The sequence below is a fragment of the Epinephelus fuscoguttatus genome, linkage group LG21 (assembly GCF_011397635.1).
Source record: "Epinephelus fuscoguttatus linkage group LG21, E.fuscoguttatus.final_Chr_v1".
NCBI lineage: Eukaryota > Metazoa > Chordata > Actinopteri > Perciformes > Serranidae > Epinephelus > Epinephelus fuscoguttatus.
The window spans coordinates 8,370,566-8,637,364 of NC_064772.1; the positions used below are offsets into that span (position 1 = coordinate 8,370,566).

A 266,799-nucleotide genomic window follows, 5' to 3' on the forward strand; every position below is an offset into this window, starting at 1 on the left:
CATTTTGACATCATTCAGAATAAATGGCACGTGGTTTAAACACTTTAAAAGACGGGAGATTCAGATGGACCAATCAGAAATGACGTCATATGCTGAAGATAGGGTTCGGTGATATGACGAAATATACCAAAAGTCATTGTGAGATGATTTTTTTCCCATGATTTTGCATCTGTGGATTCATTAAATCATGATATTGAAGTTGACACAAAGTTGGAGTTTGATTATGCCAATATTGGATTTTTGTATAAACTTTGCATCAATGTGATGAAACGCCTTAATTTGCTGGTTATTTTAATCAGCTGGATTGACTGAAAATAGGTTATTTTATCCATTGATAGTCTCTCAATTGATTTTTCTTGCAAGTTTACCACATTATAATATTGTATATATATTAGTGTAGTGGTATAGAATTACATATGATCAGCCCAGTCATCAAAAGAAAATGCTGGCATTCTATATTTCGGCAAACTACAATATGTTACATGCATTTCATATGTATCACATCAGCATTTCTAAAGTGATGTTGTATATGAACTGACTTTGTCATAAGAGTTCCAGCGTACATAATGTAAATGTAACACATCCGTGATTTACAGAAATGAAGAATGTCAACATTTTTTCTGGCCATTGGATTGATCATTATAGAAGATTTTATTGAAACTGCCCACATACAGAAGTCAAAAGTAACGTTTTAATGTGGGAGATTCTTACATTCTTGGTGTTAGACAGTCACTGCAGTGCATCAGTGGGGGAGGCAGCTAATACATATAATACATATAATATTGTACAACTTGCCAGTTAAAGAGAAAGAGGAATAATTTCATTGCTTTTATTAAAGTGATTTTTTTTATCAGATGAAGCCAACAGCACTATTTTGAGCAAAGCATAAGCTGTTTTTCTGTTTCTGCTTTTGATTCTTTTGTTGTTGTTGTTGTTGTTGATGATGATGAAGTTTCAGTAGGTAGAAGTGTTTTTTTTCTTTGCCAATTCAGCAATGGTAGCTTCCATTACTAATACTAACTAGTTAATTTCTTGTTCTTCTTCTTGTATTTATTACAAACTGAAAATTAAAACACGTTCCTTCCTTTGTGCCAGAGGGTTTCTCCCAGAAAAAACCTTTTTGACACTTAATGTTTGGAGCAGTAAATTCAGCAGGTTTGCTCTCTGTGGCGTTGTATCAGTAGCCTAAGTGATGGAAAATATGAAATTCTGGACCCCTTTAAATTGCTATTTTTATTCTAAATTTGTCTTGTACTGTAAATAGATAACACAATAAAATGACACCATATCCTCAAGAAAAATGAAAAAGTAAATCTTTTTTTTACGTCCTCATTAATACTATTAAAATGTTGACTCTTCACCCCCATAAATTCCGCAAACTTCTTTTTTATTTTGTTATTAACATCTTACATATCCCTTTATCTCACAAAATATTAATTATTGACACACTTTTGCCTCTGAACACACTGTGAGTTTGGCGCTGCTTTCTCGTAAAACCCTTGTGTCTCAAAAAATGTCAACTTTGGAAAAGTAGCCTTATTTTTAGACTGACCACTCAAGCATTTTAGAGCACATCCAAACTATTTTACAAAGTAAATCTCAGGCCAGAGGATGGTGCAACATAAAAAAGAACAAGACTGGTACAAGTAGGGTGACACAATGTGAGTGGAGACGGCTTTTTCTCCTGACGTTAAGCGCATTGGTCAGTGCTATGAGCAGCTTTGGACACGTTGTTATCAATGCAATGTTGTGCAGTGAGGCAAGCTGAGCCTATAAATGGATCCTGGTCCTGTTGGCTCGTTCCTGCATCTGCAACATCTGGCCTCAATCTGGCTCCTACGCCCCGCCGTCCCCTCCAGGGAGATGCACTGCGCTTAGGTTTCACTCTGCTATGCCTGCAAGGGCCTGCTGGGGGTAACGCAGACTGTAAACCGTGTGTGTGTGTGTGTGTGTGTGTGTGTGATAAAGAGTACAGAGAATATGTGAAGGTCAACATCGTCCATGAGAGCATCCTTGGTACAAGCTGGAGAGACTTATCTGAACCTTAAACCGAAAAACAAGCCCTTAAATAAATCTTCACCTTCTGAGCACAAGCTTTTTGTCCAGAAATGGCCTTAAAGTCCCACACTGTGAACTGATTATAGTCCCCACATTGTGATTAATACAGGCTAGAGACACACACTCTGAGTGTATTTCTGAACAGCGGCCAAGTTTTGATAGGGATACGAAGACGAGAACTGACCAACTCCCCCGCAAAGTCGACTCCCTCCCTCCTCAATCGCCTTCCAAACTTTGTCTCCCACTCCCTTCTCCCTCGCTCTCTTTGTGTCTGTCTGCCTCTTTATTCGTTTCTCTTTGTCTGTCCTTTCCTGTCTTTCAGATGCCATTTCTCAGCCATCTCTTTCCATTTGTCCTCCTTGTTCTCTCTGCCTCTCCACATCTCTCTCTGCATTGACCATAAGTAGGTACAGTATTGCTACAGCATGTTGTACAATGCAATACATGTAAGTATGGAAATGCATTTCTGCCAGTAAAAGAAAAAAATAAGACGAAAACTTAGCCTGTGATGAAAAAAAAGATCCTGTAAGTCATTATAGTGACAAACTTAAATTAAATAATGACCGAATTTTATCACAAAATAAAGTTTCTGATCATTTTAAGTCATTATTTTGAGAAAGCTTCTCATTATTTTTAGACACTTACAGTGGCATGCAAAATTTTGGGCACCCCTGGTCAAGATTTCATTTACTGTGAGTAGTTAGGTAAGTAGAAGATGAACAAAACAAAAAGGGGCTTGAAGCAAAAGTTTGGGAACCCTGCATGGTCAGTACTTAGCTGCGCCCCCTTTGGCAAGTATCACAGCTTCAGATGCTTTTCGTAACCAGCTAAGACTCTTTGAGTTCTGTCTTTTTTTCTTGGTTGGAGGATTTCACCCATCCGTCCTTCAAAAGGCTCCTAGTTTTCTGAGATTATTGGGCTGTATTGCATGCACTGCTTATTTGAGGTCTGTCCACAGATTTTTATTGATGTTTGGGTCAGGGGATTGTGAGGGCCATGGCAAAACCTTCAGCTTGTGCCTCTTGAGGTAGTCCATTGTGGATTTTGAGGTGTTTTTAGGATTATTATCCTGTTGTAGAAGCCACCCTCTCCTCATCTTCATCTTTTTTACAGATGGTGTAATGTTTGCTTCCAGTATTTACTGGAATTGAACTGAATCCATTCTTCCCTCTACCTGTGAAATGTTCCCCGTGCCGCTGGCTGCAACACAAGCCCAAAGCATCATCAATCCCCACTCCTGTGTTTAACAGTTGGACAGGTGTCCTTTTTATGAAACTCTGCACCTTTTTTTCTCCGAACATGCCTTTGCTCATTGAGTCCAAAAGGTTTAACTTCATCAGTCCACAGGATTTGTTTCCAAAAAGCACCAGACTTATTTAGATGTTCCTTTGCAAACTTCTGATGCTGAATTTTGTGGTGAGCACGCAGGAAAACGGGGGTTTTGATTTGCGTTTCTAACAATCCTACAAGCAGCTCTCTCAGAAACTTTTCTTGGTCTTCAGACCTCAACTTGACCTCCACAGTTCCTGCTAACGGCCATTTCTTAATGACATTACAAATGAATCTTTGAAATTAGCATCACCTGGCCTTTCCTAATGATGACTATGAGCAAGCCAGAGCCCTAACAAGCTAATTATGATCTGAGACCCTGTGAGAAGAGTTTAAAAAAGAGTCTATAGCTCAAATGTCTCGGTGTGCCCAAACTTTTGCCATTTTTTTCACTCTAAAATTGTACAAAACAAAAGTAATACTCTAATCTTGCTTAAGATGTTGAAAAGCATGTTTCATTTTTAACTTCATTCCTTTTGGCGATCAGTTCATCTTCTCCTCACTTAACTATTTGCAGTAAATGAAACTGGGCTATGGGCTTCCGTATGAGATAATCCAGAAATTAAGAACGATCATTTTTTCATTGAGTACTAACAGGTGTCCGGCCCACCTGGACCCCAGGTGTACCACTTGTAGAGGAATGATATAGACCTCGGATATCTCACTGCAGTTGTTTATTAAAATACAGCACACAGACAAAAACACATCTTGCCTAAAGTTTGTCTCGCTGAGTGGACTTGCTAAGTTATTCATATGGAAGACACGATGTTGGCAGAACAACTTGCAGCTCACATAAGGGGTGGACTTTAATAGTCTTGACTCTGACTAACAGTTTGGATGCTTTTAGAGACAGGTGTTGCACTGAACAAGTATTGTGTTCCAAGGCTCCGATTTTCATTTTCCTCCTGTTGTTTCTCTTTATTGAGTTTATAAACTTGTTTTGTGATGTATGTGATTGAGTACTTCTACTTAAGACCAATAAAAGTGTGGATTTATCTGTGTATTAATCCTGTTCATGGGACAAACACTGATTTGTACAGTCACATTATGGGGACTCACATCTGATTTTGAGACAAAAAGCCAATCCATATAAGGTAAACCATTAATTTATTTACTTTCTGACTCCTATTTTTATGTTATGTTAAGATTATTAATATAAACATTGGCATTATCTCTTAAAACAATAACTGTGAAAACTAACATGCTGTAAATCTAAATCTGTCTCTCTCTGCCTGCTTGCCAAGGTAAACACACACACACACACACACACACACACACACACACAGAGTTAATTTTATCCTTCCTATTAGAAATAACACAGTACCCAGAGCTGAACAATATCACTGATATCTGGCCCAAACACACACACACCTACCTCGGGAAGGGTGAGGTGGGACAACTGAAGCAACCAATGGGCACGCCAGAAACCTGAGAGCTGACCAATGAACAAACAGGAAAGTTTTGGGGACTTCCCAAAGTTTCCAAACTTTTTTTGGCTCTACTAGCTTTTGTCAGATTTTGGGGTTTTTATGTTGACGTATGTGTGTGTGTGTGTGTGTGTGTGCGCGCGCGTATGCGTGTGCGTGCGTGCGTGCGTGTGTGTGTGTGTGTGTGTGTGTTTTTGCTCTGCATGTAATAGGTTCTCTCTTACTGTATGTGTGTGTGCGTGTGTCTGTGTGTATCTGTGTGTGTGTATGGAGCTAAAGCTGAGGCTGCTCGCTCACTGCTTCATTTCATTTCAGGAATCAAGAGTTCAGAAAAAAACGGGTGATCGAGGAGGCTGACACTCCCAAGAGAGGGAGACAGACCCCCTCCAGATACAATTACACATGTGTGTGTGTGTGTGTGTGTGTGTGTGTGTGTGTTCTCATGTCCAAGACGTTTACATGTCTCAACGTGCGTCAAAGTATTTCTGAGTTTTTAAATTTATGGTAATGTTTAAGTGTTCAGCAGTGTTCCTCTGTGTGTGTATGACTTATTCTTTTGGCCATGTAGAGCAGATAAAGTATGGAGACATAACTGTCCATATACTTTTGTTCAGTCTTTCACAACCTCTTCGCCACATAAGAACATTAATATTGAAATATTTTGCAAAACCCCAGATAACGTCTCATGCTGAAATTCTCATTTATTACAGTGTCTGCATATGGCAGCCACTGTATGGTCCAGGTTGGGGAAAAGTTATGGTTATTACAAATCAGCTCTGGCTAAAGTATGGTAAGAGTTAGCACACTAAAGCACTTATAGTTACAGCTGGTCACAGTTACACAGTTAATAAAAAAGCCAGTGTTAATTGCACTCTATTTTGAGGCACAAACTCCTGCATCACCTGCACAAAAGTGAGATTTTCGTCAACCACTGTGACCTCAACACTCGATGCCGGTGTGCCCAACCACTCTTCAGGGCAAGGAGGGAGGAGGGCGGAATATAAGGTGAGACACAAAAAACGCAGGAAACCGAAAAGAAGGGCACACGCAGCCTTTACCCGATAAAAGCATTAATATAAAGCCGAATCACAATTTGCTATGTGTAAATAAAGTAGAGTAATGGTGTTTTGAGCAAAGAATGAAGTCACACTCCCTCTGTGTGTGCTGTAATCTGACCTTTTCTGTTCTTTGTTTTGGTGGACAGTCTGGCAGCACATGCATGTTAAGACCCAGACACACCAAACTGACTTCAGAGAACTGGTGGTAACGTAGCCCCCTGCTGTGTTACCTCATGTCGCCACAGCCAGCCAACCAACATGTACGTTCTGCACTTGCATAACAGGAAATAACTCTCCACACCAGCAGATGGCAGTAGTCTGTAATTGTCATTCAAAATGGGAAACCGGAACACTGTCTCAATGTTATTTAGCACATTAACAACAGAATCCAGTGTTGACAGAACAAAACATATTAACCGTGCACCAGTGAACAATAACACAAGCCATGCTAAAGAGCTCAAAAGCTTAAAATTATCTTACCCAATAAAACAAGTTTGTTTTGGTCTCACTCCCTCTTGTATTTAGCTTTGTTGACTTTCCTCACTTCCATTTTTCTTCTCGTGAGCTGAGCTGAAGTGCCAATCAGAGTTAATCCAACATGCTGAATCAGCAGAAAGAAAGCCAACCATCGGCCTTGTGTGTCAGGTCCTTATCTGCATGTAAGTCCCTGTGTGTTTCCAACTGGCTAGCTCATTGTCACCGCTCTGCACTACGCTCTCATGGCAGTTACTGCTGAATTTTGGATGGCGTTGTCAGGCATTTCCCCCACATTAACACCATTAGCCCTGTTAGCACTGTTGCCATTGTTAGCGCTGTTAGCACCGTTAGCTGCTAGCCAACAACTCAGCCACCTCCATGTTGAGAGTGTGCAGGCAATCTCAGCGGTGGCTGTGAACCATAGATATGCTCTAAATGTCATATACAGCTGCTTCAATATATTTTACAGGACAATATCAGAATAGCCTATCGGTCTGACACTGATGATAAAAGCATCTTGTGGAAATATAACAAAATAAAATATATGAAATAAATATATGGGCCAATATTTCAGGAGATCAAGTGTAGTAAGTGGATATCTGGACAATCAGTTCCTCTTCCATGCGCCAGTCATTTTGACTAATCTCTGTAAACAGATACCTGCACATGAATGCAGATAGAAATTCAAAAAAAGCCAACATAAAGCTAAACTGATGTCAGACAATAGCAGACCACATTTGGCCAACATGTTCACCCTCTTTTGCTTTCCACACGGACTATTGCTGCTTGAACATGACTGGTATAGTACTTGGACTGCAAAAGGAAACCAGCACTTCCAATGCATGAATCTTGTCCTGTTGCCAACAGATTTTGCAGACGTATGCAGATATCTGTATATAGAGATTATTTACAAGATAATGCATTGTTTTGCTTCCCTTTGCTGTAAAAAAAAGCATGTTCATAATAGATGCCTTCTTCATCTTCTTCAGAGAGCCCTGATCTCAACCCCATACAACACCTCTGGGGTGAAGTGAAACACCAACTGTGAGCCAGACTTTATCATCCAACTGGCCGAACTGGATCAAATCCCTGTTGTCAGGGAATCCAACATCTGGGGTGGAGTCTGTAACAGCAGCAAAGTAATGCCCGTGGTTTTGGACACTCATGTTTAACAATCACACATGGGTGTAATGCTCAAGTGTCCACATACTTTTGGCCATGTAGGGTAAATGTGTGTGGTTTTGTCTCCATGTCTTTGTGCATGTGTAACATACAGAATGTGTCCTTGTGCAGTTTGAGGCCCACACTGTGGTTTTCTCTTCCTCCCTACAATCTTTCTCTGTCCTCCCTCCCTCCCTCCAACTCTTTCCAAATTGCCTTACACTCCCTTCTCTCTCTCTCTCTGCCTGTCAGGAAGAAGTGAACAATATGACCTTTAGTCGCAGCGATAACATTCTCCCTCATGAATTCCCTGCCGCTCCGGCTTTCCTTTCACATTCTCACCGGTTTGTTTTCGCTCCCGGCGCCTCTGTTTTCCTTAGAAATGATCACCCTGTGATTAACGAGCAGCACCAGGGGGCAGGGAGGAAGTCAGGCCTCCACGGGGTCGCACACATACACATACATGTACTACATATATGTTCACACCGCAGCTCAAAGTGTCTCATCAATGTTTGGATCCTCTCACATGTCACTGTAATCACATTCTTCACTTAAGTAAAAGTACTGATACCACACTGTCAAAATAGTCCAATACAAGTAAAAGTCCGGCATTCAAAACCTTAAAAAGTATGTAGATATTATCAGCACAATAAAGCTAAAGTACTAATGTGTGTGTTGCATTTTACTGCTGTAGATGTTTAAGGTTGAGCTCATTTTAACTCCTTTATATACTGTTGGTAGTTTAATCTACAGCAATGCATCATATTCTATAAGATCATCATATGTTTGTAGTGTGGCTGTCCTGTAAGAACCACGTATCTCTAAAAAGTCAGAAAAAAGCCCTGTTTTCAGCTTTGTGACAATGGATTTTCCTGCTGATCCAGCAGGGTTTTAAAAGTGTTTATTAAGCTTAAGAAGGAGGAGAATTTTCTCAACACATATAGGAACACGTCATCTTTCAGTTTATGACAAACATTCAACATCAGCACATCTGGAGATACATGATTTTTACTGGACAGGAAGGGGCTGAAAATCTGTAATCTGTAAAGTAACTAAAGCTGAATAGCTATAGCTAAAGCTAAAAATGACTATATTTACCTCTGATATGTAGAGGAGTAGAGGTATAAAGTTACATAGTACCTCAAATTTGTACTTAAGCACAAAACCTGAGTGAATGTCCCTAGTTACATTCCACCACTGCATGTGTCAGTCATACCTGATCTTTTAAATTAGTGTGAACTAAGGATGGGCATTCGCTTGTATTTAGGTCTAGGGACAGGAGAAAATACAATGTTACTGTATTTTAGACCAAATACCTCAATATCGATATTGTGACTATATAGTATGGTTGACCACTGGTGATCTCACAAAATATTTGTACAGAGATGTTTGATAAATAATCATCAGTAGGGTGGATTATAACACAGCTATTAAATCCTGGAAAAGACAACACTTACAATATTACGATATCCAAAATCTAAGACCATATTGAGTTTCATATCACAATCTATACTCAAGTAAAAGAACACTAACACCCATTAAAAAATCATTCAGCTCACCTGGTAGAGCAGACGCTGTGTACTAAAAGCTGTGTCCTTGTTGCAGAGGCTGTGGGTACAATTCCACCCCCCCACAGCCCTTTGCTGCAGGTCATCCCCCCTCTCTCTTTCACACTAAATCTGTCCTATCTAATAAAGGTAAAAAAGCCCCAAAAATATCTTTTAAAAAAAATCACTCAAGTGAAAGTAAAAATTCCTAACTGAGAAACTTTCTCAAGTAACAGTAATAAAGTATCTGGTTAAAAACTTACTTAAAGTAGCTACACATTACTTTCCATTTAGGGTGTGCTGACCAGTGCAAAAATAATTAGAAAACATTAAAATAAATCATATAGGTGGAATTATGAAACTAATATTAACATTAAAGTTGACATTACTTTAGGGTAACTACTTTCTAAAGCAGTGATGATATAAATTTTGGTTGTTAGATATTAAGACCATAGTTCTTTAGTTGTCAACTACAGTTGAGGAGCTAACCGTGGAGGAGGTGAAACCTTTGGTCAGAATAGTTACTCTTATGACTCCTTCTCACATTGGGCTCACTTCTGTAATTGCCCAAATAGTGATAATGAGCTATTTCCAGCTTTCCTGGGAACCCCTGAAACTCCCTCAAGGACCCCCTGGTTGAGAACCACTGTTCTAAAGCAGAACAATTAAAAGCCCAACAGACCACTAGCTACAAGATAAGTTAATGTCACTGTCATAACATCAAAGAAAGTAGTGAAGTATAAAGTAGATTAAAGGTGCTGAAATATTCTTGAGTAAAGAGTAGACGTATAGAAAAAGGAACACATTTTTACTGATGTGAGTTGCTTGTAAGGCATTTCTACCCCTGACCTTTTGCCCTATCAGCCATGACTGGAGAGCACAGAATGTAAAGACACAGCCACACAATGTCAAACTTTGATTCCTGTTGCTGCGTCATCACTAGGGGACAGTTAGGACATTAAAAATGGCAGCTATATTAGAATTAATTAACATTACATAAATACAAGAAGTAGCACTGTTTGTCTAGGAGCTTATAAATATTTCGGGACTGCATGTCAGGAACTGGTACTAATTAAGCACCGGTTCTTGATGCCCATCCCCAGTGTGTGAACAGTGACAAGCTGCATGAACTTTTCTTTTTTATTCCCCTCTGGGAATGTCTGTAGATTAGACCCAGAGGCAGGGATGGATTATGCTTTTAGAAAAATATGAGCTAATGACCTCCCAAACAGAGTCCTGCATGGGTCCATTTCTGAAAACCCACTTCCACCCATACCTGTAAAGCATAGTACCAAAACCAACTTGTTATGTCTAAGTCAAAGCTCCACCTACCCGCACCCATTAATAGAAGTAGTAGTAATAGTAATCACTGCAAGGTTTGGAAACATTTTAGCATGCTCCCTCCACCACCATAAAACCTCAAAAGGATCCTCCTCGGGTGTCCTGAACTCGATGTAAGCTGCCACCTCATCCTCAGGGTGCAAAGTTTCATCACTGGAGTCCTCCATGTTGCTTGACAACAAATGTGACAACGGGATCAAAGGTTCCATTTGTGTCACTGACTTTCAAAATAAAAATAATTGTGGCTTGATAATAGTGATATTGATGTCAAAATACTTCACATATACTGCACATATTTTTCATTTGTTTAATTCTGAAAAATAAAAAATATATTGTTGTTCTCACCCGCTGCCCGCATGCATGTAGTTCATTTTTATCCATGTCCATGTTATTCATTTTTATCCATGCCCATGCCTGTGAATTTATGTATAAACATATTTTTACCCATTACACAGCTTTTTGCAGGTTAGCTGTTGGGTACCAACGGGTACCCCCAAACCCTCAATTACATAATTGTTCGCCCCAGTGCTGAAACAAAACCTTCGCCCTTGACATATCATGTCATTTTCAAATAGCCATGAAGTACAGTGGAAGCAGCTCACAACACCTTAAATATGTTTGGTGCTCCAGAAGCCAAACAGTACTCCTGTGTGTCAGATAGTCTGTGGTCATTTAATAAGTTTATTCTGACATCACAACATTTTCAACAAAAAAAAAAACTTTTATGATTTTGTCCAAAGGCAGGGCCTCAGAATCAGTTAAAAAATTATGACAATGTGCGGTCAAGATGTCATTTTTGCATTAACGGTCCGAAAGCCAAAGTCCTCACAAAGCAGGAAATCCTCACATTTGAGAAGCTGTAACATCTGGCTCTCTTTATTTATGTCCTGCAGATATTTTTTAATGTTGACCTCAGTGCAAACACCTCGTAAACATTTTGTGATCCTGTGATGTTTCCTGACTTAAACATCTTGTTTCAGTCCTATACTGCATACATAACTGTATTAGTGTGCATTATAATCTCTGTAATTAATGCAAAAAAAGTTAACATTTTATATAAACAGGAAGTGATACAATACGTGCGTCAATCAAACTGCCAACTAAACTGCATAAAGAGACAGTGAGGATTTTTTTTTTACAGCCATTTAATTTGTCTTTTGTTTTCCTGCATCTTTCTGTAGCTGTCTCACCACCATCACCAATTCATTTTAATTTTCTGCAGCTGTGAGCAAAAATTCAAAACATTTTTACTCTGCATACTGACATCTTTGGGTATTTTTTGTCAATGTTCAGGGTGAACACTCAAAATCTGGGTACTTAGAAGTAGTAGGTAGCAGTTTGTGAGTTTAAGAGGCTCCCCTGAACGCACCATTTAAAGTGACAGTTTATCCCACAATCAAAATACACATTATTCTTCTTACCTGTGGTGCTATTTATCAATTTAGATGGTTTTGGTGTGAGTTGCCAAATGCTGGCGATATCAGCTATAGAGATGTCTGCCTTCTCTCCAATATAATGGAACTAGATGGTAATCAGCTTGTGGTGTTCATGTTCTGGTTACGAATTCAAAGACCTTGTTGTGAGCAGTTTCATATAGGAACAGTTTTCTTTTTATTGAACTAGACCCTCCAATCAAATCACTGCTCAGAGGGAAGCATGCATCTATCATAGATGAGAGGGTTGTGTTCATGACAGCACGAGATGTAAACATTAATGGCATCCTCCTCAGCTGAGCTGTAACAATAGCTGGCTCAGTGGTGCTAGGTGATCTAGCATGTTCGTATCAAGAGAACTGGTACAGTGTTTAAGGCGGGGGGCCATGTTCATTCCTGTGAAAGTTGCTCAGTGGTGCATGAAGCCAAAAAAGTTTGACTTCTTGGGCAAGTGCACTAGAGACTTCGCTGAATGCCTCAAATTCTGATTTTGCAGGGATTGCCAAGTTTCACAATGTAAGTCTATGAGAAAAATTATTTTTGGGCCACATGGTATCAGGTGTTGGACCCCTAAGCATGGGAGTCAACTGACCCCTGGGCACAGATATGCAAAGGGGCCCACTACCTCTCCTACACAGGACCAAGACACACAAACTTTGTGGTAGTTTCGTCTCTTTTTTTGTTGTTGTTTGGCATCTTTTTTTAGTCATTGTTAGGGGTGTAACGGTACACAAAAATCTCAGTTCGGTACGTACCTCGGTACACAAGTCACGGTTCAGTTTTTTTCGGTACAGTAATGAAAAAAATAGACAGCTATTAAATATCTTTTACTTATTGGTAACCTTATTAAAACATACCACCACAGCAGTTAACTCTTTTTACACAATTTTTGAATGAAACAAATTTATATAAAATCCTGCTTTTTCACATTGTTTGAATGAAAATAGAAATATAAAAGTGAAAAATAAAATCCTGCTGTTTGAATGAAAAATATAAATATACATTTCTGCTTAAACAGTTTTACTCAATTAAAATAAAAAGTATAGTGCAGCTGGTCAGCTTTAAAGCCTGCTCAGGTTCAGTTTTACTAGGAACTTACTTAGCTTTCCCACTTTGTTAAAGTGCAGTAAACAAAACATGCTTATATCTAAAGTGCAGCTTAAACAATTTTACTCAGCTCCAGTGGTGTTGGTTATTTCTTTAGCGCCATGGTCAGGGAAACGCTCTTTCTTTTTAAACGACGACCATATCGTAGTTTGCACCAGATTGCGCATTTGCAAAATGCGAGAATGCACTGCACAAAGTGAAAGCGGAGATTTACGGGACTCGGTCCGTCACTCAATTATGTCCGTCGGGGAACTAGATATTTTAAATGGTACGGCTCGCAAAAACGGAATTAAAATGAAACAAAATAAAATAAAATAATATCCTGCGCCCAATAATTCGGTACAGGGTCGTGCCGAACCGAAAGTCGCGTACCGAACAGTTCGACACAAATACATGTACCGTTACGGCCCTAGTCATTGTGCATCTTTTTGTGGTTTTGTCTCTTTGAAGTAATTTTGTTTCTTTTTTAAGGGTCATTTTGTGTGTCTTTGTGGTTGTGTTGCCTGTTTTTGAAGTTATTTTGTGTCTCTTTGTAGTCCCCTTGCATCTCTGTATGTCTCTTTCTGGTTGGTAATTTGAGTGACATTATGCAGAAGAAGACCATGGCAGGGGCCTGACATTTTGGGCTCCAGGGTCTAGGCCTGTTTAGTAATCCATCCATGCCTGGAAGCTGTAGTTACAGGATTTGGCCACTACAAAAAGTTGATGGCAGTAGTTACCCCCACTGTACAGAAGAGAAGCTAAAATATCCTGGATATGGCCACTGCCATCTTGTGCCAGTGATGTCATTTGGAGCTAGTCTGCAAATTAGCGATCTTCACAGTATCATTTTTCCCACCCATGCACTCATCCAGCTAATCGCAAGCAGTGCCACTGAATGTGAGCCCATCGATTGACTCACACAGTTGTTGATCATGTTGATCATCTCCATTTTATAGCTTTAAATAAGTAATTAAAACCAAACTTATCAGAACAACTACGCTAACACACAGCAGTGTGACAACAACTACCTTAAATGACAGAAACCGTCTTTGGGAAAAATGTATTTGATATTGATATTGAGTTTAGTTTGGCACATGTCCCATACACTAACATGGAGAGGGCGGGCTTTATGACCTATTCTGTAGCCAGCCACCAGAGGTTGGTCTGGTTGTTTCGGCTTCACTTTTTGGGAGCTGTCATGTCGTCTACCATTACATACATATTCTATGGCGGAAACTGCTCACAGGTTTATCTTGAGTTAGCGGGTCATGATTTTTGGAAAGAGACATTACTGTCAATTTTTGTGTATGTACTTTTTGGTGCTTTGAGCGTCACAAGCTGAGTGCCATCTAGTTCAATTATATTGGAGAGAAGGCAGACATCTCTACAGCCGATATCTCCACCACCCCGCAACTCACACTATAACGACCTGGACTGATAAATAGCACTACAGTTAAGAGGAAAAATATATATTTTGATTTTTGGGTGAACTGTTAGCTTGGTAAGACCACTGAGTCCAGACTGATACAGAGAGCAAAACAGAATGTTGAGCTCACGTCATCAGGTCAGAACAGACTCACCAGGCTAGTAAACTGTCCCTTTAAGAGTTAACAGTTGCACAGTGGATTGTGGGATACTGATGGCTGCAAAGGATAAACCAGGTGTTTCCTCTAAATTTACATCTGACTGCTGTTGATGCAAGAGTTGTTGACCTGTTTTGACATATCCCATCTTGAATTGTGGACTTGCCCTGTGATACGCAGACAGAGTGCATGCTGGGATATGCTCTCTGCTCTGCTGTGACTGTAAATGGGATTAAGAGGTTTTGGAAAACACAATGGGTGAGTGAATACTCAAACAGAGCTGGCACTCAATTATGCAGCCTGTTTGGCAGCAGGATGTAGTGTTGCAGACAGACTCTTGCCTCACTGATACACCACCCAACCTCACACACACACACACACACACACACACACACACACACACACACACACACACACACACAGAGTTTTTTGCTAATCAAGTCCTGATGGACAATCGCACACTATTCAACAGCGTTAGATCTGTGCAGACACACACTGAGTGTGCCCTGTGGCGCTCCAGATGCAGGTCTGATGATGCAGATTTGGCTGCTAATGGCAAACAAACAGACCAGTCTGTCAGGAGAAGCATGTTCCTACTCACCTCTCTGATCACATGATCTGACAGGCATGTTGTATTCTGTCACGCAATCATCTGATGGGGTTTGTTTCTGTTTCTCTGCAGGCTTTGACTTGACAGACGAGAGTTTGTTTGAAGATGAGAGCAGAAGTGAAAGAATGATAAAAAGTGAAGGCCAACAGATTTGTTTGATATCCAGTGTGGAGGTGCTGAGCCCAGCCTAAAACCAGTTTTTCACCAGGATGACAGATGGAGAGAAAGTTTGGCAGAAATCTTTCACCCCCTACGTGTTTTTTATTACCCTCGAATATCGCAGGACGTCAGATCACAGGCGTAAATCAAAAGCAAAGACTTTCTGTCCAGAGATTAAAAAACCATGGGGGTGTAAATCCATCAGGGAAAATCCATGAAATTTTACGACCTCTATAAATCTATAAGATAAAAACAACAGGAAAGGGAATAAAAGAGACAATTCACGTGATAAATAATATCAACAGTCATATTTAACAGCTGAGTAACTGATTGGAGGCCTGTGTTCAGGAGCAGGATTTGGCGCCATCTCCTGTGTCAGACTTTTATACTGAAATTACGCACCCATAAAAATAATGGATGACACCTTTAATTTATAACTCTTCATATATTTAAAGGGATCACTGTAGCTTAAGTACCAATGGAAATTATTCATGAACTATAATTACTATGTTTCACAATGTTTTTTAAAGAAGAAACATATTTTTATAAATAATTAATTATAAACAGTGACATAAAAAAAACCCTATAATTTAAGAAATAACAAACTTTTAAAGGGAATTAGCAATATTTTAAATATTTGTAACAATAAGTATTATTAACCTTTAAGCTAGAATTTTAAAGGAACTACTACATTTTTAAAACCAAATTTTTAATACATTGTATAATTTAGTAAACTATGATTGAATTATGAATAACTTTTAATATTTAAATACCTATAATGATAGCCATTATGAATAACTTGCAACTTAAACTACAACTTTAAAGTGAATATGAACAATTTTAAAGAAACATCAACATTTTAATACCTTTTAATGATAACTATAATTAATATAACGTATATTAGTTAATAACTAATAATATTTTCAATAAATATACAGTACATTTAATACCCATTGATCAAAGCTTAATAAACTTTAATAGAATAAAACATAACTTTTAATATTTTAATACCAATAGTGATAGCCATTATTAATATCTTTTAACTAGACTATGAGTCATTAAATAGTAACTATCTCCAAATGGAATTTGCTGTATTTGTAATAATTATCTGGTGTAACTGACACTTCAACTCAAAAAATTAAATCTATAATTTTAAAGGGATAACATAGTAAACTATAATGGAATAATGAATAACTTTTAAAATTTTAACACCTATAATAACTAATTATTATAATACATAACATATAAACTAAAACAATTTAATAAACTATAATGAATTAATATTTGTAATACTTGTTATAACTGCCAAAAAGTTAAAATATTACAACTTAATGAACACAAAATATATTTTTAATGGAGACACTATATTTCCTAATGCATGTTGTTACTGATATATAGTGTGAAAGCCATTAATAACATCATGAACTATAATTCAAAATCATTTTCTCAAAAGGGCTTATTCAGCATCTGACATACAAATAACTTGTAAGTATAACTAATAACCATAACTTAATTGTTTATTATTTTTCACAAAATACATTTACAGACTGTTTATTGGGAATATTAACTTCAGTTTATTTCCTTCAAAAAAAAAAAAATTCATTTGTAAATGTTGAGTCAACACAGAACATGGACACAAAAAAAACTTTAAATGTGTCATTGTAATATTTTATTCATAAATAAATCCCAAAATAGTAAATTGAGAACATTTTACATTGTGTACAGATACAGTAGCTGACCCTCTGGAAGGATTTAAACCCTGTTACATCACAGTTATCAATTAATAATTATAGCAAAGTTATTATAGCTGTGATTACAAGTTCACACTACCCAACACATCTGGTGCCATTTTGGAGGTCGGCTTGTGCACCGAGTAAAGTTTCCTTCACATCAGGTCGCGCGTTACATAATAAACACAACCACCCCAACAGGAAGTTAACATGCTTGCCCTCTGCAGCAGCAAACAAAACAACACAAAACTGAACTGCAGACTGGAAAGTTTACGCTTACAAAACAATATAATTTTAGGAAAATATTTATTATTTGCATAACATCTCGGTCTTATTATATGATATGTATAATGGGCAAAATCAAGCATTTTAGTTTTATTTACTTCACTAGGAGTTTGCTGACTTTAAAAATTATCTTCAAAATGAAGTTCATGTTATATTTTAAATGTAAATGTCCAAAAATTACAAATTCATCACCTGATAAATAATACATCACACATAAGTATTCATCTTCATGTGTGAAATGGTGTGTTTTCACCTGTCATGTCTAACATCTGAAAATTATAATGTGAATGTGTGTCACAATCTGAAATGGTGATTCTCGTGTGATTAGGGCTCCAACTAACATTTTGCTTTGAGGCTTAATTTTAAAGTTAACATGAAGGAGAAGTCCTTGAAGAGTTCAATATAAATGGAAATTTTAACATCTACAGATCTGTTAGATGACGAAGATCATGTGATCGGTTTGTAGCTCCAAAACAGCTGCTATATGGATCTAATGGAGAGATTGTGTTCATTATTCCATTATTGAAAACTGTCCTGATTGTTTTCTCAATTAGTCTCGATGAGCACAGTCTGTAAAATGTCAGAAAACCCCATAATATTCTGTTTTTCAGTGATTTTAAAACAGAGAAAAGTGGACAATTCTTTTGCATGTTTCTTGAAAAGTGACTCAAACATTGATGATTAATTGATAGACTTGATGAATAATGACTTGATGAATAATGACTTGATGAATAATCATTTCAGTGCTTCGTCTGATAGTTTCACACGTGCCTTTGTTTTCTGGGGGCACTAGGAGAAGAAAACGTGATTTCATTTGTAGAAAAAAATATGAGGTTTAGATATTTGACTGCATGTTTTTACAAATATTCACGCTATCAGCTTTTGTCTTTCTGAGTCATTTGGACAGATGTTTACTATACACATATACATATGCTGCAGCAATTTAAGTTACTGTGACAAAACAATCATTCTTGCTCTAAGATTTAAGTCCTGTGCCAAATGCTCGATTAAAGCTGAGGACTTCCAATAATGGCGACCAGAGCTTGCCCTCTACAGGTGCTGCTGCACATCTCCTGAAGCACTTCTTGTCCCTGTTGACACAGTAAAAACACTGTACAGGAATGTAATACTTTCTCACACTAATACATGTGCATTATTACATTATTTAAAAAAGACGCATAAAAAAATATAATGATCCCTGGTCCCCCCACACCACTAAAGTTGTCACAGAAGCCAATAAAACAGCTATTTCAAGGGATTTATTAGCGCTGCAGGAGTACATCTGGGGCCGCGTTTGTGTATCTCTTGGCTGAAAGAACCTGTTGCATAACCCCAACTTATATAAAAAACATTATTTGTAGAGTATTAAACTATTTAATGTGTCATTTCACATACAGCAATAAAATTACAGCACTTACAAAACATTCAAAAGTCCTTCTCGATAATCCACATCGCTTCAGCTAATTTTAAAACTCATTTTACTTATTTATAAATGATATATTTCACTTCACATGGATATCAAACATAGTCACTTTTTACTGATAGGTGTACAAAACCTGTGCTTATACATTCAGTGGTGATAGTATTCAGATCCTTGACTTTGGTGAAACCCCTCCTCTACAAGTAAAAGTCCTGCATTTAAAACCTAACTTTAAGGAAAACTTTCATTTTTTTCCCAACATGGACCCTATTTTCCCATATTTTTGTGTTTAAGTGACTAATGGGGACAACACTTTTTTAAACTGGTCCAATACTGAGCAAGAGGGCTGCAGCCAGCAGCGGCGAAAAAAAGCTGCAGTGTATCCACTTGGGGCATTTGTGCATCCTCAGTGGTCATCACCTTAAAGTGTTTGTTTTTGCCACTGACAGGCTCAGATTATTATCATAAGTGTCTGACAACAATATGGAGACGATCCCTACAGAGATAGACAATTATTTTTAAAGAGTAGGATCCTTTATGTTTGACCAGAAACAGCCCCACAAACGCCATTGCCAAACTTACCAGACTCTGTTAAAAAAGCGTGAATAAATGCAGAACATTTTCACATCTAACTGCATGAATTAGGGGTTTATTTCAAGCAAACCAGAGTTGGTGATTGTTTGAATAGAGGAGCAATTAAACAAATCAGCTTTTGTGAGCTTTATTTTCTTTCTGTTGACTTTGAATGAAATGTGCTATACAGGTGATACCCAACTGGTCAAGCCACAGGGGCCAGATTTCTCTTTAATCATTAGTTCAAGGTCCACACAGTTTAATAAATTCAGTGTCACACTTGCATTTGGCCACGTCATCGAGTTATTTTGCTGTCTCGATCAAGTAGCTGTTCATTAGTCTCACACTCTACGGCAGGAAACAGCACTTGAAAATAAAAGCTCTGTGTTAGAAATTTACTGCACGTAAAAAATAAAGTCTGTTTTTTACCAACTAGACAAGTCACTTGCAGTCCATTCAGAATGGACCCGTGACCCACCAGTTGGGAACCACTGTGCTATCCAATGATAAAATTCCTCTTCATTTAAATGGAGTCTGGTGTTTTGGGGATTTTAGTGACTTTGAGACTGGTACAATCCTTTCCATAATGTTGTCAGACACTAAGATTAATAATCTGAGCCTGTCAGTGCAAACATGCTGCTCATGTTTATGTCGTTAGTCACTGAGACAAAATAAAGTATCGATGGTGCAGTAAAATGTTCCCCTATTCTCATGTTTCTGGGTTAATATTCCTGCTGCATTCATGTGTATGTGCCATTTTACTGCTGTAGATGTTGAGCTCATTTTAACTCCTTTATATACTGTTGGGTAGTTTAATCTACAGTAATACTCATATTCTATGGGATCATCTTATGTTTGTGGTGTGGCTGTCCTGTGAGAACCATGTATCTCTAAAAAGTCAACTTTTCATGGGGTGAGAAAAACAGTCCTGTTTTCAGCTGTGTGACGATGCATTTTCCAGCTGATCCAAGAGGGTTTTAAAGAGTTTATTTAGCTTAAGAAGGAGGAGAATTTTCTCAACATTTATTATCAACACACCTGGAGATACAAGGTTTTCACTGTGCAGGAAGGGGCTGAAATCTGAAAAGTAACTAATGCTGTCAGACAAAATTTAGTGCAGTGAAAAGTACAATATTACCTCTGAGATGTAGTGGAGTAGAAGAATAAAGTTTCAAAATATGGAAAGACTCAAGTACAAGTACCTCGAGTTTAGGGCTTGAGTAAATGTACTTAGTTACATTTCAGCACTGCACGTATGTATGGAGGGTAATTGCTTGCAGAAATCCATGTTAGGAACAAACTGTCTGGAATAATTTCCCTTTAAGAAAAGAAGAAAATCTCCTGATAGCCAGTGTTAAAATTTCAACATTTTTTCTTTCTGGATAATGTGAAGTAATGACCACACTCAGCTCAGTGTTTCTGCTAAACTCTTGGCTCGCTGTTGTTTGGGCCAAAAGCCAAAACCGAATCTGTCTGACGCTTGCAGTCGTCGGGTCGTTATATTAGTTTGGGCAAGGAGCGGAGGGCGGGAGAGAAACATGATAGTCCATTTGGGATCTCGTCTCTCGTGGTGATACAGTAATTCTTGCATACATTTCACAGCTATCATCATCATCATTGCATTGGCCCTGCAGTACAGTGGTCATCAGAGAGTGAAGTTACAGAGAGCGACTTTCAAACATACAATATTGCACAATCCAGTGAGTATACACAGCTGTGAACTCTGGCACACTTTTACCACACACACACACACACACACACACACACACACACACACACACACACACACACGCACACACACTGTAACCTTGACTGGCCTGTTTAGTGTGTGTGAGCAGACTGTTTCAGTGCCTCAGTGCATTATAAAAGAATAAAAGCTGAAGATAAATTTTTGAGTGACTTTGACCTCTAAAACTAATCAGATTAGGAGCTCATTAGGCAGAATATTCAAGGCTCTTCATTTTCAAGATACTGCAGGTTTTTTTTAAAGGAGCAGATTGGTTTTTTTTTTTGTTTGTGTTTTTTTTTTTTACATATGTTTTAATCTAAATCTATTTCCCAAAAATTTTGTATCCAAAAAACGGAGAAAAAAATAGTGAATGAGCCGGGAATTATCTCTAGTAATGAATTAACATCACCTGGATAGACAACATGGTGTTGAGCTGCGACTGGTAATCCTGAAATCAAATTTTAACCTTGCGCTTTTGTATTATTGATGTTTTAGTGCAACATAATGCATAATTGGGTATTTTTGGGATTTGGCAGCCTGACAGTTTCAGAATCTGCACCACTGAATTCAGCTAGCGCTAACACAGCGCTTCTGATCCCGGACAGCCCTGACTCCTCGCAAGATTAGCAAACTTAGCAAACTCTCTGTTCCTGCTGTTATACAAGTTAGACACAGTGTTGCTGCTGACCACCAGCCTGCTGTGACCTCCAGGGCTGTGGTTTGCGCTGGCTGAAGTCGAGTTGCTACTGGAGATGTTCTGATACCTAAACTTGCAGGGTTTTCCACCCATTCATTTATTTGTAGCAGCACATCACGATAACATCTAACACTATGTATTGATTTTTTATTTTTTTGCCGGCCCGTTCATTAGGAGTGCTGTGAGCGCTACTCTGGGCACAGAGGGAGCAGCAGAATGCCAGGTGCAGTGAAGGTGAAACTTAACCATTCATTGCGCTGGGTCTAGAGGTTCTCATCAGTCGATTTGATTTGATCAGCACTGATCAGATTGACTTATCAATTATCCACCCCGCAACTGAAAACTCCACAAACTGCTGCTGAGATAAAAAATAACTAAGTGCCGGTTGTGCTGCGTTCCTAAACCAACAAAAACCTCCACATTTTGAGAGGGGACAGAGAATGATACAAAGGGATATACAAACAAACGCATAAAGAAAAAAGAAAGCTGTTGGCAGTGGCTGTGCAACACAACTTGCTGTGTCAGCTACTGTTTAAAAGTGACGAAAAAGAATTGGTTCCCAGGAAACTACTTTTAAGTTTATAAATAAATTCCATGGTATCAGATCAGTGCATAGAGTCCTGGACTTGCTGATATCTGATCTAGCATTTTAAACTGTATCAGAGGCATTTCTAGTACTGTTATTGATTTGGGAACAACTCTAGTTGCTACAGCCACTCACTGGAGGTTCATCTTCAAAGCTGTGAATCACTGGTGATGTAGTCTCCTAGCGGCGGGGAGCAAGGCTGAGGGACCGTGGGGTGGCGGCTACCTAGCTGATTTTTGCCTCCTCTCTCAAAAGAAACCAAGAGCAGAAATAAGAATTTACCCATTTTAAATCGTAAAAAAAGGAAACCCATCATGTGGCAGTCAATGTTGCTTTTTCGGTGGCTACAAAAAATGAATCAGTGAATGGGAAACACTGTAAACACGCTGTAAAGTGTTAAGCTCTAAATCTTGGTCACCAAATTTACATATTGCAAGAATAGGCATTCAGTGGGAGTGTCCCATCAACATGATTTTGAAGCTTTTATTTTAAGGTTTAAAAAACTGCATAATGTTGCTTGAAATATAAATTTTACCTGTTAATTATATTCCAAATGAATACCATTATATTATACAATGGCCATTGAAAAAAAATCAGATTTCTAATATTATTTTCTAATTTAGAAAAATGTAGGTGTTCGTTTTATGATTTGAGGGTAATCTGTGAAATGTCTCCTGATGTGTGTGATGATACACGATTTTAAAATGTTTACATAATTTTGAAACAATTGGCACTCTAGCATACTTGTGAAACATTTTGCACAATTATTTATTTGGTATTGAACCCTCTTTACAATCTTAATTAAGGGATAATGAACCTTTAGCGTGTTTTATCCCCCACAAATTTTTAATCACTGATACAATTAGCAATACTATTGCTGGAGAACACCATGGATTATAAATGAGTGATACTTGTATGTTGTTTTATATGTTTGTCTAGTGTTTTAATACAGTTTTATCCTGCAGTCAAAGACACAGATCCTAGATTGTGTTTTTTTTCTTGAAAATAATGAGCCTTAAGTATACTATCACTGTCCAAAAGGTTGCATTGATATTATGGTCTTAAGCGTCAGTTTCTTTGGTTACTTCTGATTGGAAATATTTTGGTTTCAGGATTTAGTGAAGATGCTTTGTGATCCATTTGACTCAGTGATGTTCAGCTACACTGAGCCCATAAACCTGCTTTAAAAATGTGTTTGTATGGACATTGTGGCAGAAGTTCTCAAGGAGGATTTTCTGGTGTTGGCTACAGATGATTTGGCCCTGATTTGCCCACTAGTGGATATAAATTTGTATCCTACAGTTGGACAGGTACACAGGTGAGTATGTGAATGCATTGCAGCCGCTTGTCTACTCGAACACGTTGGTAAACAGCAGGTTATCACAAGCCTTGAATTCAATTTGTTGGTTCTGTTTCCATGTTTTTAAATTTGAAAGATTGTGCAGATTATGCATCTGATTTCTTGTCTGGTGTTTTGCTCAGGACATGTTGCTGCTGAAGGATACATTAGTTCAAAAATGGATCATGTGTGTTAATCAAAGCCATGTTCCCTCTTTGCAGATCCAACAAGGAGCTCAAGTACCTGACTTTTTGCTCCAGGATGTCTTTGGCGCTGCAAACAATCTCTCCCGGTTCAGGAGGATCTGGAGCGGTTTGTTTGTCTACAGATTCTGGTCCAGCCAGTGGATGTAGTTGTTCATGCTCCTCTGTCCAACACTAGACATCATTGGCAGGAATGCAAACACCATGCAGCCATGAAAGCCATCCTCATAGTGATCACTGGTCACTGTGACGCCGGCGTTCTGCAGGCGCCTGACATACATCAACCCATCATCCCTTAGCACGTCAAACTCACAGGTCATCACGTATGCTTTAGGTGTCCTTCTCAGAACCCCCTGCTCTGCCAGCAGTGGTGCCGCCCTCACGTCCACCAGCTCAGGTACCTCACCCATCACCCCTGGCGATCCCGTCTCTTTCACAACCGGCGTGAAGTTCTTCCTGCGCTCAGCCGGGAGCAAAGCGGTCCAGTCCAGCTTGGAGCGGATGCTGGCGCTGATGGCCGTCTGGTCCAAGGAGCTGTGGTTGTTAGCAAGCAGGAGGGGCTCCAGGGAGGTGTCGGCGCCCAGGTACTGCAGCCAGAAACGAGCCATGACAGGCCTGTAGAGGATGGGCACGGCCCGGTTCTGCTGGTAGGATGGGGTGTAGAAGTCGAGAGCCTGCAGCACGGGGTAGATCAGTGCCTGGAGCTTGAACTTCGGTGTCAGACTGTCATCTGAGCTGAGCTGTGGACACAGTCAGGCTTTAGAGCACAACTCAGCTGATACAAGTTTCTGAGGGCCAATATCAACTTTTTACGCTGAAAGAGCTGAATTCTGATACGTCTTGGTCGAAATTTATTGTATACAATATAAAGCCATTGAGAACAGCATCATTTAACTTATTCTGATGATGTATGTTTTGAGGTTGAGAACCAGAGGGATATAATTAACATTTGACCAACTTTATAGGACAGTCAAAACAAAAAAACTTTGAATTTTTTTTAGGTGAGTAAGTGCACATTGGCTCTTTTTGGTGCCAAAACCTTTGTCCTTTGGTATTTTATAAATAACACTAAATTGGTTTAGAATTCACAAGTAGAATTTTGGCAGTAGAAAGAGTTCATCAGGAGCTTTCATTTGATATATATAACTTGTTTTCACCCAAAATGTCACTTACACTCCTTTGGTTCTGACACCAATTGGTGCTATTCATCTCTGTGTCCCTTAGATTGACAAGGGAGGGTAGCAAAGTAAAAAAAAATGTTTACAATTAATCACACAGTACCTTTCAACTTCCTTCATCCATTCAGCGAGTGTTTCACCCCTAACTGTCATGTTGTCAGGGTGTAAAATGTCAAATGAACTAAGCCACACTTTGAGCAGGCTGAACAGCTGTTTTACCAAACATGTTATCTGTCTTCATCTGGTTATTGCTGTATTTTACCTAAGGGATCTCTACCACAAGCTCATGAATAATGAATAAACAATTCAAAAGACTAACTGATCTGTTGTATGTTTACAGGGTGAAGGAAGTCCCGAAGGAACCAGGGTGAGAGCAGTTTGATGTTTCTGTTGTCTCAGACTATCAGTGGAGACCAGATGTGGATACTGTGCCTACAAACTAGAACTGAATATGTCTAGATGAAGCTGCTAATGTGTAATATGTTGTGAGATGTGTGTGTTATGTGTGTGTTTGCTGCTCTACCTCCTGTGCCACAGCAGCAGCCAGGTTTCCCCCGGCGCTGTCCCCAGATACACACACTCTCTCAGGATCGATGCTGTAGTGCTCTAAAACCTGAGCTGACAGGAAAGCCCGCGCTGCTGCCAACGCATCATGGTACTGATCTGGGAACACCGCCTCTGGAGCAAGACGGTAACTATAGCAACAGGATATTACAGGAAGACAACATTATTATGTTACATAATACTTTGAAACATGACTAAAAGCCAGGGCTGTGTTGGCGCTTCAGTCTACCAGTTTAAATGACACAGAACCACTAATGAGAAAGGCTCCAAATGTTGTTTCACTGAGAAACTTTTTGGTTTAAATTGATTTTCCTCTATGTTTTATGTCCCCGAGCGAAGTGATAAAAAGTATTCAGGTTTTTTTCTTGTAAACTGGTGAGTTTTTTTTCTCACAAATCTACTTTTTTTTTTTTTTTTTTTAATTAATAATTTTGATTTGACATATAACAAAAGACGACATACTGACATACCACATATAACATACATACTGTTAGACAATAACACAACAACAGTACTATCAGTAAGTGAGTTTTTCTCATTAATTTGCCGCATTTAATCTTTTTCCTTGCAGCTTTCTTTTTCTCATATATTTACCATTTTAATCTCAGAGAATATCCTAATTGTTTCCTCAGAAGTTTTAGAAATGAATATAAGATTGTAGTTGATTAATAAAAGCCACCAGTGAAAATGTAACTAGTAAAAGAAAAGGAGAAAGTAATGACTCATTGTCTAATTTGGAGTTTTTTAGCAATCAGCAAAATATCAACAACTAATCAACATTAACTTTGCTTTAATGAGACTTACTCGACAGACATGATGACAGAGTCCAGGTCCTTCGCCATTTTCCGACAAAGAAGGTCATAAGATCTCATCCCTGTGAAGCAGGTGGAGTCAGTAAGTGATGCTGATACCATGTAAACAATAATAGAAATTTTTAAAAAAGAGAAATGTTTTAATCCAACTGTAGGTGAGAATAAAATAAAATAAATGAAATTAATTACATTTTCTGCAGCTTAAAAAAAAAAACAAAAAACAAAAAAAAGAGCTTGAAAATCAGCACTCACGTCCACTGCCCAGCGCCCATCCTCCACCGTGGAAATATATGACTCCCCTTTTCAGCTGCTTCCCCCCCTTTGGCTGGAAGACTCGAGTGGGCACGCCACCCAGTGAGGAGTCGGTCACATGCACAGCGGGGCAGGAGTGTGCCTCAATCTCCTCCACCCATGACACCACCCGGTTCAACAGGTGGACCCGATGGCACACACCCAGAGCGTGAGCCACGTCACTCTGCAATACAAACAAAGGTGGCAGTTATTTAGTAGAAAGAGGGAGTTTTCTCTACCTGAGCAAACACAGTTTTGATTCCTTGGGAAGGAAAGACAATGAAATCAAAACTTCATTGACAGAAACAAAGTCTTTAGGTGTCAAAGCAACTTCAGGAAATGTTTAAGAATATCTACTTGCTCTCTCTGGAGCCTCTCCCCTCCATTGTGTGGATTCAAAAACATTAGAGTAAGGTGGAAAAGAAATGTACCCAGCAGTGCTGCAGGGAAAGAATTAGCAGGGCGTGGAAACCTGTCCTGTGCATCGCATGTGTGTGTTAACTTTAAACTTGTTACACCACATAAGATTATAGGATTCGGGTGTGTGCCATTAACATTGCAGCAGCTTAAGATAAGATTAACGTGTTACACAGGAGTTACAGCATTCAGCAGCAGGGTCAGAGGTCATTACCCTCACCCAGTGCACATTATATGTTCAGAAACTAATCAGCTTTAGATATGGGAGAATTTTCTTGACCCTGAAAAGAACTGAATCATTCAATTAATTTCAAAAATTAAAAATCACCAAATTTGGTGATACATTCATCTGACACAGTACAACTGGGCTGGAAATTAAAGAATACAGTTTAATAATAATTCTAATATTAATTAAAAATGTATTGTTGTATACATTATTATTATTATTATTATTATTATTATTATCACTTTATAATAACTGGATAATAAAGTAATAATAATGTATTATTGTATACATTATTATTATTATTATGATTATTACTTTATTATCCAATTATTATAATACTGCAATCTTACATTCCAAGCACAATATGTTCTATTCTAATCCACTTTAATGTAGCGTGGTACAATATATAATATTCTATTTTATTATATTCTGGGCTGTTCTGATTTGGAATATCAAACTCTGCTCTATTTTGTTTGATTCTGTTCAACTCTCATCTACTATGGTATATACATATATATTGCACTCTAGTATTCTTATCTACAGTATGATGTGGTATATAGTTATGTACTCAAGTCTATTCTGTTTGATTCTATTCTAATTTACTATATAAAAGTATGGTACAGTATGTAATTCTTTTATCCTATTCTACTGTCCTCTATTATAGTAATGTAAGGTATAGACCAGGGGTGTCAGACTCATTTTAGTTCATGGGCAACGTTCAGCTCAATTTAATCCCAAGGGGATGGAGCAGTAAAACATTTGACAGTGCTGTCCATTCCATTCTTATAGAGAGACTGAAACAGTGGGTGGGTATCACTGGCCCTGAACATATCTCAGAGCAAATTCAGCTACTGGTCAACTCCCTCACTCTGGACAGTAATTTGACCCTGGAGCAACATATAAAGAACGTAGCCCAGTCTTGTTTTTACCAGCTGAGGAATATCTCCAATTGTGGGTCACTTCTGGCCTTCAATAACACAGAGAAAGTCATACATGCTCTTATATCATCCCGCTTTGAGTACTGTAATGATTTGTTCGTCCGCCCAAAAAAATCGAGCTACAGTATACACCAGCTCCAAATCATTCAAGATTCAGCAGCTAGACTTTTGACCAAAACACATCACACCTATTTTGGCATCCCTGCATTGGCTTCACATCTCTTTTAGAATCCATTTTAAAGTCATTTTAATCACATACAAGGCTCTCAGTGATCTGAGCTTCTCACACTGTATCGCCCAAACAGGCCCGTCAGGTCTGCTAGTCTGGGTCTTCTAACTGTTCCAGAATCCAGGTTAAAGACAAAGACACAGTACAGGCCCCTCGCTCAGTAACAGCATCCCACTGAGCATCAGATCAGCTGATGCTGTTCCCGTCCGATTTTAGTGGGAACTAAAGTGGAAGCTAATGAGTAAGCAGGTTAAGTTATTCCCTGCCTTGTAGACCATTTGCAAATCAGACATTTTGGCAGTGTCTTAACAGCAGGGTTCATCCAGTATTGTTTTTAGAGCAAAGTCTGATGCAGCTGCTGACACAATATTTTGCACAGTGTGTGATATCTTTATATATGACCACAATAAGTAGTCATTGTTTTTCAGAGAACTGTATTGTGGTTGGGTGAAAAGCCTCTAAAGCAGCATTTTACATGAAGTCGGCTACTTGCTGTTTAACCTGCTCCTGAAACCTGGCGACTCTCTGCCTTCACAAGTGCATCAATATTAAGTGTGCAAAGTCATCCAGTGGGCCAGACTGGACCCTGTGGTGGCCGGTTCTGGCCCACGGGCCGTATGTTTGACAAAAGACCGTACAAGATTTCCTACTCAAGTCTATTATATCCAAATCTATTCTAATCTATTGTAATATGGTGCAGCACAGCATACTCTCCTTTATTTTGGAATCAGTTACACTGAGTTTGCAATTACTATGCATTAGCCTACTTATATGTCACCTTTGATCTAAACCTCTAACACATTTAAGTGATGCTCGTAATGTATTAGCAGATATTCTGCTGAAACTCTCTTTGACTGTCATTTCAGAATACTCTGTTTTTCCTGTTATTTTCTCTTCTTATCTAACCCCGACAGCTCTCTGTGTCGTCTCACATCAACCTGTCCTCCTCTACTCTCCTGTCACTGCATCCTCCAGCTCTCACCGCCTGCATGAAGCTCCGGAACAGCGCGTCCAGCAGCATCAGCTTCCACGGCTCGCTCACGCCGCTCGGTAACGGCAGGTAGACGTAGTAGGCGGCCGCCGACAGCAGCACGGCTCCGGCCAAACGGAGCCTCATCGCGGCGGACTTGTAGGCTACCTGCCTAAAGCTGGCCGTTCATACAGGAACACACTCCTCCCGTCCCAGGCGATCGGTGGCTCCGCCAGGGATCGACGAAACACGGAGGAATGACCCCGATTTCAACATAAAAGTCGGAGTTTCGGGTTTATAGCGATCTCAAAGCGGCGATGACGGACAACATTTGAAAATGCTCTTATTTTGACATTTCCTTATAGGAAGTAGTGTAAGCATTGCGTAACGTGGTTGCTGATGGGAAATGTAGTTCTTCTGACCTGTAGCGGTTAAAAAACTATGTATACCGGTATTGGACAAATGTTACGTTTTTGAAATGAATATTCCAAAATGTTTATAATTGTATGTAGGACGATCATTTTAAATAAATTTTTACTTTCAAAAACATGCTTTTCTGAAATTATTATTGGTCTGCATTATGTTCACCCTTCCTCTGTTTGAATTAGCCTATTAAATATCTACCGAATGTAACCATGAAATTAAAGTCTTTGTCAGTCTGACTTAAATTTCTAATTGATACAATATGAGACATTTATCTGGTCAAGCAGAAACTTTACTGTAGATGAAGTTTGATGATCTGAGTTCATTTTGCCCTCTTCTGGATATTTACTAAACCAAATATTTGAAGTCTGGTACAATAAATATAGTTGAAATAACACAAATGTTGAAGTCAAGCAGAAACTTGTACTGTCTCAGGACACCTCAAAGATCTTTTCAATCATGTTCATGCAATGAAATGCTAAAAGCCTGTGAACCAGCCTCTTCTATCTCCCATGATGCAGCAGAAATCTCCTGTCAGATAATGAGCCACACCTGCCTTCAACAACTCACACCTGTGTCCACTTAATCAACAAGGCAAGGTGAGTGAGCTCAAAAAGAGCTCCAGCGTTTCTCCATTTACTTCTTGTTTTCAGACTGGTTCAGTTGTGTGGTTTGGTAGGAGCTGACTGAAGTGATTCAGTCTGCTGCTTCACTGACCTACAACTGTGGCTGTAGCCATGAGGTTTCTCTTCAGGTAAGTTTCAACTGTGTTTTGTGTTTTCTGGGATGTCTTGTGTCGATCTTTGCTGTTGTCCTTGTTAGCCGTTGGAAGACATCAAGCAAAAGGTGAGTTCAGTCACACTGTGGAACTACTTAACTGGTCATATGCATGGACTGAAATATTTGCTCTACAGCTTACAGTACTGGATCTGCTGGAAAGCATGGAGATGGCCTACTGAAGTGCCAGTTGGAGGCTATCGACTAGACTCAAATGGCTTTAACACTGGAGACGGATCTTCATGGAGCACTTAAGGTTGGTGATGGTTCAACCTAAAATGCAAATAGGGCAAGTAGCTGCGACATAGAACTATTTCTCAGTTACACGCTACACTGCTTGCTGAATCCCAGCAAGCAAACTACCAATGTGTACTAAAAATCATGTCCTCCATCCAGTTATCCTCAACAGCCACAGGTAGCAGAGTCTGAATATCAGCAGCCACAGACACCCCAGCAGCCCAGTTACCCGCCCCAGGTACCTCAGCAGCCACATATGCCCCAGGTGCCTAGCTACCCACCCAAGCAGCTTCAGCAGCAGCCACAGGTAGAATCTGGATATCAGCTCCAGCAGCCGCAGATGCCCCTGCAACTGCCTAGCCACACGCATCAGCAGCAGCCGCAGATGCCGCAGATGCCCCAGGTGCCTAGCTACATGCCCAAGCAGCCTCAGCAGTGGCCGCAGGTGCCTAGCTACCAATCCAAGTGGTCCCAACAGCCCCTCTACCTTCCCCATCAGCCACGCTACAGTAGTTACCCAACTTTTGCCCAAGGAGTCTCTCCTCAAATGGATTTAAGTGGGTAAGCTGTGATCATGTGGGTTTTTTTGTTTTTATTTTTTTATTAACCACTTTCAAATGCAGATTTTTCAAATCTATAGTGTTTCAGGCACTGCAACAATGGGGGTTCTTTGAAGATTGCTTTTAACTGAGTCTTATTGACCAGTAAAATTACAATAAAGTAACTTTATCCTTGGATATCTTCAGTGAATCTTTTTACTTAACTCTAGAAATATACAGGTTCCAGCATCTTAAATGTGGAGTTAATTCTTAGTCTTTTTGATTGTAAACTCAATTTCTTTTTTTGTCAAAAAGACTTAAGACATTGCCTTTTGCTGTGTCCCCTCTGAAATCTACATCTGTCAACAGGTCTTCATTTTCACCAGCAGGTGGAGTCAGAGCATTTAACGGGCTGATGCACAAATGCATCACAGACCCAGACTAAAAATATTTCAGGTTGCTGTATGTCAACAGGGTGACTTAACATGTTTCAACATTCTTCTAGTGTGGCTCTTTAACAATATAAATGCATAAGTAAAAGCCAAAATCAACAATCACTCAATATGAGAGATCAGACTTTTTGAAGTCACCTTGTTAATGAATGAAAATCTACTCTAACTGCAACACATCACTCATCAACTCATTCACCCTCATTGTAGGTGCCAACATGCTTCAAGAGTCAATTTTGGATTTATATTTCAGGTGGAAACGCAACTAAAAAATCCTGTTGCTTTGCAGTGGCGTTGGTAGCTTGGGTGTGCGAGGCTTCAGCCCCAAATATTAATAACTCTGAATCTCAGAATATAAATGTATATATTTTAAAAGTAAGAATAGGCCTGATAATAAAACAAAGCCCTCAATCTTATCTGATTCTGTTCAGACATTAAAGCCTCCCAAAATACCTATCAAAAACGCAAGTTGTGGGACCGCTCCATTTCAGTGCGCCGGTGCATTGCTTAACATGGAGTGTAATGTCGGCCACCGGCAGTAACCACGTCAATTGTCAGCTCATAAAACAAACGTCAGTGTTTCCCTTGATTTGTTTGCTTATGAGCCATGTGGTCATGGTGCCGCATATGCTGGGGCCTGTATCACGAAGCGAGATCAACCTTTCCTAGGTTACCCAGACCTATCCTGGGTTGACTAACCCTAACAATGGCAATCAGGATAATCGGTATCGCGACGCTGGATATCAACTCGGTAAATCAACCCAGAGTTGCTTTGTCAAGAGCCGTGAACGCGCACGCAGTGGACCAATCACAATCATGAGAGAAGCGCAGCGTCACTGAGCGTCACTGAGCGTCCTCACAGAGCGCCGTATGTGAGGGAAAAAAGTATTTCTAGTGAGGATCAGAGATTAATTCTACTAAAATATGAGGAGGAGAAAAGCAACATTAGAGAAAAGGCCAACACCGTGGCAGCTGCAGGAGGAGGAAACATGCGTGGCAACGCATAACGGGATGAATAATGTTTAGTTTTAGTTTAGATTAGTTTATTTGCACATAATGTTAAAAACAGACAGTATAACATTTACAAGATTAAAAAAAGAAAAGTGCCGGAGAGGTTAGAAGCCACTAAAAGCTTATCAAAGAAATTCCCCTGTCAAAACATCAATGAAATCACATAATAGAGAAGAAAAAAGGTCAGGAAAGAAGAAATAGAGGAGGAGAGAGGGAAAAATCAAGACAAAACAAGGTAGCAAATAAAATGATGTGTAGGTTAAATGACTCATCACTGGTTCAAGTAGCTACAGTACCTGTACCTGTACATCTGACACTGATCACACCCTTGAATCCCATCAAATCAATGCTGCGCAGATGAATTGCGTGTATTACAAATCGTCTAACATCATTGCGTCTGATAAATTGGTCTTCTTTGTCATAACGTTATAAATGCTACAATAAAGCTTATAGCTGACGTCACAATTAAATCATATCAACACCAAATTGATAGTCTGAATAAAATCATCCTGATATTGAGCTGTGTTAGAAATTAACAGCTGTGCAAAAATATACCTAGTGTCCCTCTTTAAAAAACAAAAAGGAAAATCCCTCAAACACCATGAAGTGTAGACATGATAGGCTACTTTCCACATTTCCAGCAGCAAAGCTGTCAATTAGGCCCATTATCTTTAACAGGGATCATTTCCTCCAACAAAACAAAATGTTGGCACTTATTAATGGTGCTGTTAAGTGTCCGCGAATGATCAGTTTCTTTCTTATGACATTTCGATTTCTTTCCACTCCTTTTTGAACAATCTTTTCATTGTCTGTTGTTGCATTCTTTTCTTTTTTTAATGTTCAAAATAAACTTTCAAATCAAAGTCAGTCAAATTAATTAAACTTCCCGTCACGACTGGGCTGCATTTCTGTCAGCGGAGTCATTTTTTTCCGAACAGCTGATTGGCCAGTGGGTGGTGCTTTTTATAGGATCAGATTCAACCCTGAACTTACCCTGCTCCGGAGCAGGATAGCCGTTCAGAGTAAGTTACCATGGTGATCTACCCCGATAAGAACTGAACCGGCTTCGTGAGACCCAGGGTTAACCCTGAAGTTACCTTGCTAAGACATTAACCCTGCTTCGTGATACAGGCCCCTGCTCTGGTAAAAATTTAACGGCAGATCCAGTGTATTTGTTGACGATTCCCTTCAAATGGTGTGTAGACTCCACCTGCTCCGTGTACTGCAGGTGTACGCCAGGATGGTAATGGTGCGGACCTCGTCATTCAAACAGCACATTTTGTGTGATCATGTGGAAGAGGGCATACAAGTAATCACTATGTTGAAAGGCTTTTTACACTGGGTAGTTAAATCTATAATAATACACTAGGCTACTCAAAAAGAAAATAAAGAACACATCATCACAGTGTAACTTAAAAGTCAAACTGGGATATCAACATGTCCAGTTAGGAACCAATAATGATTGTGAATCAGTTTTACCTGCTGTTGTGCAAATTGGACAGACAACAGGTGGAAAGGAGAGGCAATTACCAAGACAACCCCTATTTAGGAATGGTTTGGCAGGTGGTGGCCACAGACCATTTCCCACTCTGTGTCCTTTCTGGTTGATTCTTGGCTAGTTTTGCATTTTTCCAGTGCCCTCACCACTAGTTGTACCATGAGGCGGTATCTGCAGCCCACAGAAGTTGCTCAGGTAGTGCCGCTACTCCAGGATGGCACATCCATACGCACAGTGGCCAGAGGGTTTGCTGTGTCTCCCAGCACTGTGTCAAGAGCATGTAGGAGATACCAGGAGACAGGCCAGTACATCAGGAGAGGTGGAGGGGGCCATAGGAGGGCATCAACCCAGCAGCAGGACCCCTATCTGCTTCTTTGTGCAAGGAGGAACAGGAGGAGCACTGCCAGAGCCCTACAAAATGACCTCCAGCAGGCCACTCGTGTGCATCTGCTGAAACTGTCAGAAACAGACTCCATGAGGGTGGCGTGAGGGCCTGAAGTCCACAAGTGTGGCCTGTGCTCACACCCCAGCAAAGACTGCTAGTATAAATGGGCTAGCAGGGCTAAGCCCTGCCTATCTTTTACAATAAAGATGAGAAAATTATTAAGTTAAAGTATTAGTTAATGAACCTTAGAACTGATTGTTTTTGGTGGAACCTATAGCAGCAACAGCACTAAAATAGTCACAAAAACGCAGGATTTATCTAAATGGGCTGATTTTTTTACAGCCCATACTCCTAGAATCAGCTTCCAGTCATTGTTGTCACATCGTGAGTGACAGGTGTCGTGACAAGCCCCCTTGATTTACTGTCCAGTTGGGCTAAATTAATCCAGAAATCATTAGACTTAAATGACTTGGTGATTAACCTGTTTGCATCCCAGAAAGGCCGTCGATGTGTGATGTTACTGTTACTGCATCTGAACTATTGATCAGTAGCTATAGGCCATAGGCCTAATGCGTTAGCCCTCCCATCCAATTTCACCACAAGCAGCTACTGCATAGGCTATACTCCGTTTTGATTTTGATTCTTTGTCACTTACTGTCATGCCATTACAGCAAGAAAGACAACTGCAGCACATAACAGCTACTTCAGCTCAAACCCACCATGTTATTCAGAATGAGATCTTGGAAATAATTAGCTGAGTTTATTTGCCAAGAAAAGTCCTGTAACCAACCAAGAATTCTGGTCCAAAATGAAATAATACGGAGAAAACTGAGAAAACTGAGAAAACGATCCCTGAAGCATTGATTCCTCTGGTGTATCTGGAGTGACATGCAGCAAAAGGCCACAGGCTGGAGTCAAACCCGGGCTGCTGCAGCAACAGCCTTGTACATGGGGCGCCTGCTCTACCACTAAGCCACCGACGCCCCATATTTATTATTCATGTTGTCTGACTATTAATCTGTGAAATACTTTGCAATTCATGCAGCAGGATGATAAATTTTCCAACTTTATTTTTTTATTCATTTGGATTCCCATTATCCACTTCAAAGGCAGCAACTACTCTTTGAGATCCACACAAGCAAATATTACATCATAGAGTAAAACAAATGTATGATTAAAAATCCAAGGCAAAAAGGAACAAAATACAAGAAAACAGGAGAACTACAACACAATAATTAAAAACAAACAAACAAACCAATAGATTAACCAAAATAAAACTACATACGACAATAATTACAATAGTGACATTAAGTATCCTCACAATATCTAAATTGTCGGGAAAAAACAATACTAATTTTACAGCTCAAAGGCAATAGAACTACTATAAACATCATATACAGTGGATGAGAGAATAAAAAAGATGAGGAAAGTTTCACATTAAGGTTCATGCAGTCAGATATTATGTAACAAACTCTGTTTGAGATGGGCTGGTGTTCTGTGCCACCAGGAATTTTTTTAATCTCTTAAAAACAACAATTTCCCATGGCTAACAATAACATAATTTCATTCCTCTGAACATTACAGTACGTTGCCTTGCATTTGTTTCTGAAACAGGAAGTGAAAAACAATGTCTTGATGCATGCCCAATATTAATAATATGGTCATTACTACAATAAAAAAAATGATGGTAAAGCATATTCAGGGTTTCAGACAAGTACATATTTTTTTAATAAAACTGAGCAGAGAAGTAACCATTTTGTCCTTTACCAATGGCCAACTTAAGGTTGTATGCATTCTGATAATGTTAACTCTTCTATTACAGTTCAGGGCAAGTTCAAAGGGCAAGAACAAATGTTTGAACAATGTGGGAGATGCATTCTTGTGGTAAGAATTTAGCATATCCCTTTATAACTGCCAGACTTTTCCCCATAACTTCTATCTGTTTTGACCACTTCAGTCTACCGTCTAATGTCACTCACCCCCCAAGGAGTTTGGTTTCCACTACCTGTTCCACAGGCACTCTCTGTACCGACAGGTTTAACTATGTTGTAAGTCTGAACGTTGATCAAACACTATACTTTGTGTTTTTGATAGATGAAGAACTAACTTATTAGTCCATGCCCATATTGCAACTGATTGTAATTCCCTGTCTGCAGCACTAGACAATTCCTAAATGGATGCTGTTGGTAAATACAGTGTTATATTGTTTATTGATTTGGTGATTAACCTGTTTGCAGAAAGGCCGTCGGGTGGGTGGGTGTGCTGGGATGTACTCTGATTTTTAAGTTCAAGGATATGTACATTAAATAGGCCTCGACCTACAGGATGTTTTTAGTAGGTAGTTTGTGGATGAATCTGGCTGTTACCATGGAGCCGCTCTTCGTGCTTTGACAGCAGTGCACTGCTGGTATGTGCGGTGACGTGGAGGGGGAAAAAAAGAAAAAAGAGAGAAAAAAAATGGGCAACGGTATGGCACTGGGGATTACTGCATATGCCAGCCGATGCACAGGGAGAGGACACAAAGCTATAACTGACATACAGTACAGGCCAAAAGTTTGGACACACCTTCTCATTCAATGCGTTTTCTTTATTTTCATGACTATTTGCATTGTAGATTCTCACTGAAGGCATCAAAACTATGAATGAACACACGTGGAGTTATGTACTTAACAAAAAAAGGTGAAATAACTGAAAACATGTTTTATATTCTAGTTTCTTCAAAATAGCCACCCTTTGCTCTGATTACTGCTTTGCACACTCTTGGCATTCTCTCCATGAGCTTCAAGAGGTAGTCACCTGAAATGGTTTTCCAACAGTCTTGAAGGAGTTCCCAGAGGTGTTTAGCACTTGTTGGCCCCTTTGCCTTCACTCTGCGGTCCAGCTCACCCCAAACCATCTCGATTGGGTTCAGGTCCGGTGACTGTGGAGGCCAGGTCATCTGCCGCAGCACTCCATCACTCTCCTTCTTGGTCAAATAGCCCTTACACAGCCTGGAGGTGTGTTTGGGGTCATTGTCCTGTTGAAAAATAAATGATCGTCCAACTAAACGCAAACCGGATGGGATGGCATGTCGCTGCAGGATGCTGTGGTAGCCATGCTGGTTCAGTATGCCTTCAATTTTGAATAAATCCCCAACAGTGTCACCAGCAAAACACCCCCACACCATCACACCTCCTCCTCCATGCTTCACAGTGGGAACCAGGCATGTGGAATCCATCCGTTCACCTTTTCTGCGTCTCACAAAGACACGGCGGTTGGAACCAAAGATCTCAAATTTGGACTCATCAGACCAAAGCACAGATTTCCACTGGTCTAATGTCCATTCCTTGTGTTTCTTGGCCCAAACAAATCTCTTCTGCTTGTTGCCTCTCCTTAGCAGTGGTTTCCTAGCAGCTATTTGACCATGAAGGCCTGATTCGCGCAGTCTCCTCTTAACAGTTGTTCTAGAGATGGGTCTGCTGCTAGAACTCTGTGTGGCATTCATCCGGTCTCTGATCTGAGCTGCTGTGAACTTGCGATTTCTGAGGCTGGTGACTCGGATGAACTTATCCTCAGAAGCAGAGGTGACTCTTGGTCTTCCTTTCCTGGGTCGGTCCTCATGTGTGCCAGTTTCGTTGTAGCGCTTGATGGTTTTTGCGACTCCACTTGGGGACACATTTAAAGATTTTGCAATTTTCCGGACTGACTGACCTTCATTTCTTAAAGTAATGATGGCCACTCGTTTTTCTTTAGTTAGCTGATTGGTTCTTGCCATAATATGAATTTTAACAGTTGTCCAATAGGGCTGTCGGCTGTGTATTAACCTGACTTCTGCACAACACAACTGATGGTCCCAACCCCATTGATAAAGCAAGACATTCCACTAATTAACCCTGATAAGGCACACCTGTGAAGTGGAAACCATTTCAGGTGACTACCTCTTGAAGCTCATGGAGAGAATGCCAAGAGTGTGCAAAGCAGTAATCAGAGCAAAGGGTGGCTATTTTGAAGAAACTAGAATATAAAACATGTTTTCAGTTATTTCACCTTTTTTGTTAAGTACATAACTCCACATGTGTTCATTCATAGTTTTGATGCCTTCAGTGAGAATCTACAATGTAAATAGTCATGAAAATAAAGAAAACGCATTGAATGAGAAGGTGTGTCCAAACTTTTGGCCTGTACTGTATGTCAGAGAGCACCATGGTACATAAAGCTGGACAAACTACCTCACTTTTTTTTTTCTCACCATTTCATGCAAACACACTTATGCCATATATGTCTATATGCAATCTGCTGCTGATAATACCTATGACTTTTAGGCCACTTGGACTGGAGGATTTCACACTGTGCTATCACCACTTCATAAGTCAAAGTGCACATCATACTAAATGCCTACTTGTCTCTTTCAACACTCCACATTATCACAGACATTGGATCTTGCCCAATTACACCTTTGGCCATCTTTCTGTCTTTCTTTGTTTTTCTTGCAGCCTGCCTTGGCATCATAATAGCCCCAATTAAAACCACAGCTTGTTGGTTTAATAGGGAGCTGGAACTATACCTGCTTTTTCACATCTTCAGACCCGTTTTCCTGCCGTGACCCAGTGGTTAATGCACGTGCTCCAGTAGATCTCCTCTAGGCGTGGGATGGATAGTGTGGCCTCTTCAGTCCAGCACTGCACTGGCTTGTGCTGTGGCTTAGACCTGCAGATGAGGGCCCTATAAGCAAGTGTCAGGTACAGCGAAAGATGGTCTGAGTGTCTGAGGTGAGGGGAGGGGTGGGCTTTGTAGGCTCCAGGAATGCTGGTGTAGACCTGATCTAGTGTTCTGCCCGTCCTTGTTTTAATGTCCACGTTCTTATAAAATCTGGGGAGCACAGTCTTTAAATGAGTGTGATAAAAATCACCAGCCATGATAAAGAAGCCCTCTGAGTGTGTGTTCTGCTGCCTGCTGATCCTGTGGTGCAGCCTGCTCATAGCTACATTAGCGCTAGCTCACAGGTGGATATACACAGCAGCTACAAACACTTTGGTGATTTCTCTGGGAGGGTAAAAAGCTCTGCACTTCAACAGTAAAAACTCCAGGTCTGAACAGCATTGTCTCTCAACAACGGTAGTGTCAGTGCACCAACTGTTGTTGTTAATATAGATGACGCACATGCACACCCCCTCCTCTGGTCTTAGTGGAGTCTGATGTGCGGCCGGTGTGCCCGGAAGATTGTGCGGCCTGCTAGCTCCACAGCTAGGTCTGGGATGTTTTGGTGCAGCCAGGTCTCTGTTATCACCGTGATACAGCTGTTCATCCGCTTGTTAAGGTCCCATAATTCAATTTGGTCCGTCTTGTTAACCAGGGAGCGGACCTTGGCCAGAAAAACGCTTGGAATGGCTGGTTTATACAGAGTGGCGCTTAGCTTAACTGCAAGTTAAGCTAATCTGCAAGTTTCATTACCATCAGGTGGGGTTGGATTGTATTGAAAGCACTGCTGAAATCTCTCAACATAATCTTGACAAGGCTCTTTGATTGATCAAAGTGCTTATACGTGTTGTTAATGGGCCTCAGCAGTGCATCTTTAACCCCTCTCTCTGCACAGTATGCAAATTGATATGGGTCTAAGAATGGTGAGACCTCAGAGAGAAGATGCTTCAAAATCATTTTTTCTAAACATTTCACAACTGCAGATGTAAGGCCAATAGGACGTAGGCCATTAAGTTCACTGGGTCTGTTGTTGTTGGGTACAGGCACTATCAGGGATTTTTTTTCCACAGACAGGGTACTACTCCAGTGTCTGCTGACAGCTGAAACAGCCTCTGAAAACGCTGTGCCAGCTGGTCTGCACACACCTTAGGACCTTCTTTTTTTGCATTGTTGTGTGTGTGTGTGTGTGTGTGTGTGTGTGTGTGTGTGTGTGTGTGTGTGTGTGTGTGTGTGTGTGTGTGTGTGTGTGTGTGTGTGTGTGTGTGTCATTGTGTGTCATTGTGTGTGTGCACTTGAACTAAGTGCAGTTAAAATGCTGTCCAGCTCAACTAGCTGGATGATCTCAGCACTTCCTCCGCACTGTGGGCTTCTGATGGACATTGCTGCAGCCAAGTTGCTCAGTTGTTCTCCAGTCCAGGCCATCAGCAATGTTTTTTCACTGGACAAATCCAGGGAAATATGTTGCCCTGCCCTTTATTCAAAATAAATACATTTGAGCTTCTAATGATTTTTTCTTTCCTTTTCCTTTCCAAATGGTTGAAATGTTACTTATTCACTTTTCAGTAATGCCCAGCATGTCACTGGCAATATAAGTGAATGTGGGCTATAGGATACAGACAGTAGTGCCCCCATAGTTAAGCAAAATTTGTTCAGGATTGCTTCAAGAAGCTTCTTTGAAATTCAATGATGACCATCACCATCAATTCCCCCGACATATGTCCCGCTCAAGTGGATTTCCTCACACAGAGGGCACTTTTTCTACACAGACATGCTTCACTGTCTTTATTGCCAGCAGCCTTAATGTTCAAAGTGCCCTACTGGTACATTGACACCCCAATGTGGCTGAAAATGGTAGCTCATTTCCCTCTGCCGCCTTGTGCAGTCTTGATGACATTTCAATTCCATGACAGGATTGGCGAAATTGATAACATAACAAAGCCATAAAATAATGTGACGGCTCCTGTTTGTAGCAGACAAAACAACTCGATGGTGCTACAGTGGCGGCTGTGGCTGGAAAAAGCTCCTTTCTTTCACTGCCCACCTCACCAGTCAACATAACTGATAAAATGTCCTATGTTATGGACAGAACAATTCTTAATGCGCATATCTTTCAATTTATTATTGCAAATTACCCAGAATTCCAAGCGGCAGCCTCAAATCAACCACATCAAAGCCAATATTTTCAAAATTTAAGCTATTTCAATTCTGAAAACACTGTGTAGCAAGGCTCTCTGATTTGTCAGAGTGTTTTAAAACTATTACGGAGGTGGATTTGGGTGTGACGATTCTGGTTGATGTTTGGGAAGAGATTTTGCAGAGAGTACACAGATAGTCTATTTGTGCTAGACACAGTTTTATCCAGTGCAGGATTCTGCAAAGAACCCAGTATACCAAAGCTCTGCTTGCAAAAATATTTGAAACAGTGTCTCCTTCCTGTGATCAATGTCACCAAATCCCGGCAAACTACATGTATATGTTGCGGTACTGTTCCTAAAAAAAATTTGGACTGAGATTTCTGCCTCACTACCTGAGGTGGTTAGGATGAGTTCATAAATGTTAATGGATACGTTCAATGAATAAGCAAAACTGAAACCATAATTAAAACCAATAAAAAACCTTTTGGACTAAAAAATATTGGCACTGCGCCCCATTAAGTGTGACTTGGTGTTTTTTGCTGTCGCCTCACAGTAAGAGGGTTCCTGGTTAAATCCCAGGAGGGAACCCTTCTGTGTGGAGCTTGTATGTTCTCCCTGCGTTAGTGTGGGTTTTCTCCAGGTACTCCGGCTTCCTCCCACAGTCCAAAGACATGCAGGTTGGGGATAGGTTAATTGGTGACTCTAAATTGCCCATAGGTGTGGATATGAGTGTGAATGGTTTACTGTCTCTATGTGTTAGGCCTGTGATAGTCTGGCAACCTGTCTAGGATGTACCCTGCGTCTCGCCCAATGTCAGCTGGGATAGGCTCCCCTGCGACCCTCAAGAGGATAAGCGGTTGCAAAAATGGATGGATGGATGCTCTCCATTACACAAAACAAAGCCCTTCCTCCAGTAAAAATATATTTCAACTCCAGCATTACCAAGATATCAAGAGTATTTGCCATCTGTTCAAGGCTGGCAAATTTCTAACATTTGAATAATTTAAAGCCAAGTAGCCTATGGCATACCATCTAAACCTTTTTTTGGCTTGCTCAAGATTAGACAGCAATTAAAATTTTCCTGAAGCTCAGACAATATTCTCAGATGCTAGAACCCCTTCACTTGGGGTTGAAACTTGCTCCTGAACCAATCCACTGTTTTATCAGTGTCGTGGTATCAGACTTGGAAGTGTTGACTCTGGTTGGGTCAAGGAGGACCAACAGAACTACATCATCAGCAAAAAGCACAAATGAAATCCTGAGGTCAAACAAAACAGACACTCTACCATCCTTCGGTCCATGAAAAGCACAGAGGACCACCTTGATGAACTTGAGCACCAACACAGAATACATCTGACTGATTGCAGAGAATACACATACAGCTCTTTGAATTTACAGAGAACAATTCACTTTCAGCAAAAGCAGCCCGTGCACCTTAGTACTGCCGTACCCCTCAAAAGACACGCTGAGGTCATAGGCCTAGTCCAAGCCCACAAAGCTTCAGTAGACTGAATGGGCAATCTCCCATGACCCCTTCAGGACCCATCCAAACAACGAGTCCTTATACAAAAGTTCGTATGATATCGAACAGTTTAGCACCCCATCAATGGTGTAACATATATAAAGTTGTATATTTAATGTAACATTATGTAGGTTAGGTAACAATGCAATGCACAAATCAAATATTTTAAAAACAACTGATTTTATCCTCAAACCAACTGCAGGCCTGATTTAAATCTCTCCTTCATAGTTTCATTTTGATTTTAGTTTTTCCTAGCCTCTCTTTGTCCCTCGTGACTTTAAATACCCTGAGGAATAAAGAAAACAAGTGATTAGATGTCACACCCCACAAAAAAGGCCTGGTCAGCAGGGTGTTGGCACCATAGTTGCTACTCATGGCAAATATCAAGTTCCTCTTCTGATGGTGCTTGGTTCAACTTCAAACCTGTTGGATCAAATCATACAAAAACAGCAGAACGGCCTCCAGCTGTTAGTGATGATTTGGACTCTTAAGTTTTGTTCTGTAGTAAAACCAGTGAGCCCAGAGATGGTTTTACTTTAACATTTAGATTTTATAGGAACACGATAAACTGAAGGTCTGCTGAGAGTCGAAGGTTTTGCTTTTATTCTCATGCAAGTCATCTTTTCACTTTGGTTAAATGAGCAGCATGTCTCCTCATTCAGCCGCCCGTCAGTGCTTCTCAATGTACACAAACATTTCAGTGGGCTATATGTGGATGTTTTGTTTCGAGGTGTGCAAGCAGACAGAATGGGCTATTGGATTCTCTGCTTCATCATTTTACAACTGTAATTTTAAAAGCTGTAGGTTTAGACAAAGTCTAACAAAGGTGTGCTTTTTTTTTTTTGTTCTGTTTCACTATTTTACCCAGCAAACAAAAAATAGTCTGGAAGCATGTTTATGTTTACTCTTGGTCCACACACAGCATGCTACACGCTAGCATGCTAACACCAAGCTAGCTTGGCACAAAGACAGCCTAGGCCGCATCATGAGCAGCATAAAATAAACTACTTGTGCTAATTTCCTCAGCTCCTTCTCCTCGGTCTGAGTGTCCCAGTGGGCCACAAGACGTCTGTAGATTTGAACTAGTCGAAGCTGTTAGTACTTGCACATGCACATTACAGCAGAAAGCCGGGGACCTTCGGGGACCCCTTTTCTATCATTGAGTAAAGTGATGACCCCTGACTACATGACATATTTTATCTCATATTATAATCAATGCAATACAATAACAGTCCTGTACAACTGTTAAACTGTACAATTAACACACATTATCTGCAGGAAGTTTATGTAAAACAAGTAATATGGAGGAATTTTCAGCAGATAATTTCCTGTGAATATTTCATCAGAGATTAATTTTTCTCTTTGAGTTTATATCTAGAAGTTAATTATCTAAACTTTCAAATTATAATTTCATTTAGTTTTCTCCACAATGACAAATAGGCCCACTGTTTTCTGATTGTCATCTATGTCAGTTAGAACAGTGGTGGTCCTAGCACATTTGATGCCCCAGGCAAAAAAAAAATAACGGCTCAACAGTTGATGTATACTGCACATTTATTACCAGTATCAATTAAAAAAGTTGGTGTTCCTGGATTTTTTTTATTGTTTATTTTTCTTTTGTGCCAGGAACACACAGAAATCAACACTATAAAAAGAAATGAACAGTTTTAAAGTCATTTAGTCCTTTGTTACACTACCTTTGAATGAGCACAAATTCAATAACACAAATTTATAAAAAGAATTTTTTACCAAAACCTACTTGCACATGAAAAACATTTCTCCTGAATGCCTGTGGTCTCTTGTTTGTGTCTGTAAGTATTCATGAGGCTGTGATTATCCTAGAGGTCACGATAGATCAGTTTATATAGTGATGTCCATTTATAAAAATGGTCCTACTATAATAAAATGGCAACTATGAGGGCTAACATCATCACACATGAACAACTTTGGGCTCATCCAATCGTTAAAAGTCTCAGTTTGGGTTTAAGTTATACAATTCCAAGACTGTTTATGGACCCCATTATGCAGAAATATTTTTTAAAAAAAATAAAAAAATATGGACCCCATTATGCAGAAATTTTTTTTTTTAAAAAAATATTTCTGCATAATGGGGTCCATAAACAGTCTTGGAATTGTATAACTTAAACCCAAACTGAGACTTTTAACGATTGGATGAGCCCAAAGTTGTTCATGTGTGATGATGTTAGCCCTCATAGTTGCCATTTTATTATAGTAAAAAAAAAATAACACATTTACACTGCATGCAAAAAAACGGCATGGTTTTTGTTTAAAACTGTGTGGGACTAGCATAAAGTGGGCATGTCTGTAAGCACTCATGGGTACCCATACAATCCCCTTTCAGTCAGATACCTTGGGGTGAGAGGCCAAGGGACCCCTTTGAATCGGCTGTGCCTTTTCTTCCTGGCCAAAATGTAATCTTGTGTTGGCCAACATGACTTGGTTGGTATGGGAGCTCCTGCAGGTCTCAGAAGACTGATATGCATGGACTAAAATTTTGCTCTACAGGTCACAGTGTTGGATCTGCAGAGAAGACTGGAGATACTGAAGTGCCAGTTGCAGGCTATCAACCAGATTGAAGTGGCTTTAACACTGGAGATGGATCTTCATGGAGCACTGTGCCATTCGGTGGTGGTGGTTCAACATCAAATGCAAATAAGGCAAGTCACTACAACATACCACTATTACCCAGTTACTACAATGACTCTGAACTACAAACTATCAATCTGTATTAGAAATCCAGTATTCATCCAGCTATCCTCAACAGTCACAGGTGTCTGGATATAATCTTGGGTATTTGTAGGGATATAGCAAAGGACTTCAATCAAAGTCAGAGCAGTGATGGGCAGCATGTACTTAAACTCAGAAATCAGATAATTCAAGCTTTCAAATACTGATTGTTCCTCAGATCCATGTTTTTTGTGTCAGGCATCGCAACAATAGAGGTTCGTTAGAAAACTGCTTTCAACTGATCCATTGTATCCTTTGACTTGTCAAATTGAAATAAAAATGTACCTTGTATCCTTTAACCTCCTTTTTCTTCTTCTTTCTTTTACCAAAGTCTGTGAGTTTCACATCAAGCCAGTGATCTGTTTGTGGGCCTCAGTAAGTAGTTCAGTTCATTCAGGTTTAAAATGCACCTACCATCACTCACTTGTATCAACTTTTCTAACCCGAGATGTTGTAACAGTTAACACTTTTTGCGATGTCTTTCAAAAGATTGTCACTTTATTATTATGCCTATTATGCCTTCTGTTTTTAAATATATATTCAACATAAAAAAATATGCTGTTCTGAAATTACAATCAATCATCATTATGTTCATTCTTTCTCAGTTTGATTCATTAAACATCCCATCAATGTAAGTATATTGCCACTTGGTGGTGATGGTTCAACCTTAAATGCAAATAAGGCAAGTAGCTGCGACATAAAACTATTTCTCAGTAACTACACTGACTCTGAATCCCAGGAGCTATCAATGTGTGCTAGAAATCATGTCATCTGGTTATCCTCAACAGCCACAGGTAGCAGAGTCTGAATATCAGCAGCCACAGATGCCCCAGGTGCCAAGCCACCCGCCCAAGCAGCAGCAGCTGCAGATGTCTAGCTACCTGCCCAGGCAGCAGCAGCAGCAGCAGCAGCAGCCCCAGGTGCCTCAGCAGTCTCAAATGCCCCAGGTGCCTAGCTACCTGCCAAAGCAGCAGAAGCCCCAGGTGCCTCAGCAGTCATAGATGCTTCAGGTGCCTAGCTACCTGCCCAAGAGGCCTCAGCAACAGCTGCCCAAGCAGCCTCAGCCACAGGTGCCCCAGGTGCCTAGCTACCCGCCCAACTAGCCCCGGCCAAATAGCTTCAAACAGGTAAACTGATCATGTTGTATTGGCTACATTAGCAGCATTGGTAAGTAATCTGTCCATCGTGAATTTCTTTCAGATATGACACAACTGGAGTTTATGGTAACAACCTTGGGTATTGGTCTGGGCATGGCTATGGACATCAATCAAATCCAGAGCAGCCACCACAATAATAGAGGTTCTTCAAAGACTGCTTTCAACTGAGCCATTGTATTGACTTGTCAAAATAAACCTTGTATCTTCAGTCTTTTTTTTTTTTTCCTCTTGTGGTCGGTAAATTTAAATTCAATTTGGCTTGTGGGCAACAGTTAATGTTGCAATTTGCTTCTATCATATCTATCTGGTTGACCAAGGTTTCTGGCATCATGACTTGTGTGCCAGATGGAAGTTCTTTTCTAAGCTTTTCTAACAACCCATTTCATGCCAACTTTGAAGCACATGTTTGAATCTTGCAAATCACATGGCTTATAGGCCAACATGTGGTATTTATCAGGACAAAGCTATTAGGTAAACTTTACAGCACCATTGACTGAACTCAAGGGATATTGTTGTACCTTGCTGTCAGGTATAATGTGTTGCCACAAATTTCATTTACCATTTCACATTTGTTTCTCAAAACAAACATGCAGAACATACCATAAGCCTTTACTGATCCCCAGAGGGGAAATTAAAGTGCAGCACAAATGAGTACAAATGAATATAGAGATGTAAAAGTCAAGACAACATAAAATAAAAGGTTAATGTCTTCCATAAGTGTGGCATTTTATTGTGCTTTTCTATGATTTTCTTTGATTTACTTTAATTAAAGGTATTAGGTTTTTAGGTATGAGAGGGAGTTTTTCTTTCTCATGATGTTGCATGTTTATCATAGTGAACAAATTGCAATTTAATTTTCTGTTCAATTCACACTCAATTTTCCAATATATAAAACTTGTATTTCATATCGCTTATCTATGTCTCAATTAAAACGTCAACTAAACGAAACTATTTTTGCACCAAACATATCCTGTGGGGAAAAACGCCCATTAAAGTCTGTGCCCTTGCATACATGACAAAGGTTTTTTCAACTTAAGGATTTCAGTTTTTCAACTTAACTTTCAATCAGGGTTTTTTTTTTTATTTTTTCTAACTGACTGCTGTGCCAAGTTAGATATTCAGGCTGCGGCTGCCATTTTTGCTATGTTTTTCTGGGAGAACAGTCATATGCATATGTTGCTGATATGCAACATGACTGTTTCTTAAATTAAGCTATTTGTATAGTTCCCTCTGTGCTGTTTCCTTGTTGCAGCAGCAGCTACATTTGTTGTGAACATAGTTATTTATGGAGGGGGAAGGTCATGCATTTTCTCCGTCACTCAGGGAGGCCTAAGGAAAAATATTTGTAGCTTCGGGGAGGGTCAAGAAAGAGTCACACTAAAGCATCCCTCTGACAGATTAAGTACAGTCCCTAAAAGCTTTATTAACTGGAAAAGGGTCTGAAGTTTATGATACGATTTCTTGCCAGTTCTGTTTTTACCCTTGTACCAACATTTGATATTACAGACGACATCCTCTCCACTAGAGGGCACACTGCTGCAAAGTGTGCACACAGCGACTGAAGAATGATTGGCACCTTGGTCTTCCAATAGGATAATTCAAAACCTCGACGTTTCGACCAATCAGATAACAACTTCTGACTCTACTGGGTGGGACCGGAAGTAGCCATTCGGACGCTTTTTGAAATTAGCTGTCAAGTGAGACACTTAGCTGTTACAGCGCTGCTAAAACCTCCAAAACAATAGGAAAACCTAAATGAACCAATATATTTGAAAATCTGAAAGCAGGAATCGGTTGGTCACTCTAGTCTTACTATATTATATCTTATATCTGTAAAGGTAAGTGTTAATTCAGTTGTGATTGGTTTGCTAGTATGCTAATGCTAATGTGTGTCCATTGAGCCACATCCAGTTTTAAACACAACCTTTGGGCCGATTTTGTCCCTGATTTTAGGATTACATATTAACGACTCCTGTTTTATATGTGTGTGAAAATGGTTGTGGTCGTTAACGTGTGATGCGTCAGTACATTTAGCCTCTGCCGGGTTGTTTTGAAGTCAGTTTTCAGTGCTTTTGTCTTTATGTCCTCTCAGTAAATCATCATGGGCGAGGTGGAGCTGTCCTGCCGGGCTTATGTGAAGATGTACCTGCACGCCTGCCTCTTTCCGCGTTGCAGCATCAACGGACTCCTGTTGTCGTCCAGCTCAGCAGGCGGTGCTGTCTGTGTGACAGACTGCGTCCCGCTGCTTCACTCCCACCTGCCCCTGGCTCCCATCACTCAGTTGGCCCTCACACAGGTAGGACATCTGCCGACAGGTATTGGTTCAGTTTAGCTGATCAGAATCCTCGTACTAGCATCAGCTAATCTGACTGGGGTTCGACAGTGGTGCAGCGTTAGGTTTTCTTGAAAGTCTGGTATGTGTAAGCCCTAAATCATACCTCTCATGGTAACACAATTCAAAATGTTTTACTCATTTCCCGACAACACTCATTGCATAACATTCTGTGTATACCCATACTATGTACTATTTAGTGTGCCAGAAAAAAAATTAGTAGGTATCAGTACATGATATGTCAAATACAGTATGCCAATAATATCATAATGTTCTACTGCATCAGGTCACATTGTGCAATCTGCAAGCCAGCATGCTTTTCTGGCTATTCTAAGCCACAGTCCTCTGCGCAGTGGAAGATCCGCCACATAAACTTAGCCGCAGACACATGACAGCTCATTGATAACTGTCAGGAGCGGCAATGACAGATGACAGCGCAATCAAGTGACTGATGGCCCTTCAAATTGTCATAATAGGAATATTAATTGTTTAACAACAAAGTAATCATAACGATTACCAACAACAAAAGGACATAACTGGAAATAAATGATAGAGAAATGCATGTGTAATTTTAACTATCATGAATATAATACTGCATGTTAGAATCCACAATGTATGCAAGTATAACTTAAAAGTTAAAAACACATTAAACAACAGCAGTGTTAACCAGGTTGACCTCTGTCTCTGGTGAGCTCAGCGAATGGCATTTTTTGATTTTATTGCCAAAGTAACATATATCAGCAAGAGGGTCAAAGTTCAGAGCGTAATGTCATGAGGAAATGGTATGTCCTGATTGTGTGCATACTGCCTGCAACAGTACATACTTCCTAAGGTGCGGTGCAGTACCTGCTAAAAGTAAAAAGAAGTATACAATTCAAAACCCGAAGCCTAAAGCTTGAGCTGTCTTTGGCAGTAAGCTCTGTAATTAATTATAAATGATTAAATGCGAAATCAGTGAGAAGGACACTGCTCAAATAGAATACATAGTGATGAGCCACATTATATTTGGTGTCTGTCAAAACTGCTTATCATTTCTTATGTTTCTCTGCAGAATCATGCTTTGGTATTTGTGCCAATGTTGAGACATGCATTAGCTGGTATACTTGGCAGTTTTCTTTTTTTTTTTAAATTAAATTAATACACATAGTAACTCCATTTTTTATGTATGTCCTAGATCTATTCAATATATAAGAAACCACAGGGCTTAACATTAACTTTTGGAAGTGTTGTAAGGCCGGAAACCAGGCCTCAGCTTTTGGTTGCCGAAACTGAAAATATGGTTGCCATTTTTAGTCACTTTAAATTAAATTAATTAAGATAGTATGTAGTTATACGTCAGCTTAATAATGAAAATGTCACATAAAAGAATGTTGAAGAGTTACTTATTACAGTAACTGAATAATATACTTTGTAGTTTATGTTTTTTCTCATACTTTACAGAATTTGAATCCATGTTATCCATGTTCTTGGTAAACACATACTAATAGTGCAACTGTTGCCATGTTGTCCAGGAAGCTACCGGTTGCTTGTTCATTCGTTCGCTCCTTTTCACATTTCTCTTTGCTGTTGTCTCTGAAACAGGTGCCTGTGTGTACACCAGTAAACACACCAATGCACGTGCAGCGTTTTCTTATTCTGGTTCTTACTGTAACAGCTTTTTTAAATATAACTAATGCAACAAATTTTAAAAATGTATTTATTTTAGGGTGCATGTTTTGCTGGCAGTTTGCGGGTTTTATTGTCTGTCATTATGTTAAATATATGGCAAAGAACTGTGGAAAAACATATTTTTGATGTTGGTGTAATCTGTCATTGATTTACTAGTCAGCCGTTGACTCATTGACTGATTTATCTCCCTGCTGAGAATGATACTTTATCCCAGTATCCTTTTCACTTAGTCCTCATTGTTAAAATGTTGTTTAAACTACACTGCATTGGTGCAAATTATGTAGACATGCGAACATTACTCTCATATGTGGAGGCTGAGCATGTCATTTCTGTGAAGGCTTTCCACCATATTTTGGAATTGGGCTGCAGAGATTTGCTCTGTAGAAATGGCAAATGTGGGGCATCGGTGGCTTACTGGTAGAGCAGGCGCCCCATGTACAAGGCTGTTGCCGCAGCGGCCCGGGTTCGACTCCAGCCTGTGGCCCTTTGCTGCATGTCACTCCCTCTCTCTCTCCCCCTTTCACACTTGTCTGTCCTATCAGGTAAAGGCTAAAAATTCCCCCAAAAAATCTTTAACAAAAAAAAAGAAATGGCAAATGTAATTTCCGCCTTCCTGGACAGAAAAGCGTGACAAACTCAGTCAGAAATTTTAAAGTTAGAGGAGCCTTTCAAGATTCTTGCAATACTTTCAAAACAGCTGCAGGAAAATAAGCTTATATGTAATTTATTATTTAGAAAAGGTTATGCTTTGCTCTGTGGCTCAAATGTGAACCAGGTAATCACTATATGATACAGTTTAAAGTGAAACAAGGAGCTACCAGTGTGAGAAACAAGATACAACACCAAGGCATGAGGGCTAAGAGGGTTTGGTGGACAAAGATGGAAGTGCTAACTTTATTCAGTAAGTTGAAACCCACAATAGAAACACAGATTTTTTATATAGTACCTTATCCAAGAGTTTATGAAAAAAGAGCATCTTGCCTAAAAAGACTGTGATGGAAAATTCTGGTATTTGACCATATCTAACCTATAGTGTGTTCTGCATGTGTTGTATAAGGTTACTTGTTTTGATGAAACTGAACTTCTCACCTAATAAGTATTGCGCATTTAACCCCTACTGTCACAGCAGTGTGAGATACAGCAGGGGCCTAATGGACATCAAGTGTCCTTGTAAGCCTCAAGAGATGTATCATAGGGATGCTTACTGCAGAACCACCTGAGTGCCATATATTTTGACTATTGACATGCATGTGTTTTGGGAACTACAAAGATAGCATTGCTTAAGAACATCTAGGCACTCACTCACTGACTGACTGTTCATGCGGTTGTATGTGTGTGATTCCATTCATGAATGCTTATTAAAACTCAAGAAAGACAGCCTAATTAAATAGTTGTTTTGCCACCACAAGACCAACCGTATGTGTTTTCCAGCATTAAAAAAAGCCCCAGGAAGATTCACCTAAATCTGCCCAAATATGAGCCTAATTTGAGAATGACGGTCTGTTCTCGTTTCAGGTGGATGTGTGGTGTTCACAGACTCAGCAGAGGATAGTTGGATACTATCAAGCCAATGCCTGCGTTTCAGATAGCAGGTTAGTTTCCTGTCCATGATGCCTCTCCAAACCCCTGCTTATTTCAGCTATACTACATCTTTTATGAGATGTTTCCTCAAATTTTTCATTCTTTTGGTTGAGTATTTTAGTAAAATGTTAACCTTTCTAACGTTTTATTTAATCTGTTTTAATCTTTTGAACCCAACAGCCCGACGCCGTGTGCACTGAAGATAGCTGATAAGATTTCTGAGCAGTTTGACAACGCAGTTTTGTTAATGGTAAGAATAAGTAAAGCAGTTTGTTTAACAATCCCTTCGCCTGTTTGCTAGTAGAGACAAGAATACGCTACAGTAGTGGTGAAACTATCTAGTGATGAGTCAGTTAAGTAAGTTTAAGTTATTCTTGGATTTCTCGATTTAGTATCACAAAGTTTTTCTTGGTAAGCAGTTTAAATGAATGTCACTTGAAATGTCACTGTTGATATTTTCTTTTATTATTTTGTTGGGGAATAAAACAGAAGTTTATTTTACAGGCCTTCAATTTCCTAATAATTTTCATTTTCTCTTTTTGATTTTGATAATTATTTTTATCAAAGGGGGGTGCATCTTGCTATTGACAGTTTACTTTGCAGATTTTCCAAAATTATAGATTTGTACAAAAATAAAATACAAGTAACAAAAGTAGTAATAATGACAGTAAGATTAGTAACAAAGTAATATTTAGTACAATTTAGAGTACAAATATAGAGTGCAAATAGACGAATTAATACATGAATAGAAAATGACACTAACTAAATCCAAAAGAAATAAAACAAGAATAAGATAACACAATGACATTACTAACCCCCAAGTGTTACACACACACACACACACACACACACACACACACACACACGTTTTGATATTGTATAAATTAAAAAATGGATTAGTCATGAGTTTCATACATTTATTGAATATGTTTTTGCTCCACAGCTTGATGGCGGAAAGATGTCGCCAGATTATCGGGTTCCTCCCATTGTGATGTACGAGCGTAAAGACTCAAGATGGATGCTCAAAGACAAACACACGTAAGTGACAGCTGACATTTTTGTCATGAGTTCAACCTCTCGGGCTGTAAACAGACTCCACCTTCCAACTTCCTAGTGCTTGATTCGTTCATGTAGTATAAGATCCCCAAGAAAATTGGGTTTGTTTTCTCTGTAATTGAAATTTAATTGATTCATTAGTTTTAGTTTTTACATGTAAAATTGATTTATAAACATATTTTTGATCTTTTTTTTCTTCACAAAATGGCCCAATCCTTTAAATCTTCCCTGGTACATACAAAATAAGTCAACATCAGGCATAATTTTTAATTCTTGCTTGCCCTAATCAAAGACCAGAACACTACATTAAAGGGATAGTTTGGATCCTGGGGGACCGTGGGGTTGTATGGGGTATTTGGAGGCTGCTTGGTATATTAACTTCAGTTTCCCGTTGGGAAGGGCTGTTTGACAGCAAGGTAAAGTAGTGAAAATATTCTAAATTTAGCATACACTCCAATAGATTTTATTAGGTTGCTAAAATACATTTTGTTGCCAACCCCTCCACAGCAGCACATTGCTTAGCTTCCATGGTGGCGCTCCTGCTGCTTCTCCAAACTACTCTATGTAATACACTGACTATGGTTAAGTACCTCACACAATCCCACTTCACAAGATCCAAACCTTCCCTTTAACACTGCCCTTTGTCCTTTTTTTATTTGTTATTTTTCACTGTGTTCAGGATAATGCTGAGACAGTGGGAGGAGACTCGGGCGATTGCCAGTCAGATGCTGGAGTCAGGTGATCACACACTACTGGTGGATTTTGACAGCCACTTGGACGACATTACAAAGGACTGGACCAACCAGAAACTGAACATCAAGATAGCCGAGCTCACCTCGCCAGCCAACGGGAACATCTAGACTGAGAAGTAGCATCAGTTTGTGGTAGAGCTCAGATTTATTTATGTTCTCACCCGACATCATGTGACTTTTATAATCTGACACAAACACACAGAGATTAGGTTTATTTTTAATGCCTTTTCTGGACTGAACAGGGACATGACATAGAACATGCATAAATAACAAATATATGTACAGCTTGGTAGATCTCCACAGTCATCCACCCCCTCCTCAGAGTATGCCTTGTGGTCCAGCCCAACACGCTGCTGATTTAAAGGAAAAATTCACCTTAAATACACCTTTTGACACTATTTCAATGCACCTGTGGTACTTTTGATCCCGTTTTGTCTTTTTGTTGCTTTTTATTGTTATTTCTGTGTACATAACAAGCTCCAGGGAGTGGACAAATAACAGAAATGCCTTACAATACAAAAGTTCTGCAGTAAATACAGATTTGTTGAAGCTCAAAAGGTTTGTTTTCTGTCAGACTGTTAGGTGATTCAGGTTTGAATGCATGATATCCTGATTAGCTGATCAAGTGGAAAAACTAGAAATGCTTATGTATAAAAATATAAAAGTTATAAAAGTTTAAATTTATATTGCACTATAATTTAGTTGTAAGCAGAAGTGTTTATTTATGTATTTCTTTCAACAACTTTAACTTCTCCTGTGGGCACCCCTAAGTGGCAGCTGCTGTATAAATAATAGATAGATAATCGATGGCAGTATAGTAAAGGACAGTATATGTAATAATATAAAATGTCTTCTCAGGAAAAGTAATGATTGTTGATAAACATTCTACATGAATAAACCCTTAAAAACGTCCTTTATAGCTGCATACAGCCACATTATAGTTTGTTAAAAGTAGTTTATTAAATGGTAATTAATGCTGAAAAGGGGGTTAAAGTAAAGTGTTACCATAGCAACTCTTGGACATTTTGTATATGAATTCTCATAAATCATGTCAACTTTTGCTCAGTGTTAACCGCATTAGGAAAGAGGAACAGTGTTGCATGCTCAAGCACACACTTAGCACCATATTTGCATGTAAACACGCCAAATTACCACCTTTTAAAAAATGACCAACAAGTTGTATAGATGCATCTGAGAGCCTCGACAAAAGCCAAATATCCTGAGCTTCAGCAGACTGAATTTATTGCAGGACTTCTGTACTGAAATGTAGGTTTTGTACTTTTGTTTGACCCTTACCTATACACAATGATGCCAGTAAAATATTTTGAAAGATTTCAAATGTCTTTAAGAATTTGTAACTCTGAAAATACTAACCCAGAGTCACTCGTTCTCTCTTAGAGGTCAAGGTAACCTGTTTCCACTCTTGTAAATTTCATAACCCATAATAAAATTGCACTCAACGGCCTAGCTGAATGATTTCTGACAGTAGAGCAGGAGTAAAGAAGGTTTGATTTTTTTTCCTTTAAGAGTCCCCAAAGTCTCATCAACAGTGTGAAACAGCTTTTTTTATATTCTATTAAAAAACAACCTTCAGTCCACATTTGTAAATGTATCAATGTCCGACATGACAAAGAACTAACCTCAGAGTTTGAGTAAAAGGATACATTAAAAATATAAAAATGATTATGATGATAATGATAATTATTTTGTTTTTAATATAGCTACAACTACTTTCATGACGGTGTGTTTCCCTTTTATATTACAATAATAATTGACATCTAAACGCTTAACAAGACCAAGGAACAAAGTTTTTATAGTGCTGTAGTATAAACACATGACATCATTTGCTTAGGAGAATAACACGTGCAGCCATGATCGCAGAAGTAAGATCACATTTTCAAGGAAGGAAGACAACTAGAGCTGCAACTAGCGCTTATTTTCAGAATCAATTCGTTGTTTGGTCTATAAAATGTTAACAAGTAAAAAAAAAACAGCAACAAAAAAACAAGTACATTGAAGAAAGTGACAATTTTTCCACTAACAGTCAAAAACCTGAAGATATTAAAGTTAATGTCATATATGACAAAGAAAGAAGTGCAGATCTGAGAGGCTGAAGAATGTTCAGAGAATGTTTAAACGACTGACGGAAGTAATTGATTATCAAAGTGGCTGCTGATTAATTCTGTCAACTGACTAATTGTTGCAAATCTGAAGTTCTCAGTGTAGGCTTACATGTAGTGCTTCCAGTTCACCAACAAATCTCTACAAAGGTTGTGAGGAGTCAAAAGTCCATCCCAAAAAAGTTCATTATACATTTTCAGGGTCAAAAGATGCCACTTCATCTGTAGATCCAGTCTCAAAAAGCATTTTCGTAAGTGTTGTGAGACTTGTTTTATGTCTGTTAGAGCTGGGCGATAGGAAAATATACACTTGCCACAAATACTAGTCAGATATCTGACTCTGTAATGAATCTGGTTTTAATTTGGTGTATTTTAGATGATAGATTTACAGTGATGTTGAAATATCACTCAGCCCGGTTACTCTTATTTTGAAAGAATGGGCTTGTCTCTTACTTTGGAATGAATCCCCCCCCTCCCCACGTTGGACAAAGTGCTCAGATTGTCACGAGGGTAATTGCTTCAGAGTCCGGTTGAGGCACGGTGACCAGGTTCAGAGTTATTTCTCCCTTTGGAGACTCGTTGGCCAATGACTGGAGGAAGTTGATGGACTGAAAGAAGCACTGCGCGTCCTGGACCTGCTGCTCTGCCCATGAAAAGGTGATCTGCAGAGGAGAGCACAGGGACGAGCAGGTAACAATATTATTTTATTACAATTATTATCATTATTAATTATGTTTTACCTTAATTGTATTGAGGGCTTAAAAAAACAGCTTGTAACAATAACATAAATATAGGGATCAAACTCAATTTTGGGATCAATCACTTGATGACTTAAGATTTAAAATGAGTGTAATGAAATTTACATGAAAGAAAATATCATGAATATTGTTTGTGATTCAGAGGTCTACAAATGTTTTGCAGCCAATGCAAAAAGTTTTCAGGGAGCAATTAATAATAGTTATGTGTAATGTATACTATAAAGAAATTATAGTTTTAGAAAGGTAACTTTTAACTGATAATAGTTTTAAGGAAGTACTAATCAATAAAACTAAGTAAGTAAGTAAGTAACAATTACTGTAACAATTACGTTTAAGTAATAATTAATAGACAATACTTTTTAGTAAATAATAATTACCAATACTTTGAAGAAAATATTTATAGTTTTAACTAAGTTATAATTGATCAACAATAGTTTTAAGCAATGATTAATAAAAAAATACCTTTAATCAATGATGAGTTAATAATAGTTTTTAGTGTGTAATAATTTATAATTGTTTTTTAAGTAAAAAATATATATATTAGTTAAGATTTTTTTAAGTAAATACTAATTAATTTATTTATTTATTCAAGTAAATAACAGTAATAAGTATTTTTAAATAATAATTAAACAGTCTTAAATAATAATTGATTCCAATATTTTTAAATAATAATACCTTTAGGTAAGAAATAACTAATTTCATAATTAGTTAATAAGTTTAATTAATAAATAATTACCAATACTTTTATTCTTAATAATTATATAATATTTTCAAGTAAATGCAAATATTTTTAAGTAAATCTTAAGTACTTCGTATATTCGTATATTGGCGTATAATCGCCATTCGTATACTATTTTTGAGAAATGATTTATACACAATAGTTTTAAGTAATAAATAAGTCAAAAATAGTTTTAGTGAGTAATAATTTATAATACTTCTTAAGAAAATAACAATAATTACTATTTTTGTAAGTAATAATTAACAATAATTTTAAGTAAAAAGTTGCTATAACATTTGAGTGCAGTGTAAACTTCCTTTCAATATGATTTATTTGACGAAAACATGCCACTTTGAGTCTTAATCAGAAAATGTGAAAATATAAAAATTCATCCCCCAGGTGCTGAAAGCCCTATTTCAATCAAAAGCCTCACTGTGGTGATCATACCAGTTATAAATACATGAAGAAATAATCTTCTAAAATACACTTACATTTACCTTAACTATGATGAGTTTTCCAGATGGGTCTTCAGTGTTACTCAGCTCTTCTCCAAAACACAGAGTGACGCCACACTCAGGAGGCTCGCCACCGTTTGTACGGAAGTGATCCAGATCTGATTATGAGGGAAAATTAAAGTTACACAATGAATTTTACTGTACTAGGACTAGATTCAGTTTTTGGCCACATATATATATTTTTTTAAACAGATTTACTGGTTTGAGGTTAGATTTGGGATGTACACAAGCTATTCGGGGTTGTAACTGAAAATTAATTTAATTATTGATTTAATTTCTCAATTTTTGTCTATGTAATGTCAGAAAACACAAAAAAATGCCTTTTGAAACCAAAGTGGGTTAATCAAATTCTGTGTTTTAGATACAACAGTCCAAAACCCCAAACATTCATACTGTATATATCTAGCTTATTCATATCTACCTTACTTAGATAAGTTATTTATATTACTGCTATACATATATACATTACTCTGAACTTTACTTCTTTTACACTTTTAGTTAGATGCTAAACTGCATGTCATTGTCAGTACTCTGTGACATGAAAATAAAGTTGAATCTAGTTTCATTTAAATATGTATTTAGTTTGTGATCATATCTGACAAACAATTGAGAAGCTGTAACGACAGAATGCTTTCAATTTTTATCTTGAAAAATGACTGACTGTAATAATGAATCACTTAAGCTGCCATTAGTTTTTGTTCATAAATTTAAATTTAAATTTAAATCAACTAAATGTTTAAACTGTATATTAAATACATATGTTAGAAATTGTTCTGTTTTCTTCAGACTGTTCTTTGAAATTGAATTCAAACTGTCATGTTTACACACACTGGATTTAATTAATCAAGTAACCTGGCTTTAACCTAAATTTAATCACCTTAAAGACTTTGAGTCACATGAATTACGTGAATGTTCAGTGTCTCAGTGAGGTGTTAGAGGTTGAGCCAGAGATCAAACTCACCTCGCTTGAAGATCTCTTTACTGAAGAGCAACACTGGCTCTGTGTTTCTCTCCATCTTGTGCAGCCCCGGTGTGGTCGTGTGCGGCCCTGTCCAGAAGACCCGCCCCTGGCAGAACCTTTTACCATAAACTCCCCCAGACATGGTGGTCAGCACCACTCCTTTCTCCATGAAGGGCAGCAGGGTGAACAGAGCCTGCAGCTCTGGACCGGCCGGCAGCGTGGAGGGCGGCTCAGGCAGCGGGATACGAGGAAACCTGCCCTTCAGGGCGGCCGGCGTCGGTGGAACAGGAGAGGAAGGTAAGTACATTATCCTGACGTCGCTGTTCTGGATTTGACGTTTGAGGACCTCCTGTCCTAAATAATGAACCACCACATTGAAGTATTCCTGGACTGGAGAGACAGGAACAGAGACGGGGGAGGATTAAAACATGAGAAGTCAGGTTTAGGTAAATTAACAGATGCTTTAACTTTCAACCTACTGAATCATGTGCAATAATAACAGTTATTCTAGTGCAATAATTACATGGACTGTATTGCAATAATTACATTCATACTAGTGCAATTATTAAATTTATTCTAGTACAATAGCTAAATTTATTGTAATGCAAAAAATACTTCTATTCTAGTACAATAATTATATTTATTATATTGCAATAATTATATTTTATTGTAGTGCAAAAATGTAATTCTAGTGCAAAACTTAACTTTTATTCTAGTGCAATAATTGCTTTTATTATATTGCAATAACTAAATTTATTCTAATGCAAAACTTATTTTTATTCTAGTGCAAAAATTACTTTTTTTATATTACAATAAATACATTTATTTTAGTGTAAAACATAACTTTTATTATATTGCAATAATTACATTTATTCTGGTGCAAAAAATTACTTGTATTTTAGTGCAATGATATTAATTCAAGTGCAATAAATACTCTTATCCTAGTGCAAATTTACATGTATTTATTCATTTCAATTTGTTATTCTAGAAGCTGTGTTGTCAGCTGGTGATGTTCATTTTTCTGGAAGTTGTTTTGTTTTTGTTCCTGTGTCTTTTTAGTATTGTATTCTATAAAGTGACAGTAAAAGCTTTCTATTGTATTCAAAATAAAAGGTAAAATAATGTAGTTATAGTATTTAACCAGTGTCAGAAACAAACAAAACAACAGTCTAAATGTTATTATAAAAGCAAATTGGAAAATGGTCCAGCATTTATAAGGCATTGTACTCTGTTTAAAAAAAAAAAATCTGTTATGTGCATTTGTACAGAAGAACCGGTAAATGTTTGAAATTGAATACCTCCTGTGGGAGCAGGGACGCTTTCCTCGATCCGTACGTCTAACCTGATCTCATCAACCACTGCAGAGAGAGAGAGAGAAATTAAACAGGATAGATCAGTTGGTTGATTTAGAATAATGTCAAAGTTTGTTTTTTGGGTTGATACCAAATGACCAAATGTAAACAATGACTCACAACCATGGGTTCATGAAACTGGGTTACACAGAGAAATCAGGTTATGCAGGTAATTGGGCATCATGATATCATGCACTGTCAGAAACCTTGTCAATACTGACATACATCCAGCAGGTCAGTAATTAGATCTCTCCCCTTATTTTGGGTAACTTATTTTACTGTTGTTGTGCTGAGTAGCAGTCTTAGCCAGACTGTGGATGGGGTTATTTTGAATATTTGGCTGCTCTGCTACCTCAGCGATTCATCCCCATCTGAAACTGTCATATGTCACTGTGTGAATTCGTGACGAATAAAGTGGGGTCCTCCAGGAGTAATTTAGCTGATGAAATACGGTTTCTGTAATCGCCATACACATGTAGAGCTTGACTTAGATAAAGCAAAAAACTTGTCCTTTTAGGGAAGAAAGTAATTTGTAATTTCCATAAGGTGGTTTGCATTAAAAATGGATTTTCAAAAACTTAAAAGCAACATGTCTTCTCCATGGCAGTCATTATTCTGCAAGTAGCTATGGCAAATCTCCTTATATGAGTGAAGTCAGTTGAGTTAGATGGCTGGTTAGTTAGTGTTTAAGGTCAAGAAAGAACCAATTACACGTCACGTACAGATACACCTCTCTGTCACTTCTATATCTACATGAAGTGTGGAATTTCAGATTGTAATTTCACAAAAAATCCCATTAATTTATCCTGTACAGATCTGACATGAAGTCAAGGAGTTCATATCTAGAAAAGGAAAGCATGTCAGACTCTTAAGCTGTATTGATCGACTCTGTTATCGACCACACAATCAGTGCCTGCTGTAAAACGATGCAGCTGAACTCACCCTCTCTCTGCGTGGTGGTGTTGTGCTGTGTGGATTCATCCATCTGGGCGGGGGTTTCGCTCCACAGCAGAGCCTCTTCGACACACTGAGAATCACAGAGATTGCAGTTCTTTTGAAATCTCACTGAAACTTGTGAACAGCAGGTGGATGACACCTTCAGCTCACAAATGTTCAAAAAGGCAGTAAGATACCTTATTATACCTAATAACTTTTGTCTCTTCTGACTGTAATAACAATGTCAACTTAAACATGTGAACACTTGGGTAGGAATCCCTCAAGAACATATGGCTCACATCTTGACAGTCTCTCAGCTTCCTTACTGAGCTTCCTTACTCCATAGTGTAGCATGCTAACATGCTAAAAGGTAAAAACCTTTGTCGTGTCTCACATCCAAATTATACTGTACAGATAACATGCATACTGACTGCATATTGCCGATGCACTGGACACCCTAAATACTTTGTATTTCACCCCAGTAGTGTGGTTTTGCAGGACATATTAGTGCACGCTTCAACAAGCTCTGTAACCAACTCAGTCCCCCTCAGCTGTGTGCACATTCATACTTCATATGATAACTTGCATATAGCTTTGTAAGAATGCAGAACAAAGCTCCTAAACTATTTTGGCTTGATGAAAATGGGAAGTTGGACTGTGTGGCAAAGTATAGGCTTGTTTTAATTGTAAAGTTTGGAAAATTAGGTAGACTGAATACACAAGTATGAGGGCACACAGAATATACTGTCCATGGTTTCCTATAATTTGTAATTTGGTCTCACACCTGTTTACATGTAAACTGTGCTGTGAGCAAAAATCTAACTGAATATTTGTAAATTGATGATTGCCAGAAAAAAAGAAAATCATTCCTGTTTAAAATTACAGCTAGGTGTAAGGTCTAGAGTTGTACCGATACCATTGGACTATCGGAAATGCATCCGATACTGCCTAAAATGCGGTATCGGGTATCGGCAAGTAGAGCCTATGACCAATCCGATACCGCGTAATGCCTCACGTCATTACGCATACGCATGCTACGAGCAAATGAAACAGAAACGGAGCGGAGTTTAAAAAGCATTCTACTGTAGCCCTTAAAATGTCTTTTTTACCAAATTGTGTGGCTGCACTTTAACCTGTGTCTTGATCTGTGTCAACACTGGGTAATGATAATAAAAAAAAAAGTTTTATGGCATTCATTCGACTATAATGTATTTATTTCTTAATATTTTACATACAGTTTTAGGAGTTGAGACATACAATAATTCATATCCCATCCATTTTTATTTTACGCGCTGGTATTGGATCAGTACTCAGTATCGGTAGATACCTAAGGTTCAGGGATTGGAATCGGTATCGGGAAGGAAAAAGTGGTATCGGTACATCTCTAGTAAGGTCCTCTGTTGGTTTAATCTTGGGGTTCAAGCAAAGATTAGATTAATAAACAACTTTATGGGTTATGGTTTTGCTAGCTTAGCCAAAAGTGACAAGATGATCCAATGCTAGCCGATGACAATGCGCATCAAGCACACATCACTCTACGTGACGCAGGACCTAAGGTATCACCCCTGAGTGAAATACCAAGTTTTTAGGGAGTCCTGTTGATGCGCTCCTTCTCCCACAATGCAATGCACAGAGGAGATGGAGTAGCTGAAAAAAAATGTAAAAAAAACTGTGGATGGTGGTGAAACTGCTCAAATAAAACCTAGAATTTTTTATGTGAAGTTTAATCAGCTAGTATCTTTCCAAAGTTGCAGTTTGTATCATTTTCTGTTGGTATAAAATGGTAACGCATGTTTTTTTTTTTTTTTGTACACTTAAACAGTAAACTATGATGATGATAAGCATGTAGCGTATACTGTATAGAATAAGTGTATTGGCGTCAGATAAATGTGGTGGAGATGTAGAGGAGCAGAAGTATAAAGTGTCATAAAATTGACATACTTTGATTAAGTAAATACTCACCAGCTGCGAGGTCACTTCCTCCATCTTTATCTGCTTAGTCTGACCAACGTCGCTGCTCTCTGATTCACTACTGCTCCTCCTCCTTTTTGGCCTTTTGGTGACTTTTACTCTGCTTTTCTTTTCAGGAACCACCATACCTAAACAGGGAGAGAGCAAAACATTTGAATAATCCAACCAAATAACCTAATAATAATAATTGTATCTGTGGGTATATGATACATGAATGAACAAACAAAGTAGCTTCTGGTCATCTTATGCTTTCATCACTAATGTCTCCCAGTAAACACACTTGTCCCAGTTTACCAGGTTGACATTGGCTGAACTTTTTTGCCCCGTATCAACTCACTGCCCTGCTGACTCAGCAACTGAGGTGATAATACAGACGAGTCACTTGATTTGTTATATTTGTTGTTGTGCACACTGCACTCCAGTATCTGAGGTATCTGTACTTAATATGAGTATTTCCATTTTATGATAATTAATACTTCCACTCCACTACATCTCAGAGGTATGCACTGAACTTTTTACGCCACTACACTTATTTGATACCTTTAGTTACTTTGCAAATTCAGATTCTTAGTACAAATTACAATCAACTAATAATTTATACAGTAGTGGATGAAGTACTCAGATCTTTTATTGAGATAAAAGTAGTAATACCATAGAGGAGAATAATTTGTTACAGGTAAAGTCCTGCATTCAGAATCTTACTTAAATAAAAATATGACAAAATATACTTTACGTATCAGAAGTTCTTAAGTATTAATTATGCAATAAATCAATTTGGAATTAAATATACTAAAATAATCTACTATAAGTAGGCATGAATGAATTGATCAAATATAACATAAATTAATGTCTGTTTTAATTTGCTTCTGTATTGATTTACCTATTAATTTCCCTATTTATTTAATTTCCTACTTAATTTTCCCCTTTATTTATTTATTTTTACATTTATTTATTTTCTATTTAATTCTCCCTTTTATGTTTTCAGTTATTTCTTTTTTTTTTTTACATTTATTTATTTTTATCTAATTTTCTCTTTTATTTATTTATTAATTTATTTATTTATTTTACATTTATTTATTTTCTATTTAATTTCCCTTCCATGTTTTCAGTTATTTCTTTTAAATGTGTTGATTTATTTACATATTAATCTATTAGAAAATCTAAGTGCTGAAGTCACCAGAAACAGCAGCTGAAGAGGTCAAAATCCCCCTGGCTTAGTAATGATTATTATTATACACAGATTGTATAATAGAGACATGCAAGAAAAATATAAAGACTAAATGAGGACATTTGAGTATTTTAGAGCAAAAAAGAAGAGAGTGGATGTGATTCAATATGGAAAAGGTAACAAGTAAAAAAACGCGTTAAGTACAATAACAGATGGGGAACGATAGGGTGGAAAGGGTGGAAAGTCCATTGCAACACAGGCAGGAGAGGTTTCTAAAGTCACATTGTGTAACATTTTAATCAGTGGTTTGCACTGATCTTTTAACACGCAGCAGTGAGGGTGTGAGTCTGTGTGCTGTGTGAGGAAAATTCTAAGAATAAAGACTGTTAATCACTGACTGCAAACATGAACTCACTTCCCTCTGAGAAAGCAGCTGCAGATTTGTACATGTACACCAAAAGTCTTTACAAGAAAATAAAGCAATGATTTAAGTGACTAAACCTGTATTTTCTTTAATACGTTAAACGGGTACTAAAAGTACTAAAAAGTTAATCTAAACTAAACACTTAAATTCAAAACTCTGCAACTAATGACATTTTTCATTACCGATTACTTCGCCGATTATCTTTTTAATAAATTAATCATTTAGTTGACAATACATCAATAAGATTGTGGAGGAAAAAAAACATACTCAGCTGCCTATTATCTTTATGTTAATCAACTAATAATTTTAGCTCGAATTCTGTTTAGTTCTGTTAGTTTTAATGATAAACTAAAGAAATGAGTCATTGAGAGTCGTCTTCTATGTCTTTTGTAGGGATCTCATTTTACATCATTTCTTAAATCCAAGCAAACTGAAATTAAAAAGGAATAAATGTGTTATTGTGTGAACATGTCTCAATAAATGCAGTTAAATAGTACGAAACATACATTTGATTATTTTATTGCTACATGTCATAATATATAACATAATAAACTTTATTTATATAGTGCGAAAATTAAATTAAAAAAATTGTATGGCATGTACTGTTTTCTTTCATGCTTTATTTACTGTGTCATATTTTTGTGTGACAAATAAATTGATTGGATTCTTCATTTTTAACATTTTTTAAAAATGTAATTTTTTTTTTACTAAATTTCTACATTGATTTTATTTCATGTTTTTAATCTTTTTTATTTCTATTTTTTAACATTTAATTTATTATTGTTATTGTAATTGTTAATTAATTCAAATTTATTATTATTTTTTAATTAAATCTTTTTGGTTAAATTTTGTTATCACTATTTCTACCTCTCTGTGTATAGAGGTATTTACCTGTGTGTATTTACTTGTCAGTAAACAGGCATTGAAACTACTGATTCATGTGGGATGATAAAACCCAGCTACATATTAAATGTTGTTTTATATTGTGATACATTTCTAACATGTCAGAAAATTTAAAATAACATCCTTTCTTCAGTTCTTGTATTTGAGGATCATGTGTTTACATAGGACAAGAAACAAACCACTTATTGTGATATTTTTACAACCAGAACAATATTTTAAGGGTGCAGCAGTGGGCACACTTCACATCAAGGCTGCAGATGTTAAATTGAATCCTCCCTGTTGCTGCTGATGGTCTTATCAGAATATTCCTTCCTGTCTGTGGCTGACAGATAAAATTATATAAAAACGAGTAACTGCCTCATTCATCCTGAACACAGAGCAAATAAATGAGGATCACAGTAAAAATACTTGTTTTAATTTATGAGATGTCAACATGCTGAGTGTTAAATACATAACCAGGGGTGACAATGGGATAAAACTCTAAGATTCCGAGCAAATAAATATATATTATTACACAAGCAGCAGCAGAGTGTACATTTACTTTGCACCACTGCTTGAGGTACTTGTACTTTCTTAAGTATTTCCATTTCATATTACTTTATACTTCTACTCTGATACATTCAGATTCAGATAACCAATACAAAATATAATGTACTAAGAATTATGATGTATTTATATGAATTAAGTCACTTGGCAGTACATAAAGTACCTTTAACATATCATTAATTTAATAATACATATTTATGCGATCTAATAAAATTATTATTATTCTGAAATGCACAATTCTGCATAATAAGCATTTTGGTATTTTAGGTATGTTTTTGCACTTTTACTTAGTTTAGTAGACACCATATTTACTCAATTTATTCTTTTGATTTTTCACTTTATTATTTTTCATCTTTCTTACTCATTTTATTCATCTTCATTTGTTTTTATTCATCTTCATTTGCTTTTATATAAACATTCGCATGACAGTCGGTGTTCCCTTTATTGATTTTTACTATTGTGTATTCTCATTAAAGATGACATTTTTTTTATTTATGCTTATCTTGCTTTAGCTTAGAGTTTAGTTTAAGAGATTTTTTGGTCCTCATCATATAGAGTTTTTTCCCCTTATTAGGTAGTGTAGTTAGACGGTCAAGTCTTTTGCCCTCTCCTTCGCCATATAGGGAGGGGGATGTTTGGCTTGCCTGTGCTTATGGCCTGTGACTTCTGCCTGGGTTTTCATCTCCCACGTTGGAGGCTGGTGGTACTGGCGTTTGGCTGGTATGGGCGGTACTCGTAGGTCATAAGGTCATTAGATAATAGGGAATGAGTGTGATGAAAAATTCTGGTATTTGACCCTTTTTTAACCTATAGCGTATTCTGCATGTTTTTGTATAAGGTTACTTGCTATGATGTATGGTGTATAATGCTCAGTTAACCCCTACTGTGACAGCAGTAAGAGATACAGTAGAGGCCTAATGGAAGAAGGTTAAAGGTTATGAGTCAGGGAGGCTCTAGATAGTTTAGATTTTTTTTTTTTTTTTTTTTTTTTTGAAGTGGGGTTGTATGAGGTACTTTTCCATAGTCAGTGTATTACCTACAATAGGTTTCAGTCAGCACATGCCCAGTTTGGAGAAGCAGGCTGGAGTACCAACATGAAAGCTCAGCAATGTAATGCTGTGGATGGGGTCAGCAGCAAAATGTATTTTAACCACCTAAAAAAGTCCCATGTACAAAACAATCAATATCAGCCTATGTGTCCACTATATTTAGAATATTTTCACCGCTTTACCTTAATGTCAGACAGCAAATTTCAATGGGGAAATTAAGTAGTTACATCGCTCTCTTCAAAGCCAAGCTCCACAGTTAGTGGTTTCACACCGGCACGGTTCTGGTTCCGGCTCTGTTCTGGAGTCTCAGAACCTTGGTGCTGTCTGGCGAACTAGCCCGTGTCCACACCAGTTTAAGCGGAACCAAAGTGGGAGGACGTTACTCCGCGTCACTCAGGCAGAAGTAAACATAACAGCGGCAAACAGAAATAGGCACAGCAGCCGGCAAAATAACCCTTTTTGTCAATAGAGTCTGGTGGCTTTGATTAGAGCATAGACTGGGAACTGAAGCTAATACCTGCTACCTTGTTGGAAAGGGCTGTCTGAAGACAATATAAAGTTGTAAAAATGTTCTAAATATAGCATACACCTGAATTGATATGGAATTTTTTAGGTGGCTGTCCCTCAGCTTACCCTCTGTGGCGGATTCCAGCCTGCTGCTCCAAACTGGGGGCGCCCCAACAAACAACTTACAAAGGTATTATACTGACTATGGATAAGTACCCCATACAACCCCACTTCAAAAAAATCTGAACTATCCCTTTAAGTAAACTTATGAATTTAGGACATTTGCCTGTAACAGAGTATTTCTACCAGTGTGGTATTATTCCCACTTCCATCACTGCTTACAAGCGCAGTATTTTGGCAAAACTGGATGAGAACTTTTTACCACTTAGAAATATTCACCACTGTATTAAACACAATAACTTATTATGAACAACAGTGTCAACAGTATGAGGGTATTGTCAACAGTATTTGTATATGATCTGTCAAGTTACCGGCTGAGTTTGGTTATTCTGACATTAAATTCATTAAGAACTCTCTCTGCAGGCTGTTTGTAATACTTTAAAGTACTGTAACACACATGATACCCGTGGTCCTAACATATAAACTCGCATTAAAGCCAATATATGGTGACGAGAAACCTCTGAAAATCACCACTGATTTAGCGACAGTGTCTTCATTGTGGAAACATTCTGACTGTGACCTGTGATTGTGTCTTTATACAGTGTGCAAATCTGCTCTGGTCATGTTCATCTGGACACTGGTGGGAAGAAGTGAAGCTGGCATCAACAAAAAGGTAAACCAGATGTTTTCTTATCATGTAATGCCACTGTGTGACAGTTATCTTCATTATTGATGAATCTGTCTATAAAATTTGTGAGAGTAGTAAAAAAAAAAAAAAAGGTTTTGTTCAACCAACAGTCAAAAAAACACAAATATTTAACTTAAAATGATGTTAAACAGAGAAAAGCAGCAAATCCTTATTTTCAGTTGATTGACAAACTGTCTCAGCACCAATGTTCTGTTAACTGCAGTGCTAAATATCTGTGGCTGTTTGAAGATTGTCTAAGGTAAATATACTGCATAACATAATTAAAAAACTGAAATATAAACGTTTGATTTGAGATTAAAATGAAGCAGGTGTCATGTTAAATTGCAGATACAAGCTGAGTTCAGATGTGAGATATGAGATGCATGTGTAAAAATATAATATGTGCCAGGTTGTACCAAAGTACTTACTTTTGGAAGTCCCAGATGTTGGATCTTTCTGTCGGCACATTCTTTCACCTTTCGTTTAAAATCGGCTTGGCCTTTACCTACTTTTTAACTTTGTTGTTGGAGATTCAAAATTCTGTTTTTACAGCTTAAAGTTATTCAGTTTTCTACATTTTGTAAGTTTTGAGTTTATTATTGATTGTGAGTCAACAAGCTGTGACCTCACATTTAGGAAAATAACAGCGGTGAGTCTGTTTGGAACAGATCAACTGACTGAAACAAACCACAAGCCAAATAGTGCCTGAAGAATTTGGGAAAGCTCAATTCTGTCCCAAGCAGAGTGTGTGGAGTAAGATGTGCTGGAGTCTTACCCTGCTCGCTGATGGGGACAAGGCGGTAGACCTTGTAGGGTTCAGAGATGTCCAGCTGGGCTCGCTCCATCACCTCTGTAAACTCTGGACTCTTGTTGAGGGCGCAGCGCAGGCGGGTCTTCCAGGAGGCCGGGCTGTCCTGACTCCCGTCTGTAGGCTTACCTTTGAACTGCGCCCACGCCTGCAGAGGAAAAACATCTCTCTTTAGTGATTCGGATCGTTAGTGTTTTGGGAGTTGTGTGTTTAGAGCCAAGAAACTCGTCTTGACCTTGAAGATGGCGGCGTCCTCATCTTTACGGAAGTCCTGTTTGCCAGCGTGTTTCCACGGGATGCGGAACATGGTTTTGGCTTCATCGTCCCACATCAGCCCCGGGAATTTCCCGCTGCTGACCTGCAACAGCCAAACATACACAACAACTGAGTTAATTTACTCACCTCAAGTTCCTTTGAACAGTGTCCTCAAACTGTCCAGTCTAATAAGAATATCTGTGCTGTTCCTGCAACATTACTGAAGGGTAACTTTGGTACTTTTCATCCTGGACTCTGTTTTCCTCGATTTTGTATCTAAATGACTAATCTGAGCGTGATTTTTTTTTTTTTAACTGGTCCAGTACTGAGTGAGAGCGCTGCAGCCAGCAGCTGTGAACATGGCTGCAATGTAATCTCTGCTGGCAACAATGCACCATCATTTTACTTCCACTAGAAGTGTTTTGCCACTGACAGGCTCAGATTGTTATTCAAAGTGTCTGACAACATTCTGGAAAGGATCCCTACAGAGATAGACCTTTTTGTTAAAGAGTGAGATTCTTTTTGTTTAGCCAGAGACAGACTCCAAATCGCCATCACCAAACCCACCAGACTCTTTAACAAAAAGGTCTATCTCTGTGGGGATCCTTTCCATAATGTCAGACACATTGTTATTGTTATCATTAACAATCTGAGCCTGTCAGTTGCATAAACAAACACTTCTAGTGCCCTGAGTGGTTACATTGCTGCCTGTTTCATGGCTCCAGGCTGCAGTGGTCTCACTCAATACAGTACCAGTTTCAAAATTTGTTTTTCCCTTTAGTCACATAGACACAAAAACATTAGAAAATAGGCCCCAAGTTGAAAAATACCAACCTCACCCTATTACAACAATCACATGGTTAGTGCTGGAAAGGCTGCTGGGGAGACCTGGCCCAGATAAGTCAAAGATAATTAATAATTTTTTAACAACATTTGACATTTTATACACTAAATAATTAATGGTGAAAATACTTTAAAGATTAATTGATAATGAAAGTACTAATTAGTAAAACTACTAAGTTAATGGTTACTTCACAAATTAAGATTTCTGCACACAAAACATGAAAATGTCAAAGTAGAGCTGAATCTTTTAACTGGCAAACAGTTTTCATGTAAAAGTGTAAAAATATAAAAAATTATGTAAATGTAAACATATTTTAGGGTTCCACCTTTACAGATGTGAAGATTTGCTGCCATTCCTTTGAACAATATTCATACTTGTGATGTATGAGTAATAATGTTGAGGTTAAACAAACATTGTGAAGGAGTCCCATTGGGCTCTGGGTCATTATGACAAACATTTGTCACTATTACTACTAACCAAACAATCAATTTATTGAAGGAGAAAATAATCAGATTAATTCATAATGAAAATAATAATCATCTTAACCAGCTACAACAGTCAAATCCTGCTTTTACATTTAATGCATGAGTCAGAATCATCTACTGTAATAACATCATATCTAACAGTATAAAAGTCACAGGGGACAGTTTGATACTTTAACTACATTTCACTGATTATTCTTAAATACTTTTACTAAAGTACATGTACTTGTAATGGATTACTTTTACACTGTAGTATAAGTACATTTATTTAAGTAAATGACCTAAATACTTCCAGCACTGATGTACAGCAATGTGTTTGTCTAATGTCACAACAGCTCATTCTGCCTCTTTCCCTTTCCATCTCCCCCTCACCCCCTACCTCACCCCTCACCCTGCCTCACACACACTTTTTTTAACACACACACACACACCTGTTCGACGATCCACGAGCGCAGTCTGCGCGTGGAGCGCATTCTCCCTGCTGCCATGACTCTAGACTAAAAACACAAGAGACACAGACTGACACAAACAATAAACAACCACCATCAGCTGCATGTTACAAGATGTTCCTCCCCGACCGCTTCATAATAATAAGTCATTCATAACAACTATTTGAAAGATTAACAATAAAAACATTAAATGTAAAACCTTTAACGTCGACTTGCGTCAATGCAAATATCTGTTTTAGACTCGTGTGTGTAGTTGTAGCTCTCTCACACACACAACCCACACAAAAACTCCATTACTTCAATCAGCTATTTTTTTTATTTTTTTTTAAATCTGGTGTAAAAACTAAACCCAGAATCTGCTCTCACCTGTCATGGTGGTATTTATAAGTACAAATATAGAGGCTGAGGTGTTAAATTAAGGAAGTAAATTTAAGTTTCGTTTACCTCGGTTACGTTTCCTCCGCGGTGCCTGCAGACTGCGAGTGTGTGTGCTCCACTGCTGCTGCACACCCTGCTACCTCACGCAGAGACGATCCTTTTCCCAGAAGTCACGTGACTTAAAGGAAACTGTCTCTGTGGTGGCCACCAGGGGGCGACAACGGACATGCGCATTAAAACATCTATACAGAACCAAAACATATGAATTTAGGTGATCTATTGATATAAATAAACTTGTTTTACTGATATAAAAATTATTTCAATAGAGCCACCGCTTAAATACTCTATTCATAGTATTAAATTATCATCTTATGGCATATTTTGTGTTCTCTCTTTTATATTACCAGGCTGCATTGCTGCAAAGTACATTTACTCAAGCATTCTACTATTTTGAGGGATTTGTACTGTACTTGAGTATTTCCAATTCATGCTGCTTTATACTTTTACTTTACTTCATCTCAGAGGTAAATAATATAGACTACTTTTTATTAAAACAAAAATATAAGTCAACTAAAAATAAGGAGGTTTTATTATAGGTTAAGATACCCAGCTGCAACATTAAAGTATTGAACACATTAATGCATCAGAAATTATAAAACAGTAATATAATATATATGATTCTGAAAAGTCCCATTCTTCTTCTAATAAATACTTTTACTTTTTGTACTTTAAGTATATTTTGAGGCTAGTACTTTTGTATTTTTACTTAAGTAACATTTTGTATTCAAAGCTTTGGCTTTTGATAGAGTATTTTTTGATTTTGGTGTTACTACTGTACTTTTACTTAATTAACAGATAATTCATTAAAAGAGCCGAGTACTTCTTCGGATGTAACTTGTCAGGACCCAAGACATTTTAAAAGAGTGTTTTAATCTGCATGAGGCCTTTCTGGCTAAATATTGGATAAATACAACAAAATAAATAAAAAATGTTTCCAAAACTCAAATATTAAGGGGTTACATGCCTTAGGTTTTGATTATTAATGTGAAAATACCAATGAATTTAACCAAAGTATTACATTCTGTGAAGATGTTATGTTGTTTTTGATAGTTAAAGGTTTCCAAATACTGTTCTTGCTTTAATATTAGAGGCCAAATCTGATCATGTCACATATATTTTGTGCTCTTTTTTGTACGATGTTAGTCCCTTGTTGCTGAACACGCTGGAAAAGAGATTTTTAAGGTAAGGTAACATAAAATGAAACAAAAATGAGGAATTTATTCATGAAAGCTGGTGGAGAAAGTTTTATAACAATGTTTTGTATGTAAAATCTACTCTGCAAAGTAAAAACTAACAGTAAGTGTCAAACAAATGTGGAGTAAAAAGACCATTTTACTCTAAGTAGTACTAGTTGAAGTATAAAGTAGCTGCAGCAGCAACATGTAAGTACTTAAGTACACATACGTTGTGATTCTTAAGTACAGTATTGGATAACGTACCTACAATCCACCACTGCTCCATGCAGTATAAAGTCATAAACCAACAAGTGCTTCACTAAAACTTTACAAAACTATGTTAAGTGTGACATAAAATAATCTGACATTAGATGATTTAGAGTAATGGGTCAACTTAAGGAATCACTGTAGTGCAAAGACAATCTAAAATGGTGTTGTGTCATTTATACTATTTGTACATCACGTACATCAATAAATCCACATCTCAGAATAATCATATTGTTTATTTACTGATTGATTTATCCATGAAATATAAAGTAAAACAGAAAAACCCTGACAGCAGAAAATTTAAACAGTCTTTAAGAAAATAACATTTTATCCTCTAGTTTAATTTCTGTGTATTTATTTAAATATGTTTGCCCGACATTGCTACATTGTTCTGTGGTAGAAATTTTGACACATATTTCCAAAGAGAAACATTTCTTCTTGTGCAAAAGATAGATAAACAAACTGTCATATTTGTACAATATCCAAATCCATCCCTCTAATAAGTTCCTTTAATAGTATTTATATGTCACTGTGACCTGGGGTCTGTATCAGAAAGCAGGGATAACAAACTCTGAGTCTGACCCTAAAGTCTGAGTTGGAAAACTCTTTAGTTTTTCGTCTCCGAACAGCTGATCAGAGTCAGTTCAATCAACTTTGAGTGAATGAAAAAAGCCATCATCAGTGGAGCTCAGATGATCTGTGATTCACGATGGCAACAGGTAAAAAAAAGGCAGAACCTTATTTTAATCTGGTGCATGTTGAGATATTAACACATGAATATGCAGACTTTTCTACATCCTTTGGTGACATGCAATGGAGGTTAAAATACAGTCGATTTCAAATTTTAGACATCGGTTTGAATCTTTGGCCCGACAGTGTTCAGTGGCTTTATTTCAGCTACTTTAACAAATGTTGTAAATTTAAAAACAGCCACTGAAATTCTGTTAAAAGACGTTCAGACTATACGCAGCCTATTTAAAAAAACTCAGTTTCATTCAGCAGCTGTACCATGATCCTGCTCATCATAAAAAATTACATATCATCAACACTATTATAGGAATTATGTTCCATTAATGCGACCAATCATGTTATGAGTGATAGAAATCATTTTTCATGCATAGGCCAACTGATTTTTACAATTTAAACCCCAGATTTTTTCCAATCATTTCATTTCTATGATTGAAACTGAGATTACACATTGTATGCAATAAACATTTCAGTAAACGTGCTCTAACAAACTGACAGCTGTCAGTGTAGAGTCACAGTGTTACCTATAAAAACAAACAAAAAAACTACCACTCGCAAAAAGAAGGACATGCAGGGGTTTAATTCTGAGCTGGGGTGACTCAGTCTCGGACCCTTTAGACTATCATCTGACGACGATAAAGCAGACATACGCAGATATCAGTTTAAAGAGATTAAAGGTGATTTGATGTTGTGTGATATTTTAATTTGAGGGCAGAAACTGCTGTTCAAAGAAATTACTGACAGGGCATAAAGCCGTAACTTTAGATAGTTCTGAGTAACAAACTAATATCCAACCAGGATTTAGATTCTGACATACAGTAAACCACCACTGTAATCACCGCACTTCAATGTGCTCTTTGATACAAACTACATCAATGAGGAAATGAAATCACGTGTCTGGCTCTGTCAGAGGGAGGAGACAGAGAGAAACTCAGGGTTTGTTGAAGAAAACCTGCCACCAAGCAGGTTTGGCTCTCTTTCAGAAACAAAACCCAGAGTTTCCCTCATCTCAGGGTTAACTAACTCAGACTTTTCACTAAACCCACTTTCTGAAACAGGGCCCTGAAGACAAAAGAAGACAATAGTTACATTTGTCAGAGCTGAAGTGAGATGAATATCACGCAGACTCAAACCACTTGATTCCTTCATTATCAGTTTATCATTATGTTCAACAAGGAAACAAAGGTTTAACCTTCAATTGTGAGAACCACTGAACAAACAGATGTTTATGAACAGATACACAAATTGGACAGCTGCTTGCCACCAAAGTAATGTTCAGTGTTTTCTTTTGGCACACAGCTGATGTTTGTTTGTTTGAGTCTGAGTTTGAGTCAAGTGTGTTGTGAAAGGGTGGAGAACATAATACTTAGCTGATGAGTAATAACAGCCTGTTAACAACCAAAGGCAGCGCTAATTATTTCAGATTCATGACTCTGGTTGGCATCAATTGCTTGATGAACACAATTTAGGAGGGGGGGTGTTCTGTTCAGGGAACCTTTTATTTGTTTCGAGGAACCTTTTCTCCAAGAGGGACCTCCATCAGTTTCTGTAAGTTGGAAAAAAGAAACACCGATGTCAAGTCCTTTGTCTTAAACATGACAGAAATACCATCTAAACTCAAAGACCTTTAGTTACAAATTGAAACACACTATTAAATACTTGACATGAAAATTTAAATTTAAAATCTTAAAAAAAAGAGAGATTTTTAATTAAAAAAACATTTGTGACGAGCACAGTATTTAAAAAGTTCTGTGACCTGACATAATTATTGCTTCTTAGATAAATAATGTACAGTGCATCTCCCTGTACCACCCTGTTTTCTTCCCAGGCTGGTGTATTAAAACATTTTGTTTTGTAGGTACTGTGAAAAGAGACAAAGATCCTCCACCAAACTTGAAACTCCAACATTTGGACAGCTGCTCTGGACCAGATTAGTGCCTTGCTAAAGAGCATTTTAACTGTGTGGCAAGAGGGACCAGGATCCTTGCAGCCAGTGTGGTGAGTCCAACCACTGCCCTTTCATTTGTAAACTGCCTCCCTGACCCTTGTGACAACAGATGGATGTTTCTTACCTTGAGCAGTCGGGCATGGTAGGCATTATCGTCCTCGTTCTCCACTTTCTGCTTGTCCACCAGGTATCTCTCACAGGCCCGAAGCAGCTCATTGGCCTCGTAGAGTGGAGCAGGGTCCAGTGAGTGAGCGTTTATCAGACTCACCAGGTACTCCTTGTAGTGCTTCCTGCAGGAACAGAACTTTTGTTAAAGATTTGTCTTTGACATGTGTTACGGGTTATCAGTGAGTGTTGAGAGATGTGAACACACTGTTGTGAAGCATAGGATATAGGGTTGGGTACTGTTCATAACTGAACCGATACAATACCGGTACCGGTATCTGGAATTTGGTACCAGTACATTATTTCGGTACTTTTTAAAGTCTAAACTTCTCAGTTTCAACATTTTATTGATAACATTTAGGAACAGTGCTGCACGTTAACTTTTGTCTGCACATTTTTTTGTCGCCATTGTTGCTGAGTTTGAGGTCCGAGTCATGCGCTCTCGCTCCGCCTCCACCTCACGTACCGAAATTTGGCACTGATTCATTTTAAGTGAATCAGTACTCGGTAGTACCGACGTGAATCAGTACCGAGTTTCGGTACCCAACCCTAATAGGATATCAGAGAAGAGTTCTGCAACATGTTTAATTTTCAGAGACTTAATTCAACACTGTCTGTCTCCTTAACAAACTCAACCTATAACCCTAAACGAAGTCTTACTTCTTAACACTTCCTTAATAAGTGAATAGTGACAAAGATGACATAACAAGGAAAGAATGCAGTTGCAGTTTAGCAATAGGAAGAGTGTATGATACCCAAGAGAAGAGTGTGTTTCTTCCTTTTTAACCACACCTTTTAATAAACTCCTCTACAGTGCAGTGACTGTAAAAATAGCTATAGCAGTGGTAACATGTTACTCAGTACTGTACTCGAGTTTTGAATTACTTGACTTTTTTCTTGACGATTGTTTGGCAGACTATACTATGACTATTTTTATTACAAAATATACTATTTTTTTAATGACTGTTTTATGACAGTTTTTGGGACACACTATACTCTCAGATGAAAAAACATCTAAACCCCATCAAATTAGTGCTTGTAGCCTTGTAACTCTTATCTGGCTGCACACAGACTTGTTGGTTTCATATTTTTTTTTCTTTTTATTATTACATGATGGTGTTGAAATAAAGAGACGTATAAAATGAACATGTCTTTGTATGGTCCTCCTCCTTAAACCACAATCAAAGTTATAGTAGAATTCTTCATTAACAATGTCCTTAAAAAATCATAGTATTGCAAGCCATGACAGACTTCATGAAAGCTCATAGTATGTAATAAAAATGTCATCAGTATACCTTAAGTAAATTAAGAAAAGTCATATTATAGTATATCATAGAAAATCATGAATTTCATTAAAAAGCCACAAGGCTACAAAAAAAAAAGACAAAAAAAAAAATCATTATATAGTATGCCATAAGAAGATTTGTGGAAAAAAAGGTGACAGTATGTCATAATAAGTATGCTATAAAGTGAGTTTAGTATGCCAGAATAATTTCATAAAAAGTCATAGAACAGTAGGTCACAAAAAATGTAAAAAAACAAAAAAAGGTGATAGTACAGTAAGCCATAAAAACATTGTATAAAACGTCACAGAATAATGTGCCCTGAAAATGTCACAAAAAGTCATGGAGTAGTACTTCACAAAAAATCTTATTGTATAGTATTTCCATAAAAAGGTATACTGTACTACACAATCTAATAAACAACAAAACTTGTGTTTGTGCCCTTGTCTTCCATCTTCTGGTGATCCCTCCCCTTTCTGACTTGGGTTTCAGCCACCAATCACAGGCCAGCTGGATCCATCACCGCAGCACAATGCCACTTAGTGAAAATGCCAGGCAGCTGTGATTTAATCAGAGCAGTCCACCCCCTGTGTCTCTCTGTATAACGTTAAGTTCTGTGATAGATAACCCTATGGTTAATTACAAATTTCGGTGTGCGTAAGTAACGTTAACTTATTTTGGCCCTTATGAGTGATATTGGGATCTGGGCTGTAGGTTTGTTTATTTTTCTCATGCATGAATTGCTCCCTACCCCACGCATAGATTACTGACTGACTTGTAACACTAGGATTTCTGTAAGATAAGCATTGCAAGACGGGTTTTTATTGTAATTTGTTTCAGCTGCAGTGAGTTAGTGGGAATTCTGAAGGAGTAGGAAATCTGTATGTGTTAAACTGTTAAGCCGAAAGCTTGTAATTGTGAATTTTCCTCATTCACCCAATCAATAAACAATGAACAGCAGTGCTTGTCTGACTACATGGCATTTATGTAGCACCCTTTATTCCTAGACACATAGTGTTTGTAACAATGCCATAAAAAAATCATAAAAAGTCAGAGTGTAGTACATTCTTCCATAAATAAATAAATAAATAAATAAACTAGAGCACTCGGAGAGCACAGACCTCTGCCAAGCAGCTCGGATTTCCCACCATTTTATTATTTTATCTATTTTGCTTCAACTGATCACCACCAAAATGTTACCATCTGTTCCTTGTCCCATTATCAACCTTTCCTGAAAATCATCAAAATCTGTTCAGAACTTTTTGAGTTATTTTGCAGACAAACAGACCAACGCTGGGGAAAACATAACCTCCTTGGCGGAGGTAATAAAGTCATATTATACTATGACACAAAGACCATTAAGAATGTCGTCGTATAGCATGACATGAAATCTTTATAAAAAGTCATCTTTCGTGATTTTTTTGAGGGAGTAGTTCACTATGACATCTTTGTGACATACTATGACTGTTAATGATTTTTTAATGGCATACATTTATAATGCTTTTTTTGGTGATACATATGCTATTACTATGACTTTTTATGAAATATTTTATGATTTTTTCTGACATACTATACTATGACTTTTTATAAGATTTTTCACAACATACTATACTAGGTCATTTTTAATGGCATACTATAGTATGAGTGTTAATGATGTTTTTATGGCATACAATACTACGATTTGTATTAAAATTTTTACGACACTATACTATGACATTTTGTACTATTCTTTTATAGCATACTATACTATGACAATTTGTGACATACTATACTGTAACTGATTATAAAATGTTCTTTGGGCATACTAATTTGTAGTATGAATTTTTGTTAAAAAATTATGGCATTTTTTTTTAACATTTTTGTGACATACTATACCATAGCTTTTTATGATTTTTTTTTGTTACTGCATACTATACTATGACTTAAAGGATTTTTTTTTTAAATGGCTTACTATAATGAGTTTATAAAAATTTTCAAGGCAGACTACACATTTGTTGTGGCATACTATATTATGATGTTTTATGACATTTTTTAGGGCATAGTGTACTGTGACTTTTTATGAGATTTTCATGGCATACTATACTATGAAATTTGTCAGTCAGACACTCACTCGCAGAGTCCAGCTTGTCCCGGCTGTGTTTGGAGGCCACATGGTGAATCAATTTGCTGACCTCCTTCATCTTTCTGCTCCATCACACAACAACCATCTGTGTCACAGAGGAAAAAAAAAACAGTCAGTGACGCATCTGATTAATTCTTTTTTAAATTATTAATAAACAACTAAAAACAAGAAAACAAGATGAGTTTTTCAGACAAGGTAAAATTAACTCTTAAAAAAAAAGATATATTCATGGCCTCGATGATTGAAATTAACATAATATTTTTGTGTTCCAGTATCCCAGGAAATTGTCTCAAGATCCACTCAAAACCTAAACTTAAATTTAGGTTTGAACTTTCCAAGATAATTTCCAACTTCATAAATCAAGTTCACTAAATCTCAAGAAACTTTTGTTTGTATTCCAGGTTTTACCCGGAATTCCAGAATTTGTTTGAACACTGAGATAGTAAAAAGGTGACGTATTTAAATGTTTCTTTACTTCCTGAATGTGATGAAAGACAGAGTTAGATGAGGAGGAATGAACAAGCAGTTTTACCAGTTTGAACTCCATTAGAAGGATCTGTGTTGAACTCCACACCACTCCTCTGCAGAGAAAAAAGGAAAAAAATCAAGAAAGGTCAAATGGCATTCCTACAATATAAATTGGCAAATATTTCCAGATGTGCATTTATTCTAACCTGTAAAATTAAATCTAAGTTTTCACTAACTGGTATGCCATCATGTAACCTCTAAAATATTGTTCTCCAGGAAGTATAAGTAGAAACACTAATGTACAAATAAAAAAAACAGTACTTGTAAACAGCCAACAGACTTAACATAATTACACCCTACAAATGACGACATTATGTAACATTTAGAGACATCGGCTTACTCCAGAGTAGAGGTATGGAGCAAGTCTTTAGTCATGCCAAATAAAGGAACTACAGCTGATATTAAAATCTGCGACAAAACACAAGACAAAATAAACATAATCTCTACCTGCAGCAGGGCCTGTAGTCTGGGGGGCTCCCAGTCTCTAAGGTAGAATAGACAGTCCCGCGGGTGATGAGCATGTAGACCTGTGTAACTGCACTGGGGTGTCTTACATACCGTCTGCAAGACAGAGCAAAACAAATGCAGTAGAATCACAGGAGGAGGATCTGATGAGGTCAAAAACCTTCCCAGACAAAAGTATAAAATAATCTGCCAGAAACAACATCTGAAAGACGTGATTTTTGAAACATTTTGTAAAACAGTCAAGACCTACTAAACATGCTTCTATCTGCAGACATGATGGTGGTGGCAGTGCTTTGTTAGACTGAAGTAAATCCTCTTTATTAAAGTAATGTTAACTCTGTAATCCAATCAATTTTTAAGACCTGTCAACATCATTTATAAGACATTTTAAGGCCTTAAATATAAAGACTGGACTTTTAACCTTTTAAGGATCTGAAGAAACCCATGCTGTATGCAAATCTGAGATCAAGTTCTGTCAAAAATGCACAACAAAGAGTTACTGAAAACAAAATGAATGCTTTTTCTACTGCTTACAGTTGGTGATTTTTGTATACAGGATTCTAATACCTTCTTAAACATCAAAGTCAAGGACTCTTTTACGGACTTTCCAGGCTCATTTCCCTCAGGACCCAACGTGGCATAATTTGAGATCAAGGTTTATTAGTTACAATACTGAGAATTTTTCAAATAAGAACTCGAAGGCTTTTCAGAGGCTCAGACAACGATGAAAAGTGTGATCACTTCTAAAGTGTGGTGTGTTACAGGGATGGCAAACAACGTGGTCTCTTACCTTCTGTAAAAAAAATTATGTTAACTGAGCGATAGAGACAGAGAATTTAAATTCTTGCACAGAATGTATAAATTCAAGCACTTTCACTGACCCATATCTATTAATATCTATTTTCCAAAACTTTCAAGGCCTTGATTTCAAACTCCCATGGGAACCCTGGGTATACCACATAAAGCAAGTGTTACTTTTTTCTTGATGGTGTATCCTAATCTCACCTTGTGGTAGGGGTTGTTGCAGCCACTGCAGAACTGGTACCTGCACTGGGAGCAGCTGAAGTGCATGCAGCCACCTTTGGTCAGAGCGTACTGGAACCTGCAGTGAGGACAAGCTGCAGCACATACAACATACTGATTAATCTATTTATTCCAGACAACATTTAAACAGTGGTAATTAAGTAAAGGTACAAAGTTAATGTACCTTGACTTTACATTGGTTCTACTTTGCAAATTCAGATTCACATAAAATATTATTGACAAATATTATTATCATTTTCTTTACAAAATTACAAAGTAACAAAAAGGGAAGTGATTAAAAAACAAACATCACAACTGAATCTAAAGAAAGTGATTCTGTGGCCAGACTTAAAATTAGAACTGGAATGTATTAGTTCATTAACCGATAAGATGATTGACTGAAAATGTATCGGCCACTATTTTAATAATGATTTTAGTAACTGTTTAAGAGCATTTGCTGGTTCCCTTGAAATGTAGCAAAGCAGAAGTTTTAAAGTGGCATAAAATGGAAATATATTATGTACAGGTGCCTAAAATTGTGCCCAAGTACAGTACTCGAGTACAGTTACCTCCCTCCACTGCCTAATGCAGCTTCATTTAGTTACAGCTACAGAATAATAAAAGAAAGTGATTCAGAAACAAACATCAGAAAGAGGGATGCTCTTTGTCTTCAGAAAAAGAAATTCTGGAACAAGTGGGTCAAAGGTACTGAATAAATGAAAACCTGAACAAATCTCAGGAGAGCACTGGAAATGAATCTGCTATTGTTCTGATGTATGTTTTGTAACATAAACTGCTATCCAAAAATTAAGAATTGGAAAAAAAAGGAAAGGTTCATGTCCTCACTTATGCCGTTGTCTCTCAGGAAGCCAGCCAGGCCCTGCCTCTGGTACTCCGGATCGTTCTCCCTCTTCCACTGCTGGAACTGCTCACAGGACAGATCCTGGTGCTGAGACTCCCACTGAGATCACAGAGAGGGAGTTCATGAGCTAAAACCTCCTGCACAGTTTGTTCACTGAAGAGCTGCCAAAGATTCAAGGCTGAATTCCTTAAACTGTATGAGACTTTTCATTATCTGTCATCCAATGTCAGATACCGCCTCTAAATGCAATGAAAAATGGAAACATGAAGTGCTTATACTCACAGGTTTCTTGCACTGAGCGCAAAAACTCTTACGGCAAGATGGGCAGGTGACCTTCAGCTGGTCTCCATCATTGATAAACCCGGACGTGCACTGAGGAGGAGAGAAATGCTATTTATGCTTCGTCATCTTCAGACCAGACTAAATCTAAGTATGTTATTTCTACTGTGTATATTAACTGTCCTATTGTTTATGTTTGTTATTTTATTTATCTTTTGCTACTCTGCTGTATTTTTCCTCCCTCATGTTAAGGGGGTTTGATGTTCACACTGTTGATCCAAAACTATTAGAACTAAGGGTCAAAGTCCACAAGTGCAAACTTCATGGTCAATTCACTGCTTGTTTTCATGAGGCATAAAGTTCAAACATTTTTCCTTCATATCTCTGGTGGAGTTTATTGCAAACAATTCATATTTGGATTTAAGTAAGAGTATAATTAGTTGCATTATATGTTGTTGTTTTTTTTTTTGTTTGTTTGTTTGTTTGTTTTTTTTAACCACAGCCACGCCTTAGTTTGAGAAAGAAAAGGGTTGTTACAATTGTACCAGTTCTCACATGAAACCACTGAGGCTCCATAACAAATATTTTCTGCATAAAGACTGAGCAGCTTCATGTGTAGACTACCCCCGAGGATCACTGGTACCTCTTTATGTGGATTGTGATACAGAGTTATTGTATGAGGTAGCAAATATACAAAGCACGGTATGCAAACTACAGGTGAAGGAGGAAATCAGATTGTGAGAGCTGATAAAGGGAATAGGGAAGAACAAGTCAGCCTGTTATTGATGAACTCACGTGACAGCACCACAGGAACTTTGGATCTTTCATCAGAGCGTGCTCAGTCAGCTTTTTATGGAACAGCTCATACACATCGAGTTCCAGACAGTCCCGCAGCTGGAAAAACAAAACAGGAAATACTTTACTGGTCAAAGTGAAAATAGAAAAATGTGGCACCTTATTACATCTCTTCATTTTTTGCAGTTTATTTCATGTGTTCTTTATAGTTCTATAGTTTTGGTTTGTGTTTCTCTCCGTGTTCTCTGTGTATGCTGACATTAGTATGAAGCTCTACAAAATACTCATCCATATCACCTTCCTTTAAGAGATTTACATAGTTAAAAAACATAAGGGATACTTTGAGACATACAATAATCTTAAAATAAATATATGTTTAACATCATGTCCATAGCAAGTAAAAATGCAGCTTTTTTTCAAAGTAAACTACCGAAGTTAGATAAAATCCATTTAGCTCCTTAGCTCTTATTGCTCAACCAAAGTCCTGTTAGTCCGTCTGTGAATAATAAGTAAGAAAATACTTTGCACGTAATGGTACACAGCATCTTTTCAATCCCATTTCTTCACGTACTTTTTCTACATAATGTGCGTAATCTTATATCTCATTTAAGTTTTCTTTTACCTTAACTTTAAAGTGAGACTGTGTAACTTTTGAAAGAAGAAATAACACAAAATTAACCTTACAAATGAAAAGTTTAAATTCACAAGCTGAAGATGAACCTTTATAGATGATGTTATACAAGTAACATTATGACTGTCACTATTATTATTGTTTTTTTTATTAATTCATGAATTATCATAATATTGTTTTCCCATATCTATTTATTTCTGTTATTTTATTTATTGATTGATTTATTTATTTATTTATTGAGTGCATTCTTCTTATCATTTGCCATTATGTTTGTTTATATGGAAAAGAGGCATGACAATACCCTATGTTTTGTTAGCTTTAAAAATTATACTTCACAATGAAAACATTCAAAACAATAGACTCTGGGGGAGGCTGATATTTGTGAATAATAGTAAGCTTTCAATAGGTATTTATATAACTGATATTACTTAATCATTATACTGAATCAGTGTTTTACTATTGCTACTGTGGACTGTGATTTTAAAGGCCCAGTGTGTAGGATTTAGGAGGATATTTGGGCAGAAATGGAATACAATACATATGTTTTCTTTAGGCATAATCACATGAAAATAAGAATTATTGTGTTTTTGTTACCTTAGAATGAGCTGTTTATAGCTACATATGGCGTGAGTCCTCATCTACAGAGATCGCCATTTTGCAACAGCATGTTTTTACAGCAGCCCAGAATGGACAAATGGCTCTAGATAAGGACATTTGTGTTTTCGCATTGGCCACCCCCTCTGCGACTAGTGTCACAGATTTTTTAAAATGTGAAACTGGTTTATGCAGCATTTTTTATTTACTTTTCATTACCTGGCCTGTTTGTTTTGAAGAGGAAGAGACTCCTGCAGATAATTCAGCTCCCAGTAAAAACCTCCTGAACAATTAACACTAAAGAAATTCTAACCGGGAGAAGTTAGTTTCAATGTGCAATCCTCACTGCTAGATACCACTTAATCTCCCTAAATCTTTCACACTGAACCTTTAATATTTACCATTATCATGACTTCATCACTGCTCAGCAAAGTTTACATTGTCTCACTTTAAATAAAAAGATGGAAATGACGTAAAGAAATACCTGCTGTATATACTGTATATACTGTTTACAACAACCTTCTGAATAAAAAGGAAAATAAAATCATGTAGTTCATGACATTACATGTGAAATAAATTAGAATCAATCCTCTTGCAAAGCTAAATCTAAATCTATACTTAAAGAGAAGCAGCCAATCAGAGTTCTATTTATAAACAATGACTACATCATGTTTCTCTCTCGGTGTACCTGTATGTCCAGCGTGGAAAAGTAGCTGTCCAGCTGTTCGGGGTCATTGATGTCTGGCTCACCGCAGACAGGACACACCATGTCTCTAATGTGTTTATCTCTCACAGCGATGGTGAAATGCTGCCCAAAGCAGTCGTGGCACACGGAGCACTGACAGGAAGTCAGAGACTGCATCTGGAATATAAAGAGGAGAAGAGGAAGACGTTAACAGCTAACAGTGTAATTGGGTTACTTTACTTAAAGGCAGCAAGAAAGTTAAAAACGTGATGTAAAAATGTGACACAGTAATGTGCTGTGTACGATGCCTAGTTTGTGATGATACATCTAAAAAGTTAACCCGCAGATTTGTCTGCAGTGTTAAACTGTGTGTGAAACCACCAGATATAAACTCTTCATCCACCTTGCTGCGGGGGAAGATGCTCAGACAGCAGGGGCACTCGTTAATGAGGAGACGCCTGATGAAATCCTTGTCGTGCGACTCCTTCACAGCTTGCACAACGTCCTCCAGAGAGTAGGTGACATCTGGCTCTTGAAGTAATGAGAGGACGAGCTCGCAGCGCCCCCAGCTGGGCAGGTCGTACAGTGCCAATAGACGCCTGCACATCCTCTGCAGAGAGCACACAAGGACAAGCAAGGAGTTAATATATAATAGCGAAGGCTGGAAAAATTAAATCTACAACTTTTCACTACATAAAGTTGCAACATTTATGAGGTATGAACGCTTAAAGCCCTCAAGTGATTTGCAGTGCAGCCTAACCTGCTTATCTGGGTGTCTGGGATCGATCGGTGGCTCGGGCTGGTCGCTCCAGATTCGCTGGTGGAAGGGCTCCAGGAGAGGGCGCTGCAGCAGAGACAAAGCCTCCTTCACCTCTCCTCCACTAAGCCGCAGGGCCTCCTCACACTGAAATGCATCTCTGAAGCCCAGAGAGTGCAGCTCCTTCATCTGCACACAGACAACAAGCAGAATATTATAGCTAAATGCATATATACCTTATACCCAGTAGTGTTAGAAGTACTCGAATCTTGGACTCAAGTAAAAATAACAAAACCACAGTGTAGAGTCACTCTGTTGCATGTGAAAGTTCTTCGTTCAAACGGCTACCCAGAGTCTCAAAATTGGTTCATTTCTACTGTCAGAAGGGAAGAATAACACAAAACCTTCTGTCTATGTATGATTTAGCTCTATTAAGAGAGAACGTGTCTCGTCTATTTACAGGGGACACATGACTCCCAGAAAAGTTCAAAAGTTTGAAGTGTCCACCTACTACTCATTAACAAGGGTGAAGAGGACTTCACGACACTCCTACATTTCACTTCCAGCACACCACAGACTGGCTTTGTTCTGAGTTATCTTTCAAGGTCAGAAAACTGGGAGACACTCGAGATACGTCCTGTTTTCTCATGTTTTTCTTTTACCTGTAAAAAGCTACTTATCAGCCTCAGTGCAGTCGCTTGTTGAGACTCTGCTCCCCCTTGTGTACTGTCCAAGCATGAATAAAGACTTCTCAGGAGTTCTCTCCTGTAGTTTCTTGACAATAAGTTATCAAGAACATATGCAAAGATACTTTAGGGCATTTATTTATGTGCTCATTAAAAATTGAGTCGTAAAGTCGTAAAGAAACTAGAGGATTTTAGTGGATGCACTCCAATCTGGGAACCCATCAGCTACTGACCCGACGATGTCAAAGCCTCTGTGGGAAAAGGCAGATATTTCGTGAAGCCAGTGGATATCCAGGCCAAAATTTTCTCTTTCCTGCACTGGTGATTTCAGCTTCTCTCTATATCTGCGTATGAATGCAGATAAATTTAAAAAACCCAAATATAAAGCTAAACTGTCGCCAGACAATAGCCTATGAGTGCCAAGATTGCATTTCAACCAATACATTCCACCTCTCCACACGGACTGCCGCTTAAACGTGATTTAACAAATTAGGTAAATTTAATTTTTAACTGAGGAACTGACAAAACTGCTGTGCTGAGTGCCACTGAGTGTCAAGTTTTTCCTGAATTTGTTTTTGGAGGACAAAGTTGTAAAAAAGCTTTTGACTAATTGTGAAACAAGACGAGTAATCTGAAGACATGACTTTAAGCTATGAGAAATATTGATGCAAATTGACATTGACATTTTATGGGTACAACAATTAATCAGTCATACAATAAAACAGCCAGCAAACTTTATTGCGCACTCTTTGATCAGTTCCAGATTCTAATAAAATAAATTGCCAGTTTTTAGACTATTTAATTTAGGTAGGTCCATTTGTGTCTACTTAACTTGTGAACTTGGCTTTTTTGTTAAATGAAGACATGTAAATAAATGTAAAGGTATTTTCAGTTTTGGTACCAAAACATATATCTGTCTCAAACTAATTTAAGACAAAAGGTGAAAGACGTTGTGCAATATGCAGAAACTACAGTTAAAACCTCCACCAGCTCTCGCAGAAATATATGTCTTTGAATGTCATTTTAATTGTCCTACCTTGACCTGTCTGTCTCTGAGCAGCTGTCTCACGGCTCTGTCTGTGTCTCCTCCTGCTGACAACCAGGCCAGCTTGGCCTCAGCTCTGGACAGCTTCACATCTTCACCTGTGACACTGGGACCACTCAGCTCAGCCTCCTCTCCGTCTCTCTCCACCACTGGTTGTATCCCAGAATCCCCTGCTTTGTAATTGAGCTGGACGGAAGCCGCCATGGCGCAGATTTCATCCAGCAGGTGAGGCAGCTCCGACGTCAGCCAATCACAAGGGTTCGTGTTGCTGCCACCGCACACACAGATGGCTGCGTACACCTCCTCAGCGCTGACCCCACGCTTTTCTGCTTCCTGTAAAGAAGAAACAGGATGAATCTTTGTTTACTTTATAATTGTGTCTGTAAAACATTTCAATACTGTGGCGAATGTTGCTCCCTATAGCAAAAATACATAACATTCCCTAGTTTAAGCTTTCCAGTTGTAGGATTTGTTACATTGTTTGTCTCATGTGAAGGTGCTGGGGTATTGGTTTGTGAGAAGTATCCGTGTTGACTTACTCTGATCTGGTGGATGAGAGAGAGGCCGTCTTCCCTCATCATCTTCTGTCTTTTCAGCTCCAAGTTGACTCTGGGCTTCGGCTGGGGCCTCACACCCAGCTGGGGTTGATCTTTAATGCTGCTGGACGGAGTCTGCTGGAGAGACTGGGGCAGCGAAACTCCAGCAGAGTCTTTACATGACAGGTTGCACATCTCACACACCACAGTGGGATTGGTGTTTACGTAGGTGCAGAACTGGCACATCCACTGTGGAAGAGAGAGAAAAGAAGGAAGAAAAAAGACAAAGTTATAAATGTTAAGTAGTTGAAAGTAAGAAAAACTTTTTTTTTTTCAAAAAAAAAAAAAAAAGTTGCCTTCTTGTGTAATTCATTAAAAATCAATTCCATCAGAGATTCATCATGAGTAGCAGTGAGACAAACCTTTGTTCCAGAGTCAGACAAAGATCCTGGGCTGGACAACACTGGTGCGACAGGTGGGCGTGTGGCCAGACGAGGGCGCTCACACACCTCACAGAGGATGCTGCTGCCTTGATTCACCACTGTACAGCTCTTACACTGCCACTCTGAGGGACCAAGCACAAATACAACTCATTCAAACTGCTACACCTCTGAATGCATGTTTCCTTATGTCAATACCATTTTTGTCATCATATTTTCATTTTCCTGGGGTAATTTTTTTTGACAGCAGAGCTTTATTGCTATGATTTTGGCCCAGTCCAGTAGAAATAGGGCATTTTTGAAAACAGAGACTTTCCCTCTTTTGTGCTGTGGTTGTATGCCTACATGCACCAGTCAAGTTTCTCTTTGAGTTTACATCCATGTCTGTGAAAACATGGATGCGCCAGACCCACTGTCCCCACGACAACACAGAAGATCTATACCAGCAGCACAGTTTGAAGTTGGGCACCCAAGATGAGTGTCACCAATTCAGTTTCTGACCAAATGTCTCCCGTTCTGTTCCTGAAATATGACACTGAATACTGGCCAGAAAAGTGTTTTATGCAGAACATTATGATGTCACGGTGAAGCTGTCCCTTGACCTCTGGATAAAAAATTACTTCATTATTTTATCCTATTAGACATTTGTGTGAAGCTGTCATATTAGTGTATGAATTCTTGAGTTATTTTGTGATGTCACACTGACCTTAATGTTTGACCACAAGATTCGAATCAGTTCATTCTTCAGTCCAAGTGGATATTTGTGACAAATTAAAAGAAATTCACTGACAGTGCTCTTAAAATATCTTGTTCATGAGAATGAGACAGGTGCAGGGTCACACTGGCCTTGACCTTTGACCACTGAAATCCAAGCAGTTTAATCTTTTGTCCAAGTGAACATTTGTGCCTAATATGAAGAAATTCCCTGAAGCTTTTCTTGAGATATTGTGTTCACGAGAATGAGACGGATGCAAGGTCATAGCAACCTTGACCTTTGACCCTTGACCACCAAAATCTTATCGCTTCATCCCAGAGTCCAACTAAATGTTTGTGCCAAATTTGAAAAAATTCCCTCAACGCTTTCTTTAGATAGTATGTTCACGAGAATGGACACACAAGGTCACAGTAACCTTGACCTTTGACCACCAACAACTAATGTCCAAGTGAACATTTGTGCCAAATTTGAAGAAATTCCCTTGAGGTGTTCTTCAGATATCATGTTCACAAGGATGGGGCGGATGGATAGATGGATGGACGGACGGACAGTGTGACATGCATCAAAGGTTCCACAGTTGGAATGTGCTCTAAGTCTATCATTATTTATATGTATATATATATATATATATATATATATATATATATGTCTTAGTCCCACCTGTGTTGGGAGATGTGGGAACTGACATCGGACTTTCTTGAACAGTGGATGCAGCTGTGGCGAGTCGAGGCCGTTCGCAGGTTGTACAGAGGACGGCTCGCATCTCATTCACTGTAGTGCAATGTGCACACTCCCAAGGTGACAGGGATGGACTGGAAGATAACAGAAATTTACGGTGTAGTCTAGCTATTCCTCTCCTCTTTAACAGCCCTGCAACATCAGCATTATTCATTTAGTCATTTAACCCATATATTTATCCAGCATGGTCTAATGAGAACAATTCACTTTCTTATTTTTGGATGGGTGCAAACAGAGAAAAACATTATCATTACAAGACTGCAAATAAAGGCTAAAACTTAAAAAGCAAACCAGCATTAAGTAAAACATGAAACACATCAATATGGGATGAAAGCAAAGTTAACCTTAAGGATCTATGACTAAACTGAGAATTTAAAATCTGCAAAAGAAATCAGGTGATTCTGCTTAAATACAGCTAAAGTTTAATCCACCTGAGTGCAGAAAAAACATATGAAAGTCTTTTAAAACTGAGACCACACTGCTGCAAAATGAAGAAGTACACCTGACAGTGAATTCAAGTTTCTTTGTCTCCTCACCTGGATGTTTTGGCTGGTGTAATAATAGTTCTGCTATGTCCTTTGCGCTCAGGGTGAGAGTGGAAAAGCTTGTCACAGTTCTCACATAACCTCTGGATGCAGGTGGGGCACTGAGCGTGCACAGCAGAAATCCCACAGATGGTACAGGTCCCTACAGCCACACAAACAAAACACAAGTTAAAAACTCAAACGCAGATGTTGCATTCCTGTTTTAAAGCCTGTTGTAATCTGGCATACCCTGTTTGATTTTCTGCATTTTATCTCTTTTGTGATTGGTTCTGGTGGGGTGGCGGTGAAAGAGGTCATCACATGCGTCGCAGAAAGCTTGATTGTCACAAGATGGGCAAACCAGAGATGAAGCGGCACCACACAAATTGCACTCACTCGCTGCTGGAGAGCCTGGAGAGCAAGACAGAAGAAAGTTTGTGGGTGTATTGAGGCTTGGATGCCGGACTAGTAACATGCTCAGTGCCCCGTGAACTTATAACTTCAACCTAAAAAATTTATAAATAAACAGACATTCACATTTGTCTAAAATACTAAATCTAAATTTGTGGCAACGAAAGAGACTAAACTGCCACACAATGATGAAAGCAGCTTCATCAGGATATGAGGTGTGGTGGCAGCTCACCTGTCGATGGTTTCAGAGGTTGTCCAACAGGGCCTGGAGTGTGTTTAGGTGGAAGAGATGGAACCTGGGGTTTGTCCGCCTGCTGCTCCTCTCCAGGCAGGAAAACCACAGCGTCACTCACCACCAGCTGATCCTGAAGATCCTGAAGAAACAGGCATCACATTTAAAACTCTTTACACTTTTAATATGCAGCAGACAGAAGACTAGAATTACCACTTTGCGCCAAATTTTGCCATAATTAGTGTACTGAGTGTCTTGAGTTATGCCCAACATATTTTGCAAGGTCACAGTGACCTTGACCTTTCACTACTAAAATCTGATAAGTTGGTCCTAAAGTCCAAGTGGAATTTGTGCTAAATTTGAAGAAATTCCCTAAAATGGTTATTGAGATATTTTGGGTTACAAGAATGAGACAGATGCATGGTCACAGTGACCAGTAAAATCTAATCAATTCATCCTTGACTCAAAGTGGACGTTTGTGTCAAATTTGGGAAAAAAATAAATAAATAAATAAAAAAATAATAATAATTCTCAAGGCGTTCTTGAGATGTCGGGTTTACGAGAATGAAACAGACAAGGTCACAGTGACCTTGGCCTTTGACCTAGTATCACTTCATTCTAATCAGTTCATTGTTCATCATCCTGATAACATAATGCCTCCAGCCAATGCTGTGGCCAGTACAAGGGCATAAAAATTATAACTGACTGATGACAGTGATCAGAGTGCATCAATGCTGAAAGACTTTAACTTGCTTATAATAAAGGATTTGTTTTATGTAGTTGCTCTGCAGTAACAATTGTCCATTTTAAATGTTTCCCCGAACACGAACACACATTCTTGTTGTTGTTAAATTAAATTCACTTTGCAGAAAATTCACATTCATCAACATAATATTAACAGCTGATTTCCCTAACTGTTAGAATATGTCAGAATTGGTCAATAATATGTGATTTATATTCTCTGTTTGTTGGGGAAAAGTGCAACAGCCACTGGAAACATTTGTACAGACCTGCTGAACGATGAATGGGATGATATCTTTGAAGTAATCTGGGTGAGGGTGGGTGCCCTGAATGAACAGAGGCATAAGAAATGGAACATGGTGAATTTTATACACAAAACAATTGTGGGTTAGGGTATTTAGATGACTGCTCACAAACAAATACGAACCTTTATGAGCATGTCCACCTCTGTGCGTAGGGTCATGACCTCCAGCGTCACTGCAGAAACTTTTGCAGTGTCTGGTTCAGCGACTTCCTCAGGGAAACTGAGGCCGTCTATCTGCTGATTGGTGTAACCGTACAGATACAAGACTGTCCGACCTCCCTAAGAAGGGAAACCAGGATTAAAATCAAAAAGTTGAATGACTTTCAGACTTTCTCCTGGCAACATATGCCATCATTTTATACGTAAAATATTTAAAGACAAAGGCCATCTTTATTTTAATGTTCATTTCAGTAATACATTTCGGTAGTGAGCTTGGCGTTGTGGGAGCCAATCTATGCACTCTTATTTGCCTCATAAAGACAAAATGCATAAAATGTATTGAGAAAATAATGCAAAAAAAATAGAAATAAATAATTTACAATAATAAATAAATAAAGGGAAAATGAAAAGGGGAAATAATAAATGAACAAATAAACTTGAAAATAAATACATTTTAAAAATCTGTTTAAAATAAATAAGATAAAAAAAAATAAATGCAAAATAAATAAGTACTTAAAAAAATTATCAAAATACATAAATACATTTCAAAATGCATTTAAAATATGAGTTCATTTTAAAAATAAATTCAAAAAATGGGAAAATAAGTACAAATAGGGGAATCAATACAAAGAAAAATAAAGAAGCAAATTCAAACAGATATATCAATTTATTTAATTAATCAAATAATAACGACTTTCTTTTTAGCATTATTTTGGTACATTTAATGGCATTTTAATTAATTAATTAACTAATTAAGCTATTTCTTCCTTTTTTTTTTACTGTGGCAGCTTTCATCCTCCATACACTCAAGTTTTGCTCAAATCTTCTGTGAAGGTAGAAATACAGTGAAAAATGGATGGATGAACTAATGGATGTTTAAGGCAGAACTATATAACCTTTGCTCACCTTGATGGCATCCACTGTGGTTCTGAAGACAGGGTTGTTGTGCTTGACACTCCTCCAGTATCTGGGCCTGGCGGGACTAGTCAGGTTACAGCCATACTTCTCCAGGATACTCAAGGCCTTGACCAGTCTACTCAAAGACTCCAGAACCTTAAGTCAAAACAAAATTAATGTGATGAGTTAGTAATGCCAATGAGGCTGTTACATGCACATACTGCGCAGTAAAACTGAACCAGCGACTGTTCTTTATGAGGCGATATGAATGCAGTTGATCCAAATTCGTTGGCAGGTTTTATTTATGTTTATTTATGATTCCAAAGTACATACTTGCACATGTGAAAGCTTTAATAGAAACACTTTTTATAACACTGACAAATCAACTTCTGGAAAATATATATATTTTTATTGCCTATTCTGTCTTAACGCAGCATAAATTGTGTTCTTTATCGTTTGTGTAATCTCACATGTATTTAGCTGAGTATTGAGGCTCTGTGTTGCTATACATTTTTGTTACATTACTGCCCCGAGTGGTCAGATATGACTACCAGATAAAGATGTGTTTTCTCTGAACAGGACACACTGATTAAAGCCACTTTTGAAAATGTTCCTTTAGTAAAAGTTTGCAAGTATTAACAGCAAAATGTATTTAAAGCAATAGAAGTAGAAAAATGTCCTCTGTGACTGTACTATCACATATGATGTCATCAGATGATTCTGACTCATGCATTAATGTAAAAGCAGGACTTTACTTTTGTTGTAAGTTGAGGTGGAGCTCATTTTGAACTATTGATTCATAATTATTTCCATTATGAATTAATCCACTGATTATTTTCTCAATTAATCCACTAGGTGTTTGGTTTGTAAAAAAAAAAAAGTGTAAATAGTGAGAAATGTTCATCACAATGAGCCACGGCCCAAAGTGACATCTTTACAATGTCTGTTTTGTCCAACCAACAGTCCAAACCTTAAATAGTTACAAAATAATTTTCTGCCAGGCGTTTCAGCACATTATCATATGTTTTTTGTGCACGAATTTTATTTTGTCATGTTACTAAAAATGTCAGATAAATGTATGAAGTAGAAATACAATATTTCCCTCTGAATTGTAGCTCAGTAGATGTGTAAAATGGCATTACAAGTACCTCAAATTTGTTCTTAAGTACAACGCTTGAGTAAATGTACTTATATTCATGGTATGTCAGCAAAAATCTATCAGAGCAGCACCAAAAGACACCAGAAAACTTTACCTCCTGCCTGTTGCGGCAGGCTGTGTTCTCCCTCAGCATGGCTTCCACTCCAATGTGACGGTACTTCTCTGACAGAGGCAGGGAAATGCCTGCCATGGTCTGCACCTCTGCTTTCACATCCTGAGCTGAACCTGAGGAGGAGAGGAGGGATTGGGATCTCCTCCTGACCTCGTCCATCTGGACAGATGCAGGGCTGTTGCTCATTGCTGTCAGAATGGAAAGATGACTATTTTGATTATCAATTTCTTGTTTAAAATAAAGCACTAATATCACAAGTGTGAGAATTTGCTGTGTTTCTCTGTTTCATGTCATTCTCACCTTTATGTTTTCTCTGGGATACTGTAATATTTTTCACATATTTTAAACTAAATGATTGATCAAGAAAATAACCAATACTTGAGTAAGCACTTACTGGAATAAGGATGTATATTAATTGGAAAAAAAGAGGCATCTTGTAGTTAATCTAAATTCTGAGAGCTGGCTGCATTTCAGAGCAAATATTAAATTTGTACAAGTTGAATACAAGTCCAAATTATTAACAATTCACATGAATAGAAAATGTTTTAATCAATCTGGACTTCAGGGTATAATTGAATGATTAACCATTTAGCCTACAAAATGCCAGGAACACCCCAAAACAAGATTAAAAAACGCACTATTTCCCACAGACGATGCTGACATCTTAGTCAGCCAATTGACAGAACAGTCAATACTTGATCAATGAATAAATTCTGCATTTTACACTACATTTCCATTAATACCCCTGAAAACAATAAATACAAAAAAATAACAAAATCTATCATTTATATGGGAAACATTGTAAATACAAGAAAAGAAGGGATAAATTAAGATGGGACATCATTGTTCCCCATGAGGGTAATACACAAGAAAATAAATAAAGAATGCTTTTAATGAAATATATAAAAGAAAAATAAGAAATTAATGGACTTAGAAAAATTACATTAATCAGCAATACACATCACAATAATTTCCCAAGATCATTTAAAAATGTTACATAAAACTTCTGGTTTCTAAATCGATTCAACTACAACTTTTCTTTGGTTGTTTGTTTGATTTACTTTCCTTATCTAATTTTATGTTATGTTTTGCAACTTAGTTCTGAAAAGTGCTGTATAAATAAAGTTTATTGTTATTTATTATGTTATAACAAATATTGTCATCATCATTATTTATTCATTTATTCCTTTAAAGCACTACTTTTGTGTCTGAAATATGCTTTACTAATAGAGTTTTGTATGATTATCGTTATTATTATTTCTTTAAATCACTTTGAATTATCTTTGTGTCTGACATGTGCATTAGAATTAAAGTTTATTAAAATTATAATAATATATATGTATATATTTTAAAGCACTCTGAATTGCCTTCGTGCATGAACTGTGCATTGTAACTAAATCTGCCTTGCCTTAAACCAGTCATCTATGTTTTAATATTCTGGTACAGAAAAGTGAACAGGGTAAAGGTTTCCTGTAAATGCCCACCATTTATTTTAACAACAACCTGTCAGCAAAGCAAAGGTTTATTCTGACATAAAGTGTCGTCAACAATTTCACTTTTAATTCAGCATATGACGACTGGTGGAAAGTCCGGACTAATCATAGTTTCACTCCAATGGACGTCACAGTAGAAAACAGCTGAATATGAAATCATAAACACCACTAGACAGCATTCTTAGTTGTGTGACTTCACCATAAAATTTTATTCATTAGGTGTGAGCTGTCAGTTTTGAAGCGTATGCTAGCGATTAAACGCAGATAACAATTCCTGTTAGTGGGGAAACCGAAACTTTGAGTTACTAAAAAAAACTAACATACCTGCTCAGTTATCGTCGTCACTAGCTTCGACGGTTGTTCCGTGCTTCGGCCAGCAGGTCGAAAGTATTTATGTTTCCATTAATTAAAAATATGATCTTTTAAGTCCATACCAGCAGTCAGTGTGCTACCTGATTTGGTTTTGTGTTGTCTCTGAAGCTAACGTAGCTTTAAATGCGGAACTTGAGATTGACGGTTTATGTTCCGGTCCTACTTCCGGTCTGATTTCATTTTTCAAAATAAAAGCGGGATAACCACAACTGGGCAGAAATGTATATATTGTGACGGCTCCTTGGCCTCTGACCTCCTTTTTGTTTGGTGCCTGGGATCTGGGGAATGGCTCATTAGGAGAGATGGCTAACACCTGATTTGGTGTGAATGCTCACCTATTTATATTGGGGCCTGAGCAGTCAGTCTCTCTCTCCTCTTTGGGTTGCTGGGTTTGTTTGATCTTGGGTTATTTAGTTTTTTTGTTATCTTACATCTAAACACATTCCCACACACTTCAGACATTACTGATAACTGACATACACATTTAAGTTAGTTTATTTAAATAAATTTGTTTTTTCTACTTTAAAGTCATGTGTGGTCTCGTCAAAACAGACTTTGGTAGTATGTTGTGCTACTTTTTGGTGGAGTATCGCACATGACTGTAGTGTTTTGTTAGTTTGGGGAGCTTTCATCTAATCCATTTTTGGGCTCATCATTTTGAGGTAAACGGGCAGTGATAAAATGTTTGGTATGGCATTATTTTGACCGGTGTTCTCCTCAGTCAAGCATAGCAGCAGGCTCTGCTAGAGGGTCTGTTGAAGGGTGTTTTTGAAGTGTGGCGGGGAAAGTGGTTACAGCAGTTGGCTTGGGATCATGTCCAGGGTTTTTTGGAGAGCCACTGTTTTTATGCAGTTGCTTTCCAATGCCACTGGGTTACAGTGAGTAAATACCCACCACCGGTACCTGTCTGAAGACTAGGGATGAGTTTAGTTAGTTAGTTAATTTTACTGGTCAATTTAGGATGGGGAGACTCCAGTTCTTTTTGCCACTTGTTGCACAATGTACAGTTTACCTCATTTTTGATTATCTAGGTTGCTAGATTTGGTTAGTGGTTATGGCTAACATTGTGGAGGAATTCATTCAGTATCCCTCTGAGGAGTTGCTGGAGCAGTGCACCAAGGAACACTTGATCAAGACTGCTCAGCATTACTCCATTGAAGTTGAGCCCAAGCGGACAAAGGAAAACCTGAAGAGTATCATCAAGGCTCGCACAAAACTTGCAAGAATGTGGTGTGCTGATGAATGGGGGAGGTGAGAGTGGGGTAAGTACTTATATGACTGGGTTAACATTTGAACAGCAGAAAGAATTGCTGCTTTTGAAAATGGATCTTGAAAAGGAATTGGAAAAAATGAAATACAAAAAGGAACAAATGAAATTGGATTTGGAAATGCAAAAATTGGCATTAATTAATGAAGGTAAAATATCTGCATCTGCTTTAAATGTGGAAACCACTGGTTCACGTTTTGATGTTGCCAGTAATTGGAGGTTGTTGCCAAAGTTGAATGAATGTGTTGCTGATTCAAGATGCTGGCCTGATGAGGAGCGAACTTTAATGTTCCAGTGTGTCTTCACAGGTAAAGCACAAGAAGCCTATTCTGCTCTATCTTCTCAGGACTGTAAAGACTACAGTACGGTAAAATCAGCTGTCTTAAAGGCTTATGAGTTAGTTCCTGAAGCCTATCGCCAACGCTTTAGGGGCTGGCGAAAGACTGGTAAACAAACACATGTGGAATTTGCACGGGATTTAATCTCACATTTTAATCGCTGGTGCTCCTCATCTGGTGTGAAAACATTTGATAAACTGTGTGATCTGATTGTTCTAGAGCAGTTGAAACAGTCTGTGCCTGATTACATCGCCTCTGAGATTGATTTGGGATATGCTCCATTCATGTCTGATGGTTTTGTAATGTTAGCTGGGAGTGATAAGAAAGTTCCAGTCAAAATGTTGAGGGACTCAAGAGCTTTGCACACTTTCGTGAGAGAGGCTATTTTGCCTTTTTCTCTAAGTTCAGACACAGGGAGCTGTGTTCCAGTCAGAGGGATGGACTTACAAACCATTTTTATGCCTGTGCATAAAATGTTCTTGTCCTGTGATTTGGTACAGGGGGAGGCCAAGGTTGGTGTTTGCCCCGAACTGCCAGTTGAAGGAGTTGACATCATTCTGGGAAATGACCTGGCAGGGGGTCGAGTATGGCCAGATAATGTAAGACTAGACAGTCTTCAAATACCTGATGTATCATTACAACCAAATAAGACATGTGCTACATCCTTCAAACCTCCAGAGGTCCCTGAACCAGAGCAGGCAGTTTCTGCAGCCTGTGCTCTGGAGCCGCAGGGGCTCAGTGAATCAGAGCCAGCGTTGTCGACAGTCTGTGTCGTGACTCGTGCAAGGACTGCTGCTCTGGCTGATAGTGAGGCAGTTTTGGAAAAGTCTTGTGATGTGAAACAGTTTGCATGGTCAATGCCAACTAATCTGTGTTTCTCATTCAGAGCTGGTGAAAGAACAAAGAGGACCAGTCTCTGAAAGACATGTGACCAGGTTTTGCCTACATCTCAGGTAGGAAAAATGAAGCAGGGTTATTTCATCCTGGGTGACCTTTTAGTTAGGATGTGGGCTCCTCATGGTGAGACATTCAGTGGTGATCCTATTGTGCAAATCGCATTGCCTTCAAAAATTAGGACATCAGTAATTTAGACAGCTCATGATAATGTTGCAGGACATAAAGGTGTTTAAATAAAAAAAACAAACAAAAAAAAAACGTGATGTTTCTGCATACATAAAGACATGCCACACTTGTCAGGTTACAAGCAAACCTAATCAAACAATAAAACCTGCTCCTTTGTATCCAGTACCTGCAGTGAGTCAGCCATTCGAGCACCTGATTATTGACTGTGTGGGTCCTCTTCCCAGGTCTGGTTGTTTTTATTTAACTGTCATGTGTCAGTCAACTAGATATCCGGCTGCTTATCCACTACGTATCATATCTGCAAAATCTGTTAAGGCCATGAGCCAGTTCATATCTGTATTTGGGATTCTCAGAATAATACAGAGTAATCAAGGGTCAAACTTTGCATCTCAATTGTGTGTGAAAATCCATAACCAACTTCACATAAAGCATAACAAGGCCTCAGCTTACCACCCCCAGAGCCAAGGTGCACTTGAGCGCTTTCATCAGCATTTAAAATCATTGCTACGTGCTTATTGCACAGAGCTAAAAGCAGACTGGGAGGAGGGTTTGCCATGGCTCTTGCTGGCAGCTAGAGAAGTTGCTCAAGAAAGCACAGGATTTAGTCCTAACGAGCTTGTTTTTGTGCATACCGTTCATGGTCCCTTGTCTGTGGTGCATGATCAGTGGATGTTGACTGATCCTCCACAGAACTTGAATACTTATGATAATGGTTTGAGGCAGAGACTCTATGAGGCTGGGGAACTGGCAAAACAAAAGTTGCAAGTTTCTCAGAAAAAAATGAAAAGATTGTTTGACCGCAACGTAGAGCGACAAAAATTTAGTGCTGGTGACCAGGTTCTGGTTCTATTACCACTTGTTGAATCCTCTTTTCAGGCAATTTTTTTTTGGTCCATATCATGCAAAATTATCTGATTGAAATACCAAATAAAAGAGTCGACTAAAATATGTCATGTTAATCTGCTCAAGCCTTACCATGTGCGTGCCCCTTCGAGTGAGGCTGCCCGACGTTATGGTAAATAATTCTGTCAGTGCTTCAGGAAGAGGATTTGGCTGCTGAAGGGGTGTTGCAACCTCGACCCAAAAATTCAGAAACTCTTGCAAAATTAAATACACTATTTGGACATTTAGATGAAAATAAATGTAAACAGCTGGTTGAGCTTATTCAAAGTTACCCAGGTCTGTTTTCTGATACTCCTACTCACACTCATTTAATTGAACATGATGTTGATATGGGAGATGCTAAGCCCATCACCCACCGGTTCTATCGGGTTTCCCCGGAAAAGCGGAAAACACTGGACTCAGAAGTGTCATACATGTTGGACAATGGTATTGCTGAACCCTTTTCATCTAGCTGGGCCTCTCCTTGTCTCTTGGTTAGCAAGCCTGATTCCACCCATAGACGCTGCACTGATTTTTGAAAGGTTAATGCAGTAACAAAGCCCGATTCCTTCCCTCTCCCCAGGATGGAAGATTGTGTTGATCAGGTGGGGGCGGCCAAATATGTTAGTAAGTTCAATCTTCTTAAGGGTTATTGGCAGGTTCCCCTCTCTAAAAGAGCCAGAGAAATTTGTGCTTTCGTAACACCATCCGGTCTCGATGATGTGGTAATTTAGTGATTCATAGGAAGAACACCTTAAAAGGGTAAAGGCTCTATTTGACAGGTTGATTTGGGCCCAACTGACTATCAATTTGGCCAAATGTGAATTTGTGAAAGCTACAGTAACCCTATTTGGGTAAGGTTGTGGGGCAAGGGGAGGTTCGTCCCATTCATGCAGAAGTTTTGGCAATACAAGCATTTCCTGTTCCGTCCACTAAGCGGGAGTTGTTGCGTTTCTTGGGGATGGCCGGTTATTATCGGGGGTTTTGCCTCTGTAGTGCCCCCACTGACTGAGTTGTTGAAGGCTGACATTAAATATGTGTGGTCTGCATATTTTGTCATACCTTTGAGCCAGGTCGTGACAATATGTATATACTCCTTGACGGGGCTCTGCTTTATTGGATTCAGGAACTAATTGAAAACCTTCATTTTACTGTTACCACCCACCAGTTTTATTTAATTCAATTTATTTTTTTCTCAAACTATGTATCATCAGTATTGTATTATTACTATGTTTTATATCTTTATATCAATATTGTATCTATATTGTATTATCTTTATTTGCAGTACTAATATTATTATTTTTTAAATTTATTTTAATTTTATTCTAATTTTTCATGGGTGCCACAGTGGACAAGTTATATCACATTTAAGTGCTTTTGCAAGAAAATATTATCATAATTATTTGAATTATTATTCCATTATTTATTTTTTCTCGAGAATTTTTTCTCTTTTTTTCTCTTCCTTGTTATGTTTTAACAGTTGTATCATGTCAAATTCAGTGTGCCACCTTTTTTTTTTCTTTTTTTTTGGACTAACATAGAAAAATGAAAACCTTCGTTTTCCCCCAAAACATTAACAAAGTCCAAAAGATGCATACTGTGTCACCTAAAACATTAATAGTTGAAAAAGGTCAGCATGTCCAATTATGAAATTTTAGTGACAATAACAGTATTTTCTAGATCATATAACAAAAGCAAATTTTTAGGTTTCAGTAAGGTAATTTAACAGCATGGAGAAATGCACAATAAGAGAAATGTGTTAATTCTTTTAAAGTCATGCTGCTCTTTTAAAAAATGGTGTCACAAAATATCGGTAATACATGAATTGTCTGTTTTCAACCTTTTGACAATTGCTGTACTCATTCATTTTTGCAAAGCGGCAAATCCAGTTGGAGCAGCCTCCTACAGGTCAGGTGTACACAGGGGCGCCTCTGACAGTGGGTTCAGGGCAGGAGTGTCCACATTTTTTGAATGGGTACCAGATTAGATGATGTGAAAATACCTGAAGGCTGGCTGCTTCTTGCATCATGTGGCTTATTTAAACACAATCCCACTCAAATGAGACAAACGCAACTGTTTCATCTTTCAGTGAAAGAGTTCAACTTTCCACAGCTCCTGAAAGCGGAGGCCTTTGTTGTCAACTCCATACTTCTTTGCTTTGGCCATGTCTGCTACCTAGCAGGAAATGTCTGCTATTAGGTTTGTTTGCTTGTTTACCATCTATTAACAAACACATCAGTTCCGCCTGTGTACTCGGTGCATTTCTTATTTCTTCAAACTGTATGATTGTCCCGCCAATCATGAGGTGAACAGAAAAAATGCAATGTAATCTTGATTGGGTTACCAATAGTGGGCCATATATTCTATAAACTTCAATTAAAAACCTAGTCCCAGTTAAACCCCCAGTCCCTTTTACTAGCCAGGTGTGGCATATTTTGCCAAATAAACACCTGTCGCAATTAGAGGCCTAGTCTGGTTGCCAAGCGGTTCATTTTTAAAAAAAAATATAAGTCCTTTTAAATGTATAAAAGTGTGCTCTTGATGACCTCAAATTATGTGTCCATTTCTTGATTACGCTGTAAGTCATTCATAATACTGTAGTCTATAAGGGTCCTCAGAGCAAAAGAATCAAAGGGTTTTTTCATAAAAATGAATCCAAGTTGTGAGTATTATTTTAACAGGATAAAGTGGAGTTGTGTCAGCGTGCTGCTGGGTGCTGTAATCCTCGAGTGCCATAAATCTCTCTCTGTCTCTGATGTGCTGTCATCCAGAGCTAGGTCAAATGAATGATTCATAATTGATATATTAACTGAAGCCTAATTTTCTTGAAGTAATATTCATACATGTTTAAGTGAACAATTTAATTGTATTTTCCCATTTTTGCCGAGCAACAGTTTTGTGTGAGTTGAATTAAAGGACTGTCCCATATAGATGCCTGTCTCAAATATAGGCCTGTAGATATTAGTGATTTAAGCAAATAATAGCCCGGGCTACTAATTGAAGTTCTACTGTAATGTATTTTATAAGCCAAGTCACAGGTTATTTGAAATCTGTCTGTGGGCTACACTTGGCCTCTGGGTCGGATATTGGACACGCTTGTTCTAGGGGATCCACCCTGCGTATCACTTCCCTAATGAGATTCATGTTTTCAATCATCAAGTATCAATCAATCAATCAATTTTATTTATAAAGCCCAATATCACAAATCACAATTTGCCTCACAGGGCTTTACAGCATACGACATCCCTCTGTCCTTATGACCCTCGCAGCGGATAAGGAAAAACTCCCCAAAAAAACCCCCTTTAGCGGGGAAAAAAAAAAAACGGTAGAAACCTCAGGAAGAGCAACTGAGGAGGGATCCCTCTTCCGAGAGAGAGAGAGAGAGACACCGGTGTATTATAGGGGGTCCTCCGGCAGACTAGGCCTGAGCCAGCCCTAACTATAAGCTTTATCAAAGAAGAAAGTCTTAAGTCTAGTCTTAAATGTGGAGACAGTGTCTGCCTCCCAGACTGTAACAGGAAGATGATTCCACAGGAGAGGAGCCTGATAGCTAAAGGCTCTGGCTCCTGATCTACTTTTGGAGACTTTAGGGACCACGAGTAACCCTGCGTTCTCAGAGTGCAGTGTTCTGGTGGGATAATAAGGCACTGTGAGCTCTCTAAGATATGATGGAGCTTGACCATTTAGAGCTTTATAAGTTAACAGTAGGATTTTAAATTCAATTCTGGATTTTACAGGGAGCCAGTGCAGCGAAGCTAAAACAGGAGAAGTATGATCTCGTTTCTTAGTTCCTGTTAGTACACGTGCTGCTGCATTCTGAATTAGCTGGGAGTTTTTAAGGACTTACTAGAGCTACCTGATAATAGAGAGTTACAGTAATCCAGCCTTGAGGTAACAAAAGCCTGGACCAATTTTTCTGCATCTTTTCGGGTCAGGATAGGCCTAATTTTCGCAATATTATGCAGATGAAAAAATGCAGTCCGTGAGGTTTGTTTTAAATGAGAATTAAAAGACAAATCTTGATCAAATGTTACTCCGAGGTTTCTTACAGTAGGGCTAGAGGCCAGAGCAATGCCATCTAGAGAAACTATGTCATCAGATAAAGAGTCTCTGAGTTGTTTGGGGCCAAGAACAATAACTTCAGTTTTGTCTGAATTTAACATCAGGAAATTGGTGCTCATCCAAGTTTTTATGTCTTTAAGGCAGTTATGGAGTTTAGTTAATTGATTACTTTCTTCTGGCTTCATCGATAAATACAACTGAGTATCATCCGCATAACAATGGAAATTTATAGAGCAATTTCTAATGATGTTACCTAAAGGAAGCATATATAGAGTAAATAGGATTGGTACGAGCACAGAACCTTGTGGAACTCCAAAACAAACTTTGGTACGTAAGGACGATTCATTATGAACGTGAACAAACTGAAAACGATCAGATAAAGCTAGGATGCACAGGGCCTCTGCTGTCCCAGGACTTACAGCCATGATAAAGGTAATATCAAGCTGGGGCCCTGTGAGACAATATTCTCCCCTAGTGCTATATCTACAGCCACACCACATCGACCAGATTACAGAAGGACAGTTAGACTGTCCAGTCAGAGAAATTTAATCCATATCCTGTGTAAAAAGATAATGTCCAGTCCTACTGAAACTAATCTGAAACTTGCTGTGCTTAATGTCAGATCCTTGTCTAACAAATCATTTTTAATTAATAATTTGATCTCTTCGTATAATCTTGATTTTATGTTTTTAACTGAAACATGGCTTGACAAAAACACAGGTAATGCTGTTCTGAAGGAATCAGCTCCACCCAACTACAAATTTGAATCTGAAACACGAGAAAACAAAAAGGGTGGAGGTGTCTGTGCAATATTTAGAGATCATATGGTTATGCACAGGTTGTCATTTGGGGTGTTTTCATCATTTGAGTATGTATCCTTTAAAATGTAGCTAAAACAATCTCCGTCCATACTCTATATAGTCATATACAAGCCTCCCCAGCACCGTCAAAGTTTTATTGATGATTTTACCAGGATGCTTTCAATTGTATGCACAGACTTTGATGGTTTGGTCATTACAGGTGATTTTAATGTACATGTGGATAATGTCTGTGACAGAAATGCTAAAGAGCTCAGTGCTGTCCTTGAAACCTTTGGCCTGACTCAGCATGTGTGTGAGCCCACCCACAGCAGAGCGCAGCACACCCTGGACCTGCTCATTACAAAGGGGGTTAATATTTCAAACGTCAATGTGGTTGATGTTGCTCTGTCTGATCATTTCTGTGTCTTCTTTGACCTGTCTGTTTCTCCCAAACCACCGGCTGGTCCTGCAGTTGTTCGGAGGAGACACATAAATAACAGCGCAGGTGCTCTGTTCATGGAAATGATAAACTTTGAAAATGCCTCATGTTCTAATGTTGATGATTTGTTGAACTCTGTTACTTCGAGTGAAGGTTAAAATGGTTAAAAAAATAAGCAGAAGGCGCCATGGAGGAATGACGACTCGGTCAGGGCACAGAAAAGGGAGTGCTGGAGGGCCGAGCGGAAATGGCGCAAGTCAAAGCTTCATGTTCATTATGAAATTTATAAAGAAAAGTTGTACGTGTTCAACCAGATCTTACGTAGAACAAGGGAAAGGTACTTTTCTGAAATTATTGGAAACTGCAGTAACAACTTGCATGTCTTATTTGCAACAGTGAACAGATTAAAAATACCCTCCAGCTCAACTGCCGTTGGAACTGATCTCCACATCTAAGTGTAATGATTTTGCAGTATTCTTTTGCGACAAGGTTCAGACCATTAAAAATGCCATCAATTCCACAACACCAATAACAACCCTGCAGCCACCTACACACTTAGAGCTGACTCATTTTGCACCTGTAACTGACAAAACTGTCCAAGAGATCATCACCAGTCTGAGTTCGTCTGCATGCTGCCTCGATGTGTTACCCACTAGATTTCTAAAGTCTGTGTTGAGCAGTTTGTTACCACCACTCGCTCACATAGTTAACATGTCACTACAATCTGGAACATTCCCAAAGGCCTTGAAAACTGCGGTCATAAAGCCTCTCCTAAAGAAGAGCAGTCTTGATGCCACAGTACTGAACAAGTACGGCCCATTTCAAATCTGCCGTTTTTAGGCAAAGTCCTTGAGAAAGTTGTTTACCAACAGCTTACTGACTTTCTCCTAAAGAACAACTCCTTTGATGTTTTCCAGTCAGGTTTTAGACCCCATCACAGCACTGAGACCGCTCTTATTAAGGTGACAAATGACATCCGCCTGAACACTGACGCAGGCAAAGTCTCAGTTTTAGTCCTGCTAGATCTGAGTGCTGCTTTTGACACTGTCGATCATGAGATCCTTTCACAGAGACTAGAGGACTGGGTGGGCATCTCTGGCACTGCCCTAAATTGGTTGAAGTCCTATTTAGAAGACAGGAAGTACTTTGTTGAAATTGGTAACTGTGTCTCAGACCACATGGCCTTGACCTGTGGGGTGCCCCAAGGGTCAATCCTGGGACCCCTTCTGTTCAATCTCTACATGCTGCCTTTAGGCCAGTTAATACAAAGTAATAATGTGTCCTACCACAATTATGCAGACGACACTCAGATCTATGTCTCACTGACAGCAGGTGAATATGGACCGGTGGATTCACTCTGTCACTGCATCCAACAGGTCAGTGTGTGGATGCAAAACAACTTTCTCCAGCTAAATTCAAACAAGACTGAAGTCATCGTATTTGGTCCACAGAAACAAAGAGAAAGTGTCAGCAGTCACCTCCAGTCTCTCTCTCTAAAACCTACAAATCAAGTTAGAAATCTCGGGGTAATAATGGACTCAGACTTGAACTTTAACAGCCACATCAAATCAATAACATCAGCAGCTTTTTACCATCTAAAAAACATTGCCAAAATCAAAGGTATAGTGTCTAAACCTGACTTGGAGAGACTTATCCATGCATTTGTCTCTAGTAGGTTAGACTACTGTAACGGCCTGCTCACTGGCCTCTCCAAACGGGCCGTAAGACAGCTGCAGTACATCCAGAATGTTGCTGCTCGGGTCCTGACCAGAACCAGGAAGTACGAGCACATTAGTCCTGTGCTCAGGTCTCTACACTGGCTTCCTGTGGCTCAGAGAATAGACTTTAAAGCAGCTCTGCTTGTGTACAAGTCTATCCACAGCCTAGCACCAAAGTACATCTCTGACATGTTAGTGCCATATGAACCATCTCGGACTCTGAGGACCTCAGGGACCAGCCTCCTGCTGGTGCCCAGAGTCAGGACTAAACATGGGGAATCAGGATTCCAGTTTTATGCAGCTAAAATCTGGAACAGTCTTTCTGAAGATGTGAGACAGGCCTCTACTCTGACAATGTTCAAATCTAGGCTCAAAACAGCTCTATTTCACTGTGCATATGACTAAAAGGATCTTATCTGCATTCTTCTCTTTTAAAGTTCATTTTATAATGATTATTTATGTTTTTATTTTGTATTGTGATTTTAATGCATTTTCTTGTTCTGTAAAACACTTTGAATTGCTTTGTGTACGAATTGTGCTCTACAAATAAACTTGCCTTGCCTTGCCTTGCCATAAATAAGATTTAAACCAGCTCAGTACAGAACCTTTTAGGCCAATTAAGTGTTCCAGTCTCTGCAGCAGAATTTGATGGTCAATAGTGTCAAACGCCGCACTAAGATCTAATAAAACAAGTACAGAGACAAGTCCTTTGTCTGAAGCAATCAGAAGGTCATTTGTAATTTTAACTAGTGCTGTCTCAGTGCTATGATGCACTCTAAATCCTGACTGAAATTCCTCAAATAAATTATTATCATGGAGAAAATCAAACAGCTGGTCTGTGACTACTTTCTCAAGGATCTTTGACATAAAGGGAAGATTAGATATTGGTCTATAGTTGGCTAACACCTCTGGATCCAGGGTGGGCTTTTTCAGAATAGGTTTAATTACAGCTATCTTAAAAGACTGTGGTACATAGCCTGTTATAAGGATATATTGATCATATCTAATATATGAGTGTTAACTAAAGGAAAGACCTCCTTAAGTAGCCTAGTTGGGATGGGGTCTAAGAGACATGTTAATGATTTAGATGAAGAAATCACTGCGGTCAATTCTTGAAGAGAAATTGGGGAGAAGCAATCTAAATATATATTAGGTTTTACTGCTGTGTTTGAGGTTAGATAGGTACTATCTGAGGGCAGGAGGTCATGAATTTTGCATTTTACTTTTTTAGAAGTATGATATTACAGATGTGAAAGTTCCAAAACCCATATGTGCCTGTATGGGACCACGTCACATGTCAAATGCTTTTAACACATAATAAACTATGTGCCTAAATTTATGTATAATTAGTTTAATGTATGAAATTGAATATGAAATGGATATTTTCATATATGTGACGTCCTACTGAAATATATATGAAACCGTTTAATATCAATGAAATTGAAATTTGAAATTAAATTGTTTAATAACGTAAAATTGTATTAAAAGATTTAAAAGAAAATTTTCTTTTAGAAAAATGAAAAATAATCTTGTGTTACATGTTATTGTCTTCAGACACCACTATATATAACATGAATGATTTTAGACACATTTATTGTTTGCAATAATGATAATAATGATAGCAATAATAATAATAATAATAATATTACTTATTATTATCATTTTACTGAAGAAGCTGTAACACAAACTGAAGTCATAAAGCTGTAAACTTTGTAAACTCTGCACACGTCCTACTTTCAGAGGAGGAAGGAGACAGTGGGAGGCGCAAACTGCATCATCCGACATGAAATCGAAAGCAAACTTGCTAAGGAAATAAAACATCCTCGCGACTTGCGAGCCATATTGTCCTCAGCTGAACCTGTACACCTCTGACTTCATCTGAAAACTTGAACGGACTGATTTATTTGTCCTTAGCTTAAAAAGTCTGCTCAGCCATGTCAGCGACATCAACCCTGAAAATAAGCGCGGCGAATGTGGGGAAGGTAAGTTACACTCGTGTCCATGCAGAGGTACAGTAAGCTACAAGTGATAGCTACATGCTAAAATACTTTGATAACAGGTAATTTAATTCAGATAGTTTCTGACTTGTTCTGCATAAACGTGTTTTTAAAGCAGTGTCAGTTGTAGTCGGTGAAGCAGCGGAAAGTCCCCTTCACAGAGGAAAACGAAAGTAAACGAAGTAAAGACTTCTGTAACATGAGTCAGCAGCTTAAATTATATGTTTTCTGCTTTTCACAGGTGGAAAACTTCCGCAATTCCCTGCATCGTGAGGTATGTTGAGACACACATTTATCCAGATGTTTTGTTGTGAAGTCTAATGACACATTCATTCAAAAATAAGCACGTTTTGTTTTACAGGCAGAGAATCTGTTCTCCAACTTCATCCCCATGAAGATTGTACAGCTGGATGCTCTGCTCAAGGTCAGCAAGTTCAGTATAATAAGACACTAAGCTCAGTAACCCCTCACCTGTCATTTGTGTCTGCATTCTCTTTATGCTGTGTGTGTGTGTTTTCAGGATGAAGTCCTCAGTATCACAGACATGTCCTTACTCAAGGCACCTCTGGACATCCCCATTCCAGACCCTCCTACCCCAGAGGACGAGGTGAGACCAGCCACATCCAACAATCTGACATAATAAACTAAAACATAATCTTTAATATTTTCCATGTTAGTTTTGCTGCAGTTGACTTGTTTTGGTTCTCTTACATCTTTTCCAAAGTGTGTTTATGACATTCTCCAAAGTGGGCATGAAGCATGCCTTTTGCATTCAGCTCTTCATAAATACATGCAGGTGAAGGGAGTACAGTTTAAATAAGAGTGCTGGTTGATCTTGAGCAAAACCTGTCCTGCAGCTGCAGCTCCTGTTGATGCATAAATTGTGGGTGTGCCTCTGCTTCTACATTAAAGGGATAGTTCAGATTTTTTGAAGTGAGGTTGTATGAGGTACTTACCCATAGTCAGTGGTGTATTACATGCAGTAGATGTCAATCGGCTTGCCCCCAGTTTGGAGAAGCAGGCTGGTGTCTGATATGGAAGCTAAGCAATCTACTGCTGTGAGGTGTTTTAATCACCAGTCTTGGAGGATGTTCATTCAGTTGTTTAATTTTGTAGAAAAAAAGCAGATCACAGACATGACACAAAACTAAAGTCATTTCAAATGGCAACTTTCTGGCTTTAAGAAACACTAAAAGAAATCAAGAAAAAAAATTGTGGTAGTCAGTAACAGTTACTTTCTTAGACCAAGCAGAGGGAAAAAATTATGGAATCACTCAATTCTGAGGAAAAAATTATGGAATCATGAAAAACAAACAAAAGAACACTTCAACACACCACTAGTACTTTGTTGCACCACCTCTGGCTTTTATAACAGCTTGCAGTCTCTGAGGCATGGACTTAATGAGTGACAAACAGTACTCTTCATCAATCTGGCTCCAACTTTCTCTGATTGCTGTTGCCAGATCAGCTTTGCAGGTTGGAGCCTTGTCATGGACCATTTTCTTCAACTTCCACCACAGATTTTCAATTGGATTGAGATCCGGACTATTTGCAGGCCATGACATTGACCTTATGTGTCTTTCTTCAAGGAATGTTTTCACAGTTTTTGCTCTATGGCAAGATGCATTATCATCTTGAAAAATGATTTCATCATCCCCAAACATCCTTTCAATTGATGGGATAAGAAAAGTATCCAAAATGTCAATGTAAACTTGTGCATTTATTGAAGATGTAATGACAGCCATCTCCCCAGTGCCTTTACCTGACATGCAGCCCCATATCATCAATGACTGTGGAAATTTGCATGTTTTCTTCAGGCAGTCGTCTTCATGAATCTCATGAGAACGGCACCAAACAAAAGTTCCAGCATCATCACCTTGCCCAGTGCAGATTCGTGATTCATCACTGAATATGACTTTCATCCAGTCATCCGCAGTCCACGATTGCTTTTCCTTAGCCCACTGTAACCTTGTTTTTTTCTGTTTAGGTGTTAATGATGGCTTTCGTTTAGCTTTTCTGTATGTAAATCACATTTCCTTTAGGCGATCTCTTACAGTTTGGTCACAGACGTTGACTCCAGTTTCCTCCCATTTGTTCCTCATTTGTTTTGCATTTTCTGTTTTCAAGACACATTGCTTTTAAGTTTTCTGTCTTGACGCTTTGATGTCTTCCTTGGTCTACCAGTATGCTTGCCTTTAACAACCTTCCCATGTTGTTTGTACTTGGTCCAGATTTTAGACACAGCTGACTGTGAACAACCAACATCTTTTGCAACATTGCGTGATGATTTACCCTCTTTAAGGAGTTTGATAATTCTCTCCTTTGTTTCAATTGACATCTCTGGTGTTGGAGCCATGATTCATGTCAGTCCACTTGGTGCAACAGCTCTCCAAGGTGTGATCACTCCTTTTTAACTGCAGACTAACGCGCAGATCTAATCTGATGCAGGTGTTAGTTTTGGGAAAGAAAATTTACAGGGTGATTCCATAATTTTTTCCTCAGAATTGAGTGATTCCATAATTTTTTCCTCAGAATTGAGTGATTCCATAATTTTTTCCCTCTGCTTGGTCTAAGAAAGTAACTGTTACTGACTACCACAATTTTTTTTCTTGATTTCTTTTAGTGTTTCTTAAAGCCAGAAAGTTGCCATTTGAAATGACTTTAGTTTTGTGTCATGTCTGTGATCTGCTTTTTTTCTACAAAATTAAACAACTGAATGAACATCCTCCAAGACTGGTGATTCCATAATTTTTGCCAGGGGTTGTACATTCGGAGTCAGTTCAGATGTGGAAGCTGTTAAGGGCTGCCGCTCCCCATCTATTCTCTCGTCAAAGCTGCCAGACTTTATTGACAATATTATACCCCTTTTTCCACCAAAATTAGCGCATGTATGCAGGGTTTTTTTTTTTTTAGATGCGGGGACACCCCTTGAAGGTAGTCGATCGACTCCTTTCTCATTGCCAGTCAACTGGAGCCATGTATCTGGCTCTGCAGTAGATGAGTATGCCTTTCTGTTGTTTTCTGGTGTGTCACATTCAATATCATGGACAGGCCGATAAATACCAGTGACTAATGCAGTGTCATTTGACCTTGGTGTGAATGCCGATTGTAACCTTTCCCATTATATTCAAAAGTCAGATGTTAGTAGGTGTTGGTGGGTTTTTTTGTGCAGTTGGAAACGGGCTTTTCAATGTAACAACTTAGTTTTCCTGTTAGAAATCACTGTCAGACATTATGGTAAAGCAGTGAAAATATTCTAAATATAGCCTACACTTAAACTGATACTGATTTTTTTAGGTGGGACTTTTTTTAGGTGGCTAAAATATATTTTGTCGTTGGCCCCTCCACAGTAGTACATTGCTTAGCTTCCATGTCGGACTCCAGCCTGCTTCAAACTGGGGACGTTGACTGACATCTACTGTATGCAATGTGCTGTTCTATGGATATGCACTCCATTAAACCCCACTTCAGAAAATCTGAACTATCCCTTTAACGTCTCTCCTTATGTCACAGTGAGATATTATGTTACGTTTACATTTGTCTTGTTATTCTTGCGAAAAGAGAAAGAAATGCCAGGTCCATCACCATCAGCTGTTTTGTTAACATTGCTATGTATTTTGCTCGTACTATGGAGCCCACCTGGTGACATTTGTGAGGAAAAAAATGTGTGGCCTTAAATCAGTACTGTATGGAAATGAAATCCTCTTCTGTTCTGTGGTGGCGTCTTTCTTAAAGGAATAGTTTGGACCTTTTGAAGTGGTATTACATATAGTTAATGTCTGTTGGCACGCCCCCAGTTTGCAGTGATGTCACAGGTGAACTCTGTCTCACAGACATGACAAAAAATGTCCAGTAACACTGAATTTTTTTTTTGAACATTCAAAATTGATCTCACAGGAAATGGAGACGGATAAGAATGATGAAGATGAAAAGAAAAAGAAGAAAGGTAAGTTGTTTACTTTTTTTGCATCTGCATATAATACGGAGAGGTGAAGTCCATCTCTTGCTGCTGGACCAGCATGGGACTTTATTTTGGAAAAACATATGTACGGTAGTCAATGGATATTGACAAATAAGGCTAAAGTGTGCCCCCAACACTTGGGCTCCTCAGCCTGTGCCTGGTAGACCCGTTCAGTAATCCATCCATGTGACTACTGTACACAAATTTATTTTTCTCATAATGGCGATGGCGTGACCTGTCCTCTGATAGACTTACCCTCACAGTCTTTACCCTAATGTTAACCAATCGAAAATCTCTTGCCTAAACCTAACCATCCCAACCAACGAAGGCAATGAGTACTAGCCAGTCAAGGGGAGAATAGGGCAGGTCATCCCTTTGCCTAGCAGGAAAGAAATTTGGCCTATTGTACATATTTTTTTTCTAAAATAAGGTCCCATGGGCTTCTCTATTCAGTATATGACAAGTAAAACATGTCTAATGTCTCCTCCCTGTCCTACAGCTCCAAAATGTGGCTTCATTAAGGGGAATGAGAAGATAATGGCGCTTCTAGAGAAGGTGAAACCAGAGATCTTTGCCATGAGAGAGACCATGATCACTGTAAGTTAATCACTGAGCCAGTTCCTTCACCGCATTAAGTTGACATGAAAAAGGCCTTCTGCCGTCATTCTGGGGCTCTTTGCAGTTCATTTGCATCTCTTTGTGGTCTTTTTCAATCCCTGTCACTGTGAAGATGAACACCAAACCAGTTTCTTTTCCGAAACACTGAATTCAATTGACATGAAAATGGCTGAAATGTGTCTCTTTGTAGTTGTTTTTTGTCTTGTAGTCATTATGTTATGTTTTAATAAACGTCTTGTGTTACTGTAGGTCTCCTGCTGGATTCAGCACCTCATCCCCAAAATAGAAGATGGAAATGACTTTGGAGTTGCCATCCAGGTACATTTCCCCAGTGCAACATGTCTCTGCTTAGCGACACAATTTGGTAACATTTTGTGAAGTTTTAATGAATTATTAATTACATTTTTCACCACAGGAGAAAATCCTGGAGAGGATCACTGCAGTTAGGACCAAAGTTGACACTTTTCAGGGCAACATCAACAAGTATGTTTGATACAAATGTCACTTACTGTAAGATTGTTTATAGTTTACAAGCTTTTTAAGCAGGCAAACAATTAAAAGCACTTTAATTAAAAATGAAGGAGTTTTATGGTGATGTTGGACACAGGTATGGGTACATGTCCTGTGAGTTATAAAACCATTTGCTGAATTATGCAGATACATATCAGAGAGGGGGGATGCTGTTGGAAAAGCCTCCAAAGAGACTCATGTGGTGAGTGTTCACAATGACCTTCTCTTAAAGGACAAGTCTGGCAATTTTTCTACATTTTTCTGTCAACAAATCCCATGAAAAGAATCAATATCAACAGTAAATTGATTGTCCTTATTAGTATTTCACTATATATTAGTATATGTGTCTCCAGAGCCTGATATATCCTCTTCCTCTGTGCCATAGAGCTCAGATGTGGTCCAAAAACTTTTAAAACACATCAGTGAGCCATACTGTTGCACTGGGTGGCAACAAATACTCACTAGGGCACCCAATGTGGATAAATTCACTGCTTGAAATAGTCCCCAACAAAGTCCGAACTATTTCCTCCTGCTTGTTTGATAGAAACTACAGTGAGCAGCTGTTTAAGGAAATTACTGAGACTTAAACAAAAAATATTCAACTACAAGTTGTCTTTTTAAAGATTAACGTCTTTAAACATGTTACATTACTCTTCATGCATTTGTCTGCTGTGTTGTTTCTCATATGTGGGGTGTGTACATTCATACAGTGGACCTCATGCAGCAACACTCCCTGTAGTCTCTCTTAAATTTTCTGTTTAAGAGACAAAATGAAAGCAGCCAATTCCACATGCAGCAAATGAGCTTAACCATCCAAACCAGCACACCTGGGTAAGCCAGGTGTGCTGAATGATGAATCCCACTTCAACACAAGTAACCTATTAGCATAGGTAACGCCCCCTAAACGCTATATAAGGGCAGGTGTTAAAATATAGAATAGAGAATTGGAGAGATGCTGCCAAGAAAAGGCTGCAAGACCTTCTGCAGTAGTGAAATCAATTTACTGTACTCAATGTAGAATCATTTCAATCAATACATCAAAATAATTAAGATTTGAGAAGCTGAAACCGTGAAATGCTTTTGCATAAAAAAATGAGTGTTTTTAATCCTTGTTTATTTATTTATATTTTATTTGTATTTTTACAGATTGTTTTTGTATCACTATTTCCATCTCCATTTTATTTTTTATCATTATTTATTTGATTTTTATTCTTATAACTTATATATTTATTTAACTTTTATTAATTTTTTCCTTTTTTTGAAAAATTGCATTTTTTAGATGTTTACATCCCTCTTTTCATATTTTTTATTTTACTCAGATTTTTTGTATCAGTATTTCCATCTCTATTTTGTTTTTGTTGTTTTTTCTTGTAATTATTTTTACATTTTACATTATTTCTTTTTAATTAGGTCTTTTTAAATAAATTTTATTACTTATTACCCATTATTACTTGATAAAATAAAATAAAATAAATAGTTATTATTAATTTACGTCTATTTATAATTTTACTAATTCATTCATGCCCTGAAAATTTCAACACACAAAATTGTAAGGACAGAAAAAAAAAGTTTTGAGAGACGGACAAACACGTTTTGTTTTGGGGTTATCACGGGATTAGTCAATGGTAAGAAACATAAATAATAACACCAGCTTTATTCTTTAATTGTTTAAAGTTTTGATTAAATGGTTAGGAGTACCTCAAATCCCTGCTTTCTCTTCCTCCAGATGGATTACCGCTCGCTGGTCCACGACAAGGACGAGGCCATCTACTCTGAGATCAGAGTGATCATTCTTGACATTCGCGGCTTCTACGTAAGTCAGACTGATCTGAGTCCAAATTATTTACTGTCATGCTGTCATGGAAGAAGAAAACCTAAACCGTTTTTGTCTACCCGTTTACTTTAGACTGAGCTTTTCGACATCCTCACCAAGAATATGGAAAAGGTGACCAACCCTAAAGGAGAGGAGAAACCTTCCATGTACTGAAGGACAGATTCTGCATTCATATTCAACATCAATCAACTCTCTCTGTGTTCAGTAATGCTGCATGTGCATTACTTAATTTCTTAAATCTTCTGATAAGTAACTGGATCAGGGTTTATCACTGCTGTTGTATGACACTTTGGTTTTGTACCGACACTTGCACTAAAAGTTGTACAACTATGAGTTTGAGAAACGAAATAAAGGAAAGCCTGTTTTTTCAAATTGTGATTCTCATTTATTTGTGTAAAAAAAAAAAAAAAAAAAAAAAGCTCTTTTTGTTCATGACACACTTCAAATTTAACCCTTTTTTTTTAATAACAAATACTCAATTAGGAATCTTACAAAAATATTACCCTCCCTTAACATCAAGAAGGAGCGATCCAAAAAACAACACTAAGGATATAATCAAGTGGGGAACACAAGACAGGAGAGGCACAAATCAACAACACAAAACTGTCTGAGCCTTCAGCGATGATTCTCAGCTCATACTTCAGGGCCTTCTCCTCCAGGGATGAGCTGCAAAACAAATCTGTATATTAGAGATCCAGTGTGTAGGATTTATGGGGCTATATTGGCAGGAATGGTGTGTATAATCTGTAGTGTATAATCAACTGTTGTATTTTTGTTACTTTAGAATGAGCTGTTTATATCTGCACAGGGAGCAGGTCCTCATCTATGGAGATATGGCCCTATGTTGTACCGCCATGTTTCTACAGTAGCCCAGAGCTGACATAGCAAACACTGGCTCTAGATAGGGACATTCACGTTTTTATCGGCCACCGTAGTTCACAACCCCTCTGCTACGAGTGTCGGCAAAACACATTTTTATGTTAAACTGTTTTATTCAGTGTTTTAACCAACTTAAATCATGTTTCTTTTAGAGAGGAGGATAATTCAGCTCCCAGTAAAAACCTCCTAAACAGTGAACACGGAAGGAATTCTAACCAGGAGATGTTTCAGCTGGTTTCAATCCTCACAGGTTGATGCCACTAACTCTCTCACTCTTACCTGCTGGATCTTTAAAAGGTCTAAAACCACAGTAGCAGGTGGAGGTGAAAGATAAACCTGTGACCCTATGAAGTGGATGTAATGATACCAAACATGCAGGATAGGTTTACACACCATGGTGATGTTATTGCCATTGAGGAGGATCTGGTCTAGTTTGGTTATCCTTCGTCCCTCTGGTGTGATTTCACTAAAAAACAGATATGAATATTAATGAATAAATTCAGCAAACAGGCTCATTACTAATGACCGCACTTAATGCACAAATGAATTCATACTTACAATTCTGTGACATCTTCCAGGACCATATCTAAAACCTTGAGTCAAGGACAAAAACTGGGACAATATGCAGAGCAAACAGTAAAATCATGTAGTTTGTTACACACCAGAAAATTACTGTTACTTTAATTAATTTGTTATTTGAGAAGGATACTGACAAAGTCGTCAAAACCCAGCAGGGTGCCGACGATTTCTTTGTCGGTTTTCATGACGATGTGAATTCGGGAGCCAATACATTTGTCAACAAGCTCTAAAAATGAGAAAAACAAACCAACATGAGACATCCACTCAAATTTCTATTCTTCTCTTTTTGCACAACTTTGCAGGCGACCCTTTAAAAATAATTAGTTAATTGGACCGAATATTACATCAGCAACTGATCAATATTTTCAGTCATTTTTGTTGCTGTTGTCAAAATGTCAATTAACTTTCTGTCAATCGACTAATTGATTTCTCGAATGATCATTTCAGCTGTAACTTACTCAATTTGTTGGGTGATTTATAAGAAATGATTTTGTAAACTCTTCATATGTTTTGTGTGTAACAAGGCTGTCACATAAATGTAATGGAGTAACGTTAGAAATGTAAAATAGCACTAACAGAAACGACTCAAGTACAAGTACCTAAAATTTGTACTTGAGTATATGTACTTAGTTACATTTTCTTATGAAAGGAATCTGCCTGGATATTGGATCTATTGTTTTCCTTTCTAATATGACCCTTCGGTACTACGAACATTGTTACTTTAACGGAAATAAATTGTGTGCGGCTCATTCAAGAAAATAAAGACCGTCAACATGCAGTAACGTTAATGAAGCCATCGTGCGTTTGTACCTGGAAGCATGATGCTAACGTTAACTAGCTAACTAAACATCCCTAATATCTGAACTATCACCTCAAAGTCCAAACACAACACTCTCATATTAAATACTGATTTATAATTAGTTAAATAAATCAGAAACTCGGCATAGTTAGGAATTTACAAACCCAGTGGGAGCAACTGTGACGGATTTGTTGCCGGAGTAGCCGCCATGTTCATTCAACAAGCAGCAGTCAGAAGCAATCAACAGAAGAATGTCAGAAACCAGACCAAAGCAATCAATAATGAATAATCGAACAACTCTCTGCAGCAGCCAAATGTCAGTTTGTCGTGTAGGCCTACATTTTTGCATCTATGAAAAAATCTACAGGATAAACACAAACTATTTAAGAAACCAAATAAATACACAACTCAACAGATATAACAGAGATGGAAAAGACTTGAAAATTAAATTATGTTGTTTGACCTATTTCCACAGGGTGGCGTGGTTGAGCCGGTGAATATATGACGTAATCATTTGACTGTAACAAAGATCATAGCGTGAAGGTCAAGATAGATAATAACCAACGACAGTTTCTGCGGTCTGTCGGATCCAGTGGTCGGAAATAATACTTGAATTAAGCAGAATTAAATATAGTAGCCTATATACGCGCAGTGAATCACGTTAATTCGTTATTTATTTATTATAAAACAATTTATTTTTATACATCTGGCTTTGCCTCTGGTTTTATCACTTTCTTTGTACATATTAGAATCTGAAGCTGAAATAAGAAGTGTGAAAGTAAGCAGTTTGTAAAAAAATATGAAAATAAAAATATGTGCATTGTTGTGCAGAAGTTGCAATACAAAGTTAGAGGGGTGCAGATACAAAGTGTGCGATAGACTATACAAAGACTGAAATAACATTGCAGAAAAAGTGAATGTAGGCTATAACAAATACAAAATACAATACATAACAAATATAAACTGAATATAAAACTAGATAACAGCAAGGAGCAATATTATATATATATATATATATATAAACCAATACATGTAATATATATAGTGACACAAACAAGTTACCAGTATGAATGATAAATATAGTATGGACTACAACAACAGTAAAATCCTGCTTTTACATGAATGCAAGAGTAATACTAATAATGATATAATATATAACAGTTTGACAGTCATAGAGGACAATCTTGTACCATTAATACTTTAAGTACATTTTCCATATAATAGCCTACTTACATACTTTTACTTAAGTATCATGGAGGGCTTTTACTTTTAACACAGTATTTTTACACTGTGGTAATCGTCCTTTTACTTAAAGGGATAGTTTGGATTTTTTTTAAGTGGAGTTGTATGGGGTACTTATCCATAGTCAGTGTATTACCCACAATAGATGTCAGCTGGCATGCCCCTAGTCTGGAGAAGCAGGCTTTAGTCTGACATAGGAGATAAGCAATGTACTGCTGTGGAGTGTCAGCAACAAAACATATTTCACACACCTAAAAAAAGTGTTAAAGTGTACGCTATTTTGAGAGTATTTTCACAACTAAACCTTTCTCTCCATTAATGGCTTCAGTTTCCCATCTACGCCCTCTTCAAACTCACCAGACTCCACTGACAATCCAGTAATTTTAGTTTGTTGAACACAGGAGCTGCTGGTCTACCACTGTTTCAATCAGTTAGTTAGTTTGCGTTATGGTGTGACTTTGGTGAACCCGAACTAACCCTTTTAAACAGCAACGTCACTCAATGACACAAACAAAATAACTAATGTAGGTAGTGGTAGACCAGCAGCTCCTGTGTTCAGCAATGTTAAATTACTGTTTTTCTCAATGGAGTCTGGCTTTAAAGAGAGTGATATAATGGCTATTTTTTTCAGTTGAAAATCACTGTCTGACACTGAGGCAGAGGTGTGAAAATATTCTCAATATAGCATACCCTGAAACTGATATCGATTATTTAGGTGGGACTTTTTTTTGAAGTGGCTAAAATAGCTACATTTTGTTGCTGACCCCGTCCACATCAGTAGGCTTTGCTTCCATGTTGGACTCCAGCCTCTACTTTATGTATTATAATGACTATGGACACATACCCTACTACACAACCCATTGTTTTTTTTTTTTGTTGTTTTTTTTTTAAAGAACTATCGCTTTACTTAAATAGCGGAGTTGAGGACTTCCTCCATCACTGGACAAAGCTTCGAACTCACGTTTACTTGACGAAAACGGAAGTGCGCTGCAGTGAACCCTCTTGCTCTGTCCGTCCTCGGACAAAGTGGGACGAAGCGGAAGAGAAAAAAATCACCTCCTGTGGTTGTGTTGTGTCCCTGTCCGCCTGTCTATCTGCCGCAGATTCAGGGGGGAAAATCATCTTTGTCCGCTGTGTTTACATCTGACCCCGGAGTTAAAAACACCACAGGACGGACTAAACATCCGGGGGGAATGGAGTCTTACGGCAGGGACGATCCGAAGGGATCGGTGCTGCACATCGTGGTGGTTGGATTTCACCACAAAAAGGGCTGTCAGGTAGGTGAACCCCTGCTCTCCATGCTAACACAGCTAACTGCTAACCAGCGCTTCCCAATGGACCCATAATAAAGGCACATTTCCACTATTATTCAGCACGGATTTATAATCCAGCTCACTGACTGCGCCTTTCTTGTCTCTGAGCGTGCATACACAAACCCTGCAGGGCCCATGATCATTACTCACATGCATTAAGGAGAGAGGCTGTACTAAACATCAGCTGTTTGCTCTGGGCTCACTGGGTTATATAACATGAGCTCTGCTGCCAACATTTTTCCAGTTCAGTGTATTCAACAGCAGACTCTATTTCTGTTGCAGGCTGCATCTTGCTCTCCTGGATGCTGCATTTGTCTTTCCTCTCTCTAATTAATCTGGATTTCAAATAGATCTACAGTGGTGGGAGAATTCATTAGATCTGTTACTTAAATCAAACTAGCAATACCACACTGTAAAAATACTCCACTACAAGTTTCTGTATTCAAAACCTTTCTAAAGTAAAAGTCCTCATTGTGCAGTAAAATGTTCATTGTCAGTGATTTTGTGTGTGTAATTGAGAAAATAATTTTCACGATTAATTGTTAAGAAAATAGACATAATCTCTAACATGACTGAGTTGTCTTGTTATGTTTTATGTTGTGCATGTGCAGTAAGTCGATCTGTATCCTGAACAATAACGCTTAACTGATAGTTGTAGTACTCAATCTTTGCCAACCTTTTTTACATGTGACATCTTCAAACAAAGATGTATATTTGTTACTTTTAGGTAGAAAGAAAATGCTGTTAAAAACTTAAAAAATATGTGCAGATACATACCTGAGTTTTAGTACCGATACCATAACGAAACCTTTTTGATGCCTTTGTTTTGAAAATTGAATGAATAAATAAAAGTAAATCAAGAAAAGAAGCCAAAGTTTTAAAATGTTAGATGTTAGTGTGTTAGATTTAGGGGGATTTTGTGGCACCTAGTGGTGAGAACTGCAGATTGCAACGAGCTGAAACTTCTCCCAGTTAGAATTCCTGCAGTGTTTATTGTTCAGGAGGTTTTAACTGGGAACTGAATTATCCACAGAGGTCTCTTTCTTTCCAAAACAAAGGGACCCCTGTGATTTAAACTGGCAAAAACACTAAATATAACAGTTTCACTTTGGTAAAATCTGTGTTTTACAAACACTGCTGCGGACGGGCTTCTAATTATGGTGGCCAATGCAAAAACACGAATACCTCTATTTAGAATGGACAAACCAAACACTAGCTCTAGATAGAGCCATCCGCGTTATTTCGGCCACTGTAGTTAGGATCTCCTCCGAGAAGAGAGTGTCAGAAAAACACAGGTTTTTAATGTGAAACTGTTTTATTCAGTGTCACCTGGTCTGTTTGTTATGGAGATGAAGAGACCTCTGTGGCTAATTCAGCTCCCCATAAAAACCTCCTGAACGTCTGGATCTTAAGTTACCAGAGAAAAAAGGTGAGAACACATTAGCAGTGTTTGATTTATCTGTTCAGGGCTGTTGTAGAAACATGGTGGTGCAACATGGTACTTACTTAAGCGAGTGACTGGAGTACTTCTTCCACCACTGGTCATAAGCTTCCTGCCAGGGAAGCAGATGGGTGGCAGGTGAATAAAAGAAGAGGGGGGGTTAAAGAGATGCTGAAACAGAACAAGACAGACAGATTAAAGAGCCAAGAACCCGATCTGATACTCCGCAGGAGATCGTTGACCCCTATCAGATAACCTCCTGCACCACCAGAGCCAACAGGCCCAGAACCTGAAACAAAGAGCGCGCACTGTCTGCTTTGTTGGGCCTCATTTTTACATCAAACATGAAATGTCTGTTTTATCTCTCGCCTCATGCAGCAGCTGCTTCCAGGCCCGCTGAGTCGAGTTTAACAGGCCACAGAAAGACCTGACAGATGGAGAGCAGCGGCAGACAAGCAGGAGGCACAGTGTTTGTTTAATGGCTGCCAGCTCGCACTGTAAATTTAATGAATTTTGAAAAAGAAGACGTGATAATTAGAAGATGCATTAGAGGCTCTTACACTGACTGCCTCACATACGCTTCACGAGGCAAAACACCAACATGAAAGTGAGTGTACGGTTCAAATTAGGTGTTAAAGATATAATATTCAGGATTTTGTAGAGACTCATACAGAAGTAATCCCTTTCACTCATCACTTATGACCCACTCCACTCTTTTTAGCAGAAACTCGGCTGAGTGGCCGAGTTTCTGCTAAAAAGAAGAAGGTTTGTGGAGAACAACAGTTTAAGGAATGGCCACATTAGTTGTGATTGTTGCTGTGGATAAAAGCAGGTAAACCCTTGGCTTTGCAGGCGGATATTTGTGTGACATCACTGTGATGTGACGCCAGGTGTTGAAACAAAGAGCAGTCAGGGTTAGGGTTAGGCACTGCTGAGGTGCCACTGAGCAAGGCACTTTACCCCCAGCTGCTCGGGTTGCCTGTCCGTGAGCAGCCCCGTCACCCTGACATCTCTCCATTTAATCTCTCCATGTTCCTACAGTAGCCCAGGAAGGACAAAGCAAACACTTGCTATAGATGCAGGCCATTTGCGTTTTCACGTCGGCCACCATAATTAGAAGCTTCTCCAATAGAAGAGCATCAGAAAAACAGATTTTTTTTTTAACGCCAGACTGTTTTATTCAGTGTTTTACAGGTTCAAACCAGCAAATGTATTTGTTTTCAAGAGGAAGAGACCTCTGCGGATAATTCCACTCCCAGTTAAAATGTTCTCAACATCTAGGTCTTAACTTATCAGAGAACAAAGTGACACATGTTAGCATGTGCTAGGCTAGCAGCCTGTCTCCGACATCCCACACAGCATTGGAAAAACACTGACTTTAATGTGAAAATGCTTTATTCACTGTTTTTACTGGTTTAAATCACCAGGTTGATCTGTTTTGAAAACGAGGAGAATTTTCTCAACACGTAAAAAAAACCCCACCTCATCCTTCAGTTTTTTGAAAACATCCAACATCGGCACATCTGGAGGGACATGTGTTTTTTATTGAAACACTGTCATCTGAAAAGTAACTAAAGCTGTCAGACAAATGTAGTGCAGTAAAAAGTACAATATTTATCTCTGAGATGTAGTGGAGTAAAAGGATAAACTTACTTAAAATGGAAACACTCAAGTACAGTACAAGTACCTCAGATATTTAGATGTAAATGTACTGGGTTACATTCCACTACTGGACGTGCACGTTTTTTAATTAAGAGCATCACTCCTCCAGAGTCGGCGCCTCGCCCTGAGGGACTTTATCCTTGAAGAGTGAATCATTGTTGCTGTGTGTGTGTGTGTGTGTGTGTGTGTGTGTGTGTGTGTGTGTGTGTGTGTGTGATGCGTTCAGGACCAGCAGGTTATTCTGGCAGTAGGCTGGGCTGTGTGGGAGAATTAAACAGGGGGTGTGAATGTTTTTTTTTTTTTTTTTTTTTTTTTTCCAGGCAGCTTTTTTCTTGAGCTCAGTGGAAACATAATGAAAGATGTAAAATAGATAATAGGTAAATACATCTATCTGAAATCTCTCTATCTCTTCATTATCATGAAAAATGGGTGATTAAACTTAATGCTGTGATCACAAAGGAACCTCTCTCTGAAGGTGGATGACTATAATATTGTGATTTCAACATTATGGCTGTTTATTATAAAAGAGAAAGAAAAGCTAATTCCTCATACTAACACGTTTCTTAACTAGTTACAATTTAAAAGAAAACTCGAGGGGTGTTTTTGTGATTTTCTTAACAATGTTTGGATGGATTGATATGAAATTCACAACATGTATTTATGGTCCTCAGAGGATGAATCCTGTTGACTTTAGTGATCTTCTGACTTTTCCTTTAGTGCCACCATGGGCTTAAAACCTTTAGCCTCAGACCACGCTCTGGCCTGCTGCTGATTTCCTTTTGGAATTAAATCATTTAAGTATTACTTGTGTTGTAATATGTGTATAATATACACTCAGGAAAATCTGTACCGTGGATAAAAGTCTCAGATTCTGTCTGTAATTAGTCTGTAAGTTTGACAACATTCTTACCAGTATAAAATCTTCAAGAAGAGATAATGCAGACATAAAGGAACAAAGCTCATTTTTAAAAGCAGCATATCACAAGTAAACCATACCGATGTTCTGTCCTCGCCCCTCAGGTTGAATTCTCGTACCCACCATTGATGCCAGATGAGGGTCATGACAGTAACCTGCTGCCAGAGGAGTGGAAGTACCTCCCTTTCCTGGCTCTTCCTGACGGGGCACACAACTACCAGGAAGGTACGACACACCTACAATATTTATAGTTTCATTTTCATAGTCGGTTAGTTAATGTGCTGGTTTGTTTGTCACTTCCATAACTCAGCAAACATGAGAGCGAAATACCGTTCTCCACAGGTCAGAGTGAGGTTTTAAAAATAAAAGACACATTATAAAAACATAAAACCATGTAACATTGTGCTGATGCGTTTATATGAAAAATGTCAAGTAAAAAAACATGTAACGCAGAATTGCTGGTGCATTTGTTTGCCCATGTATCATCCTGTGGTGTTGGCGGGATTCAATTCAATTCAATTCAATTCAATTCAATTCAATTCAATTCAATTCTACTTTATTTATCCCAAATTAAATCCTTGTGCCAGAAAATGCTTCAAAGTACAGTAACCACAATTTAATGTTCATAACAAGAAACAACCAGATCATCCAGTGGGTTCCCCAGGTCAGGGTCACTCACTGAGCCCGGTTTAGTAACGTTAGAGTATTAGATATCTGGCAAAATATACAGATATAAAAGATAAGAAGTTCATTCAAGGTGCAAAAGCAAAACCAGTGCCTAATAGAGCAACAAAAGGAGTAAGATAAGTACAGGATTAACGCACGTGATTGGAGAAAATGATATTGCACTACATTGGCAAGTGATCATGATACTGAAATGTAATATTGCACATGATGGACGGCAGCATGCGGAGAGTTCTGATAGCTTCGAGGAGAAAGCTATCACAAAGTCTGGCAGATCTTACAAGGATGCTGTGGGACCTCATTCCAGATGGCAGGAGTACAAAGAGGTGGTGGGTGGAATGGGAGGGGTCGGTCATTATGTTGGTGGCCTCTCTGATACACTGTGTCTGTACACTGTGTATCAGACTCTTAGTTGGACAGTAATGATATCATATCAGCTTGGCCTTTTGGAAGTTGTCATGGGCATTTTCTTTTTTTACTTTTTTTTCTCCAACATTTTATGGACCACATGATTAATTGATAAAGACAATAATTGTTAGTTGCAGCTTTACTTGCATCTTTACTACAAAAAGCTTTATTATTTACCGTCTTAATCTTTGACTGATGTTTAATTTAAACTGTCTTTTTAAGATAAAAGAGAAGATCAACTGTACATTTTACCTGAAAAACATGCAGAGGAGATGGTTTTGCATTTTTGCTCTGATGAACATCTACAGGTGATCAATCACATACATGCAAGTGCACGTTCCTGGTGGATTACTTTCTAACATGAATGCTGCATTTCCACCGATTATCTCTTGATGATCCCGATGAAGATAAAGTAGTTGCCAATGTCTTGACCTCCCAGAGTTGTAAAATCCAGTCTTTGACTATTACAAATTGTGCTAAGATGTTTTGTCACCTGATAAATGCGCTCATCTGTTATTCAAAGTGGACTTCCAGGATTGTATTTTACTGTGAGGGACACCTATAACCCCATCCCAGAGGAAATTAAACACTCATATTGTGTATTTTCAAGTTTTTCTGCTGCTATTTGGTGTAAAAATACCACTTTGAATGTGGTGTTGAATTTTTATAAAGGTGGAAAATGAAGTGTTTTTTAGATCCTCATATGGCAGCTGACAGTGAGCGGATGAATCTGAGATTCAGCCTGTTTGATTTTGTGAAAGCAGGTGTCACTTTTGAGAGGAGAAACAGTATCCAGGCTGTAAAGAGAGATTAGGACTGTGTGTGATAGTGAGCTGACTCATGTGTGTGTGTCCTGTGTGTTGTGGCGGCTGTCATGTGACAGTCCTGTGGTTTCACGGCTGCCGTTCATACTGTACTGCGAAGGCAAACAGGAGGAACTGAGTCAAAGTTCAACGCCCATCAAACACTTATTGTTACAGGATGAGCAGTTTCTGTCTGCTGTGGCTTTTCTGCTGGTCAGCTCACTGTTTGTCGAAATAAGAAGTGAAAAATGTTTTCATGTTGCAGGAGTAAGCAAACTGTTCCCTGGGCAGAAGACGAATCTGTCAGCCTGAATGAAGGCAAAAACTTGAGACAAAATCTTTTAAACAATCTTCAGCTCAGAATCAGCACTGCAAGATTCCTCTCGCAAATATCTTTTGTGCTGCTCTTTACATTTCTGAATGTAGACAAACCTTCAGTCCCTGTCGTATATTAGTGTCCTTGTGTTTCTGCCGCTCCAGCAGACTGTTAGCTGATTAAAAAACCAACAGTGTTGTGAGCGACTCCCTCTGCACTGCGGCTCATAAAAACAGCAGTCACACTGATACCACTGGGTGTTGGTTACAGAGGAATACATGGAAAGGAAAACTACTATAGATGAACACAATCACCACACAGCTTGTATTAAATAAGACCGTTTAGTTGGACATAAATGACGACACAGTTACTGTCATCTTGCCCGATGCAGCCTTTCTTAAAGCATCCTTTTTCATTATTTTGATTTGTCTTGGCCTCCTGCATTCTTAAATTAAAAAAGCTAATGTGCAGGACAAGTCTGTTTTTGAGCAATTTGGGGGTCATTTTGGTCTGACAACGTGTGCCTTTACTGTCATTTTGCCTGTCTTTGGACCAGGTGAAACTGGACAGTCCTGGACTATGGCCACATCCACACTAATACAAATATTTGCGATCTCCGTGCACATAAGCGTTTCAGAATTAATCTTAATCCACACTGACAGGTCTGAAAACACAAATCAAATGGCCATTCATGTACACTGGGCATGCCCTTACTGGTGTAAACAGGAAGGAGATTGTCTACTCTGTGGTTGGTAGCTAAGTTGCAGAAGATAATAATAATAATAATACCAATACATTTATTTGTTACAGCACCTTTCACAGAAGTGCTTCACAAGATACAATGAAACAGTCATTACAATAAAACATGCAATCAGTAAAAACAAAGGCAATAAAACAATTAAAACAAAGCAACAAAAAGACAGTAAAAGAAAAGACAATAGAACATAAAGCAAATACAGACTACTGTGGAGCCAAAAAGAAACACACCAAAGAACAAGCATAAGATAATACAATTTAGGGTGGGACAAAGGCCATTTTGAAAAGATGGGTCTTCAGTTGTTTTTTTGCTGGACCTGGTTTACAGTCTAGCAGCAGCAATCTGGATTATTCGAAGACGGTTCAGAGATGCTTTGCTCAGGCAAGTAAAAAGAAAATTACAGTAGTCCAGTCGAGAGGACACAAAAGCACGGATCATCATCTCTAGCTCAGGTCGAGACATCACAGACCTGAGCTTTGCAATATTTCTTAGTTGTATAAAACAAGTACAGGTTAATGATTAAACATGATAATCAAAATGCATGGCCTGATCAAAAATAACAAAAAATTAAAGTTTGACCGCAAGCTGAAGAAAGGGACCCAATACTGTGGGAAACCTTTGAAGCTATACTATCTGAACCTCCGTCTTGTCTGTAGCCCTGTTTAAATAGGAATTGTGCAAATTTGCAGGAAAGCCTAATCAGTCTTCTTCCAGCATTGGCAGTATAAAAACAAAATTCAGGGAGTGCAGCAAAATGCCGCCTGCCTACTTTTGTTTATACAGAATGTGCCTTTTTTGGGGCAGTGGGGGGCGCGAGCAAAACGTGAGGCTCAGTGTGTGACTTAAACAGCCTTGCTCCGAGGGAAGCCGCTAAGTTGGCCTGTCCTTCACCGTTCCTGTCATTTGATGGTTAAAGGCCTCTTCATTTGCGAGGACAAGGGGGGCGCGCAATTCTTTGTCTCCCCAGTTGCTCATCTTTACAGTGTCTGTCAGGTTTGCATTTCCCCCTTGCCACTAGTATTAGCTGCTCATTCCGGCTATCAGCTGTTTCCTGTTTAACCACTGCCAGTGGGTCGCACATGTGGCGTCATCAACAGCTCCTCCCACAAGTCATCAAAAGCCCTCCCGTTGCGGAACGGCACCTCGTTCTTTTTAAACCAAAAAGGTTCCGCCAATATGTCTACCCTACGAGGCAGAAAATTTGGCACCTCGGACCAACTCGCCAATCCGCCTCTAAACGCTGTGTCTAACGCTTGCAACTTGCCTGCAAAACGGCCCAACATTCGCTGAAAATCTGGCTGTGTAAAAGGGGCTTGTGTTTATTTGTAAGTAGTTGTTTGACATCTAGTCCTTGATGGCAATCAGGCAGTTGTAAAGAACAGCAAGTTCATTGGTACTAACAGGCTTAAACGAGACAAACAGTTGAATATTGTCAGCATAACAGTGATATATGATATACCTGTGATCTGGCTGATAATGTGATCTAGTGAAAGCATGTATAAAGCAAATAATATAAGACCTAAGACAGAGCCCTGAGGTACACCACAGGAAAAAGCAGCAGTATCAGACCTGAAATGACCAAGACCAAGATACTACAGAGATGGTGAAAAGTAAGAGTTGTTACAAAGCAGATACGGCAGCATATTAGAGCAATACTGGGAGCATTATCCATCATTGGAGCCAGCTGCAAAGCACATGTGGTGTCTGCGTCATTGTTTTTAAAAGTCTCCCTTTTTATACTAAAATGCAGCCCTGGAGTTTTCAAATGAAAGTGGGGTCAGCAGTGAAAAGTGGTAGAAATGCGATAAAATTAATGTTTTTTGATGTACACCATTGTCCCAAAACGCAATGCTTAGAGGAAATGGAGCGGTTCATAGCTGCAAAATATTAAAACAAATTGCTGGAGAAAGATCTCACAAAAGAAATTAAAACAAGTACTATGTTTATTATTAAAAACATTTAGTTGTTCTCTTTTTTGTAGCCTTCCAAAATACGCGAGAGATACACAAATTACTAGCTCATGATTACATGGGATATGTACAAATTTTGGTGCATTGCATTTTGTAGGAAAACATATTAACTATATGAAAACAACTTTCTTTATTATGGGTAGGAATCACAAAAATACGATACGATATTACAATGATTAAGTCATAGTGAGATTATTGCAATTTTAAAAGTTTTGCGATGTGCTAAGTATTGTGACAACATATACTGGGATTTATTACCTTTTTTCAACTGCTAATTATGGAAAAACTTTGTCAACATCAGTGTATTTTCTAATAATATATCCCTTTTCAGTCTGTTCACTTCAGGCATTATTATTGCAGCAAAATATATATTCGAACTGTAAAAACAATTGATTTTGTTATTGTAGTAGCTTACCAAAAGTTTCATTTCTATTTGAAATGTTAATAGTTTATACAATGAAACATGATACTTGACATCTGTGTATTGATAGGCAAAATATCATGATACATTGTTGTATTGTTCTCCCACTCTCCCATTATTTTTAACCTTGTACATAGGATTTAAGTTATGCTTAGTGAAGATAGTTTGCTTTTGTTTTTGCACTGAATGGGAATGCATTTTGTTGTACTTGTACAATGACAGTAAAGATATTGATTATCTTTATTCTTCAGTAGTTATTGTTAAAAAAATCTCTTTTCCTTTACCTACTCTTATGATAAACCTAAAAAGCTGAAATAATTAGTAATGCCTCTGTAATAGGAAGAAAATAAAAACAAGTCTCAACCAAAGTACATTAAAATATGTCTGATATTTAAGCAATATCACACGAGAGGGAGTGATGTTATACTTGTATATCGTCACGGCTGTGATTTGGTCATAGGAGACAATCACAGCTGTGACGATATACAAGTATAATATCACGAGCTGGAGTGTGATATTGCTTTTATACAACAGTTCAACAGTTCAACAGTTAAATAAGCAAGGCTGATTAAGAAATGTTGAAAAATGAGGACAAAATAGATAATTTAAGCATTTTATTTGTCTTCCGCCAACAAAAATAGTTCCCTCAGAACTCCGCTGTCACCGTTGCTATGTAACGCAGACATGGTGCGCCAGGCACTTACTCTTTACACACATTTATCTGCACATTTCCATTAATTGTGCAGCCGGTGAAATAAGTCTGGTGACCGCATGATGGACTGTCGCTTCACAGGCACAGCCGACTCTGCCTTCTGATCTGACAGTATGTTGCTCCATTGTTTCCTGCTCTCCATGGATGGCTTCCTGTAACTTTTTTAATGAGCTCTCAGACCTGCAAGACAAAAGGTATATTTTAGGGCCCGACTCCTAATTAGAAGACTAACTTTACACATAGGCTACGTTAAAACAACATCATACCTGTGCCCACTCACTGTCATGATCTCCCTAGCTTCAAGTCCTGCATCTGACAGCTTCTGTATGGCAGTCACCCTGAGGCTGTGATTGGTGTAGATAGCTGTTGTCCCCGCCTCTTTACACATCTTCGGCAGCATCTGTGCGAGTGAGTTTATTCCCAGCGGAGCTTTAGTGTACCAGATATTGTCTGTGTGAGCTGCTGTCATCCTGGGCTTCAGATAAAAGGCATTTGCATCTGGTGGAAGTTTGTTTAAATACTTTTCCAGGGATGCAACGCAACTGCTGACCTAACTGACACTAACCGTCAGTTTTGATTTGATTGTTGATTGCAATCAGCTGTGAGGCGAAGTGATACATACACAGTGAAATAACCGTGATGTTGTACTCCAATATTGTCATGGTTTTACTGTCTCTCGACCAATCAGATTGCAGGGCCAGAACTGTTGAATAAAACATCCGTTTATCACTACCCCTGTTTATTGGCACATCTTGTACTTGACGTTGGTTCATAGGATCAATTTTTCCACTGTGCAGTGTTTTGTTTTTTTTTTTTGTTTTTTTTAAACGACGGGTTTAAATTCCTAAATGTTTACAGTTATAGCATGCATGTTGCAGTCCTCAGCTGGTTTTTATTGGCTCTTTTAAATGAATTATTGTCTCTGTTTGTAACCAGGTCAGCCAGAGAGTTATTTGTTGTTTAAAATACATTTTAGGGACCTTAAAGTGTGAAATTATCCAGTAAATCATGAGATAAAACAAGAGATTAATCTGACAGCCTAAACGCACATCTAAACCAAAACTATATTTTTCTGCTTTCTTATAGTTTTTATAATCTTGCAGCCCTCAGATTTATTTTGCGACATCAGGAACTGCTGAGCCTAACATAAATATTATGTAGAAGCAAATCAGTTCCCTCATTTTCCTGCAGCAGGCTGCTCTTCGTCAGTCCATGCACCTTTTAGAAGCAGCTTTCAGGAAGCAGAATCAACTTTTATCGTAGACATGTGAGTGTGAACTGTAAAGCAGAGAGTTGGAGGCTGTATTTTGTGGTGCATCTGTGGCCTCAGTCCAGATGCCCCGTTGTTGGACCCCTGCCTCTGCTTAATCTGTGACGTCTGCAGTCTAACCTTTGTGACTCTGCTGTCATCTCGTCCAGAGGAGATCTTTATAAACCACATTATAAGACCCTCCTCTCCTCAGAGGGAATGGAGGCTGTGAGTCATGGCATTTCACTTCACTGCTTCCTTTCTTTGTTGATGTTTCTGCACGAGTTGTTTTTCCTGCTAACGGGACTTCAGGCGATCAGTGATGTGATGGTATAATTTGTATTACTGGGTTGTAAAAATCATAAAAATCTATATCGTCACACACTTGGATTCTTGAGCTTAAACAACCATAATTTACTGACTGTTTTCTGAATCAAAGCACATGAAGTTCCTGATAAATTTCCTACATTCCACATCAGTTTCTATTTACCTTTGCCTGTGGAAAGCGCTGAATAACGAATATCCCAGTTTGAGAGTTGAGTTGCCAGAACAACATTTATTTTACTTGCACAATAATAAGGATACAAAATACATACTCATAAAACTTCAGTTAAAAGCCCGGGCTATTATTAGCTTAAATCACAGAAATCAACAGGCCTGTGTTTGGGACGGATCTTTAATTCCTTTAACACAAAACTGCCAATCAGTAAATGTGGGGAAATACAATCAATTTTTTTATTTAAACCAGTATGAATATTACTTGTTTAAAAATTAGGCGCCAGATAACATTAATTATGAATCATTCATTTGATGTGGCACCGACAGACAGCATGTCAGAGAGAGCGAGTTACTCGAGGATTACCCGGCGCACTGACGCAACACCACTTTATCCTGTTAAACCAATACTCAGAACTTGGATTAATTGTTATGAAAAACCCTCTTGATTCTTTTGATCTGAGGACCCTTATGGACTGAAGGAATATGAATAATTTACAGGGTAATCGGGGAATAGACGTAATTTGAGGGAGTCAGCAACCTGGTTTTATACATCCGAAAAACTTCTATTAAAAAAAAAAGAATTAACTGCTTGGCAACCAGACCAGGCCTCTAATTGAGACAGGCCTTTATCTGTCAAAATGTGTAGCCACACCGGGCTAGTAAAAGGGACTGGGTGTTAAACTAGAACTGGGCTTTTAATTTAAGTTTTACAGTACATAGAAAAGCTAGTAAATGTCCTCCCCTATTCAAACAAATAAAAAAAATGCCAATATTATCATTGAAATGAAACAAAACAAGCAAACAACAAACAAGTAAACAAGGGACACGTAGCATAAACAATATCTATATACACAGAACATACACCAGTAATAAAAGAAAGACAGCAAGCAAAAAAAAAACAAACCTAAGTAGATAAATAACCAACAGAAGCATTTTGCCATAAGGTCAAGATGAAATTTCTTAAACTGTGTCCTAAAAGCTTGCAAGAAAAAGAACAATTTCAGCCTGTTATTGTAGACAAGCAATAACAAACTCTTTGCTCAAAGCATGGTGGGACATTTGGTCATATATTGCAGGAGAAATGACGATGTCTCAGATGTCAAGCGCGTCTTGAATGCTCCAAAATGAATCTGTTTGGGAGACAGAGCCTGCTCAAAACTGCATGACATCACTCCTCAAACCTAATTAAGTACACAAGGGCTGCAGAGTCACTGGTAAACAGACTATTGTGTTGTTTAGTTCGCAACAAATATCCTATTTTATAAACTCTACATAATGTTTTGTGTGTAAAAATCTTAATTTGTAAAGTAACTAAAGCTGTCAGATAAATGTAGTAATGTAGAGAGAACAATCTTTCCCTCTGAGATGTAGAGGAGTAGTAGGAAGAAAATACTCTGGTTAAGTACAAGTATTTCAGATTTATACTGAAGCACAGTACTTGAGTTAATGCACTTAGTTACATCCCACCTCTGGTTGTACCGTCCACTAGATCAGTGGTTCCCAGCCTTTTTCTTTCAGGGACCCCTTTTCTATCATCGAGTCAACCGATGACTCCTGACTGACATGTTTCATGGATATTTCACATTATATTCAATACTCAACAATAACAATACAGAACAACTAATAAATTGTACAATAACCCAAGTAGTGAACACAATAATTGTAGGAAGTCTGTAAAATCAACACGAGCGGTTACGTCAGCCGGAGGCCTCTACGTCTGGAAGACAGACAGGACAGGAGAAAACTTTTCTCTAAAAGTTTTCTTAGAACCATATGGGAATGGTATAAGTATGAGTTTTTATTTCTGGTGGAATTCACTTACATTTTAGTGTGCCATCAGCTTATTAATAGCATTTTAACCTAAACAAAGAAAAGAAAAGTGTAAAATTCCTAGAAAGGTGAGTCTCGCTTTAACTGCGTACTCCTGTAATGCAGGGTGAGGCTGTTAGCAGAGTGAAGGCTCTGTGATTATAGTTTTTCACCCACCATGCCCTTATTTCTTCACAGAAATGAATTTTCAAAAGGCCCATATCTCACACCACTTACAATCAAGAAGGCCCTGTGACCCCCATGTTTGAAATCAGTGTCTTAGAAATTACATTTATATGCAGCTCATTTGAAACAGGGGCCGGGGGAGTTTGCATTGTTCTCCAGGTACAGTCCAAAAACATGCAGGTTAGGTTAATCGGTGACTCTAAATTGCCCGTAGGTGTGACTGTGAGCGTGAATGGTTGTCTGACTCAGCCCTGCAATAGTCTGGTGACCTGTCCAGGGTGTACCCAGCCAGCCTCTTGCCCAGTGTCAGCTGGGATAGGCTCCAGCCCTCCTGCGTCCCCTAACAGGACAAGCGGTTATGGAAAATGAGAGAATGAATAATTTGAAACAGCAGATATGTTTTTGAGGGAGGCATAATGCCAAGATAGTTACGATTTCTCAACGTATCAACGAAACTCAGTCTATCAGCAAAATGTTAACTGACAGTGTATTTTGTTTTCTGCCACAGTTGGCAACCCTGCAATACACTATCCACTTGTAGTGACTATAACATTATTTGTCTGTTATTAACTCTTTTATTATCATTTAACGTTAATCACAATCTTTCCATAAATTTAACCACAGACAGGTCACAGTCCTGTTCTGTCTATGTGCAGCGTGGTACATAACTTAAGTGTTTAGTTCAAAGTAACATTGTCTCTGAACATCAGAGGCAGCGATTACAGTCTCACGACAGCATAATTATTAAAACACTGTCATATTATACAGATGTAATTTCTGGGAGACAGGTTTGGTAATTATGAGTCTGAACATGCAGAACAACAGGTTTCAGTTCTTTAACATCAGTGATGTTTAAATTGAAGAGGGAAAAAAAATAATCTGCTGATTGACATGTAGGACATGAACAGCTTGTATATTCTGGCAAGTTTATCCAGTTTGGCAGCTGTGATGTCTTTGAGTGTAACTCTCTCCTTTGTACTTTACTCTTATATAACCATCCTATCATCCTCTTGCTGTGCAGGTGCATGCATTGATTGTTCTGCAGTGTGAATCCTGCACAAGAGGAAAGCTGAACTGCACTTACACATGATCTGTCTTATGTATGTTGGATAGAGGATGCTTCTGTCATGGAGGTCATGAGTGTTTTGTAGATCCTGATGGGTACTCTGCACAAAAGAATTCATGGTTCTGTATATTAATGGGACTCATTTTATTGTGTTGCAGACACTGTGTTTTTTCACCTGCCACCTCTAAACGAGGACATGAAGTGTGTCTACGGAGTTTCCTGTTATCGCCAAATAGAAGCAAAGGTCAGTCTTTTCTTCACTCAGTCAGTCAGTCTTTTCTTCACCCAGAGCCACAAAGCCTTGATTTTGTTTTCTACCCCAGTGAATATATGTGGCCAAAAATATGTAGACACCAGTGCAGGGAGAAATACTCAAGATATTTTACTTTTGAAGTAAAACTAGCCGCACCACATGGTAGAAATATTCTGTTACAACTAAAGAAAATTAAAAATGTGAACTGTACAAAAGTAAAGATACAAAAGTATTCACATCAACATATTCTCAAAGTACAGAAAGTAAAAGTACTCCAAAAAGTACTACAACCCCAAACTGTCAAAAGATTGAAGAGTAAAAGCTTAAAAGTAAGATACATTATTTAAGTTAAATTTATTAGTTAAAAACAACTTAAAATTAAGTTAAAACAACATATATCAAACCTCTGTACAGAAATAAAGTCATTTTCTTAATTGTCTGTTACAGTAAATAACTTTAGCGAACAAGTAGTGAAACTTACAACTCTTAACTCCATAAATATACATATATATGTATATATATATATACATATACATATATATAGTTTTGGCCATGTTTACCACATGCACACAGGGCATCTTCATCTGTGTTCTTGATTTGATTAGAAGAAAAGAAAATGAAGCATCTCCTGTTTCTTTTTTTGTCTCATGACTTCAGTTTTCATGAGGTGGTCTGCAGAGTGATTCGTCATGCGGCGGTCTCACAGTGTTCGCTATGTGGGATAATAGTTACATGTTTTAAATGTCTCCTCAGGCCCTGAAGGTCCGGCAGGCTGACGTCACCAGGGAGACGGTTCAGAAGAGCGTCTGTGTCCTCAGTCGAGTGGTGAGTCAGTCACAGGACGATGCTGATTTCAGTCTCAGTAGCTTTACATGCTGTGAGTAGTGAACTCACTGACCTGTGACATCACTGCGATCGTGTAAGAAGTGAGAGGAGGAGGCAGGTATGGGAGCGAGGAGGCGATAAAAGAGTCAATATGGTGGGTCCCAAAAGTACCACAGCGGTTTAAATGACTTACAGTCAGCTTTTTAATGGTGTACGGTAGTTTCACCACAAGACTACAGGTTTATATATGACACTGAAGTAACCATTAGATCAGGGCTGTCACACTCCTCTTAGTGTGTTATCAACGCAAAAAGCACCCTGTCTTGTCTTTATGACACGAACTGGGCTTTCAACTAACTTTAGTGTCATCCTAGCTAATACTTGAAGCTAAGAGCAAATGACGTAATATAAAGAGCGAGAGTGTCCATGTAGGGCAGGAGGGAGGGGAAGTGGATGGGTCAAACAGAACTGTACTTTCATCCAGAAGGTCAGAGCTCATGTCCTGTGTGAAACCAAAACTCACTTAGTACGTTTACATGACACAAGAAAAGACTGATTTATTGTGAAAGTCAGACAAAAACCAAGCTTTTAAAATACATGTAAACATGTTAGTCCGACTGAAATTGTACTGAATAGAATTTCTCAAAGTCAGACTAAAACACCTATACAATGCAACTGTGAGTCGAATCACTCCTGCATGTGCAGTATAGAGTCAATTGGACCCAAACTGGCCGAGGCACTCTGCACATGCTCCCCAGTTTCCGCCCCTGGCTTTGACTTGGAAGTTGAATAGCATTAAATGTGTAACAGAAGAAGAAGCCGGTAACAACATGGAGAAATCTACATCCAGACGTACATTTTTAAAAGTTGTCTACCATTGTCCCGCTTTGCTGTTAGCCATCGCTAACTTTTTTGTTTGGTCTGTGATGCAATAGGTCAACTGGAAAAAGGTCCAATACTAACATGCTGAAAGGGGTCATATCGCCACCCATGGTAGAAGAGTCGGACATACTTCAGTCAATAAACTGACTCCCCTCCCATGCTTGCATACTGGGACAAGGACAGTGGTCCGATTAAATGGCCTAGTTGAGCTATAACTGTAGCTCGACTTAACTGCATGTAAACACACAGATTATTGTTTTAACGTAACATTCTGCAATCAAAATAGAGTCTTTTCTCTAACAGGGCAGTCCAGCAGCAATCTATCAGCGCTGTATATTACATTTATATAACCACAATACCAACAATTTTAATTCAGCTCCAGCACTTTTATATTAAATTACTTAAGTCATTACAGTCGTTATGTATCTGCATTTACTTGGCGCCTGCTCCCTGCAGGTATTTTGTTGATGAAACTGTGTTAAGGGTTTATATTCACTAAATTAAGTGCATTTAATATAAAGGACTTTTTTCAAATTGAGGACTTTTGGGTGATGATGTCATGAAGAAAATTAATTTGAATGTAATACTAATGAGATTTCCTACAGCCCTATTTCTTGGTGAAACAGCAGTGTACACAAGTGAGTTCTCATAATAATTACTATCTTGTATCACATATTAAAACATTTAGGAAAAGGATTTAACATCTTTTGATTTTTTTTAAATTCAATTTTTGGATATGTTTAAAGCAATGTTTTGAGCTCTTGCTGATTGAAAGAAACAACATAAGCACTATTTTCTGACTTATACCGTAAATGATTAATTGAGAAAATAATTTTTTAGATGAATCAATCATGAAAATAAGTGGCGTGAAATGGGGTTTCTGAAGCTATTCGACCATCAGACGAGCAGCTCTAATGAATATTTTAAGGTTTTCTTATATTCAGACAGCCAAGATGTAAGGAGATGTGTTTTACCTGCTTGACAGTTTCGACTGAGACTCCAGTCTTCCTCAGAAGCATCATCCGACATGCTGCTGATGAAACTGGTGCTCCTGGTGTCTGTGGGCATATAGTTGCAGGAGGATGCAAACAGTATGAAGCTTTTGATGTTGGTCCAGCTGCTCTGCTGATCCTCTTAGAAAGTTTCTCATCTGCCTTCCACATCACTGCTATTTCTGAGCATTACTGTTTTAGGTCCTGGTGGGAAGGATGCTTTCATAATGTAAACAAACAAATTTTAGGCATGCAGCAAATGTTTTTACCCAGAAAAATACTTGAATATTGGAGCTACTGTCGGTCAGCTGCCCTCCACTCCACAATTTTTCTAAGAGAGGTTTAATGAGGAGGACTACACTGGAAACAACAGATCTTATCATGTCTGATTATTTCCTGCTACAAATAGGATAAAACATTTGGGAAAAACAGGAGTCATGATTGAGTGTTGCTTGTCTGACACATGATCTGCTGCTGACAGTGTTTGTTTTGATCTCCAGCCTCTCTACGGTCTGCTACAAGCTAAACTACAGCTCATCACACATGCCTACTTTGAGGAGAAAGACTTCTCTCAGATCTCTATTTTAAAGGTGAGAATAAAGCTGTCTGTTATTGTTTCACTTTTCTGTTATCGCCTCCTCTTACCTTCCTGTTTCCTCCTCTGACCCTGCAGGAACTGTACGACCACATGAACGGCTCTCTGAGGGGCTCGGCTCTGGAGGGATCACAGGTTTATCTGGGTGGGTCAGACTCTCATTTCTCTAAACATTTCGGACATAGAGAACAGTTGCATGTCACAGCTTGCAGGATGAGCTGCATACTTGTGTCACAAATGCAAATAATAGTGAATTTAAACCCACTTTTATGAACTCAGGAAAGCTTTAGGAAAATGACAAATGGATGCAAATGCGTGTCATTTTGTACAAAATATTAGTAAATCTGTTGCTATATATGAATAGAACTTAATATATCCTAAAATGCTCACTAGAGGAGTAAAATGATTTAACAGCAACTCAGAAACATTGATATTGAATTGTTTTGTTGCTCCAGAGATGCAGATATTCCCATGTTTTCATGTCTAAGTGACTAATTGGAACAACAATTTTTGCATTTGGTCCAGTAATGAGAGAGAGCGCTGCAGCCAGCAGTGGTTGAACAGGCTGCAATGTAATCACAAAGGGCATATTCGCACCATCACTTTACATCCACTTGTTTGTTTTTGCCACTGACAGGATCTGATTGTTATTTTAAGTGTTTGACAACATTATGGAGAGGCAAACCCACCAGACTCCATTTAAAAAAAAAAGCAGTAATTTTATCACTGTAAAAGCACACTTCATTGAAAGTCGACAGAAACAAAATACAACTCACAAAAGCTATCTTGGCTCGTCTTTCCACTGTTCCAACAATCACCAACTTTGGTTTGGTCAAAATAAACCTTAAATTCACCCAGTTAGATGTGAGTTTGGTGGCTGTGGCTGTGGCAGTGGCGATTTCAGGGCTGTTTCTGGTTAAACAAAAAGGTCTGTCTCTGTAGGGATCCTTCCTATAATGCTGTCAGGCACCTTAAAAAATAATTTTACCCAGTCAGTGGCAAAAACAAGCATTTTTAGTGGACGTACATTGACAGTGTTAAAATGCCCAGAGTGGTTATACTGAAGCCTGTGACACTGACAGACTCTAATTATTTTTGTATGTGTCCCACAACATTATGGGAAGGATCCCTACAGAGATAGACTGTTTTTTTTTTTGAAGAGTAGGATCCTTTTTGTGTAATTAAAAACAGGGGTGTATAGTGCCAGAATATTTTCATGTCTAACTGGGTAAATTAAGGGTTTATTTCAATCAAACCTGAGTTTGATATTATTGGAACAGCGGAAAGATTAACCAAGATGGCTTTTGTGAGTTTTAGAATGTTTCCGTTGACCTTGAATAAAGTTTATTTTATGATGATAAAATCAATGTTATTTTAAATGGAGTCTGGTCCCATTAGTCACTTGGATACAAAAACGTATTCATGCATTTTTATCCGAGAGTAAATTTATTCATTGCTGATACTCTGTTTGTTCTCTCTCCTCAGGGTTATCACCAAGAGATTTAATACTGCACTTTCGACACAAGGTAGAGAATTACAGACTGAACAATAATGTGAAGCTGTAAAATGTGTCAGCTTGTAATTTAGTGGTTGTTAGGGGTTTTTTGAAATATAAATGATTTTTTTAATTTTATCTTCATAGGTTGTCATCCTCTTCAAGCTTATTCTGCTGGAGAAGAAGGTACAATCGGAAACAAATCTTTTCTTTCTTCTCTATAGCAATGCAGAACTGTTGAAAAATGACGCTGCACAGTATGTCTGTTTTGATTTTTTTTGTTTGTTTGTTTATGATTGCAGGTCCTGTTCTATGTGTCTCCTGTCAACAGACTAGTCGGAGCTTTGATGACAGTTTTATCGCTGTTTCCAGGTCAGGAACTCCAATAGATCTTCTCTCCTCCTGCATGTTAAATCAGGCTGTTGTAAGGATGGGGCACAGGCATTTTAAATGTATCTGCACAGATGTAAAAAGGACACAAATCAGGCTCTGGATTGACACAGAACAGCCTTAAAAATTTACGTTAATGTGCAAATTGGCAAATCATTATCAGGTTGAAAAAGGTAGTTTAAAAAAATGAAAAATATGTTGTTGAGTAGTGTGGCTCTGTCAGCTGGGGTCCGTTTCACAAAACAGGTTCAACAAACTCTGAGTCTAAACCTGAACTCTGAGTTGATCTACTCTGAGATAGGAAACTCTGAGTTTCCGGTTCCAGAACAGCTGATTTGAATCAGTTTAATCAACTCGGAGTAGTTTCACCTGGAGTTAAGCGCGTGCACCACGACTATAAAAAGCCAGCATCAATGGAGCCCCGATTCGACGAGTCACCATGGCAACGGGGAAGAGGAGGGCTGCGTTTTTCACCCCACTAGAATTAGAAATCTTAATGCGCTCATACGGAGAGTTTGCACACGTTTTCAAAAAGAAGTGCAACACCGCTGCAGCTGCAAAAGAGAGGGAGACGGCGTGGGAGAACATTGCTGCTCGGGTCAATGCAAAGTTTAAATGTAGTCCTTTGCAATCACAATAATATTACTGGGGAAAACTGCTTGAATGGTAGCCTATTAATTTATTTCATTTAGGTGCATGAGAAGCGTATTTGGCAGCAGTTTAGGATGAAATATAAAAACATTGTTCAAACAGGTAAGACCTCGGCATAATCTCATGGGGGTACCTGATTTTGATCACGCTATACATTGTAAAGTAAATATTAAGTGGCTGTTTGACTGTGCAGTTGTTTTATCCCCAACATAATGCCGTTTTCACACACATAAATGTCTTCTCATCTATATCATGTTCTGTTAAATAATTAAGCCTATTGAAACTAACACAGACTTCTACTCAGCCAGCAGAAAGAAGGCAGATGCCTGTAAAACGAGCACACTTTTCTGACCACCCTGCATACATTTGCCTTACTCAAGTGCTCAGCCTCTCCGACATTGTACAAAAAACTTCCATTTGCAAAGAAACGCAGCGCATTTTTATACAGTCTATGAGCGCAACACACAATATCTGCTGGGATGTGAGAGCATGACTATGATTGGTAATGTTGCAAATGTAAGGACGGATTAGGTTGTGTATGTAGATGATGGACTGTGACGTGAAACGGTACAGCTCAAAAAGATAACTGTGTGGAAATGCTAAAACATCTATGCGCGGTCTGATAACCATCTCCCGACGAACATTTAATTCTCTGCGCAGTAATGCTGCTCCTTCATCCACGGGATCGTTATCAAAAGGACATGTCATGTTAGTGAAAAAAGTCGCCACCTACTGTGCCTAATGGACTTGTAATACTGACTCTGATTTCTTAAATGATTTTTTTAATGACAGATGGCAGAACTAGGCTACGTCAAAACTCGCCTGCTGATTGAATGAATGAGGAAATCAAATGGAGTGTGTGGCTTTGAAAGAGGGCGGAGACAGAGAGAAACTCGAGGTTCATTGAGAAAAACCTGGTCCCGACCAGGTTAGGTTCATAGAGTCTGTTACTACGGTAACTGACCGAGAGCTTAAGTTACCTCTCTCTCTGAAACAGGCTAGAGTTACCCCTCTTTCTATGGTTTGAGTTACCTCCCTTTTTGAAACAGAAAACTCAGAGTTTCCCTCATTTCAGGGTTAACAGACTCTGAGTTTTCACTAAACCTGCTTTGTGAAACGGACCCCAGGTGTGCAAGATGTGTATCTGCGTGAATAATCCTAAACACAGACAAACGTCTTGATATAACATTTTGGAAAAAGAGAAAAACATTTGAAGCAATGGAAAAGTGTACAGAGAGAGTATAACATAAGCACAAAACTCATAAAAGCAAATGGACAATAATGACACTAATGTCATTTACTGCTTATAAACTGAAGTTTTCGTTGGTAAAATTAAGAACTTGTTACTTCTTAAAACATCTCATAATCTTGCTGGAAAAATCAGGACATGTAGGAACATGTAGAAACCTGCAACATGTCCAACAGACAACTAGTAGACAGTAAACTGGATTATTGGTGACTAGGGAGGCTGAAATGAAGTGTTTCATTGATCTGGTTTGTGTAGGTATGATCGAGCACGGCCTGGTGGACTCATCCCACTACAGGCCAAAGAGCAGCTTGTCAGAGGACATCACTCTGGTCGAAAGCGTCTCAGGAGCAGAGGAGTTCGTCTCTGTGTCTGTCACCGACATCGCCAACACTACACTCGAGGCAGAGGAGACTGCCCAGCCCGCTGCAGAGTCTCTGTCCTCTGGGAACAGCACAGAGGGGGACAATCATCTCCTCAAACCTCCGTCACGCACCTCTCCAGAGTCCTCAGAGAGCGACTGGGAGACTCTGGATCCCAGCGTGTTGGAAGAAAGTCCCAAAGAGGCAGCAGAGGGGAAGGAGACGGAGCTACGGGATGCCTTCGACTCCAAGCCGGGGACGCCCATCACTGTGCAGCCACAGTCCGCCATCGGTCAGGGAGGCGTCGTCCAGGGTCTGGTGTCTGGTCTGGAGGAGGATCAGTATGGGCTACCTCTCCCCATCTTCACTAAGGTAACACTCAGACTGTGAGACGCTCGCTGGGTCATTCCTTCTCAAATCAGATAGAGCTTTTGTTTACATTTCAGAGTTAGACAGTAAATACTATTTTAGACCAAAAAAAAAAAATTCCTTAATTTTCACAATTTTTTTTTTTTGCTCCCGTGAATATTTATTTCTAAAAAGGTCAAAGGCAGGAAGCCATTTTCAGGGTTCAGCACCTTGAGACATATAACTCCTAGAGCCGTGAAATTTAGTTGGGGCACAGAGAAGCAGTGTACAGCACAATCTGAGTGATAGAAAGGCACAGGTAACATGGAGGCACCTTGTAAAGTTACATACAAAGTGCCCACATATAGACCTCGTCTCACAGAAATTGTCAAGATCCTCGGAATCAGTCTACATCAGCATTTTGACATCTCAAAAAGGCAACAACCTTGGCTTGTTATACTTGCCATATATCGGATTCTGTTCATGTTAGCTCCCCTGAAATTTATTATAACATCTATCAGACACTGTATTTTGGGCTGGAAAAAATGAAACATCTGTATGTATACTTTGGGAGACTGCCTGGGGCCTGAAAACCACCCGTTCTACACGTTTTTCCCCAATTTTCAAGGGCCAGTAACGCAAACTATGACATGTACTTGTGTTTCTCAATCATTTGGATCCATTATACACCACTTTGTCTGTGCCACTACCAAATTTCATTAGGAGTGAATGTCTGAAAATGCAGAACCCTAAAAATCACTTAAATTTTTTTAAAGGGGAACTAATGTTTTTTTCAACCTGGGCCCTATTTTCCGATCTACTTTTGTCTAAATGAGTGATAACATGTTCAATATTTGACATTTCTCCAGTATGAAACTAGGGCTGACCTGCCTGCAGCCCGTGAGCGCACGCTATATTAAATAATAGGGCACTTGAACAACGTCAAACAATGTCAAAATACGTCCACTAAAAGTGCATTTTTTTCCACACAGATAGGCTTGGATTGTTAGAATAATTATCCGACAACATAATGGAAAGGAGAAATGAACGTCTGTGTTTACCTTTAGCTGGATTCGGACATGTTCCTCTGCCTGTTGCTGCTCCCTCTCTCCCCTTGTGTGCTCTTTAATTTCAATGAGGTCTGCATCTGTGTACGTCCGTGTACTCCGTGTTCTAATAAATACGGGTGGTCATCAAATTCAAACGACTCATCCAGATCCGGTTGGTCAAAATCGGGAAAAAATTTGGACGTCTTTGTTGTGACAAATCTAAACACTCACTCGCCCGTATTTATTTGAACACGGAGTACACGGACGTACAAGGACGCAGAGCTCATTGAAATTGAAGAAAAAAAACATCAATTCCCCTTTAAGGTACAAGAATGACAAAATTCTAAGGGGGTTAAAACATTATGCAGTCCTCTAAATTCAGCAAAAACATTCAACAGAATGGAGCGTATCCTAAAAAGTAAACAAATATAAAAGATAAAAAATAGATTAAATATAAATAAAAATGTCGAAATTTTAAATTTTAATCAATATATATAAAAAATCAAATTAATTAATATAAAACAAAATAAGATAAAATATGGTAGAATAAAATAAAGCACATTGTGTGAAATAGTAAATACATAGAGTTTGGACCAAATCTAAAATGTAAACAAAAACCTGTATGTTATTTGACACAGGATGACCCCTGGTGTAATTCAAATGAAAGGCATGTTTCACTCGAGCTGAAAATACTGTAAAACCAGTTGTATTCCAGTGACACCAATAAACTAGATGCTTTAAACTGGAAAGTGAAAAGTACGGACAGATTCATCATGCTTAGCTGGAGCTGCATGGATCGATAATAAGATCTGTTGTAGTTTAATTTATTTGACATTATGAGCTAAGGGACATCACACACATCTATAAATGTCAAGGTCCAAGACTCATTTCCTTTGTGATGGAATATTGTGTGTGTGCTGGTGTATGTGTGTATGTGAGTGTGGGAAACCATCTGCCATTTTTATTTATTGTTACTTCTCGTATTACTTTTGGCAGGATTTTGCCCAAAAATAACGACCTGCATGTCAGTGGGCTGCAGATATATTTCCAAACGGCTATGAAATGACATAATATTTACATCCTAAACATCTATAGATTTTATTTTGGAGTATCAGTAGTTTTTTTCTCAACTTTAGTAACCTAAAGAAGTGCCAGACTTTTGTTTAATTTTGTATTATTTTATAAATTTAACTTTTAAATGGTGAAAGGCTTATTATTATTATGTTTCTGTCCACATTTGGAGCTGATAAAAGATCAATATTAGTTTATAAGTAACCTATGAAATTGTGCTCGCAACTCATCAAATAATCAGCCATGTGTGTTTTGGGTTCAGCAGGATATCAGTCCAGATTTAACACTCAGTGTGTGACAGCCGTACAGAAAGTGACCTTTGCCTTCTGTTGCCAGGGTTACCTGTGTCTGCCCTACATGGCCCTGCAGCAGCATCACCTCCTGTCAGACGTGACGGTGCGTGGCTTCGTTGCTGGGGCGACCAACATCCTCTTCCGCCAGCAGAGGCACCTCAGTGATGCAATCATCGAGGTGAGTCCTGCATGTATGAAAGATCTGATTTGAATGGAAGACTGTAATAATTGTGGGCTTGAATTAAACTTGAAAGTTTTTTAAAAATAATCTGTGTGTTTTGTGTCGTAGGTGGAAGAAGCTATCATTAACATCCAGGACCCCGAGCTCCGGAAGATCCTGAGTCTGACGACGGCGGACCTGCGTTTCGCAGACTATCTGGTCAAACACGTGACGGAGAACCGTGATGATGTTTTCCTGGATGGGACTGGGTGGGAGGGTGGAGACGAGTGGATCAGAGCCCAGTTCACCCTCTACCTGCACTCCTTACTGTCGTCAGCATTACAGCAAGGTAGGAATGCCCAGGCAGTCGCTCCTTTACCAACCATACATACATATACATATATATAGTTATTTTTTACTTCAACTACTGGAAAAGCATTGATTTAGTTTTTCTGAACATGCAGCTCACTAACTTCTTATACTAATAACTCATCTTCATTATGGCATTATGATGTGGAGCTGCAATCATTGCGTCATGCGCACACACACACACACACACACACACACACAAGAATCATCACACGTAGTCCACTTTGCACTGACTCCAAGCGTCTCTTTTGTTTCTCTTTGTTTCTCGTGTCATCTCCGTTCAGATAACGAGAGGCTGCTTGCTGATTACGGCGCTCATTTCATCGCAGCCTGGAGGATCACCCACAACTACCGGGTGTGGTACAGCAACAAGCACCCTGCCATGACTGCCATCACTCCAGGGTAGGTGGACAGCAAGAACACCGACATCTGCCTGAAAAACATCACACCTTCAGCAGAAACGTCAGTTCGGCTGGGACCTTAAAAGTATTTAGGTTCAATACCCAACAACAACAAGAGTTGGGAAACAAATGTCACCTGTTTTAGGTGACATTTGTTTTTAGGTGATGATATAGATGTGCTGAAAGGCTGGAAAAGCAAATGTATTGGTGTTTAAAACAAAAACTCCATGTTATGCTGTTGCAAAAACAGTTTTTATTGCCCATAATGTGATATTTACTACTGTTGAGAATCATTTTTAGAATTAGGGGTGTAGTGGTAGTAGTCTTCAACTAATGTCCCTTTAAATTAGCACGTGTGCAAACGTTTTAAAAACTTGCTCACTATAGGTGATAGACTGCAGTAGGACGGAAAAAAGGAAAAGAGGTCGGTGAAAATGTTAGTGATTATTTCTTTTTTAACTTGCTACTTATTCAGTCTGTCTCTCAAACCAAGTTCTCGGGAACAGTGATGGGCTTCATGCCAATTTTCGTAGTGGCTAACTGTGGAATAAAACACGTCAGGGCCTGTTACATGATGGCAAAAGGCCCAAAAAGACTTCTTCCACACAGCCTTACATTGTGAAAGAGATGTTTGTAAATCAGTGGATACATTTTTGTGGTGTGGCACAGCCCCTGCAAAATGATTCATTTCAATATCAGGATTTGATCCATTTGGTCTGATAACATTTCTTAAGTCTAGAGAGCCTCTTGATTAAATCATTTTTATCCCCATTCAAGTTAGCGGAGGGCTAAGTTGACGCTTAGCTGCTGTCAGGCTTTAGTGTGTCTGTTCTATGGGCCTCACAATGTGGACGATCGATCCATGGAATTTCATACACTTCTGTGGCACTGAGCAACTTTCATAGGAGTAGTTGTATCCAGGTCTGTTTGTACATCCATTTGTCACACTTGGTGCAGACTAATTTTGAACGATGTTTGAGCGCTGCTCGGACAGAGACAGACAGAATTTTGTGGTTTGCATCGTTAGCATAATTAGCATGCCCACCTGCCGACGATTGAAGTTGATTGGAGCTGGAGCAGATAAATACCCATGACTACTGCAGTCTTTTTACCTGGGAATGAATGCAGGTTGTAACTTTTCCCATTAAAGACAAAAGCCAGGGTTCGTGGATTTTTTTGTTCAGTGGGAAAGATACTTAAAAAAATGTATGAAAATTAACACAATGGAATAAAAACTTAAACTTGTAGGTGATCCTGACCTCTCTTCTCTGTCGTAGACACCCGTTTCAGGGCCAGTACAGTGTTGCTGACGTGAAACTACGACTCTCACAGTGAGTACTTTTTCATTCCTCTCTCATTCTTTCATCTTCTGCTATGTGTATTACATCAACTTCATAATTCACTGTATAGGAAATCTTTGAGTTTTGAGTACAACTCATGGGCATGAAACACTGCAACTCTAACACTCAGAACTTCAGAATTAACATGTAAAACATAAATAATGGACAAGATAGCTGCAGTGCCGAGTCAGCAGCAGAGCTGTGACCCAGTTTTATCCTTTTCAAACTTTAGGACCGACTCTCTGCAGTAGCTCAGCTAATGTACTGCTCACCAAAACATGTGTGCTGCTGCCCTCATGTGGTGACAAGATGACACTGCAAAGAAGAGGTTGAGCAATTTAACAGGATGCGGATTTCACTACAGTGTCCTTCTCCTTAAAAAAAGACTTAAAATTAACTATAAAATCTTTAAATTAGTTGTATATTCAGCATGTTTTCCAACCATAAATTTAAACTTTAAACTAAACTCAGTATTTGCTCTTAAGTCAAGTTTATACAGCACATTTCATTGGAGGAGGAGGACTCAATGTGCTTCAAAATAAAAGCAGAAAAAATAGGTAAAGATCGTACATAACAAAAACATGTAAGAACACATATGATAAGAAAGCATTATATAGGCTACATAAAAACATAAAAGAAAAGGTAAAAACTTAGGATGAAAGGGATTGCAATGAAAAAGGAAAGACACTTGTGCTTTTACTTTGAAGGAGAGATTTTCCCCATTACAGCACTCTTTTGCAACACTTAAACATGTATTAAAATGTAAACAGTGTTGTTTAACATTATTTTCTGCTGATTCATGCACACAAAGTATTATTGTGAGGTCAAGAATGAAGCAAACAAATGAGTTGTTGTCCTCTTCCTGACACTGATTAGGCTCCATACTTCCTGAAAATTAAAGGATCACTCCAAGATAGCGGACTAGAGAAAAATCTATACTGGGAAAAACATAAAGAACATATATGTGGGCTGGATATACCAGTAAATTCTCAACATGTAAGGGGCCTGAGCTTAGGGCAGTAGATACATAACTGCTGCTGTGTTGTCGTAACTCTTTTTAGACCACAAATGATTAAATTTCCAAACGTTGTCACACTCAGTGCCCTCTAACACCCAGCTGTGAATACAGTATGTTACAGAGAGCAGCAAGCAGTGTGTTACTTCATGCTGTGCTCGCGGGTGGATATCGTGGCTCACTTGTCAGAGTGGTTGAAGGTGGGGGGTGGTGGAGTGCAGGGCGGGGCAGGGGGGTCTCGTATCAGCTGAAGTCATTAATTATGAGCGAGTTTCATTCTCAAAAACAGAACTGGAGACTTCTTTAGCTTCAGCTCTGGTTTCATTCCAGGAAGTGTGGATGAAAGGTGACTCTGTCCACAGCTGGAGCGCCGCTTCTAGGGTTACGCGTCAGATAAATGCCCCCACTACACACACACACACACACACACACACACAGCTGAGTGTGTCTCCATCCCTAACTTAGCTTTATGATGAGAACTCGGGCAGATCTGCTTGGCTGCGATACTCGGTGCTCTCACTTTACCTTCGGGTGTTTGGTGACATGGTTGCCGTGAACTTTGTCGTAGATCGTCAGTAAACAATCAGTAAACAAACACACACACAAATAAAGTGGGTTCAGTGTAGTTTATTTGTGCAACATTTAAATCTGTAATGGAAGTAAAAGCAAAATTTTGTTTTAAGTATTATGATTAAAAAGCCAAAAATGAGCCACATGAAGCAAAAAAGAACAAAAAGACATACATGAAGAGAAGTTATTTCAGAATATTAAATAAGATCTTATCATATTAATACTGATGTAACCAGAGATGAAAGCTGTGACATTTAAAATGAAATGATTCAGTCACAATTCAATTAACAATTAAAAAGCCTGACAATATCAATCGACAATTCAATTAACTGTTTAATGCTGCAACAGATTTTTTTCAGATATGCAATATCTGATAAAATGTAATTCAAAGGTCTCAGCACAAGAGATTACTTCAAGAAATAATACAAGATACTGCAGAACAGTAATACACATGTCAATATTATAAACATAATATAGGACATTAGGAAGAAAAGAAAGGAAGGATGGAAGGAATGGAGTGAGGCAAGAAAGAAGGATGAAAGTAAAGAATAAAGAAAGTAAAAAAGAGGTGAGGGAGGGAGGAAGGAAGGAAGCAAGCAAAGAAGGATGGACATGAGGAAGAAAGGAAGAAAAGAAGGATGGATGGAAGAAGTAGATAAGAATGGACAGAGGGAAGGAAGGAAGGTAGGAAGAAAGATGGACTGAAGGGAGGAAGTAAAGAAGGATGGATGAGATGAAAGAAGGAAGGAAGTAAAGAATAAAGGAAGGATGGATGAGAGCAAAGATGGACAGATAGAAGGAAAGAGAAAGAAGGAAGGCAGCAAAGAAGGGTGGATGCGGTAAAGGAAGGAAGTAAAGAATGAAGGAAGCACTGATTAAAGAAAGGGAAGAATGGAGGGAAGGAAGGAGGGAGGGATAGATCAAAGAAAGGAAGGAATGAAGGAAGGATGAACAGAAGCAAGAAGGATGGATGGAAGGAAAAAAGGAAGAAGGTTAAGAATAAAGGAAGAACAGAAGGACATATGGAAGGAAGGAAGGAAGGAAAGCAGCAAAAAAGGATGAATGGAAGAAAAGATGGAGGGACGTAAAAAATAAAGGAAGGACAGATAAAAGTAAGAAAGCAGAGGTAAACAGTAAAAGAAGAACAGATGGAAGAAAGGAAGCAAAGAAGGATGCACAGAAGGATAAGGAAAGACGGGAAGATGGAAGGAAGGAAGCAAAGAAGGATCGCTGGCAGGAAAGATGGAAGAAAGTAAAGAAGAATGGAGAGGAGAAAGGAAAGAAGGAAGCAAGAAGGATAGATGAAAGAAAAAAGGAAGGAGGTAAACAGTAAAGGAAGAACAGATGGAAGAACAGGAGCGAAGAAGGATGAACATAAGGAAAAGGAAAGAAGGGAAGATGGAAGGAAGGAAGCAAAGAAGGATGTAAGGGAGGAAGTAAAGTTAAAAGGAAAGAAGGAAGCAAAGGAAGAAGTAAAGAAAGAAGGAGAGATGGAAGGAAAGTAGGAAAAAAGGAAGTAAAGAAGACTTTGCAGGTTTTCTACGATAATAAAGTGAATGTCACTGAGGGCTCGAGGCTCCTTTTTATACTTTTTTCTGACCTTTTATGGACCAAATGATTAATTAAGACAAAATGAGCGGATAAATCAATAATGAATAGAATCAATAGTTCCAGCCTTAACTGTGTTTTTATGGCGCACGTTAGAAAATGTGGAAACAAGCGTTTAATGAAAGCAGCTGACACACACACTGAACCTGGAGGTTGAGAGACGGGATTCTTCTGAGTGGATCTGAAATGTGGTGACCGGGTCAGAGCTGCCTCCTCCATGGTGTGTTCATGGAGCAGGAAGGGGGTGAAGGGGCATGGCTGGCTCTCCGCTCCCCTCACTGCACTATAAAACTCTGGATGAAGCCGGTATGGCGGTGGTAGGGGGGTGACAAGGGGGGTGTGCAGGCAGGAAGTTTGGCACTTGGCCAAACGGAGTCTTCTCAGGAATAAACACATCTCATTTCCTGCCTCAGCTTTGTGTCAGAGTGAGGCTCTGAAACAGGAGGGGATTCAGCTGGTCTGGAAAAGTGTGTGCGTGTGTTTGTGTGTTTGTGAGGTTTTCCTACACGTGTTCTCGAAGTGGAGACGACAGATAAACAGCTCAGTCTCCATTGCGACCTTGGACATCAGAGAGTGTTTATTGACTGTCAGAAGCTTTGGGCCTTGCACACTTACATCTCCAAAGGATGTTGAAATCCTCCTCCTGGACCCGCACGGAAAACTAAAACCAGTTAATAAACCAAAGGAAATGCTAAATCAATTATGAAGATGCCTCTAATCAGTCAGAAACAGCAGAAAGCTTTCACTTTATTTCAGTGTCTTGCTCCTTTAAAAAGATTACATGGAGAGTTCCCATGAAACCTCTAAATTAGTTGTAAATCCAGTGTATTTCAATAATTAATTTTAACTTTATTCAGTCTTTTAAGACCATTTTGCTCAGTGTATACTCTTAGACCCCTGTGCTTTTACTTTGAAGGAGACATTTTGCTTGTTACAGCACTCTTCTGAAACTTCTAAACTTCTGTAAAATGTTAACATTATTTTAACATTATGTTTCATCAACTTGCGCTCACATATTTAAGAGCAAGAATTAAAGGAGCTGTATGAGACATTCAGAGCATATCTATGATTCAGAGTCTGAGCTGTGATTGCCTGCACATGGCTCTGAACATTTGACTAGGCTAAGCTGGCAGCTAGCAGCTAATGGTGCTAACAGCACAAACAAGGCTAACAACAGTGCTGACAGAGCTAACAGTGTTAACTAGGGATGTCAGTTTCTTAACTGTTAACTGTTGTCCCTAGTGTCCCTCCACCTACTGGAGGGTAGGTGTTATGCTTCGTCAAGAGGCTGTTCTGCCATTGTGGGTAAGGACAGCGTTATGGGCGGTAACCGCAATGCAGAGTGGCGCTAATTAGCTGACCAGTAGGATACACACACAAGGACTCACATGCTAACATGCACAGCACGATGTGATTTTGTCAAGTAGGACATGCTCCTGGATCAACATCCCACATCGCATTACAAGACCAACATTGCAAACAACCAATCACAGCCCTCTGACATCATCAGTGTGCTGTTCCTGTGCTTCTTCCGAGCTAAGCTAGTTTTCCAAATAGAGGTTAATACATTTAAACAAAATCCTCAGTAACATTGAACAAAAACCTTGTAAGCTACTGCAGTGTTAGCGTGTTAGCTTGCTAACTAGGTAGGCTGTGCTAGTGGGTAAATGTTTAATAGGCTGTAAAGGAGGGAAATGTGTTAATCACAGGCATTTGCAACTGAAAGATTTTATTATCCACTCTCTTTGTTAGTGAACATATTTTAGCCTATTGGCAAGCTTACTTGTTAGCATAGTCAACTGAGTTAGCAAGCTAACAAGCTAACTCACTAACCCTGCAGTAGCTTATATGGTGTTTGTTTAATGTTACTGAGGATTTTGTTTAGGGCTGCGATTGGTTGATTGCAATGTTGGTCCAGGAGCGCGATGTGGGATGTTGATCCAGGAGCATGTCCTACGTGGCAGTATCACGTTGTGCAACATGTATGTGCCGCCACCATCTATAACAACAAAGAACAGAGAAGCTCAGGTTACAGCATACAGAGAGGGAGCGTGACTTCATTCTCTGCTCAGGACGCCATTACTCTACTATATCGTTACATAGTAAATAGTGGTTTGCTGCTGTATTAATGCTCTGAATGTTGCAGCTCCTTTAAGCTGTTTAAGAGCACAGATTTGTTTTTTCTGCTCCATACTTCCAGACACCTTAACGGATTTCTTCAAAATAAAAGACTAAACTGAAACAAACCTAAAGAATTTATTTGTGGGCTGTATTTAATAATGAATTCTAAACATATAAGCGGCCTAAGCTGAAGGGCTCTCAGTTTCCTTAGTGAGGTTGTCTGCAGCTATTTGCCAGAAAGAGAAAACGGTAAATAAGTAAAGACAAAAGAGGTAAACATGGAGATGTTTTCCTGTTACTTGAGGCTAGGGGGGAAACTGGGGTTAGTGGGACAGCCGGTGACTGGTCTGATGTTTCCCACTTGTTGGGACACTGGTTGAGAAAGTGAAAGAGGAAAGCTGACTCCATCCACTTTGCTCAGCTCATCACTCTTTGTCCCACTGCTGCTGCCCTGCCACCTCCCCTCTATTTATACTCCCCTGGAAAAAAAAAAAAACCCTACGCTTGGCTTCCTTGTGAATGTGCTGTGTTGCATGTGTATTATGGAAGCACTGGGGGGGCTAAACACAGCCGACCCTTTTCATGTTTCCTCGTCATCGGTGTTGGACAAAGAGCAGCCGGTGGCAGAGATGTTCTCAGAAAACAAGAGTCATGTGATGAGCTGCAGGGCTGCAGGCGGACACTCACTGTTAGAGGATCTTTCTTTATTGTCAGCGTACCACAGTGCGCCGCATAAGGAGCTGTTTATTTGGGTCAGCCAGCGAGACGGAGAGTCAGTGTGTCCTCTCTGAGCTAACAGTGTACACAGTAGCTCAGGGGAAATACTGCTCTCTGTTACCATGAGACTGTTGGAAGCTTTTCGGAGGCTGGGTGGTATCTGAAAAAAGTTTGAATATGATCATTTTACCACAGTGTTTCCATTATTCCACCCAAATTTACCCTCAACAGATTCAAAGTTTTTAACATTTGTTCCATGCTAGTGTTTGTCACACTTACAGTATACCGAGCAAAGCATTTAACTCATGACTCCAGATGTCTTTTGCATTATTTTACCGGTATACATATTGTATCTGTTAGATATACGTATTTGGAAGCACTGAAACTTGTCTTACAGTAGGACAATTAAAATCAATAACATAATAGCAGATAAACATTTAATTGATAGAAAAAGGAGAAAGGATAGATTTGAAGAAGTAAAGAAGGATGGATGGAATGAAAGATTGATGGAAAACCAGAAGTACGGACAGGAGGAAGGAGAAGGAAGGAAGAAGAAGACTGAAGAAAGAAAGGAAAGATGGAAAAAGGGAAGGAGGAAAGGACATAAGGAAGGAAAAAATATAGATAGATGGAAAGAAAGAAGGATGGACAAGAGGAAAAAGGGAAAGGAGGATGAAAGGCAGGCAGGGACAGAAGGAAGGACGAACAGAATGAAAAGGAAGGAAGGGAAGGAAAGAAAGATGGATGGAAGGAAAGGAAAAAGGGAAAGAAGGATAGAAGGAAGGAAATGACAGAAGAAAGGATTGATATAATGAAAAGGGAAGGAAGGAAAGGACAGAAGGACGAAAAGACTGAAGGAAAGAAAGATTGAGGGAAGGAAAGAAGGATGGATGACGAAAAGAGGAATGGATGGATGAAAAGAAAGAAGAACGAATGAAAGGAAGGAAAGGAGGACAGAAGGAAGGCAGGAAAGAAGGATGGATGAAAGAAAAGAGGAACGGATGGATGAAAAGAAAGAAGAACGAATGAAAAGAAGGAAAGGAGGACAGAAGGAAGGAGGGAAAGGAGGATGAAAGGCAGGCAGGGACAGAAGGAAGGACGAACAGAATGAAAAAGGAAGGAAGGGAAGGAAAGAGATGGATGGAAGGAAAGGAAAAAGGGAAAGAAGGATAGAAGGAAGGAAATGACAGAAGAAAGGATTGATATAATGAAAAGGGAAGGAAGGAAAGGACAGAAGGACGAAAAGACTGAAGGAAAGAAAGATTGAGGGAAGGAAAGAAGGATGGATGACGAAAAGAGGAACGGATGGATGAAAAGAGAGAAGAATGAATGAAAGGAAGGAAAGGAGGACAGAAGGAAGGCAGGAAAGAAGGATGGATGAAAGAAAAGTGTAACGGATGGATGAAAAGAAAGAAGAACGAATGAAAGGAAGGAAAGGAGGACAGAAGGAAGGAAAGAAAGAAGGACGGACAGAAGGAAGGCAGGAAAGAAGGATGGAAAGACAGAAAGGACAGACAGAAGGAAGGAAAAGAAAAAGTGAAAGAAGGATAGAAGGAAGGAAATGACAGAAGAAAGGATTGATATAATGAAAAGGGAAGGAAGGAAAGGACAGAAGGAGAAAGACTGAAGGAAAGAAAGATTGAGGGAAGGAAAGAAGGATGGATGAGTAAAAGAGGAACGGATGGATGAAAGAGAGAGAAGAATGACAGAAAGGAAGGAAAGGAGGACAGAAGGAAGGCAGGAAAGAAGGATGGATGAAAGGAAGGTAGAAAGGAAAGGGAAAGAAGGATGGAAGGAAGGAAAGAAGAAAGGCCCATTGTGGATTTTTTTACCATCTATATTGAATAAGACAAGTAAAAGAAAAAAGAAAAGGATAAAAATAAGATATATGAGAAATTATGTAACATTTTTGTCCACAAATATTTCACATTTTGATAAACAGGTCATGAAAACCAGAAAATTATAATATCTGGAAACTTAATTGGTGCACTTGTGGCGTTGATCAGTGATGTCATCAATGTTACAGGAGAGTTTAATGTGCCTTGAGTGGTAAAAATCATATTTAAAGTCTACAATGTGTAGATTTTGAAAAAGTGAAAAAACAAAACAAAAACAAACATAAATATTTCACATTTGATAAACAGGTCATGAAAATGGAAAATTATAATATCTGGAAACTTAATTGGTGCACTTGTGTTGATCAGTGATGTCATCAATGTTACAGGAGAGTTTAATGTGCCTTATTAGATTAAATTCAGTTTTACACCTCGTGGCTTTAAACGGACTGACAAACACACTCAGCCTCTCAGCACTGCTGGGAATGCGCAACAGCAGGTCTTTTACTTTGAAAATAAAGACAAAAGGAAGTTGGCACAGCAAGGACAGATTCCTGGTGGACGTGCAGCTGTGGAGCTGGATCATTGATCCCTAGCAACAAGCGCCTAGCAACTACAGCTTGTTTGGTGGATCCTACTCGGTGTCTCCACGAGTTGTTGGCGCCGCAGGACGTCTGTCAGACTCCCCGAGACGCCACAGAGGCAGCGAGCTGTGGTGCCACTTCACGCTCGGCCAAGCTCATTGTGCACAGAGTGGTGTCGTGTTGATGCTGTAGTCAGATAAACACTGTATCTGTCTGTGGTGGGGAGGATTGACAGCAGTGATACCAGTGACACATGGCTCACTTTAAGCTGAAGGTTTCTTATAGATGAATTCATGGCTCTGACGGGTGCTTTTATTTACTCCTGTCCGACGGCCCCGTTAAAGCTGAAAAGTTTGTGTTTGAATCATATTTCTTCCTTAAGTTGTTAAGGCTGCTGGTCTTATTTTTCTTCCCTGTGCTGTTCAGATAAAGTTAATGAAATAAAAAAAATTCTATTCATAGCCTGTAAAAATAATGGACGTAGCTTCCGTGACGTCACCCATTGGTTTGTGGACTTCAGTTTTGAAACTTTGAGTTCAGCATTTCAGCTGTCGCCATCTTGTTTTTTGAGGCCAGAAGTGACCATATTATGGTGGGAGGCTGGCGCTGTGAGAAGCTGAGGACACTTTTGGCAGTCATTCAAAGCAGCCCGCACTTAATTATGCAAAACTATGAGCCTTAATAGAATGTAAATGGGTGAGTTATACACAAATGACTCCCCTGTACAGTTGTCATGAATGAGAAAATAAGCTATAGAGACTAACACTGTTGTTTGCACCAGGCTGTAAACATATTTATTGCTGCTGTAAAGTTGGCCATTTTAAAGGGCCAGTGTGTAATATTTGGCATGGTTTATTGTCAATCTGAATCTGAATCTGAATCTTCTACCCATTAATATGTTTATACAAATGTATAATCGCTATAAAATAAAATTCGTTTGGTTTTCGTAGCCTTATAAATATGCTTTTATATATATATATATATATATATATATATATATATATATATATATATATATATAGCAAGGGCCTTGCTTTAGAGAGGTCGCCATCTTTCGCCGCCATGTATGTACAGCAGACCGAGCGGACAATCCAGCCAGCCAGAGAACGCGTTTTGCATGTATAAATGAACCAACGAAGACAGCGGAAGGAAGGAAGAAGGAGGAGGAAACAGCAGAGAGTGTTAATAGTTCGTCGATAGAGAGTAGTGAAAAGTTTTTTTAATTATGAAGTTTGCGAATGGACCACACTTACCACGCAACAGAAGAGAATGAACCCGAACCGTCATCTGTGAGGAAAAGAAGACGCAACTTTACTCCTTGTGATGCACTCTCTGCAGCGCTTTTCCTCCTGATGATATATCTCCCCAACAATGGTAGCAGTAGCACCGAATCCCATTCTGTGCATTCAGCCTCTCTTCTCGCCCGCTCAGCATCAAACACATGGAGTTCCTCATCTGTATGCTCCGGCTCAAACAGGTATGGCTCTGGGTCTGTGTCCGCTACAAGAAACTCTTCAAAATCGCATTCAAAGTCGTCCATTGCAGCTACTATAGTCCGGAGATATCGCTAGGCTAAATAAACAGTTGAGCTCTGTTTACAGGCTACGCTGTCAGTCAGTGTGCGGGCTGAAGATTGGTGGAGCAGAGAGGGGAGGGGGGTCCCCACTTGGTATGGTAAACGAATATGTGTGTAAAGTTATTAAGTGTGTCTGTTACGCTAGAAGAGTCAGAGTTTGGGACGGAGTCTTTTACCCCCTGGAGTGTTACCGGAGTTTCTGGAGTGCTCCAATAAACGGGCCTTTTTCCCGAACGCTCCTCTGGTCTCCTGCTCGTGAGTGATTCATTATCGTAACATGGCTTAGATTTCTAAATAAACATACACCTCGTCGCTAGATAGACCTACTCCTGAAAAACTCGTGCGCAAGGCTTTTTGTCCCTATGAGGCCGCCGTCATTTACCCGACGGGAGGGGTGAGCGAGTGAGCCCTGCAATCTAGAATTTGGCCACTGATGTCACTGTTTTCAACCCATTTTACACACTGGCCCTTTAACGTGTGGGTCTGTGGAAATTGACTGGCTTCTGGAGTTAGCCTCAAGTGGCCATTAGAGGAATTGCAGTTTTTTGCACTTCCATGTTGGCCTCAAATTTGCAGCCAAACTGTTGCAGCATTTACTGTGAAGGGACTTGTTGTGTTTCATGGGCACGATAAATTGCTTTACAGGGGGATAATCTGAAAAATCTTTGTTTAGCACGCTTTAATAATACTATACAGAATTTTTTTTTTGCTATCATTTGTTTGGCTACTGTCTGAGTCTGGTGTGCTTTATTTTTTGGGATGCTCTGCTATTCTTAGAAAACTTTTTCCGTGACCACAGAGAGCCCAGGGAGGTGAGTACTATTCTTTAAGTGTAAATCTCATTTTTTCCACACCATTAAATATTTATAGAAGTAACAGTGTCATCTTGTCCAAGGAAAAACATGATGGCATTTTTCCCATTACCACTCAAATACACTCAAACTGTGTGTGTTATCTTATCAGAAGTAAGCAGTTCCTGCAGGCAGCAGCAGCGTAGTAAAAATCACAGCGACCAGGTTTATTTTCAGATGAAATAATTGGCTCGTTAGAGGGTGTGAAGGCACAGAGTGACAACATCCTCCTTTTAACTGCACTGCTGTTTGCCCAGATGATGCAGGAGTGAGATTCCTGCTGAATGCCAGGTCAGTGGGGATCTATGTGAAAGGTTGCACGTTGGACTCGCACCAGGCTGCTGCTGTTGAGATAAAGCTGCATTTAGCCTTCCATTTGTTGTGAAACGTAGCCTTGCTTGTTTCCGCTCTCAGGTCAGCTCTGATCATCAGATACACCACCTGTGACTGCTGCTCAGCCTCTGCCATTACATAATCCCCGCTAACAGGTTGCTGCAACATTTAGCAACAGCACTTTTTTTGTAGTTTGTTTCTGGGAAAGCAGGAAGAATTCCCACAATGTCACACCGGAGATGGGGAATGGAGGGGAGTGCATGCATACATGGTTTGTGAACTTTTTTGTGTTCTCCTCTTCTTCATGTCCACTGCAGCTCGGTGCAGAACAGCGAGAGAGGGAAGAAGATCGGAAACGCCATGATGACCACCAGTCGCAGTATGGTCCAGACAGGGAAGGCAGTGGGTAAGAAAGCTCAGTAAACAATCACAAAATGAAATGTCTGAGGGAAGATATTCAGGGTGGCACCCAATAAAAAAGCTGAAAAGGATCAGTGTCTCACTTCTGCTGCTGAGACAATATTTTCGGTGTACATGAACCAAAACAACATATTTCCAATAATCATGTCAACTGTAGATTTATTAATCATTGCAATTATAAAATTCAGAAAATGGTTCATGAAAAATGTTCATCCAATGTTCCCAAAGATTTATAAGAATGTCAAACAGAGAAAGGTGGCAAAACCTAACATAAGCAGAAACTGGCGGATGTTTTGTATTTGTGTTAGTGCGTTTACTTAAAGGTCCTGTGTCTAAGATTTAGGGGGATTTAGTGACATCTAGTGGTGAGGATTGCAGATTGCAAACAGCTGAAACTTCTCCTGGTTAGGATTCCCTCAGTGTTCATAGTTAAGAAGTTTTTTTCTGGGAGTTGAATTATCTGTAGAGTTCTCCTCTCCAAAACAAACAGATGCAGTGATTTAAAACGGTAAAATCACTGAATAAAGCAGTTTCACGTTAGGAGAATAAGTAGCCCCTTTTACACTGCCAGATTTTTGGCGAATGTTGGGCCGTTTTGCTGGCAAGCTGCGAGCATTTAGACACACAGATGCGAATTGGCGAGTTGATCCAAGGTGTCTAATTTCCGCCTTGTAGGGTAGTCAGGCAGCCTTCCACAATGGGAGGGGCTGTTGATGACTTGTGGGAGGACAAGACACTGTAAAGATGAGCAACTGGGGAGACAAAGAATTGCGCACCCTCTTTGCCCTCGCAAACGAAGAGGCCATTAACCGTCAGATGATGGGAACAGGTGAATGAACACTAAAGAAAACATACTTAGCATATTCCATTTCTGCCAATATACCCCCTAAATCCTACACACTGGACCTTTAAATGGTTTTCAGAGTTGATGAATTTTATGTCACTCAGTTAATTGATTAATGGTGTCACCACTAATATCACTAATTCTCAGACTCTTAGGATGAAAATATAGATGAAAACACATGCTGCCCTCTCAGCCAGCTCTACTTGAAACCAAAGTACATTCTAATATTTGCAGATTTAGATAGTGTACAAGAAGCTTTTGTGCTTGTTTTTTTAATTTTTATTTTTAAATAAAAATTATTAAGTCAAATCTACAGTTCCGTTCATGGTGGCAATCAGAGCTCATGCTAACCAGCCAGTTCTTCTGTTTATTCCAAATTAACCAAAAAATGTAAAATGTATCTCTTCCTGTCTGTCAAATGATTTTCCTACTTAAGAACAGCATGTCAAAATGTGATGAACTGGTTTTAATAATTGTTTGCAAATTGATGGCAGACCCATACGGTATTTTCGCCTGTAGAATTTGGACGGTACCTAAGCAGATTTAAGATAAAAATTGTTATCTTAAATGAATATCATCTATCATATTAAATGTTTGTTTTAACAAAAAGAAGCTAATGTCGAAACAAAAACAAAACTTTCTGTGCTACGGACACGTTTTTGTTCATCAGTAGGACAGAAATAAAAAAACAAATATTTATTTACTTGTTTTGTGAAGTCTGACTCTTCTCCACCTCTGCTCTCAGGTCAGTCTGTGGGCGGAGCGTTGACCAGCGCCAAGTCGGCCATGTCCTCCTGGTTCTCCACCCTGGCCCAACCTGCAGCTGTAACCACTCCAGAGTATGCGGAGCCCGCCACAGAGGTCCAACCCTGAAACCCAGCAGTCCCCTGTCTCTGACTTTGTCCTCATCCTCTGATCTTCTGCCTGCTGAAGCCTGAGGGTCAGTGGACTGAGAGCTGCATTTATGAAGGAAAAAATGGTCATCTTCAGCATCAGGTTTTAAATCTGAACCTGTCATCCTTATGTTTGGTGACTCTGGGTGATGCGACAGCACTCTGGACAGGAAGATAGCGCAGCCATTATACTAACTGTACAGTCCATATCCACTGTGAGGCAAAGACTGCCAGCGCTTTTGATCAAAAACCCAGAAATTTCAGCAGGCTGCATCACATCTGACCGCCTGTTTGGATTCCTGGATGCTTTTTCCTGTGACACACTTAATGATGCTGTTGTTGGGGTTTACGGTGTTCACTCTTTTGCTGCATTTCTAGAGTTTGTCTATATAGTTGACTATTTTGCTGACAAAGAAAGTACATAAAAACAAAAATAAATTGCTGTTACAGGATTTGAGCATGAGCTGTGGCACCTTGAAGATTTATAACGGTTTAGATTTTAAATTAAGTCTGGCTCATGTTCAGTGATGTCGCTGTAATGACACTGTGGTTGTTGTGGTAACAGCATGAATTCCTGATGATAACCCAGCGGGCACCATACATCAGAATGACATCAGAGAGATGTTGGAGTCTTAAGTTGGACAGACGTTAAAAATATTTTATTTTAAATGTCTGATGATGTTAAAAATAGTGCGATGTTTTGCAGATGATTAAATGTCGGTATTATACATCAAGATGACGTTGGCAGAAGACATTAGGAAGACACTGGATACTTCACAACACAACTTAAAACCAACAAAATACCAAGGCCATCTGTTGTGTTCTACATCAGTTGACATTTACATTAGAGGTCCTGACACTGAATTTTGGTCACCCAACTTCACAACCTAAATTCAATCGAATATCAATGTCTAAAGACAGTGGCCATCTGGGAAAAATACATTTTGAGTGACCTAACAATGATTTTCATTATGTTTTTTTTTTTTTTTGTCTTTTTAAATGATTATTAGTTTTTTAATGTCAGAAAATAGTAAAAAAAAAAAATATCCAAAATATATTAAAAGGTTGTCAAACAAAAGCCAAAAATAGAACAAAAAATATCAATAAAAATATGACTTAGCTAAATAATTTAAACTGAGATTCAATGCGTCAATAATTAAAGCTTATTTTCTGTTAAACTCACATCAGTTGGTTAAAAATAAAGCAAAAGCTTTAAGGCAAGATATGCTAACAAATGTAGCTAACAAATTCTACCTGGATTTTTTTTTGGGGGGGCAAGTTTGTTTGACGTAATGAGACATTAAATAATTCACATTTTCAAAATGTTCATAACTTATTCCCAATGTGATCTTTAATGAAAAGAAAAGAAGATAATGTTATAAAGATAAATGCCTGGTGCCAGATTAACTTCTGAGTAGCATTAGCTTACTGGCTAAAATGCTTACTGTTTCAAAAGTAATACTACAAAAGTATGCACTACAGGTTATTGGATAATTATCATCATGTACACAGGCGGGGGTATCACAGATGTTAGCTTTAGTGAGGTAGCTAGCTGAAAGAATGCTTAGCTAACAGTGTTTTCAGTTAAACTTAGCTAGCCACAAAGTCCTCTGGATTATTCCACTGAGGAAATGTTAAGAGGAAAAAGGATAATTATTCATAATGTGGCAACACCAAAATAGAATACATGAAGTAATTAAATTAATTAACTTTTAATTAGTTTTATCAACTGGTTTGTGGTGTAGAAAATAATTAAAAGCTTTTTGCTACTTTTAACCAACTGCTCTGAGCTTAAACGCAAAAAGATACACCTGTTATAATTATTTTTACCCTTTATTTTAAATATCTAATGTACTGTGTTATTTGTTGATGTATTAGCTATACTTTTGACTTGTCTGATAACCTTTAAGTACATCATTTCAATTTCCCGGTCTTAAAATTATGAGTTTTGTCCAACCAACAGTTGATAACTCCTAAAATATTAAATTTAAGACTATATAAAATAGATAAGCACGCAATAGAGAATATTGTTTTTTTTTTTGTTTGGGTTTTTTTTTTTGGATAAATGACAAAACTCGAAAAGCAGCTCTGGAATTTTACATTTTCTGTTAAACAGGTTTCTCTCCATTCTCAAGCTTCTATGACAAATGTAGAACAATACATTATTTACAAAATCTGCTGTTACAGCAATAACCACAGTGTTATTACGTAAATCCTTGTGTACCTAATGCCTGACTCTGCCCTGATAAACATGATGAAAACTTCCCTTGACTATGAAGGAACCTGCACCCAGCTGTGTGTTTGATTAACCCTCACCCAGGCCTTTTTATACGATATATATATTGGGAGAACTATATTTAGTAAATCTGAGAATAGTTTAAAGTCAGATAACTTATTTATTTGTTGTGTATAAACTCCATACATATCCATGTTTTGTCATGACAACACTGGAACAAGTCCTAATCTGTGGACCACTGTGTGTATTTGCACAAAGCAGCCATTATATTCTATTTATGTGAATCGTTATCTTGTATAACTGTAATTCTGAGGTGCTTACAGGATCTTTTCCCTCCATGCTTCAAATATTCAACAACAGTTGGATTAAAAGTGGTCCAGTGAGCATGCTGTCCAGTCCAGTTTTACAGCTGTATTGAGTGTCATCCCTGTGTCTTTAAAACTATTGTAATTTTTCCTTTTTCTGGTTTTCATGCTTTTAAACCTTCTTTGGCCATTGAGTCATTTTGGGGAATTTTCTTTTGATTTCTGGATTATAGTTCAAGAAAACATCATCTGTTAAAAGCTGCTTTTCGTTTCTTTTTTTACCCTCTGATGATATATTTTCATTTTGTATTTAACAGATATGAATGTATTGTGAATTAAAATTCACAGAATATTTTCTTGACAGATGCTTTTAATGTATTTCAGAAGAAGTGATACTATACTATATTGCTGTATTAAAAAATAATTAAAATATTCCTCAGACTTTTATTTCTAGTAGACTGCGATATAGGAACAATTCTTTTCTTTTATCGCACTGGGTGTTTGTGTCTGGGTACAAATGTAGGTCAGCAAAACAAAGTGGTGGCAAGTGTGTGTTTTTGTGAGAGGGTTGTTGTTGTGGTGGTAGCACATCGCTGCACAAATATGCACCCATGTGTTCGACAACAATCACAGCGGCATCACGGGGACATGAGGCCACTGAGCTCATCCCGAGGCCAGCAGATATTCACACCCACTGATCCTGACCGACACCCAGTACAGCTGGACTGAGTGATTGTTTCATGTGCAGATTGTAATTTCTTTTGATTAATCATTTACCAGATCCTAAAGCATCCTCAATGTTCTTACTTCTTTGATGAGCAGCCAACAAGAGTTTATCAAGAAGAAAAGAACTAAATCAAGTTTTAGTGAGTAAACACGTTTTAGTTCTCTTTTCTTGATAAATTCTAAAACTAGAATAGTTTTCTTTTCCTTAACTATTAATCAGCGATCTCAGCACTGTTTCCATGTTTTAAAACCTGTGTCTTTTTCCAGGCTATTCTCTGAAGGCTCAATTTAAAACAGTGCTATGGCAGAAGTCTGTGTGTGTGTGTGTGTGTGTGACACAATGGCTTTTTATGTTGTTAGACCACTGTCAGTGTCTTATTTTTGCCATAAAAATATAATTCTAGTACACTACTCATATGGACTTGTCAGGTAAGGCAAAAACACTGTCCACAGAACTTCCTGATATAAGACTTTTGGCTTTCAGAAAAACAGAAAAAAGGAAGAAAAACTTGTTTTTTCACCATATTTCTCAAATTGTTGAAAATAATTGTTTTGGAAAAGATGAAATGCTCAAAAGGCACAATTATTAAATTTTAAATTTAAAGACACCACTAATTATTGATTATTTACATTAAAATAACTTAGTTTAGCTTTCATGTTCTCATTTGTAAGGTGTCAACCAGTAAAAACAACTCAATCGTGATTTCAGCAACTTTATAACTGGTAAGTGCTGTTTAAGTCATGTAAACAAATCCAAATCCCTAAATTAAAAAAGGGCCACAGAGATGTCTTAATTTTTTAAAAGCAACACATTTTATGTATCTGGCGGTGGGGAAAAAACATGGCAAGTAAAGTTTTGGTAAATGATTAGTAATGTGTTAAGTTTTTCAAGATTTTTTCAGATATTTAGCAACAAATGACACTTTTTCCAACAGCTTCCTTGGTGAAAAATAAGCATGTTTTCCACAAAACTATTTTTCATTTAAAAGAAGCCAAACGTCCCAAATGTTACATGTTGTCGAAAAAAAAAACAAAAAAACTCTGCCGTAGAACTCAAAACAAACAAAAAAAACAAAAACAAATTAATTTTTAGGTTTTATGATTAAACCAAACCCTTTGCTTAAAGAACAAATGAACAAGTCAAGAAATCTGGACATTAATATACCAGTTTTCAGTACTTATTTTTGGGTAAACAAACAAAAAAATGTTTTTGACTCAAAACCAAAGCTAAAATCAACCAGCTGTTTTACAAAGAAACTTAACAAAAACTGGAAGCAGCATGAAAAACTCCATACTTTCATAAAAACAAACGAAACATGGAGTCAGTTTCAGGAACGTTTTTGGTATGTTTTTTAATAAATTAACGTTCATTCAAAATACAGTGCCAAAGGAATATGATGCAGCCAAACATGCTAGTAAGGTTTGTCATGAAGCACCTGTGCTCATGTTTTTAAAGGTAGGAGGAAGACCCCCGCCCTTCCCCTCCCCAACCCCAACCCGCCCTCTCCACTACTGCTAGTGGTTGCTGGAACAATTTCCGTAGCAACAGCCGTGGGCCAGCCCTCTCCTCTCACAACCAATCAGCAGCAAGATTCCTCAATATTCACTCGAGAAAAATTAAATCTGATAGGAAAATGGATATCTACCCACAATCACACTACAGTAATGTTTAATATTAAATTAAAAAAAGACACTAATACAAAATAGACCTGGTTATTTTCCCCACACTAGAACAGTTGTCTTTTAAACATATGAAAAATATATATTTTATCATATATATATTTCAGCAGCTTGGAAATAAAAAAAAAAAGCATGAGCCCAAAACCTACTGAGAGTGGAGTTGTGTGTTTGCAGAGACCCTCGTGGAAAGAAAAACAAAAGATTATGTGACGACAGATGGAGTGAGGTGTAAACTGCTGGCTGTGTGGAAGACCTGTGTGCAAACAGACTGACAGACGGGCTGCAGAGGCGCTATAGTGGAGTTGGGGTGGAGGGCAGAGCGGTGAAGGAGGAGAGGTGATAGGTGGCCGGACCTGCAGCCACCCTCTTTTTAAACCCTCTCCGCCTCTCACTTGTTTCCCCCGTTAGCCCTCCAACCCCTCCCAAAAACCACGGCCCCTGTTCCTCTCGTCTGTGGGGCCTTTTTGTTGAAGAAGAAAAAATGTGTGGGTCCGGTTTTTAAAGGAACACTCAAAAAAATCTAGCAAATACTTGTAAGCTTTGAGATGTGGCTCTGAAATGTTTATATTTTGCTCATTTGTGGAGGACGGTAATTGTATTTAGCCTGGATTCAAATGGAAACCCAAAACCACAGCAAGATGTCTATAAACTTGTGCTACAAGGATAAGTTAATAGACAGAATCGTTTAAGTAGCGCTCTAACTAACACTTATTTTCATTATTGACTGTTTAATCTATAAAATGTAGTCGTAATAGCTCAATTAGTAACCTTAGTTCAAATCAAATAAACCACTTACCAAAATTATCACCAATTTTTTGTCCTTACACCAATCTAGTTGTTTCAGCTCTACATGTGATGGCCAAAATACACAACACGTCATGTAAGTGGAGCGCGTTTTTTTTTTCTTATTATTATTATTTTTTTTAAACCTGCCGTACCAGCTTCACTGTGTGCATATTGAGGGTTAGGAAGCATCATAAGGGGTACTGAAGCAATAAACTGGATCATTTTAACTACAGGATGCATCGATCTGGTACAATGAGGTGTGATAATGTTTAAACAGATTGTACTTGTTTTTTTTTTTACACAAATCTGTCATGTGATAACAGCTTCGAGCAGTGTGTTGAGCAGCTCTATGCCTGCGCTGGCAAGCTTGACTTGCGCAGTCAGTGAAGCAGCTTCAGTTGACTATACAGGGATGTGCTCTGCTGCGGCACACCAGTCATACTGCATCCATGCAGCCATTTCTCAAGCAAAACATTCTCTAGTTCGGGCTTCTCAATGTAAGGATTTGTTTAACAATTTTGTAAATTTAAAACTTCTTGAATTCTGGACTGCTGGTTAGAAAGGTCAAGCTATTTAAAAATATAAGCTTTGAGCTCTGGAAACTTGTGGAGGGCATTTTTTGACATTTCGTAGCCTACAAGATATATCAATCAATTTGAAAAATAGTGAACAGATTGATTATAAATGCAAATTATCTGTAGAAACAGCCCTGATCAAAATTTATCAAAACATTTGACAAAACGTTCTCAGAACAACGTCCAATTGCCAGTAACTTTCCAGAACTTTAAACCACAACGTGGCTTCAGTAGATCGAGTTTTCTCACTTGTCAGAGAGATGGTTTAATTATCATGTGACAATAATTCAGCTTAAAGTTTCATTATGGATTATTTATCAGTAGTTTGACAAAAGCACCAAGTCCATTTACTAGAAATTTTCTGGACCTTTCCGACATTTCTCTTGGCCATTTAAAAGTTAACAGATGGAGTTTGTCACGTGACAACCACTAAACCATTTCCCTAAAAACTAAGCAAAGTGTATTCACTGAAGGCCACGAGATGTGGCTGAAAGTAAAATAATTGGACCCTTTGACCAAATGTACTTGTCAAACCACAATTTCCAGGGTCAATATATATATCATCAAGCTCAACATCAAAACATGCATACAAACTTCTCATAGCACTCATGCTGCAGAAACTGCTACATGAGTGCTATGAGAGGTTTCTATGGAGCATTTTGATACCGAGTCTTTATTGAGTCCAGGCTGACTACAACTCCTGCGTTCCACAAAGGAGCAAGCTCATAACTTTTAAGCTAGTCTTTAAAGCCTCAGGTGATGTTTTATACTCAAATGATTTTCTTCTGAGTATTCCTTTATCAGTGGTGAGAGAAGAGAAAAAGAGGAGAGGAGGGGGAAGAGAGGGAAGCCATGATCGGAGGAGGGGGGGCTGGGGGATTTTGGTACAGTTGCCATTGTCATTCCGAGAAGGTTTACCAGTTAAGTGCATCATCATCCTCATCATCACAAAATCAGTCGACGTTTAGATTATCACATTGTAGAAACAGTATGACAGACTTGTAATAATATCTAACAGATGTCACAACTGACAAAATAAGAAAAAAAAAAATTCAGATTACTAGTATTTTTGAGGGGCGTCTTTTCGAACATGTTTTGGACTGCACTGTTCATCAGCAACAGCTAGAGCGAATGCAAGCCTCCAAAGTCCAGAGATCCCTCCACGAAACAAAGAACGTCAAACCCTTTCATATCTTAAAGAACCGAACTGCCCCCCCTTCATGTTTGTCCCTCTGCATTACAGATTCCTGGTTCAGTCAGCGAGGTAGGGGAGGGGAGGATAAGAGCTATACGTGAGGGAGGGTCACCAGCTCCCCATCCACCTCAAACTCCTCGGCTCCGTCGGGGGAGAAGAGGTAGGTTGGGGGTTTCCAGGGGGACTCCTCCAGGCAGGAGGGGTACAGCTTCCCCACTGCACAACGGAAGTCCTTGCCCAGATCCCAGAGCACGCGTTCGGACACAGGCTGCCGCAGGTACCAGCGGTCCAGCTCCATGTCGTACTGATAGATAGCGTACTTGGCTCGCTCGTTCATGTGGGTTTCACGCATGAAAATGCACAGTGAGTTAAGCAGCACCACTGCCCGCACGCATGGGTCCGAGTAACGCTTGGCGGGGATGTTGGCGGCCTGGCGCCACTCGTTCTTGTTGACGTCATAGATCTCCACAGTGACTGAAGAGCCGTCGATGGTGCTCGTAGGTAAGCGGATGCCAGAGTTGCTGACCACGTGGAGGCCGCCGATGTAGAAAATGAGGTCACCAAAAGCAGCGGCAGAGGCGAAGCAGCGGCTTGTCTTGCGCATGGCCATCTCCACCCAGGTGTCAGCCCGGGGGAAGTAGCAGTACATCAGGTCATGGGTCATCACGTAGATGCAGTCGTGCGCCACCACAGAGGTGCTCCAGTTCCAGGCGAAGGGCAGAGGGCTCATCATGCTCCACTCATCCTTCTCGCAGTCGTAGCGCTCCACCGTGCGCTTGTTCAGCTCGCCGCCAACGTTATCTCCCCCGATTGCATAGATGTAGCCCTCGCAGTAGACCAGCGAGGGCTTGATTCGGGCACAAAGCATGGGGGTTTTGGGTACCCAGGCATTCTGCTGGGCGTCAAACCAGAAGAAGCTATCAACGGAGCGGAAGACCGCCTGTAACTTTCCACTCTTTCCATGGTTAGTGATTGAGTTTTTGAGAGGGATCTGTCCACCAGCGATGAACACATCGTTGTCTGGTGTAACGAGGGTTCCCACCTTCTGCAGGTCTCCTGGTGGGTTGTTAAGTTTGTATACTTTCTCCGCCTGCGGGCTGTAACACACTACTGTGGTAGGTAAGGACCCAGACATCACATATCCATCACCCTGCGTTTCTGACATGGCCTCCATAAAGATCAGCATCTCCTCTTTCGTCATGCCTAACCGAGGTTTGAAGAACTTGGGCATGGACTTGTAGAGACCCTGCACCACCACAGACTTGTCGTTGGGTGGCAGACCCTGGAACCAGGCGCGCTGTGTCACCTCAGACAGCGCATCGATGCGGATCTGACTTAGCACAGAGGACAGGTGTTGCGAACGTGCCTCCATGTTATACTCCAACCACAGCATGGCTGCCTCACGCACCGTCTCCTCCTTCTCCACGTTGAGGTTGTCGCTGCTCAGGACGTCTATCAACAGCTCGTGAGAGAGCTGAAGGAAGGCCTCCTGCCTGTACACCATGGGGAACTTGTGCTCCACCATGCGCTTTGCGCTCTGCTTTAGCTCACTGCAGCTGAACATGTCGCCGATGCTCAGCATGCGGACACAGTTCTCAGCGTTTATCTTCTTCACAAGGTAGTCTCTGCACTGCAGCAAGACGTCCTCCACCTGAACAGAGGACAAGAGATTAGAGTCAGAGGTCTGTCAGAGAAAAACATCCCTCTTTGCATCAAAGGACATAGTAACAAAAGTGGAACAACACCAACAGTATGTAGATACATATTTATGTTTGTCACTTGTGTAAATTTACACAACCAAAGCTGTTTAAAGATGTAAATGAGTAGATGTAAAGAGACAAACTAAATAGACAAAGCCTGTGGATATTCTCATTCATCCAGGTGATAGTTATCTCAAGGCAACTGAATCGAACGCAACTGGACTTGGTTTTGTCTTAGAAGACGTTTCACCTCTTATCCAAGAGGCTTCATCAGTTCATGCTTGTCTGACTAGGCTGGAACTAGTCTGACAAACTGGTGTGGAAACAACCCAGGTATTTAACCTCTTCACAAGGCCAATGATGTCACTGATGAAGCCTCTTGGATAAGAGGTGAAACGTCTTCTAAGACAAAACCAAGTCCAGTTGCGTTCAGTTCAATTGCCTTGAGATAAATAGACAAACCATGTTTTTATTAAGCACTCTAACAGTTACAGATGACACTGATGAGATAATATTAGAATTTAAAAGCATGCTATATGTATGCTTTAGTCCATCTCTCAATACTTTTCCAATTCAATTTTTTAAAAGCTCTGTAATTTGCTTTAATAGCTGTGATCTAGTGGTAGTAGTTATTAGCAGACAATCAGGAGGAAACATTGCATTTGTTAGTAACTATTTTCAGCAGCAGATGACTTCACATTTGCAGCTCTAGAGAGTATTTGTTGCAGCATGATGGTGTATGAGGGATTGAGTCAAATGAAACTACAGTGTGTGTTAATGGTAATGAGGGAATAATGTCCCCCAGTGCAACAGTGACAAAGTTTACATGCACAAAATATTCAGATTTTTCTCCAATTTTCAAAAAAGATAACATTCCTACTAAGATGTTACCATAGCTAATAAAAATGAATATTCCACTGATATTCCTGTTTGACATGCAAGCCTGCAAAGTACAGTTAATGTGCCTTATCAAATCATTTATGTCAAAATACGCAAAAGTGGAATGGCTGGAGCTGTGTTTGCCATTTTGTGTCTTTTCGTCAAAATAGGGCTTTCTGAAAGTTTTTTCACCTGTGGTCATCTGAACACAGTCTCCCTGTTTCATTCCTTCAACCACCTTCTCAAAAAGGTCGACACAGTGATATGTGTACACATTATAAAACTTGCTGACATACAAGTCTTTCATAATGTATGAAAGTAGATGCGTTTCTCCCTTCAACCAGAAATGTGGGCTATTCTTTTGGGCATGCATCTCTACACTAGCTTTGCAAACTGTTGGCTAGGCGGTTTGGGATCAACACACAGAGCTGAACGTAAACAGGCAAAACTCTGTGTGTCGCAAGATGCAGTAAAAATGGACAACAAGTCTTTGCACTGACCTGTAGGAAGCAGGCAGTCTCGTAGAGTGGCTCCACAGTGCTGTCGCTGATGGCCAGGTTGCCCGTGTAGGCATACGTGATGATGATCTGCAGCGTGGCCGGGTCCACGTTCCTCAGGTGGACGTGGGTCTGTTTGCTCTCACTGAGGCCACTCATGAACATTGCTCTGCAGGAACAAGACGACATTGGTGACTCAACATGTGAGCACAAAAGATACTGAATGAGGAAGTGTACTGCAAGATCTCACACTGATTAAGAGTGTGTCCATGAAGATAAGAGATTTTTATCAGCTGCTGAAAACAGCTTAAGGTTCAGCTCTGGCCTGCATTGTCTGACTGTGCTGTAATATGTTTTAGCACCAATTAATCAAGTCAGATTTCTACTGTGCTGCAAATACAAACCGGTGTCTGCAAGTGAAACTGGATCCATGGCACCTGTAACATCACTTCAGATATGTTTTTGTGCAGCAGTGATGAGATAAAAGCAAGTGATGCAAATTTAGTGACAAACTAAATTAATGCAATAACTCCAACAGCAAAAAGCTAATGCAAGCTGCTCACAGACATGAAAAGTCTTTTTTTCTGAATGACAAGTCTTGCTTATTTGTTCCACAACACATCTCTTCCAGGAGATATTAACATGGCAGTGTAAATGAATATTTTTTTCAAAGTAAACTAAATTTCCATTTTATTTGTATCAAATTCATTTTCCCTAACATCTACAAATATGTGGGGCTCCTAGTCAACTTTCTGTTACCAACAAAGAGAGGACAACCTTTTAAATGTGCAGTTGGTGATAAAACTCCAAATTTAGTCTACAGGTCTGCTGTTTTGCTATCCAGTTTTTCTTTTAAATAAACAGAACCTCCTAATGATAGCTGGCCTCTCGCCAAAGTGGCTGTAAAAACAGTCAAAGTTACCAACCACAATCAGGGTACCTGTAATTGGCTGCTGCTGGAATGCATTCCCCATGTAGTGCTGTGAACTAAATGTTACTAACCTGATCTAGTTATGAGTGGATCTACATAATGCTGATATGGTGATATGATACCAGATGTTTTCCGGGATTTGGGTTATCAGAATATTGTGATGTATTCTTGGTATCATTTAAAAAACTAGTAGGACAGCTGGTAACTCCAGGGGTCCCACACATTTTTACAAATTCATTTTCCAAACTTTTCCATAAAATTGTACCCCATTTCCATGACTTTACTACTCTACTTTTACTATATAGAAATATAGCCACACATTATTGTATACACACACTTCCCAGGCATTTACTGGTAAGCAAACTGCTAAGACTTGCTAACTTTATTCACTTGTTAGACATTCCCGTCGCCAACGAGCTGTCTATACATGTACAGATGTCCGGATCACTATACCTGGTTATTTTAACTTAATGTGTAGATTTGGTTGAATCACCAGGCCTCATTAGGCAATGCGTTTTCTATAAATAACCAACCTGTTAACAACCAGCTGTTTGATCTACAAGCTGCGATTTAACTGGAAACAGCAGTCTGATGTTACTGCACTGTATGACTATACTGCATCAGTCTCTCATTAAATCTAACATTAGCCATCCATTAGTAGTAACTAGGGCTGCACAATTAATTGAGTATTACTCACAATTGTGAATTTGGCTTCCTGCAATTAAATGATCATGATCGACTGTAATATTGACAATTAAAATGCATGCTCAGCTCACAGAAATCTCTTCTGGGTATCAAATGAAGCGCTTCCTAAACTAAGAGTTGTCAAGCTGCAACGCATACACCCTGCAGCAGCAGCCTGGGAAAACGTTCCTGAATGTTGCAACTGCAGACGGGCTCATCCTTCCTCAACCATCGTCATGTGCAGTTTGGGCATAGGGGAGATCAAACCACATGCAAAGAGTGCATGAGACGTGTCTACACCGCAAAGCAACAAATCTAACTGTTGATTTAATTGTGAAAGTGCAACAAAAATATTTTGTTTCTAAACACAATGAATAATCATGATAACATACTCGATATTGATAGAAAATAGTGATTTACCACGCAGACAGTGTAACAGTGACAGTAACATTCAGTATCTTCTACACGTCAGATCTATGTATGAAAGCCTTAGTTAACCTTCTACAAAACAGCTTTTTGCCTTTCTCCTGTTTCTCTCCTTTCTTTCCACAAAAAGGAGGCGTGGCCCTTCTGATGATGCAATGCCAGTCTGGTCAATGTTTTATAATGTGACACTAGTGACATTTCAACAGTCAAGCAGCGCAGCACTAGATTTTAAATTGGTGATGCAAAGAATGTATTAGTGTTGTCACATTACCAAAATCTTTGTTTCGGTACCCACACCAATATGAATTTCGATACTTTTCGATACTCTTTGGTACTTTTCCTAAGGAAAAGTCCTTTTGGCTACAAACCTTTAGAACAATAAATAGTTGGGGTGTAACGGTACCAAAAAATCATGGTTCGGTAAGTACCTCGGTACGGACGTCGTGGTTTGGTTGCTCAAATGTTTCACCAAGTTGGTGTTGTCTCGTGTTGTCTCCCTTTGCGAGGCAGACTTTCTCTTGTCTTTTTTCACGTACGCCAGCTGCGAATGTTGATACAGGTGTTGTCATACACACCACTTGCGCAATATGTGCTCCAATAGGAACAAGGAAGGCGTTTGTGTGCATAAATGAATTAAATAAATGAATGACTTGAATCAATTTAAACAGTACTGGTATTTTCCAAATGCAGTATAGTACCGTTTGGAATACTCTAGTACCACGGTACTATTTTAGTACCGGTATATCGTGCAACACTAGAATGTATTTCATTAAACATTTTACCACAACATTCTGTCATTCCAAACCAATTCCAAGCCTGAGAAACAGTTTTTCTAATTTAAGACCTTTTCCAGGAATTTCATGACCATGGAAACCCTGTAACACTTATTTTCATTACTGATTCATGTGCAGGTTATTTCCTTGACAATTGAGTACCTTGCGCTTAGTTAATAAAATGAGTGACAAGTCCAAAACCCAAAGATATTCAAGTCAGTATCACAGAAGCAGAAAAACTGTCATATTTATGTTTGAGAAGCTCAAAACTATTGTCAAAAGTCTGACAATTATTCCAGCTTAAAAGCCACATTACATTTAAATGATAAAATAAAGGGTAACTTATTAGTGTGAACTGAAGCCTGCTTGGTCATCATTTCCACATTACTATTGATTTTATCTTATTTAGAAACTATTTATCTGATTCAGCACATTATTTACAGGCGTACTGGCTCAGAGATAATTTTTGTTTTTCTCCATCATAGTGTACAAAACCAGAAGCTTTCCTGGTCTCAAAGAGCAGGATTGAACACGGCTGGTTTGTCTGGAGCAGATGTTAGCACAAACAGTTGTTGTACACTGATTAGCGTGTCCACCAACCCAGTTTCCTCATACTGAATGACAAAAAGTGAGAATCAACACCTGGCTGGTGGGCTGACTGTGCACAGTGTGGCTCCAGCTGGGCCTCTCTCTGCTGCAGCCTCGGCAAGCTGCCTACACTTCCACGTTGTCATTCATCAGAATGAGTCAGAGCCTCTTTAACCTCTTTCACTGCATCAATTTCTCACATTTTGTGCATCTGTGGACCTGTTATTGGCTTGAACCGGTAATTTGCATTTATTATGGCAATGTCTTTGGTGCCAAACGCTCGTAACTGCAGTGATGCTTCTGTGCTGCACTTGTCAGAGATAACATGTCAGACACACAGCAAGTGTTACTGTTTTATATGTTGTTTGTGTTTAGACTTTCCAAGTTTGAGTCTCAGTCAGTGGCATCATATACAAGCAAATGTTAACTATGCAGTTATTTTTCTGTTTATTCCATAGAAGACACAATGGCTGTGGAGGAATGTACACACATCACTTGTGCCAAATACTTTTTCGTATAAACAGTTCCAAGGGAAGGAAAAATAATGCTGAAACATTCAGTCTATTATCAAATGTCTTCATTGAGACAGATTTTATTGATCAATTATTCATTTAAGCCCTTCTGTCGAGGAAACATTACAAAGATTTGCTGCTTCCAGCTCCTGAAATGTGAGTATTTACTGCCATTTTGTTTTTAATATTACTGCATATTATTAATAAATCAATTACCTTAGGTTTGATGGTCACACAAAACGATTAGAGTGATTAGTGAATTAATTGATTAATGGATTTACAGAATATTGTCTTGTGAAAAGTTAGAAAATCAATTAATCCTTTAAGGAGTGTTTTAAAGAAAAAATGTTGAACATTGACTTTACATTTACATTACTCCAATTTTCAAAATGTTATGTTTTGCTGATTTTTATTGTCTTAAAAGGGATAGTGCACCCAACATGAAAATTCACCCATTATCTACTCACCCGTATGCCAATGGAGGCTCAGGTGAAGTTTTAGAGTCCTCACAAAACTAATGGAGCCACCTAATGGAGGCTTATGGCGCCCCAGATTCAAACGTCCAGAAACACATAATTGAAACCACAAAATATCTCCATACTGCTCGTCTGTAGTGATCCAAGTGTCCTGAAGCCCCAACACAAAAGTTGTTTGGAAAAACAATGTGTGCGAGACCGTGAGACATGGGCACCGCTTTCATGCATGTTCACATGCTTTCGCTAGTGTCGCGCACAAGTGCACACATGTGAACACAGTGCACAGAGAGGCAGTTAGAGCTGCAGGCTATAATGAGGCTAAAAACCAGAGTTCAAATGACGTTTTTCCAAACAACTTTTTATGTCGGTATTTTGTGGTTTCAATTATGTGTTTTTGGACGTTTGAATCTGGGGCGCCATAAGCCTCTGTTAGGTGGAGTTGTGTTGCTACCCCCTCTCCCCTGGGATCTCCACAAGTGTTGTGAGGACTCTAAAACTCCACCTGAGCCTCCATCAGCATATGGGTGAGTAGATAATGGCTGAATTTTCGTTTTTGGGCGCACTATCACTTTATAGTATAATAAATTGAATATCACTGTGTTTTTAAGTGTCAGTCAAACCAAATATGACATTGTAGACGTCATCTTGGGCTTTGGGAAATTGTGATGGGCAATTTTAATTATTTCCTAACATTCTGTAGACAAACCAATTAATCAGAAAAAAGAAGCCGCCCTTTAAGGGACAGTTTGCCACAAAATCAAAAATACCTATTTTCTCGTACCTGTGGTGCTATCTATCAACCTAGATTGTTCTGGTGCGAGTTGCTAAGTGTTGGAGATATCGGCCATAGAGATGTCTCAGCGCTGCAACTATAATTTCAGCTCGCTGGGAAGCCGATGGAGCTTTGTGGACAGCTTCCTGGACTCCGGGCACTTCTATCTCCTTTGGGAACCCTGCAATTCTGTGGAGCTCTGTTATCTCTGCTGCGGTGTACCCAAACCCAGGGGAGCTGGCCATGGACTCCCACTTGTGGCTTCCCAGCTTTTCGCACTTTTTGCGTTGCTGCTACCTCCTGTCTGGACTTGGTGGTCTCCCCTAGGTGCGCTCTTAGATTGAGTGCCGTGAGTGCCATCTAGTTCCATTATACTGGAGAGAAGACAGACATCTCTATGGCTGATATCTCCAACACTGGGCAACTCACACCAAAACTGTTGATAAAAAAACATACCACAAGCAAGAGGAAAATTATGTATTTTATGATTTAGGGGTGAACTGTAAAGCTCTTTTTCAAAATTTTCTGACATTTTAAAGATTTTATAAATAAGATAGCAGACAGATGAGTTTATCTCAAAACTAACCCACTTGCAACTGTAATATTTTACAGTAATTGGTCTGCTAAACAACTCTGCCCTCTTATGCGAGGTTCTTGGGTGTGTGTGACTGTGTGTTACTCGCAGCAGGGGCAAAACCTGCCAGGCTGTATTACGCAACCCTGCAGGCATACCCCTGCATCCCCTCCCTCCTTTTCCTCTTTCTTCTCCTTTCTCTCCATCTCTCACCAAGACCTACGTGACCAGACTTTCCCCTCCAAACACAAGCTCTCTCCAGAGTCCCCCCCCTGTCTCTCTGAAGCGAGGTGTCGCGAGGAGAGGGGAGGTGTAAGGAGAGGCAGCAGCACAGAGAAAGAAAAAGGAAGGAGTAGCAGTTTAGAGGAAGCGCTGCGACACCTCTGAACCCTGCAGGGGAAATGCTTTGCATGTTCGCACCAGATAACGAGTGTGTGGGAAACAGTGGGGAAGATTGCAGAGAGGTGGGTGTGAGAGAGGCATCAAGTTGTCGGGACCTTTTCTTGGAATGCGTGTGTGAGTGTACAGTGAAAGAGGGAAGGAGGGAAGGAGGGGGGAGACAGAGACAGCATGTTCAAATGCAGCATGAGCTCCTGTCAAGTACAGATGGACTCTTCCCAGAGCTGAGGCTGCTGCTCTGTCATATTCACTGCAGTGCACACACTTCATTATGCAATGTTGTGCGTACAAAGGAGGCCTCCTGAGGGCCTTGAGGGATACGTCTGTAGAACTACAGGTTAAAAATTGCTTCATTTGTTCCATGAGAAACATATCAGAGACAGAATAACTGGCGCAGAGGGGGCAACTCGAGCCCCAGCTTTCAAGGAAACACCATCCCCTTGTTTTCCATCCTCCATGTACACTTGCTCTACAATGTGGTGCATTATTCATTGTAACTGTAGGAGGTGAGCACTTACAGACATAACAACCACGCTACATAATGACAGCATACTGCACCTACACCTCATTACAATGAAACTGAGGGGAAAAATTGCTGTCTTTACACACAAAAGCCCAACGTTGTCTTGTGCATTATTCACTGAAACTGTAGAAGACAAATTCAACAGAGCTAGGCCACACAAAGCACAGTCACAATCAGCTTGAGTTTGTTTAAAACTGAAATCTCCAACATACAACATGAGTTATTCCACACCCGCAGCGCTCACCTGAAATAGGAGCTACATGTGGCCAGGACCATCTTGTGACATGGGAACTCCGTGTCCTCCACCAGCAGCACAACGTCAGTCAGTAATTTCTGTTCGTAAAAGAACTTAAGCTGCTCCAGCAAGGAGACAGCGTAGTCCGTGTTGACCGGCCTGCGCTCACTGAGATCCGACATGGTTGCATCCCATGAATCGCGCCCCAGTTTTGAAAAGTCACACGGCCGGCAGAACCGGACTCAAGCCAACCAGGAGAAAAAAAAAAAAAAAACTCTTAAAGAGGATATTCAGGAGAGAGGGGGGGGGCAGCTCTTCAACACCTCCACTGACCCAAGTGGAGGTGTTCAGTTCCTGTGAGGAAAAAACTCCTGCTGTTTCTTCTGCTGGAGATGAGTTTAAAGATGCGATGGCTACTGAGGGCTGCAGTCAGGAGTCCAGAGGAAGGAGTCCAGAGGAAAGGGTCCTGGGTGAGCAAGGGGCTGCTTCCCCTCGTGGATCTCTCGGTTGTCTGAGGTCATGCAGTGAGGCACTGGGGACCGGAGGTAGAGGGAGAGCACCACAACTGTCTCAACACTGCTACATCAGTGCTTGTCTGAAAAACACAAACAAAAAGAGCAGTGATGAGTCTAGAATCCATGGAAACTATCAGTACAGAAAAAATAGTTTAAAGAGGACCCATGTTGCTTATTTTCAGGTTCATACTTATATTATGGGTTTCTAATACAACAAGTTTTAATGGTTATTATCCTCATATTGTCTTTGTTGGAACACCTAGTATTCACCCTCTATCTGAAACGCTCCATTTTCACGCCTGTCTAGTTAAGCCTGCCTCGTTAAGCCTGCCTCGTGAAAAAGCCCAGTCTGCTCTTACTGGTCAGTGTTTCCAGGTCATCTGTATCTCCTTGTCTGTGTACCATCATTGCAACTGGAGAATGACTATGGTGGAGAACAGCGACTCTTTCTACAGTGACAAATTCCAATAAAAGCTTCTGAACACAACCAGACATGTTCCAGCAGGAATATGATGCGAATTTGGGGAGAAATTTATCGGCCACAGCGTTTACATGTTTCCCTGACAGTAGCATGTGGCTAAATGTAGCAGTGTACATGCAGCTGGGGAAAAATGTGAGGTACTTTCTACTGTTTAAAATCACCAATAAAAGCTTCTAAGCACAACCAGACATCTTCCAAGAGAAATATGAAATCTGGGAGAAATTTACAACATTAACAACCAAGATTTCATGTTTACCTGACATTACACTTGCAGTAGTGTTTCTCCTGATGACCATATAAAGAAATCGAAGCCTGAAGTTTTTGCTCCTAGGGTTCAGTTTTACATACCTCATTTGAAACTTTGGCCATGTTGTATATAAACATCCATCATTGTAACATACAATGACATTCACATCCTGAAACCCATTCAAATGAGAGAACAGTACTTTCAACATTCTGGCCTCCCTTGACGGGTCACCTGCTGCCAGCTTTTCCATCACCATACCTCCATCCCTCCCTCACTACCACAAACTGCAATGTTGCAAAAAGTTGGCAACAAGACAGTCTGAATGCAATGACTATTTTAAAAGGTCTACAACGATCTGTTGATTGACCTTAGACACAATAAGACAGTATCTAAGACTAATTCACAAGGGTAGCAAGTAAAAATCTACTTCATTCATACACTGGTTTATGTTTTACAGTGCAGAACCTGATTAATTACTTAAGACACCCCAACTTCATATCGTGCCACAACAGAGTTTTCCTTCAAAATAACAAACGCATCATAAGGCTATCATAATCTTAAGTCACACTGGAAGTACAAGGGCTTCAGTCATCTTAGCATTCTGATGCTTTTGGGAAATGGGATCAGATCTTCCTGTGTGCTGTGATGCTATGATATATATATATATATATATATATATATATATATATATATATATATATACACACACATACATACATACATACATACATACATACATATATATATATATATATATATATATATATATATACATATATATATAGTGAATATCTTTGCATATATTTTGCAAATTACTCTGATTCAGGTGTTTTTTTTGCATGGCTATACATGAGAACAAATCCAGACTATAATGCATTTGTGGTCAAGAAGTTGCTGCCATGTTTATTATGTTGATGTTATGTTTGTTGATTATTAGTTCATACTTTCTGTACATATGTAAACACTGTCCCTAAATACTGGGACCAAAATTCAGATTTTTCACCTTAATTCAATCATACTCTTTCTGACTACAGGTATGCTCCTTTGCAGTAAAGACACAGCACTGTTTATATGACAATTTCTAATCAAGAGTATTGTTTTCATGAGATAACATGAGGATATTACATTCCACAAAGATAAAATCTAATCAATAAGATAAACCAGCTGGCTTTTGAGAGCGTGTTGCAATTAAGTTGGTCAGATATTAACAGGCAAGGAGTGAACCACATCAAAATGTTTCACTCAAGCATGCAGAAAAAACAAACACAAAATGTTTTGGCTGTTAAGACTTGATCTCCTCTGCTCACATCCTGAATGACATTGGGCTTTTTGGCAGGTTACCACGACACAGAGCCATTAAGCCACTTTTACCATCAATGCCTTCAAGCTGCGCAGCTCTAAGCCACAACACCAATAATAAAACTACTACTGTCGACCAACAAAGCACTGTGGAGATAGCAGCAGGGAAAAATACAAAGAAATCCCAATATTTTCCTTGTGTTTTATCAACCTGTCAGCTTAATATTTGTTTCAAATTCAAAGTCGTGTGAGGGTAAATTTTACAACCACCTCCCACCACACTATATCGGATCTGTTGAATGCTGATACCGGTGATCACACGCGAAGACCTCTGATCCGGTGTCATCTATTTGCCTTAACACCTTGGCTGTTAACACGCCCTGCAACAGCTGTTAACATGAGATTCAGAATATCTTCAATTTCTGTCATGTTAGCATGAACAGTACTTAAGAACAAATTTGAACTACTTGTACTTAACTTAAATGTTCCTATTTTATGCCACTATATACTTTTACAACATCTCAGAGGGATATACAGTAGTTTCTACTGAACTATATTTGTCTAACAGCTTTAGTTACTTTACAGATTAGTTTTTTTATGCCCTTCCTGTCCAGCGATAACTACGTATTTCCAGATGTTTTGATTTTTAATAATTTAACTGATAATATTCAGGCTACATACTTTTATTTAGGGTTTTGCAAAAGGACATTTACCTGTGTCTTGTTGTGTGGTATTAGTATTTTTACTTAAGTTAAGGATATGAATACAAACACTAATGATACCAGATTTCAAAAACTGCCCTTGTCACACATAAAGGGACACTTATTATATTAAAACATTACCATCCATTTGATTTTAGATTTGTATGTTATTACATTGTCTAGTCTCCAATGGTGGAAGAAATATTCAAACAGTGAAATAAAGTTCACTATGTGTAATATACGTACCAACAGCAAAATGTACACAGTGTAATTCAAGGATTCTGTCAGACAAATGAAAAGTAAATGTACATTCCACCACTAGTCAGATATGCAGTTTACGAACAATGCGTGCAGACTATAGGTAGATGTTTGCGAGCACTGGTCGTTACATGACACATCCTTCACCTAACGTTAGGCCATCTCCATACATCAACTTCAAAAGCACTAGCTTAATAACTGGCTAGCTAGCTAATAGTCTATTTGCGACCAATTTACCCTCTAAACCTGCTAACTAATTACTTGCTTCTGACGGTAACGGCTGACATTTGATGAGTGTTGGTCGTCACCATTTCTTGGGACTTGCCCGATGCTGTCTGGCTAGCTACGTTAGCACGTTACCGTTAACCACCATGTCCAAAACAAACCCTGTCTGCTATCTAAAACATGGCAAAGAAACATTAGACAGGCGGGCCTGTTGCAAAACTCGCTGAGGTTAGCTAACCTGACAAACCTTAACATCATCGTCCATGTTGCGTTGTTTCTAAATAGACGTTCAGCCATTTCTCCCCTTTGATACGCCGACTGATACACCTTATCAGCTAGCCTTGATGTAATGATATATCGCTAGCAGAAGTAGCGACACTTGCTTGATTGTCACTCGCGGCAACTTAGCAACTTTAGCTTCCCTGAGCTCCACAGTTCCGGGGTAACGTAGCTGTAACCCCCAGTCTGGTGATACATACTTAGAAAGTCACGCGTCTAACATCTTCTGTTTAGCTGTGAAACAGTTCCAGAAAGGACATGATAGGTACAAACCCTCTGCAGCGACCAAATTTAGAGAGCGGTCATGCTGGCTAGCAGACACACAGCTAACAGGCTAACAGGCTAAACGAGCTAAATAAACGTAAGCCAGAGCCACTTTTCAAGTTAACCACCCCAACAATTAAAAAGCCATGCTTCCTTACAGTAACTGTAGACAGACTCCGCACACAGTGAACCGTCGCGATGGCTTTTCTCGTCAGCAGAAAGTGCCAAGTAAGCTCTTCAAGCCGAATTTAGACATTAAACAGTTGTGTAGAAGCGCCGAGCAGCGGACAACCTTTCAGCGCATCTTAAGCGCCTGAAAGACCAGAGGCCAAATGAGGATACTGCGCATGCGCCCACACTCAGAGGCCTGTCCTGGTTCATAGAGGAACAGCAACATCTGGCGTACAAACGGAGACACAACTGGAAACATTCCTCCAAAAACAAATAAATGACAAAATATATTTTTGCTTTAAAATGCTTATATCAGAAGTGCCAAACTCTTTTAGTTCATGGCAACACACAGCCCAATTTGATCTCAGCTGGGCTGGACCTGTCAAACCATTGCAAAATAACGTATAAAGAAACATAGTATCGAAATGTTTTTCTTTTTTCTTTACAAAAATAAGTGCAATTTTGACAACATGTCCGTTTTTCCACATTCAGTATGTCTCCTATTCACATGTTAGTATTCCGCTCTTGCGTGGTAATGCTAGCATCATCACACCAAAATACAGTTTATGTTAATCGAGGAAGCAAGGTAAGTTATCACCTGCTTCACAGACCATTTACAAATGTTTTGGCAGTGCCTTGGCAATCGGGTTCCACCAATATTGTTTCACAATAGAAGTCTGACACAGCTGCTAATTAAACAATATTTTTACACTAGCTTATAAATAGGACCACAATAAGTATTCATTACTGTTTTTCTGCATTCTAGTCAGAGTGAATAGCCCCTGGAGAAGCATTTTACATGACATAGGCTACTTACTGTTTAATTGCTCCTGAAACCTCTTAGGCTTTACAAGTGCATCAATATTAGGTGTGCAAAAAAAATGCAGCCCCTGCATCAGAGTGTATTTTTAAGTTTTATGAGGCCTACTTTTTTTAAAAAAGATATTTTCTAAGGCGTTTTGCCTTTAATGGACAGGACGGGTAAGTTTTTGAGGGGGGAGAGAGAGGGGATGACATGCAGCAAGGGGCCACAGGCTGGGCTTGAACCCTGGCTGCTGCAGTGACAGCCTTGTACATGGGGCGCCTGCTCTACCCACTATGCCACCGACACCCCATGAGGCCTATTTTGGGCCTCTAAATATATACACATAAATAATTCTTTAATGTTATGGGGTTCATTAACCTATATTTGTCATTTTAAAACACAGATTTGCACAATGAAATGTAAGTTGTAGCCCCTTCACTCTGCACACACATATAGAGAAGATATACAAATATCTAAACTAGAATAGAATTAAATAAATAAAGTGAAACAATAAACACAATCAATGGAATGTCTCACATAAAGATTAAAATGTAAAATGGACTGACTTTTTACAACATGGAAATTCTTATTTAGCTAGAAGGCATGACAGATGGCAGTAATCAAAAATCTTGGTAGTCTTCAGCATCTGTACATTTCTATATTTTATTGATTTAAAAAAATATGTATCCAATGTATAAGGCCATATTAATTTTTGTATCTAGGTCCAACATACAAAAAACATTAAAAAACAACAAAATATTCACAAATAAACCTAGGTTACATATATATATATATATATAATAAATGCACAGCTGGTTCATACATGACTTAATTAAATGCTTTTTACTTTGAATCAAATATAGTTCTTTATGCTGGGGAATCCTGTTGTAATCGTACCCAGCATCTTTTTTAAGGGTTTCCTATTTATTGAAAATATCAATTTGTGCATTTAATGTATGATTAGCATTTTAAAGTATTGATTTTTTTTTTTTTTAATGATCAAAATGGCTGCCAGATATTCTCCTATATTCCTATCATAAATAGCCTACAGCAACAATACTCAACCTACAACCAGCAGACCAGCTGGCTAAATCTGGCCCCCGCTGGGTGGCCCCCCAAACATTTTCTAATTCACACAATAAATTGGTACTGGGATTTTTTGGTAATGTTAATATATATAGGCCTATGCATAAAAAACATCAACATTGGGCTTGTTGATAAAAAATAAAAAATAAAAAAATTGCCTTGTCTGGGCTCAGCTTTATATGCCCTGATATCCTAGAAATGCCCCTGTATACATGTGCATGTGTGTCCTGTCATTTTGCAAAAGGGGCCCTGGGCGACCCAAGCTGGCCTACAGTGTATGATGCCTTTGACTTGAAGAAAAAAAAAAAGTCACCGAGTTGTGGCCAAGTTATTAGAAACTGCATTAGGTTAGATCACATTTTTTAATTCATGGCTTTATGGTGTATAAAAGGTTTTCCCTTTTCTCCATGTAGGCCCAGTCTGTGCAGTGGGCGCCAAAGTTAAATGACGACTTGGACAGAAGATGTTGTTAAAATCAAATATATATAATTAAATATGTAATCTGATAATACTTTAATAATCGACATCAGATCTGACAGGATGTGAGTGTTTTTGTGACTTCCTGTACAGACTGAAGGCAGCTGGATACCAAAGTGACCGCTTTCTCTGTCTGTGCGCCCTGCAGCGGCTCCCTCTCCTCCACAAATTCTTCCACCCTTGTAGGGTCCTAGCTCCAGCTAGCTTTACCTGTGGCTCCCAGCAGCAGCAGGTGTGTCCTATATGACTAATCAGCGACGGTGCCTCGGTTTTAGTCAGCAGACCGTAATGTGGAGCTGAGAGTAAAAACTTTTCTCCTGTTGTTTGTTTATCGACAGATTTGACTGTAAAACTCGCCTCTAATTTTTCGGAGCCGGGGGACGTTCGTTTGGTTGTTTCCATCACTGTGTTTGTGTTTTATTTCTGACAGGTTGAGCACGTGAAAGAAGATGGACGGTAAATATTTCCTCATCATTTCATGTCCAAATGTTGATTTAATAACATGTTAGCTGTGTGAAGGTGTCGTTTGCATTAACATCATCTGTTTGCTTGGAGATAGGCTAATTTTACCCGCTGCTTCCTGTAGATGGAAACAAACAGCCGAACACATTTGGGAACGGACAGCAGAGAACTCAGCACCCCAGACCTTTCTTCATTGTCCAGCCTCCTTCTCAACCTTTCTACTTCAACACACACTGGCATATGAACAACCCATACGGTCACTTTGGTGTGCCTGGAGGTATCAGACTTTGTTTTGTTGTTGAAATCACCGAGCAGTGGTTGAAGAAGTGCAGAAGTAACAATATAACAATGCCACAGTGTAGAAATTCTCTGCTACAAGTATTCAAATCCTGATGTAAGTAAAAGTACAAATACATTAACAATAAACTATAAAGTACCAAGAGTAAAAGTAGTCATTATGCAGAATGTCCCATTAAAAAATATACATCAGTAAAGGATTATCTTAATCTATAATAATACATTGATTTATTAATTCTATTTAACATTTTTATGAGCCTGCAAAGTGTCTAGCAGCCAAAGTTGTCAAAGAAATGTAGTGCAGGAAAAAGTACAACATTTGAAACGTAGTGGAGTAGAAGTATACAGTAGCAGAGTATAGAAATACTGAAAAGTACAAGTACCAGTACCTTTTTAAAATAAAATAAAAACCTTAAAGGGACAGTTTACCACAACAACACATTCTCACTCCGACCTCGTCGTGTACCTATGTTTGATCATGGACTTTCCACATCGATATACGAGGTGCAAGATACTCTGTGTGCCTTGGTTGTTGATGTTTTGGGATGCTGTGTCAACTTCTGCCTGTTAGGCTACATACATTGTCTGTTTTCAAAATACACTTCCGTTATCAGAGGAAACATACAGTTTGCATAAGGTCGCTTTAAAAAACAACAACCAAAAAACCCAAAACGCACTACACCGGTACAACACAGCAAATTGATGTTTTTTTTCCCTTCAACAACAAAAGCACGTGGTTACATTTTGTCTACATGTGTATGTGGTTGGGTTTAGGAAAAACCGCCCCATTGGACTTTCGCCACCTTGACCTTTATGGCTGTCTCGCCACATGTTCCCCTGATGCTGCTGCGACTGGCCATGTATCATGCCGACATGAAAGTACAGGTTTCTTTGTTGGTGTCTGACGCCGAAAGTCACTGACCAAATGCCAGTTTTCGACGACTTCAGAGTGAGACCGGGTTGATCACAAAATCAAAAATGCATGTTTTTCCTCTCACCTGTTGTGCTATTGATCATTCACCAGTTGTTTTGGTGTGAGTTGCTGAGTGTTGGAAATATGGGCCATAGATGAAGGCTTCCTTCTGCTCTGTGATACAGTTGGCAGGTGTAGCTCAGTAGACAGATAATGTGTTTCTTTTTTGTGTGTGCTGTTGTTAAGATTTATGGCGTCTGTGCTCATCTCTTTTTTTTCTATTTTTTTTTCACTGGAACTGAGCCACAATGCTATAACACAACAATTATCACCAACTTTTCTTTTGGGTGGCAGTAATAATAAAGTATCAGGTGTTCTTATAGTATGTTCCATTTGCACTTGGAAGTCGGAATTTTTGTGTTCCCAGTTGGAAATCTTAACTGTAAAGCCAGCTGAAGTGGCATTTCCGACTGGGAAAGTTGGAGTTCCTCACCGACCGTGACCTAAAAATCTAATATGGCTGCTTCGTACATCAACATTCGTTAACGCTGTTGTGTTTGTTAGTACTAAACACAATCCAGTGGTCCAACTGCTATCTGTGGACGTGTTGCTACAGTCTTTGCATGCACAAAATACAATGTAGTGCATTACCTTACCTGGCTTGAACTGGTATTTCTAAAATATCTTGGTTTTCCGACTTGTTGTACTGAAACACAATCGTATTGAGTGTGACGTCATTCTCAGCTCCAACCTCCAACTTCTGAGGTAAATAGAATGCAGCATTTCTCCCAGGTTGTCATTTGTTGGGCGTTTTGTCACACCCCTTAGCATGTGATAGCGATGCACAGGGCACCCTCAAGCGCCTCATTGTAACACACAGTTGAAACACACTCATTCATTCATTTTCTGTAACTGCTTATCCTGTCAGAGGTTGCGGGGGTGCTGGAGCCTATCCCAGCTGACACTGGGCAAGGGGCGGGAGACACCCTCGAGTCACCAATTAACCTAGCCTGCATGTCTTTGGATTGTGGGAGGAAGCTGGAGAACTTGGAGAAAACCCACGCTGACGTGGGAAGAACATGCAAACTCTTCGAACCCCCCTCTCTGAGTTTGAACCAGGAACCCTCTGAGGCGACAATGCTAACCACTGCCTGTACAGTAATTATAATATGGTGAAACAGTTGTGGTTAGTTTTAGGCAACAAAACTACTTTGCTAGGTTTAAAAAAAACAATGGTCATGTTTTGGGTTCATATAAATACGTTTCGTACGTAATGTGATGTAAACACGTCACATGAGAGACGTCAGTGGCAACGACCTTTAACTTTATGTTAAAACACTTCGACTTTGGACTTTTGGCTTCAAATGGGACACAAACTGTGGTCTACTTGGTGAAAGTCTAGTTTTGTTTCAACACATCCACCTCCCCTTCCTCCTGCCCTACGCGGACGTTCTCGCTCTATACACAACATCACTTGCACTCAGCATCAAGTATTGCCACAGATGGGTTTACATTGGAGTTAGTTGAAAGGCTTGTCATAAAGATGCTAAAGGGTACCATCAGCGTCTATCACACAGTGAGGGACATGACAAAGTGTTGGTATTTGACGACCTGGGGATGAAAAAAAACAATTCCTGCATGAAACTGCTTGAAACAAGGTCTGTGGATTATCTTGAGTAACTGGGTCATGATTTCTGAAAAGAGACATTGCTGTTGAGTTGTTCAGATGTATTTTTTGGTGCTTTTGAGCACCACAAATCGAGTGCCAACTACAGTTGCAATCAAATTATTCAACCCCCATTGCATATTAGGCCTACTGGCAAAATGTACAATTTCTCAGCTGTTTGCAATAAACAGATTACACAAGAACTGTTTAAGTAGTTCAATGAAACCAATATTACAAGGGTTTTGATCCAAGTTCAACACAAAATGCTATTTTTAATGACTACTGCAGTCTCAAAATTATTCAACCCCTTCATGACAAGTATCTTCAGTACTTAGTAGAGCACCCTTTTACTGTTATGACCTGCTGCAAACGTGATGCATAGCCAGACACCAGCTTCAGACAATGTTCCTGAGGAATCTTAGCCCATTCCTCATGGGCAATGGCCTCCAGTTAAGTAATATTCTTGGGTGTGCGTTTTGCAGCCGCCTTCTTCAAATCCCACCAGAGATTTTCTATGGGGTTCAAGTCAGGCGACTGTGACGGCCACTCTAGAATCTTCCATTTCTTCTTCTGAAACCAAGCCTTGGTGGACTTTGAGGTATGCTTGGGATCATTATTCTGTTGGAAGGTCCAATGACGCCCAAGCTTCAGCTTCCTCACAGACAGCATGACGTTTTCACCTAAGATTTCCTGATACTTGACTGAATCCATCGTGCCCTCCACACGCTGCAGGTTTCCAGTGCCATGGGCAGCAAAGCAGCCCCAGAGCATCACTGAGCCACCGCCATGCTTCACTGTAGGCAGGGTGTTCTTTTCAGCGTATGCTTCATTCTTCTTCCTCCAGACATACCGCTGTTCCATAGGCCCGAAAAGTTCCAGTTTTGTTTCATCGCTCCACAGAACAGAATTCCAAAACTTCTGTGGCTTATTTATATGGTTTTGAGCATATTGGAGCCGACTTTTCTTGTGCTTTTGGGTCAGTAGTGGTGTACGTCTTGGAGTCGCGGCATGGAGCCCTTCAGTGTTTAGTATGCGCCTTATTGTACAAACTGAAACCTCAGTGCCTGCTGCCACCAAGTCTTGCCGCAGGTGTTTTGCAGTCACTCGAGGGTTTTTGACCACTTGCCTCCTCAGGAATCTGGTGGCAGCCGCTGACAGTTTCCTCTTTCTGCCACGTCCAGGTAGTGTAGCCACTGTTCCTTTAACTTTGAACTTGCGAACTATGCTTCCAGCTGTATCTCTAGGAACATTCAGAGCTTTTTCTATCTTTTTGTATCCTTTTCCTTGTTTGTGCAAGGCAATGATTTCTTCTCTGAACTTTCTGGACAATTCTTTTGACTTAGCCATATTTCTAACATGCAATCAAATGTCACTCTCAACAAACCCCTAGCCAGTCCAGGTATTTATGTGTTCTGTCTCAAGCACACCTGAACTAATGAAGCCCTTGATTAGTTGCACCAGGTGTGCTTGAAACAGGGGGTTGAATAATTTTGAGACTGCAGTAGTGGTTAAAAGTAGCATTTTGTGTTGAATTTGGATAAAAACCATGATAATATTAGTTTTATTAAACTATTTCAACTGTTCTTGTCTACTTTGTTTATTGCAAACTGCTGAAAAATTGTACATTTTGCCAATAAGCCTAATATGCAATGGGGGTTGAATAATTTTGATTGCAACTGTAGTTCAATTATATTGGAGAGAAGTCAGACTTCTCTACGACCAATATCTTCAACACTTGGCAATTTAAACCTAAACAATCTAGACTAATGAGTAGCACTATAGGTAAGAGAAAATGTATTGTTCTCCATTACATTCCACCACTGTTGACCACTAATGATTCCCTGAAATGTCACTTGTATGTTTACACTCCCAGGTTTTAACTTTGGCCGTCCCTGCATGCACCCACACCAGTACATGCCCTTTCCTGGGTTTGTTTTCCCACATGCCCCGATATATCCGATAGATTACAGGCGAGTGTTTGAGCCTCGCTTCTACGCCCCTGCCTGGAATGACATGCTTCGCCATCAGCAGCACTACTCACAGCCTTACGGGCGTCGAGAAACAACCTGCTCAGAGGCTCAAACCGACCCAAACGATGCCATAATCAAACTAAGAGAGTGCCTGGAAAAAATGCAAGCCACTGAGCTGCAAGGTGCTGAGAGAGAGCTCGACTCTGGTGTCGCCTCACAGACCTCGGGGATGTTTTCTCAAGCAGAAGAGAAGAAGAGTGAAGAGCAGGGTGATATCCTGCCTTCAGTGCCTGATGCGGAGTCTCCAGCTGGGATCTTTGGTGTCTCCACTACAGCAGTGTATGACGGTGAGTCCAGCCAGAGAAGCTTAGATGTCCTGAGCCCTCCGGGATGCTGGTCAGCAGAATTGGAAGAGGAGTTGCCTCTGGATAGCTCCTCTGTTCATGAAGAGTGTCCTGAGCTGGAGCAGCCGGCAAAAGACGAACACTTCCTCCCTACTGAAGAAGCAGAAGTTGTGGATATCCAGTCAAATATCTCAGCGACTGATGCAAGTGTTCCCAAATGTGACACTGAAGAGCTCCTTAGGCAGAGAGTGGATCCAGTCCTGCCCTGCTTTTCCTCTTCCACCAGTCCTCTGGTGCTCAAAGATGCTGAAAGTGGCGACAGAGTCTCCAAGACGGAACATCAGAAAGCTGATCCAAGCTACAAGATCCTCAAGCTGCCTTTGGAGAGAGTTTCGACACCTGGAGGTGCTGCAGCCAGCGGCGTCTGCCCCTCTGCTGCTCCCTACTACTACAATTACCTCTCCATGCAGACCACTCATGAGCGGACGAGCGTTCTCAGTCTGTCTCTGGATGAGCTTTCCTCCAGGGATGAGATGTTCTCCACAGATCTGGACGATGCAGATATTTTCCCTAAACATGTGTATACAGGCAGGAGGCTTGCAGAGGTTGTAACTGGGTCTCCACAAACTGCTGATAAAGTAGAAGTGTGGCCGCCAGGTTCAGAGAGATTCATGTGTGCCTGCTGTGGGAAAAGCCTCGCAAAAGGGGTGGGAAGGAGCAAAATCCACAGCTTCAAGGTGTCCAGAGAGGAAGCAGAGGACTCTGAGGAGGAAAGCAGTTTTGGGAGAGGGTGTGAGCAGCCAGTCAGAGTGGTTGTGAGGAAGCATTCTGCACCCAGGAAGCCTCATTCTCTTCCGCCAAGACTTGCTGCAAAATCCCGGTATAAGAGAGGCCAATACAAAGACCCCTCAGATCCAGTGAACCAGGAGGAGGGTCGTGATCTTTGTAAGCAGGAACCAGCTGATGATGAGATGGTAGAGATGGCTGGCGGTGAGCTGCGGTGCAGCAAACAGTGTCTGGGTAAGTCTCTGCCAGGAATATTTCTTTGGTGGACTTGATGATTTTCTGTGCTCTGTTAACAGACATTTTTTACTCTTGTTGTTTAACCATGTTAGAGATATTTACTGAAAGTACGAACTGTTTCATAGACAGACTCCGCAGAGAGGCCCTGACCAAGTCAGACCAAGGCAGGTGGGGAGATGGTGACATGATTCCCAGGAGGAGACAAGTGACCCCTCTGCAACGACAAGGTTGAATTTAGTCACGCACAATCTCAGTCTTCTCCTGCACCAACAAAATTAACAGAGGAAATTATTATGCAACTCAGAAATGATCAAAAAGCATCAATCTGCCCAAACAGCCCGTGCAACATAATTAGAATTTGGCAGCCAAGTTAGAACAGTTTTGCTCTTACATTTATAATTTAATTTACTCCTTTTATGTTTGTGAAATGCTGATGGACCACACAACCTGAAGTTGGGAGCTCACTACACAGTATAAAAGCCCCAAACCACCATCTGCTTTAAAGATTATTTCAGAATCAGAAGTACTTTATTGATCACTCTATGCAATCAAGCATAGAGAAACTGTAAGGACAAAAGGAAACTGAAATAAGAAGTAGGCCTATGTTGAAATGTGTGCATTATGCTACAATCATGGATGGAATGCTTAACAGGCCAACTGAGCACAAGCTATATCCACAATCACTCCCTTTATTTGGTAGCTACTGCATTATATTTACTTCTGAGTTTGTTTTCTTTCTGTCCAAAAGATTTAATTTGTAAAGAAGCTCTGGGTGGAGCCTCTAACCTGACACTCTTACAGTTAACATTGCAGACTGATCTGAATGAAGTTATTTTTATTAAGATTTTTACACACATACAACAATGATCATAAAATGTTCATGCGTGTTAAAAAGAACAGTAAGTGCTGAGTTTTGACAGAGATGGTTAGCAAACTACTGAATCAATGTGAACTAAAGGTGTAGAAGAACAAAACAAAAAGCAGCGGTAGTGATGACATGCATTCTCATTTTCTGAAATTAACAGGTTTCAGCATTTTGATAAATTGTTTTGTTTTTCCTCCAATACAATATATCTCAGCCTCTCTCCCCCTCTCTCAGCAAGGTAGGGTGCAAGAATTACATTAAGTTTAGTTGAACATTTAAAGACAGAAAGTGTGAGCTGCGATAATCAATATTTAATATGTGTTTGTCCGCTTTAAAACTTTGAAAATGTTCCAGGCTAAACTTGTTTGATTGTCCTGAGGGGTATCAAGACGTGGTGTGGTGCTGTATACAGTGGTGGAAAAAAGTTTTCGGACACCCTTAAAATTTTACACAATCTCAAATATTATCATGAAATATTTGTGGAAAAATCTTTTTTGTGTTTCAAAAGGTGTGGCTGCATTAGACAGATACAAACAAATACAAATTATATTTTTTTGTTTATTGTTTACAAGAAAAACTAACAAAACTAAATTCTTGACAGTTTCAATATGTCAGTTCTCAACATTGTCGGTATCAAAGCCAACAAATAACAGAGAATGTGTTCAAAACTGAACAAAAAATAAATAAACCATCACATCATCAAATTAATATTTAGTAGTCCTGCCATTGGCACGTAGTAGAGCTCTAATCCTGGCTGGCATGTTCCCCACGAGCCTTTCACACTGTTGAGGGGTAATCTTGTCCCATTCTTCTTGAATTACTGCTTTTAATTCTTCTAAATTCTTTGGTTTATGCTTTGAAACAGACCTTTTGATAATCCACCACAGATTTTCAATGGGGCTCATGTCCGGGGATTGAGCTGGCCACTCTAAGACCTGGATACTGTGTTCCTGCGGCCAAGTTCTACTGGCCTTGGATGTGTGGCAAGGGCATTATCTTGTTGAAACATCCAGTTTTTACCTCGACGGAACAGTGCAGCGCAGAAGGGAGCATGTGGGTTTTAGAATGGTACAATACTTGGTAGAGTTCAATGTGCCATCACAGACAGTGAGATGACCAACGCCAGCAGCACTCATGCATCCCCAAACCATGATACTGCCTCCACCATGCTTGACAGTAGGTACTGTACATGCTGGAGATAATGCTTCGCCTGGCCTCCTGCGTGCCCTCACATTAGTAGGAGGAAGATAAAGCTGGAAACTGGACTCATCTGACCACAAAATCTTCTTCCAATTCCTGGCTGTCCAGTTCTTGTGTGCCTGGGCCCAACGACGCCAGGCTAACCTCTGTCTCTCATTGATCAGGGGCTTCTTGATAGCCTTGTAGGACCTTAAGCCATGATCTAAAAGTCGGCCACGTACAGTGCGGGTGGAACACTGGACACCAGTTTGGTTTGACCACTGCTGCTGAAGCTCCTGTGATGTCATTTGGTGGTTTTGCCTGCACATGCAGATCAGGATGCGGTCATTTTTTGCTGAAGAAACCCTTGGACGCCCAGATCTTGGTTTGTCTTCCAAGCTGTTGGTTCGTCTGTATTTCTGCAGAGTGTATCCAACTGCTGAAGGACTGCATCTGCACTTCCTGGCTATCTGGCGGCAGCTGTACCCTTCCTGGCTGAGAATCTTTATCTTCAGGCGTGTTTCCTGCGTTAGGTTCCTTGTTTTAGCCATTTTTGTGTCTGAAGAACTTTCAAATGTGCTGGCTTTATGTTGACACGAAGCTTGGCAACAAAAATTGTGTCTTTTAATAAAAAGAACGACCTTCATCACTGGTACCAAAATGACCCAATACTCAAAATTTCTTATGTATTTTTATGGAACCAATCAATTTTAAGTTTTTAATGGTTTTAGGATTTATTTAGTATTTTGGCTGTGACTGTACTAAAAGAAATTGCACTTGAAGACCTAAGAGTGATTCTTAATGCAGCATTTCACAAATGCATGGGGTGTCCAAAAACTTTTTTCCACCACTGTACATTTTGCTGTGATTTTCTTTTTAATTCATAGATATAATGCATGCTTCTTCTCATTCTTGAAATGTTTCCATTGTTTTGCCTCTGGTATTTATTGTGCTCACTTGTCCACTGGATAGAGAGGAGCAGTCAGAGGAAAGTGATGTACCAAAGGCCAAGAGATGAGGATGAGGATGATGATGATGATGATGATGATCTGCCACCATCACACTGGGAAAGAGGTTAACTTGTTATTTTCTTTTCCAACACTGGTAACACTGACCTGACTATCACTTTTCTTTTGAATTTGTTTTTACTTTTGTCTTTTTCAGGCTCTATGACAAGAGGAGAACCAAGATGTTAATGTCCCAAAAGTGTATTGAACTGTAGGTAAAATGCTAACGGGACTACACACAAGAGCATTGTTATTGCATAAATATACATTTCATACATTTCATATGTTCAAACTTCTGTGTTTAATGACATGTTGTCTTTCCTCCTCAGGTCCCCCCACAAGTTGTAATTGTTCCAGGAAAATGTGTTATGTAAATATTTAGCGCACCAGGTGAAATGCACTGCACAAGAAGCATATTTTTGTTTAGACAAAAGTTCAAGAAAAAAAGTTTTTGCAGTGATACTGCCTTGCACTACCCATAATTTATAATTTTCACAAAAAGAAAAATGGGCTGAGAGGTTCTAGATTGTTGTCAAAAGAAATTGCAGATGATGTTGTGCCACAATTCGGGGCCAGTCCAATAAAATATTGTTATTAGTTAAACTTTGTGTTGAATCAATTGAAATCATAACATCTTGTAACTGCTGGCATTATAGTCAGAAGAAATTTAAATCGTTCAGTGTCCATCTTTGTTGTTACTGGTTGGGCCGGGTTATTCAGAAGTAATCAGATCGGATTTCAGCTATCTGACTGGATCAAATAGTGAAAATGGGTTGTCCAAAAGAAAACAAGGATTCTAAAATTGGACTGAATCACATAATTCAGTCTTGGTTATAATCTGGAACAGTATGTGTTGTTCAAAAGTTTTTTAGTAAGAATGTGATACCCATCAAAATATTCACTAGCAAAGACCACACCATTAACAAGATGCATTTAAAGGTTTTATTCAAGAAGAAACATGACTGATGTGCAAGGCTTGGACTGCTTGTAGCTCATGCCCTTTGCCAGATACATTGTGGGGAAGCTTGACAGGGAATAGCACCTGGGCACGACATACACCTTCAGGACCCTACGTAGAGTAAAGGAAAAAAGGAAGAAGAACGGCATGTGAAAGAGGGGCGAAGAATCCAAGAGCGGAACAGGAGGAACGGGTTTGGTGGGTATTCATGCAGGAAGTGACACGGTTGAGGTGTGATCCTGCTTCTGAAATTCTGCTAGATTGTTTATAGAAAAAACAGTATTATCCTGATCCCAGCAGAAGGGTCCATTTCAGGAACAAAATGCAATAAAACTTTTAAATTTTTAAACTTTTTAATATATATATTTATTATTATTTTATTTTTTGAATTTGATTTAACTGTTACAGTAATAAAGTAGCCTTTCAATTAAGCCTTTCAGATTAGTTCTTTAAAAAAAAAATAAAACAAAAAGATTTTGTCATCATTCTGATTCAGATTATCATTTTTAAACAACTGGGTCCTGGGGTGTATTCAAAGACAGGATTTCTGGTTTACATGTACTGTATCTGAACAGCATTGAGTAATACCAGACAGCAGTTTAGGGTTTTGCTCACCTTGGATTTTACGCTTGAAGCATCAGATGTTACTCTACCAGTATGCCTGCACAGCTGTTATTTCGACCTTACAGCAGCCTTCAACACCATCAACCCCACAATTCTCTCCCACCTTGAATCCTCTCTCAGCATGACCAGTACTGCCCTCTCCTGGCTAAGGCCATACCTCACAAACTGATAGCTGTTCATCAACATAATCAACTGCACTTCCTCCCTTGCTCCTCACACCAAAGGTGTCCCCCAGGGTTTGGTGCTTGGTCCTCTCCTATTCATCCTTTACATGCTCCCTGTGGGTAACATCATTCACAGCCATGGTCTCAACTTCCACTGCTATGCCACTGATGTCCAGCTCTACATCTCCACTAAATCTATCACCACTGAAACTCATTCCACTCTGACTACCTGCCTTAATGAAATCAAATCTTGAATGCAAGCCAACTTTCTTAAACTGAACGGTGAAAATTTTGACATAATCATCATTGGTCCATTCAAAACTTCTGCCCCACCATTTTTAATTTCACTCAGCATTCCTTTTCAACAACCAGGGGCATAAATCCCAGGGGGGACGGGGGGACATGACTCCCCCTTCAGTAAAGCTGTACCCCCCTAGAATCATTTGAGACACAATAATTTTTGAACAATGCAGTAGTATTTATTAAAAGCACAATGTAAGCGGTGCTCATTATTATAATAATAATAATAATAATAATAATGTGCTATTTAAATCTTAAAAGATTTAGTCCTCCCCTCCCATTTCTAGTAGTGGTATATCCCACATTCTTTCCAAAGGGTGGGGCTGCTTGGCAGCAGTAGCAGCGTGTGGCTGGAACCGCTGTCCACATCGAGCATCACAGGGTAAGATGTTCACTCACACAGACACAGTTTAACTTACACAAGTTACAACACATCCCATTTACTGTTACAACAAGCCCCAGGCCCAGGCAGATAATATAAACTGTCTGCAACATTTCTCCTGCATTGTTCAAAAGCCTACTCAATTACAAGTGCTGCTAAGCTAAAAGCTAATGATTAAGCTCAGAGTTTAGTGATAGAGAGGACAGGACAAGAGCAGTCAGTGGTGGAGCAGCTTGTAGCTAATGGGTACCTGTCTGTAGGCTCTCCACCTGTCAGTGAGACAAACATGAAAGACGTGCAGATGAGGAGCGGTCATTACGCACGACTATTACGCACGACTATTACGCGCGGTTGTGACGGAGCGTAGCTAATGGGTACCTGTCTGTAGGCTCTCCACCTGTCAGTGAGACAAACATCAAAGACATCCAGACAAGGAGCGGTCATTACGCGCGACTATTACGCGCGGTTGTGACGGAGCGTAGCTAATGGGTACCTGTATGTAGGCTCTCCTCCTGTCAGTGAGACAAACATCAAAGACACGCAGACGAGGAGAGGTCATTACGCGCGACTATTACGCGCGGTTGTGATGGAGCGTAGCTAATGGGTACCTGTCTGTAGGCTCTCCTCCTGTCAGTGAGACAAACATCAAAGACACGCAGACGAGGAGAGGTCATTACGCGCGACTATTACGCACGGTTGTGAGGTGCGCAGCGGCAGATCTCACAGCACACTGTTTATAAACCACTTTACCAGTTTAATTGCAGGAAATGTTTAGTTTTAGTTTTAGTTTTAGTTTAGTTAGTATAAACATTCACTCTGCCTGTTGGAGAGATAGAGAGAAGATTAAAGCGTCAAATTGCGGTAAAAGATGCTGTATAAAAGACAGGCTACAACTTTTTTTCCTTGTCTCCCCTGGAATCATTCTCTAAAATTTTACTGTTTATTGTCCCCCCTAACTATGAAATGGGATTTTCGCCCCTGTCAACAACCTCTGAGCAAATTTTGACAGCAACCACTCCTTTGAAAAACCTGTCAATTAAATCACCAGTACTGCCTTCTTCCATCTAAAAAACATAGCTCATCTCCACCCAGTGCTCTCCCCTCTGTTGCCAAAACTGAGATACATACCTTCATCACATTCAGAATTGACTACTGTTCGTTAGATATGGCGGCAGCAGGAAATGACTCTTCATTTGCAGAACCAGGTGCGATTTACACCGATCAGCCACAACATTAAAACCACTGACAGTGAGAGGTAAGTAACACTGGTCACCTTGTTTAGAAGCAATGTTCTGCCGGGAAACCTTTGGTGCTGACATTCATATGGATACCACCTGACACATAGCACCCACCCAAACACCAATAGGCCCATTTCCACTGCAGGAACTTCGGGGTAATTTTACGGGGCCGGGGCCGTTGGTGCGTGTCTCCACCGCAGGAACCACCCCCAAAGGACAGAGTTCCAGAACTTTTGTGGGGCTAAACAAGTCCCTGCCTCGGAGTAGGTACTCAGAACGGCCCCGAAAGACTCCTGGCTGGGGCTTGGGGATTACTTGGTGCTGATTGGATATACTCAAGGAGGGATAGGACGACAACAGAAAGCAACAAAATAGCCGGCATTTTTAAAACTCAGCAGACGAGGGTTAGCTCGTTCATATAGCTTCCGCCGCCATGTAAAAAAAACCCTCACTAAATGGCCCGTGAAAAAAATATTCTTTCCAGCGGATATCTTATTTACAAGATGATTGAGCTAGCAAAGCAGTTTTGTGTTGATATGTGTGGTATGTATTCAGTTATGGGAAGTCACGATGTCTAGAAAGCATCAGTTAACAGCAGCAGCAAAGCTAACATCAGGACATCATCTGTTAAAAGCCTCCTGTTGTCGGATTCGGCATGAAACTACTCCAGTTAGCTCAATCATGTTGTAACTAAGACATCCGCTGGAAAAAATATTTTTTTCACGGGCCATTTAGTGAGTTATTACACACACCGCTAACGGCTAACGGCGCCCCTACGTCGCCCCGGTCAAAATGGTCGCGCAACGATTACGTCACATCCAGAGGCAGCCCGTAACTTTACAGGAACCTTCCTCATACTCCGTTCTCTCAGTGGAGACACGGCGGTTGAGAGGGCCGAACGAGAGGACGTTCCTGTAGTAGTTCCTGCCCCCCAAATAGTACCAGGAACTTCTAAAGTGAAAACGGGCCTATTGTAGACCAAATACCTAACTTCAGGCCCCCCCAACAGGACAACACACCATGCCACACTGCAAATAATAACCGCAGTGCCCAAAGTACAGCCTCACAGAATTGATTGTCTAGGCCACAACTAATATTTTTTTTCTTCTGCTTTGAAAGGTTATGGTATACCAGTGATGCCCCACTTTCAGCCAAATCCCTACATGGAGCCACCTGGCTTTGTTGTCCCCCATACCCATTTCCATTTGACGGACTACCGACGCATGCTCAACCCTCAGTATTACCAGACCATGGCCTACCACTCCCGCAGGTTCCGCTACCAGCACAACAACCAGACCAGAGAAATGACCAGCTCTGAGATGCAAACAGAGCCACTGTCTGCAACCCAGTGGACCAGCACTCCAGGTTCCAATGAAGTTGGGGCCTCCAGTGGCCTCCCAGTCCCCAGCAGCGACAGCAGCCCCACTGTCCTCACCGGTCAGCCGCTCTTACCAGCCTTGGCTGTGCAGAACGGGGATAATTCTCTGGAGCTTAAGGACACAGTGCCCACTTCCACCACCAGGATGCCACCAAATGGCAGCTTTGTGATTCAGACAGAGGAGGTGAGGATTGAGTGCTGCACCACACCAGTGGGACTGCAACTCCTGCACGCTCATGAGACTGCAGAAGTATCCCACAGCTTTTCCCAAGACGTCGTCCAGTGCAGTAGCTCTGTCCTCCAGGGTCGTGTGCTGCAGGATGAGGGACAGTGCCTTCCTGCAGACCAGTCAGAGCAGGCACTCCAAGCTTGTCCTGACATCCTGTTAGTGGGGACGCCAAGCAGTGGTGAGAAGATCCCTGCTCTGGAGGAGTCCAGGAACCAGATGGACCCTGTGACTGCTGCCTCTGATCACATTGGTTCCAGAGTGGCAGCTCACAGTGACGTTCAGGAGGCGAGCAGTGAGAAGGATCTGAACACATCATCCAAGAATCTTCATGTGAAAGTCGTTCGTCTGCCCTTCGACCCCAAGTACCTCGATGAGCTGTGGAAGATGGAGTCCACTGTTTGGTCAGTGGAGGAAACTGTGATTCCCTCCCCTGACTCGCTGATCCAAAATGGCCACACAGAGTCTCATGATGAAACACTGGTTGGTGAAGCTGAAGTGCCCTCAGCAGATGTACTGACGGTGAGAGAGGAGGCTGCTGTAGAAGAGGTTGTCCCCATGACTGAGATGCCTCCTCTGGCAGAGGATGAACTGGAGGACATAGTTCCCACTGTGGAAGAGGGTTCTACAGTTGAGATGGTGTCTGAAATTGATATGTGCACCGTGATGGATGTTCCTGTTTCAGAGTACGCTCCTATGACTGAGCTGACCCACACAGAAGAGGTGGCTCTTGCACCCAACTTGCCGTTGTTGGATAATTCACCTCTTAAGGCAGAAAAAAACCAACATAGACGAGAAACAAACGTCCAAGATCACCAAGACACTTCATTTGAATCATTGCCCGCCTACCTCCCTTCAACCAGCTGGCTTGCTGATTTTGATAGTGTGTACTGCAGCAAGATGCCACCAACTCCCAAGAAGCACAACAGACCTCAGAGCAGCCGTGTGTTAGATGTGCCAACCAGAAGAAGAAAACTAGATCTAGACTACAAAGAACAACCTACCGTCCGCAAGCCAAAAGAAAGGTACAAACCCAAAGGGAAGGTGGATCGGAGAAGCCTCTCTGACCATGAATGCTGTCTTAACAGAAATCTCAATGAGAATGCATTCACCCCCTGTGCATCCAGGAGGGAGCGACTTTGCTCCAGATGTCTGGCAAAAAGCAGTATCTGCACGCCTGTCAGTCCAGGACTCGACGGTCACTCCATAAAAAGAAAAGCTGTTCCTTTCCAACAGTGGAGTGACTTACCAACATGTGAAGCCTGTAAATTTCACTCCAAGAAACATCTGATGAGAAAAGGCTCCGGTCCTGATGTCCGTGGCCCTCATCACGGACACAACAGTGAGGGGGAATCTTCTGAGAATGGCGCATGTCGCTGGAGGTCGTCTGATCATCTGAGGAAGCACAACAAGAGACCACTAGCTTCCAAGCAAAATGTGGAGAAATGTCCTGCAGCGATGTACCCAAAGCTGAGGGAAAGGAACTGTGTGTGCAATGAGCCACAGCATCAGACTGTCGTATGGGAGAAGCTGCGCCACTGTCCCCATGGCAACGCCATCCGAGAGATGGACGAGAACTGTGCCGTGCCAGTTTCCCTCCAGGACAAATGGAGGACAATGGATCAGATTTACCTGACACACAGATGGCGAACAGGTAAACAAATGTTTTTTACTTTGATATCAGGAGGATTAAGCCTTAACATGCTGCTCTGTAAGTAAATGTACAACTTCTCACCTGACAGAGAGGTCACAGAAAGCAGTGATTCCTAACCCTGACAGTGACAGCGCCAAGAATGAAGCCAGATCACCACATTTTAAAAAACACAAGAAATCACAACCACAGTCACAAGGTTTGATTTTGGTATTTTACTTTACTGTACTGTAAATTCAGCTTAACATCATTTAAATCAAAATTTTCACAGAGGAACGGAGCCTTTGAGTGCAGAAAAATGAGCGTTAAATATATTAAAGGAATACTTCACCCCTCTAATGACCAGTGTATATCAATAACTTACTCTGTGTTACTTAATTTATGAAGAAACATTTGCTTTTCTCGCATTCCTTCACAGTCAACGAAGAATCCAAAAAGGGCATTAAAGTCATAGGTGAGAGCAGGTTACAACAGCAAAACAATGGAAACATCCATTTACAAACTCACACAACTAGTGCAGTATAATCACAGCCTCATTCAGTCATATGTTCAGTACTCGCCAAACATAGTCCTTTCCACAAGGGAGCATAACAGAAAGTGAAACTTAATTTATGTTTGCTTCAAAGCTGGACTCTACTGACAAAAAAACCAAAAAAAAAACCTCCCTGAACGTTGGAGTTACTGGTCGACCACTGCCTCGATCAGTTAGTTTATGTTATTGACTATGTTTTTGACTCTGTTGGGTCTAACTAACTTTAAAACACCCAAGTCACACAATAATGCAAATAAACTAATTGATTAAGTCAGTGGTAGACCAACAGCTTCTGTATTCAGCGAGGTAAAATACTGTTTTTGTCAATGGAGTCTGGCTTTGAAGAGAGCAGAGATAAGTTTAATTTTTTGTTCAGTTTCCTGTCAGAAAGGGCTGTCTGTTTGGGAGGTACTGAGCATACGACTGGAAAAATGAGACTTGGATTAAACTGCATGAGTTGTGTGAGAGTTTGTAAACGGATGTTCTCATATAATGTTGCTGTTGGACCCTCATGACTTGATTCATCATGAATCTTTCTCTGTTTTTGGATTCTTCGTTTACCAGAGGCATGCGAGGGGAAATGTTTTTATCTCACTTCAACATAACACTGGGTGAGTAATTGATGCACAAATGGTCATTTGATGGGTGAGGTATTCCTTTAATGTGTGCACAAATACAGGCACTAAATAGCGAGAAGAACATAGAAAAACATGATAAATTGGTCTCAACATAAACTGTCACTTTCTGTGTTCTCGATCTCATTTAGTGTCTGTATTTGTACACAAATCTTAAATCTTTTCACCTCTCTACATACTACTGACGTGTTTGAGAAGACTGTCTTCACTACTTCCTGTAAATTAAGATCTAAAACCTTTTCACTTTGCATTTATTATAGATCATCATGCCTATTTATACACCTACTGACATAATTTGCATGTTCACAGTGCAGTTTTCAGAGAACTCTTGCCCCTAGTCTTCCTCCCCAAGAGCCTTCAAGATTCAGAGAGGTTGAAGACAAGGTTTGAATTTGATTGTAAATACATAAAATTATAACTGTTGTCACATGGACCTGAGCATGAAATGCATCAAGAGGTGTGTCATCAGGCAAGTTAGGGAACAACATCAACGTATAGATCCTTAACTTTGATAAATAGGGTGGAAAAGCATGATTGGCAACCAGTGGAGCAGAGGTAGAAAAATTCTGTAAAGCAATACACAGTGCGGATGAAATATTTAACACGTTGTGTAATGTGTGTGTTTTTGTTTTTTTTTTCTCTGCAGGAACTCATAGAAAAGACACAAGATGCTAATTTGCACAAGAGCACAATTCAACAAAGTGAAAAACACACTTTTTTAAACAATGTGCACTTTATTTAAATTATTTTCACCTAAGTTAATTGTTAAATAAATCACAATGTTCACTATTTATTAACATTAAAATAAACACAACTTTATAATACATGGAGTATTTGAGTTTTGTTTGTTTTGCAGTTCCTGTTTTCCTAGTACTGTTATAATGTTTGGGGAGTAAATCTGATGTAATAATTGTATTTGTACACTAGATGGAACTATTTCTATATTATTATAAAACCAATCAGGCCATTGTATTATTGAACTGTGTCTTTGACGCATGCATTAATACTGCATAGATCACAGAAAAACTTAGTGTCTTAGAGTCTTATATAATGTGAATTTAAATGTAAATCCACAAAAGTCAGTAATGAAAAGTTTGGAGGGTTAGAAACTAAACCACATGCAGTCTGACAATTTATTTCCTCAGGTGGACACTGTTGCATTTTCCTTTTTGTCCTTTTTATAACAAACTCATTTAATCTCTGAAGTGAACATCTGACAGCTTTCATCTCTGATCTGCACATAATTCATTAAACATGCCGCTGTGATCACATATTTGCATAAGACCTTTTAGGTGACAGTCTTATCTGGAATGACTCAGTGAATGTTAAGGTGTTAATCATCGTGTTCAGGTGAGTCTGGTGGTCTCACAGTGGGATCAAAGCGCTGACCTTTTGATTACAGAGTTGCATGTAGCCTCTAATCTTCAGCTGCTCCTTAATAAGGACAGTAACATGAACAAAGAGACAAAATGGAATAAATTCGGTAACATCTGATTGCTGGGAAAATATCAAATCAATTATCTGTTTAATAAAAAGTCAGTTTCAAAGCAGTTTCGCTTGTTTTTTTCCCCTTGAAATGAGGCTTGCAGTGTGGCTTCCGGTCAATATTTATCTTCCACTTTGGTCCGACTAAAATATCTTTACAGCTTTAGGATGAATTATCATGACATTTTACATTTTTTCACGGTCCCCAAAAGGTGAATCCTCTTATTTTTCCATAAGGCGTCACCATGAGGCAGATATTTGTGGTTTTGGAGTGAAATGTTTCTAAAACTGTCGGATGGGTTGATATGAAATTATGGTCACACATTTACATCCCCCTCAGGATGATTCTCTGACTTTTTCTTTTGTGCCATCATCAGGTCAGGCATTTAACTTGTACAGTACTTTGGTTTATGACCAAATATCTGCAGGACTAATAACTTTCTCGTCAGCCTCAGCTGTACTTTGTGTTTCGTGCTAATTAGCTGACACAATAAACTGAAGGGGATATTTACCAACTGTGTCAGGGGCACAGAATTTTACATCACAGCAAATTTTCAATTTACTGGCATATTTAATAAGATTACAGATGTAAATAACCACATTGTATTTGCATAAAGTGTTGCTGAATAAGGTCTGATGCCTAAAGGGGCCAGTGTACTCTGGGCTTCTCTCATTTCTCTATTTTGTGCCTGCTCATCTCCTCTCTTTCCCGTCTGTGGCCTGCAAATTGATCTTAGCACGCAATCTTGAAGTGTGTATCAATTTCTAAAATGCGGCTTGTCGGAGGAGCTATGATCAAGGGTGCACAGGTGTATCTTTTGTGGAAGTCTTTTCTGCACTTGTGGTGTACAAAACAGGAGTGACCGGCTTGACACACAGCTTGTCATCAGCTGTGCACCACTTTAAAATTGACGTCGCTTTAAAATGACGACTCTGAGGCAAAGATGTCGCAATTTGTTAAATGCCTGTTGCCTTGACTCCACACTCTCCCTCATGTCTCCTACTTGTCTCTTTCACTTGCATTTCAGGTGGGAGGGACTAAGACACAAGGAAAGGAGGTGAGGAAAGTAAAAGAATGGAGGATGTACAAATTGTAAAATGACAAAGCCTTCTATCAGACCTGATTGTCGGATGGTTTTCAGAAGCCCCCACCCCCCACACCTCTCTGAAGTTGGATTAGAGGGGCAGTTTCCCAGTATTTCTGTAACTTTCCAAGCCAACAATCCAACATTCACACCTACTTCACACCTTTATAAATGCCTTTCAGGAGAAGCTGTCTGAAAGTGTTTGTACCTATCTCCATATTTAAACAGTGTCACTTTGCCTCGCAGTGTGGATGTTCAGAAAAACTATGAGCACTTTTGATTTTTGATGCGGTCGGACAATATACCATATAAATAGGTCTGAACAAGTTTAAGTATAAACCTAATACTGACTATTCTGGAGAACAATGGCACACAAATTAAAAAGCTTTCTGCTGCTGAACTTATATGGGCTAAATTATAAAATGATAAACATTACACCTGCTATACATCAGCATGTTACACTGATCATTGGCAATGTTTACATGAACACTAATATTCCACTTTTATTCCAAATATGATATTTTTCAGAATTCCCAATTTGACCTTATTCCAAATCTAGCATTTTATGAATAAAACGTGAGATGTGCTGAATATTATCCAGGTTAAAGGAGAATATCCCCCCACTCACTCTCTAGTTGTACATACCAGCTCCTGCAGCAAATCTTTTTCTCTGCTCCTATGGCAGCTCAACTCCTCTCCTTACCACTGAGTTGCAGCTGATGATCTGGGATGCTGCAACCAACGCTATATGTCAACAAAAGTGCATGATAAGGTTTAGATGACAAAAGCATGTGGTTAGGTTAAAAAAAAAACAAAAAACAAAAAAACCCCCATCATGGTTTGGCTCTACATTTATAGGGGAAGCAAAAACTGGGCTCAAGGGTGTAAGTCCAGGGGTTGTTGGACACTCCAGCTCCTTATAGTAGCAGCGTTTTAAACTGATGATGTCCTGTGCTGCATCATATTGCCGTCACAGGTGCTGCCTGGCTGCATTATGATCTGACGCTGCCTGTCAGTGTATCATACTGCCACGACAGGTGCCGTCCGGTCGACCAGTGGCATATCATAACACCAGGGAAGGCAACCTGGTCGCACTCTGAAGTCGTGGAATACTGGTGCTAGGGCAGTGACTTCTGGTGTCCGACACGTGCAAAAAAAAGCTGTCCCTTCACGGCAGCATGATACGCGGCTGGTGTCAAGAGGAAACACGGTGAGACAACAGCGTTAGTTAAGGGGGCAAAAGTAAAAGTAGGGCTGGTGGAAGGGGTGGTGGATGGGTCCAACAACCACAGACTGTTTCCTGGTAGGCCAGCATTGCTTCCTGTGTAATTGTAAAGCCAAACCCCATTCTTTTTTAACCACGTGCGATTGCTGTTGAAGGAAACAGATGTCAGTTTGTGGTGTTGTACTGAGGCAGTGCATTTATTTTAAAAGAGACTGTATGCAAAGTAACCTAATCTGACCTAAGGTTAATTGGTGAAATTGCCCGTAGGTGTGAATGTGAGTGTGAATGGTTGTCTGTCTTTATATGATAGCCCTGCGATAGTCTGGCGACCTGTCCAGGGTGTACCTCGCCTCTCGCTGTTGTAGGCTCCAGCCCCCCTGCGACCCTTAACAGGATAAGTAGTAATGGAAAATGAATGAATGAATGCAAATTGTACATTTCCTGTGAAAACCGAAGTGTATTTTAAAAACAGACAATGCATGTACCAGGCAGAAGTTGACACGTCAGCAGTCAATGCACCCAGGATACCTTGCACATCATATGTTGATGTGGAAAGAAACCAAACGTCAATATGTGACGAGGTCGCAGTGAGAATGTGCTGGGGAAGGTGGCTTTTGGCGTTGGTGTTTGACACTGCTGAAATCACTGACAAAGCGACGGTATTTGACAACTGCAGAATGAGCAAAAATATTACATCACTGAACTTTTTAAAGGAGCAGGAGCAAAAGAGGGAAGCTGTGTTCACATGGTCCAACAAATCCACCATCGGTAGGAAACTTTGAACAAATTCAATCTTGGAGAAGCAAAATGGCAAAATCAGCTCCGGTTGTTTCACTTTGACGTAATAGAAAACATGTTAAGGCACGTTGATCGAAGCATGCATAGCTGCATGTAACATGGTGGAATATTTTTTTTTATTAGTCATGTAAGCAGCTTAGAGGTAATATTTTTTTTTATCGAAATAAGGGGCAAAAACCAAAATATTTTGTACATGTTGCTGATATCAGCATTTAGCTTAAAGTGCAGCTGTGTCTCAGTATAGCTTCACAGAGCCGCTAGCATGACTGTCAACTCGTATTCCTGTTTTTGATTACATCTGCTTTCATTAAAAAATGTTTCCATACTATATTGAATTAACAGTCAAAAAGGACATTATTAGAGTTGCAGTGTTATGTGAAGGTGACTGTGAACCCCATTATCGACCGATAATATGTAATGTCGCTCCCCAAGGGAAAAAAAATACACAAATACTGAATAAATAATGACTGGTGGGGCAGACCATTAGATTTTATGCAGTGTTCAGCAGGCCTTTGAGATCAGGAAATGAAACCAGTTTTACTGACATTGTTCCAAATGAAACATGTAATGACACGTGCAGCAATAATAGCTTTCCTGGCTGCAGGGGAGGCAAACACCAGGATGTAGAGTGTATGTTTCTGTCAGCTTCACGTGGGGGTGGGTGTGTGTGTGATTTTCAGGGTCTCGCAACAGGCCAACAACTCCTGCTCGCTTTGCCTTTAGATTGCTTTGCTTTCTTCTCGTCACCCTCCAAGGAGAGATCTGCACAGAAAGCCCACACAATGTGCAGCCTTCAAAGGGAAGAAAGGCCCGTTTTTGTGCATTGTTTGAAACAGAGACAGTCGAAAAGCTTTAGCAATTTGAAACAACCCTTTTAAAGTGATTTCTGGCTATCAGGGATGAGGGGTTCTTTGAAGCTAACAATGTGTGGTGGGAGAGGCCAGATGGGATGAGGAAAGTTGCGGCACTGAAGCGCAACACATGATTTCCCCTCAGATTCGTCAGTTTTAAGGCGGAGATGGACAGCGTGGTTTGGACGGTCTCAGAGCTCATATCTCGTCAACTCCTTCCCCGCGCTGCTGTTCCATCTTCATAACGCCTGCATTATGAGTAAATGTGAAGGGCTTCAGCGTGATTGGCTCTCATGGGGATATACAGTATGAGGTGGTGGTGGCAGGATGTCTGATATGCTGTGTGTATCACATAAAGCTGGAGGAGGCACATATATTTCATATAGAACGACATAAACTGTCGGGGTCTCTGCGGGTAAAACATCCTGCAGAGATGATTTCCTTTTACGGGCTCGGGTGTGAGCTGATGTGTTTCAATGCATGAGCACCAAAATGTCCTCTGAAGGATAGAAAGATGAAGAAAATCCTCAGGAGGAAGGACATTTTCACAGCTTCTCACTTCATGGACTCAAGCATCTGCGCTGCATTTATGAGTTTGAAAATAGAAAAACTTTCAGTAGCATCTCTTAAAGAAATTCTTCATTTACAAAATCATTGTATATAAAATACTCACATTGGGCCTCATTCACAAACAGTGCGTACGCACAAATCTGTGCTTAAACTGTGCGTACGATCGTTTGACGCACAAATCCGGGATTCATCAATATTTTCTTACCCGAATTTGTTCTTACTCTGCGAACAAATTTAGAACTGCCTCAGACCATGCCTACGCACAAATGAGGAAGGCCGAACTGACTTAGAAAATGCAAACATACCGTTTAAGTACATGCAGTGTCTATAAAACCACATTCATGAAAAAGAGATTTAATTAACATTTTTTAGAATAATTAATTTACTAATATATTGGCCAAATGGATTAAATTACCATGAAATTGACACACGTTCACCCTCATCATTGTGACAATTAAAATATTAACAATAACATGAACAGAAAAACTATCACTCCATCAGCGTGCAGATGATCTGTAATGCCGACTGCCATATCCTTAAGGCTGTGGCCCGCTGGCCAGGAGGCACCCACGACTCATTTATTTTGCAAAACAGTACAGTGGGAATGCATTTGGAGGCAGGGGCTGTGAGAAGTGGATGGCTTGTTGGTGAGCATCTTTTGTTCTAGTCTTTTATTTCAATTGTTTTAAGTTAGTATTTTCAGTAAGTCTCTATTCCGTTAATGTTAAAATGTTATATTGTTTGGGTGACCGGGCATATGGCCTTAAAACATGGCTGATGACACTATACGCAAACCCTGAAACCCCTCAAGAGGTGCGCTATAATAACATACAGTGCCCTCCAAAAGTATTGGAACAGTGAGTCCAATTCGTTTACTTTTGTTGTAGACTGAAAACATTTGGGTTTGACATCAAAAGATGAATATGAGACAAGAGATCAACATTTCAGCTTTTATTTCCAGGTATTTACATCTGGATCTGATACATAACTTAGAAGATAACACTATTTGTAATGGAACACAAAATTTTTAGGTGAGCAAAAGTATTGGAACATATAAACTTAAAATAGATTAAAGTGAATGAGACTTAATATTTAGTTGCAAATCCTTTGCTTTCAATAACTGCATCAAGCCTGTGACCCACTGACATCACCAAACTTTTGCATTCTTCTTTTGTGATGCTTTTCCAGGCTTTCATCGCAGCCTCTTTCAGTTGTTGTTTGTTTTGGGGGGTTACTCCCTTCAGTCTCCTCTTCGGCAGGTAAAATGCATGCTCTATTGGGTTTAAGTCTGGAGACTGACTTGGCCAGTCTAAAACCTTCCACTTCTTGCCCCTGATGAACTCCTTTGTTGTTTTGGCAGTGTGTTTTGGGTCGTTATCTTGCTGCATGATGAAGGATCTCTCAATCAGTTTGGTTGCATCTTTCTTTAAATTAGCAGACAAAATGTTTCTGTAGACTTCTGAGTTCATTTTGCTGCTGCCATCATGTGTTAAATCATCAATGAAGATGAAAGAGCCCGTCCCAGAAGAAGCCATGCAAGCCCAAGCCATGACATTATCTCCACTGTGTTTCACAGATGAGCTTGTATGTTTGGGATCATGAGCAGATCCTTTCTTTCTCCAAACTTTCGCCTTTCCGTCACTTTGGAAAAAGTTAATCTTTGTCTCATCAGTCCATAAAACTTTTTCCCAGAATTTTTGAGGCTCATCTCTGTACCTTTTGGCAAATTCCAGCCTGGCCTTCCTATTCTTCTTGCTAATGAGTGGTTTGCATCTTCTGGTGTAGCCTCTGTACTTCTGTTCATGAAGTCTTCTGCGAACAGTAGATTGTGATACCTTCACTCCTGCCCTCTGGAGGTTGTTGCTGATGTCACTAACAGTTGTTTTAGGGTCTTTCTTTACAGCTCTCACAATGTTTCTGTCATCAACTGCTGATGTTTTCCTTGGTCTACCTGTTCGACGTCTGTTGCTTAGTACACCAGTGGTTTCTTTCTTCTTCAGGACATTCCAAATGGTTGTACTGGCTATGGCCAATGTTTGTGCAATGGCTCTGATTGATTGTCCATCTTCTCTCAGATTTCACCCATAGACAGCTCTCTGGTTTTCATGTTGGTTCCACCTCTAAATGCAGTCTGCACAGGCAAAATCTATCGTACCCAATCTGAAACTGAGCTCAGACATTCAGTGCTATTTATTGTTTGAATAATCAATGTAATTGGGAGACACCTGGGCAACAAAACACACCTGACAGTGACATGTTCCAATACTTTTGCTCTCATGAAAAATGGGTGGGTTCAAACAAAAGGTGCTATCTTCTAAGTTGTGTATCAGATCCATATGTAAATACCTGTAAATAAAAGCTGAAATGTTGATCTCTTGTCCCATATTCATCTTTTGATGTCAAACCCAAATATTTTCAGTCTACAACAAAAATAAAGGAATTGGCCTCACTGTTCTAATACTTTTGGAGGGCACTGTACATGCCCACACACGCGCCGTAGAGCGCACTTTTGGTGTGCTTAAGGGCCGTTGGATGTGTTTGGATCAGATATGGCCGGTGGCAAACTACTTTATACCCCTGAAAAGGTGTGCAAGATCATCTTGGCATGCTGTGTCCTCCACAATCTTACAATGACCCATGGCATTCCTGTAAGACCCGGCGCCATTGCTTCTAACAAACTGTGAAATTTACTACTTCTCTCCTCGCGTAACCGCTTCCTTCATTCAGGAATCAACTCTAGGCAAGCGGTTTCCTTATATGGAGAAATGGGGGCGTGGTAGTGTGCTGATTGTAGCTCGCGGACACGCGCCTGTCAATTTAGAAGGGTTCTGATTTACTAACGTACGCACGGTGGTGAGAACAAAATTGGCCGGTACGCACGTGTCATGGATCCGACGGTGATTTTGCGCAAGTACTTATTTTTTGCGAGAGTAAGAACATTTCTGCGCAGATATTAGTGAATGAGGCCCGTTAGGAGTCATGAAGAAATCTTTGTTTTTCTTGCATGCCTCCACGGTGAACGAAGAATCCAAAACCAGAGAAAATTCTTGATGAAGTAAAATGGGGCTGTTTTTTGCGATCTGGGTGAACCACCCTTTTAAAGGAACACTTTAACCACAAAATGATTATTAGTATATCAATTACTTACCTAATTTTATGCTGAATTCATGGACAATCTTTTTTTTCTCCACATATATCCACGGTGAACGAAGAATCCAAAAACAGAGAAAATTCTTGATGAACTGAAGTCATTGGGGTCCCCGTTTAACAACAACAGAATTGTATCAAAACATTTGTTAACAAACTCTCTCACAACACGTGCAGTATAATTTAAGTCTCATTTGTCCGGTTGTTAGTACTTCCCAAACACGTGCATTTTTGCTAAAACCAAAATATTCAAAACAATTCTGGATAAACAGTTTCCTACATGGAAAAGTAGCGCACCTGGGTAAGCGCATCTATTTGAACTCTGCTGGATGAGCAGAATTCAAACACACAAGAATCAGTGAGACTTAAATTACACTGCACAAGTTGGTGTTGAGAGAGTTTGTAAACTGATGCTTTGATATGGTTTTGCTGTTGTTAAATGCAGACCCCTATGACGGGGCGGCAGGAGCGGCAAGTGCTGGAATTTGTAATTTATGTGACAACACCTGAACGCAACACAGGCTCTGCTCCAATTGACTGTGTATACAGTGCTGTGCTGCACTGCTTTGTGAACTGCGTGTTACACGCTGTCCATAACAATAACTATGTCATGTAACAAACTGTGTCAGACTCGGGTTGTTTTCAGTCAGGTAAATGCGGTGCCATAGGGGGGTGTCGCCCAGGGCACCATTTAGGCTTAGTTGTATTTTTTTTTTGTTTTGTTTTGTTTTTTGTTTTTTACTTTTGACAGAGCCAGGCTAACTATTTCCACCTGTTTCAGGTCATTATGCTAAGCTAAACTAACCATATCCTGACTCCAGCTCCACAACACCCAAATTAATATGGATTATTTTACATCATTCTGGGAAAGAAAGCATGTATGCTCAGGTATTGCTGTGTATCTGAATTTCTCTTTTAACTTTTCCACTGGTATGCACTAAAGCTGATTCTGTATTTACAGATGTACAAAAAGCTTGAAACACTTCCCTCAACAATCCCTTTCAGCAGCTTGTGTTCGTGTCAGTGTGTGCCTCTGTACGGTCTGTGTGGGTGTGCGTAGCTGCTTGAGATGCCTATAAAAGCTGTGGGAGGTTAAGAGCATCCATTCTGCCTCCTTAACTGTTTTGGAGTGATTCTGTCAAGCTGTCAGGTCGGTTTTTCCTGGAGAACAGCGGAGCGTATGCCACACGGTTCAAGTGTTTTGGAACGCTCATCATCAACTGGCGTCTCAGAGATGACTAAGTGGTACCAGGACACAAGATTACTTTGAGAGGAGAGAGTTTCCTCAAGTGCTTCTGGCTCCTTTTAGAGAGAAATAAAAATAACCTGGAGTAAAAGTACAGCAAGGGAATATAACACTGGTTAATAGGAGTCAATGTGAGTCAATACCTGTGCAGTACTTCTACAGGTATTGATTCAATGGAGGATTCAAGGTGCAAACTGTCCTTTGAATTTTGTGCAGTTTTTTTTTTCTAAAAAGAGGGAATGCATTAATAATTTAATATAATACTTCCTGTCCTTGTGTTTTCCCACCAGATTTGATTTTCTACCCCGCCCGATCAGTGTTGGGCTCCTTACTCTAAACATGTAATATATTACATGTTACTCTTTTCAAAAGTAATATTACTTTACTTATTACTCCCTGCCAAAAGTAATTCATTACTCCACTCATTATTACTTTTGTTACACCCCATAAAATTGATAGTTGTGTTATCACCCCCAAAATTCAGATGTGCGCATCTGTGTGAATGTCAGGGTAATCACTGGTAAGTGTAGCTAAAGCTAGATGGTGTGCAAATGATTTACCTGGAGGTCTTCAGTTGCCTGTGACCAGTATTTTCCCAAGGCTGTCATTGGTGTCAGCAAGGCTCGCACTGGAGTCTTGTAGGTGTAGCAACATTTCATCCAGTACATATCCAGCCACAAGCTTCATTACTTCTTAGCAGCTGCAGCTGTCCATGACTGAAATCCAGTTTTGGTAGTTTAGCCAATGTAGCGTTACAGCCAACATCCATGGCCGAGGAGGGCTCATCTTTGGTGGGGTATATTTCCTGGATCTTGACTTTGTCATGCTGTTGGTTGTACTAGGTTTCTCGGATTGGTGGAACAAATTTTAGAACGACTACCTACAGTAACAGAGGCATGTTTACCACTGTGTTACATCACCTTTTCTTCTAACAACACGCCAGTGTATAGGACCTCAGGACATTAACTGTTGAAGTTTTGAGAGTGAAATTCTTTCCCATTCTTGCCTGATATACGACTAATGTTGCTTAACAGGCTGTGGTCTCCATTTACTGTATTTTGTGCTTTTTTTATGTGTAACATGTTCAATGGGAGACAGGTCTGGACTGCAGGCAGGTCAGTCTAATACCTGCACTCTTTTTCTATGAAGCCATGCTGTTGGATCACGTGCAGAATGTATCTCTTGTTTTGCTAGAATAAGCAGGGATGTCCCTGAAAGAGATATTGTCTGGACGGCAACAATGTTGCTCCAAAATCTGTGTGTACCTATCAGCATTCATAGTGCCTCCACAGATGAACAAATTACCCATAATGCCATGGGCACTAACACACCTCCACACCATCACAGAGGCTGGCTTTTAATAATAATAATACATTTTATTTATACAGCGCTTTTACAGCTCTCAGAGACGCTTTACATTTAAAACCAAAGAAAAGAAGTACATACATGTAAGTGCAAAGACATAAACAGAAGACATGGACAATATAAAAAAACAAGGTGCAAAAGCATAGTGCAAAACAAAGAAAAGGAGGGCACATGTTAAAGGTTAAAGGCGGATTTGAAAAGGTGGGTTTTGAGGAGTGATTTGAAGGTGGATGGATCTGGACAGTCACGGATGTGTATAGGGAGGGTGTTCCAGAGGGAGGGGGCGGCTATGGAGAAGGCTCTGTCGCCCCAGGTTCTGTGCTTGGTCCTGTGTGGCAGAGAGAGGAGGTTTTTGTCAGATGATCGAAGGTTGCGGGAGGGAGTGTGGTGGTGGAGCATGTCCATGAGGTAGGAGGGGGCCTGGCTGTGGAGGGCTTTGTGGGTGAGGAGGAGGATCTTGAAATTGATTCTGTACGGGACAGGGAGCCAGTGAAGGTTTTGCAGGACAGGGGTTATATGTTCATGGGAGCTGGTGTGGGTGAGGAGGCGGGCGGCAGAGTTTTGGATGTACTGAAGTTTGTTGAGGACTTTGGATGATGAGCCGTAGAGGATGCTGTTGCAGTAGTCCAGTCTTGAGGTGATGAAAGCATGGATGAGAGTTTCAGCGGCAGAGAAGGAGAGCAATGGGCGGAGACGGGCAATATTTCTAAGGTGAAAGAAGGCAGTTTGGGCGAGGCGGCTAATGTGATGTTCAAATGAGAGGTTATTGTCGAAGATGATACCAAGGTTGCAGATGAATGGGGAGGGAGAGAGGGTGGTGTTGTCAGTGCTGAGGGTGAAGTTTTGTGTTGCTGTAGAGAAGGATTTTGGGCCGATGAGTATTATTTCAGATTTGTCACAGTTGAGTTTGAGGAAGTTGGCTTGCAACTTCAAGCTCAAGGCTCAAGGCTTTTGAGCCTTGAGCTGATAACAACCTGGATGGTCCCGTGTCACAATGTCCATGATTTTCAAAAACAATTTGAAATGTGCTCATCAGACCACAGCACACTTTTCCACTTGTGTCAGTCCATCTCAGATGAGCTTGGGTCCAGAGAAGTCTGCAGTCTTTCTGGATGTTGTTGATATGTGGCTTTCACTTTGCATGGTAGAGTCTTAACTGACATTTGTATATGAAGCAACAAACTGTGTTTACTGACAATGGTTTTCCAAAGTGTTCCTGAGTCCATGTTGTACTATCTTTATAGATTCAAGTCAGTTTTTCATACAGTGCCCTCCGAGGGGTCAAAGGTCACAGCCGTTCAGTGTTGAGAGAGAATTCTCTGGATTCTCTGAATCATTTGATGATATTTTAGATTGTAATATTTTAGATATTTTAGATTTTATTTTCAGCGTTTAATCAAGGCGGAGGCGGGCGGCTGGAGGTCTGAGACTTCCAGCGAGGAGAGAGGTAGAAACAAACAGCCAATGTGTGTCTGTGTGTCTTATGTTCAGGTGTTGTCACATAAATAACAGTGCCAAAGCAATAAACAGGACAGACAATAGGATTTTATTTATTTTTACACTACATTTTCACAGAAAGCTGACCGAATCCGACCCGAGCCCGAATACAATTTATAGCTACATTTTTGATTAAACCCTGCCGACCTGTCAGGTACCGTCGGGCTCGGATCGCCACACTCTAGTGTGTGTATATGTCCCCTATTTCTGTCTTTGAGAGATATTATTTTGTAATATAACTGAATTTTCTATCCATACATATACATTTTAAATATATTAAAATGATAAGGCATCTTTGAGTAAACTGAGAATATAATTTAAGTAGGCTATGTCGTGGCTGGCCGAATGTCCTCTTTTTTGGAAGTCAAAATATGGTCACCCTAGATTTCACCATATTTTGATTTCCAAAAAAGAGGACATTCGGCCGGCCACATAGCCTACTTAAATTATACTCTCATCTTACTCAAAGACACACAGACACACATTGGCTGTTTTTTTCTACCTCTCTCCTCGCTGGAAGTCTCGGACCTCCAGCCGCCCGCCTCCGCCTTGATTAAACGCTGAAAATAAAATAAAAGAGGGAGACAGGTTTTTCCTATTTTGTCTTATTTTGTTTTATTTCTCCCTCTCCTCTCGCTGGAAGCATCGGACCTCCCGCCTCCCGCTCCCGTCTCAAACACGGAGGTCTCCCTCTCCGCTGAGCACGCCCGGCCTGTTAAATAGCCTGTAACCACTGTGTGACACAAACTCAGTGCTTTGGTCATTAAATAATGTCGGGCTCGGTTCGGGTTCGGACAGAAATATGCGGCCCGTGCCGCACTCTAACACACACACACAAACACACGGAATACCGGACATTATCATCAGTTTATAAAAAATCCCCGGACGCCCTGGACGGGACATGAAAAGTGGACATGTCCGGGCAAAAGAGGACGTTTGGTCGGCCTCGAAATCCCTAAATTCTTTGTAATTGTGCGTTGGGAATAGTTGTTCTCAAACTGTTGGACTGTTTGCTCCCACAGTTTTTTTTAAATGTGCCCACCCTTGCTTGTGAACATCTGAGCCTTTTTAAGATGAGTTTTTTTAGGAGTTTTTTGAGCATTCAACAACTTTCCCACATCGCTCGTCCTGCCAGGACAGTGGTTAACATATTTTCATAGAACAGTTCGGGTGATATCCTATGAGAAATACATGCGCAACAGTTCATATGATAACCTACAAATTTGTGCCACACAAGTGGCATGATGTCAGCCTTTCAGATTATGTGGGATATGTATAAATTTGGGTACATACATTTTTGTAGGAAAACATACAAAGTTTTTTTTTACAAAGGCATTGCAGCTTTTCCTGCCAAGATAGTGACATGAAAAGTGGTTGTTTTTACCGAGACGTTGCGTTTCCTGCCTCTAAAACTGGGTATTTTAAACTAAAACATCATCTTTTTTCACAACCATAACCAAGAGGTTTTTGTGTCCAAATATAACCACATAACCAATGCCAACAATATTTCTGGTGATTGGCTGGCTGGTTGGATGGTGCACAGCTAATAGGCTATGGCCCATAAAGTTCAGTGCTGTCAAGACAGTTGGCTACTGGTGAACCAGGGGACTTTGCAAAGGTCACCAATATTGGCAGATTTACTTTATTTACTGTGAATTGATACACTAAATTCCAATGTTTTATTGACATGGATTGATTTTACTATAAAATGTTGCTGAATTTTGAGATAGAGGTGTTTATATGTCTGTGTTCATAAGTTAAAGTGTCATTTATAAATCAATCAGTCAATCAGTGTGTGTGCTTCAGAATAACATCTGAACTGTCAGAATGTGAACGTCTCTGTGTCTGCATTATCAGCTCCTCACTTCAGCTGAAGGCAAACACCCAGCCCGTGTCCTGACAGTCTGAAGGACATGATGGATGCTTCTTTGAAGGATCCCTTCTGTCATCCAGACGTCCAATTAGGGGCCGGCTGCGGCTGGCCACTCTGGACTGAGAGGTAGGAGGGCACTCAGTAGACCACACTGACTGGCAGTTCAGCCCATCAGTCACCTGACGCAGTAACAAAAAGCAGCTCTGTGAGGCCAACAGATGCTGTCGTCCTCTCGAGACTACATGCCAATGCTTTAGACAGTCTATCCTAACTGCAGATTTTTCATATATTGTTAATAGACCGTTTGTGTGGTGGAGCATGTAAAACACAAGGAAAAGAGTGCAGCATTTGCACAAAAACATGCATGTGTGAGTGGTCATTTTTCAGCACAGTGGTGGTCCCATGTGGCTTAAACATCGGCATATTTGGGGGTTTGATCTTTACTGAACACACACACACACACACGCTCAGGTGTATGCACTCAATTAAGCAATAACACTGTCAAGGTCGCGCTGCGCTGTGGTTACTGGCAGCAGTGAGCTGCAGCTGGAGGAAATGTAGATCAGGCAGCAGCCACTGAAACATGACCTTGACTGTGTTATTGCTTTTACACAACGCTGACTACTATTACGCAGGAGCTCCAAAGTGATGAGTGATTCTATTTGATACAGTACATGAACAAAAGTATGTGGACACCAGGATTTTACAAGCATATGGGATTATTTAGAGTGAGATCTTAAAACCAAGGGAACTCATCAGCTGCTATAACAGCCTTCACTCTTCTGCTTTCTGGTTTCCTCCAGATGTTGGACCCTGGCTGCAGGGATTAGCTCCAATGGTGCAGTCCAGCACTGATGTTGGGTGATAAGGCCGGGAAGTCGGTGTTCCACTTCATCTCAAAGGTGCTGGATGTGGGAAAACCATTTCTTTGTGGAGCTGGATTTGTGCACAGGGACATTGTCATGCTGAAACAGGAAACAGACAAATACAAACTGATGCTACAAAGCACACAGTTGAATATGCTATGCAGGATTTTCCTAAAGAAAACAAAAAACAAAACAACATAAACTGATATACAAAAGTAATTCCTCTTAATCATCACTTACGACATACTAGAAGACGGTGGTGGTGTATTCATCTGCAGAGAATCAGCCCTCTGCCTGTACTTCCTTATTTTCTTCTTAGTTTGGGACATTCCTGGGCACAGCAGGCAGGTGAGGTCAGGACTTTTTATAAAAGTAACAACCAGGTACTAGACCATAAGCAACTCGCATCCAAGAGGAAACTATTAAAATCCCAGACACAGCATAGAAAAAAACGCAAACGGACACTTCCTACATAGTATACTTTCAATGTGTGCTATAGCATTAAGAGTCCCCTAAATTTGAGCTAAGAGGCTTTGCCAAGAAAAAACTTGAAAAGCCCAAGACCAAAAACACCAGCCCAGTCGCCATAAGAAAATATTGGCACCAAAACTGTTTGTTTCCAGCTGTGAAAACAGGTGTTTTAAGGCAAGACATGATCTTTTGTTTTTGTTCCTTAACCACATGTTAAGTTCAGCATTGTCCAAATGTAAAGAAACGTGAAGAATCCACATCTGCAACATGATAACCTACAAACAGAAAAATACAATACCATTATTTATTCTGATGCTTGGGTTGAAAATACACACATACGTATATATCCAGGGATGTTATTACTGGGGTTTAGCATGATTTACTTTCATTGGAACTTAAGGGGCCAAACCGTTGAAAAGAAAAATAACATACAGACAGGGTGTTCGTATACTTCTGGCCTTTAGGGGAGTAATGACCATCCAAGATCGAGTATCACTGATGCAAAGTGAAAACATCATCATCTATAGGATACACCTTTATTTTGAAATTCTGTGTCATGGCCTAACAGCAACAGGCAGATAATGGCAAGCGGCCAAAAAAGAGGATGAGGATAATATTATTTACTTGGGATTAAATCAGCAGTGTGGAAATATTTGGGATTTTGGAGAAAATACAAGTCATCAGATAAAGTACATATCATGAAAAGAGTGCTGTTATGAGATAAAACACTATAGTATGTATCTGCCTGGTTGGGAATCTCACTCCGCTAACTTCTCTGAAATCCAACCCTGCTGTTATGTCAGGAGATGCAGTGACTTATACCATCTGCGAGTAAGAAAAGTATGAAAAAATACATGTAATTTGAGTAGAGGAAAAGTCCGTTAGCTGCTAGGCTAATTTATGCAATGTAAATGTGCTTAAGCTAATAATGGTGACTAGCAAAGATCATGACTGTCTGTGAACCTTGACAGTTATTATTGAGAGAAACTGTAAACTTTTGTCAACCATTTACTTACATTATTTATGTGTTGTTCTTATTTTTTTCTGGCCAAAAGCAAAAATGAAAGAGGTGGGCGCTTCTGTAATGGATTGTCTTAAATTGGCAGATGATATCGATATCTAGGCCCCTGAATCACATCATATCGCTGCAGACTTTGTGGTATCAGGAAATATTTATTGTCCAAAGAACTGATATAATACCATATTGTGATGAAACTAGTAATTTAGACCCCTACTGGCCATATAGTGTAGCATGAAGTATGCACTATACTAATGTCATTAAGATAAATAAAAAATATTCTCTAAACGTTAATGACCCCCATCCTACTGTTTCCAAGATGAACCTGTCTCCCCACCATTGCCATAATATTTCAGTTTTGTCTGGTTGTGAGTTGTTTTTGTGAATTGCATGCAACATAAATAAAATAAAAAAAATCATAAACTCATAGAATTGTAAAACCATAAATCATAAAATCAAGTGTGATACAACATTTTAAAAGAATTGCAGCAGTGTGAATAGAGTCAAGCTGGTGTTAAGTTTCATCAGATGCCCTCTCCTCTGGATGAGGTCACTGTCTTGACATTAGATTAAATTGAGGAATCAAAAACCACATCTTGCTTCTGACCGTCATTATTTTCAAAACATTCACAAGTGTTTACTGAGAAGGTCAAATTCAAAAAGCGGTGATGCACGGCTGCTCATGACTTCCACACGTTAAATGTCAAGGGTGCATCTTTTTCTTTTGTCCCCCCACGTCGTTGGGATAATTCACACTTTCATGCAGCTCTTAGCCTGAGGAGCAGTGCCCTCTTAGCCCCTCTCAGATACACCAGAGAGCATCAGAACAACAACACTGAAAAATCTTGTTGGCCCGTCCTCTGCGACACAAACAAAAATCGGAACATGGCCTTGCTGGATATTGAGTCAGTGTACTGTGAAAAGGAATATGGTGTAAGGTCTCCAGGCGTCATGTACTGTAATGGCTGTGAGCCCAGAGGGAAGCAGAAGCCGCAAAGTTCAGCGTGTCCACTTGTTAACTGTAAAACAGGTCCATCACACAGCTGAGGCTGCAGGCTCAGCATTTCCCCACTGCCGAGGTGACGCTAGATAGATCAGCTCATGCTCTGTGGTCTTAATACCTGGGGCTTTTACCCTTTAATGTCTTTCACTTGACAAATGACCTGTGTTTATAAAGTGCACCATGCAGGCCTTGGGACTTGTGGAGCGGCCAGCGGCAGTGAACCCTGAGAGAATAGGCCAGGTTTTTACAGGAAGTGAAAGAAGCTACTCAGAGGAAAGGAGGATTTAATGGAGCAGGGTTTATATCAAACTCAGTCACTAAAAGAGAATGTTGGCATTGTAAGTTTCTGCGAACCAGAAACTCTTTAAATATTATAAAGTGACGTATGAGCTGACTTTGACATGCGGAGGAGGAGGGGATGGTGGATGGTGTGACATCTACCTGGGAACGCCTGCCAAGCTGCAGACCACTTAAGACCACTGAGACGACAAACAAAACAAATGGTTATTTCTTTAGTGAGACATTGCTGCATTTTCAGTGGCTTTTTAGGCACCAAACATGGGTGTTTTTTAGTGGCCCCTGGCAGTGTTTCCAGCCAGGATAGTGCCGTGAAAAGTGGTTGTTTTTTACCAAGACAATGCTACATTTTCAGCCGGGATACTGCCATACCAATTGGTTGTTTTTTCACAAAGACATCACTGCGTTTCCTGCCGGGATAGTGCCACGAAAAGTAATGTTTTTTTTAACCCAGGAACCACGAAAACTGTTGTTTAAGCTCAAACATCTTTTCCTAACCATGACCAAGTCATTTTTGTACCTAAACATAACCAAAGGTTCACCATAGTGTTGTTTAAACATAAAGTTTCAATATATCCACCACATAATAATGTACAATTGTAACGTATCTGTGGTTTGCAGAAATGTACAGTGCCAACATTTTTCTGGTGATTAGGTTGTTACATTAGAGGCTCTTAGAAATTTTTCTAAAGATATTTTTTAGGGGGCTTTTATTGCCTTAATGTGATAGTACAGCTTAGGATTGAGAGGGTAGGGGGACAACATGCAGGAAAGGGCCGTGGGTCAGAATCAAACTCTGGGTTGCTGCTAAGGACTCAGCCCTTAGTACATGGATGCACACTCTACCAGGTGAGTTACTTGGGCACCCCAGATATAACATTTTGCTGATACTAGACTGGTATGCCAAATACATTTTTGAGAGAAACACACATACCAACTGAAAAGCTATATCAAAACACCAGTTTACAAACTCTAGCCCAACTGGTGCAGTATAATCCAAGTCTCATTTATCCAGTCATAAGTTCAGTACTTCCCAAACACGTGCCTTTTCCCTAAAACTGTAATATTCACAACACCTCAGCATAAACAGTCTTAAGCATGGATGAATAACCGCCTGGGCAAGTGCGTCAGTTTGAGCTCTGAGCTCATCCCCAAACCATGATACTGCCTCCACCATGCTTGACAGTAGGTACTGTACATGCTGGAGATAATGCTTCGCCTGGCCTTCTGTGTACCCTCACATTAGTAGGAGGAAGATAAAGCTGGAAACTGGACTCATCTGACCACAAAATCTTCTTCCAATTCCTGGCTGTCCAGTTCTTGTGTGCCTGGGCCCAACGACGCCAGGCTAACCTCTGTCTCTCATTGATCAGGGGCTTCTTGATAGCCTTGTAGGACCTTAAGCCATGATCTAAAAGTCGGCCATGTACAGTGCGGGTGGAACACTGGACACCAGTTTGGTTTGACCACTGCTGCTGAAGCTCCTGTGATGTCATTCGGCGGTTTTGCCTGCACATGCGGATCAGGATGCGATCATTTCTTGCTGAAGAAACCCTTGGATGCCCAGATCTTGGATTGTCTTCCAAGCTGTTGGTTGTGTATCCAACTGCTGAAGGACTGCATCTGCACTTCCTGGCTATCTGGCGGCAGCTGTACCCTTCCTGGCTGAGAATCTTTATCTTCAGGCGTGTTTCCTGCGTTAGGTTCCTTGTTTTAGCCATTTTTGTGTCTGAAGAACTTTCAAATGTGCTGGCTTTATGTAGACACAAAGCTTGGCAACAAAAATTGTGTCTTTTAATAAAAAGAACGACCTTCATCACTGGTACCAAAATGACCCAATACTCAAAATTTCTTACATATTTTTATGGAACCAATCAATTTTAAGTTTTTAATGGCTTTTTTAGGATTTATTTAATATTTTGGCTGTGACCGTACTAAAAGAAATTGCACTTGAAGACCTAAGAGTGATTCCTAATGCAATATTTCACAAATGCATGGGGTGTCCGAAAACTTTTTTCCACCACTGTATATTGCACATGGAACAAGCCATGATGCATGGAGTATATTCAGTATATCACCCACCCCTACATCTTAGTGGAAATCAGAGTTCACAGTGGGATTAAAGTCAGTGCCAGCTCGTCTCTGTGGGTAACTGGCTCTTGAGTTACGATGGCTAGGGGTCAGGGGATATTGATCCAAGTGGTACTAAAACTACACAATAGGGTGTAAATTAGTCTTTGGATTGCTGGCTGGCTCTTGGGATCTTGAAGGACCAAAGATGCTTTGGTTTAGGGGTCTTCTTTTCTTGATTGTGTCTGTCTGATTGTTAATCTCCCTGATGTCTTATTGGCTAGCACTCCTGGGGGGTTGAAGAAGAAGCTAAGGCCTGGTTTTCGGAGCCGGGTTATCTGGCTTGACTAACCCTAACACTGAATGTCTGGATAACCAGTATCACGAAGCTGGTTGTCAACTAGTCGAGCCAACTCTGGCTTTTCCTGTCCTGCCAAGAAAATGTGAAAAAGGCGGGTGATGTTAATTACAAGCGCCATTATGAGAACCATGAATGAAGCAGGCTGATATGATGAAAACATCCAATGAAACGGTGATAATAATGATCTGTGGGAATGTTCTTTTTATGGGATAGCAAAAAGTCAAATATATCAGAAATGTGACCAATAGATTATAACCCTACAAAAGATACCCGATAACCCGAGATGTTGCATTCATAATCACAGGAGCCAATTAACAGTGTGTGAATTATTTTTCTAATAAACCAGAGTGGAAATGGAAAGCCTGAAACAATAAAATGATTCTATTGACCTTATAAATATAAACTCTTTTTTTTTTCCTTCACTGATCTGTTTGGTCAGAGGTTGAGGGGTTGTCAGGTTGTGATCTGATACTCTGAAGTTGTTCAGAAGTGGGTAAACAGGATTTATACTTCTATGTCGAATCAACGCCATCCATACCTACGGCGTAGGCTTTGCGTCAACATAGATCCTACAGTGTACCCTTCGGTGTACCTGATGTGCACCTCCCCATAAATGTAACTACAGCTCGCGGCAATGTAGACCTCCTGTCTATTTTTGTAAGCTGAAAATTATTTCCCTCAGTGGGAACAAAACTTTTATTTACTTTTATTTCACAGAGAAGAAACAATAAAATGCGAAAACAATAAAGCCCCCACAAAATAGCATTTTAAGTCTTGTGTGTGATTTATCCTGGTTCATATGAGCAGAGGAAATCTTCACCAGTTGCTAGGCTATTTATGTAGTGTAGAATATTATTATTATACAGTGTAAAATACCACATTGCTAATAATGTTAGCATGTTGTATTTGTTTGTTTTGTCAGTGAGCTTTGTGAGTTGTAATGGAGTGAATCTGTAACGTTACCTTTGTTAAATGTTGCTGTTGTCCCTGGCTTTATATGAGTAGAGAAAATGTCAGCTAGTGGCTAGGCTAATTTCTCTACTGTAAAATGCCATAGACTTGTGCCTATAACATTAGCATGTTGTATTTGTGGGGAAAATGTGTCCAGATAAAGACAAATGCTTTGTCTGTGAATACTGCAAGCTGTAGCGAAGCTGATATGTGTACTTGTGTTTGAAACTGTCTCTATTAAGCCATGTTTAATGTGTGTCTTGGTTGTGTTTTGAATCGACCAAAGTTTCCAGCACTGCACAGAAACCCCACCGCTGACAAATGCTTTGAAGGTGTAACTGCAGAGTCACCACACAGACACACCACCACACAAGTATAAATACTCACAACGGTGTAAGCCATGCGCCTTAGGCTATGGCATAGGCTCTGCATAGAGCTGACGCACATGTATAAATCTGCCTTTAGCTGATCATCACAAGTTACCACGGTGATTTATCCCGGTAAAAAGTGAACCAGGTTCATATTAACAAGGTTCATATTACTGAAACTATTACAGAAATATGCAATTGTAATAATTACTATTTTTACAGTCTATGCTGAAAACTCTGAGTTAACCCTGAAGTTACCTCGCTAACCCCAAATCCTACTTCATAGCACAGGCCTCTGGTCCCGATGCTTTAAGATTGAAGTGTCTGCATTTGCAACATAAAGGGACATTTCACTGCACAGGACGTACTAACTTGCTCAGTATTAAACAGAGACTATACTCAACCACATGTGGAGCTGGGGACACAAAAAACTGGTCATGGCTTTTTAGCACTTTCTGAAATGGAAGTGAACCATCTCCAGGCAGCAGTATGTTTCCTTCAAAACATATTCGGCGAAGCAAATAGTGGAATACAAACGTGATTTTAGGAGACGAGGTTGGTGTGGCAGCATGAGTTTGCTCCACCGGAGCGCTACGAGTCACACGTTGAAATACACATTCAAAGTCAAATGACTTCAAAATCAATTCTCCAGAGTGATGTGTCTCTGTGTGAACTGGCACTAATCTGGGGAAGTAGGTGGAAGTAAACAAGCTGCTGTTCCTGCAGCGGCATCTCATTTGCACAAATGCTGCTGCATATTTAAAGGAGTTCACTTTTTAATCACTTCAGTAGACCTGTACAGGAGATACTGCAGAACCTGCTACGTACTATAAATCTCAGCATATTGTTGTTAAATTAGTAATAATGTATTGATTACTGTATATATTACATAGATTAACACTTATATGTAAGCTAGACGTCTAAATATTTTACACAACCTTAAGTATAAATATTACATTTTTACCTTCAAATGTGGGCATATAGCTATAGGTACAAGTGAGAGGATGAAATGTGATCCAGGAAATCAAGTTTGAATATTATTTTGCTTTTTAACTGCTTTTGTAGAGTTTTGCCAAAGAAAATGTGCAGGATATCCTGTTGAACCTGATAAATGTTGACACATCAGCATCACAATGTCATTGAACCGCCAGTTATGTGGAAAATAGATATCTAAATAGACAACAATCAACCATCAGCACGAGTGCAACTTGCAAGCAATCAACCATCGTTTGCTGTAGAACATGTTGGCATTGTACAAATCACAGATATGTTACTTTGGAGGTTATTATGTGGTGGATACATTGGAACTTTATGTTTCAACAACACAGTGGTTAACACAGTTAGACTTAGGCACAAAAACACTTGGTTTTGATTAAAGAGAGAAAATGCTTTGGCTTACAAAGACCTGGTTTGGGGGGCACAATTCCAGGAAGAATAGCATAGAGAATAGCAATACAGAAGTGAAGCTAAAATATCCCGGATACAGTCACTGCCATCATGCTCTGGTGATGTAATTCGGAGCCAGTCTGCGCACTAGTGATCTCCGCAGTCTCAAGTTTCCTGCCCATACACCAATCCAACTAATTGCGAGCAGCACCACTGAATGTGAGCCCACTGATTGGCTCACACAGTTGTCAGTCAGGTTAAATGTAAAATCATTGTTTTATAGCATTAAATAACTAACTAAAACAAAATGTATCGGTAAAACAAACACTTGAATATACAGCAGCATGATAACTACCCGAAATAACAGACGTCATCTTTGGGAAAAATGTATCTGATGTGTACCTTGACATTTCAGTTTGGCTCATGTCCCATCCACTAACATGGAGAGGGCAGGCTTTATGACCTATACTGCAGCCAGCCACCAGGGGGCGATCAATATGTTTTGGCTTCACTTTTGAGAAGCTGTTATATTGTCCATCTTTATACAGTCAGTGGCTTTATAGAGTAGCCCAAGATAGAGTTCTCAACGGGCCCAAAAATTCAACCCGAAACTGAAATGACCCGAGGGACTTGAAGCCCGAAACCAGCCCGGCCCGACATCATCACATACATCACTGGGTCCGAGCCCGAGTGAACCTGAGGGGTTTTTTTTTAAATGGAAGGGGGAAAAAATGATGCTCCCCCTGTGCGCCTCAGCAGTCTGGCTTCCCTGGCTCAAATACAGTATCTTTAATCCCTTAAAGTCAACCAATCATTCATGTCCCAAAATAATATTACCAGACAGACAGGCTTCAACATCAGCGTGAGGGAGAGCAACCATTGCGCATCATGTAGCGCTGTGCCGCTACATTTAATGAGCCGCAGCCACTCTCAACACTTTTCCTGCACCTGAACGCTGACTGACTGACTGAATTTCGCTCAGCAGCATATCTTGTTTTAGTATTATTATTTTTTTCATCAGAACGGAATTCAGCATTCTTTATTTTTATAATTCGCATATTCTTCTTGCTTAATTATTATAGCCCTATTATCATCCCCCTTACACACACACAGCAGACGATACTTCAACTTCAACTCGAACGCTTTATTAAAAACGGTAACTATAACCTTCAAACATCAACAACATAACATTGAATAATGAATGGATTTGGAATAATCTTAACAGACATGCATATTTTCTTCCTCACAGGCTGCTCAGAAGTGAGAACCATGGACGGCAGCATTGTGTTTTAGTGCTGCTGTCACACCCTCGCACAGTGTGCTTCTCTGACAGACACAATTTTTTTTTCTCTCTCCCTCTCTGCTGTGCAAGACCGACTCAGCCCGCCCAATTAACTTAATTAGTTGGCCCAAACTGGCCTGACCCATCGGGCTTATTCGGGTTGGGCTCGGGCTCGGGTTGAAATTGAGAACTCTAGCCCAAGAATGAGTCCTACAACCCAGAAATGAGTGAATATTTCAAGTCAATGGGTTTTTGAATAGATTTTTGATTAGATGCCTGAATTAAGGCCTGTGGTTAATAGAAGCTTGAGAGACTCTCACATTTTGCTCTTCAGCATAAAATATGTCAGTAAATACCCCAACCAATCACAGCTTTACAGTCTTGTTATGGTGGTGACGTAAAGTCATGTGGTTTGTTTATAGCCTAAAGTTAGCTTTTTACTTCAGATGATTGCAATAAGGCTTCAATAATCATGAAAGGGGTGTTTACTTTTGAAGATTTTCTGGCTGAACAAAACCTGTAAGTTTCAGAAACGTTTGTTTGCCACAGAGCTTATTTTCTGCAATAGTGCGATGCTAACTTCTGTGTTGGCCTACAGAAAAACATAAGCTCTGAAGCTCTCTATTTATAGCCACAAAACCCCTTTAGCTTTGTTAGCTGTGCTGACATCACCAACCATTCTGACACTGTGTAAACAGCTAATAACATAGTTAACAATGCTATCCTCACTGAGGTGACCTGTGGGGAGACCGGTTGGTGGGCACAATGTTTCCACAGCAATGCTGTTGGGTCAGGACAGTGTTAACGGTTATTACTGAGTGAGTGGTGCTGCTAGCTACAATAACTAGCTCCATAAACTGAAGAGTAGCAAAATGTACCTATAGAATGTAACTGGTCAAAAATATTCTTGGTGGATAGCCAATTAATGGTTAGCCTAGTTGCTGACTTCCCTAATTTGTCGTGTATTGTGGTTTTATGATACTAAAAATTGTATATTTTATTTACACTGCACATGTAAAAGCCCAACTAGAAAACATTAGCCATAGCTCTTATCTCTCTGTGCAGCGGATGAGTTTAATGCTCTGAAACTATGTTTAACTGCATTGTACATGTCAAATAAATAAATAAATTCAAAAGCAGTGCTATCCCGACTAGGATATCTGATAAGTTGAATGTATAACTTTTTATATCACTGCATAAATTATGCAAAAGAAAACACTTTTTCTCTCTTTTTTCTTAGCTGAAGTGGCATAAATGGACTTTCATACCTGGAAAATGTCTCTGCTGGAAAAAAAGAGACAAAACAAACAAAACAACAACAACAAGAAATTCATCTCATGTACAGAACTGATCAGCAGCCCAGTCCTGATTGCACCTGTTTCCAGACATTGGATGAATATTTAGCAGCAGCAGACAGTAAATGATCTGCTCGCAGATAAAGAGACATGCTCAGCTGCAAAAAAGGCATTCAGCTGCCCGGCTCTGCTGTGGGAATAATCATCCACACGATTAATGTCACAATATTTACTTGTTGAGCAGATCTGCTCAGATGAGACACTGTGAGCAGCAGAGTTTTTTTTTTCCTGGGTTGAGCTCCAGCCGGAGGTAATCAGCATGGCGTTCAGGGCTTTTCAGTCTCAGCTCTGCAGAGGGACAGGCCTGTACGCAGGGCGTTTTCCCCAAACAAACACAGCGGGGGAATGTCAATGACAACCAAATTCAGGAAGAGGGAGATTGCAAACACATGTAGTTGGGGGGAGGGCCCTCAGAGGGCACAAAAGGAACGCTGTGTTCCCCTCCAGGCCTAATTGCCAAAAAACATGTACCAGATGTGGCTATCAGAGGCTGAGCGTTCATTTGCAGAAAAGGATTAAAGCATAGCAAACAATAACATGCAGGATGGAGCAATGAGCTAATCCTGGTTATGTAACTTGGTGGAGAAAAGAGGTGGGGTACTGCAGAGGAGAACACACACACACACACACCTGCGAGGCTGCAGATACCTAATAAAACTGTAATAACTTGATGCCTCCTGTCACCTTTTTAAATTCCTATACTGTTATTTTTATTTTAGCAAAAAAAAAAAAAGATAAAGGAATAGTTCACTCAAATATAAGTTCCTTAACAGGAGGATAATCAGAAAATGCTTTGTTTAGCAATACTTGAGCAAATACAGTTGTGTTTAGATTTCCATGAGCCAGCAAATGGATTTAAGACACTTGGATGATGCTGCACAGGAATTTTCAGAAAACTTTGGTCTTGGCATTTATGTGGATGCCACTTGACATGCACTGCCCATCCAAACACCACTACAGACCAAGTACCTCCCCTCATGGCAACAACTCTCTGGGAGTGCTCCCCAGGACAATGCATGACAATCTATCAACCTGACCTCAAAATTCCCCAGGTTCCAATTTGATCAAGCATCTGTGGGGCGTGCTGGTACCCCAGAGATGCCCCGTATCTACAATGGGGCCTCTGACCTGTCAAGGCATGGACACAGGACCTCTGAGGGGTGTCATGCGGTGGTGTTGGCACTGGATCCTTAGAATCCTGTGAGGTGGGTAACCAGTATGCCCACAGATGTTCGATCAGATTGGGATCTGGGGACTCTAGAGGTCAGGTTGATGCCTTGAGCTCTTTATCACGTTCTTCATGTCATTCCTGAGCACTTTTTGTGGTGCGACATGGCGCATTGTCCTGCATGGGGGGCCACTGCCATCATGGAGTGTCGTGGCCATGAGGGGCTGGGCTTGGTCTAAAATGCTGTTTGAGTAGGTGGAGCGCATCAAGTGGCATCAACATGAATGCCAGGACTCAAGGCTTCCCAGTAAAATATTGTTTTGTGTACACAGTGCAGCACTGTTCCTAGGCTGTGTTTGTTTCTGCAGTGGGCTACAGAGTCATAGCTATTACTGAGACACTGAGGTCATGTGTATTCATATCTTTAAAAAACAAGGGAACTTTTAACTCAAGCTGCAGTTTTATTACAGATTTTTTTACATTCGGTATCTTTAGGTCAACAAGAAAAAAATTAAATAAGACATTCAAAATCTCGTAGTGTGGAGAGAATTTTTCGAGACCACATCTGGGCTTTTACTTTACTTCAGTTTTACATTAATTTCTATTACAGTCTGACCTTCCTTGCCATATACATTCCCTATTCACAGGCCCCTTCATTGCAATTCTCCATCCATCCACCAGATGCCCTCGGATTTCCCTTCTTTACCCATTTCCTGACTGCCTCACTCTTACATACACCTGTTCCCACTCCTTTCATCAGCCCTGCAGTTGCCCACTCACCTCCCCACCTACATCTCATTCCCTCATCAGCCTCTTTGTCCATACAGCAGCTCCCTTTTCATCCACTTCTGGCCATTTTGTCAAAGCTGTGCTTTGTACTTTTGCCATGTAGCCTCTGTATTCTGAAACCTGAATGCAGAACTTGTCACCTCCTTGTTTTGAATCGTTGCCTCATGTTATGGATTTTGTGCATTTGGGTCCAGTCTTTGATTTCACTTCTCACTAACTATTTTTTCTAAAACTCATTTTTAGTTAGAGGTTTCTTTTTTGATGTTTGTTTTGGTTTATGCCTTTATTCATGTGCTTATTTTCAAATTTTTATTCATTGTCTTTCATCTTTGTCTCCATGTTTTTGCTACTTTGTAATTATTCCAGTCAATAATTTCACTGCATATTTTTTATTACAAATTCAAGCTGAAGAATTAATTATACTGGGAAATATGAAAACATGAGCAGTAACTGTTTTGTATGTTTAAATGTTTTAAGTGTGTATTTATTTTAAAAAATATCCAATAATTTAATGCTTTGATCCTGAAAATGAACACATGGCTTCAAACCTCCATTTATACTAGTGTATTACTTGGCAACAAACTGCTGCTCAGACTTTACTCACTGCAGCCCTTATACTGTCAGATACCATAATGTCCTCTTTCAGTTGAGCCCTCTTTGTGCCGCTCCTGTGATAAGCCCTGTTAAATTTCCACTAAAGATGATGAAACTGAAGCACAGATGGCATGAAAGCTTCTACCATGTGGTCCGCTAAGAGAATTGTGCAGAAAACTCTTCCCAGACTTCTTCTGTCCCGTTTTTTTCGAAAACTTCACGCTGTGAACAATCATGCCAGCATCGATACTTCCACAACACTTTTCACAACCTAATTAAATCTGTGATACTCAAACCCTCAGATGATTTATCTCGCAGAGGCTTCTTCTCTCAGCTGATGGTCTGATGTAAAGCTTTATAGTGAAGCTGATTGTCAAGGTAAACTCTCTGAATTTAACGCTTTTCCTGCAAAATTAGCTTATCTCCTTAACTGTGATTAATAAACCTCAACAGTGAGGAAAAACTTGATCTCCTGCCTGTTTTTTGGGGCCTGTTAACACTAGATATGGAGTATTTTTATTTTTTTTTCTCCCTCGTGGCGGGCTCAGATAATCCCTTGTGGATAGGAAATATCTGACCCAGCCACTGATTTCTGGAGACCCTGCTGTGCCTCCATCATGGATTAGTGGAGCTGAATTGGAATCAGAGGTAGAGGAGGAGATGGAGCCGATGGGCAGAGGCGCCATCCAGGTGTGAAAGTGCACAAATTTACTGTCATGGTTTGGTTCATCTCAAAAATGCATGAAATTTCTCCCTGGATATCGTCTCATAACAAGGTCATTAGACCTCTGGGCACTGCAGGAGGCTGTGCAGAAATTTCCAAAAACCTCTGCAGAAGCAGATGCAGTGTGTGTGTGTGGGCTGTTTCTGTATACACAGTATATAATATATTCATCCATCTCCACTTAGTATTAGAATTGAAGGTCAGCCTTCTGAAATAAGAAGCGGTCGGCCTCAAAATTCAATTTCTGCTTCATTTCCAGGCTGCGACAAAGATGTTAATGCAGCCTCCTATATATTCGCTTCATTTTATACACTGCACATGGGCGCCTGCTGACATGTAGCCACCACCAACTTCCCCAAAGACAGCGTCCAACTATGCTCCGTGCCAACTAAATTAGTGAGAGATCATTGATCAACCCACAGCCTGGGAAAGATGAGAGAATTAATTAGACAAGGAGAGACAGTGAGAAAGATGAGGGGAAAAGAAGGAGAGATAAGATGGAGAGGGTATCTGGCGGAGAGACAAAGATGGAGAGACAAAGTGAGACAGAATGAGTGAAAATATGTACTGAAGCGTGGAGGAAGTGTGTGTCTGCAGAGTGAGATATAGCTGGCTGGTGAGAGACAGAAACTGTGTGGATTTACAGCTTTTTAAAAGACTCCCGCAGTTGAATGCTTAATAGTATTGTTTCATGTAGTGAGCTTCTTGGCCCAGTGATATCTTTCAACTGAGTCGCCAGAATAAATGTTGGCACTGTAGGTTTCTGAAAACCAAAGATATGTTGAAACATTACATTTTTTCACATTTCAGATGTCAGTTTTATGTTGTGACAATGCTGTGGTTAATGTCTGGTCGAAACAAACATGGCTGGAGGATGTTGTGATGTGTTGTTAAAAAATACCTGGTTATGTTGTCAAAAACACAGCTAGAAATGTCCTGATGTCACATTAAAAATATCCTGTTTGGTTGCCACAAACAAAGCTGGAAATTTCCAGACATCTCATTGAAAATATCCCTTTTGGTTGCCAGAAACCCGGCAGGAATTTTTTTATAATATCTGATTTTGTTGCCACAATCATGGCTAGTAATGTCCCAACGTCTTGTCAAAAATACCCTATTTGATTTCCATTAACATGGCTAGAAATGTCTCGATGTCACATTAAAAATACCTAGTTGTGTTGCCACAAACATGACTTGAAATGTCCTGAGGTCTCTTTAAAAACATTTGATTACCATAAACACAGGTCTCGTTAAAAATACCTGGTCTTGTCACGGCAAACAGGCCTGGAAATATCCCAACATGTCATTAAGAAAAATCTTGTTGTTTCCCAACAAACAGGGCTGGAAATGTCCTGACATCACGTTAAATAACACCCGGTTTTGTCACCACAACCAGGGCTAGAAATGTCCTGATGTGACATTAAAAATACCCTGTCTGTGGCCACAAACACAGCTGGAAATTTCTAGCAATGTCTTTAAAGATACGTGTTTTTTGCCACAAAAGTTGCTGGAAATTTCCAGATATCATGTTAAAAAAATTCCGGCTTTGACACCACCAACATTGGTTTGAAATGCCCCGATGTCTCATTAAAAATACCTGCAAACAAACAGCTGGAAATATCCCAACACGTCATTATAAAATAACCTGTTTTGTCCCCTGAAACACAGCTGGAAATGTCCCTACTCCTAGTCATGTTAAAAATACCTTGTTTTGTCACCATGAACACGGCTGGTAATATCCCAGTATCTCTTGTTGTTTGTTGGTCTTGAACAGTGCCCTGCTGCTGATACCATGAGGTACGGATATTTAAAATTTGTAGCAGATACGTTGAAACTTTACATTTCTTAAGTTTAAATTTTTCATTTTTATGTTGTGACAACACTGTGATTAATATGTGGTTAGGTGTAGGTACAAAACCCACTTGGTGAGGGTTAGGAAAACATAAACACGTCTGGAATTGTCCCAATATCTATATATCTATAATTATCGACTTTTGTTGGTCTGAAACAGTGGTCTGCCGCTGTCTGCTGCTTGGCAGCCGTCTGCTTTGTGGCCCAATGTTACACACTCTGAATCACTGTTGAAAATTAGATTTAGTAAAAAAAAAATTGTGAACTTCAGACACAGATTGTAAATGTATGAAATATATTCTAGTCATCCTTTATTTAAATGTGAAAAAAGTCACATATTCTAACTTTAAAGAGATTCAGTTACTAATTTGCACCTCACCACCTTTAGATTTGGTTTAGAGGTGCGTTTGATCCGACCTTTACTGAAATATTCCCTAATTCATTTCAACTTGGCTTCAAAGACAAAGAAGCTGTGTACCATCCTGCTGGTTTAAAGTCAGAGCTGTAAGTAACTGATGTGATTAAAGGGATCATTTTAAATGCTAATGAATAAGCAAACGAGGAGAGGTTGTTTTATCTGTAATTCCCTGCAATCGAAGAGATTGCCAATTCAGAGTATGATTTAATTCCCTTTTCCACTTCTTATTTACTGAGTAAGTAAACTTTACTTATATAGAACTTTTCAAGAGAGGATTTAAAGAGTTGAGAAAATAAAGAAGTAGAAGAGATGACGTGAAAACACAGCACAAACCTCAAATTATAACATCATAAAAAAAAGCCAAAGGAAACTACTGTAACTCAATATCTGAACAAGACTACAGAGTCTACAGCCATGCAAGTGGCTCTGTGAGGCTGTACTGAGGGTCAGCAGGGCTTAAAATGCCAACAGAATGCTCACAATGATAAAGCTAACATGCTAATGTTTAGCATGTATGTTTACCATGTTCACCATCTTAACTTCATGTGTTAGCATGCTAACATTTGCTGATTAAATCAAAATACAGTTGATGCTGGAATGTTGTGAGTTATGCAGGTATTTGGTCATAAACCAAAAGATTCGTGATGAGACGAGTTGAAACAGGCAAGTACTTGCAATGTGCCATTCTGCAACATTTGAAAAACCTGCTGGTTCACACCAATGCAACTAGATAAGATGGTGTATCATCTCTATGCAACAACTCTTTGTACTTCCATTCTGATTTCCAGCTTTTCAGGCTTATTTTGTGGCTGAATATAATTTGTAGCTTCTTAAAATATGAATGAGGATAGTGATAGTGAGATACTAGCTGCAGCTGCATTTGTAGTGGTGATGGAACGGTGAAAAACAGACAAAACGAGCATTAGATGGACTTTATTCATAATAGATATGCCACAATAATATGAATAACCAGCACCAATTAATCAGTCATTGAGAATGTGTGCGTGTGTGGGCGGGACATAAGGACATACAGCGAGCAGCAGCAGCGATCCACTGTCCAACACCGGCACACTGTGAGGACGGAAACAGAGAGCTCTGCGGGGACAGAGCACCTGCTGCAGCAAGCAATAATTCTGTCTGTGGTCATTTTGACTCAACCAGCGGACTTACAGCTGATTGGCTGCTGAAACAGGTGATGTGCTTTATGTTCTAAAACCAGCCGCCAGTGATTTGATAAGCTGAGTTGCAGGAGACAACATGAGCTGGCTTGAGTCGAGCTCACACAGGCCAGTTCACACTGCTTCAACTTTTCTCTGCAACACTGTGAAACAGTTTCATCTCACCACAAATAATTGGTCTGAACTGGGCTTAAGGATGGCAATGTTGGTCTGTCGGTCCAGACTAAAATATCTTAAAAACTACTGAATGGATTGCCATGACATTTTATGCAGATGTAGTAGGTCCCAAAAGGATGAATCCTACTAACTCTGATGATGCTCTGACTTTGTATCTAGCATCAACATTAGCTCAAAATTCCAGTTTGTGCTTTGGTTAATGCTCAGAACCTTACTACTGACACTCCCATCAACTGGGAGTCACCATCATCTGCTGTATTTTGCTGCTCTTCATTACTTAGCAAATGTTAGCTTGCTAAGTTAAGATGGTGAACATGGTATAAACATTATAGGTGACCAGTTTACATCAATGTTATCATTATGAGCATGTTAGCATGTGTAACGTGTATTGACGGGGCATGGACAGATGGCAACTCAAAGATATCATTTTCTGGCATTTATTTTCTCTTGCAGAAGACAGCATGGAACATTAATTGCCTTCTGGACACCTATAACTGAACCTCTGCTTCCCCAGCAATGCAAAATGGCACTGTCTGACTACATTTACTACTTCAGGTCAAAATACATCAATCTGACATCACATTATATACACAAGCCCTGTGATAGACTTGCGATGTCCAGGGTCCAGGGTGCACCCCGCCTCTCGCCCAATGACAGCTGTGGCTCAAGCTCCCCTGCAACCCCTAACAGGATAAGCAATTACAGAAAATGAACGGATGACAGAATGAATTATATACACATTATTATTCAAGAGCTATCAAAAAACAGTTAATTCAAGTTAAAACAAGACATTACCTTAAAACCAAGTAAAAAACACTTTCAAAAGGCACCACACTGACTCCTGGTGGGCAAAGTATAAGTAAGTGCATCTGAGGTGGATACAAAATGACAGCAAAAATTATTACATTAAACAAACACAAACATACCTGCAGAAGACAATATGGCACATGTATTACTTTGCTGAAAATGTCTGCAAAACTTATATTAGCAGTCAAAACAACACAAAACAGCTACTAACGTGACAGTAGAAATAGTAAACAATATGCACCAAAGATTACAACAAAAACTGCTCAGTTTACAGAGTCAATAATAAAGTAGCACAGCAGAAATTTTCAATGTGAAAGTGGGATTTATACATCTGTGTCAAATCTATGCAGTACCTACGGCCTGACGTGCACCTCCCCATAATCGTAACTACACATCGCAGTGACGCCATTCTCCTGTCTATGTTCATAAGCTGAAAAACATTTCCCTCAGTGGAAATGAAGCCTTTATACTTTTATTCGACACATAAAAAACAATAACTTGTGAAGACAATAAAGCCTCCACAAAATAACATTTTATGTCTTTGTCTATTATGATTTATCCTGGCTTCATATGAGCAGAGGAAATCTCAGCTAGTCGCTGGGCTAATTTATACAATGTAAAATGCCATAGGCTTGTGCTCATAATGTTAGCATGTTGTATTTGTCTGGAAAACGTGTTTTGTGTAAGACAGTTCTTTTGTTGGTGACCCCTGTGGGCTGTAATGGAACCAAATTTTGTAGCGTTAACTTTGAAAATGTTGCTGTTGTCCCTGGCTTGATATGAGTAGAAGAAAAGTCCACTAGCCACTAGGCTAATTTATACAATGTAAAATGCCATAGGCCTGTACTAAAAACATCAGCATGCTGTATTTGTGGGGAAAATGTTTCAAGCAAAAGACAAGTGCTTTGTCTGTGAATGCTGTCAGTTATATTGAAGATGATTTGTGTACTTGTGTTTGAACTTGTCACTATTAAGCCATGTTTAATGTGTATTTTGAATCAACTAAACTTTACAGCACTTCACAGAAACCCTGCTGCAGACTAGTGGTTTGGGGGTGTAGTTGCAAAGTGATAAAGACACACCACTGCCAGGGGCGAAAATCCCATTTCATAGTTGGTGGGGGACAATAAAAAGTAAAATTTTAGAGAATAATTCCAGGGGGGGACAAGGAAAAAAAGTTGTAGCCTGTCTTTTATACAGCATCTTTTACCGCAATTTGACACTTTAATCTTTTCTCTATCTCTCCAACAGGCAGGCATAGGACCTTTCTTAGCACTGGCTGCACATGTCCAGATTTAAAACAAAATGATTGAAATTAAATGTACGCAACGACAACAGTCAGATGCGCCGTGCTGTCCAAGGTGCTGAGTGTGTCTGGAGCAGAGCAGGTCTCTGTCTCCCCGTGCGCAGTAGTGTGAATATTTATGCTATTAAGTAAACGGAGAAAACATGTCTCTCATTGTTTAATAGCAGCAAAACAATAAGGCTTCATTCATCAAAGACCGAAACTCGATCTCTCTCCTTCTCTCCCTCTTTTTCATCTGGCTCAGGTGTGTGGAATGGATCCTTCGTCTCTGGCTGGCTGCAGGAGCAAACTGTTTTGTTTGGTTTTTTTTGTTTTTTTGCCGGCAGTGAGATAAACATTTCCTGCAATTAAACTGGTGAACTGGTTTATAAACAGTGTGCTGTGAGATCTGCCGCTGTGCACCTCAAAACCGTGCATAATAATCGCGCGTAATGACCGCTCCTCCTCAGTTAAACTGCACGTCTGTCATGTTTGTCTCACTGACAGGTGGAGAGCCTACAGATATTAACTACGAGCTGCTCCGTCACTGGCTGCTCTCGTCCTGTCCTCTCCCTCTTCTTTCTCTCCTGTCCTCTCTGACTATTACTAAACTCTGGCTTTTGAACAATGCGGGAGAAATGTTGCAGACAGTTTATATTATCAGCCTGGGCTTGGGGCTTGTTGTAACAGTAAATGGGATGTGTTGTAACTTGTGTAAGTTAAACTGTATCTGTGAGTGTACATCTTACCCCGCGCGATGTGGGCAGCGGTTACAGCCACACGCTGCAACTGCTGCCAAGTACTAACGGCTGCTAGCCCCGCCCGTTGGAAAGAGTGTGGGATATACCACTACTAGGAATGGGAGAGGAGGACTAAATCTTTTAAGATTTAAATAGCACATTATTGCGCGATTATAATGAGCACCGCTTACATTGTGCTTTTGATAAATACTACTGCACTGTTCAAAAATTATTAATTGTGTCTCAAATGATTCTAGGAGGGTACAGCTTTACTGAAGGGGGAGTCATGTCCCCCCTGTCCCCCCCGGGATTTCTGCCCCTGACCACCGCACAAGTATACTGTAAATGCTCACAGCGTTGTAGGACACGTGTGTAGGCTACGGCGAAGGCTCTGAATAGAGCTGAAGCACAAGTATAAATCCGCCTTTACTCCCAGCAATGCCAAACGTCACAGTGATGAGAAGACAGAAGGAGTTATGGAAACCCAGGAGGTTCAGAACAGGCTATGTGCAGCAAATTTCCACAGGAAACACTACAAATAACAGTAAATGAAAATAACTCATAGAGATAAAATTCACTAACACTTACTAACACTACAAATATAGTTTAGCAGCAAGAATTAATTTAGTGTACTTTTAACTTTGTTACACACGCCAGTGTTGGCATTTACCTCAAAGCACAGCTTCTCAGCTGCAAGGTTTTATTTCCTATTTGTAGTCTCTGCCTGTTTCATTGCTCCTGTTTTTAGGGTGCATCATTTATAAGTGATTTGCATTGGTATAATTCACAGCATTTTGTTTTACATGTGAAAGCCTCCCTGGGCTAGGGGCTCACCTAGTTGAGACAGCTGCCAAGCTGCAGATCCCTGCAGGCCGCTGTTTGAGACCAGCAAACAGCAGCACTAGTTGTTCTTTGATGATCCTTTGCAGTGTTTCCACTGGTGTTTGTGGCACTGTACCTGGGTGTTTTTCACTGACACATCACAGCGTTTATCAGTAGCATTTGAGCCACAGAAATTGTTTTTTTTCACCAGCTGTCCCTGTTTTGTGCCCCAACATGGGCGTCAAAACGTGAACTCTTCCTAAACATAATCAAGTGGTTTCTGTGCATAAACCACATATGTTTTCACGTATCCACTACAAAATAATGTACAAGTGTGATGGGTCCATGGTTTGCAGAGACATACAATGCGAACATTTTCCTGGCGATTAGATTGGCAATTGACAATGCTGCTTAGTAATGAGATTCCCACTTCTAATGCTGTGTCATTGCACTCCTTTTGGGTTCTAGTCTGCCTTTAACATACTGAGACATTTCACTCAAAATTACCAAATCTAATCTCTGAGGGGGAAAGTCATTGGGATCACCAAAGTCAGAGGGCTTCATCATCTGGGGAACATGAATGTTTTATAATCCATTGTAGTAGTGGATGAGAGTATTTCGAGACCAAAGTGATGGACTGACTAATTCATAGAGCCATGTGTGGTTAAAAATACAGATGTGTAAAACAGCTGGGTCCGTACCTATGAGCACATGAAGAAGAAGAAGAAGTCAGCCTCTGGTGTGTTCACCTCATGGCGAGGAGCTGCAGTTTAAACTGATTGTTGCTTCTGAGCTCCACCTCAGCTTCTGTAAAGTGATTACGCTCATTCACAAACATCCATCTCAGAGCAGAGGCTCCAGGCGAGCGGGTCAGTCCGAAGCCTTTTTTTACCTGCGATAAACTCAATCTCACGTCAGAGTGTATCCAATTATACAGCCTTGCCGGCTGCATTCAGAACGAGGTCACCTTAACTCCTATCTCCTCCTCATCGAGCGGAGGTTGAAAGGGGGATTTGATTGGGTGATAGCGGTTGTGGTGGAGGGTGGAGGGGGGTGTATCAGCTAAATTTTCATCAGCGCCCCCTTTTTCCATCTTTTTGAAGAGAAATGCTTTGGGGGTAAAAAAGGGGCCAGGGGAGCCTTGCCAGTTGGAGTGTGAAGTGAAGTCGGCGGTCAGGTGGTCAGTTGAGGGATGAGTCAGCAGATGCCTTATCACTTTTCAGCCTGTGTTTGTGCGTCTACTTTCAGGTTCGCTTGTGCATAGATGTGTTTTTCACTTACTTGTAGTGGAATAAATAAAGGGTGAACAAGCTGATGAACTGCGCTTAGAAATATAGAAACTATAGCAACCAGTGTCATCATCAACAAGAGATCCAGAGCTACAGCAGTGTCTTATAAAGGGTCATACAGCACTCTCTGAAAAGTGATGATTTAGTAAGACATTACTCTTTATCCTCTTATCCGCTGCTGATCTTGAAGCTGAAGGTGATGGAAGGTGGTGGAAAGTACTTTTTTCTTTGCAGGGCTGAAACTCCTGGCAGCAGGTTAGTCAGCACTTTAAATGGTCAGCCTGTATATATATATTTGGTAAGATAGTAAAAGTTAAAGGTTATTTAGAATATCCACAGCAGGTAAAGTTTATGTAAAACATTTTCATAATTAAGCTGTAGGAATATTTAAATCTTTGGCACTGAGGAGATGGCAATATTTGACGAGTTGGGATGAGAAATGAGTTACAGATACCAACACTTTGTTACGCCCCCTCGGCGTGTAATATCAACGCCAGAGGCATTCTTTAGCATCTTCATGAGACGAACCGGCCTTTCAACTAATTCTAATGTAAACCCTCTGTGGCAATACTTGACACTGAGAGCAACTGACGTAGTGTAAAGAGTGAGAAAGTCCATGTAGGCTGGGAGGAAGGGGAGGTGGATGCGTCAAACAAAACTGAACTTTCATCCAGGAGACCGCAGTTTGTGTCCTGTGTGAACCCGAAAGTCACTGTTGTTTCAACATAACATTATGCAATTTAAATACGGTAGTGATGTACTGATTTCACCCACATGATGTATTTACATCACATCATGTTATGTAACAAACTTATTTATTATAACACAAAACATGATTTTTTTTTTTGAACCTAACCATGACTGCTTCCCAACATGTTACAGTGTGTTTCAGCTATGCATAAGTTATCAGTTGTCAAACGTTGCCAGGAAGTTGTTGTAGCATGAGCATACATTCTCCAATTTGCCCCCAAATTTGCATGCTTCATGAGATTACCAGCCTCATGCCATCCACATGACAAAATTAAGTTATAGTCATAGCGCCACCTACTGGCAACAGAAAATGACGTACCTTGGCATAGTCCTCCCAGAAGGGTGACCCACCTCAAATTTGGTTAGGATAGATTAGTAAGTTGTTGGTTACTCGTGATGATTGTGAGTTTACATCAGACGATTTTGCCATGGCGCTGCCATATTTGACATGAAACAGGAAGTTGTTGTAACTTCCATGGACCTTGTCCAATGTCATGGTGATTGCGTACATAATTTGTGTGTTGGAAACTAGAAAGAAAGATATCTCTCTCTCTCTCTCTCTCTCTCTCTCTCTCTCTCTCTCTCTCTCTCTCTGTCTCTCCAGTCACTTTAGAAGTCTTCTTTTCTTTGTGTATGTATATATAATGTAACCCAACAAAGGACAGCTTGTGAATACCCTAGTCTTGGTTACATTTAAAGACAGTGAGATAATACAAGTTTGGGTAAACTGAAGTTATAATCTTATGCCATTGTTGTAATTTTTCAGATGTCTCTTGGTATATGCCACATATAGGCTATGTGTTTGTGTAGTGTTCTCATATCAAAAACACTTCTTCTCTTCCTGTGATACATTAAGAAGTTTTTGGTGGCTCGTGTTGAACTCTCAGGTGTGCGCGCATTCATGATACAAACAAATGTGATTTGGGAAAACAAGCCAATCTGTCCTCTCTAATCCAGAGGGTGCAGCTCGGGACCCAGAATCCACCTGTGCCCGGCCAGCATAATAATTGCAGCAGCTGGAACTTCTCCACCTGCCAGCGTGCCTCTCATTAGTGTTTCAAGTTATATCATTAGCTATTGAATTGGCATTTGGTCAAAAAAAAGTTCTGAGGTGCTAAGGTACCCAGGGGACTGGGCAAGCGGTAGAATTAAAAACTGACCGAGCACACAGAAAAGCATCATTTCCTAACACGTCGTCCAAACATCACACCTGTGCTGCCCATGATCTCTTCTTGCCAACTGTCCTGTTTATAGAAACGCCGTTTCGGCGCTGTTACCACCTCCTGTGGTGACTTAAAGGCAAGAGCACTCTGAACCCCCATTCCATGATCATACCTTACATACAGAACAGTGAGGTGGCCTAACAGCATGATATTTCTGCCTTGAACAGGCAGTGTAAAAGGGGCTACTAGGTGCAAGACACCACACATCCTAATTAACATACAGAAAACTAGAAGAAGGGTAAACACGTGGAGAGGGGCTCGGATGTGGCCGTAGCATCTGCCCAATCATGTAAAACTACACCTGACTGCTTGTAGGTTATAACATCTGGCAGAGTGAGGTTTAAAACATTTCAGCCACCTCATAAGTAATTGTAAGTCTGTCCAGTGCTCTCAGAGTAGGTCAGGAGTGACTTTGGTCCACAGTATACTGGAGCTCATGGACTTACCTCCAATCAAACCTGAAGGATTTTATTTAACTCTTGTGTCGCATACTGTGTTTCACTCAGAAACATGTCACATTACAGAGATAAAGATGCTCGGTGTGACTTTAATTTCAAGAACCTGATCAAAAACCTAAAAGATACCCCATGCCAAACCGTCCAAGGCCACTCTGATGAAACAAAGTGAGAAATGCATAGTTCACTCTTTTTTTTAAAAATGTATGCTGTTGATAAAATAAGTCTCAACCTGGTCTGCACTGGAAATTCAATTTCCTCTAAGATCTTGATGCCTTAAAAGTTCTTCTTGCTTCAGCATTTTTCTGACCTCTGGCTGAGCCAGCTGACCTTCTGCATATACAAATGGTACGGAATTAATACAGTCATACTTCATCTCTGGACTTTCTGTTTTCTAGAAAATCTGACAGCTCAAACTGTGACAATACAAGGCATCATTTCTGTCTATACAGCCATCTCCTTATTAACAGCCCAGTCGCCAGAATGAAATGTTTGTAATGTATATTTGCATGTTTAATAAATATCATGTCAACATTACTAATATGACAAGGTGTAAATTACATATATATATGAGCTGACTTTGTCATAAGGATGAGGAGGTGATGGTGAACCCCCAGACCGCTGTTGGAGACCAACAAACAACTAAACTAGGTATTTTTAACAACAGATTGTTGTTGTGTGTATTTTTTAAGGACACATTTCCGGCAGTATTTGTGGCAACCAAACCGGGAATTTGAAGCCAAAACATGACATGATGTTTTCCTAATTCTTAGCAAGTGGTTTTTGTGCTTAAACCTAACCATGCAATTACCTCTTCAGTAGAAGTTTCATAGACTCGCTTTCATGCCAGATGTGCAGAAAGCTTTAAACCAGCAACACAATGAGCTTTTAACTCTGAAATATGAAGTCCCTTTGGATGATGCATTTTTGTGGTTGTTGTTGTTGTAATGTAAACACTGTGCATACAGAGTAAAATGTGTGGTAGTTACTGGTATGAGAGTACACTTTGGAAACTGTCGCTCCTGTTTTCAAAACAATAAACATCATGAACCTGGGAGTAACGGAGCAACACTTTGTACACAGAGCTACTGTACATATTCATTAGTGAGGCCTCAGCAATGTGTTTCATTGTGTTTGTGCTGCAGTTAATTAATTCACTCCAGAGATACAAAGAGTTTGAAACGTATATTATTGTGGGGAAGCAGCGGCTTCCCGCCTGATAATAGTGAACACACAACACAAGTGTGCGCACACACTGCCGTAGCTTAGATCATAAAACAAAGAGGACCAGTGATTCACACAAGGTCAGCCTCTGCCCTGAGGTCCCGCTGACTGTAAATCACTCTCGATATGAGCGGCAGCCAAATGCTTAAAATGTAAATGTCCTCATCATGATGGCTGAACCCGGTGCCAGACCTGCAGGGGCTGATCGGTCTGCAGGCCCAGGCAGCGGCGGAGTGGAATTGGCAGGGAGCAGATGGGGGGACGGAGCAGATCCCTCTGATGAGCCACAGAGAGAGGTTCACTGATTACACTAATTTAACGGATGAGTTTAATTTCAGTCTGCTGGATTCCAGAAGCGGGACGAATCGTGGATGTTGTAAAGTTACTGTTTTTCTGTGTTTGTGTGTGCAGCTGCCTGACGTTACCTCTGTGCCCTTTTTCATCTCTTCATGCTCACACTGCTGACCTCGTGTTGTTTTTCTGGAAGGTATCTTGTATGTTACATTTTCAACTTCTCCTCCACTACATCTCAGAGGTAAATATTGTACTTTTCACTGCACCAAATTTTGTCTGACAGCTTTAGTTCCTTTTAAAATTTTCATCCCCTTCCTGTCCAGTGAAAATCATGTATTTCCAGATGTGTTGATGTTGAATGTTTGTGATAAACTGAAGGATGAAACGTTCCTTTACGTGTTGAGAAAATTCTCCTCCTTTGTAAGATAGATAAACTGTTTAAAAACACCCTCTTGGATCAGCTGGAAAGTCATCATCACACAGCTGAAAACAGGGCTGTTTTTTTCTAACTTATATAAATAGATAAATGGAACTTAGATAAATGGTTCTCGCTGGACAGCCACGCTACAAACATATGATGATCTTATAGAATAATATGCATAACTGTAGATTTAACTACCCAACAGTATATATAGGAGTTAAAATGAGCTCAATACTAAACATCTACAGAGCAGTAAAATGCAACATACACATTTATGCAGCAGGAATACTTTGGATTAAAATATATATACATATATACACACATATATAGATATAGATATAGATATGGTGCCCATTATGGCCGGTATGTAATCTAAAATGGTTTAAAATACATTTTTCATTTCATCTCAGTTTTAAGTGAATGATCTAAATACGTCTTCCCCCACTAATGGCGCTGTAGCAAGGATTTTAAAGCAGCAACAACTTGAGAACTTTTTTGACTCGTCACCAGCCAAACTCTGTCATATTTTCTGAGTATTTAAAAAAGAAAATCCTCAAATTCCACCCTTGTCTCTGTGTGTATGTGTGTAATGTTGTTTCAAAGCCTTGCCTGCAGGTATGTAATTCTTATGGAGAATACTAAATCCCTTATTCACTAAAAAGCTATCAGTCTTCTTATCTAACGCTCCACCAGAAAGCAAATAGGTGTATTTCCCAAAATATTCCTTCTGAATTTAAGAGTGATATATGTGAACTGTTATATTTAATATCCTGCTAAGCTGCAGACCACTGTTCCAGACTAACAAACAACAAAACTGGCTGTGTTGTAGTGAGTCATTGCTGTGTTTCCAGCAGCTTTTTAGCCACCAGACATGGGTGTTTTCAGGAGACCCGATGATGCTTTTCCAGTGGGGACTACCTGCAAAACCCAGTATTTGAAGCCAAAACATGATGTTTTTTGTGCCTCAACCCTAAGTACACGTTAAACACAGTGTTGTTGAAAGATTAAGTTTCAACATATCTGTTACATAAGGTGCAAATGTAATGTATTTGTTTGGCAGAAGTGTAAAATGCCAAATTTTTCTTGTGATTGGGTTGTTGACACATATGAGTTGAAAGCACTGGATGCAAAATGAGACTGTGCCTTTGTTTTTGTTGTTATAGGTGACAAAGGATGAACAAATGATGTGGATTCGACCTTTTTTTAAAACCTCATTTTCAATTTTCCAACCTGAGAATATTTCTGACAGCCTGCTGCAGAGATAACAGAGAGCTTCTCCCACACTCTATTGTCTTTCCTTCCCAAACTTCCCAGCTCATCTGAGTGGAAACACTGAGAAACGGCTCACAGCCTCTGAGCACAACTATTGAACAAACTTCTGCGAACAACTGACAAATTGCTTAACTTTTTTTTTCCATGCTGGTTGCCCCTGGGAACAAGGCATGCGTGCTCATTTTCCACTCGACATACATTACACTTTCCACTTGACATACATACTTTACATTATAGATACTCGAGGGGGGGAGGATTTGTGTGGGAGAGAAATCATGTGAAAGACAGATAAAGCTCTTCCCAGAGAACCTCAGGAGTACCCATCACTGTTTTTAAGGATGCAGCTTGTCATTGCGCATCACCCAGACAGCTGAGCAGCAAGTACAATAGGCAATTAGAAGCTCCCATGGAAGCACAGGAAACACTATATAAAGGGGGAGGACACGGAGACAAGTCTGATCCCAGCAGGAGAAAAATCACAATCACCTTTATTTACTCGCTGAAAACACTGCACGCTTGAAGAATTTGTCTTTGTGCCGTCTATGGTTATGAACACAATTACACAACAGTCACACGCTCAGTTCTGATGCCTCAAATTGTACTGAAGAAGAAGAAAGCCCACCCCTCCCCCGATTACTCCCCTTCCAGCCTGAAGTGGTACCAGGTGGTTGATGTTTTGTGATGTAAAAGTCGACAGGAGCTGTGAAAATTTCCACAGAAGTGTGCCGGCTTTCATCTCTGCGCCTCCGTCCCATTTGGAGTCTTTGCTCTGTTTCGACGGCTGACCTAATTTTTCAGGAACGGAAGTGCACTGTGTTTTTTACCACTCATTCATACGAGGCAATGAGGGAAGTGCATCGTGGGAGAAAAAGGCAAGTGCAGCCATTGCTCTTGTGCATCCGTCACCGGTCCAGGTTGACGGCTGGAGAAGGCCTTCACTCAGTGATTGACGGGATGCACACTGACACGCTGTCTGTCTGTGTCTGGTCACATAAAATGTGTGTAAAGAAACACAGAAGAAGAAGAAGGTGAATGTGACACAAGCTTTTAGTATTTATTCATACAGATGCTCAGATGGCAGGTGGGTAGAAACGAATATATTGATAACAGATGAAATATGTTTGGTGTTAGGGGATAAAAAACGTTAATTATTTTAATTTAAAAAACATTTAAACTGCTTAACAATAAAGGAAAACTCCATTTTATTACATCTTGGATCGTAAAGGGAAACCTCACCGCCCAAATATCTATTTGTATATTTAGTACTCACCTCTTGTTACACTGAATTTTGTTTTTCTTATATGCCTCCATGGTGAACAAAGAATCCAGAACTGAGAAAATTCTCAATGAATTAAATGGATAGGGGTCCGCATTTAACAACAGCAACACTATATGAAAACGTCTGTTTACAAACTCTCACACAACTCATGCAGTATTATCCAAGTCTCATTTATCCAGTCGCATGCTCAGTACTTCCCAAACACACAGACCTTTCTGGCGGGGAGCTGAATGGAGTGTTAAACTTATCTATGCTCAGGAGCTGCTGGTCTACCACTGCCTCGATCAATAACTTTTTTTTTTGTACTTTTGTGTAACCTTTGTGTTTTAAAGGGTTAGTTTGCATCCAGCAAGTCACACAGTAACACAACAAGCTAACTGATCGAGGCAGTGGTAGACAGCTCCTGAGTTTAGCGAGGCAAAATATTTTGCGGAAATGATCTAAATGATCCAATGATGTTTTTGTCAATGGCGTCTGACTTTAAAGAGAGGGCAGAGATAAATTTCAGTTTTTTCAATTTTAGTTCAGTTCCCCATTACAAAGGGCTGTCTGTTTGGGAAGTACTGAACATATGACTTGATAAATACGACTTGGATTATGCTACATAAATTGTGTGAGAGTTTGTGATCAGATGTTTTGAAATAGTTCAGTCAGGACCACTTTAGTCAAAGAAAACTTTATTTTTATTTGCAGTATTATATCTGGCAGTATGGCTCTGTTCTGGGGCCTCTTTGCTTTTCCTAGGCCGATGTGGAAAGCCTAAAGTAGAGAGAGCACACCTGTCTCTGCCTCAGACTTTTCTTGTCTGCCCTACTATGTGCAAACAAGGAAAGTCTGAGGCAGAGAGAGTACACCTCACTGCCTGTCCACATACAAATAAGAAAAATCTAAGGCAGAGAGCAAACCTCCCTGCCCTTCCATGTGCCTACATGGAAAGCCTAAGGCAGGGAGAGCAGCAGCAAAGACCCCCGGGATCCAAACGCAGCCAGCATCAAAAGCAATCAGAAATGACACTGATAAGTCAGACACAGCATGAAAAGGAGGAGCTGAGGTGGAGGCGGGTTGCAAAGCGGCTTGCAGAGGAAGCAGCAACAGTAGACAAGCCAAAGCAGTTTAAACAGGGCATCCTGAATGAGATTTGGCAATTGTTTGCTTAGAAAGGAATCGTCTGATCTATCAGCTGACTCCCTTCCATCAATCAGCCACTCCATCAGTTCACTGGGCTGTTTGAGATCAGCTGATGCGGCTTGGATGTGAGCTGAGCTTGACATCATGTCCTGCCTGAGCTAACGCTATGCTCAATTTATGCTGATGTTAAACACCCATTTACTTCAGTTCATGAAGAATGATTGCAGTTTTTGGATTTTTCGTTTCACTGGAGGTATGTGAGCAAAACAAAGTTTTCTTAGGAATTCAACGTAACACAGGGTCAAATTCAGTTTCCTGCCAAGATTAATTGGAAGATAAATACCACTCTCATATTTAAAATCAGGCACTTAGCTTAGCTTAGCACAACGACTGGAATAGGGAAGAAACAACTAGCCAGGCTCTGTCCAGTGGTAACAAATCTGCATGGTAACTGCATCCTCTAAAGCTCACTAATTAACAATTCATACCTTGTGTAATCTAAAAGCAACCTAAAAAACCATAGCTTTAAAGGGGTTTATGTTCTGGACTAGTTCTTGTCCAGGTGCAGTGACTTCCTGGAGTCTCTGCTAGTCAACTTGCAGGCCAAGAAATGACACTGTCCCACTAAGCTGCTAGGTCCAACCTCTAGTGTGGGTAATAATTTTAATGTTTCTCATTTTCTCTTCCCAATTGGTGTGGAAAATCTGAGGGTTGTTAAAAACCTGTCTGGATCATCTGAGTGCTTGAGTTTGTTGCCCCTTTGGACTTTAAGCTATGCTGACGTTTTCCCAGATCTCAGCAATTTATTTGCTTGGTGCAAAAATAAAACACAAATTGTATTAAATTGGAATTATCCTCAAAATTGGACTCTCTTTGGTGTCAGCAGCTATTCTCAGCTATAATGTGCTATAAAGTCCTGGTCAGAAAGTGGCACACTGACATTAATCAGAGCATCTTTAAGAAATATGCAATTTTAGATGCTTGGTAAAGAAGTGAATACTGGCAGGACTGGTTGGTAAACAACTGTAGCTGTACTGGGACGTTTATTTTATGGTATTCAGGTATGTTTTCAGGATTTTACAGGAGTTTTCAGGAGTTGTTGGTTTTGCTAACTGACAGTCACTAAATGGACAGTATGTTTATTCAAAGGTATTTGTACCAGTGATTCCTGTCTAATAACTGTCTACAAATCATTATTCATTTGTTAAGCAGTTTATACTCCAGAGGAGGTTAAATAAAAGTGGATGGTGCCATGTTTCACAGCTTCAAGGCCTCAGGATACTTGTCATGTTTGGGCTGTGGTGGCAATTGAGCCTAAACTATATGTATATACAACTGTCAAACATAAAATGTTAATATTGCATTTTCATTCTCAAAACATGTTTTACTTATTTCAGAATTTGAAATATCTATTTTATATTGGTGATGATTGTTGACTTTTATAGCACCTACTTGTTTTTTCTTTTTCTCTTCTTTTTCCATGTTTATTGTTGGCGTTATGCACCAAAATACTGAGGCATATATGAATATGTTTGAAAAAAGATGTGAAAATCTACTTGGCATATTAGCTATCAAGTGACACACTGATACATTTTTTATCATAGTGTTTCATCTTACACAGATAAATTGATGTAAACATGAACAAAACTGGAGAGGAGAGTGTATAGATAATAAAGCTAACATGAGACAGACACAGTAACGATAACGGAAAAGAAGTACAACAACGCACAAGATAAAATATTTTACAGCACAGATACAGAGCTGGCTGATACACAACAAACACATGAGAGTAAAAATAGGAGCTCGGCTTGTTTTTTCTTCCTACACTAAAGGTACATTTGTTGTCAGCACTGAGGCAATGAATGACATTCTCCTCTATTCATTCATATTCATACACAGATACAATATCCGAGGTGGGTGGAAAACACACAAAGAAATGTCACATTGTGTAAAACGTTCTCTTTCATATAGGAGTCCTATACAACATGCACAGAACCACTCACCTGCCAATTAAATAACCTGACCTGTCCTAAAAATAACAATATAAGCCTGGCTGAGACATGTTGTGATGCGAAAACCCACATGTTTGAGATGATTCAGTAAGACTATGAATGTATGAAAAAAATAACATTCATGATGTTTCTCATAAAACTGAATAACTTCCCATTTGAAGTTACAGCACAACATTTCAACTGTCCCAGAAATATTACAACTTAAAAGAAAAAACACGTGAAACCTGATGATTGCTGCTCCAGTTACACTGATTATAGATGTAGGAAATATTGATTGTTACATAATTTATAATTTATTCTGTGGCAGCATTTATTAAATAAATGATCACTGACATTCTCCACCATTTTGTACTGATGTATGATTCATTAAGGGTTTGCATTCTCCACCATTACATATGTAAGATTTGTTAGATTATGAACAGTTTATTCAGGTGCCTACGTTTTTCACCATGAATACTGTAGGGTTTGATTAGCTCAGGAAAAAGTGACATTAATAAGAATTATTAAACATAATCACTTTAATTATTCGTCCAGCGATATAATGTCATAGTCAGACTAATAAAACCACACCTCTTGTTGATCAGACAAGAATATTTAATGCACTTTGGGGAAATTATTAATTATCAATTGTCAATTCAAATAGAGCTCAAATAGCCAGAATCTTTGCACCCGTAAAGTGACTGAATGTAATCCTACAGAAAACCAAGACAACGACTTTATAGACAAACATTTATTCTAAACTACTGACACAGAAGACCAAGACGCAATACAACTAACAACAGACAAGACAATGAGCAAATGCAACTATGAGTGGAATGAAATGAACACAGCGATGCTAATGAATGAATGAATGAATGAATGAATGAATGAATGACCAGAGTGAACCAGATGAAGCAGTGAGCAATGGTAAGATAATTATCAGAGGAAACTTTGACATGAACTGTGAAAAGCACCATTTAACAGCTGAGTGGCATGGGAAGCAAAAAAGGAAACATCTGAAAACTTAGGGGAAATCCTAGTTTTATCTAATGCTCCCTACCATACTTATTAAACTTCGCATCAAACCCCAGCACAGGAAAATTATGTTGTTTCACCTGAGTTGTAGCAGACCAGAAAGAAGATGCTCTGGAGGGGGAAGAGGAAAAAGCAGCGCTGCGCCTTGGTGTGAACCGCTCCTGGTGCTGTCCCACAGGGCAGCCTGCTCAGCTGGTCCTTATCTTCCCCTCGGTCGAACTTCTTGGAGCCCTTGGGCACTTTTGGGCGTTCTTGAGCCCACATGGCAACTTTGGCTCAGGTGAGCTTGGCTCTCCATGTTGGTCATCTTCACACACCCAGTGTGGGCATGCAGGAGTCTGCCTTTCTTCAGTCCTGACCTTGTTGGTCCAGGACACAGGAGTTAGGCAGACTTTGTGGCATAAAGTTCTTTCTGTTGGGTTTTAGCATGTTCAGTTCTGCTCAGGATGCAATCAAATTGCCCAGCGGGGCCATGCTGGATGGGGCCCAGCATGGCCCGCCGGCTTCTCAAAAGTTCTTCTTCAAGTTTTTCTTTTTCTTTAACTTCTTTTACTTCTTTTTACTTAACAAGACAAAAAGTCTCTTCTCATCTTAGAGTTGTTCCAAGGGGTTGAGACTGGCAGGCAGGCTCCGGCCTCTGTGCTGTGATTGGCCTTGCCAGCTGTCTGCCTCTGGGCTGATGTCCAGTAGGAGCAGTTCACTGTCACTGGCGGGACATTTCACTCCTCCCCTCCCGTACCTTTGCTAGTTTAATATTTTAATTCACTTTAATTGCTTCCTAGATGGTTGATGAAGCTTGGAACATTTCTAATGCTTCCATATTTACCAATGAGGTGCTGTGTGCTATTGAATGGTACCAAACACACATTGTCTGCAACAGGATATTACCAGCTTATAAATAAGTGGTCAATAGACACTACTATTTCAGATTTAAATGTTATACATGGTGATCATGTTATAACATCATATACATATGTACATGTGTATGTATATGCACTGAAATAGAAAGAAAGGTGAAGCATAAAATTACAATCAACATGTTGGTTCCTGGAATCCGCATTTCTGTCTGTCCTCTTAAAAGACAACCACAGGGAAAGGTGGGTGTTATCACATTAGCATACAGTACACACAGGTGTCGGAGTGGCATCTCAACTTGTATCTTCTTCCTGGATAACACCAACACCAACATGTTAAATAATGAAGTTACTTCTGAAACACCGTTCAGACCATGTGGCTGAGTCTATCTCTTTGTTTCGTTTCCAGAGTTTGTGACGTGTCGTAAACTCTCCAGCCACATCTGGTGAGGTGGGGGTTGTCGAGAGCTTATCAGTTGAGTGAAGGTCTATCTTTGATGTCAGGATGCTGAGTAAAAGTCCATTAGTGTAAATCCAAAATAAACAGGCTTGATCACCCTACATAGATGTGACTGCAGGGTGTCTGAATGTGACATGAAAATGAGTTTATCACAGAAACAAACTTACTGTGATGAAGAAGCTCAAAGGTACAGTTGTCCTGTACTTTTTGGGCTTTTGAGGCTGATATATAAGACTTTTAAAATATCCATGACTGTGTAGCTGTAAAACTTAAGAGGTAAGCTCTTTGCTTAGACACGGTTGCAACCAGTGTTTCAGGATTCAGTGATTCAGATTACAAACACATACACTCATTTTATTTTCTGAATTAAATTTAGAGCATCTGTTGGTGCTGCTGTTTCCACCACACTAGGTCCGAGTAGGTCTTTAAAATGTTTGCATAGGATACACCTGTGGTTTTCTTGCTCCGAGCTCCTCATCTCCACTGAGACACATTTAAGGGAATGGAACATCCTCCATGATGGTGGACTTTGATTAATATCCAGGACTTGGGCTGGAGGACAGAGGGAAAAGGACATCTCTGTGTGATTTTTACCTGGCTGCAATCATCAGAATACATGTTGGCATTGTTGGTTTCTGCAAACCATGGATATGTTACATTTGTGCACTAAAGTTAAAACTTTGCATTTCTTTCTGTTTCAATTTTCAATTTTATGTTGTGACAACACTGTGGTTAGGTTTAAGCACAAAAAACACTTGGGCCCAATCCCAATACCCCCCCACCCTTGTCTACTACCCCTTAGCCCTTGGCCCTACCCCTAGCCATGGCCCACTACCCCTTGGCCCTTGGCCCTACCCCTAGCCATTGCCCACTACCCCTTGGCCCTCGAAATGAAGCAACAAGGGGAAGGGGTTGAAATCTTTCCCTAGGAATTGGGACATCACTCACTATGTCACTACGTTGGTTATGTTCACACATACGTAACTATTTTAAACAGGAAGCTGAGAGCCACATTTCCAACCTGCATCTACAATGGAGTCTCCAGTTGAGTTCATCCTACCTATTGCGTTTGCTGTATTCATCATGCTTTGTTTGATGAACGACAGACGACAGGGGACTTCTGCTGGCTAGCTAGCTAGCTAACCAGCTAACATTACGAGGCAGCATAGTTATACTAGCTGGTGTGTTATCGTAATGTGAAAAATTTTGCAGAACAGGACAGGTGACAGATGCCAGATAGTGCGAGCAAGCTAGCTAGATAACAAACAACCTGACGACCGTAACGTTAGCTATGTATGAACTTTTTTCTCCGTCTCTTGCTCGGTGGTAGCCAGGGTGATGTCTACCCCTTGCTGGCAAGTCAGCAGGAATTAGGACACCCCTACCCCTTGTGGGAACGCGCAAATGTAGGGGTAGGGCCAAGGGGTTGGTTAGGGTTAGGAAAACATTGTGTTTTGCATGAAATATCCACTCTTGTCACTGCAATCACAGCTAGAAATGAACTAAACTCTCCTATAAAAACACCTGCTGTTGTCTCTACAAACATGGTTGAAAATGTCCTGAAATTTTATTGAAATATACCTGCTTTTGTTGTTACAAACACGGCTGGAAATGTCCTGAACTCTCATTAAAAAATACTCACTTTTGTCACTACAAACATGTCTGAACATTTCCCAAACTCTCCTTTGAAATAATTAACTTTGTTGCCACAAATAGGACTGGCAATGTCCCAAACCCTTCCTAAAATATACCCACATTTGTCGCTACAAAATCAGCTGGAAATATTGCAAACTCTTGTTAAAAAATACCCACTTTTGTTGGAACAAACCTAGCTGGAAATGGCCTGAACTCTCATTTAAAAAATACCCACATTTGTTGCTACAAAAACAGCTGGAAATATCCCAGACTCTTGTTAAAGAATACCCACTATTGTTTCAACAAACACCACTGGAAATGCCATGAAATGCCAGTTTTGTTGCAGCAAATTTGGCTGGAAATTTTTGTTAAAAAATACCTTGTTTGTTGCTACAAACACAACTAAAAATGTCCAAAACTCATGTTAAAAATATTCACTTTTCTCACTAGAAACAGCAGGAATGTCCTGACCTCTAGTAAAACTACTGCTTGGCAGGCATCTCAACTAGGTGTCACACCACCCCCTCCTCCTGATGAGAAACTCAGCTCATATACATGCAATCTGAACTGCGTCATAGGTTTGAAATGAGTAACATTTCCATGTTTGGCAAAAATGTACAATGCCAGCATCTTATTCTGGCGACTGGGCTACTTGGGGTCAATAAGGTTAAAGTTGAAGGAGAATAATAAGTGGAATAGAAAGCACCCTAAAAGCTACAACAGAGGATACCTGAAGCTGTTTTTGTTCAAATTGCAACTTGATCTCACAAATACATCAGGAAACATAGCTTTACACTGCATGCGGAGGTAGAAAACAAGGTGTGTGACCCAATATGGGTTAAATCTAAAATTCCTTTGTAAGACTTGTCCTTAGCTTTTAAACTGTCCCTCACAAGACGTTTCTAATTGCTGTCAGCAGCTCCTCTGTTGTGAATCTGTAATGTTGTGAGTCAATGTGCTCAGTCAACACAACACAGAGGTTAAAAAAATGCTCCTGTAGCTGTCAGATGTGGTGTTGCAGGGTTATTGATCAAGAGGAATGAGGACTGAAGGTTGCATCCTGCCTGCCTGTGTGTTTACTTAGCCTACAGTGAGGAGGAGACTAGAAATGTCCTCGGAATGCCAATTAAGCCGGTGATGGTCAGATCATTGTCACGCCGTGCTGATGACTGGCAGCCCTGACAAGCCGGCTGAGCGGTGCATGTGGTTCCTTTAATTAATTGCCAACGACTTGGCTGCACGTGGGTGGACGGAGAGCATGCTTGGTGTATGTCTTTGTGAAACAAAGCGTGAGAAATTGAGGCAGAGTGAAGCTCCGCTGCTCTGCGACAGAACGAAGTGAATGTTTTTTGTGTGATTGATCTCGGAAAGCACAATTTGTTGGTTTCTGCAGAGCAATTTGTCAGTGAACAAAATGTACAGCATTTATCTGAGGGTAAGCTAAAGGTTAGCTTTAATCTCCCTGGAAAAGTGTCTGTGTTTGAACCGGCGGGCCTCTGCAGCGCGGCTTGTCCCATGGGCTGCAGCCAGATTTCGGCACCAAAAGTCAACATTAGCATTTCAGAGGCCTATCTATTTCCATTAACTCAGTCTTGTACAAGATTTCCCCAAACTCTGCAAGAGCCCCGAAGCAGTATCAGGCATTTTACAGGCTCCAGGGGTGAGTTGCCATTTCAGAGCCTTGATGCATCACAAATTTAAATTCATTATCCTCCATAATTAAAGCAAATATATCAAAGTCTGCTTACACTGCAGCGATACTGTCAGTGAACTCCAGAGGGACTGAGGCTCAGGCCTGTAGCCCAGGTGGCTTTGAAGACATTCAAACACAGACACTCACCAAATAATTTTATATACTGTTACGGATATATATATATAAATATATATATATATATATATACATACAGTACAGGCCAAAAGTTTGGACACACCTTCTCATTCAATGCGTTTTCTTTATTTTCATGACTATTTACATTGTAGATTCTCACTGAAGGCATCAAAACTATGAATGAACACATGTGGAGTTATGTACTTAACAAAAAAAGGGGAAATAACTGAAAACATGTTTTATATTCTAGTTTCTTCAACATAGCCACCCTTTGCTCTGATTACTGCTTTGCACACTCTTGGCATTCTCTCCATGAGCTTCAAGAGGTAGTCACCTGAAATGGTTTCCACTTCACAGGTGTGCCTTATCAGGGTTAATTAGTGGAATTTCTTGCTTTATCAATGGGGTTGGGACCATCAGTTGTGTTGTGCAGAAGTCAGGTTAATACACAGCCGACAGCCCTATTGGACAACTGTTAAAATTCATATTATGGCAAGAACCAATCAGCTAACTAAAGAAAAACGAGTGGCCATCATTACTTTAAGAAATGAAGGTCAGTCAGTCCGGAAAATTGCAAAAACTTTAAATGTGTCCCCAAGTGGAGTCGCAAAAACCATCAAGCGCTCCAACGAAACTGGCACACATGAGGACCGACCCAGGAAAGGAAGACCAAGAGTCACCTCTGCTTCTGAGGATAAGTTCATCCGAGTCACCAGCCTCAGAAATCGCAAGTTAACAGCAGCTCAGATCAGAGACCAGATGAATGCCACACAGAGTTCTAGCAGCAGACCCATCTCTAGAACAACTGTTAAGAGGAGACTGCGAATCAGGCCTTCATGGTCAAATAGCTGCTAGGAAACCACTGCTAAGGAGAGGCAACAAGCAGAAGAGATTTGTTTGGGCCAAGAAACACAAGGAATGGACATTAGACCAGTGGAAATCTGTGCTTTGGTCTGATGAGTCCAAATTTGAGATCTTTGGTTCCAACCGCCGTGTCTTTGTGAGACGCAGAAAAGGTGAACGGATGGATTCCACATGCCTGGTTCCCACTGTGAAGCATGGAGGAGGAGGTGTGATGGTGTGGGGGTGTTTTGCTGGTGACACTGTTGGGGATTTATTCAAAATTGAAGGCACACTGAACCAGCATGGCTACCACAGCATCCTGCAGCGACATGCCATCCCATCCGGTTTGCGTTTAGTTGGACGATCATTTATTTTTCAACAGGACAATGACCCCAAACACACCTCCAGGCTGTGTAAGGGCTATTTGACCAAGAAGGAGAGTGATGGAGTGCTGCGGCAGATGACCTGGCCTCCACAGTCACCGGACCTGAACCCAATCGAGATGGTTTGGGGTGAGCTGGACCGCAGAGTGAAGGCAAAGGGGCCAACAAGTGCTAAACACCTCTGGGAACTCCTTCAAGACTGTTGGAAAACCATTTCAGGTGACTACCTCTTGAAGCTCATGGAGAGAATGCCAAGAGTGTGCAAAGCAGTAATCAGAGCAAAGGGTGGCTATTTTGAAGAAACTAGAATATAAAACATGTTTTCAGTTATTTCACCTTTTTTTGTTAAGTACATAACTCCACATGTGTTCATTCATAGTTTTGATGCCTTCAGTGAGAATCTACAATGTAAATAGTCATGAAAATAAAGAAAACGCATTGAATGAGAAGGTGTGTCCAAACTTTTGGCCTGTACTGTATATGTATGTATAAATACAGCATCTTGTTAAATACATCCTCAGGTTCCTTTTAATAATTTAACCTGAAAACTGTGAGCCATCTCCGCGTACATCACTCTCCGGTTTCCTGCAAAATGTAATTGCCACTACTTTTAATTATACTCTGGTCACCACATTTAATTATAGTGTTCATTGAGATGGTGGTGAAATAACTTTTAGGGCAAATCAGAGCTCCTTCGACGACACAAGATCTTATTCCTGAAATACCCTCAGAGGAACAGTGAGAGTGAGTCTGTGGTGCTCAGTAGAGAATTCATCCTGACTTTATCATAATTTATGGTGTTTTTCATCTCCTTTGAGGTATACAGCAATATACTACTCTTCTAGTCTATTATATTAAATAGCATCCTTTTATTTCATGAGCACTTCATGCATTAAAGTGTTTATACACCTCAGGACTAAGAAGTATGAAGCCTTTCCTCTCAACGGTTGAGCGATAATCAGTCCAAATAAGGCAAATCTGTCCTCACTTGACTTTTCACAGAGGAGTCTCTTTCACAATTCTTTAGAGAGCTGTCTGAGCAGCTACACACTGCAAGAAATATCAACCCTAAATGGTCAGTCAAGATAAAATTTGATGTACCAAGGTGATGCTACATGGCACTGGGATATCATTTCATCTGATTTTCTTTTGAGGAAGTATGAGTTTCTGCTTTTTTTTAAAGGTATTTCTGGACTTTTTTTTTGACATGCAGCAAGGGGCTGCAGTCTGGAATTGAACCTGCAGCCGCTACAGGAAGGACACTGCTTTTGTACATGGGGCACTTGCTCTAGGAAAATAGAAATAAAATAAAATAAAATCAACTTGTTTCTTGTGTGCATTGTGAAAAAAGCAACATCTTAAAAAGATGGTTTACCCCCAAATCAAAAAAACATATTTTTCCTCTTACCTGGTGCTGTTCATCAATCTAGATTGTTTTGGTGTGAGTTGCTGAGTGTTGGAGATATTGGCTATAGAGATGCCTGCCTTCTTTCCAATATAATGGAACTTGATGTCACTCGGCTTGTGGTGCTCAAAGCACAAAGAAATACATTTGAAAAACTCAACAGCAATGTCTCTTTGCAGAAATCATGATCTGGTTACTCAAGATAATCCACAGATGCAGGCCATTCTTACTCCCAACTCATCAAATACTGCCTCTTTGTCAGCAGACCATGGCGTCAAACACCAACATACAGAGGCATCCTTTTTTGGCGGTATAATACTCACTGGACAGCGGCTGTTTCAGACGCCACTGGCAACTATTGCAATATAAAGAGTGAGAAAGTCTGCACAGGGTGGGCGAGAGGAGAGTTGGATGTGTCAAACAAACTTGAAACTTTGGGGTCTCATGTTAGTTTCATGTGTGAAACCAAAAGTCACTCAAGTTATTTTAATAGCACTGAAGTGTGCTTGTGACATGTGTCACGTGACGTTATAATACAGCAAGAACAACTGTACTTATTTTAAGCCTAACCACGATGTTTTTCTGTGAACTGAATCACATGCTTTTGTTGCCCAAAGTGTTTCATCTGTAAGTTATTTGGAAGAAAATGTTATACATTTAACAAGCAGAAACTGTACATTTCCTGTGAAAACTGCAATTTATGTTGAAAAGACACAATGCACCAAGTACCAAGTGCATCATATTTGACATGAAGGTACACTAACAAAGCGGCAGTATTTGATAAGATGGTATGAGAATATGTTGACCATGGGCGATTGCTCTGAGACAACAAGGGAGGCTGAACTTCCCTAAAATTTCGTAGAAGAAATGGTCAAATATGCACTATTGAATTTACATTAAAATAAGAATGTACATTGCATTAAACGTGCGCTAGGATGCGATTAACATCATGACTATGATGTTCAAACGTCAGCTGTTTATCACCAGTTTTCAAACGCGACCTCCCTGTCATGCATTCTCGTGTCAGCACTGTGGACGCGGAGCCTCCAAGCATTCCTATGAGACAGCGCTGAGCAGTTTTTTTTTCATGCAACAAAGCGAGACCGTCATTGGATAAATGCGACAAAATCGTCACTTCCAGGGAGGTTCAGCTCCCTGGGACCTAATGGAGCAGCAGGCGGGAGAGGATGCTCGGTGTATGGATGATGACTGGAGGAATTGTCTAAAAGGCTGAACCCCTTTGTGACTGACAGCCTTTCACATTCCGAGCTCAGTCCCATCTGGATATTTGCGAGTGGAGTCTTCTGACAGAGTGCCAAATTTTATGATGTAAACTTAAAGTAAGCTTCCCCTGTTTGAAAGACCAGCAGCGACCACTGATGTTGACAGACCTTGTTGTGAGCAGCTTTGTTTAGGAACTACATTCTTTCCACTCTACTATCCAAACGCATCATCATGCAGAAGGAAGTGTGCATCTACTACTAGCTCACCTCACACCACTGAACTAATTAACATTACAGTTCAGTTTAGGGGGATTGCTAATGATGTTTATATCTTTCTCTGTCAGAAGTACAAGCCTCTCATCTCTGGGTAGATGCATGCTTCCCTCCATACGTGGTGATACGTTTGGCGAGTGTGGTTCAGTAGAAAGAAAATAGTTCCTACTTGAAACTGCTGGAGCTGAAGAGATGCAGACATCCATATGGCTGATATCCCCAACACTCTGCAACCCACACCAAAACAATCAATATTTAAGGAAAAATATGTATTTTTGATTTGGGGAGAAATGTCCCTTAAAAACTGCCATGTGTTAAGACATTGTCATTGGAATCAAACTTGCAGAAGTCAACTAGAAATAAGATGCATTCACTTCATTCTACAAGCAGAAAATTTCACTTTTCTTTAAGAGAGAAGGTTTTAAATCTCTGCAAGTGACATAATATATTAAGCAAAGGTTTTGTTTTGATTCAACAAAAAAGTAATACAAAAATTTCTAGTTTAATATCCTTTAGGCACTTAAATGATAAATGAGCTGTTACTGAAACAATTCACTTTCTATATATGAACATCAGTGAGTTTGTTCATAACCATCTCCATGTTTCATTGAAGCTCCAGCTGCAATGTGGTAACACACAAATGCTTTCTAATTCTGTTAATGCATTAATCATTTAAGTGTATTTAATGGCCTTGCTAGCATTAACTGCTAATCTTTACATATCACAATGACACAATTCTCCTAATGTAGACATACGTCATAAAAATGAGGAGGAAATAAAAGCAGTACTCTCTCTTGACATTGGCTTGGTGTAGCCTCTTAAAGGTGGATGTGGAGTTACAGTAAAAGGGGTACTGGTTGTGGTGAGGGTCCCATTTATGGGGTGCTCATAATAGATTTTGCCCTTTGCCCCCCTATAAGGACAGGAGGCATTTTTATGATACAGTAAAGAAATCTGTGCAAGGGTAACAGCAGAGCTAACCTGAGGGGCATGTAGTTTGACCAGAGAGAAATATGGACAAGCAGAAGAGCAACTGGGTCACCTATGGTATACAAGAGGGCATTTAGGCTGAGCAGAGGAACATTTGAACCAACCAGAGGGGCATTTAGGCAACAAGAAAGGCACTTGAGTTACCATGGGGGAACATGGGCTGACCACAGGGTCAACTGTATGATAGGAGAAGCACTTACTGGGTGGCCAGAGTGGCATTTTAGCAACAAGGAGACCCACTGAGTGGCCTGAAGGGCATGTAGCTGATCCAAAGGGATGACTAGTGCTTGGGTCATCGTACCCAAACATTGGTCTGATAGTCCTTGGCAAAAAATGGTCCCAGTTCGATGCCAAAAAGTGCAACATGGTCATGAGGTGGATGGCCAGATGGTGATATTGTTTCTTTCTCCAATAATGTTCCATTCAGACCCTCTTCTATAAACCAGGAAATACTGACCATATTATTGCTTTGAAAAATGCAAATGCATCTTTGTTTTTCCCTCTTTTACACAATGACATTTTACAGCCTTATTATTTTATTGGTTGTGAAATGGCTTTGATTGGACAGCCACATTATGACGTCCACTTCATGTCCAAAGATGAGTATAAGAATATATGAGTATAAAAAAAACATGTTTATGTGTATTTGTCTTTTAAGACTGTAGCTTTTGTAAGAGCACATTGTTTTAGGTCTTAATGTTTGAAAGTCAGGTGATGTAGTATAAAGAAAGACAAAGTCCATTTAGAGACAGTGTTGTAGTTAATGAATGGGTCAAGTCCAGGACAATCACCTAGGAGACTGGGGTTTGTGTCCTGTGTTAGTCAACATTTATTAGTTGTTGGTGTTAATGTTGTATTTCGATGTTAGATGCTTGCTAGACTGCCCAGGAAGGATGTTCAGCTGGTGGCTATGGCAGACGTCAACACAGCTTTCACTTTGGAAATATTTTTGGACCATAACAGGATGTTTTGATTAAGACATGTATAGCTGTGGACACATTCTGTCTGTAGCATACACAACACACCCTTACACACCTCGCCTATTGCTATTACAAGATAAACCAATGAAGTTAGCAAATGCAAGGCCAAACGTAGCAATAATCCACTTAACAATTCTTTTTTTATGAAGATGTGTTTCTAACCTTAACCACTTTTCTTTTAAGCTAATACTTCATAGTTAGCTGAATTCTAACTTTGCATTTTCTTCAGAACCTCTGCTTTCGGACCAAGGGGTTGATTGCTGATTCACATGTAGTCATGGTGGGTGAGTCACATAGCTACTCTAGCCACAACTATACTTACTCATTGTGATTGGACATTTAAACAACAATCATTTCATGTGTCAGTAGCCCATTCTACACTTCCTTTCCAAGCGGGAATTTCATGCTGTGATGGGGCCTCACTGTTATGTATAAAAAAGGTACTATCGTGGAATGACGAACAGAGTTGTCTCGCTTGTAAGTCAGCATCTGCAGTAGTGACGGCGCCAAAATAATGTCTGTATAAATGGGACAGCCAGCAGGACAGGATCATGGGTGGCACAGATGTAATGTTCTGACAGTGGTGGACAAAGTACAGATCTCTATTATTTGAGTTAAAGTAAAGATACTTTTGGTCAAATATTACTCCAATACAAGTGAAAGTTATGAAGTCAAATTATTACTTGATTTAAAGAACTGGAGTAATTCCCTTCAAAAAACTTTTATTTAAAGTACTTTAAAAAAAACCTCTTAACTCATTGTTGCACACACACACACACACACACACACAATATCAGGCCCTATGTGAATCCACAGCTAAAGTGAAAACGCTGTGCAAATATTTTTCCAACAGAGTACGACAACTTCACATGCATATCCATTAACAGTCATTTGACTTAACATAGCACAAAACTGCAACGACTATAAGCAGAGACAATGTTGTTTAAAATATTCAACTGGAATGAAGCAAAAGTTTACAGACCTCAACATGCTGTGTCAGGTTGGATGGCCAATTCTTATAGGCCGTGATGAAGTTTGTGCGTGGTAAACAGAGCAAACATTTGAAACTTCAGACATGGACTTGAGGTATGGCCATGGGTGATCTGGTGGGGAATCTTTATTTCCATCTGTTCTCCTCTGCCTGTCTCTACCGATGAGCTGCCCAATCCGAGCAGCACACGAACGAGGTAGAGAAACGGGAACGCCACTTGGACAAACAAACCACACGCAGAACTGCATGATCACAGTTGATACATGTTAGAAAAGAAAAAATAAATCCACTGACTTCTAAACAAATGTAATGAGCAAGGAGAGCCTTCATAGAAATGTAGTATAGCAGTTAGCAGCAAACTCAGAAAGAAGAGGAGCGGCTGAAAATGTCCGTGAATTGGGAAATCAATGAGGTCAGGGAGCTCTTTACCCTACTAACAGAGGATAAAATCAGTCACCATATCACAGGGAAGGTAAATTATTGTTAATGCCATGTTTTGCCATTGTTATTGTTTATAAAAGCACTGCCCATGAGGCCGACGCTGTTGTGTTACATGTCACGCCTATTACGCCTCTTTTGATTCCACAATGCCGACATGCTGTTTTACTTGGTTCTGTGTAAAACTGCAAAGAAGGGACTTTGTAGCGACCCTTTAGTGCAGCCTCTGTGTAAAAAGGCCTAATGTTTGCTGGGTAGGGGCACTGGGGGCCATGACAGCACTTACTGGGTGACCAGAGGGG

The 266,799-nt window shown here is 39.6% G+C and overlaps 10 protein-coding genes across 20 annotated transcripts; 5 read left to right on the forward strand and 5 right to left on the reverse strand.

The window, feature by feature from the left end:
• Positions 1–16,894: 16,894 nt before the first annotated feature.
• On the reverse strand, positions 16,895–29,777 carry LOC125881937 (neutral cholesterol ester hydrolase 1-like). Of its 2 annotated transcripts, none has more exons than XM_049565408.1 (5): positions 29,472–29,777; positions 26,641–26,863; positions 26,381–26,450; positions 25,536–25,707; positions 16,895–24,508 (listed from the first exon to the last, which is right to left on the reverse strand). In XM_049565408.1, exons 1-5 carry the CDS (start codon positions 29,604–29,606, stop codon positions 23,954–23,956), a joined length of 1,155 nt encoding a protein of 384 aa, XP_049421365.1. In that variant the 5' UTR covers positions 29,607–29,777; the 3' UTR covers positions 16,895–23,953. The 2 variants fall into 2 exon arrangements, with proteins under 2 accessions (XP_049421365.1, XP_049421364.1); XM_049565407.1 differs by having other exon boundaries at positions 16,895–24,574.
• Positions 29,778–48,691: 18,914 nt separating this feature from the next.
• emc9 (ER membrane protein complex subunit 9) lies at positions 48,692–55,745 on the forward strand. The gene is made up of 6 exons (XM_049565410.1): positions 48,692–48,855; positions 49,110–49,313; positions 52,533–52,609; positions 52,779–52,848; positions 53,542–53,636; positions 54,334–55,745. The coding sequence occupies exons 2-6, from the start codon at positions 49,119–49,121 to the stop codon at positions 54,512–54,514; spliced, it is 618 nt and encodes a 205-aa protein (XP_049421367.1). The 5' UTR covers positions 48,692–48,855; positions 49,110–49,118; the 3' UTR covers positions 54,515–55,745.
• On the reverse strand, positions 54,746–72,573 carry irf9 (interferon regulatory factor 9). Of its 3 annotated transcripts, none has more exons than XM_049565403.1 (10): positions 72,425–72,573; positions 71,963–72,028; positions 70,186–70,308; positions 69,918–70,098; positions 63,729–63,865; positions 61,773–61,857; positions 60,777–60,836; positions 59,479–59,868; positions 58,494–58,615; positions 54,746–57,188 (listed from the first exon to the last, which is right to left on the reverse strand). In XM_049565403.1, exons 2-10 carry the CDS (start codon positions 72,017–72,019, stop codon positions 57,021–57,023), a joined length of 1,323 nt encoding a protein of 440 aa, XP_049421360.1. In that variant the 5' UTR covers positions 72,020–72,028; positions 72,425–72,573; the 3' UTR covers positions 54,746–57,020. The 3 variants fall into 3 exon arrangements, with proteins under 3 accessions (XP_049421360.1, XP_049421361.1, XP_049421363.1); XM_049565404.1 differs by having other exon boundaries at positions 71,963–72,050; positions 72,425–72,482; XM_049565406.1 differs by having other exon boundaries at positions 54,748–57,188; positions 58,500–58,615; positions 72,425–72,571.
• A 1,504-nt stretch (positions 72,574–74,077) lies between these two features.
• On the reverse strand, positions 74,078–97,444 carry LOC125881935 (E3 ubiquitin-protein ligase RNF31-like). Its single transcript, XM_049565402.1, has 24 exons — positions 97,261–97,444; positions 95,426–95,631; positions 94,182–94,328; positions 93,240–93,395; positions 93,082–93,138; positions 92,072–92,213; positions 91,678–91,839; positions 91,441–91,591; positions 90,827–90,978; positions 89,434–89,576; positions 89,015–89,260; positions 88,467–88,808; positions 86,748–86,933; positions 86,391–86,597; positions 85,991–86,164; positions 84,078–84,176; positions 83,286–83,375; positions 82,988–83,102; positions 82,124–82,236; positions 81,101–81,214; positions 80,658–80,706; positions 80,114–80,210; positions 76,680–76,845; positions 74,078–76,153 (listed from the first exon to the last, which is right to left on the reverse strand). Exons 2-24 carry the CDS (start codon positions 95,627–95,629, stop codon positions 76,106–76,108), a joined length of 3,360 nt encoding a protein of 1,119 aa, XP_049421359.1. The 5' UTR covers positions 95,630–95,631; positions 97,261–97,444; the 3' UTR covers positions 74,078–76,105.
• Positions 97,445–109,661: 12,217 nt separating this feature from the next.
• psme2 (proteasome activator subunit 2) lies at positions 109,662–117,189 on the forward strand. The gene is made up of 11 exons (XM_049565344.1): positions 109,662–109,879; positions 110,136–110,168; positions 110,256–110,318; positions 110,415–110,501; positions 113,792–113,840; positions 114,355–114,452; positions 114,723–114,791; positions 114,889–114,956; positions 115,131–115,185; positions 116,710–116,796; positions 116,890–117,189. Exons 1-11 carry the CDS (start codon positions 109,832–109,834, stop codon positions 116,968–116,970), a joined length of 738 nt encoding a protein of 245 aa, XP_049421301.1. The 5' UTR covers positions 109,662–109,831; the 3' UTR covers positions 116,971–117,189.
• On the reverse strand, positions 117,186–119,384 carry lsm5 (LSM5 homolog, U6 small nuclear RNA and mRNA degradation associated). The gene is made up of 5 exons (XM_049565345.1): positions 119,239–119,384; positions 118,406–118,501; positions 118,255–118,282; positions 118,090–118,162; positions 117,186–117,483 (listed from the first exon to the last, which is right to left on the reverse strand). Exons 1-5 carry the CDS (start codon positions 119,288–119,290, stop codon positions 117,451–117,453), a joined length of 282 nt encoding a protein of 93 aa, XP_049421302.1. The 5' UTR covers positions 119,291–119,384; the 3' UTR covers positions 117,186–117,450.
• A 1,951-nt stretch (positions 119,385–121,335) lies between these two features.
• avl9 (AVL9 homolog (S. cerevisiase)) lies at positions 121,336–163,610 on the forward strand. Its single transcript, XM_049564840.1, has 16 exons — positions 121,336–121,593; positions 125,753–125,873; positions 136,686–136,771; positions 137,534–137,605; positions 139,980–140,069; positions 140,153–140,219; positions 141,560–141,600; positions 141,717–141,755; positions 141,872–141,941; positions 144,115–144,590; positions 147,023–147,157; positions 147,269–147,488; positions 147,793–147,910; positions 149,187–149,240; positions 160,777–160,865; positions 162,469–163,610. Exons 1-16 carry the CDS (start codon positions 121,510–121,512, stop codon positions 162,594–162,596), a joined length of 1,890 nt encoding a protein of 629 aa, XP_049420797.1. The 5' UTR covers positions 121,336–121,509; the 3' UTR covers positions 162,597–163,610.
• Positions 163,611–168,076: 4,466 nt separating this feature from the next.
• Positions 168,077–184,673, reverse strand: kbtbd2 (kelch repeat and BTB (POZ) domain containing 2). Its single transcript, XM_049565161.1, has 4 exons — positions 184,516–184,673; positions 180,098–180,683; positions 173,199–173,364; positions 168,077–171,770 (listed from the first exon to the last, which is right to left on the reverse strand). The coding sequence occupies exons 2-4, from the start codon at positions 180,268–180,270 to the stop codon at positions 170,211–170,213; spliced, it is 1,899 nt and encodes a 632-aa protein (XP_049421118.1). The 5' UTR covers positions 180,271–180,683; positions 184,516–184,673; the 3' UTR covers positions 168,077–170,210.
• Positions 184,008–197,177, forward strand: buc (bucky ball). Of its 7 annotated transcripts, none has more exons than XM_049565165.1 (9): positions 186,661–186,766; positions 187,045–187,128; positions 187,327–187,352; positions 187,483–187,635; positions 192,108–193,568; positions 193,697–193,798; positions 196,588–196,689; positions 196,780–196,833; positions 196,952–197,177. In XM_049565165.1, the coding sequence occupies exons 3-8, from the start codon at positions 187,346–187,348 to the stop codon at positions 196,809–196,811; spliced, it is 1,857 nt and encodes a 618-aa protein (XP_049421122.1). In that variant the 5' UTR covers positions 186,661–186,766; positions 187,045–187,128; positions 187,327–187,345; the 3' UTR covers positions 196,812–196,833; positions 196,952–197,177. The 7 variants fall into 7 exon arrangements, with proteins under 7 accessions (XP_049421124.1, XP_049421125.1, XP_049421122.1 ...); XM_049565163.1 differs by having other exon boundaries at positions 186,662–186,766; positions 187,235–187,352; XM_049565167.1 differs by lacking the exons at positions 186,661–186,766; positions 187,045–187,128 and adding an exon at positions 184,008–184,042.
• A 4,153-nt stretch (positions 197,178–201,330) lies between these two features.
• On the forward strand, positions 201,331–205,463 carry buc2l (bucky ball 2-like). Of its 2 annotated transcripts, XM_049565115.1 has the most exons (3): positions 201,331–203,546; positions 203,635–203,742; positions 205,357–205,463. In XM_049565115.1, exons 1-3 carry the CDS (start codon positions 201,425–201,427, stop codon positions 205,383–205,385), a joined length of 2,259 nt encoding a protein of 752 aa, XP_049421072.1. In that variant the 5' UTR covers positions 201,331–201,424; the 3' UTR covers positions 205,386–205,463. The 2 variants fall into 2 exon arrangements, with proteins under 2 accessions (XP_049421072.1, XP_049421073.1); XM_049565116.1 differs by lacking the exon at positions 203,635–203,742 and having other exon boundaries at positions 205,357–205,399.
• The last annotated feature ends 61,336 nt before the right edge of the window (positions 205,464–266,799 follow it).

Excerpts from the sequence above, each read along its gene's own strand:
- LOC125881937 (XM_049565407.1), bottom strand. The coding sequence starts at position 29,606 with ATGAGGCTCCGTTTGGCCGGAGCCGTGCTGCTGTCGGCGGCCGCCTAC. Across the intron at positions 25,708-26,380 it reads TCTGTCATCATGTCTGTCGA|TTACCGTCTTGCTCCAGAGG; the intron begins GTAAGTCTCATT and ends CTGTTGCTATAG. Across the intron at positions 24,575-25,535 it reads CTGCTGCTGTGGCACAGGAG|CTCAGCTCAGATGACAGTCT; the intron begins GTAGAGCAGCAA and ends CTGTGTCCACAG.
- emc9 (XM_049565410.1), top strand. The coding sequence starts at position 49,119 with ATGGGCGAGGTGGAGCTGTCCTGCCGGGCTTATGTGAAGATGTACCTG. Across the intron at positions 49,314-52,532 it reads CTCAGTTGGCCCTCACACAG|GTGGATGTGTGGTGTTCACA; the intron begins GTAGGACATCTG and ends TTCTCGTTTCAG. Across the intron at positions 52,610-52,778 it reads GCCTGCGTTTCAGATAGCAG|CCCGACGCCGTGTGCACTGA; the intron begins GTTAGTTTCCTG and ends TGAACCCAACAG.
- irf9 (XM_049565403.1), bottom strand. The coding sequence starts at position 72,019 with ATGGCAGCAGGGAGAATGCGCTCCACGCGCAGACTGCGCTCGTGGATC. Across the intron at positions 70,309-71,962 it reads GCTCGTGGATCGTCGAACAG|GTCAGCAGCGGGAAATTCCC; the intron begins GTGTGTGTGTGT and ends TGGCTGTTGCAG. Across the intron at positions 60,837-61,772 it reads CACCACCACGCAGAGAGAGG|TGGTTGATGAGATCAGGTTA; the intron begins GTGAGTTCAGCT and ends CTCTCTCTGCAG.
- LOC125881935 (XM_049565402.1), bottom strand. The coding sequence starts at position 95,629 with ATGAGCAACAGCCCTGCATCTGTCCAGATGGACGAGGTCAGGAGGAGA. Across the intron at positions 90,979-91,440 it reads ACACCAGCCAAAACATCCAG|TCCATCCCTGTCACCTTGGG; the intron begins GTGAGGAGACAA and ends GTTATCTTCCAG. Across the intron at positions 89,261-89,433 it reads TGTCTGACTCTGGAACAAAG|TGGATGTGCCAGTTCTGCAC; the intron begins GTTTGTCTCACT and ends TCTCTTCCACAG.
- psme2 (XM_049565344.1), top strand. The coding sequence starts at position 109,832 with ATGTCAGCGACATCAACCCTGAAAATAAGCGCGGCGAATGTGGGGAAG. Across the intron at positions 114,792-114,888 it reads ACTTTGGAGTTGCCATCCAG|GAGAAAATCCTGGAGAGGAT; the intron begins GTACATTTCCCC and ends TTTTCACCACAG. Across the intron at positions 114,957-115,130 it reads TTTCAGGGCAACATCAACAA|ATACATATCAGAGAGGGGGG; the intron begins GTATGTTTGATA and ends TGAATTATGCAG.
- lsm5 (XM_049565345.1), bottom strand. The coding sequence starts at position 119,290 with ATGAACATGGCGGCTACTCCGGCAACAAATCCGTCACAGTTGCTCCCA. Across the intron at positions 118,163-118,254 it reads CTGGAAGATGTCACAGAATT|TGAAATCACACCAGAGGGAC; the intron begins GTAAGTATGAAT and ends TCTGTTTTTTAG. Across the intron at positions 117,484-118,089 it reads ATGGCAATAACATCACCATG|CTCATCCCTGGAGGAGAAGG; the intron begins GTGTGTAAACCT and ends TTTGTTTTGCAG.
- avl9 (XM_049564840.1), top strand. The coding sequence starts at position 121,510 with ATGGAGTCTTACGGCAGGGACGATCCGAAGGGATCGGTGCTGCACATC. Across the intron at positions 125,874-136,685 it reads GGCACACAACTACCAGGAAG|ACACTGTGTTTTTTCACCTG; the intron begins GTACGACACACC and ends ATTGTGTTGCAG. Across the intron at positions 147,489-147,792 it reads GTCGTCAGCATTACAGCAAG|ATAACGAGAGGCTGCTTGCT; the intron begins GTAGGAATGCCC and ends ATCTCCGTTCAG.
- kbtbd2 (XM_049565161.1), bottom strand. The coding sequence starts at position 180,270 with ATGTCGGATCTCAGTGAGCGCAGGCCGGTCAACACGGACTACGCTGTC. Across the intron at positions 173,365-180,097 it reads ACATGTAGCTCCTATTTCAG|AGCAATGTTCATGAGTGGCC; the intron begins GTGAGCGCTGCG and ends TTGTTCCTGCAG. Across the intron at positions 171,771-173,198 it reads AGACTGCCTGCTTCCTACAG|GTGGAGGACGTCTTGCTGCA; the intron begins GTCAGTGCAAAG and ends TCCTCTGTTCAG.
- buc (XM_049565167.1), top strand. Across the intron at positions 193,799-196,587 it reads GACCCCTCTGCAACGACAAG|AGAGGAGCAGTCAGAGGAAA; the intron begins GTTGAATTTAGT and ends TCCACTGGATAG. Across the intron at positions 196,690-196,779 it reads ACCATCACACTGGGAAAGAG|GCTCTATGACAAGAGGAGAA; the intron begins GTTAACTTGTTA and ends TGTCTTTTTCAG.
- buc2l (XM_049565115.1), top strand. The coding sequence starts at position 201,425 with ATGCCCCACTTTCAGCCAAATCCCTACATGGAGCCACCTGGCTTTGTT. Across the intron at positions 203,547-203,634 it reads GACACACAGATGGCGAACAG|AGAGGTCACAGAAAGCAGTG; the intron begins GTAAACAAATGT and ends CTCACCTGACAG. Across the intron at positions 203,743-205,356 it reads ATCACAACCACAGTCACAAG|GAACTCATAGAAAAGACACA; the intron begins GTTTGATTTTGG and ends TTTTCTCTGCAG.